At 39.9% G+C, this 227,898-nt stretch overlaps 3 protein-coding genes and 3 long non-coding RNA genes across 17 annotated transcripts; 1 reads left to right on the top strand and 5 right to left on the bottom strand.

The window, feature by feature from the left end:
• Nucleotides 1-4,771: 4,771 nt before the first annotated feature.
• On the bottom strand, nucleotides 4,772-6,461 carry LOC116720205 (uncharacterized). Its single transcript, XR_004339350.1, has 2 exons — nucleotides 5,928-6,461; nucleotides 4,772-5,633 (listed from the first exon to the last, which is right to left on the bottom strand). It is a non-coding gene; the product is annotated as an uncharacterized LOC116720205 (long non-coding RNA).
• A 15,018-nt stretch (nucleotides 6,462-21,479) lies between these two features.
• tafa5l (TAFA chemokine like family member 5, like) lies at nucleotides 21,480-157,255 on the top strand. 6 transcript variants are annotated; one of them, XR_004339311.1, is made up of 7 exons: nucleotides 21,481-22,770; nucleotides 92,339-92,488; nucleotides 111,965-112,092; nucleotides 135,010-135,119; nucleotides 151,418-151,461; nucleotides 151,853-151,968; nucleotides 154,193-157,255. XR_004339311.1 is itself a non-coding variant. In XM_032563195.1 (5 exons), the coding sequence occupies exons 1-4, from the start codon at nucleotides 22,674-22,676 to the stop codon at nucleotides 151,439-151,441; spliced, it is 399 nt and encodes a 132-aa protein (XP_032419086.1). In that variant the 5' UTR covers nucleotides 21,491-22,673; the 3' UTR covers nucleotides 151,442-151,461; nucleotides 154,193-157,255. The 6 variants fall into 6 exon arrangements, 3 of the variants coding, with proteins under 3 accessions (XP_032419101.1, XP_032419079.1, XP_032419086.1); XR_004339314.1 differs by lacking the exon at nucleotides 151,853-151,968; XR_004339317.1 differs by lacking the exon at nucleotides 135,010-135,119 and having other exon boundaries at nucleotides 21,488-22,770.
• Nucleotides 32,868-36,841, bottom strand: LOC116720024 (uncharacterized). 2 transcript variants are annotated; one of them, XM_032563019.1, is made up of 5 exons: nucleotides 36,759-36,841; nucleotides 34,899-35,111; nucleotides 33,774-34,823; nucleotides 33,504-33,672; nucleotides 32,868-33,423 (listed from the first exon to the last, which is right to left on the bottom strand). In XM_032563019.1, exons 2-5 carry the CDS (start codon nucleotides 35,107-35,109, stop codon nucleotides 33,288-33,290), a joined length of 1,566 nt encoding a protein of 521 aa, XP_032418910.1. In that variant the 5' UTR covers nucleotides 35,110-35,111; nucleotides 36,759-36,841; the 3' UTR covers nucleotides 32,868-33,287. The 2 variants fall into 2 exon arrangements, with proteins under 2 accessions (XP_032418910.1, XP_032418918.1); XM_032563027.1 differs by lacking the exon at nucleotides 36,759-36,841 and adding an exon at nucleotides 35,204-36,727.
• On the bottom strand, nucleotides 43,029-58,081 carry LOC116720121 (uncharacterized). 6 transcript variants are annotated; one of them, XR_004339322.1, is made up of 7 exons: nucleotides 56,806-58,081; nucleotides 56,369-56,710; nucleotides 56,226-56,286; nucleotides 55,254-55,365; nucleotides 54,766-54,831; nucleotides 49,587-49,726; nucleotides 43,029-43,383 (listed from the first exon to the last, which is right to left on the bottom strand). It is a non-coding gene; the product is annotated as an uncharacterized LOC116720121 (long non-coding RNA). The 6 variants fall into 6 exon arrangements; XR_004339323.1 differs by having other exon boundaries at nucleotides 55,232-55,365; XR_004339318.1 differs by having other exon boundaries at nucleotides 54,766-55,365.
• Nucleotides 157,256-161,379: 4,124 nt separating the features above from the next.
• Nucleotides 161,380-165,298, bottom strand: LOC116720199 (uncharacterized). Its single transcript, XR_004339349.1, has 2 exons — nucleotides 162,956-165,298; nucleotides 161,380-162,630 (listed from the first exon to the last, which is right to left on the bottom strand). It is a non-coding gene; the product is annotated as an uncharacterized LOC116720199 (long non-coding RNA).
• A 48,982-nt stretch (nucleotides 165,299-214,280) lies between these two features.
• Nucleotides 214,281-215,631, bottom strand: LOC116720073 (zinc finger BED domain-containing protein 1-like). Its single transcript, XM_032563103.1, has 3 exons — nucleotides 215,500-215,631; nucleotides 215,248-215,387; nucleotides 214,281-215,162 (listed from the first exon to the last, which is right to left on the bottom strand). The coding sequence occupies exons 1-3, from the start codon at nucleotides 215,561-215,563 to the stop codon at nucleotides 214,539-214,541; spliced, it is 828 nt and encodes a 275-aa protein (XP_032418994.1). The 5' UTR covers nucleotides 215,564-215,631; the 3' UTR covers nucleotides 214,281-214,538.
• Nucleotides 215,632-227,898: the final 12,267 nt, after the last annotated feature.

The following is a 227,898-nucleotide window of genomic DNA, read 5'->3' on the forward strand; positions in this document are numbered from 1 at the left end:
TCCGGCAAAACTTCGAACTCGTCCCGGGGGAGGTGGGGGACATGGAGTCTGAGTGGCCCATGTTCCGTGCCTCCATTGTCGAGGCGGCCGATCGGAGTTGTGGCCGCAAGGTTGTCGGTGCCTGTCGCGACAGCAACCCTCGAACCCGTTGGTGGACACCTTCGGTGAGGGATGCCGTCAGGCTGAAGAAGGAGTCCTATCGGGCCTTTTTGGCCTGTGGGACTCCGGACGCAGCTGATGGGTACTGGCGGGCGAAGCGGCATGCGGCTCGGGTGGTTGCTGAGGCAAAAACTCGGGCGTGGGAGGAGTTTGGAGAGTCCATGGAGAAAGACTTCCGTACGGCTTCGAGGCGATTCTGGTCCACCATCTGGCGTCTCGGGGGGGGGGGGGGGGGAAGCAGTGCAGCAGAAACACTGCTTATAGTGGGGATGGTGTGCTGCTCGGGACGTTGTGGGCCGGTGGGCAGAGTACTTCGAAGACCTCCTCAATCCCACCAACATGCCTTCCATTGGGGAAGATGAGCCTGGGGACTCTGGGTTGGGCTCTCCAATCTCTGGGGACGAGGTCGCCGAGGTGGTTAAAAAGCTCCTCGGTGGCAGGGTCCCGGGGGTGAATGAGATCCGCCCGGAGTTCCTTAAGGCCCTGGATGTTGTAGGGTTGTGTTGGCTGACGCGACTCTGCAATATCGCATGGACATCGGGGGCAGTTCCCCTGGATTGGCAGACTGGGGTGGTGGTCCCCCTGTTCAAAATGGGGGACCGGAGGGTGTGCTCCAATTATAGAGGGGTCACACTCTTAAGCCTCCCTGGCAAGGTCTATTCAGGGGTCCTGGAGAGGAGGGTCCGTCGGATAGTCGAACCTCGGATTCAGGAAGAGCAGTGTGGTTTTTGTCCTGGTCGTGGAACACTGGACCAGCTCTACACCCTCAGAAGGGTCCTGGAGGGTGCATGGGAGTTCGCCCAACCGGTCTGCATGTGTTTTGTGGACTTGGAGAAGGCGTTCGACCGTGTCCCTCGGGGAGCCCTGTGGAGGGTTCTCCGGGAGTATGGGGTACCGGGCCCTTTGATACGGGCTGTCAGGTCCCTGTATGACCAGAGTCAGAGTCTGGTCCGCATTGCCGGCAGTAAGTCGGGCTCATTTCCGGTGAGAGTTGGACTCCGCCAGGGCTGCACTTTGTCACCGATTCTGTTCATCACTTTCATGGACAGAATTTCTAGGCGCAGCCAAGGTGTTGAGGGGATCCGATTTGGTGGCCTTAGCATCTCATCTCTGCTTTTTGCAGACGATGTGGTCCTTCTGGCTTCATCAGGTCGTGATCTGCAGCTCTCGCTGGAGCGGTTCGCAGCCGAGTGTGAAGCGGCCGGGATGAGGATCGGTGCCTCCAAATCCGAGGCCATGGTCTTGAGACGGAAAAGGGTAGAGTGCCTTCTCGGGGTCAGGGGGGGGTGTCCTGCCCCAAGTGGAGGAGTTCAAGTATCTCGGGATCTTGTTCACGAATGGGGGAAGAAGGGAGCGGGAGATTGACAGGCGGATTGGCGCAGCGTCTTCCGTCAAGCGGGCACTGTACCGGTCCGTCGTGGTGAAGAGAGAGCTGAGCCAAAAAGCAAAGCTCTCGATTTACCGGTCGATCTACGTTCCGACCCTCATCTATGGTCATGAGCTTTGGGTCATGACCGAAAGAACGAGATCGCGGATACAAGCAGCCGAAATGGGTTTTCTTATTAGGGTGTCTGGGCTCTCCCCTAGCGATAGGGTGAGAAGCTCGGTCATCCGGGAGGGACTCAGAGTAGAGCCGCTGCTCCTTCACATCGAGAGGAGCCAGTTGAGGTGGCTCTGGCATCTGGTCAGGATGCCTCCTGGACGCCTCCCTGGTGAGGTGTTCCGGGCACGTCCCACCGGGAGGAAGTCCCGGGGAAGACCCAGGACACGTTGGAGGTACTATATTTCTCGGCTGGCCTGGGAACGCCTGGGGATTTCCCCGGAAGAGCTGGAACAAGTGGCTGAGGCGAGGGAAGTCTGGGCCTCCCTTCTGAAGCTGCTAGCCCTGCGACCTGACCCTGGATAAAGTGGTAGAAAATGGATGGATGGATAAAGCGTTCTTTAAAGTTTTTCTTAGCTTACAGTGTGATTTAATTATAGTTATTTAACAGGTGAAAAATTGGTACTTGCGAAGTATTTTTTCTAAATTGTGCCTTGCATTTATTTCACCTAATTGATGTTGTTCTTGGTTTTCATGAAGTTGTGTATCAGAAATGCGATTGAATGCTAATACTGCTGTTAATGTGCCAGTTAGTGGAAGCTGTTGCTTAGGAGCTTTAGACTACTATTATAGGAACCATTCATGTAACAAAAAACTATTTTTGCTCCATATCTTGAGCTTTTTTTTGTTTTTACAACTCAGAGAAAGTTGTTTTTTTTTTTTTTTTTTAATCGCCCCGCAAGGGTTTTTTTTTGTGGGCTCTAGTGTCCCTTTTTCAAAGTAGGCTGACGGGAAAGGGGGAAGGAGAGGGGTGAAGACATGCGGTAAACGTCGTCGGATCCGGGAGTCGAACCTGCGACAGCCACGTCGAGGCCACGTTGCCTCTGAATGTGGGTCGCTCTAACCCCTCCGCCACCATGGCATGCTCCAGAGAAAGTTGTTTTTAAGAATAAAGAACCCTTTTTTATTTGATATGAAGCCTAGGCGCAAATTCAAACTGGAAGACTCTTTTATCCCCACCGGGACCCGTTAATTGAAGCGACCTGCCCACAATCGTCGACCTATCAATGCCGGACCAAGCCACGTCACGTCCAATCATCGACCAAGTCCCAGCTGATAAGGACCTTCATTCATGGCGTCCTTCGCTCTCCAGCTGAGCTCAACCTGTTCAGCTGCACGCCTCAGCTCTCAGTCAGCTATCTCACCAGATCCTTTTCTTGTTTGCTCGTCCTTCCACCTCTAATGTCCGCCATAAAAGCCGCTTAGCCGCGGGCTCGGCTCCTTCTTTTCCTTCAGACGCTCCTCAGATGGAAGAAGAATTCCTCCCGGTCCAGGCCTCATTCATTCCAAACAGCTTCTCACGCCGCTCTCTCGCCGATCTGGAATCTACCGGCCCTCGCTCCTATGCCACCCACTTCACGATCCGTCTCTGGCAAGTGGACACATAATCCCACCGTCTTCATCGCATACATCCCCTGGCAGCCTTTCTCCGCCCCGGCCGAGCCGCCAAGGTCTCGCTGCTTCGATCTACTCTGCCGTTCCCTCCCAGCTCATCGTCCACCATCTTTCCATTCCACCGCCAGCGTTCATCGCACCGCCTTCCCACTGGTTCCCCGCTCTGGCTCAAATCTGCATGGCCGCTGTCAGCCCGCTCATCAGCACCTCCCATCGGACTTCCCACGCCACGCCCGCCTCGGGCTTCGGGGGTAAGATGTAGCCTTCACGTGCCTCATTCACTCTTTACAACGCGACAAAACGTAGGAACTTTATTAGTTTATCCCCTTCCTGAACTCGCAGGCCCTACTCGCATGCGCCTTTCAGGTTGCGTTCCAAACTTCATCATTCTTACATCAATTTGTTGCATTGGGGGCTTCCGCACTTCCCATGCATGTGTTCTCGCTCTTTTTCGCAGTTAAAACTGCTTATGTGATGTTTTCATGTCGTGGCCTTTTTTCTCCAAGCCGCCTTTAAACGCATCATGAGTGCTGAGACTCTCGCGCTGGGTTACCCCGAGCGCAGCGAAGGAGAGCGCAGGCGCGTTAGAACCTCGGCAACAATCAGCAAACGCAAAGAACCGTGCAAAATGTTTCCCCAAACCAACAGACTGAGGCGAATAGGGCTGTTTGATACAGGCAATCATAGCTAAAAGTTCACTCTCATAATACAGATAGCTAAAAGTTGACTCTAGTACTAAAGATGGCCAAAACGTGACTCTAGTAATTCAGTTGGCTAAAAGGTGACTCTAGTAATTCAGTTAGCTAAAAGGTGACTCTAGTAATTCAGTTAGCTAAAAGATGACTCTAGTACTACAGATGGCCAAAACGTGACTCTAGTAATTCAGTTAGCTAAAAGTTGACTCTAGTACTACAGATGGCCAAAACGTGACTCTAGTAATTCAGTTAGCTAAAAGTTGACTCTAGTAATACAGATGGCCAAAAGGTGGCTCTAGTAATACAGATAGCTAAAAGGTGACTCTAGTAATTCAGTTAGCTAAAAGTCGACTCTAGTAATACAGATGGTGATAGGTATTTTTCCTTTCGAACCTAAATAAAAGAAAGAACCACAGACAACGTATATGAATTTTACGTTGAGCTTTTGCAAAAGGAGAACGCTCTGCCAACTCTTCCTCCGAACAATCCACAGAGCATTCTGATCTGCTCTCACATGAGCTCCTGTTTTTATTGTCAAAGAAGAACAGGCAAGGGGGCAGTCAGGAAAAACAACAGAGGTCGTAAAGCTTCTAACCCAAACATCTAACAACCCAGTTCCAGATGTGATATCTGGTCAAAGGTCTGAGCCCGGTTCAAATCTCGGTCAGTACTGTCAATAAAACAAAATACGACTGCTCACAGGTAGTTACTAAATTAGGAGGTGTTCTTGCAAAAGGATTTAAGGTCTGAGAAACTTAGTTTTATCTATTTCTCGTAAAGTTGAACAGACAGTAGTGACCTCCATACACATAAGGAAGAGAACACTTTAAACAGAAAATCACAATGATCTATAGGCTGAATGTGAACTAAAGTAAGAATAAAATGATAATACCAAAAAATCTCTAACATTCCCCCCTTTTTATCATTTCATTATGTGTGTAAACTTTATGCAAAAGCTAAGCATAGAAAAGAAAAGAAAAGAAAAGAACCAATAAATGCAAGATTTTTTTTTTCCTAATCTAAACACAGAAAATACACAATGAATAAATGGAATATAATGCAATAAATGAAAAAAATAAAAGAAACAGCAAAAAATCAAAAGCAGTTTTCTCATCCTTAACACCACTTGTTTAACATTTTCAGTGTAGGAGTCATTCAGCAAATGAATTTATCTGTTTATTGATTACAGAACTTCATCATTGTTCAGAAAATCGTCAGAAACTTGAAACAAGTCATCTTCAGTTGTCTCATAAGATGCCTTTGCCAACTGATAGTTGATAACAGTTGTGTTAATTGTTTTAAACATTTTTCTCCGCCGTTCCAAATCCTGAATTCCCATGGAACTCCAGTATGTGTTGTGAGGCCTCCCCATCTTTTGACCTCTGACATAACTGTTCGTTTGGAGCGGGTGTGTAAATCATTCTGTGCTTTCCTGATGAACGCAATCGGGTTGATCAAAGGAACCACAGCACACAGTCCTCCCCAATTTGTCGGCAAGAACATGTATGCTTCATTCCCGCATATGAAGTACCAATCTGCCAACATCCGTGAGCCATAATCTCCTGGCACTATGGCACTGCACAGTGTTGTCTCCTGTCTCCTATTTATCTTATGCATGATGTTGAAACTCCTCTCCTGAAGCAGGTTGTCACAGTCTGGGTTTTCCTTCCAGACTTTGCAATGTGGAGTCGTCCTTTGACCCCTGCAGGCTATGCAGGTGATGTAATCCTGTGTTGGTTCGCAGTAGGTGTAAACTCTATTACACAAGTTCCAGGGCAACGTCCCTAGAAAAACATGTCCATTATTATAAACACAGTTCCCCAGAGATCCTGGTTTAGCTCCTGCTAACGAAATGATCTCTGGTATTTTCCATACAGTTTGTTGAGATGACGAAAAAGGAAGTACATCGTCTGCAAGTGAACAATTCAAAAATTGAAACAGTCCTTGCACAGCCTCTCCCATCCGGAGGTCAGCTGAATAATCCTTCTCACGTGGTCTGTCTCCCCTTAGGGGTGGGACGCGCCGTGGTCTGGTACTTAGAACATAGAGACACGTCTGTTTGTCATCTGTAATGTTACCTGGTCGGAGACCTGAGTTGTGTATGGAAACCGGCAGCTGCGCACACACATAGCAATTCACAGCATGTCCTTCATAAGCAGTTCTATTCATCAGTTTCCACCACAGGTTGGTGCTGTAGTCGTGTGGGTGGAACTCAGGCTCGCTTCCTTCTCCAAACATCAAACATACAGCAGTCACAGCACAGTAGAAGATCCATCTGGCATATGGAGTCCCCATTACTGCTCGGCGTGCAGAGATGTCAGAACCCCCAAACTAAAAGAGTGAGAATCTTAGCAGTTCTTCGCCGGGTTTGAGACAAACTAATACTATAAAGTAGAATGCCTGTGTAGCCTGGGGGCCGAAGCCCTCCTTCCTCTCTACTCCGAATTAGGGGTCCAACACTCTCTGCCGCTTACAGTGACTAAGATGTATCCAGCTGGGTCTTTCAGCAATCTTTACAGCTGTTGGTGTGGTCATCAGCACTAGGAACAGTCCTTCCCACCGTGGACTCGCCCAGTTCTTTCGTTTGATGACCTTTATGTAGACCCAGTCACCTGGCTCAAATGAAGTGGCCTCCTGTATAGAAAGAGAATCAGAAGGCAGTAAATTCACACTGGACACTTGTCACAGTCTGTGGGATGCCATGTGTTGGGATAATAGTTTTACAAATAGCCTAAGCTACTGTCAAAGCATCTGCATGCTTTGCTGGAACTATTTCAACCCATTTAGAAAAAGCATCATTTAGCACCAGACAATATTTATATGGCCCACTTTGTGAAAGTTCAATAAAATCCATATGCATATTTGAAATGGATAAGATGATTTTGGGAACCTGCCTCGTTTTGGCCTTATTTTTCCCTGAGGATTGTATTTCACACAGACTGGACATGCAGTACAAAAAATTTTAAGTAAGAATTTAAACCATACGTTGTGAAATGCTGCTGTATTATGGTTTCCATCCCCCCTGTTGACACATGGCAGCGCCCATGTGTCACAATTGCTGCTGCTTTAAATAAAGATTTTTTTTTTTTTTTAATTTTGTTTACAGTTTGGAAGAATCAAAGTTGTTGCCTGCATGAATGCTTGTTTAAGATCAACAAATCTTTTTTTTTCAGCTTCTGGATTCCAAGTTATTTTGTCAGTCATGGCCATTGGGGTGCCATGAATCAAATCCTGTAAAGCCTGTGTTTTTTCAGCGTAGTGTGGAATCCAGGCTCTGCAGTAATTGCAAAGTCCGAGAAATGACATCATTTGCTTCTTAATTTCTGGTTTAGGAGCTTCAGAAACTGTCTCTTTTCTCGCTCTTTGTATCTGCTTTCCCTCAGCAGAAAGTGTGTGTCCCAAATAATTTACTTCTTCCCTGACCCACTGCAGCTTATCTTTGTTTACTTTGTTCCCTGTCTGACAGAGATGGTGCAGCAGAGCGAGTGAATCTGCTCTGCATGCTTCCTCGCTTTCAGATGCTATTAACAGGTCATCAACATAAATCAAAAGTTGACTTTTTTCTGATATTTGGAAATCAGACAAGCAGGCCATAATTGCCTCGCAAAATATGCTTGGACTGTCCGCAAAACCTTGGGGTAATCTGGTATAAGTATACCCCTAACCTCTGTAGGTAAATGCGAACCAAAACTGGGAGTCTGGGTGAATGGGTACAGAGAAAAAAGCATTGCTGAGGTCAATTACTGTGAAGAATTTATTGCTTAGTCTTAGCGAGTTTAACAACGTGTGTGGGTCTGGGACAGTTGGTGCTCTCGTTTGTACTGCTTCATTGACTGATCGTAAATCTTGAATCATGCGCCAGTCTTTTTTGTTTGCCTTTTGAACAGGAAAAATAGGCGTGTTACAAGGAGAATCTGAACACTTTTTAATGATTCCTCCTTTTAACAAACCTTCGATTACTGGTTCAATCCCGTCCAGTGCTTCCGTATTTAAAGGGTATTGTTTTACTCTAGGTCTCCAGCTAGATTTTGCTTTAATTTGCACTGGGGGAATTGACCCAAGTAACCCAACATCAGAGGGACCTTTTGTCCACATGCGTTCTGGAAGCTTAGCTAATTCAGCTTCTTCTTTTTCTGTCAAAAAAATATGTTCATGTGTCACTCAAATGCATGAACTTGAGCTGTCCCTGTAACTACTTCACAAAGTGACTGTTTCCAAACATCACAGCTGGGGCTGTAGCTCCAACCATCTTCACCTTCTTTGAAATCAGTGGCTTCAACAGCCATTTTGGTTCTGTTACCCACATCTGCCCATGTAATATTATGCGGCTTAAAAAGCGATATGTATGGGTTTGCAGGTAACTTATACAGCTCTGTTTGACTAGTCGGAAGGAGCACAGTCACAGCTGCATAAGACCTTCGGTCTGTGAACATTTCAGTCACAGCAAGTATCACAGGATTTGTTTCTAAAAACTTTTGCACATAATCATCCTGTGGATCATTTAGGATGTTCATTTTTACATGTAACTGATTATAGTTCATTTCTGTTTCAGGTGAGTCCAGCTGTCCTCGAGCTTCTCTAAGAAGCTTTCCTGGGACATGAGGATTGTCAGCTGGCTTTAGATCATATGAACAGTAGATTTTTTCATCCTTGTGAACTGTGTACAGATCAGAATGTTTTAGTCTGACAGCTCTCATGCCATCTTGTACAGGGACTACTGCTATCCCTAATTTTGTCATTAGGTCTCTACCTAACAGATTTGTTGGACACTTAAGTGACATTACAACAGAAGCTTTTACTTTAATTCCTGTTTCAGGATCTTTAAAAGATGTGCTTTTTGACATATGTTCCCTATGTGTTTGTCCATCATAAGTGATCCCACTGTGAACTTTGAACTCCTTCTCAAACCGCAGACGAAAATCGTCTACGTCCTCTCCAACTTTTTGTTTAATTCCTGACAAATGGCTATAATTCGCCCTTTTACGGAAATTTGCTCTAACTCTCTCACACAACGGGTCCCATTGTGCTTTAAATGCATCAGAGAGAGCAGGGTTAGCTCCTGGAGGGTATGAAATTGGAACTAAAATATTATTATTATTAGTTTCTTTCCCTGTATAAGTTCCCCTCACTGATATTAAAAGGTGCACTCGGCTGACTATCTACCGAGCCTGGTGACACTGAAACAAGGGCAGACGAATCTGCCGCAGCGGTCGGGGGAGGAGCAGTCGGCCGTACCTGCTCTCCCTGTCCCACTGAAGCATTCCGTCTGTCACTGTCTTCTGGCCTTACAAATAAGTTATTTGATTCTACAAGCTTTTTGTCTTTAACCTTTTTAATTTGTTCTTTCCGGTCTATGGCTGCTTTTAACCATAATTTAGCACACCTTAGTTCATCCTCCTTTTTAACCCTTTTTATCCCCTTTTTTCTTGCTACACTACTCTCCAAAATTCCCACAATTGCTTGCCATTGATCAATTTTTAGCTTCCCATCTATTTTATATTTCTTTTTCCATTTTTTTTTTTTTTTTTTTATATGTACAATGCTACCAGAAAATCTGGACATCATGTACTTTTCATCCCCTTCGGGGCCCTCAACGAGTGAGGAATTACAGGAATTTGTGTTTCCCATTGTTTAAATCTCTTGCAATTGTAGCTTAAAAATACTAGTATCGTGTGCTCTCTCAGAGAAAGTGCCGTAAGTCAGCACTCAGTGCCTCCTGAAGAACAGGCTTCTACTCGGAGCCGAGCTCCAAGCGGTTCTTCACTTTGGATTCTAATTCCGAAGGCAGAGAGTTTTACTCCCAGAGCGAGAAACACCATTCACTCCTTCATGAACACACAGCAACAAAACAGCAAACAAAACCAATATCAGCACAGCAAATAACAAACTTCCTATCTACGTGAGGACTTTCCTTTAAGAGGCGTCCTCTAATTAAGGAGGCTCTAAGAGCCTGTCCTTTTGCCTTTAGTTGAAACTCTCTGTCAACTGGGACTCTAACCCTTCATTATTCTTTAGTCAAATTGAAATGTTAATATTTGACAAGGACTCAAACCTGTATTTCTTTAGTCAAATTAATATTTGACAAGGACTCAAACCTGTATTTCTTTAGTCAAATTAATATTTGACAAGGACTCAACCCTGTATTTCTTTAGTCAAATTGATATTTTGACAAGGACTCAAACCTGTATTTCTTTAGTCAAATTAATATTTGACAAGGACTCAAACCTATATGACTTAAAATTCACCTACGTTTCTGTAGTTTTCGGGTTGTCCAGTCGGATCTCGTCACTCTGCCATTGGCAGACAAAGTCGGACCTACGTCGCTGGCCCAGTGAAGAATTTGCTTCCTGGGTTTTCCTTTCCAGGTCCAATTGACTCTGGCCGTGCACGGATTCAACGCGTCTTCCTCTGCCTGACAGCGGGGGAGGTGAGAGATCCCGGGTTTCGGCACCAAATAATGATAGGTATTTTTCCTTTCGAACCTAAATAAAAGAAAGAACCACAGACAACGTATATGAAATTTATGTTGAGCTTTTGCAAAAGGAGAACGCTCTGCCAACTCTTCCTCCGAACAATCCACAGAGCATTCTGATCTGCTCTCACATGAGCTCCTGTTTTTATTGTCAAAGAAGAACAGGCAAGGGGGCAGTCAGGAAAAACAACAGAGGTCGTAAAGCTTCTAACCCAAACATCTAACAACCCAGTTCCAGATGTGATATCTGGTCAAAGGTCTGAGCCCGGTTCAAATCTCGGTCAGTACTGTCAATAAAACAAAATACGACTGCTCACAGGTAGTTACTAAATTAGGAGGTGTTCTTGCAAAAGGATTTAAGGTCAATCTGGATCTGGTCAAAGGTCTGAGCCCGGTTCAAATCTCGGTCAGTACTGTCAATAAAACAAAATACAACTGCTCACAGGTAGTTACTAAATTAGGAGGTGTTCTTGCAAAAGGATTTAAGGTCTGAGAAACTTAGTTTTATCTATTTCTCGTAAAGTTGAACAGACAGTAGTGACCTCCATACACATAAAGAAGAGAACACTTTAAACAGAAAATCACAATGATCTATAGGCTGAATGTGAACTAAAGTAAGAATAAAATGATAATACCAAAAAATCTCTAACAGATGGCCAAAAGGTGGCTCTAGTAATACAGATAGCTAAGAGTTGACTCCAGTAATATCTTAAGCTTGTTAACAAGTAGCCTGCAGGCTACCAATGTCGTGGTACATGTTCAGCCTCGTAGATTCATTTCGTCCTACCCGTTAAATTTTATCCTGAGCCAGGGCTGTTCTTCGCTAATAAGCAAGCTGTCCCATTTTCTCATATTTCAAGCTCATGTCCCGTCCAGCACTTTTACGCTTCATCTCTCATCTGAAATCTGCATACCATTATTTCTCAGATTATCCTGCCACTTCCTGGTTCACGCAACCTGTTCTCTAGCTCACTCAAGTTCCAGGCTCAGACGCGTTCGTTCCGTCTGGCTTCTGAACTAATCATCATAAAGCACCCTCCGGTTTCCCTTACGGATTCGTTAACACGGCCATCAGCACTTACAAGCTGCCCTGAAGCCACGGCTTTATAAAGGAACCAAACCCCCTCATCATCGCCTGGGTCCAAGTCAAGTAGTTGCACGGCACTTTTCAACTAGCCAGCCAAATCAATCAATCAAATTCTTATTGTATAGCATGTCGTAAATGGATTAACATAACTGTGCTTTAAGAGCTCAGGAAACCGTCCGATTAACGTTTACCTTGATTGGTTCCTTGTTCTCTCAAGCTGCATCAGCCGTTGTTGTAAGAGCTCACGTTCAGCGTTTTGAAGTAATCGTTAGAGGCCGTGCAGAGCTGTTTGTTCAAGAGACCGGGAGCGGGTCAACGAATAAAAGTAAGTTTTCTCCGCATTCAAGCAGGATTCGTATATCCGAGCAACTTAAATCCAGGTATGTCAATCTAAAGAGTCATCATCAGGATAACGTTGTTGCGGTTTATTTGTCGTCTCGCTGCCATCTGCTGGTACAAAAAAAAAAAATTTACTCCATAGCGAGTGAAAATTATAGCTTCATTTGTCTCATCTTCTGTATTTCTCGTAGACCACTCTCAGCTCTATTTAATATATTTCGAACCAGAAATCTCTCCTCTCATCCCTTACCGGATGCTCGTGGCGGCTGTAGTATTTAAAGATCTAACTCAACAAAGCTTTTTAGCAGCAAGGTGTTTTCAGCGCAAGTGCTTTTACATCATAACAGCTCAAGAACCAAGGTCATGCATAGGGAAGCAACAAACAAAATATGATATCAAGTCAAGTTCCATCATTAACTTTGTAATTGAGTATGTTTCTAATACATTCTAAACAGGCGGGTTTTAGTCGAGATTAATCAAAGTCGCGTTTCAGCTGTTTTAAGGTCTCCCGGGAGTTGATCCAGTCCGCGGGGTTTAGATGCTGAATGCTGCATCTCTTTCTGGTCTGGTCCCGGGGTCGTAGAGCAGGCTCAAACCGAAAGACCTCATGAGCCTGGGAGGTTGATGCTTTACGGCAGATCTTCATTGTTTCGTGGTGCCAAGTTGTTCAGTGATTTGCAAACTAACAATGGTATTTCAAAGTCAATTCTTTGGGCAACAGGGAGCCAGTGTCGGGATCTTAAAACTGGCGTTTTGTGCTCCATCTTCCTGGTTTTAGCGAGAACGCGATCAGTAGCATTTCTGATCAGCTGCAGCGTTCGATTGATTTGTTGGAAAGACCCGAGAAGTCGCGTGGCAGTAACCAATGCAACTGAAGATAAACACACGGATGATGATCTAGATCTGGCGAGTCATTGCAATCCAATAAGTGCAAAAGTTTTACATAATTTATATATGGGCATATATATAAAAATCCCCAGTTCATCTTCAGCATTCTTTTCACGTAATAAGTATCTCTCCTCCGTGTTCGCAGCTTCCCTCAGTGCCAGATGAGCACTGCACGATCCACTGGTGGTGGTTGGTCAACCTCAGGCAAAAGTGCACACTCTTATGCAGCAAATGTGATGCATGTCCTTCACACCTTTATTTTCAGGTTCATTCTAGTATGATCTTGTCTTTTGCCCGTTTCCTCTAACGTCACCCTGTGAGTCTGATCCTAGCATCAGCATCCCATCTCCAGTAGCAGGCAGTTATTTTCTCACTCTAGTCTATCCATTCTCCCATCCTCTTTTCGCTATCTCAATATCCCACAGCTAGCTTCCTTCCACCAGCTAATATATCTTTCCATAGCATCCACTTTACCTTTGTTCACCTTCATCTACCATCTTCTCATCTCTTACCTCTATCTCTGCAATTATCTTCTAATTACTCCTCGAGACACAGCCTGTAAGCCCCTAGTTAGCCTAGCTCCTCCCGCCTCTAATTCTGAGCTTCGGCCCCGGCCTCAGCTCTTTTTTGGGGGATTTCATTCTCTATCAGTAATATCACTCCATAGTATCATTATTTCACCTCCGCTGGCCTTCACCTATCAGCATTCCACCTTCTCTTGCCCCGCTGTGTCCCCGCTCACCCATAGCAATCACCCTTCTCCCAGCGTCACTTCTCCCTATGCCTCGAACCATTCCCAGCTGTCCTTCAGCCATCTGCCTCTCTCCTCTAATGCCTCGCTGCGCTTCCAGCTTGCTTCTTTTTCTAACCAGCTGCCCCTCATCCCTTGTCCTGTTCCTTCCTCTGCTGGTCCCTTCCATGTCATCGTTACCTCCTAAGCCCTGCCGCTACCAGCTGGCTTCTTTTTCTAGCCAGCTGCCCCGTATCTTATGCCCTGCTCCCTCCATCCTATACCCTGCATTAGTTAATGCTGGCGTTTTTCAACCAGCATCCCCTCATCATATGCCCTGCTCCCTCTATCCTACACCCTGCTTTAGTTAATGCTGGCGTTTTTCAACCAGCATCCCCTCATCTTATGCCCTGCTCCCTCCATCCTATACCCTGCATTAGTTAATGCTGGCGTTTTTCAACCAGCATCCCCTCATCTTATGCCCTGCTCCCTCTATCCTATACCCTGCATTAGTTAATGCTGGCGTTTTTCAACCAGCATCCCCTCATCTTATGCCCTGCTCCCTCCATCCTATACCCTGCATTAGTTAATGCTGGCGTTTTTTAAACCAGCATCCCCTCATCTTATGCCCTGCTCCCTCCATCCTATACCCTGCATTAGTTAATGCTGGCGTTTTTTAAACCAGCATCCCCTCTTCTAAGCCCCGCTTGTATCCCTTCATTCTCGCCCTACGCATTCCCTGCCGGCTTTCCTATCATCATGCCCTGCCGTGTCCTCAGCCGGCTATCGCCCGCCCACGTCCATTCCACTAGCCCCGCAGCATTTCCAGCCGGCTTATCCTCCAGCATCCCCATACCCTGCGTTCTGCTACTCTATGCCCCGTTGTGTCCTCAGCCGGCCGTCACCTTCCAACATCCCTTCCTCCCTCGTACTGCCATATCCCCAGCCGGCTCTCACACCACGTCCCCATGCCCTGTGTTTTGTGTATTCTTCCATCTCTTGCCCTGCAGCATTCCCAGCTGGTCTTCACTTTCCCATCCTACTCTCCCTCTCCTTTAGCGTCACGTCACTTCCTTTACGTTATTAACTCGGTAGCCAAAGTCAGCGCAACTTCTTTCCCCTTTTTACTTTATGCCTTATATTCACGGCCTCGGCCCCGGCCTCGGCCTCTTTTTGGGGGATGACGTTCCTAACAGCATCGGGGATGCTCATCTGAAGCCTATCGCTAACGCTGCGATAACCGTTATCCCCAGCCAGGGCCCGAGCGCCAAAGACTTTAAATTCTGTTTGTCAATAAACTCTTCTAATTGTCTTCTCATCTCCGTCTGAGTCTCTCCAGATTGAAATGAAGCCTAGGCGCAAATTCAAACTGGAAGACTCTTTTATCCCCACCGGGACCTGTTAATTGAAGCGACCTGCCCACAATCGTCGACCTATCAACGCCGGACCAAGCCACGTCACGTCCAATCATCGACCAAGTCCCAGCTGATAAGGACCTTCATTCATGGCGTCCTTCGCTCTCCAGCCGAGCTCAACCCACCACCACCCCTTCTCCTCCATTCGCCCGGTCCTGAGGCCCGCACCCTTCTTCAACCTCCACCACCAGTGCCGGGCCCTGGGGGATGACGTTCCTAACAGCATCGGGGATGCTCATCTGAAGCCTATTGCTAACGCTGCGATAACCGTTATCCCCAGCCAGGGCCCGAGCGCCAAAGACTTTAAATTCTGTTTGTCAACAAACTCTTCTAATTGTCTTCTCATCTCCGTCTGAGTCTCTCCAGATTGAAGTACTGCGTGCTCTATTAATTCTGGCTTCACTTACAACATTGGTATCATTGTGGTTTAGTTGGAGCTAATTGTAAATATTTTACAGCTTTACACACCCATAAGTTGATCAAGCTTTTGTACTTATCATTCAATGTTATTTTAAATTAGATCAAACAATTTATTTATTAGGGGAAGCATAAAATACATTGAATGCATTTAAACTGCAATTTATGAATAAACCCAAATAAAATCCCTGAAATCTGCTATTTTTAATTGAACTCAGTCACTTTAATGTATTAAACAGTACTATTAGTATAGTTCACATTTGTCTGAAAACAATTAAAAGCAAGTGTGTGAATTAGCAAAAACCCTGAAAAATAAAAATGATGCATCAGAAAAAGTGACAGTTTCTGTGAGCCTGTCAGTCACAGTGATGGATTATTACTAATTACATGGCAGCCCATGCTGGGCCTTCACTCAGACACACTGAAACATGGTTTCCAACCTGGATCGCTGGCTGAGCCCAGCTGCAGAAAAGCAAACCCTTCCCCCAGCAGCCGAACTCTCCCTCTAGTGACACCACCCTGTACGCCAAGTAAAGCTGCTGCAGTTTGTTTTCCATAATGCACAAATATTAGGCGCTCTAAATAACACCAAGACCTGAAGGTGAAAAAACACCCTGAAAAAAGTTTTCCTGTATTTTTCCAACAAAGTACAATGCACCATCTTTACAGAGAGAGGGCCCTCAGTAATTTTTCATGTGGTGCTAAGCTGATGTGACAGACCTTGGCCCCAACTGATACGTCATCATAAAAGCCATTGAGGGAAAAGCTGACAGCACAGAAGCACACACGGGGGATCTCTACATCTGCTAATAAAGTGCACATTCACTGGTCAAGGAATCTGGGGAATGCTAGCATGAGGGTTGGTGAATTATAGTTTTGGTCTTTATGCAGCCAGAGAGCTTTAGCACTCTCTCAAGAGATACGAGCCTCTTCTGCGCTTTGCTTCTTTTTGTCTAGCAGATAGTGAAGCAAGTGCACTTAGACATTGGATCATTTGGGCACTGCACTCAAAAAACTACTTGGTTATTTCTTTTAACCATTTGACTGCTGCATTTTTGCTGTTGGGACTGAAGTTGGAAAGTTTTTTTTATTTTTAACCATACATTGGTACATTGGTCAATGTGGAAGAAACCTTGTCTTTCTGTCATGAAGTGCGGGGGTTGAGGTGGTGAGGCAGAGGCAGCAGACCCAGGCATAAAGAATATGAAGATTTAATGACGAAAACTTAGTCCAAAACAATGAGCAGCAGGCACAAGGAAACACTGACCAGGACTAGACTGAACATTGACGTTGACGAGGACCCGACGAGGAACAAGGAACACAGGTGGAGTTAAATACACGGGAGGGTAATCACAGAAACGAGACACACCTGGGAACAATCAAGGGGAGGACAGGACAACGAAGAGACTTAAGGACACAGAAAACTCTAAATAAACACAGAAAAACACAGATCCTGACAGTACCCCCCCCCTCAAGGGCGGCTACCAGACGCCCACAAAACAAAACACAACAAGGGCGGGCGGAGGGGCGCTGGACGGGGGGCCAGAGTCCAGAAAAAAAAAAAAACAACCCACCATTGTGGGCAGAAACACAGGGAGGGCCAAGAGTCCAAAAACAACAAAAAACTACCCACTGGGTGGGCGGAGGCAAAGGAGGCGGGAACCACGGAGGTGGTCCGGCGGTCGTCCGCGGCGGCGGGAACCACGGAGGCGGTCCGGCGGCCGTCCACGGCGCTGGAGGCGGGAACCACGGAGGCGGTCCGGCGGCCGTCCGCGGCGCTGGAGGCGGGAACCACGGAGGCGGTCCGGCAGCCGTCGGCGGCGCTGGAGGCGGGAACCACGGAGGCGGCCCGACAGCCGTCGGCGGCGCTGGAGGCGGGAATGATGAGTCCCTGGGGCCGCCCACAGACGGCGACGACGAGCCCCCCGAGGCTCGTCGTCTGCTCTCTGGAGCACAGAGAGTCGGGGTCTCGGTCAGAGCACAGGGGGTCTCAGTCGGAACACAGGGGGTCTGGGTCTCAGGTGGAACACTGGGGGTCAGGGTCTCGGGTGGAACGCAGAGGGTCAGGGTCTCGGGTGGAACGCAGAAGGTCAGGGTCTCGGGTGGAACGCAGAAGGTCAGGGTCTCGGGTGGAACGCAGAAGGTCAGGGTCTCGGGTGGAACGCAGAAGGTCAGGGTCTCGGGTGGAACGCAGAAGGTCAGGGTCTCGGGTGGAACGCTGGAGGTCAGGGTCTCAGGAGGAACGCTGGAGGTCAGGGTCTCAGGAGGAACGCTGGAGGTCAGGGTCTCTGGAGGAACACTGGGAGTCTGAGTCGGAACGCTGGGAGTCTCGGAAGGAACGCTGGGGGTCTGGGTCTCGGAAGGAACACTGGGAGTCTCGGAAGGAACACTGGGAGTCTCGGAAGGAACGCTGGGAGTCTCGGAAGGAGCACTGGGAGTCTCGGAAGGTGCGCCGGCTGGAACGCCGGCTGATTCGGCCTCGGGTGCGCCGGCTGGAACGCCGGCTGATTTGGCCTCGGGTGCGCCGGCTGGAACGCCGGCTGATTCGGCCTCGGGTGCGCCGGCTGGAACGCCGGCTGATTCGGCCTCGGGTGCGCCGGCTGGAACGCCGGCTGAAACGGCCTCGGGTGCGCCGGCTGGAACGCCGGCTGAAACGGCCTCGGGTGCGCCGGCTGGAACGCCGGCTGAAACGGCCTCGGGTGCGCCGGCTGGAACGCCGGCTGAAACGGCCTCGGGTGGAGCTGGAGGTGCGCCGGCTGAAACGGCCTCGGGTGCGCCGGCTGGAACGCCGGCTGAAACGGCCTCGGGTGCGCCGGCTGGAACGCCGGCTGAAACGGCCTCAGGTGGAGCTGGAGGTGCGCCGGAGCGGAGCCTCGGGGCCGGCTGCGGGGGCGAGCCGGAGCGGAGCCTGGGAACCGGCTGCGGGGGCGAGCCGCAGCGAAGCCTGGGAACCGGCTGCGGGGGCGAGCCGCAGCGAAGCCAGGGAACCGGCTGCGGGGGCGAGCCGCAGCGAAGCCTGGGAACCGGCTGCGGAGGTGACAGCTCCGGAAGGCGACAAGGGGCCGGGTCCACCGGCGGCTCACGTCGCTGTCTCCGGGCTGACCGTGGAGGTGGCGGCTCCGGGAAGCGACGAGGGGCCGGGTCTGCCGGCGGCTCACGTCGCTGTCTCCGGGCTGACCGTGGAGGTGGCGGCTCCGGAAAGCGACAAGGGGCCGGGTCTGCCGGCGGCTCACGTCGGTGTCTCCGGGCAGACAGCGGAGGTGGAGCTGGAGGTGCTGGTCCCGGAACTGGAGCAGGATCTGGGCTGGCGGAGAAACTGTGCGGCTTGGGAGGCAGAGGTTCGCCAGCCATGACGGCTAGAGCCGCCATACGCTCCCACTCTGCCTCCCTCTGCAACTCCACCAACCCCGGGTGCGGAAAACGAGGAACCCAGTAGTCCAGCAAGAGCCCTAAGCGGATGGCGAAACCGAGGCGTCGGCCGGCAGCGTACGGCTTGGCCATTGCCTCCTCATACTCTCTGATCGTGTCCGTCAGCTCCTTTAACTCCTCCGGGTCCATGGTGAAAAGTAAAAATCAGCGTGCCTCACTGTTCGGTCTGGTCGGGTCCTACTGTCATGAAGTGCGGGTGTGAGGTGGTGAGGTAGAGGCAGCGGAGGTGGCGGCTCCGGAAAGCGACGAGGGGCCGGGTTCACCGGCGGCTCACGCCGCTGTCTCCGGGCAGACAGCGGAGGTCACGGATCCGGAAGGCGACGAGGGGTCGGGTCCACCGGCGGCTCACGTCGCTGTCTCCCCCGGCGTGAGTAACGGCGGGGGGCCGAATCCGGAGGGCTTTGGGGTGGTGACAGTAGGACCCGACCAGACCGAACGGTGAGAATGCAGCATATGGCCCAGCACGACCAGGAGGCATGGTTCCAGCAGCAGTTGGAGTTGGCTCAGCGGGATCTCTACAAGGACGTAGAGATCCTGCCATCTCCGCTGCTGCTGGGGGAGATGGGACTGGACTCAGACTATACCCTGGCATTTAGAAAATGTCAGATCCCACCAGTCACCACCCCAAAGCCCTCCGGATTCGGCCCCCGCCGTTACTCACGCCGGGGGAGACAGCGACGTGAGCCGCCGGTGGACCCAGCCCCTCGTCGCCTTCCGGATCCGTCACCTCCGCTGTCTGCCCGGAGACAGCGACGTGAGCCGCCGGTGAACCCGGCCCCTCGTCGCTTTCCGGAGCCGCCACCTCCGCTGCCTCTACCTCACCACCTCACACCCGCACTTCATGACACTTTCTTCACAGACCGCCATTTTAAACTAAACAACAACCTCAACAATTAAATAAAGCACTGTTAGATGGCAAAAGGATGCTGCATAATAATATTCTTGCTAGCTAGTTATGTTAATGACACTAGGAACATCTTTGTTCACTTAAAACAGGTGCCACCAAGCATTTGCAATAATTAACAATACATTTCTTACATTGCTATGACTACCTTTGTAGAATTGTTTTACATCAGACAAATTTCAGGGGTTTTGTGTCCAACCAGCAACAGCAACTCAGTTTCATTTGCAACGTTGTCTGATTTTAGCTTGTTTTTTTCAGAGCAGGTCTTGCTTGTGATCTTTAGATCATGGTCTTCATATGTACCTCCAGTGTTCTTGAGGTTCCATGGCATTTCCTGCAATAAGACATACTAGTTTGATTAATTACAACAAGTCCTTCAGGTCCTAAAACAGAAGAGTAACTCCACTCTGTGACATTAAAGAAACTGCTACTTCATTAAGCTCATTCTCATTGTTCAATAAAACCTTTAAACCTTTGTCTGGGTTAAAGGGCAGTCATGCATGTAGGCCAGGTATTTAAGCAAAACCATGGCAGCTTCAGCCACAGGATCATGGAGAGAAGAGAACTCTATATGCAGGAGACCAGAAAACGTTAGCAGAGTGGAAACTCAGCTAGCACATGTAAACACACCACTCTCTTTATGGCTGGGGGACATGAAGAAATCAAATATCCTGATATATTTTTGCTATTACAATACACGATATACAGTATATTACAATATTCTTAAATGAGCTCCAATGTTATTTTAAACTAGACTCCTTGCCAGCATGTCACCCACGCAAGTTCCTGCCCGCATTTCCTGCTAGACTAAACGTAAGCTCGTATAAAAAAGGATGCAGTGTTTTGCTATGAACTGTCTACACTAAGACTAGATAACAAGGTCAGAAATAAGTTTTAACTAAGAAAAAACAATAGCGAGGGAGAGGGAAGAAGGTCAGTTGTGCTTGACTTTGACAAACTTATCAAATAGATGTGCTGTGGAATAAGATGTGTTTTGGTTCAGCTTATAAATAAAAATGGCGACCAACACAAAAACTGACAGATCATCAGTAAAGCAGGTGTTTAAATTAGAAAATTTAAACAACCACCGTTGTGTAAGCGTGGCTAATAGCAGCGGTGGCTAATTGACCACAGCAATCACTTATTAATAATCTCAAATACACAACAAGCCTAAAAATATAAAACTGTAATGAACTGAATGTTCTGCTCTATGTGGGGTTAATGTTTGAGTGTTATTGGTGCTGAATCCTGATACATAAAGTTGTGTTGTTGCCAGTTGCTATGGCAACAAGTCTTTGTGTATCGTAAAGCTCAGGTAAGTTTCTCATGCTGTAGTAAATATATGAGCTGAGGCTGGGAGTGATTGGCCCACTGATCAGTGAAAGCATGAATAAATCTTTGGTCAGATTTTGATTGTCCTGGGCATGGCTAGGCTGCAGACCCAGTCTGGCCATCGCCTTCCTCTGCAGTTCTGCTCGATTCTCATCTCTCTTCAGTGCTCTGTCTGGGATTTCTCCCATTGAAGTGGATTGCCTTAGGTAGAATTTCAACTGGACCAATCAGTCAACAGGAGGAGTTGTGAACAATGACGTTAATCTTCTGCTCCAGATTGTAGTCTGCCTGTAGTTTTAGCAATGGTAGCAGAGGAAGTGAAGGAAGCTGCTGATCACGCTTCCAAATGTTGAATTAATATTAACAGCCATCTACAGTATTTCGGTTCGGTACTTCTCTCTTCACAGTTCTTAGCAAAGAACTGGCACATTGGGAGGTTGGGTGAAGATGGGACAAGAAATGTCAGCGTTTCCCTCCTGGTCATTTTACATCGGGACGAATAAATTAAACGTAACTCATGGCATTTTCCTCTCCACTCTGTCTCTTAAAGCTGTTGTAAAATAGGGGAAAAGGATGCCAACCCTTCCCTGATACTTTTCACTTCCCCAGCGGAGCTCCTGCGAAGATCTTCAGGAGTCTAGACAAGCAAAGACACTTGTCAAGTTTTGAATTTACTGCCTAGTAGATCTGTGGTTTATTTTACAGCAAGAAGGGAGGGCACTGTCTGATAGGGTTGGAGACGGATTATTTGGACGCACTGGAACTCAACTCAGGGTGCAGCAGCAAAGACCCAACGCTTCCTCTTCTTCCTCAACCCTGCCTGCATGTTAATGCAGCAGCACGGAATAGAATGAGACAGCCAGCTTGACTGCGAGGCGTTTTGTTATCATAGAAATCAAAGCAACGAGTCTTCATCGCTGGGAAATTTCCACAGATTTCTACAGAAAGGCTCATACAGGTGACAAGAGCTCCCAACTTCACCGCACCGCCTGGAACCAGCGCGTTTTATCCACAGGGGGTGAGCTGCGTGAGACCCTCACTGCTCCTCTTCTTCTTTAATGTAAATTTCTTTTTTTTTTTCCATTTTGACGCGACATTTCACTGCGCCGATGTGCATGCGGCCACGCAATGACGCACTTGCGGCTTTTGGCCGCGTTTCAGTGATCTCATTTCGGATTGTTCTCATTTTAAGGGGTGAGTTTAGAGATGGCGCACCGGAGTGTCCCGTTTTCTGACAAGTTTCCGCTGCTGTTTGGTATGTTCGTCATGTCCGCCCGGCTTCACGCGCGCCTCTCCGTGTAGAACCAGACGCGGATTCAGAAGTTGGCCGGGAATAACAATAAGAGGAGTGCGCAGCTCGGAGGACGAAGAGCAGAAGTGACAGCGGCGTTCATGGGGTGCTGGGCGGCTGAATTTACTACCATCATCCGCATCTCTTTGCGAGGAATAAAAACTGCGAGGGGGGTTCTGCTACTGCCCACCCTCTCTTCATCCACACACTTTTAAATTTTTAAAACATTTTCTGTAGTGAATCCAGGCTTCTGGCGCCGCAGCTGCGCAAAACTTGGCCAGATCTGGGAACATTGTCGCTTGTTTGCGCAGCCTGGATGGATATGCGGCTGACGGAGGGAATTTATTATTATTATTATTAAAAAAAAAGCAAGGGGGGATTGTTATCAGTCCCTCGTCCATTATACCCTCAAAATGGATGCCTACGTCAGGCTTTGGGGACGCCACTGGATAATCGGCATCTGAGAAGCGCTTACAGGCGTTTAAAGTTTGGATAAATCCGAAGCGGCTGACAGGCTAGAATGCAGTCTGCGGCCAAGACGCTGTCCTCAGGTGGAGGGGCGTCGCTCTGCTGCCTACTTCTCCTCTGGATCATCTACTCGCACTTGCTCAGAGAAGGTAAGGGCGCTTCCAGTCAGCCTCTAAACTACTTTGCCAGCAGCAGCAACAACGTCTGTACACTGTAAAAAAAAACGGCCTCATTTTACGGTAAAAAACTGGCAGCTGAGTTGCCAGAAGTTTACCGTCTTTATACGGTAAAAGTCTGGCAACCAAAACTGCCATTTTTTTACCGTATTTCTAAAATACGGTAAAATTCTGGCAACCAAAGCTGCCATTTTTTTACCGTATTTCTAAAATACGGTAAAATTCTGGCAACCAAAGCTGCCAGTTTTTTACCGTATTTCTAAAATACGGTAAAATTCTGGCAACCACAGCTGCCAGTTTTTTACCGTATTTGCTAAATGCAGGATTTCACCGTATTTTTGAAATACGGTAAAATTCTGGCAACCACAGCTGCCAGTTTTTTACCGTATTTGCTAAATGCAGGATTTTACCGTATTTTTAAAATACGGTAAAATTCTGGCAACCACAGCTGCCAGTTTTTTACCGTATTTTGTAAATGCAGGATTTTACCGTATTTTTAATATACGGTAAAATCCTGGCAACCACAGCTGCCAGTTTTTCACCGTATGTTGTAAATGCAGGATTTTACCGTATTTTTAATACGGTAAAATTCTGGCAACCACAGCTGCCAGTTTTTTACCGTATTGTAAATGCAGGATTTTACCGTATTTTTAAATACGGTAAAATTCTGGCAACCACAGCTGCCAGTTTTTACCGTATGTTGTAAATGCAGGATTTTACCGTATTTTTAATATACGGTAAAATTCTGGCAACCACAGCTGCCAGTTTTTTACCGTATGTTGTAAATGCAGGATTCTACCGTATTTTTAAAATACGGTAAAATACCGTACTTCCTAAAATAAAAAAAAATAAAATGTGGTTTTGCCGTAGTAAATACGGTCATGCTGACTGAGGCATAATATCTACATGAGTGAAAAACACATCCAGACTGTATGATATATTGACATTTTATTGTAAACCCTCCCCCCCAAAAAAAACTTATGGTAAATTACTGGTCTCTGTTCCTACCAGAATTTTACCATACAAATTATAGTACAACAACCAAGGAAGTGTAACTTGTCAAGCATTTCTATACAGAAAGTTATAAAGAAAATAATTTCTAATTAAACAAAAATACAGATTACGAGTAATCCACTTAAAGAAACAATTTCTATTTAAAAAGTCAAGTTAAAAAAAGAACTGATTCTATTTTATGTCCAGTTTCCTCACGGTATTACTGAGATCTGGAAAACAAAAACAAAACAAACAGTATGTGTCCACATAAGAGATAACATATTGTAGAAGACAAAATGGTGATAAAAGGATTCTTGTTCTGGGTTGAGAGTCACAAGTCGCTGAGATCAGACGTTGCTCAGGATGGTTGTAGTCTTCCCAGTCACAGGTTGAAATTGAGACTCGCATGTTGTCAATCGGGTGTTTCCTCTCTGCTGGAAAACAAAAAGAAAAAGTTAGAAAGATGCACTACATGAACATCTTATTCGCTTAAATGTTTGTTTCACCTTTGTTGACTTGCATATGGACACAGGTACTTCAACCAGGTGGTGTGATCATTTCTGACTGAAAATTCAGTAAAACCTTTGTTTGTTGTCAACAGGTGTGATCCTCTGGTCTGCAACCAGACAAAATACACAAACTAAAAACAAATATAACTGTTTTAGGCAATTTATGAAATAGATACTCACCATTTATCTGAGTCTCATGAAGGCCAATAGGTTGTCTTCAACCATTTATGTAAGTTACATTTCCTGCAAGCTAGCAGAAACAAAGCTGTAAATGTGAACACTTTTCATACAGGCAAACAAATTGATACAGCTGAGACAATTTATGCTAGGTTAGTTTTTCTCAGTCACTTTTGGTGCATTTCTCGAGTCATTGTTGGCATTTACAAAACAGTAAGCGCATTTCTCAAAACAATTTGTAGAAACAGGAAAAATAGCATTTGTTTGCTTTCAAAATCCTTAGTTCAGCTCTTAAAATCCTGTCTGTTAACATATCAGTGACTCAAAATAATAAGTTATAGTCTCTCTATGTACAGATAAGACAGTCAAATCGATTAGTCATGAGAAGAGACTACAAAAGGATCATTTACGCCAGTGTTTCTCAACCCTGGTCCTCAACGCCCCCCTGCTCTGCATGTTTTAGATGTGCCTCTACTCCAGAACAGCTGATTCAAATGATTGGATGACAATCAAGTACTGCAGAAGCTTGTTAATCATCCAGAGATACAATTCAGGTGTGTGGCAGAAGGGAAATACCTAAACCTGCAGGACAGGGTGACGCTGAAGACCAGGATTGAGAAACACTGATTTACGCTTTTGCTATAATTTATTCATGGACCATGCCATGGTGATTCAGAAAGAAAAAGACAGAAATGCAGAGAACAAAAAAAGTAGAAAAGGAGCCACAGGACAATCTCCTCAAGGAAAACTGTACAGTGCTGTAGAAATTACATTACATTTTAATTTCCATAGTCACTTTGTTCCTTAACTCCACTGAGGAATCTTTTTTCCTCAGTGGGGTTAAGGAATGAACAGTAGGGTGGGAGGACCTCCATCAGCATCATGTTGTGGGTCTCAGCCATGTCCTGATGTTGGACTGATGGAAACTGGCAGATGTCCTCAGCCTCTTCTGACTCTTCTTCTGCTTTCCTCCCAACTATTTCCTCCTCAGCCTCACTCCTCTTCTTCTCTCTGGCTGTTCACTCTGCCCAGATACTTGTTCATCAGTTCTCAGACATGTAACATTGTGTTGTGTTCTGACTATATAGAGCATAATGTTGCCAACTGATGGTTCACAAGATGCACCTCCAATCTGTTTCAGAAAACTGGTTGATCGTTGGTTGAGCTAATGGTTCATACACTGACCTGTTAGAGAAACTCAGGACTCACTTGGGAGCAATTTACCAATTCAGGACAGATTTAGAAAATAATAGAATATAAATTAATTAATATATGATTCACATTATGACAACTTTAAGACTTATGCATGTTAAGACTTACACAATGAACTGATGCTATTTTGGAAGTTGAGAATTCAACACAGACACGTTGTTGTCCTGTTGTCCTCATTTTCTGTATACACCCTTTATCCTCCGGGTCAAAATGACCCGTCTTCAATAAACCCCCAATATAAGCAGCTTAATTGAATTTTAAACACCAAATTCTATCTTGTATATTGTCACTCACCACAAAATGTGTGAATACTTGACTTTTCCCTCTCCACTTGAATTTCTATAGCTTAAGAAAAAAAATGTGCAAAATGAGTTTCGAATGCATTTTTATTCATCACAGTGACTAATTTTCTTTTACTTTTCTCCAGTGAACAAGAGGATGTACAATACAAAAATATGAAAAATAACATAACCCATTCAACTAATTGGCACATGTAGGGCAGTATGCAAGTGCACAGCCTTTGCAGATATATTTCTTACACCTGCAGCACACAGTATGTGTTTTACAGTCTGAGGGCAGAACTGACATCTCTTCCTCTTACTTGGCTTAGCTGAGGAAGTGGCTGTGGTAGATGGATCCTCAGGTTGATCAGGAGCTGCTGCACTCTGAATAGCTTTCACAACTGCTGCTGAGGCTTCTGTGTGGGGGACATGCTTCCTTCTTTCAATGAGTGGAGTTACAAGTGCCTTTCCTAGCTGCTCCAGGAACACCCTCTTCTTGTTGTGCTTATGAGACATCCAGGTTGGGTTGATCTCTATCCAAATCACAAAGGCATTGTAGGAGGACACATCAATGATGTTGTGGAAGATGACCAGGGGCCAGCGGGCAGTCATTCTTCTGCAGCTATATGCTCCAATCACCTTATCTAGGTTGTCCACACCTCCTTTGTTTCGGTTTTATTCCAGGATGATGATTGGCTTCCTGTCCTCACGGTCACTAATGTCGCCGTCTTTGTGCAGTGTGCTCAGAAGAACTACATTCTTGTTTTTCTTTGGGAGGTAGGAAACTAGAGTGGTGGTGGGTGTGAAGGCAAACTTTGAGGAGAAGACCTCTCTCTCCTTTGACCCAAGCAGTGCAGGTGGGAGCTCAGGCTTGTTCTTTTGAACTGTACCAACCATGGTGATCTTCCTCTTCAGGAGCTGCTGTCCGAGTTCATAAGAGTTGAAGAAATTGTCACATGTCACATTGTGACCCCTCAGTCCCTCTGTCACATCAAGCACAACTCGCAACCCCTGGTTCTTCTCTGGGCATCCACTGGTTGACTTCCCAGTATAGACTTGCATTTTCCAAGCATAGCTTGATTCAGAAGCCACCCATGACTTGATCCCATATTTTGCTGGCTTGCTGGGCATATACTGCCGGAAAGGACAACAACCTTTGGACAAAAGACATTAGCATCAGTGATTAGTATCAGTGTCACAGAAAACAGTCAAAGAAATCAATAGTGAAAATCACTTTTATTACAAATATGAAAACAGATTACCTCTAAATGGAACCAGTTGCTCATCCACTGTTACATCAGGCTCTGGATTGTAGAGGTAGGGCAACCGCTCCACCCACTTGTCCCATACCTCTCTTATGGCTGCAAGTTTGTCTGTCATACGTCTTGCTGGTCTTGATTCACGGTCATCAAATCGCATCAGTCTTGAGTAGGTGTGAAAGAGTTTGACTGGCATTGTGGCTCGGAAAATTGGCCTTCCACTCTCTGCTCACTTCTGCTACTGATTGATCTGAGACACAACTAAAACTTTAAAATAATAAGTTATAGTCTCTCTATGTACAGATAAGACAGTCAAATCGATTAGTCATGAGAAGAGACTACAAAAGGATCATTTACGCCAGTGTTTCTCAACCCTGGTCCTCAACGCCCCCCTGCTCTGCATGTTTTAGATGTGCCTCTACTCCAGAACAGCTGATTCAAATGATTGGATGACAATCAAGTACTGCAGAAGCTTGTTAATCATCCAGAGATACAATTCAGGTGTGTGGCAGAAGGGAAATACCTAAACCTGCAGGACAGGGTGACGCTGAAGACCAGGATTGAGAAACACTGATTTACGCTTTTGCTATAATTTATTCATGGACCATGCCATGGTGATTCAGAAAGAAAAAGACAGAAATGCAGAGAACAAAAAAAGTAGAAAAGGAGCCACAGGACAATCTCCTCAAGGAAAACTGTACAGTGCTGTAGAAATTACATTACATTTTAATTTCCATAGTCACTTTGTTCCTTAACTCCACTGAGGAATCTTTTTTCCTCAGTGGGGTTAAGGAATGAACAGTAGGGTGGGAGGACCTCCATCAGCATCATGTTGTGGGTCTCAGCCATGTCCTGATGTTGGACTGATGGAAACTGGCAGATGTCCTCAAGCCTCTTCTGACTCTTCTTCTGCTTTCCTCCCAACTATTTCCTCCTCAGCCCTCACTCCTCTTCTTCTCTCTGGCTGTTCACTCTGCCCAGATACTTGTTCATCAGTTCTCAGACATGTAACATTGTGTTGTGTTCTGACTATATAGAGCATAATGTGCCAACTGATGGTTCACAAGATGCACCTCCAATCTGTTTCAGAAAACTGGTTGATCGTTGGTTGAAGCTAATGGTTCATACACTGACCTGTTAGAGAAACTCAGGACTCACTTGGGAGCAATTTACCAATTCAGGACAGATTTAGAAAATAATAGAATATAAATTAATTAATATATGATTCACATTATGACAACTTTAAGACTTATGCATGTTAAGACTACACAATGAACTGATGCTATTTTGGAAGTGAGAATTCAACACAGACACGTTGTTGTCCTGTTGTCCTCATTTTTCTGTATACACCCTTTAGCCTCCGGGTCAAAATGACCCGTCTTCAATAAACCCCCAATATAAGCAGCTTAATTGAATTTTAAACACCAAATTCTATCTTGTATATTGTCACTCACCACAAATGTGTGAATACTTGACTTTCCCTCTCCACTTGAATTTCTATAGCTTAAGAAAAAAAATGTGCAAAATGAGTTTCGAATGCATTTTTATTCATCACAGTGACTAATTTTCTTTTACTTTTCTCCAGTGAAACAGAGGATGTACAATACAAAAATATGAAAAATAACATAACCCATTCAAACTAATTGGCACATGTAGGGCAGTATGCAAGGTGCACAGCCTTTGCAGATATATTCTTACACCTGCAGCACACAAGTATGTGTTTTACAGTCTGAGGGCAGAAACTGACATCTCTTCCTCTTACTTGGCTTAGCTGAGGAAGTGGCTGTGGTAGATGGATCCTCAGGTTGATCAGGAGCTGCTGCACTCTGAATAGCTTTCACAACTGCTGCTGAGGCTTCTGTGTGGGGGACATGCTTCCTTCTTTCAATGAGTGGAGTTACAAGTGCCTTTCCTAGCTGCTCCAGGAACACCCTCTTCTTGTTGTGCTTATGAGACATCCAGGTTGGGTTGATCTCTATCCAAATCACAAAGGCATTGTAGGAGGACACATCAATGATGTTGTGGAAGATGACCAGGGGCCAGCGGGCAGTCATTCTTCTGCAGCTATATGCTCCAATCACCTTATCTAGGTTGTCCACACCTCCTTTGTTTCGGTTTTATTCCAGGATGATGATTGGCTTCCTGTCCTCACGGTCACTAATGTCGCCGTCTTTGTGCAGTGTGCTCAGAAGAACTACATTCTTGTTTTTCTTTGGGAGGTAGGAAACTAGAGTGGTGGTGGGTGTGAAGGCAAACTTTGAGGAGAAGACCTCTCTCTCCTTTGACCCAAGCAGTGCAGGTGGGGAGCTCAGGCTTGTTCTTTTGAACTGTACCAACCATGGTGATCTTCCTCTTCAGGAGCTGCTGTCCGAGTTCATAAGAGTGAAGAAATTGTCACATGTCACATTGTGACCCCTCAGTCCCTCTGTCACATCAAGCACAACTCGCAACCCCTGGTTCTTCTCTGGGCATCCACTGGTTGACTTCCCAGTATAGACTTGCATTTTCCAAGCATAGCTTGATTCAGAAGCCACCCATGACTTGATCCCATATTTTGCTGGCTTGCTGGGCATATACTGCCGGAAAGGACAACAACCTTTGGACAAAAGACATTAGCATCAGTGATTAGTATCAGTGTCACAGAAAACAGTCAAAGAAATCAATAGTGAAAATCACTTTTATTACAAATATGAAAACAGATTACCTCTAAATGGAACCAGTTGCTCATCCACTGTTACATCAGGCTCTGGATTGTAGAGGTAGGGCAACCGCTCCACCCACTTGTCCCCATACCTCTCTTATGGCTGCAAGTTTGTCTGTCATACGTCTTGCTGGTCTTGATTCACGGTCATCAAATCGCATCAGTCTTGAGTAGGTGTGAAAGAGTTTGACTGGCATTGTGGCTCGGAAAATTGGCCTTCCACTCTCTGCTCACTTCTGCTACTGATTGATCTGAGACACAACTAAAACTTTGTAACATTTTATGGTTTGTAAATAACTCTGTGACCTTGATTTCAACTCCATTTGCCTCACGGGTCATTTTGACCTGAAGACCATCTTTGTACCTTTTTTTGTACAGCTTACATGGAAATGAGAATAAAAGCAACACTGAACTTTTCTATTGTCTGGGCCAATCTAGGAAAAGTCTTAAAATCTCAAGTTAAAAAAATTACATTTAGGGGATTTTTTGGGGGGGGGGGGGGGTTTAACACAGTGGCGGGTCATTTTGACCCGAGGACAACAGGAGGGTTAACATATTTTGATCAAGACGATAAAAGCAAATTACAATTATAAAAGCATAGAAGTGTACATAACCAGCTACATGATGTACAAAAGCAAAACTTGCAAAACTAATTGTTTTGATGTGCAGAAGTGACACAGTAATTTGAAGATTGAACAGGTAGTTTTAAGAATTTCAATTCTGTTCTGAGAGATGCACCCAAACTGAGAAAAGCTGTAAAATATTAATATTTAAATTCTCTTATCTTCAAATCCTTCAACTGTCATGGACCCAGTGACTTTAGTGCAAGTATTTTGGGTGTGAGAGTCAAGAGGTCAAAGGAAAATATTAAATAATATCTCTGATGCCAAGCTTTATACTTCTAAGTATTACCAAAGTATTGAAACAAAAGCTAACATGTTCTTCAGAGATTTAACTTGCATGCATGAACATTTCACACTCAAAGTAATTCAAATTAATTATTGAACCAAACTTGGAAAAAGTTGCTTCTGCCATTAACAATAACTTTAAGCACATGTAGTCTGAAGTAGACCAGAAATATAATCTATGCAGCCGTTCCTACAGAAACATTAATGGAAGTGTTGCATCTGTGAAGATTAAATGTTCCATATAGTAAAAATATCTAGCTGCAGTGCATGTACATAAACAGCATGGCTCAGAAACTACACATTTCTTTGTCAGTTGGTTAAAGTTAGCTAACTTCAGTTGAAACCGTGAAAGGGACTCACCTGTGATGTGTTGCCCTTCTCCTCCTGAACGTGCAAAAATAGCAGAAATTTGATTTCAAAGACAGTAGCAGCATCTTGACAAGGACCAGGCCTACTGGGCTCTCAGCACCCTAGTTAGCAACCTTAGTTAGCACAGTGACTTTACTGTGTTGAGTTCAGGACACCACTACAGGAACAGAGTTAAAAGAATCTTGCTGCTGATGCTGAAGGATCAAGCAGCAATGCAAACTAGATAATTATTTGTTTACATGACAAATAACAGTCTCCATTTACTGTAAACCCTACTATTTATCACAATAACAAAATGAAAAACTCTCTAGACCAGGGGTCCCCAAACTAACGGCCTGCGTCATTTGGTCTGGCAATGCCGGATCTGGCCCGCCTCCTCATACCAGAGAGCATTCAGTGTATTTTTTCATATATTGTATTTTCTGGTTTGTGGATTTCTCTTCAACCACCAGGGGGCTCTTGAGCAGATGTTAAACTAACTTTCCCTCAAATATATACTAGTCAGTCCCAGTCACCGTTTCACTCACGGTTTTTTTCCATTTCCATTCTGGGTAAAAATCTATCTAAAAGCGACCGCGAATGTGTCGTAGTCAGCAACCCCCCCCCCCCCCCCCCCCCCCCCGTCGACAGTTTCAAAGACAGAACAAGCCCCCCCCCCCCCCCCGCCGACAATAAGTTTCTAAGGTATCTTTCTCCAAAAACTAAGACCGGCCCCCGAGCAGAGAAAGGAACAGCTATGTGGCCCTCGCAGGAAAAAGTTTGGGGACCCCTGCTCTAGACTATTCTCTACTAATAGCACAATATTTAAAACCAAGTGTGGGATTTGTGAAACTTCAATGATGGGTGACTTTACAACTTGTATGATTTTGGATAACACTAGAATTGTTCTTTATTGAAGTTTCACAAATCAGATAAAGGTTTTACAAATCCCACACTTGGTTCTAAATATTCTGATATGAGTTGAGAATAATCTAGTCCAGATTTGAAGAGTCTAGGTGTTGTAGTTTTTTAGCTAGAGTAAATTAAAGATGCTGATTGCAGTGAAAAATTAGGTGGAATTGCCCTTTAGCCATTTCCCAAATTGGAAGCAGCAATTGGAAACCAACTTCAGCTTCATTCAAGCAAGAGGGGCTAACATACAGTTCTCTTAATGTTAATGATCAAATGCTCTCATAAATGATGGTGGCGTTGGCTGTAGGAGTTTGCTTTGCAATCGGTGGATCGCCAGATCGATGCCTGGTCTACTGCTGAGATTTCAGTTTGGTGTATTAAAGGCATTATTAAAAAAGAAACCAAAATATCACACCAGCATTCTGTTCTTTGTAAAAAATTATTTTGCAGTCTTGTTTACGCTTTTACATTGTAGATCTAAACATCAGCAAAATTTGTAATTTTGGCTGATTGCTACTGTTAAGTTTAGGGTAATTAACTGCTGGCAATATTACAATTTTTAAGAACTTTACAATTACTTATATTTTTACACTATATTTCTGTATTTTCTACATTCGTGACTGTCACAATTATTTAGGATATATGTTTATTCAGTTATGATAATGCCATGTATTTTCTACGGCAGTATAATGCTGTGAATATTCTGGTCAGTAACTGCTGGCATTTTACAATTTTTTACCGTAAATTTACTGACTTACAGTGCAATTTTGTATGGGTTTCAATGATTGTCATATTTATTGATAGCCAAAAGAATCATTAGTTGCAGTCCTGGCTGAGATATTAATGGAGCATCTAAATTAAATGAATCTACAATTTTAAAATAAATAATACAAGTCACTCTTCTCTCATTTTACTGAACTAAAGGAACAGCCTCTCACAATGATGGAAACAAAAGTAGCTGTTGTCTTGAACTTGTCTACATATTCAGGCATTTATAATTACCGCAAAACATACAGCAAGCCTGTTAAAATAAATTCAATAGATCCTAAAACTAAGAAATATGAAAACTAAATGTAAATTCTATCCATCCAGATTGCAAACCATATTCTTGCAGTGAAATTTGTATTCTGCTCTATAAGTGGTGTGTAAGAAATCAGAATTTACATTTCTGCTGGACTATTATGTCCATTTTAATATGTCCCTCTCCATTCATGATCTGCGATTTCAGAGATTAGGGTAAGGACCCTTGGGTTCACTGACACGTTCTTCTTATTCTTCTTGGTTTCAACTTTTGTCCCCCGGTCTGGATTGATGTTTAGGAAGCACCTATTCAATACATGAAAATCAACCACTGTAATGAAATATGACTTCATCTAAATGAGGGAAGGAAAACAAAAGAATATTACCTCTGAATGAAATCAAGTGTGGAGGCCAGATGAGTCGGATAATGAATGTTGAAGCAAAAGTAACTTGCTAACATTAGACATATAGCGGATGTGAAGGTTGGTATTTGGTCATTCACAACATTGCCGTCAATGCCAAGCATAAAATTCTTGGAAGTATAACAGGAGGTTCCTGACAAAAAATATTCCAGAAAACAATTAGTCTTATACAAACTTTAACCAGTGTAATATTTCTTTCTTAAAATTACTCAGTGAATATTCATATTTACTTACCACATACAATCAAGCATGGTGTGACAGGCAAGTTGTCCACTTTTACTTCTCCTGCTAGGCATGTCTCATCTACATAGTGGAAGAGGGTTTCCTCTTTGTCATTGAAATGAGACAGAAGGAGGAGGACAAGATCTTTCAACTCTTTAGAGCAGCCCTGGACCTGTCCTCTCAGAATATCCAGGTTTCGGACAGTTTGAAGAACTCGTTTAATTTTGTGGGCCGAGACAGTCCTTAAGTAGTCCAGAAGTCTTTTACCCTTTTTTTCGAGATTTTTATGGAAAGTCTCTAGTAGATTTACTCCAGTAAGCTCCTGGAAGTGGATCGTCATACCAATTTCCTGAAACAGGAAGGGCCACTCCTTCACCATAATTTGTAGGTCTTTTCCCTGGTTTATTTCTTTCCTTTGAGTGTAGTAGGTTCTCTGCATAAGATCTCTTATCTCGTCCGAATTTAAGTTATTTTCTTCACTTAGCATTTTCAATTTGACTTTTTTCTCTTTCTGTGTCTCTGCTGTCTCCTGGATTGGCATGACTTCCATGTCCCACTTTATACAACCGTAAATGTCCTGAACAGCTGCATTTTGCTCTGGTGGGACTGTGCCATCTTCATCTAACATGTTTTTACGCTTCCTTATTTTTGGTTTTGAAACCCGTCTCAAATTTTCTATACGATTTTGTAGTTGCTTGACGAGTGAATAATACCCTGGGCCCACTATATCACCTTCAATAATATCTTGGAGTGAAAGTGGATATTTTGCTATCAATTTTTTCGCCACTTCTGTGGTTTCTTGCTTGCGAGGAGAAGCACACACCTCCATCATTGAAGCAACAACAATCCGAATCATTTCTCTTCGAAGGTGGGGTTTCGGCCTTGCCTCATTCTCAAAACACTCAATCAAGTTCTCTGGAAACCTGTTCCAAGGAATTTGAAAAGTGTCAACCCAATCTACTGGCGTGGAATGTATAGAAAATGAAGAGGCAGACGATGTGCTGGTTGTAGAAGGAGATGACAACGACAGAGATGGCTCACTGGAAATTCCACTGGTCTGTGCTATATGATAAAAGGTATATAGTAATGAACAAAAGGTAAAGATAGGCTGCTATATCTCTGTAATAATGTACCTACTGGTTTGTTTCGAAGCTTTCAGTAACTTCCTTGCTTGAATTGGTGTTAGTACAGATCTCAGATCATTTTCATTAATATACTGAAAATCTTCATTGGTCTCCACCCCCAAAGATTCTAGTGTGTCCTCCAAAGTCTGTAGAGTTGAGACTGGGAGATCTGCCAACCCCTCATAAATAACCCTGCGTGTGAGGCTTCGGGAGTCATCATCCATATCTGAGAACAAAACAGTTAAAGAACTCCAGTTAACACAAAAATAACAACCTAAGACTTCTTCCAAAACATCATTAGTATGGCGGTGTCCAAACCTTCTGTCCTAAGGTGCAAAATATTGAAGTTGAAAGAAGTGAAGGGCCAAAGAAAAAAAGTGATAGAAAAAAAGAGGCTAAAAAGAAAAACTAATCAGTTTTTCTTACTCAACTGAGAAAAAGTGATCCACTATGGACATTTTAAAGGTCTCCAAAATTGAATAAATTCATTCAAAGTAAATCTGGGTGCAGCAGGGCTTGCTGGATACATGTGGTCCTCACAAGAGAATGCAAAAAGTTTTGATACTTTAAACTTTTAAATGTGTAGGCAATGTTTTGTGGTAATAGTTAATGTTTTCTGCATTCATTTTGCCTTAATTAAAACTAAAGACTCCATCAGTCATGCTGGATTAGTAAAACTGTTTCATTAGGGGATTATCGTCATTGGCAAAAGATAAAAGAAAAGAAAAACAGTCAAAAGGCTGCAAATGGGTCCTGGACTTAACTTTTCAAAACCCCGGTTTAATGTGACAGCACACTGTGTTTCAGTGGAACCATTTTGTTTCCATTCTTTATGTAAGATGGTAATGGATAGAAATCTATCAAGTCACAGATGTTTAGACACTGCATCTTTTCATCATCTTTCCTAACAGAGTACATGTGATACTCGGGAAGGAATTCTGCTATATACACCGAGACCAGAACATGGACAGTTTCATTATTTATCAATATAAGCTGTAGTTCACCAAACTCCACTGCCTCCATGCTCCCTGTTACAAGAAATTGGCCTTTTTTGTAAGACGTTCCCTTGTAGAGTATTTCAAATGAGACATTTGTGTTGGTCTCAGTGAAGTCAAACTGCCTAACTGCATCTTGAATTGATTTACTGTATAATGTTGAGTAAAAAGGAGAACCAGACTTAATCTGTAAGATAGTCTGACCGCTTTGGCCTGCTGAAACATAAGCCTGCAACATCTGATGTCTTTCAGAGAGGGTGAGGCAGAGATTTTTGAAATTCTTCAAATGTCTAGCACACCTCTTGAAATAACTGTGCTTACTTTCAAAACGCATTGTCCATAGTCTAATCAAGGGTCCAAATTTTATAATCAGAGCTGGATAGTGGCGTAAATAATGGTGCTTTGGTTTTAGATTACATTGTGGGAAAAGCGCTTTTCTTGTCTCCAAATACTCTTGAATAACAACGTCAAGATATGCAATCTGAGCCAAAGAAATTTTCTGAGCACATATCAACTCTACAGTATCTTTCAGCTGGAGAGTCAACTGCCACACATCATCTGCTGTATCTTGTACTTTGTCGCCAATAATGAGGGGCAACAGCCTTAGAAGGTTCCAGTTCTGCGTAGCCTGTCCTGAGAGCTTTGCTGCGTTATAAGTGACTTCACACGGCTTCGAGGAGGCATCAGAGTCACAATATTTGAACTGTTTAATGCGCCTGTTCAAAGTGGAGTAAGTGAACCATCCCTTTTTCTTAATTAAATATTTCAGGTACAATGCCAGGTCATAAGATACAATTCCCTCAAAGAGGTCATGACCTAGACAAGGAGGTAAACCTGGAAGACAGACATGAAAGTATTTCAAAGAATTAAATATTGACCTGAACTTTACACCTTCTACGTCCGGTTCCTCAGCTGTCTGGAGTTCATCAAGAGCAGAGTTGTACCTGTCAATAGTGCGGAGTGGTCCACACACATTTGGGTCCTCACCCTGAAATTCTGATCGGGTTATTAAGCAGTATCTGCAGAAATGCTGTGTGCGACTGAAATTTTCAGAGAACCCACCAATGCAATGTGAGCCTAGATTATCTCCAGCAATGCAAAATACAGTTCCTTTAACTACCGTTTCATCAACCATTACAATCCCATTTTCCTCCAACAGCCTCAGGTCTTCTAGTAACTCAGAAAGAACTTTAGAATGCCCAAATTCCTTGAAATCTTTTTCCTTGCACAATAAAACCAGTGACATGTGGTCTGTGTCAGACCGTACATGAAGTGGCAAGTTGGCAACAGACACATACACGGCTAATATCTTATGTCTCGTCTTTGCTGAGCCTAAAGGATTAACCACTTCAAATGCATCTTGGTACAGTATTAGCTTGAGACATGATGGATTCTCCACAAAAAAGTTGTTGAATTTGTATATCTGACCATCATTAATGTCACTTAAAATGTCTGAAGGAGACTCAGACGTGTGCTGCCTTGATTTCTTCCACAGATCAGACTCCAACAAACATTTCAAAGTCTTCCTCAGAGGAACATAGTAGGCAAACCTATCTGTTCTGTTTTCATCTCTTCCTAAAAATATTTTCTTAGGCTCAACATAGTTGAAGTTTTTTTTGAAGGTTTGCACTCTTGAGTGTGCTGTCCTCATCGGCCCAGTATGGCATATAGAGAATAGATCAGATCCCTTGACAGACTCACAAATGTTGGTGATGTCTTCATCTGATAATGGTGTCTCATTTTTTAGCAGTGACCAAAGTTTGCTCAAACAGTATGTCTGGCCCAACTCGTGTATATTTTGTATCTCCTCAACAATATTCTGGATGGTTGAAGCTGGTAATAGAAACTGCCCTTGCAATTTCAAGTAAAATAGAGAGACATTTCTAAAAAAAAGATCACTGAAATCCTCAGTAATATCATTATCACTTTCATTTGGAGCTGTCTGTAAAATAATCTCATTTCCTTGCGACTCGATGTTATCTGGATCATTGTGAACAGATAATGACTGAGAACCAGAACATTTGTATGAGTCATGGATATTATCTGCAAGATCTCTGTGTTTCCGGGAAATGTGGGCAGTAAACGAGGACTTCACATGAAAAACTTTTTTGCATCCTCTGAAAGGACAATTCACAACACGCCCTTCCACAATATGATGCTTCAAGTGAGCTATTAGAGCCTTAGTAGTTTGACACTGGTGGTCACACAATGCCAACGAGCATTTAAAGTCGGTAACAACCGTTCCGACGCTACTAGGACCAGAGGTGTTGTGTTTCCGATAAAAATGAGCCTTCAACGCTTCATAACGCAAGAACGTGTCTTTGCAACCAGCAGCAGCGCATTTAAATAAACATCGCGGCTCATTTCGATGTAGCTTACAATGAAGTAAATAAAGTCTTAATGTTTTAGCCAAATTGCCACAGAAATTGCAAGTAAACATTTCCTTTGTAGATTAGTAAATTAGGGTTTAATCGGAGCAGGTCCTTACCTGGAAACGGCACGGGGCAGAACCTGAGAGGTGTCTTATTCCCTTTGAGTACGACAGAGAGCAGCGGTTTTCTGCTCCGGAAGTGGCAGAAACGTGATTTATCTCTTATATATTTATTTATTTAATAGGTTATTTCAATATGCTGTGCTATTTTAACTTTTAATAATATGTATTTCATTTCGTAATAAAAATAAAATGAAATATATTTTAATTATTTTTTTCAGCACTGTTAACTTGCGTTTGGAACATGCGCACTTCACAAAAGACCCCGTTTAAGAAAGTGGGAGGGGTGGAAATTCTAAGGAAGTTAATAAGGGTAAACACAGTTGCGCAACCACACATTTTTCAGGTGGACGCGAAAACATAAATCGGCGCCCCACCCCCGTCAGAGGAAGGAGCGCTGTCTTGGGGGGCGGGGTGAAGGAGCGATGCTCACTCGCTCAACCCCCCCAGCCCCGAGGCAACGATACGTTCTCATTGTATGAAGAGGGTTACAATTAGATGTTTTGGAATTCTCGGGCTATTATATTTTCAAATCTTATTGTTTTTCACCAGTTTTTTTCCGTTTTATCTATAATTTCAGCCCTCACACCAGTCATTAATACAAGGACATTTGTGCTGCACTTCACTTTAATGCCAACAGGATCCTGTCAGGTGCTAATGTACAGGAGATGTGCCAAGTAGTTGGATCTGAATCTTTCACTCGAGTTGAAGGAAAATAGCACACTGGTGCTTGTCTGCACTTCTCCTTCAGAATACCTGGGTTCGATCGTCGGCACGTGGTCAAGATTAAATCTCTTCTGTTTTTGTCCTATGTTCTTGGTATTAAAGACAACTACGTCCTTATGTAAATTATATTCCGGACCTTTTTAGACAAGAGACCTCCCACCGTCAGACTGCATCATAACTAAACCGCAGTTAACATATCAAGCAACTTGGGTAATCGATTGCAACCGCTGTCCCGCTTGTGCTTAAATACTCAACAGAAAATGGAGAACTCTGTGTTTATGTAAGGATTGACGGTACATGTAAATTCTGTTAGTGGTGTAATATTTACGCACGATTTGATTGTTTTGAACGACACATTTTCATGGACACTAGGACTCAAGTCTCAGTGAGTGTAATGCTCTTCACACACTGTAGCTGCTATTATTCTATTTCTTTTTATTTAATCGGCGAATGAACAAAACACTGCGTATGGTCCTTACTCTGTTTATAAAACATGTCATGGGGACACATGAAGATGAGTGGGGAGGAGCGATCTTGTACGGGTGACGTCACTCAGAAACGATTCTCTGTTAGCCTAAACATGCAGTACCCTTGCGGTGGCTCAGAAGTAACACACAACAGAGAAGGTTCTTGACGCTGTAGTCACAGGTTCGAGTTTAGGTCTCACCACCCAAGATGCATGTCTTCACCCTCCCTCATTACCATTTACTGGTCCTATCAGACCACGTTCAATGAACGGTCACTAGAGCTTCTATTTATCTTAGAAATGTTGACTAGAACAGGATTCCCGAGGTAGGGAGTCGAAAGATGAAAATCATTGTGATGTGACCCCTGAAAGATATGGACAGTGGCGCAAAAAGTGGGTATGCAGTGTATGCAACGCATAGGGGCGCAGCATCCACCTGAATAATGTGCAGTTGCGCCACTGGGTATGGAGAACCTTATGAGTAAAAAGAGAAAGCTTGAATGAATAACTATGAATAAATATATTAATATTTCCCAATAAATGATTAAATAATGAAAGCAATTATTTTGCTAAGCAACTGTGTTGCATTGTTTTAAAATGCTTATGATTGAGTCACCCTATAACTATTTACTAAATACAATATATAGATTTATAAGCAGAACATTTTGAGAACCCCTGCACTACAAGTCAATAGAAGAGAGTAATATATTTTAAGATGTATTTGTAGAAATCAATTATTGTAATGTAGTTCTATGCAACATTTTGCTGATTAACTTCAACAAACTTTGTAATTTGGGAAATTAGTACCATTGATTATTAATTACTGGTAAAGAATACAATTTTTCTATGGATTTTACCATTTCTATTATTTTTACAATCCTTTTTTTTATTGCTCATGACTGTCAAAAATTCATGATATATATGTGTATTGACTTACGGTAGTTCCATGTAATTTCTACGGTAATGCAATGTTTTTGGATACGACGGTCAAAAACTGTTGGTCTTTTACCATTTCTTACCATAAATTTACTGCCTTTCTTTGCAGTTTCGACTTACGGTAGTTCCATGTAATTTCTACGGTAATGCAATGTTTTTGGGTACGACGGTCAAACACTGTTGGTCTTTTACCATTTCTTACCGTAAATTTACTGACTTTCTTTGCAGTTTCGACTTACGGTAGTTCCATGTAATTTCTACGGTAATGCAATGTTTTTGGATACGACGGTCAAAAACTGTTGGTTTTTTACAGTTTTTTACCGTAAATTTACTGACTTTTTTTACAGTGTACGGACTGACCGGGTTGCAGCTGCACGGTGTGGTCAGGTCCTTTTTATCTGAGACAAAAAAAACCTTCCAGTCCAAGTAAATCAGCCTGTAGCGATCTGTAACACATCATCACTTTATTTATGCTCTCCTTTGAATGATATCTTTTAAATATAGTTACAGCATCTATCTATTGCAACGTAACTGTAGAGTCTCCACAGTTTGTTAGGATGAAATGCTTGACGGTGAAAGTGGTAACTTTTAGTTTGAAATTTAAAAGATAATAGAGATAAACTAAACAGCCGATTTTCAATTGATCGGCTCTGATCTACCATTGATATATACAATATTAGCACATAAACAACATGAACTCTGTTGCACTTTCCGATTTTCATGGAAATTAGATAAAGGTTCTTAACACTGCTGGGTGAAAATAGAGCTATTTCTGTTATTTAATTTTGTTTTGGCGGTTGCAGTTGTGCTCAGTTTCTTTAAAAATGTTTCTTTTCCAACACCACAATGTCACCGCTGGCTCTGAACATTTTCATCTGTCACTAAAGTCAAGATCAATTGTGGACATAAATTAACTGCAAGTTCAGCAAACATATTATTGGTAATCAGAGTTTAAATAGACAGGATTCAAGGTAGCCTAGCAAATATTGCATGCAATCCTTTGAGATTGCAAAAAACAATATTGCGATGAAGACTGGGGATCTGTAGGTTGTACAGTAAAAAACAACATGATTTTAGTTATTTTGCAAAGTCCTGAGGCAAATATGGACTGATGCCATGGGAGTGATTATTATTTATTGAAACTGCATAATTATAATAAATTATAACAAAAAAATTAAATAATAATAAAAAAACAAAAAAATAATCTCATAATTATTTAGATAGAAAATTCCATACTGAATATTCAACGGTAAATGAAATAATGCCTTTCTATATTGGCTGTATGAACATTGCTCTGCTCAAAGTGTGAATGTACTGCAGTTAGCTTTCTAAAATATGGCTAGCACTAGCTTAACGCATTAGCTATTATCAGGTAAAAGGCTAACGTTAGCTTTGGTAAAAATTGTTTTGTGTTTTAAAGTTATTAACAAAACCCTTTGATATTAAAATAATTAGAAAGCCTAACATTTGGTTTAATGAAATAACAAAAATTGTTTGAATAATTAGATGCCTTGACATGTAAAATGTCAAGGCATTTTAGGTTAATGTTCTTGAATTTTTAGCTACATTTCAAAAACTACACTTTAAGAATAATAAAAAAAATTTAAAAAGCTGCTGTACATATTTTTCTGTTATGTTTTAGTCATTGGAACACAATAAATATGTGAAAACTGAAAATTGGTGTTCGACCGAGGAAGGAAGGATTAGTGTAATTCTCAGTAGCTCCAAGGTTTGAATGTTGTTACAGACTTTTCCCATCATACTCTTTGTTACAGTGGATCATATTTTAATATTGGAACAACGTTCCCATTATTCCTGCTGCAGACAGAGGAAGCCCTAATTTCTGCTGTCACAGTTTTATATTTGTGCTTCAGCTTAGGCTACATCTGTCAACACCACACTTTGCTGCTGAATAAAACATCCAGTACTACAGTTACACCTTTGTTCTGACAAAGAATAAAAAGCAAAACGATGTTTCCCTGCACATTACTGTATTTGATTACTGCCAGTGACAGATTATTTTGGATTGAAGTAATATCTCATGCAGTGGAAGAGAAGATTTAAAGTGCTGGAACTTGTTGGGAGATGTTAAACACCAAGCTTGCAGATTAGATCTTTTAATCAGCAGTGGCCGGCTGCATAATTATCACTATGGAGGAGGGACAGTGCACACATCAACGTCTTTGTCAGCTTTCTGAAAACAAAAGTAGACAGCGATGTGACCCTATCATTTCCTTTTTTTTATCCAAACGTTTATAGTCATCCCTGATCCTCCTCTCAATTCTTTGCATCTCAGAGGAAGCCAGCCCAACATCAGCCATGTTTTATTGACACGTTTTCCATCTGAAAAATATCTTAACGCATTATTGTACAAATTGCTCAATCAATTTGGTGAACTTTTTTCTCATTGATATAGTCTCAGAGTAAATGGATAGTTAATCCTCTGGACGTGATTGTAAGGCTGACATTCTCTATATGTTCCAGCCTTGTTGTGATGGACCGAGCAGTCAAAGGAGAGCCAGGCACAAGTTTAAATTCAAAAATAATTGTTTTTTATTTAACCCAAAACAAAAACTTGGGAAAATAATGAAAAATGATAAGGTTGGGCCCATAAAAGAGGTCAAAGTAACAATTCAACTCATACTGACTCAAACAAACAGGCCTACCTAAATGAGACAAAGGGGAAACTTAAATACTGGCTGATCAGGCCACATAGAAGACACAAAGGGACGAACACACAAAAACCTAACTGAAGTCAACATAGGAAAATCCCATTCCCCCCCTCTTGATGATGAGTAGTGGTATTAACCAATTTGCAGTCTCGGTAGGCTTGCTCCACCCCTTCTCCTCCTCTCTGTTCCCTGAAGGACTGGAGCAGCCGACACTGAGGTAAATCAAAACAAACAAAGGTTAAATCAAGCAAAACATAACAGTGTAAACTAAAAAGTGTGCATTTATTCTAGAACACAGTGTTATGATGTGTTACATTCTAAACAAAAAACAGTTATTCTGCAAATGAAATCCTAGATTTAAAGAAACAATATAGAAGTATGGTGAGATTGTCTAAAATATTATGTGTAGTGTTACCACATTTAAATGCAGCCATCACACTTGTATTCTCAGCTCTGGCAAATCTGAACACTGGAAGTACCAGAGAAAGGTCATTTAACATTTCTACCTTTGGAGCCAGAGATGGGTCGACTGACCCATTGATGGGTCGACAGAGATGGGTCGACTGACCTGAAGGATTTTAGCTAGCAGGCGCTTTTGTTCTGTAAATAAGGCCATTACCTTATAATTACCCTGGTAATGGCCTCAACGCATCTCACAGTTGCACAATTGTTCCTTAGACTTAGACTTAGACTGACTTTATTGTCATTTTGCATGCACAGGGTGTATACAGAACGAAATTTCGTTGCATACGGCTCAGGACAATGTTTGAGGTTCCAATGTGTTGTTGCGCAACACCCCCCCCTTCTGTCTCTACTCTCTCACTCTCGTACTTCCTCTTCTGAGAGGGGAGATGTGCTACCAGCTCTCCTTCTAACGGGTTAATTGAGTTTTCTAAATCTGCTGGGATTTACCCTGTCCAGAACTGAAGTAAACTCTGTTTAAGCTGGTTTCGAGAAACGATTCACCTGATTTTTGACGGCCTACATCCAGGTGTCCCACCCTTCTTCCCCCTGTGAATTAGCCAGACTGAGCAGCCTACAGCCAACTAGTTTCACAGAGCACACCTGTTAACGGTCGCTCGTTCTCTATTTTACAACTTGCATTTGTTATTGAACCAGGTAGGTTTTAGTGACTCGGGCGAGTCCCAAGGATGATGTTTTACATTTGGGCTACCAGCAACTTAAAAACATTTTAAACTTTTTCCTCTCCAGAATCAAACATCACAGCTATTTTACAACCATCAAAGAACTTTAAGGTGACTCATTAACTGAATGTCCACAACATCTTTTAGATTTTCTTTATGCTAAATATTTTATTAGTAAGGCAGTTTTGCAAGGGTCAGTACAGCTTAATTCAGTAGCAGAAATAATCAAATAAGTAAAATCAATCATCTAGTCTATCTTTCCCTACTGCTGACACTGAGAACTAAAAAAGGGAACCTTTGAGAGAGACGGACGGAGTTTGACGTTTCGAACCCCAGACCTGGCCTGATGATGAAGAAGGTGTTGCAGCAGGAGGAAGATGTTGATCGGCGAAGGCAGGGATCTCTGTAGGTCTGATGAGCTTCTTCTCCGCATGGATGGTGAGGTCACACAGGACTTGCAGGAAGGAAGGCACCAGTTCTTCTTCTTTGCCTTTGTTCTTTGTCTTTGCCTTGGTCTTTGTCTTTATCTTCATCTTTGTCTTTGGGGTCTGAACCCAGCCGATGAGAGAAGTGCGATTTGAAGTCACAGGTTGTGGGCCTGACGGGTTGGTCCCCATGCGCAGGACAGTCTTCGGCTCTGTGGCCCCGGCTCTTCTTCAGCTGCAGAGTTCTTTGTCCATCTCGATCTTGGCTCGAAGCTGCCCGGAGGATCCAATTAAAGGTTCCTCTTTTGCACCCACCTTTTATAGGGTTTATCCACCCATTTGGTGCGTTTGCTGTCTGCTTAGACAGATGATCTCATATCCATCACTGTCTTACAGACATTTCCTGATGTCTGTGCTAATGTCTCAGGGTTGCTCAACCTCCTGTGTCCATTGCCTGCACGACATTTTCTCTGAAACGTTTACGTTGTTCAATCTGTTTCTAAATAAAGCGTTGGTCATCTCTGCTCTCCTGTTAGTTCCCCTTTTTCCCTTAATCTTTCACCTTTCACCTACCATCTACCTCCAACATATCAGTGATGTTTAATTGCAGTTACACCTTTTTACACCATGTCAAGTTCAATGTCAAAATCACATTTATATCACATTTATTTTCTTTAGCTTCTCTGATTTAGCATTCATTTATGATTTTATAACCATAACTTATTAATTATACTTATTATAATCTTAATGTGAGTTATTACAGATGTTTTTCTGAAAAGAAACCAAGAATAATCCATGATTCTAATTATTTGATACCAAAGTTACAGTTACTTGTTTTTCTTGTAAGTGTTCCCACAAATGTACGTGTAAATATTATTACAAGTAAACCAATATTAATATAAGTATTTTACTTTGAATCTTATCAAATTACTCAAAATGTTTAGATTTCATTCTTTAAAACTTTCATGCTTTAAAATAAGGAATAGTCTCAGCTATTTTTATATATCTGCAGGCTGGAAACTTACTTCCTCTTTTTCCAGGAAACCTGCTTTTCCTGTTTCATGACTCTCTCTGTCTGACTATGATTTCTTATGATTAGATAGAAAAAAGTAGAATTAAAGCAAAGTTTGCAGGAGACAAAAACAACACACACAACCAGATTTATTTTATTGACACTTAAGTCTACGGTTGGGCCTAGATGTCACTTGAGTGATTCATTTTAAAGATAACTTTATTTATTATTACTGTTAAACTAAAATCTCCAGCATGGGGAAGTGGGATGAGCTCGGATTTTCTTGACAAATGTCGTGAGGTTACTCCAGAGTAAAATAAAATACAGTATAAAATATGAATATAAATCTAAATATAAAATATAAAGTGCAGGACTGACAGTAAAATAGAAGTTATTTAGCTCTGTACATGTGCAAGGTATAAAGTGGAGACCAGTTTTTGAGTGCAGTCCAGTTAAGAGTTCAGCAGTCTGATGGCAAGTGGGAAAAAGCTGTTTCGGAACCTGGTGGACCTGCACCGGATGCTGCGGAACCTCTTTCCAGAGGGCAGCAGGGAGAACAGTCCATGGTGGGGGTGTGAGGGGTCACTGATGATGTTTCGGCCTCGGGACACGCATCCTGCATCGATGGTTGACCTGACACTTCGCCCTTTTGCCTGAGCTGGGTGTGGAAGGTTGTTGCCGAAGCAGTTTCTCCTTGTGTGCCTTCTTCTCACTCACATGAGAGTTACCGAACTCTTTTGCAAGCTCAACCAGGAAGTCCACCCGTCTCTCCTGCACCCCAATGCATGCCTGATAAAGCACATGTGCATTCAGTGCTGCCATGTCAATCATGTTTGCCAGGTTTGCTGACCAGCTGTCACATAGTGATGGAACCTTGGTCACCCCCCGCAAGATAATGACTGAAATAAATGCCATTAGTTCTTGTGAACTAAATAGGTGAAGCAGTCACCTATTTATCCTCCACAGCACAAAAGGCTGCATGCAAATTTGCATGTGCAAAGTCTCCCAGATCTCTTTTGCTTACACTTTTTGCATGTTTTTTTGAGGTGGATCAACACAATTAATTTGGTTAGTTTATTTCTAAACTGTCATTTTAAACCCACTTAGCTTTATTTAAAAGAAAAACATTACTAATTTCTTTTAGAAAAACCTTTGCATATTTCTTGAAACAGATTGTATGTTTTGCAAACTCTATGTACATTTGGCAAAATGACCTGGATAATGCAGCACAACATCATGGATCAGCTGCAAAAGGTCACATCTCTCCAAAAACACTTCATGTATGCTTCAAAACTAAACTGAAGAGCATTACCTACAGAAGATCTGATGTCCTGTAGGTATCATAGATACCATCATAGATCGCACCCACCCCCAACATGGACTATTCACACTCCTACCTTCTGGCCTGACGGTCAATGGCCACATTTACAATTGAAGAAGGGATGCTAATTTGAGCCATCAGAGTAGTCAGTTTGGACTCAGGGTCTTTTGACCCTGTTTCGGGACGTCAGGGGAGAGGTCGAAAACCCTGGTACTCCCATGGCGAGATTATCTGTACACTCCATCTTTAAATCCGACTAAACTCTTCCTTTGAAAGTGACTGTCATAGAATGATCTGTAAAGTTGTAAAACTGTTCTCAACACCACATTTCTTCTAAGGATTTTATCACTTTTTAAACACTATCCTAAAAACACTGTCAGCTGCAATAACCCGGAGGTCACAGTCAATGTAAATTCCTGGCTGGGAGGCTGCGCTGCCTCCACCATCGTCGTAGGTCATCTGTCATGTTGGCAAGGACAGAAAATCAAAGCAGATCTGCTTTCATCTGTACATAATTTTAGGTTTGAACTGGTCTCGATAAATAACAAGTCAGTCGCTCTCAGCATCAGTGGTTTATTCAGTGACAGTTTGAGAATGTCAAACTTCACATTCCCAATGTCAAGTTTGGGACACCAGCTCAAAGGTGCACCACTGAGCTGCACCATTCCAGCTCAGTGGTGCAGTCAAAGTACAGCAGCAACCTCTGAAATTTGAGCAAATGTAGAGAGAATGTAGTCCTCTGAAGATCACATATCCCATTGTTAAGCAAGATGATTTCTAAATGTCTGCAATTATTTTTATTTATTTGGAATTAAAAGTCAGTGTCAGAATTAAAGACTTTCTTTAAATCTCTCTGTTTGGGGTTTTATAATGGAAGTATGTTTCAATCTTAGACTCTGTGCTTCTCTAAAGAAATTAAAAAAAAACCTAAATTTTGAAAATAATTTTCATTTCTTGCTGTAAAAACTTCTCCACTAAATAGTGTTGTCGTTGTCATGACCTGGTAGTGTTTAGTTATAGTCAGTTCACTGATGGGAAAATTATTAGACTTTTGAATATCTGGACAGCTAGTCATTTTTTCAGTGCATGTCTATAAAGGAATAATTTTTTTTACTAAACACAGCAGAGCACATGCTAACAGAACAATAATTTGAGAGTAAAACAGTGAATTTGTTCCCTCTTCAGTTTGCTGTGTGTATGTCTGAGCTCAGCTTGGTTTGAATTGTCTGTTTTACATACACCTTTTTTTACAGTGTATGCTTTACATACATTGTAAAATCATAATTACAGTGTGACAGTGATTTGTTTGAATAATCCAATTTATCCTGCAACAATCTGTGCCGTTGCCGGGCTGCGCTACATGAGCTGTCGAAGGAAATGACAGATGGCATTTCAAGAAATATGTCACCAGGTTGTGTTGCTACATTCTGAAAGTGAATCACTCCAGCTTTACAATCGGCTTTCACTGATGACAGACTCACACAATCCCACTGTTTTCCACAAACCAGACAGATTTTATCTTTAAAAAAGTAACTTTGATCGGATTACTGTTTACTCCTTGAAACGTAACTTAGTTACATTAAAAGTAACTTTTTTAGTTACTCTCATCTAGGGCTGGGGGATAGGAGGAAAATCAAATATCCTGATATATTTTTGCTATCACGATATAAGATATATATCACGATATTCTTAAATGAGCTCCAATGTTATTTTAAACTAGACTCCTTGCAGCATGTCACCCACGCAAGTTCCTGCCGCCATTTCCCTGCTAGACTTAAATGTAAGCTCATATAAAAGGGATGCAGTGTTTTGCTATGAACTGTCTACACTAAGACTAGGTAACAAGGTCAGAAATAAGTTTTAACTAAGAAAAAAACAATAGCGAGGGAGAGGGAAGAAGGTCAGTTGTGCTTGACTTTGACAAACTTATCAAATAGATGTGCTGTGGAATAAGATGTGTTTTGGTTCAGCTTATAAATAAAAATGGCGACCAACACAAAAACTGACAGATCATCAGTAAAGCAGGTGTTTAAATTAGAAAATTTAAACAACCACCGTTGTGTTAGCGTGGCTAATAGCAGCGGTCACTAATCAACTACAGCAATCACTTATTAATAATCGCAAAATACATAACAAGCCTAAAAATATAAAACTGTAAAGAACTGAATGTTCTGCTCTATGTGGGGTTAATGTTTGAGTGTTATTGGTGCTGAATCCTGATACATAAAGTTGCATTGTTGCCAGTTGCTATGGCAGCGAGTCTTTGTCTTTGTCTTTGTAAAGCCGACAGAGAGCGAGAAAAAAAATGAACGAGTAGTTTTGAGGTGTTGTTCCCTTTGCATAGCACTAAATGAATCCTACCTACGTCTCCAGGTTTCACTTTACCAGACTAGTTCTACCACGGCAGCGCGGCTATGAACGACATGTAAAAGAATACTCTCATAGGTGGTGAAATAAATTTGTGGTACAATCTTTTGTGGCAATAGTTTTATAAACATGTTTCGCAAATTACCTCATTTTGTTCGACATCCTCCATATAAAATCTGAACCATTGCCAAATTATTGACCAACGCCGTTTCTCTTCATAAGTAGACTAGTTCATCTGATTCCTCTTCAGTTACCGTCTCATTCACGGCTCGCCTCAAACTCTCGCTGTCACCATGTTGTTTGTTTTCTCTGCCCAGCGTGATTGGTAGAAAATTTTAAGGTTATGAGGGGGAGGGACTAGTGATGCATTCGTAGGGTGTCGGTGAACCATACTCACAGTGAATTTGACACCAAAAGTTTATTATTTGAACGACAATTTATACTCGATGATTGCGATATAGCCATTTAACTATCGTAAATTGAAAATATCGCGATACATTGAGTATACTCGATACATTGAGTATACTCGATACATTGCCCAGCCCTACTTTCAGCAGCTGCTAACAACAATGCTCCACCACCTGTGAAAATTACATTGATCTTTGCCAATATTTAATTACAAGTTATTTTATAATGCTAATATCAACAATGTGTCTCCACTTATATGGTTGAACTGAAGGGGAGATTGTTTAATCTTTAGTAATTTGTGTGTGTTTTTGTGTGTTCCAGTATTGTCTGGAAAACTATAAATAGGTTTTTGGCCCCCTTCCCCCGCCCCAGCGTCCCAGTTGTGCGTTACAGCCCTGCGTTTGGTGTCAGAGCGGTGCTCACAGCGCTCCTCCTGCTGCTCTACAATTCAGATATCCCGTTGCACAGATTTGTGACACTTAATATTATGGTGTTTAGTTGCACAACTTTACGGACACATTCATTCGTAGCTGTTTTCACGTTTATTGCGCTGTTCATATTAGTCTTGTTGTTTGCAATTTTCTGGAGCGCAACGCGAAGCTCGATGTAATTCAGAGGTAATATACAGTATTAACTTGACATTAACAAAGACACAGTGGGACGGATCATCTGGAAAATGATGGACAGGGAGAGTCTGACTAAAACTAACTGGATGTCAGACCAGGGGTGCAACTACATACTTTCTGAGGTGTATGCAAACATGTCATGCCCCCCTCCCCCTTCTCCTCTATGACATAAACTTGTACAACTCATCTTTAATTAATGTATAATGTCATACTTTTCAGAAGGGCCGTAGATGGTGATCACTTTACCGCCTGTCCAGTTCTCGAGTAGGTCAGCCAACCACTCCAGCCATGCCCTGATTTCAGACTTTTTGCTGACTTCGCTGGTTATGAAATCGCAAGCGACAATCTTAGAGGGGCCGACGTTCTAAGATTGTTGTAAGGGGAAAATCATGGCAAAAAATTGTGTAGTGTGAACTATTGTATCAGGTAGTCAGATCTGCCCATCTTCTCTATTTAAATCTAATGATTACTGAAGGGCAACATAGTACACAGACTTCATAATCTGCACTCTTTTGGTTGAATGCAGTATTTATTTCCACTTTGGCTTTATGTACTTTGGCTAAATGTACTTTATTCAAGTACATTTTTTGTTAATGGAGACGGAGAATCCATTTTATTTTTGTTTTTGGTTGTTTTGTTTAACAGTTCCAGTGTTTAGTGTTCTTTTGAAAATAAAGTGTATCTAACTTTGGCAGGAAATCGCATGCTTTATTACGTCATTTCCATTAAATCAGTGTAAAAAGGTCTTCAAACAATATTATATTTTATCGCAATAATTTTTGAGACAATTAATTGCTCAGCAAAATTTGTTATCGTGACAGACCTACTTATTGTTGAGATGTGTGTGATAGGTGTGTCTATCAGACATTTATAACAATACTAAATAAATCGCGTCCCGTATTGGTTCAATACAGGGTGGAGACAACAACAACCACCTGTCATTTTAGGCTAGCTTAAGCTAATCTGAATATTTACAACTCTCTTGTTGATACACTGACATTACTTACCTACTGTCTTTCAACCACTTTGAAAAGCTTTTCTTTGTCTCTCCAACATCTTTATCCCTCCCCCTCTTTCCATTTTCTGTTTTATGCTCCGGAGTTTTTTTCTGCTGCCCCATCTTTATCTCCCTGTTGTCGAGATCATTCCTACAATTCAAATATAAAAGAAAAAAAAACTCACCCAAGCTACTTGTATGGGAAGGGAGAGTGGCTGGCAGGAGGGGAGGGGCGCCTAATCAGTGCTGTTCCTCTGTTATTGATCATTTCATACACAACAGCTGTTAAGTACATAAAATGCTGACTAGAAAAAAATTCGTTGCATATAGTGCATACCCACTTTTTGCGCCACTGATCACTGACCTCATGACCTCATTCACCTCTTGACTTTGGTGTTCTCCACTAAGTCATATGGTCAAAAAGCATTATATATTAGTTGTAAAAATTACAGATCTTAATATAATTTTAATACAATTTAAAAAAAAAAAATGTTTAAAAAATATTGCTTGGGATTAAGTAGCTGTTCCCTCACTAACACCTAATATTAGACCAATCTGTTGCCTTAACCTGTCTGTCCTGATTCATCTTCTCTTCTTTCTCTCCATCCTCACAACTGAATAGCATTCATTTTGTGTTAGGTTTAAAAAATACAACAGTCAAACCACATAAAAATGAAACTTTAATTTAAATGATGTCCTTGTTGGATAACTGTTACTGACTGGATACTGCATCTGATCTGACTTGTGCATGTACAGTACATATGTGTGAATAAATTGCAGCCTAGAGATCAATTAAAAAAGAATGAAACAAAAATTAGGGCAATATCTATTTTATCATTTAATATATAAGTGAGCCAAAGAGCCATTTCCGCCAGCCTCTAGAAACGCCTATGGGCTGCAGGTCTGAGGCATTTTGTTAACATGTTTTCCTTCATTCTTATAGCTCGATGGGAAGTCAGGTTACCTAAACTGGCAACCCACATTAATAAAATAATAGTGAAATAACATTGACCACATGAAACTATTTATAAAAGATATCAACATTTTTCATACACAGAAAGCCCTAGCAAACTAATTTAGAAAAAATAAACAGTTTCTCTTCACAATATTTATTTATTTACCATTAATCTATTAGTATGATTTGTTCTTTAAATTGCCCTCTAGATTTTTTGGTCTCAGGAGGTGATTGAGGGATGAAGAGACATTGATGTCTGGTCCTTCTAGGTTCTGACAGGTCTGCAGTGTTCCTCTCCTGACCCATTCTGTCAGATATCTCTCCATGCGTCACTGAATATCGCCGTCACATTCTCTTTTTAAATCACCCCTTTTTAACTTCACTGAAATTGTTCAGCCTGGAATGTCTGGCCACTCACGTCTGTATTTTTTCCAGAGGTTTTGCTTCAAAAGACAATGTAGTATCGGTGAACATTTTAAAAAGATGCGGGGGGCGTGCTGTGGTAGCATAGGGGTTAGTGTGACCCATATTTGGAGGCCTTGAGTCCTCGACGCTGCCGTCGTGGGTTCGACTCCTGGACCCGACGATATTTGCCACATGTCTTCCCCCCTCTCCTTCCCCGTTTCCTGTCAGCCTACTGTCATATGGGACACTCGAGCCCACAAAAGACCCCCTGGAGGGGTAAAAAAAAAAGAAAGAAAGGATGCGGGTTGAGAGCAGCTTACCTGTGTAGTGCCATCTCTAGGCAACTGTGACGAGCATCCAGGGGTCCTATTAATGTCCCGCCATGACAATTTAGCTGATCTTAATATATCATGTGTTATGTTTTGGTCATTATTGTTGAAATCTGTGTGACAGGTCTGTCTATCAGACATGTATAGAAATATCGTACAAATTGTGCCCGGTATTGGTTCAATACGGGACACAACAATTAACAGCCTCTAGTGCAGCGCCCCTATGCGTTGCATACAGCGTATACCCATTGATAACTGTCACATAGAAACGGTGGTCACTCCTCAAGACGCGTAGAGGAAATACAATTAAATTACAAAAGAAAATAGTAACGCACAGTAACGCAGAGTGATTTCAATAAGTAACTGTAGTCTGACTACTAGATTTGAAATAGCAACTCGTTAGATTACTCTTTACTGAAAAAAGTGGCCCGACGTCAGTAACGCATTACTAAGTACTGACATCACTGTCAGAGACGTTACTGTGCTGCACTCATGGGGGCTTAATAGTCTATTGTTCACTACCATCTCTGCGTTTGCTTAAAGATGGGATTGTTTTGATTGAAATTTACATTTCTCTCTGCATCTCAAAGTTGTTCTTTGCCTTTCGCATTACTACTTAAAGCTGCACTGTAACTTTTACAAAAATATTTTTCCATATTTGTTAAAACTGTCAATATGTGTGACAGTATAGTATGAAATCTGTGCAAAAAATCTATCTCCTCCAATCAGAGCCAGGAAAAGGGGCTTAGTGCTGTCAATCATGCTCGATGGGCCAGTGGGAAACAACTTACTGGTTCAGGAAACTGTATCCGCTGTCATCGGTGGCCATGCTAAATAGCGTTAGCATTCATGGCAGGCTATGTTATGATGAACTAGCTCTAGCGTAACAGAGAGCAAGGGGTGAACAGTGCGTACAGGAGATTGATTGACAGCGCTAAGACCCTCCTTCAGGCTCTGATTGGTTGTTTCTGCAGTTATTCCTAGAAGAAGACAAAGCAAAGACATGATGATAATTTTAACAAATATCAAAAACATTTTCTATATAAGTTACATCTTCACTGTTAAGTGCCTCAAGTCTATTTTCAGCAGCTTCCCTCTGCAGAGCCTTTTATCATTTACCTTTGCAGTTTGGCAACATATCTATGTAAAGCAACCTCCTTCATATGTTCTGAATGAAAGGACAGACCTGAATTACACTGTTAGCAGGGCATGCATGTACTGGGGTGTTTTCTATTTAAAAGCTGCCCTTGGCAATGTCACACAAGCGTTGCCTATAAATTTCACAAACATAACTAAACCAGAAGGACCTAGAAGTCCTGAAAAGTGAAACTATTCATGGAGCAGTTCTGCAGCTAGCTGGAGAACCAACATTTGGGGCAACCAGAGCACATCTCTGTTACCAGCAGTGTTGTGCTGCTTGCTCCTCTTTCTCTGCAACCCCACTGGTTGCTTGTGATTGTATAATGATGGTGCTTGAAGTAGCTTCGGGGATCGTCAAAGCTGAACACAGAGCTGATTGGAATATGCCGAGCTTTTTCAGGAGGACGATGCTGCCTGACTGGATGTTAACATGCATACAAAAGAGATGATCATATAAAACTTACTGCGTCTGTATGGAAGTCCTCTGTTCCATACAGGAGCCTGCTCTGGCTGCAGGCGGGACAGAGCAGCTGCAAGGCCAAACAGAGGTCAAACAAAGGTCAAACGAAGTCAAGCATGCAGATGGTGACCTGCTTGGTAGACAGCATCCATCCATCCATCCATCCATCCCTCCCTCCCTGGTTGTTTGCCATCCAACAATCCCTGGAGATTTGCAGATTCTCAATTTCAAGGTGTCAAATTACAAAGTTGAATTTCTTGATACATAGAGCAGTTTTATAACAAATGAAGGTAACATAATACATAATACTGCCACTTTAAAGAAGGATTCCTTTAAAAAATGCCGAGCTCACAACATTAAGCTGTTTTCTCCTCTGCTGGATTTGCAGAGCTGCATTAGATCACAGCGGACGTCAGGAAGCATGTAGCACCGGGTCAGTCAAACAGATGTTTGACAGATGTCAGGCTCACCTGGAGTCCTGTTTCACCATACCTGCTGCGCCGCACACATCAAGTGGTGCTACGGTAATGAGATGCGTTTGGCTGCAGCTGCTTGACAAGTATATGTCGAGTGGGTGAGGTCATCCTGTGTCGCACAGGCAGAGCTGTGAGATTAGAGCAGATTAAAAGGAAAAGTTAAGTCTTTAATGCTGAAGTTAAAACTAAAGCAGCAGTAGGAGATTAGTCTGTATGCACTAAATGGATTTACATTTATAGAACTGGTTTCTTTTCACAGTCTTTAATATGAAGTGTAAAGCAGTACCATCGCAGATTTAGCATGATATTCTACTCCAAGGCTGATTATTAAACAATTTTTTTTAATAAATATTAGAATATTCCCAACATTTGGCTCAGCTTCTCGAGCTGAGATGCTGTCTTTAGATTCAGTTGCATATGAAATGATAAAAAAAGATTTAAATAAGCAAAGGAGGGAATTTTTCTGCCATGTTCTGGACTTACTGGAATAAAAAGTCTCTTAAAATTAAATTTCCTTGAATCTGTGAGGAAATATGTGAATTCTCTATTCTGAAGATCTACAGGAGATTTCAGACCATCAGCTGAACATTTTCCGTCCATCACTTAGAAGAAAAAGTTAATTTGATCAGATGTAAACAGGGACTTCCAATTTGTTTTCCTTAATCAGGTCTGATAGAGAACGTTTCACTGCAAAAACAAAATCTTAAAGTATTTTTTAAATCTGGTTTCTAGTGCAAATATTCTCAGTTTACTTGAAATAAGACAAAACTGACAAAGATACAGGAGCTTGTTCTAATATAATTAGAATATAATACAATATAATTCCTTAATATTGATGAAAAATTATTAGTTCCACTGGCAGACTATTTCACTAAGATATATGTCCGATATTATATCTGTCATGTTGGTTTCTATTTGTCTCGCCCACATGCAGAACACCACACTGGAGAAACGGAATCAGTAAAAATAAGTTTATTTCTTTATGCACAGAGTAATCTGCTGGGATTGGTCCGGGTAGAGGGGGAAAGTCTCTTGGAGCGGTCGAAGCTCTATGAGAAACAACGAAGTATGGGTGAGTTCACAGACGGTGGGAAAAGGGAGTGAAAACAGCAACAAATGGGTAGATCTTACTTGTATGGGTGAGAATATTCGGTCCGGGAGGAGTAGTCCATGGGTTCGGGTTTCTTTATCTCTTTGTGAGTCCAAGTTCCAGGTTCTGGGCAGATAATAATCGAGTGGTTCCGTGATGGAGCGGTGGAGAGCGGGCAGGTAAGTTCGGGCAGGCCGGTGACAAGGGAGCCATTCGGCTACCAGTCGGAGGCAAACCAGGGAAGACTTGAGATCCAACGGGGAGGTTTTGCAGACGGGACTCGGGCAGTGGGTACTGTCCACGGCGTCACGAGGGAAAGAATCCGGAAGGGAAACCAGACTAGATCGTCACTGGGAGATCCACGGCGTCTCGAAAGGGAGCACCTGAAGGCGAGATACAAAGAAAACACGAGAGGAGTCACTCGGAGGAAAAAACCTCTGAGGGAACACTGAGACAAGCTCTGGGGGCTCAGAAATACCATTGCTGGCAAACACTCTGGTGACGAAGTACTGGCAGCCCTCTCCTCTTGTACTCTCGGCCTGATGAGATGATGAAAACCTGGTGTGGAGGAAAATCCACCAGTCTCCAGAGAGAAGGTGAATCTGACGCCATCTAGTGGCTGAAGGTTGAGTAAACAAAAGAAAACAAAACCCACAAAGAAACCCAGGAACCCCCCGCTCCACAACAATATCTGCCAATGAAAACTATGTTTTTTTAACCAATATTAAGGAACTTTGACTCAAAAAAAGTTCCTGTATTATGTTGAACATTTTCTTGTAAATTGATTTACTTTTTTTCCAAATGTTCTAAGATAGGCCTACTGACACTAAACTAGAGAAAAATACTTAATTTAGTGTTTTTGAATTGGTGCTAGAGAACATTAGATGATTTATAGAGATGGTTGAAGCAGATTATCAAAATGAACTGAAAGCATTGTTCTTAAGACATTACTGATATTTTAGGAGTTTTTATTTTTATTTTTTACCTTGGTTAATTCTTTTATTGTCATTTTGTAGCGTGTGGTATGAATAAAATGTCATTATTACCATACTAAATATTGTATATCTGAAGCTGTGAACCATAAGAAAAATGATGATTATCAGTTACATTATGTTTGGTGTAATATGAGACACATCGTGGCTGGTCATTGTTGATGAAAAGATGGATAGAAATAAAGCAGGACATCCTGAAAAAATGTGTTAAAGTTCACACCATTGGGTCTGGGATGGAGGGTCAACTGCAGCAAAACTGGCTCCACAAGCAACGTATCAGCTAAAAAGGAGTTAAATACAAAAACACTTTAGATTTTTTTAATAAAAATATCTGGAAAGACATGTATTTAACTAGGCCATCATAATTATGTACAGCTTTGTGTTCTGTAAAGTCCTAATGAAATTGATTTTGTCAGTTGTAACATCAAAATGTCTACAGAAGCTCGAGGGGTGTGAATACTTTGCAGGGCATTGCATTTGTATTGCATTTGTGTTCAAAAAGATGAAATATTCCTCCACCTTTTTAAGTTTGCTGAACTTTTGGGGTTTTATTGAGAAGTTTAATTGGGATTTTTAGCTGCATGTCCCGAATGCTGTTCAGGTAATGAGCAAAGTTATTATCAGCTGCAGAAAACTTTTTTCTTCCTGGCATCACCTGGAGGCATCATGTCATCAGTGCTGTCAGAGAGGAGAAGCTGCTGCTTTCACTTAATTGAAGCTTCATGTCTGAAAGCAGCTGAGAGAAGTGCTGTTAATTTTCTGTTGTAGCTATAAAGACAAAGTGCTTCATGATTTGAATAGGCCAGAGCAAGAACACTGAGACTATAGAATGTTGTCCATCTGTTGACAACATTTGTGATTTATGGGATAAACTGTCTTTCCTAACTGAGAAACATAATATTTATTTTAATATTAATATATTTGGTGAGAAATACAATATTTTAAAAATGGAACCGTGTAAAGACATCAAAGACTATAACTCATTCTAGTGTATGAATTAAACATTAGGGCTGCAACTAACAATTATTTTAGTAATTTATCATATTAATTATTTGGATGATTAATCGATTTATCAGATTAAAAAATATTTTAAACCCATTTATCATGGTTAAATAAGTACCTTGCTGGTTTTTGTTAACATTTCCACATAAAATCAATCCAGCTAAAAAAATAAATAAATACTCAATTACTCAATGATCATAATATTCATTTGTTGCAACATCAGAGTTTACAAAAGTGTCAAATGGAGGGCAGTGTTTAACACCACTGGCCCCCCTCTGATCACGTTTTACAATTTGATAATCACAGATCAATTTAGACTGATTACTTGCACCGTGAATATTTCAAATATTTCCCTCTGTGTTTTAAAGAGTGCATAAAAGATTTACTGAGTTCATATCTGATGCTGTGCATGCTAATGTGATTGTCATGCTATCTAAAGCGCTGCTTCGTTGGCGGCACTCTTTTTTCAGCGGAGAAGTGAAAGATGCAGTGAAGAGAATCACTTATGCCTCATATTGTGTGGCAGGGTTGTGATTAGAGCCTGATTAGAAACCGGTTTAGAATCAATGCCATGATCTCTGGACCGAGCCGACACAGCGGGACTCCGCTCCGTAGCTGTGTCATAATGAGGAGTAATACCAAACTAAGTTTATTGAAATTAATAATTAACAGCTCATGATCTAAAAGAGGGCAAATTTTTAATAAGTTTTGAGACAGAATCCTATTTTGCAGCGTCGCTCCTTGCTGTAAAACATAGTAAAACATCACTTTCATCCTTAGCAGCCCACAAGTAATTACATTCTTTAAAGGGAGATTGTTTTAATATGGAAGTGGAGTCGGTGTCATACTTCATTCACTGCACCCTGTCATATAATTTCATGGCAGGCTGCCATAAAATTCTCCCTGAGGAGAAGCAGAGCATTTCACACACAAGGTCCCAGTCTGGTTCCAGTTGTACTGGAGCTGTGATCAGCAGCGTTTAATGGGATTGCCTATTAAATCTGATCAAAGTATTTTGTCAGTGCGGCTGGACTGGCCTAATTAAAGAGGAAAACTTGAAAACTGAAAACCTAGAATGGATGGAATGTTTTATTGAGTGTATAAAAGTTGATGCTACTGATAATAAATGTTTTTTTCTTTGTTCCTTTTCAGGGAATTAAAGTGTTTAGAGTTGAATAATTGCATCATGCCCACCAGGCCTAAATTCTGTGCTGAACATGGTGAAAGAGTCAGGCAGTCTGTTCAGGAACATATATTATGATATTTCTATGCTTATACTTTGATGGTCTGTAATGTGATCACAGCACATATACTGTATGTGTAGCACAGATTTACCTTCTTCTAAAAGCTTCACATCTTCAACCACTGTATCGTGTTAGCTATATGAATAGCTGATATAGGTTCCATTTCAATGCTAGATCACATAAGTGCAGAGAAAAGAGCTGTAAGACATTCAGAAATCATGTGGTTATTATGTCAGATACCATGACAACATCAAAATCACATTATCTCTCATTCTCATCTGTTGCTGCGGTGTTTCCTCGACTCTCTGTGACCTTTACCTTTTTGGGAACGTCTGTGTAAGGCGTAGGAATCTACTGACTTCACCCAAGGAGATGAATGTATTATTAACATCCTCGACTCATAGGAGATAATAGCCAACAATTATTGCAACAATCTTTTTCATTTCTTTAAAATGCAAATGTGATGATGTTATTTTTGCAGTTTGAAAATCAAAGCTCTGGACAGTAGAATGGCCTTGCCAGTGTGAGTGACTGATTTACTAGAACAAATTTGTATCCAATCATGTTGAAGAAATTACACTAAGCATTCTGTTGGGGTTAACTTGTCAGATTATTTTCAATGTAGCTTTGAAAATAGCAACCTTCAACCAATTGTTAAATATACTTCATTTAAGGCCACATTTTGATGTTAAAAGGTTTTTATATTTATTTATCATATTAATTTAAATAAAGGCTCATAACAAGCAGAGCATAATTAATTAATAATGGCTTTGATTTGATCCTGGTGTGTTGAAGTGGTTCAGTTCAGTAGCTGGAGATATTTGAATATGTTGTGACTTTTGGAGCAGCCAGTAGCCATTTCCTGAATGAAGAGAAAACGAAATTGTATTTTCTGTCCTGTTTCACTTTTTGGTTTTTTGGTCTAAGTTCAGGTGCACTGTATACTGAAAGTGCTTTGACATGTTCAACTAGCAAAGATCAGAATAACTGGTTGCATCAAGCCACAGTTAGCATTAGTATTCAGTGTTGCAATGTTCCTGGTCTTTTTTTTGGACAGATTTAGAAAACGTCTCTGCATTTTCGCTAAGATTTTCCAAATTTCCACTGTGACATATAATGCTTGGACATTTTCAGTGAGTCTCAAAGGCACGACAAGCCAACATTAGCATTTGCATTGTTTAATTCAGATCATATGGATTTATGGCGGTAAAAGGGAAAAATAGCACAGAAAAACCTGTTGAAGAATAATCCAAAAACACTCATATTCTTCTTTTTTCTTGCTCTGTGTTGGCTAAGCTCTGTACAGACTCATTGCCATAGCAACTGACTGACAACTACTCTACTAATGTATCAGGATTCAACACCAAAAAACACTAAAACATTTCCCACGTAAAGAACAAAAGATTCAGTCCATTACTGTTTTATGTTTTCAGGCTTGATGTTTATTTTGAGATTATTAATAAGTGATCATCTGAAAACAACTCATTTAAACACCTGCTCTGCTGATGATCTGTGAGAGTTGGTGTGTGGGTCACCTTTTTTTTAAAAATAATAACCAAAACACATCAAATTCTGCAGTACTTCACAGTCAAGCTAGCTTAACTGACCTTCGCTCTCCCTGACTATTGTTTTTTATTAAAACTTGTTTCTGACTTTCTTATCTAGTTGTGGTAGTCTTGACAATTAGTAGCACATCACTGCATTCTTTTTTCTTTTATCATGTGTACATTTAAGATTTAGATTTAAGATTTATATTGAGACCTTGACAGATAAGCTAACGGGGAGCTGGAGGGCGTAACGTCACTTTGCAAAGTGTCTCTAGACATTCCTCATTGTCTTGTGTATGTTTTCCTCCCGTGTGCCAAGTCTGTGCAGAAATTTTGTTCTCAGTCATCCTCTTGACTCTGGGGTAAGGTCATCAGACCACTACGTTTCTCTCATAGCTAGCCTCTGTACTCTCCATCAACTTCTTGTTGCCTTTTGTGTCAGTTTTGACGGCATCCAGAGCCCAGCGGTAGCGTCTGCCGCCATCTTTCACTTGCTGCTGCAGCTGTATGTGCATTTAATCATGTGAAATAGAGTCAAGGCCAAGTGTCTCAGAGCTGCTGAGTGACAGAAACCCACTGCCACATAAATTAACTCCTGTACATATGATGGAGTGCTAGCCATGGCTCAGTATGAGGGGCCTTTTAGGACAAAAACTGTTTTGTCTCTCACACACTACTAAAGACTCACCCACCCACACAAAATATTAAAACTGCACATATATACTATTAAAATGTCACACCTACATACAATTTTCCTCTCACATGCATAGACAAAATAGTAAAATTGCGCATATACACTAATAAATTATCACACACACACATACACGCCTTCCCTCTCACACACACAAAATACAAAAATTGCACATATACACTTCTAAAATATCACACGCATACATCCCTTCTCACACACACACAAAATACTAAAATTGTGCATATACACTACTAAAATATCACGCACGCATATAGTTTTTCTTTCACACACACAAAATACTAAAATTGCGCATATACACTATTAAATTATCACACACACACACCCCTACACACAAAGCATACAGACATATTATTTTGAATGATAGGTTGAAAATGTATGTGTTTATGAACTAACGCTAGGCTGAATGAATGGGGATGAGATTTGTATTTTTCTGTGTGAGAGATTCGTATTTGTCTGTGTGAGATACACATTTTTTCTATGTGTGAAAGTTGTCACGGAAGTGGCATCATTTGGAGATCAGATCACGCATGCGTTGATAGGGTACCACAGTGAAGCTAACGTCACTGTGGTACCCTAACCCTACCCTAAGTGGATATTGGCACTCCACGGTGTAAGCGGCGTTTAGCTCAAGGTTGAGCTCCCTCCTCATGGTCTAGGGCTCTAACGCCGCTTCTCAGGCTCACTTACTTAGAGCCTAAGTGAACCTACGAGCACTTGAGGGGGAGTGATAGAGAACGGCTGGCCGAAATTAGCGTTCATAAATCGGATCAACCTTGAGCATTCATTCATTCAGCCTAGTGTAGCCGCACTCATCCGACTCATCTGTTGTACATGTACTCTGCGTTGTGTGTAATCGGCAAAGGGAACCAGGAGACGAGGACACCGAGGTGTATTGCAGCAGTAGGGCAGATTTATTCTGTTTAAAACAAAAATGCATCAGCACTCCAATTCTTGGGCTCTGGCCTTCCCACACACACCTCTCCCCAGCGCAGCTTGGCGCGAACTCCGGACTGTGGTAAAACCAACCAAAATTCTCTGACATTCACAAATAATAAAGTAAAATGTCAAGACAATTAAAATAAGACCCAAACAAAAATAATCTGCCCACTAGTTACAATATTTTATAATTCAAACTGAAAATATACAAAATACATTAATCTAACATTCAGATAACATTTTGAAGCAACTCACATACCTGTTTAAAACAAAAATGCATCAGCACTCCAGTTCTTGGGCTCTGGCCTTCCCACACACACCTTAACAAATCAAAAGAACAAAAATGACCACATTGGCACGGTAAACTCAATAAATGTCCTTAACGTGGGAATTAAGTGCCCAGTACAGTGCTGCGCTAAACATAAAACAGTTGGGGAACAACATATAAAAACTTGCGAGTTTGGCAAAAATACTTTTAAGGACATTTTGAATACTTCAACAGACAAACAGAAGACAACTTTGTACGCTTACCTCTCCCCAGCGCAGCTTGGCGCGAACTGAGGAGGGCAGCGCGAACACACAGGATATGACAAGGAGACAGGAAACAAGAAAATAAAAGCTTCTCCGCCAAAATAAAATACAATTCAAAAACTAAGAAAAAACAAATATACACAGGTAATGAGGATGGATTTGAGGTGAAATATAAACAGTTTTACACACTTGCTACACTAGCGTCACACACACACATACATTTTCGACCTATTATTGGGGCCTGCCATGCAAAGCAATGGCAGGAACCTATTACTATTGTCGGAGAGAAGCGTCTCTTTAATATTCTTCTTCTTTATTTTTCTTCCGTCACCGTTAATGCGGCTCATACCGCTGGGTGCACACCTACAAATGAGGTATCAAAACGTGCAGAAAATTCACGCCATTGGAGCTATTATTTTTGGTGGGATTTGGGGTTAACGTGGCGACATAATTCGCAAAAAACTACGAAAAAAACCCCATTATAAGTCAATGGGAAAAATCCTGGAAATACCCTATTTTTGAGGATTTTCTGTGTCGTCACAAATTCACCTAGAAATGCCATTCAAATTTCATTTTGTAGATACGTCTGTGATCTCTTCGAAAGTGAAGACGGCTCGTCAATACCAGTTACGGTTTGTCCACAATTTGCTTCTAAGCGACCCAAAGTTTCTCATTTTTCCGAAAATTACAGTGCTTCTCTGATTGATTAGAGTGAGAGATGAAGACAACTTTTTCAACCCAAATCATTTTTGAAATCACCATCACGCCCACAAATATCGCACGATTGGTATCAAAATCGGTCCTGACATTGATACGCCTGTCTGCTCCGGTAAAATGTTTTTCGAAATTTATCTAGACCGTACGCTTTTCTGTCACGGTGCTTCAGAGCAAAGTCATGCGACAGGATTTTCTGAGGCTCTCAGGCTCTTTCACTAACACTTCACACCTTGGTGTGAAACTTATTTAACATAGCAACGGAACTCAAGAGGCTATTGGCTGGTGGTTAGGACTACAAATACGCATCACTGTAGTTCTATATATAGTGGAATACTCAGTTGAAACAGAGGTTTACTGAACTGGCCTTTAGAACTACGTGCTGCTATGGGCTGTATATAACGGATTTAACTCAGTAACTGTTACACGTGGGATTAGTTTGGAACTTTAAAATTAAGCTTACTGAAAATTTCAAAATAAAAGCCTTGAATATTTTTACATGACATAATTCCTCTTTTTGGCTTTATGTGACTTTTTCATCCAAAGCACTGTTACACATGGTATTAGTTTGGCCCTTTGAAATGAAGCATACTGAAAATTTCAAAATAAAAGCCTTGAGAATTTTTACATGAGATTATTGCTGTTTTGAGCATTATATAACTGATTTAACCCAATGACTCTTACACATGGGATTAGTTTGGCCCTTTGAAATGAAGTTTAACAAAAATTCCAAAATAAAAGCCTTGAATATTTTTACATCAACTACTTGCGTTTTCAGCATTATATAACTGATTTAACCCAATGACTCTTACACATGGGATTAGTTTGGCCCCTTGAAATGAAGTTTAACAAAAATTCCAAAATAAAAGCCTTTAATATTTTTACATCAACTACTTGCGTTTTCAGCATTATATAACTGATTTAACCCAATGACTCTTACACATGGTATTAGTTTGGCCCTTTGAAATGAAGTTTAACAAAAATTCCAAAATAAAAGCCTTTAATATTTTTACATCAACTACTTGCGTTTTCAGCATTATATAACTGATTTAACCCAATGACTCTTACACATGGTATTAGTTTGGCCCTTTGAAATGAAGTTTAACAAAAATTCCAAAATAAAAGCCTTTAATATTTTTACATCAACTACTTGCGTTTTCAGCATTATATAACTGATTTAACCCAATGACTCTTACACATGGGATTAGTTTGGCCCTTTGAAATGAAGTTTAACAAAAATTTCAAAATAAAAGCCTTGAATATTTTTACATCATGTAATTGCTCTTTTTGGCTTTATTTGACCTTTTCATCCAAAGCACTGTAACACATGGGATTAGTTTGGAACTTTAAAATTAAGCATACTGAAAATTTCAAAATAAAAGCCTTGAATATTTTTACATCATGTAATTGCTCTTTTTGGCTTTATTTGACTTTTTCATCCAAAGCACTGTTACACATGGTATTAGTTTGGCCCTTTGAAATGAAGCATACTGAAAATTTCAAAATAAAAGCCTTGAGAATTTTTACATGAGATTATTGCTGTTTTGAGCATTATATAACTGATTTAACCCAATGACTCTTACACATGGGATTAGTTTGGCCCTTTGAAATGAAGTTTAACAAAAATTCCAAAATAAAAGCCTTGAATATTTTTACATCAACTACTTGCGTTTTCAGCATTATATAACTGATTTAACCCAATGACTCTTACACATGGGATTAGTTTGGCCCCTTGAAATGAAGTTTAACAAAAATTCCAAAATAAAAGCCTTTAATATTTTTACATCAACTACTTGCGTTTTCAGCATTATATAACTGATTTAACCCAATGACTCTTACACATGGTATTAGTTTGGCCCTTTGAAATGAAGTTTAACAAAAATTCCAAAATAAAAGCCTTTAATATTTTTACATCAACTACTTGCGTTTTCAGCATTATATAACTGATTTAACCCAATGACTCTTACACATGGTATTAGTTTGGCCCTTTGAAATGAAGTTTAACAAAAATTCCAAAATAAAAGCCTTTAATATTTTTACATCAACTACTTGCGTTTTCAGCATTATATAACTGATTTAACCCAATGACTCTTACACATGGGATTAGTTTGGCCCTTTGAAATGAAGTTTAACAAAAATTTCAAAATAAAAGCCTTGAATATTTTTACATCATGTAATTGCTCTTTTTGGCTTTATTTGACCTTTTCATCCAAAGCACTGTAACACATGGGATTAGTTTGGAACTTTAAAATTAAGCATACTGAAAATTTCAAAATAAAAGCCTTGAATATTTTTACATGACGTAATTGCTCTTTTTGGCTTTATTTGACCTTTTCATCCAAAGCACTGTTACACATGGTATTAGTTTGGCCCTTTGAAATGAAGCATACTGAAAATTTCAAAATAAAAGCCTTGAGAATTTTTACATGACATTATTGCTGTTTTGAGCATTATATAAATGATTTTATCCAATGACTGTTGTTCATGGGATTAGGTTGGCCCTTTGAAATGAAGTTTAACAAAAGTTCCAAAATAAAAGCCTTGAATATTTTTACATCAACTACTTGCGTTTTGAGCATTATATAACTGATTTTATCCAATGACTGTTATTCATGGGATTAGGTTGGCCCTTTGAAATGAAGTTTAACAAAAATTCCAAAATAAAAGCCTTTAATATTTTTACATCAACTACTTGCGTTTTGAGCATTATATAACTATTTTAACCCAAGGACTATTACGCATGGGATTAGTTTGGCCCTTTGAAATGAAGTTTAACAAAACTTCCAAAATAAATGCCTTGACAAAATTTTAAATCGTACTGAATGGTGCACGTCCGCCTCACTTAACGTTCTTGTGGTTCTCCGCGTGCCACTGATTACGTTGCGGCGTTCTTTAGCGTCGACGCCAATTTGTGGCGTGACGACGCCTGGCCCAAACCCGACGGGCGCGCCTTGGCAGGCCCCGGCTAAATTTCTTCCGAAATTTTCTAGTTCAGAATATAATGTCTTTATGCTTTGTGTGTATGTGTGTGATAATTTAGTAGTGTATATGTGCAATTTTAGCCGTGTGTGTGCGAGAGAGAGAAAAAATGCATGCGCTTGCAATTTTTTACTAGTTTATATATGCAATCTTAGTCTTTTATGTATGTGTGTGAGAAAAAAAATAGTATGCGTTTGTGATATTTTAGTAGTGTATATGCTCAATTTTAGTATTTTGTGTGTGTGTGAGAAAAATTGTATGTGTGTAACATTTTAATATATACGTAATGCATACGTATATGCAATTTCAATATTTTGTGTGTGTGTGTGTATGAGTAATTTTGTTTACTGAGACTTCGTAATTCATTGGGGCCTGCCCATAGCAATGCATAAGGAGAGCAGTACTGACTTGCGAAGCAAGTCAGTACTGCCTCCATGCATTGCATGGCAGGCACCTATTATTCTACACCCAATAGAATGTCTCTTTATTGGGGCCTGCCCATAGCAATGCATAGGGATGTAATCCCTATGCATTGCATGGCAGGCACCTATTGTTCTACACCTCAAAATAACTGCCGCTTCCTACTACCGTTAATGCGGCTCGTACCGCTGCATGCCCCCTCACAATATATATATCAAAACGTGAGGCTCAATCCCGTGAGGGGAGCTATTACTTTTGTTGGCATTTTGAGTAACTGTGGCGACATAATTAACAAAAAACGAGCCAAATTTAACTCAAAACAAAAGTCTAACTGACACAAAACAGTGTCAGTTAGACTCAAAATAGACATAGAATTTAGTCTGCCTCTCTGAACTGCTCTTTAGAACTACAATGACTGAAGGTTAGAACTACAACATGGCGGACACTGAGTGCCTACAAAAGAGGTCTGAGCTGAATGTCAGAACTACAACATGGTGGAACTGTCAGTTACTACAGAGGAGGACTGAGCTGGCCTTTAGAACTACTTGTGTTTTGGGCATTATATAACTGATTTTACCCAACCATTGTTACACATGGGATTAGTGTGGCAATTTAAAATGAAGCTTACTGAAAATTTCAAAATAAAAGCCTTGAATATTTTTACATCATGTAGTTGCTCTTTTTGGCTTTATTTGACTTTTTCATCCAAAGCACTGTTACACATGATATTAGTTTAGCTCTTTGAAATGAAGCATCCTGCAAATTTCAAAATAAAAGCCTTGAATATTTTTACATCAGATAATTGCTCTTTTTGGCTTTATGTGACTTTTTTATCCAAAGCACTGTTACACATGGGATTAGTGTGGCAATTTAAAATTAAGCTTAACAAAAATTTCAAAATAAAAGCCTTGACAATTTTTACATCAGATAATTGCTCTTTTGAGCATTATATAACTGATTTAACCCAGCAATTGTTACACATGGGATTAGTTTGGCACTTTGAAATGAAGCTTAACAAAAATTTCAAAATAAAAGCCTTGAGAAATCTTACATTAGGTAATTGCTCTTTTGAGCAATAAATAACTGATTTAACCCAATGACTATTAGACATGGGATTAATTTGGACCTTTGAAATTAAGCTTAACAAAAATTTCAAAATAAAAGCCTCAACATGCCCCTGAGGTTAGTGCACCGCCGCAGGCGGTGCAATAATATTATTCTGCATTATCTTTTTCTCTCAGGTCAGGGAACTGCCTTGCGCAGCAAGGCAGTTCATTAGCATTAGCATTTTAGCTTATATAAGCTACTAGCTATTTATTTGACTTATTAGCCATGTTTAGTCTACTGAATGGAGTAATACCATTATAGAAAACATCCCAGTGATGTCCCACATGCTACTGACAGCAATCACGCTAACATTAGCATTTTTGCTAATTTTAGCTGATACACTTACTTTATCATACTGAATGGTGCAAGTCAATGTTAGTAAACATTCTTGTCATTGTATTCATATGATTGCAGCTTTCTTTAGCATTGATGCTAATTTGTAGCATCAGAACGCTGGGTCCAAACCGACGGGCACACTTTGGCAGGCCCCGGTTAAATTTCTTCAGGAATTTTCTAGTTGGGGCCTGCCCATAGCAATGCATAAGGAGAGCAGTACTGACTTGCGAAGCAAGTCAGTACTGCCTCCATGCATTGCATGGCAGGCACCTATTATTCTACACCCAATAGAATGTCTCTTTATTGGGGCCTGCCCATAGCAATGCATAGGGATGTAATCCCTATGCATTGCATGGCAGGCACCTATTGTTCTACACCTCAAAATAACTGCCGCTTCCTACTACCGTTAATGCGGCTCGTACCGCTGCATGCCCCCTCACAATATATATATCAAAACGTGAGGCTCAATCCCGTGAGGGGAGCTATTACTTTTGTTGGCATTTCGAGTAACTGTGGCGACATAATTAACAAAAAACGAGCCAAATTTAACTCAAAACAAAAGTCTAACTGACACAAAACAGTGTCAGTTAGACTCAAAATAGACATAGAATTTAGTCTGCCTCTCTGAACTGCTCTTTAGAACTACAATGACTGAAGGTTAGAACTACAACATGGTGGAACTGTCAGTTACTACAGAGGAGGACTGAGCTGGCCTTTAGAACTACTTGTGTTTTGGGCATTATATAACTGATTTTACCCAACCATTGTTACACATGGGATTAGTGTGGCAATTTAAAACTAGAAAATTCCTGAAGAAATTTAACCGGGGCCTGCCAAAGTGTGCCCGTCGGTTTGGACCCAGCGTTCTGATGCTAGAAATTAGCATCAATGCTAGAGAAAGCTACAATTTAATCAATAGCATGTGGAGAATCACAAGAATGTTAAGTAAGCTGGATGTGCACCATTCATTATGATAAAGTAAGTTTAGCAGCTAAAATTAGCAAAAATGCTAATGTTAGCGTCATTGCTGTCAGTAGCATGTGGGACATCATTAGGATGTTTTCTATAATGGACTTACTCCATTCAATATACTAAACATGTCTAAAAAGTAAAATAAATAGCTAATAGCTTATTAAAGCTTAAATGCTAATGCTAATGAACTGCCTTGCTGTGCAAGGCAGTTCCCTAACCTGAGAGAAACAGATAATGCAGAATAATATTATTGCACCGCCTACGGTGGTGCACTAACCTGAGGGGCATATTGAGGCTTTTATTTTGAAATTTGCAGTAAGCTTCATATTAAATGCCCACACTATTCCATTGTGTAACAGTGCTTTGGATAAACCAGTCACATAAAGCCAAAAAGAGCAATTAAAATTATGTAAAAATTGTCAAAGCTTTTATTTTGAAATTTTTGTTAAGCTTAATTTCAAAGGGCCAAACTAATCCCATGTATAATAGTCATTGGGTTAAATCAGTTATATAATGCTCAAAACAGCAATAATGTCATGTAAAAATTGTCAAGGCTTTTATTTTGGAATTTTTGTGAAACTTCATTTCAAAGGGCCAAACTAATCCCATGTGTAATAGCCATTGGGTTAAATCAGTTATATAATGCTCAAAACACAAGTAGTTGATGTAAAAATATTAAAGGCTTTTATTTTGAAATTTTCTGTATGCTTCATTTCAAAAGGCCAAACTAATCCCATGTGTAATAGTCATTTGGTTAAATCAGTTATATAAAGCTCAAAAGAGCAAATACCTGATGTAAAAATTGTCAAGACTTTTATTGTGAAATTTTCATTAAGCTTAATTTTAAATTGCCCCACTAATCCCATGTGTAACAGTGCTTTGGATAAAAAAGTCACATAAAGCCAAAAAGAGCAATTATCTGATGTAAAAATATTCAAGGCTTTTATTTTGAAATTTTCAGCATGCTTCATTTCAAAGAGCTAAACTAATATCATGTGTAACAGTGCTTTGGATGAAAAAGTCAAATAAAGCCAAAAAGAGCAACTACATGATGTAAAAATATTCAAGGCTTTTATTTTGAAATTTTCCATAAGCTTCATTTTAAATTGCCACACTAATCCCATGTGTAACAATGGTTGGGTAAAATCAGTTATAAAAAGCCCAAAACACAAGTAGTTCTAAAGGCCAGCTCAGTCCTCCTCTGTAGTAACTGACAGTTCCACCATGTTGTAGTTCTGACATTCAGCTCAGACCTCTTTTGTAGGCACTGAGTGTCCGCCATGTTGTAGTTCTAACCTTCAGTCATTGTAGTTCTAAAGAGCAGTTCAGCTGTCATGTGAGTGAGACAGAGAGGGAGAGACAGAATTGTAACTGTTTGAAGCAGTGGCATATCATTAGAATGTTGTCTGTAATTGACTTAGTCCACTCAGTATATTAAACATGGCTAATAAGTAAGAAAATAGCTAATAGCTTATTTAAGGTAAAAGGCTAATGCTAATGAACTGCCTTGCTACGCAAGGCAGTTCCCTAACCTGAGAGAAAAATATAATGCATGCTAATATTATTGCACCGCCTACGGCAGTGCATTAACCTGAGGGGGATATTGAGGCTTTTATTTTGAAAAAAAAACATAAGCTTCATATTAAATGACCACACTAATTAAAATGTCTAACAGTGTTTGGGTTAAATCCGTTATTTACTGGCCAAAACAGCCAATAGTTCTAAATGGCAGCTCAGCCCTCTGTTTTAACTGAGTATTGATTAGAACTACAGTGATGCGTATTTGTAGTCCTAACCAGCAGCCAATCCCCTCCTGTGTTCCATTGCTATGGTTATCAATCCTCTGCTAACTGTCATGTGTGTGTGAGAGAGAAAGGTGGAAAAAAAATTCTATCTTTGTGAGACACCCCATTGGTTTATATGGAAAAAGCAGCCTGAACAACTCCTTGCCGTTCAGGAACTGAGAGACGTATTGTAAAACCGTTTGAAGCATATGAAAGGGCTATTTGTCTTCTCCCATAGTACCGCGATTCATATTTGTAGCTCACTCACAGTAATTGCAGTGATGAGAGAAAAATGGTGTATGCAGAGCTCAGAAATTTTTCAGAAATACATGGAAGTGAATCTGGGAGAGCGTCAGTTATCCTGGCGCATGATTTCACTCTGAAGCACCTTGACAGAAAACCGTAAGCCCTAGAGAAATTTCGAAAACATTTTACCGGAGCAGGCATGCGTATCGATGTCATGACCGAGTTTGATACCAATTGGATGATATTTGTGGGCGTGAGGGCGATTTCAAAATCATTTTGGGGTCAAAAATTCTCTTCATTTCTCACTCTAAAAAAGCGGCAGTTGGTGTCAGTTAGGCTCTGCGTTTCGGCAGTTGGAAATTTGGCTCGTTTGACGCTTTTTACGTCGCCATCGTAAGTCCGATTCCTTATAAAAATAATAGCTCCCTTCTCGGCATCGAGCCGCACGTTTTGATACCACTTTTGTGGGGGTGCACGCAGCGGTACGAGCCGCATTAACGGTGATGGAAGAAAAATAAAGATATAAAGATATAAAGAGACATTCTATTGGGTGTAGAATAATAGGTGCCTGCCATGCAATGCATGGAGGCACCTATTATTCTCTCCCTATGCATTGCTATGGGCAGGCCCCAATGAAGCTTACTGAAAATTTCAAAATAAAAGCCTTGAATATTTTTACATCATGTAGTTGCTCTTTTTGGCTTTATTTGACTTTTTCATCCAAAGCACTGTTACACATGGTATTAGTTTAGCTCTTTGAAATGAAGCATACTGAAAATTTCAAAATAAAAGCCTTGAATATTTTTACATCAGATAATTGCTCTTTTTGGCTTTATGTGACTTTTTTATCCAAAGCACTGTTACACATGGGATTAGTGTGGCAATTTAAAATTAAGCTTAACAAAAATTTCAAAATAAAAGCCTTGACAATTTTTACATCAGATAATTGCTCTTTTGAGCATTATATAACTGATTTAACCCAGCAATTGTTACACATGGGATTAGTTTGGCACTTTGAAATGAAGCTTAACAAAAATTTCAAAATAAAAGCCTTGAGAAATCTTACATTAGGTAATTGCTCTTTTGAGCAATAAATAACTGATTTAACCCAATGACTATTAGACATGGGATTAGTTTGGACCTTTGAAATTAATCTTAACAAAAATTTCAAAATAAAAGCCTCAACATGCCCCTGAGGTTAGTGCACCGCCGCAGGCGGTGCAATAATATTATTCTGCATTATCTTTTTCTCTCAGGTCAGGGAACTGCCTTGCTGCGCAAGGCAGTTCATTAGCATTAGCATTTTAGCTTATATAAGCTATTAGCTATTTATTTGACTTATTAGCCATGTTTAGTATACTGAATGGAGTAATACCATTATAGAAAACATCCTAGTGATGTCCCACATGCTAGGGACAGCAATCACGCTAACATTAGCATTTTTGCTAATTTTAGCTGATAAACTTACTTTATCCTACTGAATGGTGCAAGTCCATGTTAGTAAACATTCTTGTCAATCTCCACATGCTATTGATTACGTTGCAGCTTTCTTTAGCATCGATGCTAATTTCTAGCATCAGAACGCTGGGTCCAAACCGACGGGCACACTTTGGCAGGCCCCGGTTAAATTTCTTCAGGAATTTTCTAGTTTTATTTGTTGTTTCTGTTGCTCTGTTTATTGATTTTGGATATTGAAAATGTCTTCCAGTCCCAGTGCTATATGTTCATTACAATTTAAAGTTTATTGATGCTTGAGAATGTGTTTTTGCATTATTATTATCCCATTACCATTATACTACCTTAAAATGCCTCAAAATAACAATATTATTGTTTATCGCGATATCTTCTGGAAAAATTTATTGCCCAGCAAAATTTGTTTTCGTAACAGGCCTATCCATATAGCAGTTTTTTTCATGGTTGTGTTTTATCACTGTAAAGATTGCCTTAGGCTGTGATTTTATGTAAAAACCTACCACTGAGAACTGCAATCCATCTACTAATCCATTAATTAAGATGCAGGTTGGCCTGTGAGCAAACATTTGGTGACAGGATTGTAATGTGAAAGAGAGAAAAAGTCTGATCTGTGAAAAGATAAAAGGGAATTACCAAGAATATACGAGTTCCTCTGTGGATGACAAATATGCACAACAATGTTTACTTAATGATTACTAAGTTTCTGAAGTGCAAACAAGATAAATGTCTGAGAGACCGCTAAGTGAGCATTTTAACACAGAAAAACAAAACATTACAAAAAATGGATTCTGCTGTTCCCAGAAGATTGACAGTCTAAAGAATGACAATGCAACTCAAACCCAAGACATTCCTTTTATCAGTTCCTGTTTAATAGACAAATCATTAACCTGTACCTTTTCCTAGTCGAATAATCAAAACTGAAATGGGTGGCATTTGTTTTGTTTTGGTGCTATGAGTAAAACATATTTTAGATTTGCACTGCTAAAATGCCAGCGCCTGGTAAAGGCTGCAAACTGCAAATTACTTGTCTGTTAGAGAAAATGATTACAGCTGCAGCCTTGCATTGTAAACCCTGAATAGATCATGTTTATGGTGTTTATTCATGAAAAATAAATAAATGAATTAATCTCTCATGTAGATTGAATTTCCACCCACATCTGAAATGAGGTTTTGGAGAAATAGTCTAATTTGCTCATGTTATCCCTCATGTGTTTGGCATTTTGATGTAACTGTAACCTTGCTGAATAAAAACACAAAGCATAGCAAGGCAGTGGTGTCCATCCATTGCCACCTTTTTTCTGTTAGTTCACTCTTATAAATATCAAAATAACATTTATTGGAGTCTAACAAACACATTTTCTGACTGTTGGATATGAGTAGATTAAGGAGGATTTCTTTAAAACATTGGTTATCCAAACGGGCCTGACGTTTTTCCAAGGTGTGTCTGAATTGTCGCATAATCAGCTTACTGGGGCAGTTTTATGTAAAATTGATTTTTTTAAGCTTTATGTCAAGTTATAATGTTATTCCCTGATCAAACTCAAACTTAGAGTGTTGCTTTGATTCTTTCATGGATATTTGAGAAATCCTTTAATCTCCATGGCAACCATTCAGATGAACAAAATGCCTGGTTGGACCGAAGGCGCAAGAGTTGCAGTTTTTTAGCTTCTGCCTCACAGAGCAGCTCCTCCCACTCAGCTCCTTCAGACTAGCCAGCAGCAAGTAGCAAACATCTTGTGGAACTGCTGAGGTCATTGTAGGAGCAGATTATGAATAACTGTATTGCTGAAAGATTTTGGGTCATGTGATTGCTCATTGGTCTATTTTGGTAGGAACCTTTGTTGGTGATGACAGGTGCGTTCCACCCAGAAGGGGGAAACAGTTTTTGACTGCTAACGTTAAACGCTGAAAACAATGAATGCTGAACGCTGTACTGCTGTCAACATGTTGGAGGAATGAATCGTTGTAAAAGGATATATGATGATTATTGCCGAGAATCAGGAAAATAAATGGATTACCTGCACTAAAATCAAGGACGGCTCTGATTATAATTCAGCAGATAAGATAATGTAGCGACCCCGGTGTACCACCTCAGGGGCTTAAAGCCTTGGCTTAGCTTCTGGACTCGTTAGAGGAGATGCTGCTCAGAGCTGCTGATAAAAATAAGGGGTTGTTCAAGGGGCCATGTTGGGATGACTTTAATACTCTAGTTGTAATATAAAGAACAAGGACATTTTTGAGTTTTATTAAAGCACATAAAACCAGAATTAAAAAACTGCCACTCACTGTTATACTTAAAAATTTTGCAAATAAGCAAGATTTTGATCACAAACTTCTATGAGGGAAAAACCAAAGGAAACAGAAAAACAGAGCTACAGTAGCTTCCTTCTTTCTGAAATTTAGGGAAGTGTACTTCCTTTTATATTTTAGTTAATAGAAAAGCAAACAGTAAGAGCAGAAATGCTTTGATTTACCGCTTTCACAGTACAGTGAATTCTCTGCCAATTTGAAGGTAAAACCGACAGACTGTAATAACGAGGAAGCATTACTTCTGCTTTGATCCAGAGAACAGACTCTCACTTTTACTGCAAATCAGAACAAATGTGAATAAAATATTTTAAAAGTGAAGATGCCCAATGCAAAACCTGCAGAGTGGGAAATGACTGCTGCGCTAGTTTTTATGAATCGCTTCTAACTGAATATGAATGTATGGACTGTTGCACACAAAGCACTAGTTTTTCTCAAAATTTCCCTTTAGAACACTTTTGGATAACAAAAAAACTGTTTTTTGACTCATGTCTTTTTTTGTAATGAGATAGTTAAACATCTCGATTCTTCGACTGCAGATATCACAGATTCATCTTTTCAGATTTTGCTCTTAAAGGAGGTCAGTGTGGGAACCTGGATGCTCACAACTGTTGGGTCATTTTATGAGTCACTCTTGTTGATCAACAACCCATTCAACCTTTGCCATTAGTGTGCTCATTTCATACTCACTTAATGAACCTCTGAGAGCGTTTTGGACTGAGCTGAGGCAGCAGAACCGAGGGCCAGTGCTTGGTGATTGCTGAGGACTGACCTGACATGAACTGCTGCCACAGATTCTTCTCTGCTCTGCCTTCACCGAGCTCATTTCATTTCATTTCACTATCAACCTGAATTGCCCTCTCAGGCATTTTTCTGTACAATATAAAAGAGGGAAAGAAGAAACTTGCTCTCCTTTTTCCAGCTCATTACAAAGGTGAAGCAAGTCTGCAGTGGTTTTACCTCAGTTTTCCAGTTCCACCTGAAAAGAACCACAGAAATATTCTTTGCCTGTTCTTTCTATGGACATTTGCGTCTGAAAAAAAGTTAGTTTTAGATTGGACTTGTTCGTCTTGCCTCATATTTCTAATGTTTAAATGCAGCTCGTCTGATTGTTAAGTGGCTATCTCCCTCCTATTACAAGATTTCAACAAGTAGCTGATTGAAAATGACAAATGAATCACCTGTGCCGTACCATTTGTTCTTCAAAGCAGCTGACGGCCTCTAGCAGTTTATTGTGATTAAAGTTTGTGTATCTGAAAAGTGAAACATTATTAACATCTAATAGGTTTACTGAACACACCAGGAAAGGCTGAATTATACTTAAAAAAAAAGAAAAGACAATTAAATGCAATCCCTCGGGTTTCCAAATAATCTGCTGAAATATAATCGCCACCACATAAAGTGTTGCAGGAAACTCCTGCACAGGGTTTCATAAATGTAAACACTAAGAACTCCTCTTTTGTTTCTTGGAAGGTTTTTGGTTTTTTAACGCTGCGAATCGTCCGAGTTTTTCTGTGAAGCTCTTTGCAGAAAATCCCATCGCTTCACCTTGAGAATATTCCGGCTGTGTGTTTGAGCTGCTGGAAATTCACAAAGTATTCTTATGGAAAGAATACTGTGTGTAAATAATTGTGTCATTTAAACACAATTATGAGCATGATTCATATTTAAAAACCGTAAGGCCATTTCAATCTGGAGAGACTCAGACAGAGAAAGGGAAACAATGAGGTAAATCTTTGGCGCTCGGGCCCCGGCTGAGGACATCTATTATCGCAAACTTTGCAATGAACATCCCTGACGCTGAACGGAACATCATCCCCCCGGGACCCGACACTGGTGGTGGAGGCGATGAGGGATGCGGCCGGATGGCCGAGCGAGTAGAGGTGGGTTGAGCTCTGCTGGAAAGCGAGAGACACAGTGGATGGTGGTCCTTTTCAGCTGGAACTCGGTCGGAGATTGGGCGTGACTTGGATTTGGACCAGCGTTGGTTAATCAGCGGTAATGAGCAGGAAGCGGCGGTTGGATGATGCAGGTGGGGCTAAAGAGTCTTCCAGATTGAATTTACGCCTAGGCTTCATTATGCAGTATTTACCTTATGATAGCTTCCTTCTGTTCATTTTTGTCACACCTACATACTTTTAGATTTTTTACTAATAATAATGATGATTTAATAAGAGAAAAATCCTGTAAACTAACCAGACCATATGGAAACAGAAATAAACATGGAGGGGTTTTGAGCATGATACACATGTTCAACATCTTTCCTCAACTGCGATTTTGGACTTTAACTAGGTCACTTTTTTTTCTGCTTGATTTCTAAACCATGATCACTGTTATAGTTCATATAGTTCTTAAGGTCTAGATCTGATCTAATGTGTTCTTTCTGCTGATTTTGTCCAGTGTTATCTAGTTCGTTCTCACACTGCACTGAGTCATACAAGTTACACTCTTTGAAAAACACGTTCTCCTCCTCAACTGTGGGGGCGCTGCACCATGAATGACATGAAAAGATTAGAAGAAGACACTGAGTGCATCTTCTTTCTTAACAAAATGTAAACAAAAATGGAATAGCATCAGATTTTAGTGGTTGTAGAATTTCTCTTATGTCTTTGATAAAAGACCACTATCCACTTCTCCTGTTAGTGCTAGGCTAGCATGTTTGCTTTGGTTGCATTTACCCAGAATATTCTGCGATGTAGTCCACTTCCTGCTTTTGGAGAGGTCTCCGGTTGCCTTGATATTCACATATGCATTGGAACCACACCAGAGTTCACTTTAACTAAACTGAAGTTTTGATTGAAGTGAGGGTTTTTAGGGGACCACAGTTAGCTGTTTGGTCTGCATCAGAGTTTGGTTGATTTACACAAACCATCTAAACTTTCTAGGCAAATGAATTAGTTTGATTACAGCACACTGAACAGAGCTTGGAGTAACATCTGTACCCCTGTAAAACGTATCACTTTTCCATGTTTATTTATAGATAATATTTGTCACAACGGTGAATCCCTTTGCCGACTGCTTCTTCTTCATAGTGTAATGTGTTGCTCTTTGAGATTTTTGCCTCCTTCATGTCATCAGACCTGCAGTGGACTGGCGACCTGTCCAGGTACCCTGCCTCTCGCCCGTTGACAGCTGGAGATAGGCACCAGCACCCCTACTGATCCCAATGGGATAAGGGTGTAAGAAAATGGTGCATGGATGGATGTTGTCACATGGGTTCTATTAATTATTTCTCAATTTTTCTTTGTTTGGCAATCATCAGGCCTTTTTCATTTGTGAAATGATGCTCATTTTCCAAAAAGTTTTGTTAATTACCACATTATGTAAAAAAGATGAGAAGATAAAGAGCATTTTTCCTCAAAAGAGAAAATAAGGTGCACGAATTTGTGGCAGGAAATGTCCTGCCCAAAGTTTCACTAATTAGTAGGAAGAAAATGTGAAATAACATTTTTGGTGGCCAATTAGCTACTTTATTAGTTCATAACGGTGTCAAAACTTTACAGTTTTTCTGGGTACTTGGACAGAAATTATAATAGTAACTCTCAAAAGGCAACGTTGTCTGGGTGAATCGTCAATCTGAGAGGTTCTGTTCATTTGCAGTCTCAGTAGATCTCAACTCAGCTTGAAAATTGGTCTGTCATTGAAGCACAGAGCCCAGCAGTCTCCTCTTTGTCATCCAAGTCACATTTTACTCCTGGCTGTGGTACGTGTTTCCTCAACTCATTTCAATAGTCAAATAAAAAATCCAACCAGTGAACTTTCAATATTTTAAATTATAGTCTGGTGCTGCCCTCAGGGCCCGCATAAAATTGAGATTCTGAACACAGGAAGGTTTGTTTCAAATGATGTGTGAGGTTACAGTTTTTAACAAGAGGAGGTGCTGTTTTGATTTTCCTTTCATTTTCCCGTTAAGCCTCCTCATAAACCTTTCTCTAAGACTATGCTGTGCTGTGGTAATCTGTGGCTACTTTCAGTGTTCAGACTAATTAACTTCCAAATGTAGGCTATTTTTAAAAGATGCTTAATGAATGAGGCACACTGAGTTTCATGGTGATATCTAAGCTAATTTTGATGAAAAATTCCCAAAAGTGTTCTGTTTATACTGTGCTTTTATCAATTGAGCCTTTAGACTTCCTGCACAAATATTCTGGTGCACTGAATTTTTCTTGGAAATGTTTATGCAAGATAAATTTGTCATGGTTTGACATTACTGCCACAAACTTTAATGTCATCAATTAACAAATATTCAATAGAGCAGGAAAAATTATAAATTCTTTGAGTACTGTACTGTCGTGGAAAAAATACTATTTCCAAGCACTGTTCAGGTAAAATCACTCAATCAGGTTTATTCATATATTGTGCACAATACAGAGAGCTTATAGGACAATCTGTAATGAACGAAGTTGGGATTCAAAGCTCTGCCAGGCAGAGGCAACACATGAGTTTTATACCAAAGATAAAGAATTAACAACAAAGGGCGAGACAGTCTGGTTCTGATGCAGCTGTAGAAAACAACTTCCAACATGTAACTCAAATAGTTCTTTTGGTGAGAGTTCATAAGTATTTCATATAACATGACTAGCAGATGTGACCTTATTGTAATTTCTCCATCACATTTCCGCCCTTTTGATTGTAAATAAATATGATAATATTTAATACACACATTTCCCTCCTCAGTCATAAGACATAACACAACACTATCCTGGAAGGCATAACAAAAGAAACATATACGCAAGATACGAAAAACCTACCGGCAGTCCCCTAGTCTACCCTGCAATAATATCACTGTGTTTGGTAGGAAAAGTTACCTTGCAACCCCTCCTTGCCAGGGAGGCGGTCCTCTATATGTTCTGTCCAGGAAAATTGTGGAGGTATCATACCAACGATTGAAGACATAAAAAAAACCAAGAAACCATTAAAAAAAAAAAATAAATCTAACACAAAAGCTAATTAAGGAGGAGAAAAAAATTAACAATAAAAAAACATTTAAAAAGAAAAACAAACAAAAATTAAGCTTGGGGTAAAAAAACCCCAAGCTTAATTGAAAACTTATATCTAATTGCATAAATCAATCTAAACCAACATCATAACTTTTCATCCATAATAATGAAAATAAGTGAAAAGAAGTAACATATTTCCAGATGAAACAAAATGTTAAATCAAATCATAAATGCATATGTAGAACATGCAGAAAGGACAGGCATTTGTTTTTGTGAAACATCGACATTTCTGTGAATTGCAAAGCAGTATAGCAAAGCTAAGCTAGGATACTAGCCTGAAAATATCAATGATTAACATCACTTAAAGACAAAAAACAAAAACAAAAAATCCAAGTCATCAGAGTCATCACTTAGATAAGTAGGGTCACAGAACGTCTTTTTGTGCAAGTAAAGTGTACATCAAGAGATGAACATTAATGAAACTTTCTACTAACATTTTAAGTAGGGGAATCATACAACAAGACGAGATTAACAGTATCCCCAATACAATAAAACACCGGTGTGAGGAGTTTTAATAGGAGTTGTCTCCAACCGTTAACCGAAAGCCACGAGAACCAATCGGATGGAGCAGCATGGTCATTATTAAGAGCATTCTTCAGAGCCATTAGGTTTGACACTGCATGAGCAATAGCACCACCATCTTCATCATTAGCTGGGATAAAAGTACAACAAGAAGCACCTACCATCACACAAACCCCCCCTGTAGAAGCTGTTAGTTGATCTAGCACCATCCTATTTTGAAGAGTCATTAGCCTTAACGCAGTTAATTCAACTTTAGCCGCTCCAAGACCAACCAATACTGTCATGATTTGGGTGGTGAGGCAGAGGCAGCAGACCCAGGCTAAGATGAATAAGAAGGTTTAATAATGAAAACAATAATCCAGGGAATCCAAAACACAAAGTCCAGACAGCACACAGGAGCGGATGCAGGAGCTCACAAACAGTGACAACCGGTACTGGACAAACACGACGAGGACCCGACAAGGAACAAAGAACACAGGTGGGGTTAAATACACAGAGGGTAATCAAAGAGACAAGAAACACCTGGAAACAATCAAGGGGAGACAGGACAATACGGAGACTCAGAGAGACAGAAACTCAAAATAAACACAGATAAGGAACAGATCCCGACAAATACATCATTAACAAATGACTCAAACCTGTAATTCAAAGTTTCCACATGAAGCATACGTTTACCAACACCTAAGGATGGAAAGAAGGATAGGGCAACCTTCTCACCCTTACTCCACAATTTGTGATCTTCTGGGACATTCAAACCCCAAATTGGGTCATACCGGGCTGTGGGTGGTCTGCGGACCCGTCGGTGTTGCTCATGAATTTCTACACCGCCAACAACATAGGAATGTGTTGCTATAACTGGGGCCCACCTACAGGTCCAATATGCTGGGAGAGCCAGGTATAGGGAATATCCACAGAGCCAGAACATATCAATTCGGGGCAAAGTGCCAAGTACACCTGGAGCCTGGTAATAAGGGGAACAGATAGTTCCTGGAAGAGCCTGAGAGTAATTAAGAGAAGCATTGTTAGCATACAGAGTGCAAGGAACATGCACAGATTTGCAATATAAACGGGGTATATTGCCCATAAATGTAGGAGTGTGACCTATGAGTTCAACCTTGAAGTTAGAAAAACAGTAAAATTTTACCTTAGGAGGAATGTGAACAGAGCCAATGAAAGGTTCCTCAAAGGAGGCGTTGGTGACCTGAAACACCTTTGTGAAGCTTCTGGAACCCTTAAGAGATGGAATTGGAGGAGAATTCAAAACCGCTGGGAACAAGTCAGAGACGTTTGGATAAGGCTGCGGAATCACCATTGGTGCGTTGGCAGCTAAAGGCATGTGTGAACAAACATAGCAATTTGACCTCTTTTGAGCAATATACTTAGCATAGCGGTACCACAAATTCAAGGTGTAAGCACTGGAGTGTTTAAGGTTTAAGTCAACAGTAGACAGCCAATTAATATCTCGCAGTTCATGTAGCGGAAACGTTTCTACCGTAGCAGAGGGAAAGAAACCCCACCACTTGAGTGACACAAACAAACAACAAAAAATCAGAAATAACCAACACAAATATCTGTAATTGAAACAAGATGAAGACGTGATCGCTGCCATAATGAACGTCCTTGTTTTTTCTTCTTTCTCTCTCAGGAACTTTTTAAAAAAATATTTATTTCAATCTTCACTCCCCACTTCGACCACTCGCCAGTGGACCAGCAATAGTTCTTTGGTTGGGGAGCCCTTTTGACGTACAAAAGCAACCAATGTTCATTGTTATGTTTGTCTTTTCCGTATTCCTTTGTTTCGTCTCTTTCCTCTTCCTGAAGGTTGGGTGTCAGAGGTTACTAGCACTTAACACCAGTTGTAATGAAGGTATTTCAGTAATCCAGGAAATTAAACGTGTCTGTCTGCGGTGTCAGAGGTTACTAGCACTTAACACCAGCAGCAGTAAAGTAAGTTGTCCTCATCCAGAAAGTTGAGCATCGTCCTCCTTGGTCTGATATTCTGTCGACTGTTGGACACCAGCATGGACGTTGTTTCGACCCTCTTATAGTGGTTGGCGTGCATCCACGTCGCCCTCTCCACGACCTTAACAGCCGTATGTGTGACGAGCAGCTCTGGAAATGGTCCCCGCCAGCGTTTGGAGTTCCAATGCGTCCTCCGGAAGTCTTTCACCACCACCCAATCACCTGGCTCGATGGTATGGAGTTGCATCTCGACAGGAGGTGGCAATGCATGTTTCACCGTCTGAAAACTTGAGAAAGAGTATTTGACAGGTTTTGACAGTAAGATAACATTGTATCATCACAGATAGAAGTGGAAGGAAGGCTCTGTCCCTGAGAGCTTCCACCTATTTGCTAAACATGCCAACAATAAAAAGCAAAAATGTCTTTCCCTTAGCAGAGGACAGTTCAATGAAGTCCATCCTCAAATAGTTAAAAAAAGTAATTTAGTCACAGAGTTGGCAATAAGTAACATAATAAAAACAGTAACAGGATCACATGATGCAGAGCCATAAACAAACAGCACAAAATCAGGGTCAGTTAAAGCATTATAGATAGTGGTGCTGTTACAAAATACTTGACACAAATGGGTAAAAGTCCATAATTTTCCTTCAAATCCAAAAGCAAACCAATTTAATTAGCTTAATTATTTATTTAATTAGACCTACATCATATTTCTTTCTTCTTTTTTTTTTTTTAGCCTAAAATCATCAGAAACTTTAGATAGCGCTTTTGGTAATGGAGACAGATCTGTTTGAGATAAAAAATATGCTTCAAAATTTGGATCTGTGGTAGGAATATCATGAATTGCGGTGTGAGGTGGCGAGGCAAACAACAAACCCAGGTAAGATGAATAATTGATTTTAATAAAGGAAACACAGTCCAATCAACGGGCAGCACTGCCGAGCAGAAGCCAGGGCCCGATGCCGGTAGCAACCATTAACACGAATGGACAACACGAATGACAGAACGCACATTAGACGAGGACCCGACAAAGACACAGACACACAGGTGACACTAAATACACGGGAGGGTAATTAGGGAACGAGAAACACCTGGGAGTAATCGAGGGGAAGACAGGACAACACGGAGACACAGGAAACTCAAAATAAACACACAGAAAAACACGGAACATGACAGTAACCCCCCTTCAAGGGCGGCTACCAGACGCCCAAAAAACAAAAACACAACAAGGGTGGGCGGAGGGGCGCTGGACGGGGGGCCAGAGTCCAAAACAACAAAAAACAACCCAACGGAGTGGGCGGAGGCACAGGAAGGGCCAAGAGTCCAAAAACAAACAAAAACTACCCACAGGGTGGGGGGAGGCAAAGGAGGCGGGAACCACGGAGGTGGTCCGGCGGCCGTCCGCGGCGCTGGCGGTGACGAGTCCCGGGGGCCGCCCAGAGGCGGCGACGACGACTAGGAGTCCCGGGAGGAGCACTGAGAGGCGGGGCCTCGGGAGGAACACTGAGAGTCTCGGTCTCGGGAGGAACACTAAGAGACGGAGACTCTGGAACACTAAGGGGCGGAGACTCTGGAACACTAAGGGGCGGAGACTCTGGAACACTAATCCTAGGGGGCGACAAAGGGTCACTGAACACACTAGGAAATGAGGAAGATGCACAAGGGTACTCGGAGAAGGGACTAGGAAACAACGAAGAAACACTAGGGAACTCAGAGGGAACACTAGGGGACAACGAGGGAACACAGGGAGCCCTAAAGGATTCAGGGAGGAGACTAGGGAGCTTGGAAGAAGCACTGGGCAACAACGAGGGAACAGATAACCCACTAACTGGGGCAGGAAACGCCCTCAGCTGCGCCGCCTGTCGGCCAGGTGCCAGGCTGGCCACCTGAAACCCCATCACTATGGGAACAGTGGCTGCAGCAGTCTCTGGAGCGGAGGCGTGAACAGACTCGGGTGCGCCGGCAGGAACGCCGGCAGGAACGCCGGCTGATTCGGGCTCGGGTGCTCGATGCCGGTAGCAACTGTTAACACGAATGGACAACACGAATGACAGAACGCACATTAGACGAGGACCCGACAAAGACACAGACACACAGGTGACACTAAATACACGGGAGGGTAATTAGGGAACGAGAAACACCTGGGAGTAATCGAGGGGAAGACAGGACAACACGGAGACACAGAGACACAGGAAACTCAAAATAAACACACAGAAAAACACGGAACATGACAAGGAATCAATTCTACAGGTTTTTAGACAATGCACTGTACAATGATACCACTTTTTGAATGCTGACATTCGTTCAGAAAACATTACATTTGGGTCAGCAAGTGAAATGATCCAATCAGTTTCATTTTTACATGCATGTAGAAATATCCCAACATCACTTCATAGTAATTTTGCCAAAGGAATGTGTGGGTAAGAGTCAAGAGCATCGCTCAGCTGAGAGAGAGACAGCCAGCCGCTGTGTGTGTGTTCCAAAACAAAGCAGATGTTGACAGTTTCTCAGAAGGAGCACGGAACCATCGCGTCTCATACTCATAATCAGTTCCCAATGAAACATTTAAAACGCTGCTTAAGTCATCAGGCTGTTTAACATCGGAAAAGGGAGAGACTAAAGTTTTCACTTCTTCAAGAAGTGGTTGTGAAAGAGTCGAATTTGGAAGCTTCCATTCATATACTGTACATAATTTAGAGCAGATAAGTCAAATTGCACAGCTGTGTGAGTCCAATTAGAATGTTACGTAACCTTTACACCCACCGGTGTTGAGACAAGATCAATCCTTAATCAGCACATCAATCTCGCCCTACAAGATTTACTGGGCACATATTACTGGACATGTAAAGTTTTGTCACGTGTGCTACTGCCAGCAATCAGCTCTTCTTTGCCAGAAACAGGAAAACCAGGAGACTCATACAAATCCTCATTCAAATTACCATCTTGAAAATAACCTAAGATCTCAAACCATCTCATGCGATAATTCTTTAAGAACTTAAATGTTTCAATCAATCAGTCTAGTAAACAATGTTCAGTAACACAAAACATACTAACAACAGTCACCCCAACATAAAACAGACACAAACAAATGTTGCTATCAGAATTTGGAGTCAAAAGTCCATCAGTCAAACATTTACAGTCAAGTCCTCATTTTGTCTATATTGTCTTAAATTGAATTTACCAAATTTACTGAAGCTTCAAAAAGTTAAAATTTTCTTTCAACAACATACATTAATGTTTGAATTCAACTCCAATGTACATGATCCTGTTTTAATTTTTAAGCTATGTACACATACAAAAAAGATCTCAATATAATTTAGGATCATAGCAACCAATTGATCAAGTTTTTGCTGAAGCGCTTCATTAATTATTTTTATTTTCTAATTTTTTCATAACTAGAAGTTCCAGGACAACAAAAGAGCTTTTAACCTCTAAGTTCAAATTTATCACATCTGTATTTTATAGGAACTTTCCCTTGTTCAATTTAAACGCAACCAAACATTATATGGTATACCAAAATATTATAAACACTGCAGTAGCAAGGATCTGTAATTCTTAACAATAAAAAAAAATAATAATCATTTAGTTTATTTTGGATTATTTTATGTAACTCAGCATAGATTTTCAAAAGGAAGGAACAAATCTTTAAAATGTTTAGAGTCAAGGGACACTGGTATTTTATATAGGACCGCTTTGTAATTCTCATTGATAACATTGTATTTACTGTCTGTGTCTGCAACGGTTCAGCTTTTAAATTATTTATTTATTTTAACTTTTCTTTCGGAACCATAATTTTGCTTAAAGTGTTCTCCAACATCTTATTTGTTATATTCCAATGGCATAATTTTGTTACAGAACTACAGTTATTACAGTTTCCCTTCACAGTTTCTCAATCTATGGCTCATGGACCCCTAGAGGACATTTAATATTGGTTCTTCTGTTCAGGACTCAGAGATAACAGGGGCACGAAAATCTATTGAAGTCAATCCTTTCTCGCTAAAATAAATTCTAAATGTGTACAGGATTAGTAGCAAGCAGTCTTCGTTGCAGTGGCAGTGTGCTTGTGTTATAGCTGTGTGTGTGTACAACTTATCTTAAATGTCTCTTTTCGCTCCTCTCCCCCTCCTCCTGCCGGCATCGCTGCAGCAAAATCCTTCCCCGTCTCTCTCCTCCGGCTTCCTGTCAGTCCAACTGGTCCTGGCATTGGATCTTTGGGTTGTCCAGATCGTCCCTCAGTCAATGTCCATGAAACAAGCATCAAACAGTTCAGTCTTCTTCTCTCACAGTTCTGAAGCATGTTTATCTTTTCCTTCTCCACGCTGATTCAGGACAGCGGAGGGTTTTAAAGCTCAGTTGCACACAGTTTTCAGTCTGAACAGGAGACCGACAGTCGTCCCCTGAATGTAAATGTTCCATCAGTTCTCTGGTGTCAGAAACAAAATTAGGATCAACAGACACTTCAGTGCCTGGAGGCGATAGAGGTCTCCTTTGTCTTCTTCACCTTCTTGATTCTCCAGATCATCTCGGTCACTTTCATCAGCTGGTTTTGTAGGAGGGACATCATCTGGTCCATGGGAGGACAGGTTTTGAGGAGTTGAGGTCAGAGGTCAGATGCACTGCAGGGAGGCTCAGACAGAGGGAAAGAGAAGAAGCCAGTAGAAATCGATTAGGGCTTGTTTTGTAGTTTTTCTTGGTTTTCTATACATATGTATTTATGAATCTTATTTTAACCTTTGGCATGATCACCAGAGAAACCAGAGGGCTAATTGTTTGTACAGCTCTTTGGCTGCTTGTAGTAAGAAAGGGTCCCTTATAAATAAAATTGATTGATTGATCCTTTTAAGAAATAAAATAATTTGGTTTATTCAAATACACAAAAAAACAAACAAAACAAATTTTTAAAACATATTAAGGCCTGTAATTCAGCCACAAAAGATTTATATTCAGCATTTTTATTCTTTATTTGTTTCCCCCGCTTTTTCTTTTCAATATTTCATTATCATATAGTCAAACAATTCACCCTGAGGAGGAGATTGCGTTCTGGAACCACGTAGACCCATTCTTCTTGAATTGGGTGGGATATCCTCTTTAGACTGCAAACGTCTTCGCAGAATCCAACAAATCAGCTTTGTGGTAGCTCTGCCTCTTACTCCTTTAAGAGGGACCTTTATTTCCGATAAAGGTCTTTAGGATTCTCCAAAGGTTTAGTTCCCTTGATTTAGAAAACCAAAACTTAAGAAAATACCTGCCTTATTCACCATTAAGGACTTTCGCTAGGACTTTAACCTAGAAACCTGTGGTTCCTTTTTTGGAACTGTAACCCAAACAACTCTGGAGGGACTCTAACCCAACCGCTTGGTTTTTTTTGGTCTTTTTTTTGATAAAAAATAATCACTTGTTTTTATTCTTTTTATTTATTTTAATTTTCTTCTTTTTTCTTTCTGGGACTTTAACCCAGAATAACGCCAATCTCTATTCCTCAGGGTGAAAGATTTATTGGATCCTTTACTATTTTAGATTTAATAATTTAGAATTTGTAAAATTAATTTGTTAGCCTGAGTGAGTATCCCTCCTGATAACAGTGGTTTTGAGTTCGTTGATCCCAGCGCTGGAGCCGTGGAGCCGACCAACAGCCCTCTTCTCTCTTAAATCCTAATTTGTTTGAGGCGGGAGTTTAGTCCAGGTCGGTACCAAAACGCTGTTCGTTGACGTCCTCGGATGTCCAGTCGAGGGATCCGGGTCACGGCACCAAATTGTCATGGAAAAAATACTATTTCCAAGCACTGTTCAGGTAAAATCACTCAATCAGGTTAATTCATATATTGTGCACAATACAGAGAGCTCATAGGACAATCAGTAATGAACGAAGTCGGGATGCAAAGCTCTGCCAGGCAGAGACAACACATGAGTTTTATACCAAGGATAAAGAATTAACAACAAAGGGAGAGACAGCCTGGTTCTGATGCAGCTGTAGAAAACAACTTCCAACCTTCTACATGTAACCCAAATAGTGCTTTTGGTGAGAGTTCATAAGCATTTCATATAACATGACTAGCAGATGTGACCTTATTGTAATTTTTCCATCACAGTACAAAAAACATGTTTTGCCCACTTTACTTAAAGACCCATAAATAAAACCAGGCATTAGAACAGAATGGATAAATGGATGAGTACTTCATTAATACTTTGAATAAAATAGTTGTTTTAAAGCAGGGTAAAGCAGGGTTATTGAATGCAATTGTTATTGCATTCAATAACAATCATTATTGGGGCCTGCCATGCAAAGCAATGGCAGGAACCTATTGCTATTCTCCCAATTCTTTATTTTTCATCCGTAACCGTTAATGCGGCTCGTACCGCTGCGTGCACACCTACAAATGAGGTATCAAAACGTGCAGAAAATTCACGCCATTGGAGCTATTACTTTTGGTGGGATTCGGGGTTAACATGGCGACATAATTCGCAAAAAACTACGAAAAAAACCCCATTATAAGTCAATGGGAAAAATCCTAGAAATACCCTATTTTTGAGGATTTTCTGTGTTGTCACGAATTCACGTAGAAATGCCATTCAAATTTCATTTTGTAGATACGTCTGTGATCTCTTCGAAAGTGAAGACGGCTCGTCGATACCAATTACGGTTTGTCCACAATTTGTCTCTAAGCGACCCAAAGTTTCTCATTTTTCCTAAAATTAGAGTGCGTCTCTCACTGATTAGAGTGAGAAATCAAGAGAACTTTTTCACCCCAAAATAATTTTGAAATCGCCATCACGCCCACAAATATCGCACGATTGGTATCAAAATCGGTCCTCACATTGATACGCATGTCTGCTCCGGTAAAATGTTTTCGAAATTTATCTAGATCGTACGGTTTTCTGTCACGGTGCTTCAGAGCAAAGTCATGCGACAGGATTTTCTAGGCTGTCTCAGGCTCTGTCACTAACAGTTCACACCTTGGTGAGAAACTTATTTAACATAGCAACGGAACTCAAGAGGCTATTGGCTGGTGATTAGGACTACAAATACGCATCACTGTAGTTCTATCTATAGTGGAACGCTCAGTTGAAACAGATCAGGACTGAACTGGCCTTTAGAACTACTTGCTGCTATGGGCTGTATATAACTGATTTAACTCAGTAACTGTTACACATGGGATTAGTTTGGAACTTTAAAATTAAGCATAATAATAATTTCAAAATAAAAGCCTTGAATATAACAAAAATTCCAAAATAAAAGCCTTGAATATTTTTACATGACGTAATTGCTCTTTTTGGCTTTCTTTGACTTTTTCATCCAAAGCACTGTTACACATGGTATTAGTTTGGAACTTTGAAATGAAGCATACTGAAAATTTCAAAATAAAAGCCTTGAATATTTTTACATGACGTAATTGCTCTTTTTGGCTTTATTTGACTTTTTCATCCAAAGCACTGTTACACATGGTATTAGTTTGGCCCTTTGAAATGAAGCATACTGAAAATTTCAAAATAAAAGCCTTGAGAATTTTTACATGAGATTATTGCTGTTTTGAGCACTATATAACTGATTTTATACAATGACTGTTATTCATGGGATTAGGTTGGCCCTTTGAAATGAAGTTTAACAAAAATTCCAAAATAAAAGCCTTTAATATTTTTACATCAACTACTTGCGTTTTCAGCATTATATAACTGATTTAACCCAATGACTATTACACATGGGATTAGTTTGGCCCTTTGAAATGAAGCTTAACAAAAATTTCAAAATAAAAGCCTTTAATATTTTTAAATCAACTACTTGTGTTTTGAGCATTATATAACTGATTTACCCAATGACTATTAGACATGGGTTTATTGGGGCAATAAAAATTAAGCTTAATGAAAATTTCAAAATAAAAGCCTTGAATATTTTTACATCATGTAATTGCTCTTTTTGGCTTTATTTGACTTTTTCATCCAAAGCACTGTTACACATGGTATTAGTTTGGCCCTTTGAAATGAAGCATACTGAAAATTTCAAATTAAAAGCCTTGACAATTTTACATCAGGTATTTGCTCTTTTGGGCATTATGTGAATTTTTTATCCAAAGCACTGATAAACATGGGATTAGTTTGGCGCTTTGAAATGAAGCTTAACAAACATTTCAAAATAAAAGCCTTTAATATTTTTACATCAACTACTTGTGTTTTGAGCATTATATAACTATTTTAACCCAATGACTATTACGCATGGGATTAGTTTGGCCCTTTCAAATGAAGTTTAACAAAACTTCCAAAATAAAAGCCTTGAGAAAATTTTAAATCTTACTGAATGGTGCACGTCCACCTTACTTAACGTTCTTGTGATTCTCCACATGCTATTGATTACGTTGCAGCGTTCTTTAGCATCGATGCTAATTTGTAGCGTGACAACGCCGGGCCCAAACCGACGGGCACGCCTTGGCAAGCCCCGGCTAAATTTCTTCAGAAATTTTCTAGTTGATGATTGTTATTGAATACAATAAGAACTGACCTAAGTTACTAAGTCCACAATATTTATTCTCAGTATCGTTGCATATTTTATGTGAGTTTAAGGCCTTAGAGGTCATGGAAATTGTTTTATGTGGTGTAAAACTAACAATGAACAAGCTGGATTGATAAATGCAATGAAATCCTTGACAAAATGTGATTAGACTGCAGAGACTGGTTCAGCTATGGACGTGTTTAAAGCAAAGCATATTCCTGAGTCATTAGATATTTTGCAGACTAGAATTGGCTATTATTTATCTTTCTAGATGTGCAAAGTTATTAGAGACTTTATAATCCGTTATATTTTTGGTTTTAGCTGTGTGAGTTTTTTTGGTTGTGTTTTATTTTGGATATCTAAAATGTCTGCAGTTGCGGTGCAGAATGTTCTGTGAAAAATAAAAGTTTATTAGTCTATCAGAGGGCAAACATTTTTATTATCATCAACATATCACTTGAAAAAGGTTTCAAAACAGCAATATTGCTGTTTATTACCATAATTTCTGGGAGAGTTTATTGTATAGCACTGGACTGAGTACTATGACAAGGGGCAATAATACTTTACTCTATAAAACTCTACTCTATCACTTTCTTTCGTACATAAAACACATAAACATATCTGAGCTAGGTTCTATGCAAACAGCTGATTTTACCTCCCAACACCAGTTGCTCGTCTTTAACGTTAATTATACTCTCATTATGCTGACGTTGTGGCCCCATTCTCCTCATCTTGTTTGGCAGGCCAGTTGGTGGTGGGGACCTGTGAGATAGTGATGCTCAACAGAGACAGCAGTGTTCCGAGGCGGACAATCGCACGGCAGACCGCGCGCTGCGCCTGTCGGAGAGGCCAGATTGCCGGCACCACCAGGGCGAGGCCAGCTTGTGTAGACGGTGAGTACAACAAATTCCCTAACTTTGATCAAGGGACATACTCTCATCTTTTGCACAAAAGCATCAAACAAAAAACCATTAAAGTGGGGCGTCTCCAGTCTCCAGAAAATTTAAAACACTATGTTTTAATTAACCTGACCTTGCACCATTAACTGAAAGAGAATCCTGGCAGTTAACCCATTTGTGTTATTTTTAAGTATTACAGTACACATGACGGAGATTTTAGAAAGTAACTAGATTTTTTATTGGATTTTTATGAATAATATCATTATAATCTTTAGACAGCAAATTCATTGTTTTTAGTTGGCACAGCAACCTAAGCAATCTATTCACTAGCAGGAGTTATCTCTTTCAGTGATGCCTTTTGTTTTCTCACCTCTTTCACCAGTAGAAGAAAATGTCCTTTCTAAGGCACTTATGAAACTTTGTCTCTAAGTAGTTCAACTGTTACACAAATAGGAACCTTGATCTTGCTTAATTAGTGTGTTTTTTCTTGTCGAAGTAGCAGTTGTTGACTCAGTTGGTAAAAATCTGAACAAAAAATTACATACATGTGTAAAACTAAACATGCAGAGATAATACCAGGAGGATGTTAGGCCTCTTGTAGTGTGTTGTGTAGTTTATCTCCTTGTTACCCAGGGAACCAATGAGATCAGCATATTAAATTAAAATTATATCCATCAAAAGTGCTCTACTATACATTTTTGGGGTCAATGGACAGTGGCACAAAACAGAACTGACTACCAGTCAGACATTTACAAAAGTACCTAACAGTAAAATGATATTTATCATATTCAAGGACATGAATCTGCTGTGATTTGTCAGCTGATTTTCATTATCAGAAAACTTCTTTCTCTGAACTCCTAAAGTTGGGACTTTGACACTTTTTCATCTTTAATTTACATGAAGGGTTGAAGTAAAAACGCAAAAGAAAAGAAAATAACCCCAAAAAACTTTTTTGTTCACTAGAAAAGAAGAGGTTTAATACTATATTACTGAATAATGTTTAATGTCCATCCATTGCTCCTCTGTTTCCACAATAATGACTTGATTTCTGAAAGATATACAGATGTCAAAACGCTGATTTGGGGATTTAGCTTAGTGATGGGCATGTCTTATGGGTTCAAGATGAAATTGTCCATTGGTAATTTCATTTCAAAACTTAAAAGGTTGTAAAAAGTACATGACTGTTATAGTAAGGGCCCTCTTAGTTAGTTTTTCTTTTTCACACATTATTATTTCAAATAATCAGAAACCTTGAGTAAAACCAAATTGCATTTGAATATTGATTTCATATAAGAAGGGAAAACACTGTTCAAACAAATTTGGGGCATATTGTTTGAATAGTGGTCCTGTAAAATCATTAAATTCAATTAACAATATTATAAATAGAATTAATCAAACAACGTAGATTAAAGTAGGCTGAAGCAAGTAACATCATACAGAAAAACAGGTGGTTGATAATGCGCTTACATGTCAGGATTACTGTGCATTGCTTTGGTGGAGAGTGGTTATTGTGAATAGCGTTTTAATCTACTAATTTTCTATCAAAGAATCAATCAAAAAGCAGCAAAACTTGTCAGCAAATGTTTTGTGGTGTTAGCCTTTAGCTAGTCTCAGTATCAGCTTGGATGCACTCAACTGACACAATGTAGCATAAATATCTGTGATGTTCCACCCCGCAGTACTCATTCTGATCTTTTCTAAGGGAAAGAACTTTACTCAAAAGGCTTTCTATTATTTCATTAACTTTCTGCTCTGCTTTATTGATGTTGGAAAAAAGACTGCCAAAAAAAAAAAAAACTCTAAATTGTTGAAATACACCAACAATACACAAGTTAAACTGAGGGGGCATTAATTGCACAGATGTATTTTCTATGGCACTGACATAACAAGAACAACATGAAAGATTGCACCAGAAAAAGCCCAGCACAGGTGTAACTATTAGCATTATTGATGTCTCTGTTCTGTTATGCCTCCTATGGTACTGGTGTGTCATCCACAATGCTACTGGCTTAGCTCTGGCACACAGGAGATGGAACACAACTGGTATTCAGATTAATTACACATTTACACAAACCCACTTTAGCAACTGTTAAAGAAGCACCTTGCATAAATAAAAAGAAACAGAATTCATTGCTTTTCCGTCAGTGAGAAATTACACAACACAATTTTAAAAGTTTCACATCTTTGTATATTAAAGTAGTTTTTCTGTACCTCTGTATCAGTTGTTGGGATCGAGAAGCCAGAGCAAGTCATAAAACACTTTGACAAGTGGAGGGTCTTGAGACAATCTCCAAACATTTACAAATGTTCTCTCATTATTTATTTTTGCTATAATAAAGAAAAGATAAAAAAAGACTTTTAGAAAGATTAAAAATGGAGAAAACTAGCTTATTTGCTAAGATCATTTCTTGGGGCAGGAAATGCAAAGATTTGAGCAAGTTTGAGAAGAACTTACCTCATCACTTACATGTGGACACATTGGACCAGAATACATTGTAGTAAGAAATCTAGTAGGCGGAGGTAGTGTGATGGCTTGGGAAATGTTCTTCTGAGAAATCTGGGATCCAACAATCTGTGTAAATGTGACTTGGGCATGTACCACCTACCTAAGAAATGTTGGGGATCAATTACAAGGCCTTAGCAGAATAACCCATCCTGCTACCAAAATGGTTCTGCAATGACTTGGGAAGCATGACAAAAAGTTTGAGTTGAGTTGACTTGAATTCCAAATGTTCCAGAGAGTCCATTCCTGGACAGGTTGGCTACGTTTTGACACAAAGAGGGAGGATTTACCCACTATCTGACTGGTCATAATATTGTGCCTGTTAAGTGTCTTAGAGACATCTAAGACACTTATCTAGAGATGACCTTGTTTAAACTCAGATGGACGAGAGTGTAACCTCCAAGAAACTTAACTTGAGCTCACTTTTCCCGATTAAAAGTAACGTCCAGAGTAATTTGGTGGTTTTACCAGCTGATCAATCATCTCTTTGTGTGTCTCTCTTTCTTATAGTCTGTTGGAGTTCATTGTGTGATTGCTTGTCTGCTTCGATGTCTTCTCCTGCTCAGTGCCTTCTGTCAATGTCTTCAGAGTCCGTCAGCTTAAATCTCCTCTTCATTTCTTTTGTCTTTAATGTGTTCTACTTTAATGAAGATCACCTGTAACAGAGAATATTCAGTGTTCCTCCACTTTGATTTTACACTTTAAGTCCCTATGTGTCATTGGATAGTATCTGGTTATTGGTGATATAAAAAATGAAGGTATAGAAACCGGACTGAGTCTTAATCTAATGGTATCACTGTTGTAGACATCTCACTGTGCCATTACTTCATCAGCCTGGACACATGACTGTCATCTCATAGCTGACACCACATAGCCTCATTCCCGAGAATGAGCCCCAGTTCTCTGCAGACAGATCTCTGACACTTTACAAATGATGATTAATCTACAGAGAAGTAAGATTACAGCTATGGAAATAAATGATTACTGACTACCTGCCACTCCTTCCATTCTATTAGCAGGCACAGCATTAAAGATTGAACTTGTTGCTGGAGGGGTTGTAGTGGACTAGTGTTCATCATCAATCGATACCTCACTCATTACATTAGAATATGTTCTATAGGTTAGATATGGGTTAGTGTAATTGGTTAAAATGCCACAGAAATCAAGAACATGGTCTAATAGCTTTGATAGTAGTAGTATTTCTTTTAATGTCTGCCCTGAGGAATAATATCCTATTTTACTGTTCTGCTCATAAAACAGTCACAAAGTCACAATCCTATATTGTCTGGTTTATTAGTCTTTATATCTGCTTGGGTAGAATCTGCCATTGGCTGCTTTATAGATATGTTGTTTGTATTTTACCAGCTGTGATACGAAATTGTCCATCCTTTGTCAGTACCTGCAGGATCATTGGAGTGGGGGGCTGGTGTTTCTCTCCAGAGGTCATTGTGAGAAATCACATTGCTCAATCCATCACATGGCAACACAGAGACACAGGACAACCATCCACACACACAATCATACCTAAAGGCAATTTGGAGAGAGCTAACCATTTGAAGAAGCTGTAGTGCCTGGAGAGAGCCCACTCATGTACCGGGAGAACCAGCAAACGGCATGCAGAATAATCTAGAACTACCAACTGCACCACTCCACCACCCAGGCTGTAATTCAGTGCTACTTTGATAGGTGATGCTCCCTCATGTTTTACACCATGACTGACCCCGGAGAGACCACTATTTTCCCTGGTGATAATGGTGTGTTTGGGCTGATGTGTAGCATTCTTTTTCCTCCACAAATATAATTTTGCACAAAAGCCATGGTTGTTGTATGTGTTACATGGCTTGTGGCAAATTCTAAATAAGGATATGTGTCTTTTGTTTAATTGCTTCCTAATGCCACTTTTCCATAAAGGGCAGCATTAAATAATTCAACCTAATCTCTAAGTAATGCTCACTTTATCAACCCGTGTCTTGGCAGGCTGGCAGCGTTGCAATGCTCTTTCCATTTCTGAATGACAGATTGAACTGTGCTCTGTGAGTTGTAGTCCTGCTTTGAGCTTTCTTCATGACTTGTTCCTTTTCTTTATGATGCTGTTTGTTTGTTCACTAAATGTATGAAAAAAATAACAATTACAATATTAATCTACAGAATTGTGCTGGATTTTACTTATGTAAAGATTGAGCTCCTTTCATGCCTTTAACTTCCACTTGAACATTGTTTGCTACTTTGTGTCTTTCACATGAAGCTAAACATACACTGCCTGGCCAAAAAAAAAGTCGCCACCAAAAAATGGTCACACGCTCTAATATTTTGTTGGACCGCCTTTAGCTTTGATTACAGCCCGCATTCGCTGTGGCATTGTTTCAATAAGCTTCTGCAGTGTCACAAGATTTATTTCCATCCAGTGTTGCATTAATCTTTCACCAAGCTCTTGTATTGATGATGGGAGAGTCTGACCACTTTATGATGCTGTTTGTTTGTTCACTAAATGTATGAACAAACAATACATTTGTTTGTTCATTTGTTTGTTTGTTTGTTTGTTTGCTGGAGAACGCAAAGCCTTCTCCAGCAAATCCCAGAGATTCTCAATGGGGTTAAGGTCTGGACTCTGTGGTGGCCAATCCATGTGTGAAAAAGATGTCTCATGCTCCCTGAACCACTCTTTCACAATGTGAGCCCGATGAATCCTGGCATTGTCATCTTGAAATATGCCCGTTCCATTTGAGAAGACAAAATCCATTGATGGAATAACCTGGTCATTCAGTATATTCAGGTAGTCAGCTGACCTCATTCTTTGGGCACACAATGTTGCTGAACCTGGACCTGACCAACTGCAGCAACCCCAGATCATAGCACTGCCCCCACAGACTTGTACAGTAGGCACTAGGCATGATGGGTGAATCACTTCACCTGCCTCTCTTCTTACCCTGATGTGCCCATCACTCTGGAACAGGGTAAATCTGGACTCATCAAACCACATGACCCTCTTCCATTCCTCCAGAGTCCAATCTTTATGCTCCCTAGCAAACTGAAGCCTTTTTTTCTGGTTAGCCTTACTGATTAGAGGTTTTCTTACGGCTACACAGCTGTTCAATCCCAACCCCTTGAGTTCCCTTCGCATTGTGCGTGTGGAAATGCTTTTGCGTTCACAATTAAACATACTCCTGAGTTCTGCTGTTGTTTTTCTTCGATTTGATTTGACCAAACGTTTAAGTAATCGCCGATCACGATCATTCAGGATTTTTTTCCGACCACATTTCTTCCTGGAAGACGATGCTACAAACCCCCACGAACTGACGCTGTTGTCACGATTGTTTAGAGACGGACACTATGCAGCCGCGGTAAGCCGCTATCAACCCTTATCCTTTTAAAATGTCCACCCGATACTACACCGTCCTTAGAAGTAAAACCTCTGGCAAAAATACAGACGTGAGTGGGAAGACGCACATTCCAGGCTAAACAATTATAGTGAAGTTTAATAGGGGCATTAAAAAAATGTGTCGGTGATATTCAGTGGCGCAAAGTGGGTTGTTTGATATCAGACAGAATGGATCAGGAGAGGAACACCACAGATCTGTCAGAACCTAAAGAACCAGGCATCAGTCTCTTCATTCCTCAGTCATTTCCTGAGACAGAAAAATAATATAAATGGCAATTTAAAGAACAAATCATAGAAATAGATTAATAAATAAATGAATAAATATTGTGAATAGAAACCATTTATCTTTTCAACATTAAAAACATTTGTTAGGATTGTGTAGGAAAAACTCTGATATCTTTTACAAATACAGTGTTTTGTGGTTAATATTACTTCACCATTTTATTAATGCGGGTTGCCAGTTTGGATAAGGCTTCCTATCAGGCTATAAGAATGAAAGAAAACCTTTAACAAAATGCCTCAGACCTGCAGCCCATAGGTGGTTCTAGACACAGAAGTGGCTCTTTGGCTCACTTATGTATTAAATAGTGAAATACGTCCCCTGTTTTTTGTTTCATTCTTTTTTAATTGCTCTGTAGGCAGCAATTTATTCACATATATGTACATTTATTATTATTTATACTTAAAGAATAAAAGATCCTATTTATGAGAAAATTTTTTTTAAAACTTGCTGAGCAACAATTACAAGATAATAAACGGCAAACAAAATGTCAGCTGTTACTTCATTACATTAGAACTTACAATATAATGGCTATTGTTTGTTGACCCTCAGCAGAGCTTTTTATCAGATTTCTTCATCAAACATCAAAAGGATAATTGACCTTTTTGAGGATTTTTGACCTTCTAACAATACCTCTGTAATGAAAAAGACTTAACAGATAAATTAATTATTTAATCATTAAAACTACACAATTAAGATATTAGAACATCTGGAATACTCTGAATCACAACCAAAAAAAAAAGAAAGTTTACACTGGCCTCTTTATTAGGTACACCTTGCTGGAGAGGGGTTGGACTTTTTTTTGCTTTCAGAGGCACCTTAATTCTTTTTAGTATAAATTCAAGAAGAGTTTCAGAAACTTTCTTCTGCAGGATTTTGACAAAATGGCATCACTTAGTTACATCCCAAAGTTGCTCTGTTGGACTGAGAGATCTGGTGGCGGTGAAGTCACTTCAGGATAGTGAACTCAATGACATGTTCAAGGAACTAGCTTGAGATTATTTGAGTTTTATGACATGATGCATTAGGGCAGGAGTGGGCAACTCCAGGCCTCGAGGGCCGGTCTCCTGCAACTTTTAGATGTGTCTCTACTTCAATAATGAGGTCAAATAATGAGGTCATTAGCAGGACTCTGGAGAACTTGACTGCACTTAGGAGGTGATTCAGCTGTTGGATTCAAGTGTGTTGGACCAGGGAGACAACTAAGAGTTGTAAGACACTGGCCCTCGAGGACCAGGATTGCCCACCCCTGCATTAGGGTGTTGGGGGAACCAAGACAAGAAGGTGCACTTGGTAAAGTGATGAAGATGGTCAGCAAAAATATTCAGTACTCATCAAACCAGAACAAGGTTATTTTCATATTCTGGTGACTCAGTATAAAATGAGCAAACAGAGAGGAATCTGGCCAGGACTGACTGAGGAAGAAGCAGTTAAAAACGTGGTTAATATGAATCGGCTTTATGGGTATACCTAATAAAGTGGCCAGTGAGTGTATATACTGTACTAGCTGTAACAAAACAGTCTTCTTCCAAAAAAACCTCCCAGTTTCTAAATAATAATAATAATTTTTTTAAAAATAACTCAGAGAACAAACTGTCTGGAAACGCACAGAACAACATGTCTAAAGCACTTTAAAAGTCAAGCCAGAAGAAAAAAGGAGAAAATAACCACTTCCTGGAAAAATAAAAATTTTCTGATGAAAAGATCCTTCTGTACATCTGTTCATTGTGCTGGTGGATTCTTTTAAATGTTCTTTTTCTATCATCACTGGAAATGAAAGAACACCAGGTCCCCAAAAGAGGGCTGGAAGAGAAAGGGATGGAAATCTGTCTGCTATAAATTGATCTCTGATTGCAGCTTCATCCATTAGTAGGAGCTATTGTACAAAGCTGTTAATATTTCTTAATCCTGGCTAAGTGACTTAGCTCATCATCATGCATTGTTATTGTAGCAGAAGAAGCTGCTGTTTACCGTCAATTATTAAATGACTAGGAAGCACATACTTACTATTTGTTTAATCATTTTATCAGAGAAAATTGCCTCTTTGTTTGAGACATTTCTAAAAACAAATGATTCACTGGCGGCTTTAGCATAAAATCTGGTGTTATATTTGCTGCTCAGTGGCAGAATTTTGCCAGATTAATAGTGTCTGGTTCAGAAGTCGCTGTTGTGCCTCCTGCCCTGCTCGTCTGGCATCACCTCATCAAGTTGGGCAGGGCTTGGCTCTCGTGCTGGGGGTTGCAGATGGTCTTCTGTGTGATGTGGTTGGAGGTCCAGAGCCGTACTCCAGTGAGGACCTTGGCAGCTGACAAGCTTGGCCCGCCATATGCTCCGGCAACAGGACGGGCCACCTACGTGTCAGCCAGGCAGACTCTGCCTCTGGTCCAGGCACCTGAGCCGGCTGTTTGACCCCCTGCTGCCGCACCAGGCCTCCCTCGCCACGGGAACCCGGTACACAGGAGATGTGGAAAATGGTCTTCAGCTACGACACAAAACTAATTCTTGATGGAACTTCAAGAACACCCAAACATCAGAATAATCTTGAGAAAATTTGTGTAATGAAGAACCCACATTTTTCTGTTATTTCCACAAATTTCCTGTTTTATTTTTTTGTGATGGACCATAACAATGTAGTGCATTATTATTAGTGCTGTCAATCAATTAAAAAACACATCTACCACTGTGATTAATAACTTTGTAAACTTGAAATGTAAAAAAAATCCTAAAAAGGTGTTTCTATGGAAGCATTGACTCATGAGGGCTGTGCACTAATGCAGAATACACATTTCAGTTCTTCCTATTTAAATGAATAATGAAATAATTAAATCCATGTTTTATTTATCTTCTTCTATTTATCGTGTGCTACAAGGGATGTCAGATTAAACTCTGGTGTCATAACATACACATTATATATTCAATGTGTCGTCTGATGTAAAATAAATATGGTTCGCATAAGATTAACCCTTTTTAAATGAGAAAAATGTTTGGTTTTCTGACATAGAGACGCCTAAGAAATGATTATGAGAAAACAACATTAAAATAAATCCTGGTAGGCAGGAAGATCTTGAACTGGACTGTATCATCACTCTAAAAATGACTTCACTTTTTTGAGCAAAAAGTCAGATTTTTATGTTCAGAAAAATGAAAGACTTTGCAAATGCTAAAAGCAGTTATCATGCATTTTAGGAGTACATTGTAACTCAGTTGCTTTGTTGTTTCTACATAAGCCAGCACAGATGGATCGAGACAGGTTGAAGCCAGAAGGTTTTTGTTTTTGTTGTTGAACTATTTCAACAAGTCTCCGCTGCACCATCATCATGCTTATACTGATGGTATGAAGAACAATGGAAAGTCTGGGCTGGTTGGTGCCAGCTGTGGCCAGCGATGTAGAATGTTTTTATTTTCTCCAGTATCCGACGCTCAGCTGGCAAGACTGATGCACTCCACGGCTAGTCAGCACTCCCACCAGCTTTACCAGCTCAGCTTTTATCAGGTGCCCTGGAAATTCAGTTTTGCTGGCCCTGTAATGTACTCAAAACTACATCTGCAACCGACTGATAAATCTATGCTTTGTTGCGCCTGATGGATGGGTGAGAAAATGAAAATTCGCTGCGGCATGTTGCTGTGTCAGCAGGGAGATCACTTCAGATTTCCCCCACTCCTCCGCTCATAATGACCGCTCTGTCGCTGGAATCTAGTCGTGAACCTTTTTTTTTTTTTTTTTTTTTTTTTTAAAGGTTTTGTTGGATCTAGTGGCCTTTATTTGAAAGTAGTTTGACAGGAAAGAGGGTAGTAAGAGAGGGGGAAGACATGCGGCAAATGTCGCCAGTCCGGGAATCTAACCTTCGACTACTGCCACGAGAACTAAGGCCTCAATATGTGGGTGGTGCTTAGCCTCTGCGCCACCACAACACCCAGTTGTGAACCTTTTTAATATTTTTTTAAGCTTGGCAGGTTCTCCAAGCTGACAAGTTTCCAGATCGTTTTGTTCCACCTCTGCATCTCCTGGCTGCACTGCAAGAGCAGGCTGAAAAAGCACAGCTCTCCTCTGATGTGCTAATACATTTTATTTACTGAGGGAGAAAATCTTTATATTTGCAGCGCAGTGCTTGTTTGAGCATGCCTTCATTCTCGCTGGGCTACTGTTTGGTTTTTCAGTCAGCTTGATAGAGATGGCACACCTTTATTGCAGTAAAGGCAGTGAGGGTCTGTCAGTCTAAACACCAATTTTAGTTGCCTAACAAGACCCGAAGAAGGAAAACCTCTGAGAAATGTCATCATGCCTCCCTTCCCTTTCTCTTTTTTCTTCCCTCTTTCACTGTGGGCTCTCTGTGAATTGTATTCCCGCTCTTTCAATTTGCCGACTGTGTTAGCACGCTCCACAATGCTCTGCCTTCGGGGGATCGTGGGTAGGCTGGAGCACCAGCCCCGGTCAGGCCCGGAGAGAGCTGCTAACCTTTTCCGTGTTGCCTTAGCGTTGTTTAAAGACCAATCAGCACTTATCAGCATTGACTACAGATGAATGCTAAGGCAGTGCTACGTATAGGTAGGCAGAACATCTCGCACTCCGACAATCTGACGTCTGCTACAGACAAGAAGACGAAAGAGAATGGTGAAATGCTGTTTATTGCCATTCTGTTCTGAAATCCTCCACCTGTAATCTACTCTCTGGAATTTCACTTTTTATTTTAGCTTTACCCTGCAGCTGTCATTTGCAGTATTCTAGTGGTATAAAAGTCAGGAGAGGCATTTGTTCTAACTGCATAATAATGAAAATGGATAAATTCAATGTTTACCTCCCTAATAACTGTGGTATGAAAACAAACCAGACTGAGGCTAGTGAGCAAAAAGCATCTCTAGTCATTTTGTGATTGCAGGTTGATGGAGGACCCAAATGCAGAATGGCAGAGAGTAAATGATGAAAGAATGCTTTAATAAAAACAATTAACAAAAAATTCAGAAAGAGCCAGGGTAGAATGCAAGGAATAAATCCAAGAAAATACCCAAAAGGAGGACAAACGAGAGGTAATGTAGTCAAACGGGGTTGTAATGGGAAGAACCAGTGAGGAGTGACTGAGAATGAGGTTCTTAAGTACAGGGAGAGTGAATGTTGAACAAAAGACATAGGGCCTGGGGACTAGGAAATTAATCTAACAAAAATAACTAAACATAATAAAAACAACATGGGTTCTCTCCGGGTACTCTGGCTTCCTCCCACAGTCCAAAAACATGACTATCAGGTTAATTGGTCTCTCTAAATTCTCCCTAGGTGTGAGTGTGTGTGTGCATGGTTGTTTGTCTCTGTGTTGCCCTGCGACAGACTGGCGACATCTCCAGGGTGTACCCCGCCTCTCACCCAAAACGTTCGTTGGAGATAGTCACCCGCACCACTCCTGACCCCAGTACCATACCATACCAACTTTATTTATGAAGCACTTTATACACCGACAGGACAGTAGTAGATAGAAAAGATCGAATATAAAATACATATTAATATACAGACACAATAAAACAAAGTGAAACCTCTCAGATTGTGCCAAAAGCCAAAGAAAAAAGATGGGTCTTAAGAAGGAAGGGACTTAAAAACAGCGAGTGAAGAGGTCTGTCTTATGCCCAAAGGAAGATCATTCCATAGCTTGGGGGCTGCCACAGAAAAAGCACGGTCCCCTCTGATCTTGCACTTTGTCTTTGGCACCTTCAGAAGCAGCTGATCAGCTGACCTGAGGGAACGGGAGAGTGTGTAAGAATGTAACAGTTCAGACAGATAGGGAGGGGCAAGGCCATTAAGAGCTTTAAAAACAAATAAAAGGATTTTAAAATGAATCCTAAAATGTACTAGTAACCAGTGTAAGGAAGCTAAAATAGGAGAAATATGGTCAAATTTTTGTGTACCTGTTAAAAGACATGCAGCAGCATTTTGTACCCTCTGAAGCTGGGAAATATACACTGCCTGGCCAAAAAAAAGTCACCACCTGGATTTAACTAAGCAAATAGGTACAAGCCTCCTATTGGATAAGTACTGCATAGGCGATTATCTTTCAGCTGGCAACAAGTTATTTAACCCCAGCTGATGCAATGAGTAAATCCTCATTTCTTAAACAACCATGGCAAAAGACACATCCTGTGGTCGTGGAAAAGACGTTAGTCTGTTTAAGAAGGGCCAAATCATTGGCATGCATCAAGCAGAGAAAACATCTAAGGAGATTGCAGAAACTACTAGAATTGGGTTAAGAACTGTCCAACGCATCATTAAAAACTGGAAGGATGGTGGGGAACCATCGTCTTCCAGGAAGAAATGTGGTCGGAAAAAAATCCTGAATGATCGTGATCGGCGATTACTTAAACGTTTGGTCAAATCAAATCGTAAAAAAACAACAGCAGAACTCAGGAGTATGTTTAATTGTGAACGCAAAAGCATTTCCACACGCACAATGCGAAGGGAACTCAAGGGGTTGGGATTGAACAGCTGTGTAGCCGTAAGAAAACCTCTAATCAGTAAGGCTAACCAGAAAAAAAGGCTTCAGTTTGCTAGGGAGCATAAAGATTGGACTCTGGAGGAATGGAAGAGGGTCATGTGGTCTGATGAGTCCAGATTTACCCTGTTCCAGAGTGATGGGCACATCAGGGTAAGAAGAGAGGTAGGTGAAGTGATGCACCCATCATGCCTAGTGCCTACTGTACAAGTCTGTGGGGGCAGTGCTATGATCTGGGGTTGCTGCAGTTGGTCAGGTCCAGGTTCAGCAACATTGTGTGCCCAAAGAATGAGGTCAGCTGACTACCTGAATATACTGAATGACCAGATTATTCCATCAATGGATTTTGTCTTCCCAAATGGAACGGGCATATTCCAAGATGACAATGCCAGGATTCATCGGGCTCACATTGTGAAAGAGTGGTTCAGGGAGCATGAGACATCTTTTTCACACATGGATTGGCCACCACAGAGTCCAGACCTTAACCCCATTGAGAATCTCTGGGATGTGCTGGAGAAGACTTTGCGCAGTGGTCAGACTCTCCCATCATCAATACAAGATCTTGGTGAAAGATTAATGCAACACTGGATGGAAATAAATCTTGTGACACTGCAGAAGCTTATTGAAACACTGCCACAGCGAATGCGGGCTGTAATCAAAGCTAAAGGCGGTCCAACAAAATATTAGAGAGTGTGACCATTTTTTGGTGGTGACTTTTTTTTTGGCCAGGCAGTGTATAAATCACTGACTCCTATATGAAGTGCATTACAATAATATAATTACATAATTTGACATTTTGCAAAAAATTTGCTTAGCAGAAATATGCAAATAAAAACTGCAATGGAAACACTGTTTTCACATCACAGAAGTCACATGATCAACAACCGGATGTTAATAAAACCATGAAGATGACAGGAAGTGGTAGGAGGATGATGTCCCGGCAACTTTTTAATGATTTATCTCTTAAACAGACTTATTCAAATGTGATTTTAATTATCTTATTTAATGGTAATTAAATAAGGTAATGAAACAGGAGCTGTGGAGAAATTTGGGTCAACTTGATCAACTGATATTGATCAACTGATATCAAAGGAGGATTCTTAGAATTGGAAAGGACAAATTCTAAGAACAGTGATGCACATAGACCATCAAATTCCTAGTTACTAATTGACCTAGCTCTGCTTTTGGACCTGGGACCTTTTGGATGCTAGGTCTACATGCAAACTCCATGTGGAAAGGCCCTCAGGATTTGAACCCAGGACTACATGGCTTAACTACTATGCCACCATGATAGGCATATCATGTGTACACAGGCATATGTGTAGTACACATCTAGAAAAAAAGGTAAATTAACCAATTTACCTACAAAATCACCAATTTGACTACAACACCCCACTCTTCCAAGTCAAATTATTTATCATTTATCCTGATAAATTTCTTATTATAAGACTTCGACTCAATGTTGTCACAATAAATTCCTATTAGTGGTGTTTAAAAACCCCTAAAACTATATTGTCAAGCTTATTATTTTTTCTCCATTGTTTGTTCAAGAAATGTGTACCAATAAATTTCAAAATATGATTACATGAAGTTACTCTCTTCATTTTAGAGATACAAATTACATTTCTTATTTGAGTGTTGTCATAAAAAAGCGTATGCACGTGTGAATGTTTTTCAGGAGTATTTTTTTTTGTGTGTGGGTCAATGATTGGTATGTCATGCAGCTAGAGCTAATTATCTAAAAAAGAAGTAATAAATAGTTCTCATCCTCACTTTTAATGTTATCACAGTATTACCACAAAATATTGTGATAAAACTTTTAAGTCCATATCGCCCAACTCTTACTGACAGGAAGGCGCTTCAGAGGGTTGTTAGGGCAGCAGAGAGAACCATAGGCTGCCCCCTCCCCACTATGGAACAGATTTACACTTCCAGGCTCCACAAGAAAGTTTTGAACATTTTAAATGACTCTTCACACCCTGGCCATGGTCTCTTCCAGCTGCTGCCATCAGGCAAGAGATACAGAGCAATAAAAACCAGGACAAATCGCCTAAAAAACAGTTTTTACCCGATGGCAATCATGGCACTAAATTCAAAGGCATAAGAACTTCTGCTCTTGACCCCACTTTGTTAAAAATGTAAATTCTGTTGCGACACCTCCAGGCGCTGCAACCATCTTCTGATGTCTATTTATTTCTCATTTTGTACTATTTATTTCTTTATCTTTGTATATTATGTACATACACATAACCTGTATCTTAACTCGAGTCGAGCAAATCTCAATCTCGTTGTAATCTGTTGATGACAATGACAAATAAACCTTATCTTATCTTATCTTATATACATAAAGGCATTTTATTGGGTAATAACCCTGTGAAAAAACAATATACTTTATACAAACATACTTAAGTACATTTAAAGTATTAATTGTACTACATATAAATATATACTTGGTATACTAACAGCATGCTTGTACCAATTTTGATATTGTAATGTTAGACACACCTAAATATAATTGTACCAAAATACACTTTTAAGAAATATATTAAATAAAATTATACTTGAAGTGAACAAAATATATATTTCCTCAAGTGTACCAATGAAACAATATGCATTTAAAAATATTTTGTGTAGATTTTAAAATAGTATATGCTCACTTAAAGCTTACTTTAAAAGTAAATTATTAAAATGCTGAAATTTCAGTATATTTTAAATTACATCTCAGCGTATACTTTAGGCTAATGAAGGATGCCTTTTGAGGTGCCTTAATAATCTTTCACTGTTTTGTTAAAATGGCAAAGAATAAAAGAAATTAACAATCCTTATATTTGCACTTGATGTCAGGATGTTTAACAAAGTAATAATGCTCATTCCTGGAAACATCAAACATTGACAGTTTAGTGACAGAGGTTCTACAACAAAAACAATACTTGTCCTTAACACTAAATGTAGCAGGTATCTTCAGTTTTACATCTCTCCGAATATGATCTGTTGTTTTCAGTTTTTTAACTAAAACACAGAAGCTACTTTTACCCAATCCATTTTCAGATGTATGATGTAAGATCCATCTATTACTGAACGCCATTAGCTCCAGTTCACACTCCAGAGGAGATGGTGGCGGTAATGCACACTTTCAGTTTTTTTGAAAAGCGCCATATAAAGAAGAACAGTCTTGAAGTGGAGACGAAAGGGGATGCTGTTCAAATTCGCCATCTTTACTTCTACAATATTGCCTTAAAGATAGAGATAATAGTTAGTAGTTTTGGTAAATTCAAACTGGTGAGCTCCTAGTCTGAGTTAAACGATACCACAACAGGACAAGAACTGGATGGAAATTAAATGTTGGTCACAAAAGGAGCCCAAAAGGAGGAAGGTTCTCAATGTGTTGCTAGCTGGTGGTAAGTTTGCTTCAAAATGCTAATTATCTTCATTTAATTATAAACAGTGCAGTACATTGTTTAGTTATTGTTTAGCAGTAATAGTTATTTTTTCAATTTTGTTGTGATTTTTATGATTATTATTTTTATGACTGTTATCAGTCATAAGGTTTATGTTGCAACTGCATGAAGGCTCAGTTTGTTGCGACTTAATATAGTTGTTTTTTTTATAAACTTAACCTGGTTTATGAAGGTATACTGAGCTCAGTATGCCAAAGAGACTTTGATATTGTGAGGCTGTTGTTATAACTTGTTCATCATTGTTTTTATCTTCAACATATTTTTGCAATTTAATCAAATTAAGATGAAAGAGGAAGCCTGGGATCAGGTATTAGAAAACCTAAAGACTTTCCTGTCTCAGGTCACCGTACGAGCTCTGAGGATGATCCTCCACATTGTCTTCATGGTGTAAGGCTTTATTTTTTTTACACTGAGCAGCAGGTTACATTTTTAACAACAGCAAAAACTGGTGTGTTTCAAACACTAAATCCTTAACAAATATATGCTTAACATATGTAAAAGTATTGAAAATAATTTGACAGAATTTATTCCCTTTGTTATTCTACCATTTCTCTTTCATACTTATTATTCATTATTAGTGTTCATGGCCCTGTGATGGACTGGTGACCTGTCCAGGGTGAACCCTGCCTCTCATCCGATGACTATTGGAAATGGGCACCACCAGCCCCCCTCACCACCCTGCAAGGATCAGTGTGCTCAGATCGTGGATGGAAAGATTTTAATGTAGTTTGTCTCCCTTAAGTCCACACTTAAAACAACTTCATAGTTGATGCCAACATCAAATGATTCCATGATATTGCTGATTATTTTTCTACTTCTGACATAAACAGGTAAAGAAGTCACCCAGAATTGTTTTTTCACCCCAGGCATCCGGTCCCAATCATCATCAGTTCTGATGATGCCACATACACAGTGAGTCCGGAATGTTCTAAAATTGTAAGTCATACTTTTTTCTTTGCTGTTTTTCTTTACTCTTTAAAATACAAGTGCTTTCTCTGTTTAATTGCTCTGTTGTTCTTTTTTGTAGGTTTCTGTAAAGTGCAGTTGTGAAATGAATGGGATTGTTCTGTCGTTGATCCTCACTGTACTCAGGACTTAGAAATGTCAGTTTGTCTGCAGTAATACAGAAATACTGTGACATTGAATTAAAACAATACTCTGTCCTTGGTGAAATATTTTTCACAATTCCTCTAAAGTGTACCTATTGTTTTATTGTACTAATTTTCATAACCATGTTGTCTGTAAACTTTTAATATGTTGACAATTTGTACAATTCTCTGATAGTATATTGGCAATGTACTCTTGAAAAATATGAATATATTGATTATACAGTGTAATTTTTTTCAGCCAGAAAGCGTGTTGTAATTGATCCTTCTGCGTACTGGTAGCCTGATATGTTTGCAGTACTTTAGTGTGTATGAAGAATGTAATGTACAAAGTGGCAAAGCAGAATAATAAAAGACATTAACTAACTAAAAAGTGTACTTCATTAGCAATTATAGTAAACCAAAAGTGTAATTTGAGCATACTGTGATCACACTACTAATATATAAAATATTTAATGCCAATATACTTAAAATACATTCTAAATATATTTTAAATGTAATTTGATCACAAAAATAGTACACTTAAGATATACTAATCAAGCACGTTTATGATACATTAAAAGCAACATACTTAACAGTTTACAAAATATAACTTTAGTTGTTCCAAACAAGTATGTGAAAGTACACTTAGTGCACTTTAAATTTAAACCCCATAACACAAATCAAACAGTAATCAAAGGTCAGATAGTGGAGACAGTAGAAAACTATAAATATCTTGGGACTATTTTGGATAATAAGTTAAAATTTACCTGCCATTCAGAAAACGTACAAAAAAAGGGCCAGCAAAGATTATTCTGTCTAAGGAGGCTCGTAAAGTTTCAAGTTGATAAATCCTTGATGATCCTATTTTATAGATCATATATTGAATCTGTGTTGACCTTTTCCCTCTTCTGTTGGTTTGGAAATCTCAGTATTAGACCAAAAAATGCCCTTAGAGTAATACATACTAGCAATAAGATCTTAGGGGTTGAACAATTCTCACTTACAGAACTGTGTAAAAAACAAATCATTAGGAAAACTAAAGACATTATTGCTGATACTTCTCATCCCTTACATGCTGATTTACAGTTTCTGCCTTCTGGCATCAGGCTCAGACTTCCTTATATAAAAAGTAACAGGTACAAGCACTCCTTTGTTCCTACAGCAATATCTCTTTTTAATGCAGGACAAGGTAGGGGGACTTGCACCTGATATAGTGTAGCAACTGTTGGCCAATAATGAAATACACTGCTGTATTCTTCCCTTTATGTGTTGATCTGTATTTTATGTGCAGTATTTTTTTTGTTGTTTTTTTTTTAAAATCTTTGATACTTTGTCTTTTAGCCTTCTGTATTTGCTGCAATATTAATTGCCCAAATTGGGATATGAATAAAATGAATCTGAATCTAAATTGTGATTTTCTACAATTTAAGTACTATTAAAATACACCAAGTACAAAATTTGTTGCTCCAAAATAACACTTCAAGTACACTGATGATCAGTCTGGCTTCAAGTATGCTAAAATTTAACATGCTTAGTATATTTATTTTTCACCTGGGAAGAATTAAAGTATAGTAAACAGAAAAGCAGAATATTCTTAATGACTCATTCATTTACTGATTTTTATTATCTGGAATCTAGACCTTTGTAGAAAACTCAATATATACTGTAAAATTCACAACACATTTTTTTGTCTCTTTTTAATAACAAAAAATGCATGAGCAATGACCCACCAGTACATCATGACCTATGAAAATAACCAAAAATGTATTAGCACTGTACAAGTGTTATAAAAACTGTGCTGAACATGTTGGAAGTGTTCCTCACACAGAGCTGGGTGGGTGGATTTGAAAAACTGCATGTTCAGAAAACAGATGTACAGTTCAGCCTCATAGGAAAAACACCATTGGTGCGCTATAAAATAAAAATTTCATAGATTGAACCAGAAAGATGTTTCAGGGGTAATTACTTCCACAAAATGTCAAAAGGGAAAAAAACTCATTTCAGTGTAGCTGTAATGAAAGCTAGCATTAGCAACAGAGTAATTTATGGACTGCCATCTGCTCTGTAAAGGTTACTACCACAGGCAATTCAGACATGCAAGTTCTACAAGAACTTAATTAAAATACATCAGGATTTGAAACACATCCACTTCCACAGAAACTTTTCAGCCTGCCGAGTTCAAAACAGTTTGGCTTGTTCCAGGAAAAGTTGACATTTGAACATCTTTGTCCAGCTTTGTCAGTCTGTCTAATGTGCCTCTTTGGCTTCTTGCCTTTTTTGCCCTCCCAGCGCGAATCGTGCGGAGCCGTCAGTGGTGTGAGATGGCTCCCTGCATGGAGGGGGAGGTCTGCAGCCTCCTGTTCAACAGATCTGGCTGGACCTGCACTAGGGGCAGTGGTCGCATCAAGACCGTCACGGTAATTCCTTCGACGTGACATTAATACACGCCATATGCACTTACAGCAACATTCCTTCATGTTCAGTGTGAGGCAGCCCCATGAGGTCAGGTCAGGTGTCATATGAAGAGACACACCTGGGACACTTTCAACGTGTTTCAGTCAAATGCTTTGTTGGTGCTAAAGTTTAAAATACTACATAAGACAGTTAAGTTATGCTGAAACCTGTCAGAGGTTTTGACAGATTACAGTTAGCACATAAAGGATGAAAATATAAATAAAATAGAAACCTCTTATTTTATTCAAAGAAAGCTGCATATGCTGTGTGCTTCATCATTTATGATAAAATTTGGCATGTCCAATTTACTGAACTGATATTCAATTACTTTTCTTCACATGTTCACCTTCATCCCAGAGCCGGACCAAGGCATATGCAAGTTAAGTGGTTGCTTAGGGCCCTCACACCACCAGAAGGCCCCCAGGAGCACCAAGCAAGCATGATTAAATATATATATATATATATATATATATATATATATATATATATAATTTAAAATGCCATTTAATAATACAAACTAAATATTTTTGAAACAAGAAAATAGCTGATATCTACATTATTTTTATAGATGTTAGACAAATAATATGATAATCATTTCCTGATGATGGCTTCTTCCATTGTTGGGGAAATATAACATATGAAACTTGTTAACTGCTGGGGTTTATCAGCTGATGTTACTTTCAAATAATTAAAATAATATTACTAAGTTTCGTGCCACTCTGCATTTCAAAATCTAATTTTTTTTTAGTTTACTAATCCTATAAGATTAAGATCAGCAGCCATAATAGCATAAGTACTGACACGACTCAGACACAGATGCAGTGACTGAGCAGTGAATTCAGAACAGGCTTCTGTTTATTGTGGAACACTTTTTCAAAGTCAGACAGGCCAGAGTCTAAACTAGGGAATCCAAGTCCAGTGGGGTAAATCAGGATCGGGGAGTGGCATAGTTTGGATAGGGTGGGGCATCAGGGGTGATTGACAGACAGGTTAGTCACTGAACAAATCGATGTAGCATTCACATCGTGTCGCTGCTTTGGGTTTCACAACAATTTCATGCTATGTAGGAGGAAGATTTACCCTTATATGGCAGAAGCTGGAGATCAGGCGATGATGATGATCAGGTGCAGAGGTCACAGCTCAACAGCAGCTGTGGCAGGTACAATATAAGCAAATTACACTGTACCTGTTGCTAATGCTAGTAGGTATGTCATACATACCTACTAGCTTTTTATGAACGATAAAAATCTGGTGTTAGGTTGGTATGGGGGCCTCAAATTAAAATCTGCCTAAGAACCCAATAAGACTTGGGCTGGCCCAGAAAGTACTGAAACACATTGGAAACGCCGTCCTTCAAAGTTGCCATATTATGCTGCGTCCCCGCTTTTACAGTAGTCTAATACCTTCTGTTACATTACACACCCCCTCTCCGCCAGTCAGCAGCACCAGACAGCAATGTTTCCCGTATTCTCAAGTTCAAAACTTGACAGATATGGTCAGAAACGTTTTACAAAACCTATCAAGCAGGAATACGTTTTCAAAACTCTTCCAAACCTCATGCAGGCTGAGGAATTGAAAGACTGCAATAAAAAAAAACAAACCCTATAGTCATATTTTGCCTCCCATCCAGGCCCCCTCTAGGTCCGGGTCGGGGGCCCGCCGTCCCCCCAGAAAATCAACTTTTCTGAACTTTATAGAATGTTATAATATTATTCCCTCATCAAAAACAAACCTGGAGTGTTGCTTTGATTTTTTTTAAATGCATGTGATAAAGCCTTGAATTTCCCATAGCAACCGTTTGGGGGTGCCTAAACATTTGCTACCACAAAACTCCTCCTTGGATGGTCAGTCTCTGTCCGAATTTTCCCCTCACAAAGCACCCTTCCCTCACAACTCCTTCAGACTAGTGGCAGCAGTAATTAGCAATCACCTGGTGGATCTACTGAAATTACTTTCCACTCCAACGCTCTTAAAAACTGTTGTAAACGGCATAATGAGAAGCATTGTTGTGATGATGTTCTGAAAGTAGTGTTGGAGCAGGAGCTTCTTAAAGAGACAATGGCCTAATTTCAAGCCATCAAAGTATGAAGTCAAATTTATTTTAAGCCATATTTTTATAACAACTGAAAGTGTCAAAGACACTTTATGGGCTACAAAATGACACTATGTGGCTGGAAAACACACAATACTAATCATGAACTGCAATTACTATAACAAAGTCAAACATTGATATATTACTGATGTCTCATGAAGATGTATCATGACATATTATATTGTCATTTTTTTTGCCCAAGTCATTATTAGAAGCCACTGAAACTAGGTGTGATCTTATTAATAAGTTGTAAACATGAGCAACTGATGAAAAACATCTGCTATGACATCATGTATGCTGCAGTGCGTCATATGTTTACCTCTTTACTTCTCTAAATGTTTAACACACTTAACTAAAACTGACAAAAAACCAATTTCTTATTGTGAATGGAACAACAAGGCTGAAAAAGACACAGCTGACCTCTGGCTGACTTTGTTAGAGATGTAAAACATTACATTTTTAAAATCTCCAATATGGTGTCATCTGTTCCTCTGCAAGCTATATGAATGACTAAGACTGTCGCACCGACTGCATAATGATGAATCCCTGTTTGAGACAAAGTACAGCAGTACATTGCTGGTTTTAGGTTAATATCTTCTCTTTTTTGCTGAAAAGAGGCACCATTGCAAATTAAATCCAAATTTTTGAAAAAAGAAAATCACCCCGTCAACTTTTATTTGACGGGGTGTGAATAAGACTGACATGACACCGTCATAAACATGACATAACACCTGTCATGAACATGAGTAAGTCTTCATGAAAATTTATGACTGTTGTCATAAAGTGTCATTCGGTAAATGAAATTTTTAATACAAAGTTGACATTATTCAAAATGTCTTTGTTATGACAACTTGACATTAACCTAGACAAAAATGTCTTTTGTTGTTGCGCAACATCCTCCCCCCTTCTTTCTCTACTCTCTCACTCTCTACTTCCTCTTCTGAGAGGGGTGATGTGCTACCAGCTCTCCATCTAACAGGTGAAATGAGTTTCCTAAATCTGCTGGGATTTACCCTGTCCAGAACGGAAGTAAACTCTGTTTAAAGCTGGTCACGAGAAAGATTCGCCTGATTCCTGACGGTCTCCATCCAGGTGTCCCAACCTTCTTCCCCCTGTGAATTAGCCAGACTGAGCAGCCTGCAGCAAACTAGTTTCACAGAGCACACCTGTTAACGGTCGCTCCTTCTCAATATTACAACGTGCATTTGTTATTGAACCAGGTTGGTTTTAGTGACTCGGGTGAGTCCCAAGGATGTTGTTTTACATATGGGCTACCAGCAACCTATAAAATATTTTCCACCTCTTCCTCTCCAGAATCAAACATCAGAGCTATTTTACAACCATCAAATAACTTTAAGGTGACTCATTAATTGAATGTCCACAACATCTTTTAGATTTTCTTTATGCTAAATATTTTATTAGTAAGGCAGTTTTTCAAGGGTCAGTACAGCTTAATTCAGTAGCAGAAATAGTCAAATAAGTAAAATCAATCATCTAGTCTATCTTTCCCTAATGCTGACACTGAGAACTAAATAGGGAACCTTTGAGAGAGACGGACGGAGTTATGACGTTTCGAACCCCAGACCTGGCCTGATGATGAAGAAGGTGTTGCAGCAGTAAGAGGAAGTTTATCGACAAAGGCAGGGATCTCTGTAGGTCTGATGAGCCTTTTTCTCCGATTGGATGGTGAGGTCACACAGGACTTGGGTGCTGGCAGGAAGGAAGGCACCAGTTCTTCTTCTTTGCCTTTGTTCTTTGTCTTTGCCTTTATCTTCATCTTCATCTTTGGGGTCTGAACCCAGCTGGTGAGAGAAGTGCGATTTGAAGCCACATGTTGCGGGCCTGACGGGTTGGTCCCCATGTGCAGGACGGTCTTCGGCTCTGTGGCCCCGGCTCTTCTTCAGCTGTAGAGTTCTTTGTCCATCTCGATCTTGGCTCGAAGCTGCCTGGAGGATCCAACCCAAGATTCCTCTTTTGCACCCACCTTTTATAGGGTTTATCCACCCTACAGGCACATTTGCATTGGCTAGCACTGTTGCTGTGCTTGTTTCATTGGCTGTCTGCTTGGATAGATGATCTCATATCCATCTTTGTCTTAGAGACATTATGTCCTGATGTCTGTGCTAATGTCTCAGGGTTGCTCAACCTCCTACATCCGTTGCCTGCACAACCGTTTCTCTGAAACGTTTACGTTGTTCAACAACCTGCTTCCAAATAAGGCCTTGATCATCTCTGCTCTAATGTTAGTTCCCCTTTTTCCCGTAACCTTTCACCTACCATCTACCTCCAACATATCAGTGATGTTTAATTGCAGTTACAGCTTTTTACACCATTTCATGTCAATGTCAAAATCACATTTATAACTTCTTTAGCTTCTCTGATTTTGTCATGAGGAGCAGTGTGGATGAGTGGTGAGGCAGACGCGATGGAACCAGGTTAGATGAATAATGATGATTTAATGACGAAAAAGCCAACACAAAGTCCAAAACCAGGCAGCACTGCAGAGCGGAGACCAGGGTTCAACACAGGTAGAACGATCGAAAGACTCCAGTAAGAGCAGAGGAGGAGGGCTCTGTGTGTACGTGAACAACACCTGGTGTACTAACACAGCGACTGTCATCAGCCATTGCTCCCCAGACCTGGAGTATGTGACTGTTAGATGCAGACCAATATACCTCCCCAGAGAGTTTACCGTAGTCATGGTAACCGCTGTTTACATACCACCGGATGCTAATGCTAAAACAGCTATTGGACTTTTGTATGGCAGCATTAGCCATCTGCAGAGCATCTATCCAGATGCTGTGCACATCATAGCGGGCTTGAAGACACGCTCCCCATTCCACCAGCATGTAAAGTGTGCTACAAGAGAGGCTAACACTCTGGACAAAGTCTACTCCAACATCAAGCTAGACTACAGGGCTAGACCACTTCCTCACCTGGGTCAGTCAGATCACCTGTCCCTGCATTTAATTCCTGCTTATGCCCCCCTCAGGAAAACTGCTCCAACCATCACCAAAACCATCAAATCCTGGCCCGAGGATGCGACACAGCAGCTGCAGGACTGTTTCGACAGGACAAACTGGGATGTTTTTGAACATCAGGACCTGGAGGTTCTTACAGACAGTGTACTGTGCTATATCAAGAACTGTATTGACACTGTAGCTGTGGATAAACGCATCCGGGTCTTCCCAAACCAGAAGCCCTGGATGACTCAGGAGGTCCAGCGACTGCTAAAGACCAGGAATACCGCCTTCAGGTCTGGGGACAGGACCGTCTACATTACAGCCCGAGCTAACTTAAAGAGCAGCATCAGAATGGCTAAGTCTGACTACAGGAAGAGGATAGAGGGCTACCTTGACAGCAACAACAGCAGGCAGGTGTGGCAGGGAATCCAGCATCTCACCAACTACAGGACCAACCTCACAGCTGCGGAAGGCGACGCCACGCTGGCAGAGGAGCTGAACCTTTTCTTTGCCCGCTTTGAGGTGAAGCCAACAGAGGCAGCCACACTACACCAAGCGACCCACAACACCACACCCCTAGTTGTAGAGGAGCACGGGGTGAGGCACACACTGCGGGCTGTCAACCCAAGGAAGGCTCCTGGACCTGATGGCGTCCCTGGACGTGTCCTGAAAGACTGCGCCGATCAGCTGGCTGGAGTCTTCACCAGGATCTTCAACCAGTCCCTAGCCCTGTCTACAGTCCCATCCTGCCTGAAATCTTCCACCATAGTCCCCATACCCAAGAAACCTCACATCTCTTGCCTCAACAACTACCGGCCAGTGGCACTAACCCCTGTGGTGACGAAGTGTTTTGAAAAACTGGTCCGGGGTCACATCACAGCACTTCTCCCTCCTGACTTTGACCACCACCAGTTCGCCTACACAGCCAACAGATCCACAGAGGACGCTGTGATCACGGCCCTCCATGCTGCTCTGTCACATCTGGAGCAGCAGGGGATGCTGCGGATGCTCTTTGTAGACTACAGCTCTGCTTTTAATACCATCCTCCCTCACAGACTGGTGGACAAATTGGGGGACCTGGGCCTCCCTCACTCCACCTGCATGTGGATTCTGAGCTTCCTGACCAACCGACAGCAGAGAGTTAGGATGGGAAAACATACATCCACTGCCCTCAGCCTTAGTACTGGCTCTCCACAGGGCTGTGTGCTGAGCCCCCTGCTCTATTGTCTGTACACATACGACTGCACCTCTGCCCACCACAGCAACACCATCATCAAGTTTGCTGATGACACCACAGTGGTGTGGAGGCGACGAGTCCGCGAGTCCATCTCAGGAGGCGACGAGTCCGCCTACAAGGGTGAGGTGGAGCGGCTGGTGGTGTGGTGCAGGGAGAACAATCTGCTCCTCAACAACTCAAAGACAAAAGAACTCATAATAGATTACAGGAGGAATAAAACGGACATTACACCACTAACCATTGGGGGAAAATGTGTGGAGAGGGTAGCTGATTTCCGTTTCCTGGGGGTCCACATTGAACAGGGCCTCACATGGAACATGAACACCTTCGAGCTGATAAAAAGGCCCAGCAAAGACTGTACTTCCTGAGGGTTCTCAGGAGGAACAACATCAAGGAGAAGCTGCTGGTGTCCTTCTACAAGTGCTCCATAGAGAGCATACTGACCTACTGTATCTGCGTATGGTACAACAGCAGCACTACGGCTCAAAGGAAAGCTCTCCAAAGGGTTGTGAATACAGCCCAAAAAATCATTGGCTGCCCTCTCCCCTCACTGGAGGACCTGCACAGCGACCGCTGTCTAAGAAAAGCACAACACATCACAAAGGACACTTCTCACCCCGGACATTCTCTGTTCACACTGCTGCCTTCAGGCAGAAGATACAGAGCAATCAGAACAAGAACCAACCGTCTCAGAGACAGTTTTTACCCGATAGCAATAACAAAACTAAATGCAATCAAAAACAACCATTAATCATCATGAATTATGTATGTGAGAATGTGGCTGTTCTTATTTATTAGTTTTTTGGGTTTTTTTTGTTTGTTTTTTTACCAGTTATTTGTTAATTCTTACATTGTGTGTGAATTGTGAGACAGTTATTTTTTGTTTTTAAGCATATGCACTGACTGATGGCACCTTTTAAATTTCGTTGTCCTTGTGACAATGACAATAAAGATTTATCTATCTATCTATCTATCTATCTATACGAATGGACATCAAGACAGAGACAGCACGCACAAACGACTAGGACCCAACAAGGACGCAGACACACAGGTGGCATCAAATACACAGAGGGCAATCACAGAAACGAAACACACCTGGGAATGATCAAGAGGAGACAGGACGGCACAGAGACTCAGGGACACAGAAAACTCCAAAATAAACACAGAAAAACACAGATCACGACAGTTTTAGCATTCATTTATAATTTTATAACCATAACTTATAATTACTCTTATTATAATCTTAATGTGAGTTATTACAGATGTTTTCTGAAAAGAAACCAAGAAAAATCCATGATTCTAATTATTTGATACCAAAGTTACAGTTACTTGTTTTTCTTGTAAGTGTACCCACAAGTGTAAGTGTAAGTTTTATTATAAGTAAACCAATATTAATATAAGTATTTTACTTTGAATCTTATCCAATTACTCAAAATGTTTAGATTTCATTCTTTAAAACTTTCATGCTTTGAAATAAGGAATAGTCTCAACTATTTTTTATAAATCTGCAGGCTGGAAACTTACTTCCTCTCTATTCCAGGAAACCTGCTCTTCCTGTTCCATGACACTCTCTCTGTCTGACTATGATTTCTTATGATTAGATAGAAAAAAGAAATAGAATTAAAGCAAAGTTTGCAGGAGACAAAAACAACACACACACAACCAGATTTATTTTATTAACATTCAAGTCTACTGTTGGGCCTAGATGTCACTTGAGTGATTCATTATAAAGATAACTTTATTTATTATTACTGTTAAACTTAAATCTCCAGCATGGGGAAGTGGGATGAGCTCGGGTTTACTTGACACTTTATGACAACTTGACATTAATCTTAAATGTTTCAAATTCAAAGTTCATAAATGCTTTTTAGATATCTTGCTGTAAAACTTCAGATCAATTAGAAATTTAAGACTAAACAAAATGGCAGAGCAATATAATATTACCAGATAAAGCTAAACAATTTTTAAGTTTAATCAGTAATACTTTTATAACAAATTTATGACAGATCATGATTTCTTGGTTAATGTCAAGTTGTCATAACAAAGACATTTTTGTCTAGGTTAATGTCAAGTTGTCATAACAAAGACATTTTGAATAATGTCAACTTTGTATTAAAATGTCATTATTTACTGAAGACACTATGACAACAGTCATAAATATTCATGAAGACTTACTCGTGTTCATGACAGGTGTTATGTCATGTTTATGACGGTGTCATGTCAGTCTTATTCACAACCCATCAAATAAAGTGTTACCAGAAAATCTACTAGGAAAGAAATAATAATCCCTCTCCATGCCATATTTCTTTCCTTGCATGTGGCTATAGTCATGGCTACACAGCTCTATACTACTGTGTGGTTCTCATTAAAAAAACTTGTCCATTTCACACCACACACCGCTGCTGTATGCTCTCAATATACCTTATTCACCTGATGGTTTTCAGACAATTATTTTAATGACAGAATATATAGTTCTGTTTGAACACATGGCCTTCTATAGCTATGTAACAATTATTCTTACTCTTAATATTCTAGTTGTAGATACTTCAAAATATTTTAGAAACTTAACTATTTTACATTTTCAGTTTTGCTTTCTTGGGATTTGTGTTTTTATAACAGTTATAATACAATTATAATTTGTGTGTTCACTTCACACCAAATTGTGACCATTAAAAAGATTGTTCTAAGATTTGTAGCAAAGTTCCAACATTGCTGGATTGCATTTGGTTTGGAAAAGCCATGCTTGTTAGAAAAATTATCTAAGTTCATTTACTTGTGAGTTTATTTGAAAGGTTATGTTTTCATATTATTATTTTGTTTGATGTTTACGTGACACCTTTTCTTCTGTGAAACACTATTAACCATTTTTAGGATGTTTGCCTGGAGGCTAGAAACGTTTGCACATTCCTGTGTTATCAACTCCATGTGTAACTGATTAGTTGTGGTCAGCCATGCCCTTTTAAGGGCATGTCCACAGAAGGTTCCAGAGCACCCTGTAGAAAAAGGTCATTGGTCAAATTCTTTGTGTGACTATGTGAGAAGGCCCAACCTCCTTCCTTGTATTTTCTAATAAAGCCAAATGCAGAGAAAGATCTGGCAGAGTTGATCCCAGACAGTGTTTTACAGCGATTCTTCGCGTCTGCTTTCAATTCTCTCATTTCTGCAGAAAAGACAATTGACTCCGGTTGAATCTTTGCTAGATAGGAATTAAAATAAACCTATCAATGCTGTTAATTCTCTCACTAACTGCATTTCCTTTACAAATGTTGAGAAAACTTTGTTGATATTCAGCCAATGTCAAGCCGGCCCCCCACAATTTCGCAATTGCGGTGTTTACATTAAATTAAATATGTCATTAAAATCACACGTAATAAGTTTGTTCGTGTGATAAGTGACATCATCCTCCAACTACTTCCTGTTGACTTTTCTGCCAGCAGTAACATCCGGTAATTTATCACGTGACTTGTGATGTGAAAAAAGTGTTTCCATTACAGTTTTGCAAAAAAACACTAATTTTGATATGGCTGAAAATGTCATGAAATGTGGTTTGAGGTGGTGAGGATTGATGCGGTGGACCCAGGTTATGGTGAAACTGGTAGTTTAATGGTGACAACGAAAAGTACGAAAGTCACAGCACAGGTTAAGGCAAGGAACTCAAACACTGGTAGCAACTGAAACAGAACTAGCCAAGGAGGAGAGGGACACGACAAGTGACATGACATGACAAGGATCCAACAGAGAGCAATGGAAACAGGTGGGATTAAATACACAGGGAGATAATCAGGGGGAAACAAGGGACACCTGTAGACAATCAAGGGGTTGGAACCAATTAAGAGAAAAAAACAAATCCTAACAGAAAAAGCACCTCATCCTAGCACAAAAACATTTTATAGAAAAACATTGTTTTTTTTTAATTGGCATGTTTCTATTAAGCAAGTTTATTTTCATAGTTCCAAGTTGCTCAATTATTTGGTCAATGGAAAATCTACAGATACGTTTTTTTCCAGCACTGTTTTCTTTGCCAATCTGTCACATGCCAGTGTTACAGGTTTGATGTTTAAGATTTTCCATCTAAATTAGGCAGGTTTTTGCTTTTCTTCCATAGTTTCAGCATAGTGAAATGAAAAATCTTCATCAGGTTTGTTAACAGAATAAAAGAATGCAGGTGAAACTGTTTGGAGCTATATGGACCATGTCCCACTCTTCCATCAGTCTATGTTTGTAAGGAGTCTGGTCAAGTCATGGCGGTTCAATTAAAGTACGGTAGCAGAAGTGAGGTGGAGCCATTCTTCATTATAAGGGGCGGGGCTACAAACAGCAGCACAACAAGCAGCACACATCAAGATAGAGAGAGAAAAAACTCTTAAGTCAACATCGTAAATATATTATATAATAATAAATTATTATGAGTCTGTTCTGTAGATTTGGTTGTGGTTATTCATTTGTTTTTAAAATTTTTGTTAAAATATTATACAAAAGTAAGAATGTGTGCTTTTGTAACAGAACAAATACATATAATTAAGGAAGTATAAGGCATCTTATATTTTGAATGCAAAAGGATTTATCATTCAAAACATTCCTATTTGCCAAGTTCTACTAAAATATGAGACTGGTATCAGTAGAAAGAGTCATGTTGCTTCAAATCTGCAGATGATTTTACTAGAGATACACAAAATATATGTAAAAAATGTGGATGTGCTATAACATGTTGTAAACATACGTACAGAGAAAGCTTTATACAAGAATCGAAGATAGACACTATCTAAATTTAGCCTTAAATTTAGCTATATGCTGGTAGCATGTCTACAGTATGTTATTATTTTGGCATCACATGGCATATTTTAGACTGTTAAAAATAGTTTTGTTTTGTTTTCCTTTAAAACAGATGATTAGAGCTCCTGTGGTGGCAAATGTTTGGTTCAAATTAAAGAATAGACAATTTCATTTTTTGTCTTTTTTCGCCATGATATATATAGATGATTAACAGTTTGCCCCAGCATGTGGGTAGGAAATAAGAACAACTTTTTCATACATAAACAAATAAAACCACTTCAAAAAACATAAAAATTTGGGGCGTGCCGTGGTGGCGTAAGGGTTAGCTCGACCCATATTTGGAGGCCTTTAGTCCTCGACTCAGCCGTCACCGGTTCGACTCCCGGACCCGACGATATTTGCCGCATGTCTTCCCCCCTCTCCTTCCCCGTTTCCTGTCAGCCTACTGTCATATAAGGGACACTAGAACCCACAAAAGACCCCTGGAGGGGTAAAAAAATTTGACCAGAAAAGTCTTCATTTCAGATTTAATCAGACACGTTAAAGTGAAAACCTATAAGCAGTCAAATGTTTTGTAGATCTGCAACTGTACTGGGAGGACTGGGAGTGAGGAAAAAAGGCTCCGCTCATTGAAGTAAAAGCAGTGATGAGCATTTCCCAGCTTCTTAGCACAGGTGTCAAACTCCAGTGCTGGAGGGCCACTCCTCTGCAACCTTTAGATATGTCTCTGCTGCACCACACCTGAATAGAATAATTAGGTCATTAGCAAGGCTCTGGAGAACTTATCTACACAAGAAGGAGGTAATTAAGCCATTTAATTCCAGTGTTTTGTACCTCTGGCACATCTAAAAACTGTAGGACAGTGGCCCTGCAGAACTGGAGTTTGACACCCCTGCTCTAAAGCAACACTAAATTTGTGCAAAGGGGCAATTTCAATGAGCTTTGAATACATTTTACAGGCAGACTTCCAAATCCACTTACATTTGTGACAGTAGGGACATGTCAATCAGGATAAAACCCAAGTTTTTGAAAGCCATAACTTTGTATTTTTTGACAAAGAGTAAAAAAATCTTTCTAAACTCATGTAACATTGACATATGTTGTCCTAATTCTTGGGTGCTGGGTAATTTTCTGGTTTTTGTTATGGGTTATGTATGGTTATTTTTTATTGTATCAGTTCTTTCTGGTGGGTCTGTTTTATAAATTATTCTGTTGTTTCTGTCCCTGAATAGTTTCTCTAGGTTGTTTCTGTTGGTATGTTAGTTTAAGTCTTTTCATATTCTGTCAGTTTCTTTTAATCTTTGCTCATGGGGTTTTGTCATACTGGTTCACGTCTAGATTCATAGTTTATTCTTTCTTCCTGGTTTTTGTTTTTCCCTTTTGAATTATTCCTGTACTTCTATCAGGATTGTGGCTTTCTTTTTATTTTCATCCTCATTAGTTTCATTAGCACTGTTACCTTGCAGCAAGAGGGTCCTGGGTTTGATTCCAGGCCCTAGGTCTTTCTGCATGGAGTTTGCATGTTCTCCCTCTGCATGCATGGGTTCTCTCCGGCTTCCTCTCGCAGTCCAAAAACATGACTGTCAGGTTAATTGGTCTCTCTAAATTCTCCCTAGGTGTGAGTGTGTGTGTGCATGGTTGTTTGTCCTGTCTGTCTCTGTGTTGCCCTGCGACAGACTGGTGACCTGTCCAGGGTGTACCCCGCCTCTCACCCAGAACATTAGCTGGAGATAGGCACCAGCACCTCCTGACCCCACCAGGGACAAGGGTGTAAGAAAATGGATGGATGAATGGATTAATTTCATTTGTGTTATTTAGGTTTACTGTTCATTTCTTTGTCCAGTAAGTGTTGCTGTATTTTTTTGTTAATGTTATGCTTCTTGAGTACTTGTATTTATTTTCTTAGATTGTTTCTCCTTTTGGTTCCAGTTCCTCAATTCAGCCATGAAATGGAGAAAGCTACGAAAAGACCCATGAACTAACCTGGTTCTTGGAAAATGTTTCAGCAGTTAAAAAATGTTAATCACCCAGTTTAACAAAGTTTTTCTATGTATGTAGAAGTTATGTTTAAGTTTATTGTTAGTAAACTTTAGACTGTGTGAATAACTTTAGGCTGACTTAGATTCCAATGTGTCTTTGTTACTTTAAGCATAAAGTAATAAGGCAAACGTTCCTACCAAACAAATCTAAACTCCATAGAGTAACATGTCGCTGACTTATATACCAGAAGTTCTTTTGATTGCACTACACTTTTTTTCCCCAGTAGACTTGAATAGCTGAATGGCAGCAGAAACACAGACACTCTGACCCCTCCAAGTATTTTGCCGTCAGAATGAAAGAGGAAGACCAAAGTGAAATAACTTATAGAGACAGGGCAATCACAGCATAACGTAGCAAAACACAGCAGGGGAAGCAGCGGTGGACGGGGTGACATGACAGTTGGATCCTGAGAGATATCCGTCCTTGTTGTCAGGTACACAGAGGTCAGCCTGTGACCTGGTCTGTGAATTTCCAGTCTCTCTGCTTGATGTTTCATTTTCTCCACTCCTCTGCCCCATCCGTCTATCAGACACCCCTGACTTTCCCAGGCAACTGTGGCAAATTTACCACCATGCCGAATAATGCACCCTGACAGCACACTCAGTTTAGTGCTTTTGCCTCAGTATAGACATTAACACAAAAGCATATAATTTGTCCTGCTGCATATTTTAATGAACTGTTGCTGAGCAGTATTACTACTGCTGAAGTAATCACAAGTGATGCTTGTGAGTCTTTTTCTTTTTCCGCTGAGGATTTAGCTGGAAAGCAGCAGATATCCTGAAGTATTTGTAGTAAGACCTGAAATTTGAGCAGAGGATGATTGAAAATGAGAGATCTATGAAAGAGGATTGATCAGGTCAGTTTCCTCTTGTGAGCTGCTAGTGTCTTCCAGATGGTGCAAGCAGGAAAACTGGACTTACATGACTGTAGTAATTTCATTCACCATTTCACACAGTGCCATGCACTGTGTCTGTGCAGGTATGATAATGGCTGAGCTCATTTTTTCATGCTGAGGTTCACAAAGTTTGCTGGAGGTGTACTTAGCAGATAAAACAAAGTGACAAACGTGCATGATGGTACTATATTACGCATAAAGCCGTGATTTTCATAAACAATTTACTATAAAATCAATTATTGTGTTTTCATTCTGATTTAACTCATCTAAATAAATGATTCAAATCTTTTTGAGTAGTTTTTAATGATTTTAAATCAGCACTGAAATTTTTAAATCAGTTAATCCAAATATGTTTTACATCAGATTTGTTTTTTATTTTCCCTTTTTCTATTGTGTCTGTTGTTTTGTTTTTTGTTTTGTTGAGTTTTTCTCGGAGCTTCGCTCAAGGTAATCAGAGCACATTCACTGATGCCTGATGTCGACCTGTTTATGCGTCTCTTTCATCCAGAAGAAGACGTCTAAATTACCGTAGGACAGATTACTGAGTAATTAGCTTTAATTCCCAGATGTGACTTCCTCCACCTTATCTTTTTAATACCACTCCAACCATACTGAATTTCTCTGTGAACTACAAATGGAATTTTTTTTTCAGAGAATTCTCATCATTACTACATTTGAGGAAAAGGTATGTCGTGTTTTGGGCAGCTGATGCTTAGTTAAACTTAAAGGGCAGATAAGAAAAGCAGTTTTGCCCAGAGGAGAGACCCTTTAAATTCTTTGCAACTTCTTAAATCAGAAGCAAAGGCAATGTTCACAGTGTCCCTGCCACTTGTTTAAAGGTACCATTAATTTATTTTACAGATACAAAGATTTCAAATGGTTACACAATAGTTTGCTGGAGTTTTGGTCCACTCCTCCTAACATGATGAAATTCAGTCAGGTTTGTAGATGCAAGACATGGCTCCAAAATCCACTTTTTTTAACTTTACATCATGTTTCGATGTCCTTTACTCATCAGAAAGAAACCTGGAGTTTTGCTTTGATTCTTTCATTCATTTTTGAGAAATCCTTTAATCTCCATGGCAACCATTCAGCTGTTTAAATGCTTGGTGGACCTAGTTCCACCTTTGAGGACAAAGCTCCTCCTCAGAGCTGCAGTTTCCAAGCTACCAAGTTTCAGCTTCACAGAACAGCTCCTCCCTCACTCCTCTCCTTCAGACTAGCCAACAGCAATTAGCAAACAGCTGGTGGAACTGCATAGCTCATTACAGGAGCTACTGCTCAAAGCTGCTGGTAAAAACATTGTTAAAGGGTTAATAGAGGAGTCATGTTGGGATGACTTTCTGAAGGTGGGGCTTCAGAAACAACAGGAGTTTCTTAAAGAGACAGAGGCCCAATTTCAAGGTGTTAAATCAGAAAGTAAAATTCCTCTTAAGTCATATTTGATAAACAACTATAGATTGTGCTATAAAATTGCACTATGTGCAAGGAATACTCATACTCAGGCATTTGTCTCTAAGTACATTTGGAAACATGTTGTCTTTGGCGTAATTGCCTCCTCCAGTCTGCGTGGCTTTTCAACCCATATTGGCACCAGATTCAATTCACTGTCTTACCAGCTTCAGCCAGCATCTTTACCAGGTTTTTACCTTTGTTTTTGGGTTGAGATAAATACTTGTCACCGAATGAATCAAGTGTAGAGAATAGGTGGATGGAAATAACTTTGGTTATCAAACTGTCCTTATGAAAATGGGGAAGTTTCATCTAATATGTCAGAGAATACTTTTATAGAGAATTAAAAAAAATCTGGTTTCAGCTGTGATGAATGCCAATTACTTTGACATCTATTTAAAAGTTATCTGCACCACCTCCATGCCAGAGGTCGTGTAATATTATTAGCAATTTTAAATAACACCACTAGATGGCAAATAGATGGCAATGTCATTTTGCTTCCCCTTACTGTGGCTTTAAGACATTGCAACTTGTCTTAATCAAGGAGGAGCAAACAATTAGGGTTTGTTTTTATTTCAGAAACGGCATTGCTGACAATGTTTTAGAAGACAAAAATGAAAGCATGAAGATTTATAAGTCACATAAATCCTAATAGATGAGTTGTTTTCCTTCATGTAATAGCTAGCATTGATAATGCAGCACAGTGAGAAAAGTAGCATTTTAAAACACCTTTATATATATATATATATATATATTGTTATATATATATATATATATATATATATATATGGCATATTTTACACACAAGTTGGCACATATAACAATTAACTTTGTGTCAAAGTTTGCGTAAATATAAACACACTTTTTCCTAGCGTGAAAATGTGTGGCAGTCATGCAAACCTTTTCTATGAACAATATCAATTTACAAAGTGTCAAAACTCACCTAAATACACTGAAATCTGACTACATTCATTGCTACCTAGACCAAGAAGCAACAAAACCGATGTTTTTGTTAGGATTTTAATATTTGATTGTTTAAATGTAAACGATGAAACTGAACCGCAATAAACCACAGAAAATAACCTAACACCAAATAAAGAAAATAAAAATAAAAGGATGTAAAAATCTCACTCAAATGTAAATAGCACATTTTCCTCAGTTTTTGTTTTATAAAGATGTAACGCATTGGTCTGTGCGCTGAAGCACATGGAATCCATCTGAGGGGTAATTTCATTCTATCATCGACTACCGTCCAGTGGCACTCACACCGATTATCATGAAGTGCTTCGAGAGACTGGTGCGGAGTCACATCCTCGCTGGCCTGCCTGCTGAGCTGGACCCTCTCCAATTTGCCTACAAAGCAAAGAGGTCCACAGAGGATGCTGTATCCACAGCACTTCATGCTGCCCTGACCCACTTAGAGAAGCAGGGGAGCTACGTCAGAATGCTCTTCGTGGACTTCAGCTCAGCATTTAATACTATACTTCCCCAACGTCTGGTGTCCAAGCTAGCAAACCTTGGGCTCCCATCAGCCACCTGCAGTTGGATCCTGGACTTCCTAACAGGTCGCTCCCAGAGGGTCAGACTGGGCCCCCACACCTCCACTGCTCTGAGCCTGAACACCGGATCGCCACAGGGTTGCGTGCTCAGCCCACTTCTCTACACCCTCTACACTCATGACTGTGTCTCCAACCACCTCAGCAACAAGATCATAAAGTTTGCAGATGACACGACTGTTGTTGGTCTCATCTCAGGCGGGAAGGAGGAGCTGGAGTACAGGGATGAGGTGAAGCGGCTGTCAGAGTGGTGCAAAGTCAATAACCTGCTCCTCAACACCTCCAAAACAAAGGAGCTGGTGATCGACTTCAGGAAGAACAAAACGGACATCCAGCCTCTCACCATCAGTGGGACCTGTGTGGAGAGGGTCCCAGTGTTCAGGTTTCTGGGCATGGAGTTGGAGGACAAGCTAACCTGGAGCACCAACACCAAGGAGCTGTTGAAGAAGGCACAGCAGAGACTGTACTTTCTGAGAATACTCAAGAAGAACCGTCTCCCCTCAGACCTGCTGCAGGCCTTCTATCACTGCTCCATAGAGAATGTGCTCACGTACAGTCTGTGTGTCTGGTACGGCAGTAGCACATCCGCGGACAAGAAGGCACTCCAGAGGGTTGTTAGGGCAGCAGAGAGAACCATAGGCTGCCCCCTCCCCACTATGGAACAGATTTACACTTCCAGGCTCCACAAGAAAGTTTTGGACATTTTAAATGACTCTTCACACCCTGGCCATGGTCTCTTCCAGCTGCTGCCATCAGGCAAGAGATACAGAGCAATAAAAACCAGGACAAATCGCCTAAAAAACAGTTTTTACCCGATGGCAATCATGGCACTAAATTCAAAGGCATAAGAACTTCTGCTCTTGACACCACTTTGTTAAAAATGTAAATTCTGTTACGACATCTCCAGGCACTGCAACCATCTTCTGATGTCTATTTATTTCTCATTTTGTACTATTTATTTCTTTATCTTTGTATATTATGTATATACACATAACCTGCATCTTAACTCGAGTCGAGCAAATCTCAATCTCGTTGTAATCTGTTGATGACAATGACAAATAAATCTTATCTTATCTTATCATGTTGGGTTCCAGTTTCTATACCCACATACAGAACACCACCCAGAGAACACATAATCAGATAAATAAAGTTTATTTTAACAAAGATGAAAAGTGAGATTATCTGGTCCTTGAGGGTAGCAACTGGGATCGTCTGTACACTGAAGAGCAGTGAGAGAGAAATGGTGAGTTTGTGGTCGTCGGAAATTAGAACTGCGAGAAGAATCAAACTGATCTTACTTGATGTGAAGATGGATCTCCGCCTGGGGGGGCGTAATACAGTGGTTTCCGGGGTATGGTCCCTTTATGGGTGTCCTTGAAGTGGTCCGGGTTCCAGGGTGAGATCTTGATGGAGAGAGTTCATTGTTGGTGATGTGGAGGCTGCGGTGGAGGGCAGACAAGTAAATACTGGTGGGGCGGAGAAGAGGAGCAAACCGACTGCCAGCTGGGAAATCCAGGAACGGTTTATGGTTTATCTACAGAGGTGACGAAGGGTTTCAGGCAACCAGTGGGTAACTATCCACGGCGTCACGAAGGAGGATATCCAAAAAGCCAGGACTTAGGCTTCACAGGGAATCTTCCAAGGCGTCACGAGGAAACACCTGAGAGAGAGAGAGCCAACAAGAGTCGATTACTAGAAGATCTTCTAAGGAAATCACAGAGAGCTAACTCAGAGGGGCTCAGAGTACCATTACTGGCAAACAATCAGGCGTTGAAGTGCTGGCAGCATGCTCCTCATATACTCCTGGGTGATGAATCACAGGTGTGCTGAGCTGAGTCAGCGGGCACGCCCTCCAAGGTGTGCAGCCTCTAGGCACCATCTAATGGATGAAAGGGGAAGCAGCAGGCAAACAGAAAATCCCCACAAAGAGACCAAAATCCCAGTTCCCAACAGTCCTCCCCTCAACGACCACCATCTGGCGGCCCAGAAGAGCATCAAGGGAGAGAAGACCGATAGTCATGAATGAGAGACGGGTCAAGAATAAATGATCTCGGAACCCAAGAGCGCTTCTCCCGGCCGTAGCCCTCCCAGTTGACGAGGTACTGTCAATCACGACCTCGCCAACTGGAATCCACGACCCGGCGAACAGTGAATGCAGGGTGTCCTTCAATGTCATGGGCAGGAGGAGGGGGCTCGGAAGGAGGGCACAATATCCTGGTTCAAACAGATTTGACCTGGGAGACGTGAAATGTGCTGTGAATGCGGAGAGATGACGAAATACGGAGGTGGACAGCTGAGGGACTGATGACTTTTTCAACTTCATAAGAGCTGATGAACCTGGGGGAGAGTTTTTTAGACACAGATTTCAGTGGAATATCTCGTGCTGAAAGTCAAACCTTTTGCCCTGGGCAATACAGTGGAGAAGGGGATCTTTTGCTATCAGCGAAACGTCGGTTATGTTCAGCAGTGTGGTTGAGAGCGTTGATGGTCCTGTTCCACATGTTTCTGCAGCGACGGATGTGATGTTGCACTGAGGTGACCGAGATTTCCATTTCATCTGAAGGGAAGAGGGGTAACCTAAGCAAACTTCTAAGGTGAAACACTGGTTGCGGCAGAAACGTGAGAATTGTGAGCGTACTTGACCCGGGGGAGGAAATGACTCCAATCAGAGGGATTGGTGGAAGTGAGACATCTGAGGGTTGACTCGAGTTCTTGGCTCATACGTTCTGATTGACCGTTAGACTAGGGGTGATAGCCAGATGAGAGTGTGACATTTGCTTCCAGAGCAGAACAGAAGCAGAACAGAATTGTTTCCATACCTGGGATGTGAACTGTGGGCCGCGGTCAGAGAGGATCTCCTGGGGAATTCCGTGAAGTCGAAAAATATGCTTGACCAGAAGTAGAGCGGTCTGAAAGCTGTGGGAAGTTTTCTGAGTGGTATGAGGTGACAAGATTTAGAAAAACAGGCTACAATGGTGAAGATGGTGGTCATACCTTTAGATACGGGGAGACCAGTAGCAAAATCAATGAATAAGTGGGACCAGGGACGCTTCGGGATAGAGAGAGGTTGCAGAAGACCGGAAGGAGGATGGTGAGATGATTTTTTTTTGGCACAGATGGGGCAGGCAAGGTGGTATTCCTTGATGTCTTTGTGTAGCGATGGCCACCAGAACCCACGGTTGACAAGAGCGACTGTACGACTGACTCAAGGGTGAGTTGAAAACTTTGCTGAATGAACCCAGTGAATAAGACGGGCTTGAATGGATTTAGGAATGTAGATCTTGTTGCGGGGAACTAAATAGGGGGAGTTTTTTTTAGTTGAGCTTGACGAATTAGGTCCTCAATCTCCCCGGTGACTGAAACAACCAAACAACTGGGAGGCAGGATGGTGGCAGGTTCCTTTTGGGAGTCACCTGGGGAGTGTACGGGAAAGAGTTTTGGGTTTGATGTTTCTGGAGCCGGGTCAGTAGGAGATAGACAAGTTGAAATGAGAGAAAAACAATGACCAGCGGGACTGACGAGGGTTTAGTCTTTTAGCAGATTGAATGTAAAATAGATTTTTGTGATCTGTTCAAACCAGCACAGGATGTTCAGCGCCCTCCAGCCAATGCCACCACTCCTCCAATGCGAGCGTTATGGCAAGTAGCTCACGGTCACCCACGTCATAATTGCGCTCGGCAGGGGACAATCTGCAAGAAAAGAAAGCACATGGGTGAGTCTTGTTATCCAGGTCAGAAATCTGAGAAAGGACGGCTCCTACTCCGGTGTCAGAAGCATCTACCTCCACAATGAATTGTTTATTGGGATTAGGTTAGATAAGGACAGGGGCGTTAGCAAAAAGGAACTTTAATTGTTTGAAGGCCTGGTTCAGCCTCTGGAGTCCAAACAAATGATGGGCCAGTACATAACTGCTGTGATCTTTTCTTCCGTCAGTCTTTCCTGCCTGCCCTCGAGAATAAAACCAAGGAATGAAACTGATGGCTGATGGAACTCACACTTCTCGGCTTTTACGTAGAGTTTGTTTTCCAAGAGGCGTTGCAGGACTAGGCGGACATGTTGTCTGTGTTCAGATGGGGACTTGGAATAAATCAAAATGTCATCAAGATTAACAAACAAACACATTGAGAAAGTCTCTCAAAATGTCATTAACAAGAGCTTGAAAAAAGCTTGACAAATCAAATGGCATGACCAAGTATTCAAAATGTCCAATAGGTGTCATGAACGCAGTTTTCCACTTGTCCCCCTGGCAGATGCGGAGAAGATGGTAAGCATTTCTTAAACCGAGTTTAGTGAAAATGGTAGCTCCATGAATAGGTTCAAATGCTGAGAAGAGAAGAGGCAGAGGATATTTATTTTTAATGGTTATTTGGTTCAGACCTCTGTAGTCTATGCACGGCCTTAGGGATCCATCTTTCTTCCCAATGAACAAAAACCAACACCTAGAGGAGAGGCAGATGGCTGCCGGCGAATGATGCCGGCAACCAGAGAATCCTTAATGTACCTCTCTATGGTTTCCCGTTCGGGACAAGAAATATTATACAATCTGCTACTGGGTAGCGGAGCTCCAGGGAGAAGATCTATAGCGCAATCATAGGGACAATGAGGTGGAAGAGAGAGGGCCTTTGTCTTACTGAAAACAGGTGCTAAGTCATGATTTTCGACAGGGATGGTGGAGAGATCGGGAGGGTCTGTTTCTTGTCTGTCTGCCGGTGATAGACCTGGACAAACAGCGGAATAGTGGAGTGACAATTCGATGACCATGACTCGAAATGCATTTCTGACCAATTGATGTGAGGGTTGTGCTGATGTAGCCATTTGAATCCTAGAATGATGGGAGAATTAGCAGGGGGAAAAACAAAAATGAGATGTGTTCAGTATGGTTACCAGAAAAAGTTAACTGTAATGGTTTGATTCTCTGCATTATCTGGGGAAGGGCTTTATCATTAAGAGTGGAAACACAGAGAGGCGAGGACAAGGGAAATATTTCTATTGATATCTGCTGAACGAAAGAGGAGTCGATAAGGTTTTACTCGCACCCAGAGTCGATCATGGCTGAGAGAGAGAGATGGATTGATTATTATTGAACAGGATAGCGGGTAGCAAATAGCAAAAGGCGAGGAGGCTTTCTTTCTTGAAGGTGGTCCACCAGTCTCCTCGCCTCTACTGACGGACCTGAGCTTTTAATCGAATGGGACAGTTGGCAATGAAATGGCTGGCTGCACCACAATAGAGACAAAGGCGGGAACTCATTCCTTTTTGTCTCTCCTCAGGAGTTAAACAGATGTGTCCTATTTGCATCAGTTCAGGATCTGTTGGATCAGTTTAGTTCTGTGGAGGAGAGAAAGACTGAGTCGGCGAGGAAGAAGGAGTTGGGTTCATGGGCGAATTCTTCTTGCTTTTATCCCTTGTTCGAGAACGGATTCTATTGTCAAGACAGATGGTTTGTTTTATTAATTCTTAAAATGTCTCAGGTTCGTCTAATGTGGCTAACTCATCTTTTATTGACTCGTTCAGGGCATGACAATAGGTGCTTTTCAACGCGGCAGCATTCCAGCCCAAGGCGGCTGCTTTTATTCTGAAATCGATTGCAAAGTCTGCTACAATTATTTGCCCTTGCTTAATGGTCCACAGTTCACGAGAGGTGAACGTTTTGTCAGAGTCTTGGTTAAAGACTTGTTGAAATTCCTTCAGGAATTCATCAAAAGAACAACCAAAATTAGTTGGCGTGGGAAACCTGGCCTCTGCCCAGTCCAAGACAACAGGGAAATGACAAAGGAAATATTAGCGCCATCGTGGACAAAACTCTGGGGGGAATGATTGAATATTAAGGAACATTGTAAAAGAAAACCTCTACATATGCTTATTTCACCAGAAAAGTTCTCAGGATTTGGTGGCCGAAGGTCGGAAAACGTGGAGCGGATCGGAGTCTCAGGACTGGAGGCGGAGGCTTGAACTGTCATAGGAGATGGAGCGGGAGCAGAGGTCTGTTGAAGAAAATTTTTTAAAAAGTTAGCTACTTCTTCAAGGTGGCGGTTAGTTTCTGCTTGACGGTTACTAAGTTCTTGTAAAGCGGAATCATGGTTTTGGATGAGGGAATGTTGTCAGCTAACTTTCTCCCGATGGGAGGGCAGAGAGGTGAGTACTGGTGCGGCGGAGAAGAGGAGTGAACCGACTGCCAGCTGGGAAATCCAGGAACAGTTTATGGTTTATCTGCAGAGGTGAAAAAGGGATTCGGGCAACCAGTGGGTAACTATCCACAGCGTCACGAGGGAGGGAATCCAAAAAGCCAGGACTTGGGCTTCATAGGGAATCTTCCAAGGCGTCATGAGGAAACAGCTCAGAGAGAAAGGCAACAAGAGTTGATTACTAGAAGATCTTCTAAGGAAAACACAGAAAGCTAACTCAGAGGGGCTCAGAGTACCATTAATGGCAAACAATCAGGCGTTGAAGTGCTGGCAGCCTGCTCCTCATATACTCCTGGATGATGAATCACAGGCGTGCTGACCTGAGTCTGCGGGCTGTGGATGAAAGGGGAAGCAGCAGGCAAACAGAAAAATCCCCACAAAGAGACCAAAACCCCAGTTCCCAATTTAAAAAAAAGAAAACAGGGTTGGATAATCTGCCCAAACAAGTCAGGTTTGATTATTTTTAAGGTGATCAAGGTGTGTATAATCACACGTATATAAGTAGCAGCACAAAGGTGAGCTGCGTAATTGTGGAGAGCTTTGGCTCTGATGAAGAACATCGCCAATGGAATGATTCAGAGGGAGCGATTGATCAGAGATCACATTGATGATGTTGATGATGGCTTATTAGTGTTTAGATTAATCCAGACTGATCATCCTGGAGCTCTGAGCAAAATTTAAAGAAGGAGCCATGTGGTACCGGTCCCGGTGCAACTACAGTCATCCTTCAGTGCAGATAAACAAGCCCACTTTCCCCACAAAGGACTCTCTGACACGCTGTCTGTCTTTAAATCCCAGCTGAATGCACTACTATTCAAACAGGTATTTTCACAATCTTTTTATTATTATCTTTTTTTAATTTGGATTTTTTTTTCTTTAAAATTTATTATTTTTATTCTTGTGAGGTGACCTTATGTGCCCTGAAAGCACTTTTTAAGTAAAATATAGAACTATTATTATAAATGCTCAAACTGCTACAAACAAGCAGTTTGTAGCAAGGTTTGTAGCAACATGAAGCACGGTTATTGCTTCATGTGGTGGCAGACTTCCGGGTATTTATACTAATTTACTTAGGTATTTATGGGTAACAACAGGGCGGACCAGCAGCTGCGCTCTATTTCCTGCAAATTGGGATTTATAAAGGAAACGGCTTTATACATCCGGATTTTTTTGTGCGCCTCACTTTTCTAAATTTGTCCGTACGCCAAGTTTTAGTGTGAAAACTGCGCACTCTTTTGTACACGAGGCCCCTGGTCATTTATATATTGGAACTAGTCTGTTAGAAACCAGCTCCTTGTTCTACGCTTCACTTTGTTCAGAGCAGGGGTCTCAAACTCCAGTCCTCGAGGGCTGCTGTCCTGCAGTTTTTAGATATGTCACAGGTACAAAACACTGGAATGAAATGGTTTAATTACCTCCTCCTTGTGTAGATCAGTTCTCCAGAGCCTTGCTAATGACCTAATTCTGTTCAGGTGTGGTGCAGCGGAGGCACATCTAAAAGTTGCAGGACTGCGGCCCTCGAGGACTGGAGTTCGAGGCCCCTGGTTCAGAGACTTCATCTGGACCCTCAGCTATTGAGAAACAGTTACTTCCTGGAGGCGTGGTTTTAAAGCTAACCCAACCTCTAATGTCTATCCGTGATGTAATGTAATGAAAACAACCGTTCTCCACTGTGAAGAGAGAAGAGCTGACCTGAATGAGGAAGCTGTTAATTCAATATATGGTGCATGACCAACACGGACAGAACGGTTTCCTTCACTTCGTCCATTGCCATTGCCAAACTACAGACTGCAATTTTAAAACTCCGCAGAAAATTTACATAATTTTCGACTTTCCCTTTTGTTCACTGATCAGCCCGATTGAAACTCTGTTGGAGGAATCCATTTCAATGGAAGAAATCCCAAGTGGATCAGTGAAGCGGGATGAGAATCGAGGGTAGGAAGGATGGTCAGACTGCACTGGAGCCCTTGTCAGTGGTTGATGTTTTAGAATGACTGTAGGTTTTACTTCACTGTACTGTATACAATGGGAAACATTAATGCCTAATGCTACTTACCTAATGTTAAATATGAACTCCCACAGCTCTCAAAAAGTACAATGTGGGTGACTTTGGAGGACAATAGGATGGCTTTAGTTCAAGCTAATGTAACATTCAGTTCAGTCTAAAAGCCAAGAGTTGTTTTTAGTATTGATAGACTATAATTTTAATCCTTTTAAATAAAGAGATTTAGTGCTGCACCTTCATCATACAGAATTATATTACACACAAAACTGACACCTGAAACTCCTGCTAAACATCCTCCTCCTTGTCAGCCGCCTTTTCTCGTTTGTGCAACTTATGGTGGCACTGCCAGGTCATTAAACTATTAAAGGAGTTTGTATATGCAGCATGCACTCCACTGCCAGCTAGCCATTAGTATGAATTACTCTCTAGGGGTCCGCAATCCCCCTGTCCTCCCCCCACACCCCATCCTTCCTACCCATTTCTGGAAACAAGCTGGCAATTTGTCTTCACTAGTGATCCAGTGAAAGGTCCACATATGATATTCTCTGAGGTGAATAGTGCAGCTCAGGAGGGCTGGGAAATAACATTATGTGTTAGGTTTTCAAGCACTTGACAGCAGAATGTGGAAGTGACAAAAGCATCCCAGTGTTGCTTTTGTCACTGCACACAACAAGAAATCTGCACACAAGAATAAAGGATGCACTTGATTGTCGGGTGGAAATATGAGAGGATCAACAAATTTTAGGATGAGAACATGTTTTTTTTCCTTCTTTTTTGGCAAATTCAAGGGTAGTGTTGTTGCTGTGACTGGTGAGAGCTCTGATACAAGCTCTTATTTTCTGTTTTAGATTGTGACAACCACAGTCTGAAACCATTTATATCAGAATAAACTCTGATCCACTGACTTTAGTTATGGAATCTAAGTATCTTAAAGCTTGATTTGATCATTTCAGACTATTTTAGGTACATTTAATCCCCATTCAGAATTGATGTTATCTTAGGAAAAAAAAAAAACTACACCCACACAACAAATGCTACACTGTGAGCTTGTGGGTCGCCTGAAGGGAAGTAGTGTAGTTGGGCTTTTTTTCTCAAACAAAAGAGGAAACTGCAAAATCTAGAGCTTCCACACTGAAATACACAAACCGAGTAACCCACCAGGTCAAAGAGGCTTGCATCTATTTTTTTTTATTTTTTATTTGCAGTTTCCTTTTTTTCCTGTGCTTGTGGTGGCTCTCCTCCAGCTATGTCCTCTTTGTTTCACCATCAGCCGAAGCAAAAGTGGGTGGAACGTGTGTGTAGTCTTGCCAGTGTTGCTCTAAACACGAAGGCATCACAGTGAGCTGAACACCCTGGGCTGCTTTGAAAGGATGACATGTGACAGAAGAAGTCTGGATTCTTCCAGGAAGCAGTGAATCAGAGGTATTCTGCTGTACGATGTTAGCATCATACAAATCCGAGTCTAGTTATGAAACAAATTCTTATAAAAAGAAGTGAGACAAGGGAGTGTGGTGTTTAGTTATGCAATTCTTTGTGGCACCTCAGTCATAAAAGCCTCAGTGTCCACAACAACCCATCAGCCAAGACGTGAGTCGCCATGGTCACCATGGTGCTGACAGCCCATCTGACCGCAAACACACTCCTAATGAGACCATACCTCAAAGGAATGGCAAAAGCACTCCACAGGTCTGCCATCAAGGCGACTGCCTTTCTGCATCTTCTTGGCGCTGAGCTGTTGATTAGTGGTGAATTGTCGAGTGCCGTGGGAGTGAGAACAGATCAATGGTTCGCTCGCTGTTATTGTTGTCGGAAGGCAAACGAAAGAATGCTACGTCCGAGTAGGAATAAATAGAAAAGCAATAAAATGTCCAACTGAGCCTTGGAGTGCTTTTGCTAAACAATTGACCCAGCTTGTCTTTTATTTCAAACAGTGTTTTCCCACTGAGCAATAGAAGCAGTTTCAACAGTGAGTCTTGTTGTGGTCCTTATTAAACCTTGAAAATGGCTGGCTAAATTGAAACTGCAACAAGTCCAAAGCTGTTTGGTTCTTGCACATTGATTTCTGTGACACACAATCGACTGGAACTAAAAGTTATTTTATTGATTTATTTGTAAATGCACAGACACATCCGTTGGTAACCTTTCACATAAGAAAAGAAACAAGAGAAAAAAACACCTCTGTCAAAATTCACTCTAATTTTTTTCTTAGATTTCTGTCAATAGTTAACATCCTCAGGTTTCATTGAAAGGAGCCCATTATGGTTTAAAATTAAATGCACTATGTAATTTCCTCCACCAATGATTTCAGAGGCTAATTCCTTACTGACCAGCTTTATTTCAGTGTCCTGGGAAGTTGGCTACACTTCAATGCCTTTCATTTATTATTGGGAACTGAGATCATAGGAACATGAAGATGTTTGGAGATGATGGTGAAGCTTCAAAGCCTGTTCACCATGATGCACCCAGCAGCACCAAAAGGCCAAGCAGCATGTTTGTCCTCGTTAAAGAGGGAGGATTAAGTAGAATAAACCTTTTTGAGCTTTATGTCATCCTATGAGGTTATTACCTCATTAAAAAGGTACCTGGGGTGTTACTTTGATTCTTTCATGCATGTTTGAGGAATCCACCTACTTTCATGAAGCTGAGCTTCCTCTTTCAGAGCAACCCTCCGCCACTCAATTCCTCGAGACTAGCAGCAGCAGAAATTAGCAAACAGCTGATGGAACTGTGCATCAGTCCAATGCTCCTAACAACGGTTGTTAACGACATAATGAGAAGCATTGCTGTGATAACTTCCTGAAGGTGGTGTGTCAGAAAGAGCAGGAGCTTCTTAAAGAGACAGAGGCTCAATTTCAAGGCATCAAAAAGAAATTTGACTTCACAAAGTCAAATTTCTTTTATACCATGATTGATATAAAGCATTTTTATAGCTGATGGTGACAATGACTTGATTGTGCTATAAAATGGTGCTACATGGTTGGAGTATGCATAATATTTCCCCTAAAGGGCAACAACAACATAAAGAATGCGAGTGGTTTTGAGTTGGTCTAAGTTTTTTTCAGTTATTTTTCCTTTGCTGTGACGCACTGTGCTAAATTAATAATACCTTTATCTCCAGGTATCATTTCGTGGCAGTGCGGCTGTCGTCTTTTTTTTCCCTCCAACGTTGTTTGCTTGTGCAAGCAATGCTGGAATAGCAATAACATGCAACGTATAAGACGGATAAGAGTTATCTATTGCCTCAACATGTTGCAACAAGACCGGTTTGGAGCTACTATAACCTTATGCATCTAAAACATCTGTGGCGCCAAAGAAAAGAGATATTTAGTTATTGTTCCACATCACATGTCAAATCTAGAGAAATATCTTTTTTTTTTATCAGTTTTTGTAGGTAAAATATTCTTTCAAAATGTTTTATTTAATTTTGTTTTATCTAAACACCTCACTTCAGAGTAAAAGCTTAATCTAAAACGGCCGGTTAAGACCAAAGGGGTCCCCTTTGGCACACTTGATTGTGGCTTTGCTCTCATGTTTTGCATAAAATATTCTGTTTTGTGGTTTCATACGCTGTCGCTTTATTTCTCACATACACCTTTAATATTTACCGCATGCAGAAGCACTTGCAAACTGTTTAATTCTCAGTGGGACATAGTCTTCACATGAGAACATTTTCGATTCTGAAATAGACTTTATTAGACGCTGCGCACTGTTATTTTGGGATCAGGAAAGGTCTTAATTATATTTATAGATAAGAAATAATACTCAGAGACGAGTCCTTCACTGCAGGCCACGGCGGGTGGAGATTTATTACACTGTTCCACAGATCAACTTACAGTACAAAGTCAATTCTCAAAAATCTCCCCAAAATCTCCCCGTATTCTTAGAGTCAGTCAGTTTTATAGAATCTCATTTTCATTGGTGTAAGTTGGTAAGTTTTGACCAATAGCATTACTGCCCGTGTTTGACGTGTGTCCTTACGTAAGAACTCTATCAGCTTTCAAATGAGTGTGTATTGGAGTTTCTTTGGGAATATTCAGACCTATTGACCTCCAACATCTGCTCCATTTCAAAGGTGCAAAACAAGCCAATTATTATTCTTATCTATCCAAACAGATTGTTTCCCAGACATTCTTCCCGTCTCACTTCGGCTTCGCACGCAAGGGGAAGCCGGGAGCCAGGTCAATTCGACCTTCTATGGCACCAGATTTCCTCAGTGAAAAACAACTCCATAAAGAGTATTTTCGCTCTTACCAGCATTTCAAGTGATCAGAAACTGAGTCGGCGCTCCGACGACTATCAAACATAGCAGTAAGCTTAAACACAAATCACTTTCTTTTATTCCTCATTGAGTCAGGTGCCATCAACTCACTGGTCTGTCAAAGGTTAGTGAAGGTTAAACATCATATTTCAGATTTCTCCAAAAATCTGTCTGTTATTTGTTGTAATGCGTAATTATAGTAATAAGGATTAGATCATGCACTTCTATATTGTAATTCAATTCACGAGGATTTGGATTGTAAAGGTTAATGCCTCATATTCAGGACGTTGCTCCTTTTATGCTTAAATAAATCTACAACCAAGAGAAGGTTTTATGTTCTTACAACTAAGGTCAGTGTTGAAATATAAATATTCCATTGAACTCGTTTTGTTTTCCGTGTATTTAATTGTATTCAGCCATTCATCTCAGCAACACTCATTCCATTTATATTTCTACCTCCTATCGATTTTATTACAACTCTTTCCTCCCCGGGGATTCTAGTTTATATAACTTTATTGATTATTATATTTATTTATAAAAATATAAAATTTAGTTGGCTACTGATTTAACTAGCCATTGTCAAATTTATGTGTGCACACATTTAATTCTGTTAGTACTTAGTCATTTCAGCCATGGCAACAGAACCACTTACTCCTCTCCAGAGATCTCAGACAAGGAAATTAAAACAAATACTGCAGTTTAACTCACAAAACAATCCTTAAAAAACTCAGTTACTAAAACTTTGAGACTTCTCAGAGCTTGTCTCATACTCTTTAAAGGCCTTCCAGCGCCCTAACTGGGAGACCTCTGTCTCCTCAGCAGAGAGACGGAACTCAGAGTCATGCTCCCACCCGGCTGGGTTACATGGTCCGATCGACCTTTTAACCTTAGCGCTTTCACAACAACTATATAGAGATCTCAATCTCTGCGCTATTTCTTTTTCTTCTTTTTCAACAACTTAAGAGATGGCAATCTCTGCTTTTTTCTTATACATATATTCTCAGGCCACACAGAGAAATCTGCTTTCTCTCTTGGTGGAGAATTCCGTCGCTTTGAAACCGGGGAAGTTTCGAGAATTCTCCTGGCCTATTTCTAGAGATCTCAATCTCTCTTCGCAGATTCAGCTGGCTTAATATTAAAACTCATGGCCTCTTGCCATTCTCCTAACCCACGGCCTCACGCCGTATTTAACAAATCGTGATATGTTTTAATTAATCAACTCGAGAAGGCGCTTGCTCAGAAGAGCTTCACCCAGCTCGCTGAAATGTGGTAGCTTATAACGCGGAATGGAAATTCCTAGAGTGTTACACATCGCCAAAAGGGCGTAAAGCCAGACTGACAAAGGTGCTTATTTTAAGGGTTGCGTATATTTCCAGAATGTAAATGGTAACTATGAGCCTTGGTGATTAGGCAACCCCCCTTAGCGCTAAGGGATCGCTTGATGATGAGCAGAAAAGAACCTTATCACTTTTTAGCTCTTCAGACTGCCACCAGACAAGAATCCTTTTTATAATTTAATAAGCAAGAGATAAAAATCTTACCTCTTTTTCTGTGTCTGGCCCGGATCCTTGTCTTGCAGCTAGTCTGGAGAGAGAGACACCTTTTTGTCCCCCTTAAGTCTGAATCGGCTGAATCGGCACGTCGGGGTCACCATTTATATGGAGGAATTTAAAGGTGCCTAAACTCATAGAATATATAAATAAAGGTTAAATAAGACTCGGAACTCCATCTGCTCATGGTCAAACGAGAAGAGATTTTTAATGCACATCTGCGGAACCAAAACATCACATACACATCATTACAGTAGTCCCAAAATCTCTTGCCTTCTACTTCTGGTATTAGTTTTTTATAGGGTCCGAGCTCTTACTGGTGTGTATTGCGAAGCCTCGACCAATGGCGTTGCTTTCCTCCATTTACGTAGTTCATTTGGCTCCGTCTTACACTGGATGTGTATTAGAAGTTCCTTGCTTGTAATGTTGCACCAGCATCTAGTTAGCCTAAATAAAATACATAAAATGAGGAGTAAACTAGGATGTCTGTTGAACAGTAACTCCTGAACTGTGCATAAATAAAAAACAGACCTTAGGCACAGAGATATTTAATAAGTGGTCCTCTTTTTATTCTAGCAAGAAAAGTAAAGGTCATTCAAGAAGAGTTTGCATCTTCAAAAATTGTAAATCTTCTGACATGATTCTTAAACAGATATCTGGCATTAATGCTGCAGCCCAGAGAACGGCAGATTCATTCCCTTTCACCTTTTCATATTTCTCCTATTAAAATCATTATTCTAATGTACTTCATTGAGAATTTGTTTTAGGCAAACACATAGTAGCGCATATTTAAGAGACAGTATTATGTGTTTTCCAGCCACACAGTGCAGTTTTAGAGCACATTAAAAAATAACTTTGTCACCTTCAGTTGTTATAAAAAATATGGAATTTATTAGACATGGCTTTAAAGAAATTTGACTTTGCAATTTAACGCATTGAAATTAGGCCATTGTCTCTTTAACAAGTTTCTGCTTTCACCAACACTCTGCCGTCCACATCTCATCATATCCACATTTTTCTCACATGTACTTAGAAATGTTCATCAGAGTACTGCACTGAGAAGTGGCTTGTGTAATGAGTGCAGATGTGCAGTTCCACTGGGTGTTTTCTAACTGCTGATGGCTAGTCTGAAGGAGCTGAGTGGGGAAGTTTCAGGTGAGGGCTGCTCTGTGAGGCAGAAGAACAGAGACTGCAGCTTTGAGGAGGAACTGCACCTTGGAGGAGGAGCTAGGTCCCACCAAGCATTTTACAAACCTTAATGGTTGCCATGGAAGGATTCCTCAAACATGCATAAAAGGTATAAGGCAACACTCCACATATCTTTATGATGAAGCAATAACATAATACGATGTAAAGCTAAAAAAAATTTGGTTTTACACAATACTGCCCTTTTAAGAAGTGTAATGATAATGAAGTGTCAGTTGGACAAGCTCTCACTTATTTGCTTATTAGGCTCAAGGAGCAAAAGCCCTGTGAAGCCTATTATAATTGCTCCGTTTCTTCTTATCCCTCCTGTTATGTTGTGGGTCAAATTGACCTGTTTTAAAGTTTAAACATTTTTTTTAAATAGTTGTAAGTATTTTTTTTGCATGAAACTTTTTCTATTTGTCTTAATAGGTGCACTCTGCATATAAATTGAAAATTTTTTCATTTTACACGTTTGCAACCACCCCTACGTCTACATTTTACATAGATACTGTCGGGTCAATTTGACCCGGCACTCAAGTTGAAGGGTAAAAAAGAAGTAAAAATGTCCAATTCTATGTTTCCTTGCAACTATGAGACATAGTCCCCCCCCCCCCCCCCCCCCCCCCCCCCCCCCCCACAGACACACACATACATGCACACGTGCACCCCTACAAGTCCACTTTCTCACTCTTCTCTTTACTTCACTAGGAAACTGCGAAAAAGCAGGTGTTCATGCAACTTTTGATGGGAACCTTTTCTGTTCCCGTGGGCAATCTCCACCCACACTGAGGGCACACTCAGCAGAAGTGGGGGGAAAAACATAAATACTCTCTGCATGACTTATTTGTCTTGATTTTAATCAGTGGGTCAATTTGACCCTGAACAGAATATGTGTCTCAAGTTCAATTATAAAGATCAACCTTGAAAAAAAAATTCAAAATGTAATATTAAAATTTTTTTACAAAAGATCAGTTTCAGGGATAATTATTCTTTTTGTGTGCGTGTAGGCTTTTTCAATTTTTTATGTCCAAATGAGTAAATGAGCTAATTGTCGTCATTGATCCTTTATTTGTGAGAAATAAAAAAGTCATCATTTGACATTGGCAATTTTGAAAAATTGCAAAAGAAACTGCTCCACAGCACCACCTATCAACTTTCAAAGTACCCTCTGTATTGACCTTACTTTATTGTACATGAAATTTGGCACACTTATAGAACTCCCCAAGACTCACAGAAAAGTCTATTTATGTCATGGTGTACTTCAATCCAAAGTTAGCGATTTTGGATTGAAGTTAAGATTTTCATGCCGTTTTGACAGTTTACAGTCTTCGCATTTGATCAAACTCATCCTAAGGATTTTTATTGATTGGGTTCAAACTTGGTCAGATTGTTCATAAGGCATGGCCGAAAAAAGTTATCAAAATATTGACTTTTTGTCAATATTTGCACATTTTGTTTTGTTTCTGTTCACCTAATCTTGATGCCTTTAAGAAAAGAAAAAAGGAAATGAAATACTGTTTGCAAAAAAAATCTAAAAAGTGTGGTGTGCATATGCATTCACTTCTCTTTGTTTTTGACTAATAAGGAAACAAAGCAAACCTGCTGAAAACTAAAATGTAATATTCTGGGCTTTCATGTATAAAGCGTGTGCACAAAAAAAAACCGTGCAGCACCATATTTTATGCATAAGTTGGCATGTACAAAAATTAATGTGGCGTGAAAGTTTACATAAATATACACAAACTTTTTACCTGCCGTGAAAATGTGCAGCAGCCACGCAAACATTTTTTGTGGACAATAACAAACTACAATGCACAAAAGAAGCATTGGACCCGATGTTTTTCATGATTTTAATCTTTTATTGCTTAATACATCTGAATTTTTTGTGCGCCGCACTTTTCAAAATTTGTCTGTACGCCAATTTTTAGTGTGGAAAGTGTGCATTATTTATAGATAAGGCCCCTGGTCTACATGCAGAATGGTCCATGTGCCAGAAAATTAACACACTAGAGCCATAGTGAACCATAGCTGATGGAGTTCTCCAGCAAGTACTGTTCAGAGTTGGTGTAAAAATGGATGGAGCATGGCGTGCCGTGGTGGCGTAGTGGATAGCGCGACCCATATTTGGAGGCCTTGAGTCCTCGACGCGGCCGTCGCGGGTTCGACTCCCGGACCCGACGATATTTGCCGCATGTCTTCCCCCCTCTCCTTCCCCATTTCCTGTCAGCCCACTGTCATTTAAGGGACACTAGAGCCCACAAAAGACCCCCTGGAGGGGTAAAAAAATGGATGGAGCTGGAAAATCCTGAAAGACATTTCACCTTCAGGGAACACAGCCCAAACATCCAGCCAGAGCTGCTATGGAAAGGTGTTGAGGTTTTTGTGTTAGAATGGCCCAGTCCAGGAAAAAATCCAAATCCAGTTGAAAATCTTTGGCAAGACTTGAAAACGGTTCACTGATGCTTTCCCACAGAGTGTTTCAGCTCCGTCAAAGCTGACATGACTAAAGTCTGTGGAATTGTGCAAACTATATATTTCTTTGTATTAAATCTAAAGAAGCTATATTCAGTAAAAGGTACAAATTTTCAAGCTCTGTTGGGGTAAATGTTAATCTTTTATCAAAGGAACACATTATTGATGATATGATTGGACCATCGTCTTCCCTGTGAAAAGCGCATGAGTCCAACTTTAATGTTTCACTGGCTGACCTCCAGGCATTCATACACATATCTGCTCAGGAAGTGACAGCACTCTGGTCATATTGTATCTCACAGCCTCTCTCTGGTTCCTCTGGGCTAACACTTTGTAAATGGACTGCTCAGGCCGACATTCAGAAATAAATGACTGATGTTCAGACAAGGCATGTGGCACAACGAACGCAGAGGTTACACTTCGCAAAATGTACACTTTTATTCCCCTTTCATTTCCAGGTCTTTTAATTTGTCAGGACTTAAGAGAAAATGCACTCCTCATCTGTTTGTCAGATGTTGCGGCATGATCATCAGTCTGGGCGAGGTGGAGCATGGAGCGATGCAGAAGATGTATTGGGATATTTTAGATTGATAGAGATGTTCACAAAAGAAAGAAACAGCTCAGGATTCCTATTTGACTTTCTCATATTTACTACCAGAGGTGTTGTGTTATTGTCCTAGCATGCGGCAGGAAGTTTTATGATTAGATTCTCAGTCAATATTTCCTCATATTTATTCATAAGGAATAGAATAGCAACACTATTTTGCAAGTTCTGCCATTCTTTAAAATTTTTTTTTTTTTCAGTTCAACTTTAGCAAGCATATGTTGGCTCCCTCCAATCCCTCTCTCTCTCTTTTTTTCCCAGCGTGAGACCCAGGGTGGATGTCGGCCCTTCTGCTGTCACTTTCGGCACACTGTGCCCCGCTCTCCTATTTGAATTTCTGTCATTGCAGGGCTTTGAATTGCCACTTGTATTTTACCCAGCATGTCGCTTGTCTCTGGAGTTTTGTCTGGTGTGAAATTGTCTGAGCTATTGGCCACATTTCAACTCTTATTTTTTAATAATAAACACTGGACACATTCAAGCATGCTTAGCAGCACTCTCTCTATGTATTATAAATTTCTGTGAGCTATTCAGGCACTTTGTTTGTGTGTATTTTAATAAGTTGTGCAGAGCCGTTGTCCTTCTATTCACCCACCTAGGAAAGTCTGTTTTCTGTCCAGCTGAAGTGATCCTACAATCAAACGTTGAGGGCTTGTTGGGATGTTGGAAATTGTTGAAAATGATTTAATTTTTGTGAAGTGTTTAGAAAGTTTTTAAAGTGTTTAGATTTTGTATTAAATCTTTAAAACTGTTGGAAACTGTGATTTTTCATGTTTAACATATATATATTATGTTGCTTCTTGAATTACAAATATTCCAGTTGTTACCTTGATAATTGAAGCAGCCCTGCTGAGTGATTGCTGCACTGTATTCGGCCTTCATTCACGTTTAAAAAAGTCTGAATATGCGTCTAAATTGCCTTTTAAACAGACTAATGCATCTTTGTCATTCATCTTTTAACAATTGTTCAGGAATTAGCGGGGCTCTCTTCTAAGGTGACCTCTGTTGCTCCAAGAAAAGAACATTATTTACTTTTTGTAGTGTTTCCATAAGGATATGAATAATCTCTGTTGAGATTAGTGGAGATGCTGTAGAAGAGGGATTGTTATGGAGAAATAGCTAGAATGCCAGCTGCTGAGGAGGCAGTCCACTAACAGTCAGGACACAGAATGTGCTTAAAGATGACAGGTCAGTTAGATTGAGATATCGCCATCTAATAACCTCTGAAATGACCTCTGAAACTGTACACATGTACAGTTTTCAAAATCAAAATCTTAAGGGCTGAGTCTTAACCATGAGCAGAGCAAAACAAATTTTCTAACAAATTAACAGACTGCAAAGCTGTTAGCATGTCAGTATGTTAGCTAACAGCCAGCTAGTTCTTAATAACAATAATAACTTAATTTATAAAGCGTTTTCACAGGAAGCACTTAACAGTTACAAGGAAACGAGACAAAAGTAAAACAGTACAGATTAAAAACAGATAAAATACCAGAAGACAGTAAAACAAAAGTAGAGCTTAAAACTAATTGGGCAGAATAAACAAGTGGGTCTCTAACTTAGCCTTAGCTTTGCTTCTTTTTCTTTGGCGCTTGTAGTAAAAGAACTTGTCTCTCACATGTTGAGACAGTCTTCTAGCTATGTTATCATAAAACATGGCGCTGCAAAGAACTAGATTCTTTTACAAACTAACCACATACACTGTTATTATTCACACATATGCTACTTTCTGGACAAACAGATGATATTATTGAGCGAGCACTAATTAAAGTTGACTTGACTTTAATTACTTGAGTACCTTGTGGTTCCCATGACAACAGAAAAAATGTTTCTTCATTCCAGATTAGTGAGGTTACCTTTAGTTTTGAATAAAATAATTATTACATAGACTTTAACATGTACAAAATTTTAAGCACACCTTTTTTTTACATGCAGTTTTCATGTAAAAAAAGATGTGTGGCTGCCCATGTAAGGGTTAAAGAGACAGCTGTCCAGTTTCAAGGCGCTAAATTTTAAAGTCAAATTTTGTTTAAGTCATATTTGATATATACAGCGTTTATTTGATAATTGGAGATAACATAGTTACTTGATAAAATGGCACCATGTGGCTGGAAAACACATTAACCTGCCCCTTTAAATTTCATAGCAACTTTAGCAATTAGCAGAGCTCTGGTTCTCACTTCTTATCTGCGAATCTCCCTCATCCATCGTGCCGATGGGAGATAAATGCATCTTGGATGTCCTTGGGTCCTCTGTCTTGTAAATACTAGAGGCAATGAGTGCTGTTTACCGGAGAGCACGACGCACAAACAGTGTGCTTCATCTCTCGTGCCAGTTGGTCCCATGGGGCCAAACTCACCGTGTTACCCTTTTAATTAGTGGCAGCAGTTAATAGTCCCGGTTGCCTGTGCTGCCTCAGCACTCCTGCCCTGACTTCAAGAATCCCCTTCGATCAATAGCAAACACTTGGACTGAGACAGAGAGACAAAGAAGAGGCAGGGACTTACACTGTGGGGGCGCAGGTCTGATCATTTATTTACAGGAAAATCAAATGGAATATTGCTTTATGGCAATTGATGGGATCTGCATTAGCCCCCCACCCCTCTCTTGTGCCTTTAAAGAGATAAGACCTGTGGGTTTTTCAAGACCCACAGAGTCCCTCTTAATCACTTTCTCCTTTCCCCCACTTCTTCGAAAATGAATGCAAAAAAGCAAAGGGTCTGCCCAGATGATTCTATTGTGCCCTTATAAACGTTTATCCCTTTTAACCACTCACATCCTGTGCTCATTTCTTTTCTTGTTTTGATTTAAAGATGCAGTGGAAGTACTTAGCATTTAGATGACATGCTGCGAGAGAGGTGTGATGGATCAGCACCTCTTCAGAGAACTGAATTTCTTTAAAGGCAACAGGGCTAGGCAGGACGGACAGAGTGACTGATAGCGGAGTGACAGGCGGGGGGCGGGCGGCGGAATACCAAGTCGGAACACCGCGGCGGAAGAGTGGGACCGGCTGCTGGGAATGCCAATGCTCCTCCCAGACAGCTTGTCTCGCTGAGGTACAGTACAGACCAAAGGTTTGGACACACAGTTGTGTCCAAACCTTTGGTCTGTACTGTACCTCTGATCAAAAGTGGCTCATTCGCTAGTTTTGAGAAGGCATGGAAGCTGTTTTCATCTTGTGGTCAGAGGAAAACAATTATGAGAGGACTGTAGTTATTGTGTTCACAATGAAACAATGAAGATTACTCTTTATCATTCTTCCTTACCGCTAATCCGATGAAAGAATAGTAGGTTCTAATCAAAGAAAAAGTTTTCTCTTGAATGCAAATGATGAAATGGTTATTATATGCTCCTTGTATATTCAGATTGAGGAGCAAAGCAGCACCTGTTAGCGTATGAAGTTACCTCAAGCTCCTTATCTTCTAAAGATTTCACAGCAGTTCTGTTTAGTTTGCTTTAATCAAACTCCAGCAAATTTGTCTAGAAGATCCGGTTCGTTTGGGGAGGGATGAATGCATAATTGAACTTTGATGCGGACCAAAAAAGCAAACTCTGGTTTGCCTAAAAACCTAGGTCTCGATTCGGTTGTAGTTTGAATACATAAGTGAATACTAACTAGACCAGAGAAAACTTCAGAAGCAGGAAGTAGACTACAATGCTCCAAGTTAAATACAAACATACTAGCCTACCATTAGCTGGAGAAACAGCTTACCGTCTTTTATCAACTACAAAAGTGATAAAAGACTGCTCCAACTGCTAAAACCTCCATTTTTGTTTGCCCTTTTTTAAAGGAAGTTGCACTCAGTGTCTTTTTCAGAGGTTTTGTATTGTTCCTTCAGTGGTTCTTGGTTCAGCGCCACCACAGGTGACGAGGGGAACAGGTTGGTCAAAGGATTTGGTTTGTGTGACACAGTGCTGTGTGAAAGAAAACCACAGCAGCTGAAAATGTAATCAAGTCTACCCCACTATCAAGTCAGCACTATTCACTTGATTCTCACCCTCTACTTTTCTTTTTCAGCCTTTGCCCAGGGAGCCGTCGTAGGACAAAGGGGAAAACAGCAAGTATGAATTTTGGATAACAAGCTCATTTATGCTGATTTGCATGCTGATAACCTGACCTTGGTTTGAGGCATTTTGTGCTATGTATTTCTGCTGTTATAATAACTTTAAGCAAAAATCCCACATTGGAGTAGTAATTAAAAAAGCAAAACAAAAAAAAAGCAGAAAGTTAATTAATTAGGCTATTTTAATTTTTCACACACAAGAGGGCAGAAATCAGGAAGCCATATTTTAAATTCAAAAATTTACAAAATGTCCAGAGGTTCATTAAGCAAATCAGCATTTGGTCTCTATTCATCATGTGTTTTCCACCAACACATTTATGACTAAGCTCAACCTGTCTTAAGCCCTGGGCTATTTGAAACCTCCATTTCATAAACACTCTTATATTTAGTCAGCAACAGCCCCACAAATGAGAGGCCAAACTGCGCTGCGCAGCCTTTGGCTCTGAGGACCCGAGACGCTTGGCGGATTCGTGAAATGCAGCAAGTCTCTTTATCTCATCGCCAGGTCAGAGATAAATTTCAAGAAAATCCTGTCATTTTTATGTCTGCGTAGTTACAGCTGTAAATCTGAAATAACAACCTCATAACTGCCCCAGCTACAGATTTGGCAACTTTGTCACAACAGAAATGAAAAATCGACAACTTTTTTAGTCTCGTAGTTTTGATGTTTGGGGAATAAGTCAGGCTTTAGAACATTATTTTTGTAAACACGGTCAGAACCTGGAGTCGGGCCTCTTAAAAGTAGAGGAGGGTAGAAACAGTTAATCTTGGATGAAGGAAAACCACAAAGGAATTGTCAGCTTGTCAGGATGTAGGCACTTTGATGATTTTTTGGGGTAAAAAAAACGTGAAATCAGGGTTGTTATGGGTAGTTTTACTAAACATAACAACAAAAACATCTCCCCTGGGTTCGCATCAAAGGTAAAAGCTTCTTCAAAAGTCCAAGCTTTCTTTCAAAACAAAGCAGGAGAGAGTGTATCCAAGAATAGTTCTTGACAAAAGCAATTTGTGGAAATGTTGTATTTATAAAATAACCTAAGCAACAAGAATTGCTAGTGCTAGGATTACGTATCCTACACCCTTCTACACCAAGGTCGTCCTATTAAAAGCCGGTCAGGCTAGAGCCGATGATTCATACCCGCATAGCAGGTAAAAACATGGGAAATGTGCTAAAAAATAAAATTAATCCCTGTCCAGGGAACGTCGACTGAGTATCTGTGAAGCTTTTATATTCTGCAAAAACACAATTATTTGGAAACAACATGCTTTATGTCTCCTAGCCAATATCCGAAGATTGATTTTTCCCTCCTCCACTGAGAAAACAAAATGAATCATATACAATTGCCAAGGACAGGGAGAAAAGGGGAATTGGTGGAGTCATAAATATTTATTTGCCCGGCCCTGGGAATTTGCGCAATTCTATATGGATTTACCAACTTATATTTAAGTGTCTGCATGGTTTATATGGGCAGTCTTCAAATGTCACATTTGTCCACTGTTGCCCTGAATCATTTATGCATTAACATTTATAGATTAATACATATAACATATTCATGGTGCGAGTCCACTCATTTGGCGAGGTTATCCTGATTAAGTGATTGGTTAAATTAAATCATTAACTGTAGGACTTCAACTGAGGGTGAAATATCTTCACATTCAGAATACTGTATGATTCTGGCTTTTGGGTTTTTTGCTACCATCACATAAAAGCGATGTGAGATCTTTTCATTTGGGTTAGAATTTTTAAAATGAGAAGCAAATAATAAATAGTGTTAATTGATTCTGGGTAAAATAATCTTGTGTGAAGTGTTAAAATCAATCAAATGAATTACATTCCTCACTTTGTTCAGGCTGAAGTCAGGTTAACTAATGTAAATTGTGGTGGTTAAGATTTATTAGAGAACTAATTGATATTTTAATACCACTAATTAATGTCTACCTGTAGCTGAAATGTCTAAGAATACTACAAATATGCGCTGATGTTTGAATTAAGTCTCTCTGTATTATAAAGATTAAACACACCCTTGTCTAAATTTTGCAGGTGTGACATCAAAAATTATTTTCAGTCTTTTTCTATCTTTAAATGACATGCAACCTGTTCAATTCAACTGAAAAACAAACAAAGCTGTTGAGAAGAAAATAGAAACACTTTCTAAATGCTGTTTTATGTACCTTTTAAATCCAGTTTCAGCATTCAGTCTGCAATGGTGTGGTGCCATTAGTTGTTTTGTACATCTGACAACAATCTCCTGTATTTGTTGTGTGTTTCCTTTCTTCAAAAAGAAAATATCCAGACATAGCTAAAAAACATACGTAGCCCTAGCCAAGGCACTAAACTCCAAGTTGCCAACCAAAGTGGGTATTTCAGAGATGTCCTTAGAATCTGACTGATTTGGTGAATTTTATAGGCAGGACTTGAACAGTGCTGTTCTGCACAACTTTGTGCTTGTCTGTTGATTAAATCCCAATGAAATACATTGAAGTTTGTAGCTTTTACAGCTAGGTGTAACCCCCCGTTCCCTAAAACTCATAGGATTTACAACCTTTTCAGTCCAGTAGTGGTGTTGATAAGATAATTGAATTAGATTAGGACTTGTGCTGTAGATAGTAAGCTGCATGTTGTATTATGATAGAACATATTGTTAGCATTGTATCATAGACTAAAAAAGTTTGCTGAATCAAATCCTTTGATCGCTTTATGTCTTGTCTTTCTTCTTTCTTCTCTTCAGGGTCACAAACATGTTTTTTTCAAAACAAAGCAGTGGCCAGTCACTATATCTGTATCCATTCACTAACGGGCCTCACAAAATCTCCTCAAGGACTGACCTCCCAGGACAAAAAAAAAGCTTCTCCAGTCACTCCAGTGACTCTTGGGATAATTCTGAGAAGCCTCAGCTGAGCCTCTCAATACACCAACAGCATCAAACTTTCACCACAGACTGATTTACTAAGTCATCACTGAGAGAGAAAGAAAATTCCCTATGAGGAACAGTTTTTAGTGGAGCATTGACTTTCTGGCCTTTTTATGCTGTTGTGTCCTCCACCACCTGATTTCTAAGGGAAGGATCCTTGAAGATCTTTTTATTCGTACCTTTTGTGACTGGATTCAAACTTATGAGGAGCTTCTTTTAAGAGTCAGCCGTTTTAGCGTCCTTACATTCCCCTCCATGAAGCCGTAATAACCCACTCACATTTCATTAACAACACTTTGCTGCTAAAGAGCTGTGATTTTACTGAGGCTGAGCCAAACACTGTAGTCTGCCAGATTAGAGCCTTTAACACCTTTCTCTCGTTTGACTCGGTGGAACTTTACAAGGCTGAGGAGAACACCGCAGGACCATCACTGGGAAGCAGTGAGGAACGTCACATAGACAACAGGAAGACGTCATTGTGTATGGCTCCTTGCTGAAAGTCAGTATTATGTGGACGCTTTGGTTGACTTAGTTTGTGTCTTTTGCTTTTTTTTTTTTATGTGGCACAAACATAGCATAGCGGAGTAGTTTTTGTCAATGAACCTGAGCCATATTGCCCACACCACTGGGAGTATTTAGCAAATGTGGACCCCCAGCTCATTTTATGTGTTTTGGGAGATGGTGCATGTCTGCATCTGTCCATGTGTGTGATTCTCTGCGGGGGTGAACGTTTATGTGTGTGTGTGCGTGCCGGGGTGTGTGTGTGCATGAGTACAACAGGAAACACACTGTGAAATAAGTCCTATCCAATGCATTATTCATACTCTTGTATATTTTTGGGACATGCCCAGACTAGAGCTCACCATCTGGCGAAGAGAATTTCACAAATGTTGGATCCAGTTCATATCCATGGTTTCACCTTTTGCTTTTTTTCCCCCTCTTCCTGTAGTATTTACAGATATTTTTACTGAAGTAACAAATGGTTAAACCTGGATCACAACTGGTCAAATCAGTTAAATCCTCTAATCAAGCTCTTGTTTATGTGATTAATATTATTTCTGAATCCTATCAAAATTGAATATATTTTGATATACACGTCCAGCTCTTTGCAGGACGTGGTATTTGCAGATATTGATGATAGTGTGACTTATTTTAAAAATGTATGTAGCTCAATATATATCAGACAAATATATTTTATGTTATCATTAAAGGGCAGCAGAACTGTTTGATTTGGGTGGACACAAAAACATAAGCACTTCTAACAATACTCAGCCTGAACATTATAAAATTAGTCAACATTCTCCTACATTTTGAAGATTATTTTATTTTTTGTTTTCATTTCTGGCAAGAAAACAGGAACAGTCTGCTTTATGATGCTGAAGTGTTTTAGTTCATGTGTCCATTCCATTTGTTTAATTCTTTCTACTCAAAAACAAAACATCCTCCTGTACGTCTCCATTGACTGTTTGCATTCGAGGATATAAATAATGTCTGTTTCGGATGAACATGGCGTATTTGTGAGAATCGATTTACACCACTCAAATCCTGTGGGTTGCGACAGTTTTGTAGACTGTTCAAACATTGGTTTAGGCTTTATAGCTCGGTTTAAGGCATTATGTGTACAAAGGCTTGTAAGAAATGCAAAATAGCAAGTGTGTTTATGAGAGATTTGCTTCGTGTGTGTCTGTTTTTTCCAGGTCAGCTATGGTCTGTATTGTGAGAAAATATCCATTTCCATCTAATTCAATGGTTTTGATTTCATGTAGCCTTTTTAATCATTCCTTTGGTTTTGCACTCTGTGTAAATAAATTGTCGCTTTGATTTGACTCCATGCCACTTTCGGTGCTGCTGCAGATGGATTCATTAAAGCTTTTGAACTGGAACGTAGTTAGAAGTACAAATGAATTTTTTTTTTCCTATTGGTGAAAACTGGAAATGGTGCAGTATTAGATTTTGACAGTATGGTCATCTTGATTAACTTACATTTGTTTCACTGAATTATGCTATTTATACTATTATGGAATGCATTTCAATAGTTTAGGAAAATACTGATTTGAGTTTCGAACTGTCTACCATCACATGTGACATTGTAGCCCCACCAATCTGATCTTCACATAATCCTGATGGATTATTGAACCCGTTGAAAAAGTGTTAAAGACACATGTGCTATTGCAGCATTGACAACAATATCCAACAGTTAAGGTAGTGTCCCGACTTCTCTTTCTACTCTATGCAGACTTTCTGTCTGCAGAAATGAAGATTTACTTACTAAGGTAAGTAAATCTTCATTTCTGCAGACAGAAATTCAGCTGAGGGCTTGGAAAATTTCCAACTGATGTTCTCTGGCTTATTTGATCATGCCAGCTAATAATCATTGAAGCACTTGGGGAAAATTAACATTTTTCTCCAGAATATCTGCATTCACTCTTATTTTACGGCATATATTATTTATATAAGTTGTAATACTGATGCTGTGAAATATTTGGCGTCCAAGAAGCTGGATTTGACTAAACTCACATTCTTTATGCTTCAGTTTTAGATGTGTTACGGGTTCTGGAGTGTTATTTACTTGAAGCCACGTCTTTTCTCTGAATCACAAGGAAGATTCACAACAACGTTTTGGGTATACCTTTGTGAGCTTGCGACTAAGCTATATTCATAAATGATCTCTAAAAAGCAAAAGTTTCTGCAAACGTTTTTTGCAGAAAACAAAAATGTTGTTTTAAAATTGGTAGAAAAAAGCACAGGGCCCCCTCTGCCACACAGCTGACTGACAACTTGTAGCAACAAGTAAGACGGAAACTTCATGCTATACTACATGTGTCTAGAGAAAACTTTGCATTGTCTCTATTATTGTAGTAAAAAAAGTTTAGGTCATAACAGTGATCTGGTTTTTTATTTGCCTTTTTAACCATGGTATAGATTGAGAAGCAAACAGGCTGATACCTGTGTCAGCACAAATGGCCAAACTAAAACAGATTTTCATTCATCTAAAGCAGTTGTAACTCACTTGACTGCCTCAACAAAATCCCACTGTGACTGTGGTCTGCGTCTGTTGTTCCCTAAAACAAGTCAAAATGTCTAAACTTGCATTGACTTCTGTATTACATTCGATACCCAACAGTGAGACACCCCATTGTATTAAGATCTGATGCAATGTCTTTATTTACCTGACTGAATTTGAAAACAAATTAATTTAATAAGTAAGCCAAATTAAAGGCGATACCCTTAACATTTAAAGGCACTACACAATGATGAAAGAGTGTCTACTCAGTGATAAGGCATCTGACTGCAATTTGAAATGCCCCTCTGTAATGATACTATTCATTTCTGGTTTGTTTGTGCAGATATAATTATTAGTAGTTCCCTGAATCCCTTTAAAGAATAAGGAGAAAAAATACATCCTTCTTCCCAATACAGTTTGTTTCATTGATATTGCTTGTGTTTTGCGCTCTCGCTTTTGGGTTGTAGAAGTAAATATCTGATGAAGAAATGGTCAAAATGTAGTAGCATTCATTGTCTTCAATGATTTTTCAGTTGGCTATAAAAGCTCTTAGATGTGTAGATGTAGTTGCTGCTGTGCCAAATGTTCCCACTCAACTCCCACTCAGGGAGAGATGTTCTTTCAACTCAAACCCGGCTGCTTCCTTCCTTCCAGTTTCAATTTTCTTGCTTGCTGTCTCCAGGTTTTGTATGTGGGCTACTATGAGGATCAATAGTGAAAAGACCTGTCATGAAGCAGCTTTTGCAAGCTACAGCATTTTGGTCATTTCAAACCAACAAACATTGATGGTTAATGTAAATGAGCATACATGCACCGTTTGCATCTATTCTTTGTAAGATGTGAAAATGCTGTAGTATAAAGGCTGAAAATTCCTCAGAAAAATCCAACTTCATTGAAATAAAATCCCTTTAAATACAGCTATGGTTATTAAAACATATCTTATGAGATTAGACCCATTTCACCTTCTTGCTTTCACCCCTGAGACCTGGCACTAAAGCTTTGCAGGTCAATGCAAGGTCAAAAAACCTACAAAATGTAAGCTAGTCACGCTGCTGGATCTCTTATATAACTTATATTTCCACGATGTGAAAAACACTCCAAAAGTGGTGCATGTAACTAGATTACAGGAAAAGCCAGGTGGCTACAATTGTTCTTGGACATGTTGAAGCATTAGTATTGCAGCAGTCATAAGTACATATGTGAACAGTGCAACAGAATTATTTAGCCAATTCTGCTGCAGAATTGACTAAACAATCACCCTATCATAGCATTACTTAATATCATGCAACATAATGCAAACGCTTTGTCTACGCTAGTGGTGGTCCCCAACCCCCGGGCCGCGGACCGGTACCGGTCCGTTTACCAATTGGTACCAGGCCGCGCAACAAATAATTAAATATTTCCGTGTTATGTATTGAGTCTGGAGGATCTTTTATTTTGAAAATCCTTTAACTGGATTCTGTCAGTTACATCTTGGGCGGCAACATTGAGCCCACAAACAGCATCGGTTTCGGTCTCCTCCCTATGCGCGCGCACCCCCCCGTCCGCAGCAAATTTGCAAAGTCTTAATCGGTCCGCCGTACTAAATAGGTTGGGGACCACTGGTCTACGCCGTTGAAGATTCACTTAATTTTCGATCTATAAAACTCAAAGTGGAACTGATAGTACAACCTACTTTTCATTTTTTTGCCTCACAATCTTCTGAATATTTGGGATAAATTAGAGCACTCAAACTTCCTTCCCAAGTGGTCAGTATATCAGTAGAATATGGTCAAAACAAAACAAAAAACAAAACAGTGACACTATCCTGTACAAAATATAACACAACCACCTGTTGTAGGTGAACACGTGAATTTCACATACATGATGACAATACAGACACTATACAATGTCGATGCATACCAAAAGCCACAAAATACTTAAAAGGAACTAATGGTGTCCAAATTATTCTTCAATTCTTCACCTTCAGACCTTCATGACAGGATTTTGAGATATGCCAACATACAAGGTGAGAAATAAGACAATATTAAATAAGATTGGATATTTTCTGTTTTAAATCTGCTGTTGCAAGACACATTGAGATGTCTAGTCATTCCAATGAGTTTGTCAGTGACACTGGATGAACTTTGAGTTTCTTACCAGGGTGTGCCATTTTATAGTCAGTGTTATGCAAGTTCATCCTTCAGAAGACGTTTGGCTCAAACTGTTTAAAACTAAATTATTTATGATCAGAGTTCTCTACCTAAAACTTCTGAGCCAAATTTGTGACCCAACATGAACTTTATATTTATTTATAATTTTGTACACAAAGCTGTTAAATGCTAAAATGAAATGTCATTACTTGATTAGAATATTAAACCTGTAAAAGCTAAATAGTATAATCTGGGAGCATTCTGCCTCTAGTGATTCTGAGCACCACCTCTGTTGCTCTACATCCAGTTCCAGAATGTGAAGCTAATTAATGTTTCATCCATAAGCGACTCTAAATATAATCATACAAGGTTGCATTTGAGAATCTGAATCAGAATGAATTAGAAATAGTCTCTGCTTATGTAGCATTTTGACGAACCCACTGTTGACGTCAGTGGTCCTCAGTGGGGAGACCACTGTGGGTTTCCTTTGTACCAGCTCACTGAGGCTCTGGCAGAGTACCTCAGCAGGGATTTTCTGAGAGGCTATCAGAGTGAAGAAATTCCTAGTGAGAACAGAGAGGAAAAAAGATCCATCATAGCGTCGACGGCTTATTTTCATCATGAACTGCCTTGTAAGCCAGTTTGTGGATAATGGTAATCAGGTTGAAGATCTAATCTTTGATCAGAGGGGTACTTTTAATATGTAATTTTTAAAAAATACATTAATAACTGAACTATTTCTCAGTGTCAGCCTCCTATATAAACATCTGTTAGTATAAATCCAGATTAGTTGGTCCAGGAGGATCAAGCTGATGACTAGTTAGAGAGGAACCAAGACCGAGTGGAATGCTACTGACTGAAAGTATGGCTAACATTTTGGATCAGGCCACCCAGAGTTCAATCTGATTGAATCTGTGGAGTAAGCTAAAAATGAGGTTGGTGGCAAGAAGTGCCTCACAAGCCCAAACACATCATCAGCAAAGATAAATGATCAAAATACCAGAAGAAACAGGTAAAAAACTGGTTGATTGCTTCATTGGTATAATTTCTATTCATACTGATTTTTTCCATTATTCTCTTGAGAAAAGTGTACAAAATTTTACACATACTATTTCAAAAACAGTAAAAAAGACAAATGGGCTTCCGGTTATGGCAGCCACGTGAGAAGACGTACCGAACTTCGCCCTGCTGCTTGTTGCTTTAATAAGGGGAAAATAACCGCTGTTCACAAAAGATTTATGCAAAAAAAGGACAAACTGATGTATAATGCCTATCTCAACTAAACAACACAAAGGGAAAAGCAAAGCATCCAAGCAAACGAAGCTGTTCGACCATAACCTACGTGGAGAAGCTCGCAAAGCTAACAAAAACATGGCTGCGCAAGAAGGGACAAGCGAGTCTGAAAATAGTAAGTCAGATCAAATCCTAGCGGCATTGGAGTCATTAAGAAGCGAGTTGTCCGCGAAACTTGATGGAGTGATGGTGACACTACAAGATGTAAAACAAGAAATGAAAGATTACAATGAACGTATGTCGCGAGTAGAGAAGAGGTCTTGTGCGAAATTCTGTCCCCTTGTGAAAATCTGTTCCCCCTGTGTCGGGAGCACGCATTGCAGCCAGAGAGGCGGATCTGACCATTTTCATGGCGCTTCTGATCGATTTCTCGGTAAAAACAACTCAGTTAATCATGTCAAGCTTGTAACATTTAGTTTAATCGGCAGCTGTTGTTTACAAAATTGTAAAAATAATTAAATAAACGAGGTCTTTTTGTTTTGTGTTATTTTAAATGCCAAGAGAATCGGTCCTTTTCCAACTTTTGTCACTTCCGCCTGACAGAAATAAAAGTCAGTCACCAAAACACAGTTTTTCAACACGTAGTGTGTATTTATAATTTTTCATTGCTGACATAAGAGGATGGAAGCGGGCTGAAAGCATGGCACAAAAATTAAGACTTCCTGAAAAGACGAGAGTGTAGACTTTCTGGTAAATCCCATTATAATGTAAAATATGACAGATTACAGTAGTAAGGAAATTTCTAGTACACTACAGGCTATCACACATAATAATTTTGGGGAATTTAGCAACAGTTGCTCTTTATTCCCAAAAGTTATGGGGGGAGGAGAGGAGAGAATGGATATTTCAGCTGCTTGAAATAAACCGTTCCCCTTCCAAAACACAGGAACAAATTAATTTACCAACAAGTCTTTAACTGTGTTTATTCCTTTCATCATCAATAATAAATCATGTAAGTTTGGTAGCATTTGCTCATTATTTGCCAGAGTTATGAGGGGGGAACCATATACTTTAGCCACCTGAAATAATCAGTTCCCCCTTCATAAAATGTGAACAAATTAATTTACCAACAAGTCTTTAACTGTGTTTATTCCTCTTATCATCAACGATAAATCGTGTGAATTTGGTAACATTTGATCATTATTTGTCAAAGTTATGAGGGGGGAACCATATATTTTAGCCACCTGAAATAATCCGTTCCCCCTCTACAACATGGGAACAAATTAATTTACAAGAAAGTGTTTAAACTGTGCTTTGGAAACATTTGCTCTTCATTTCTCAAAGATAAGGGGCCTTGGGATTTAAACTTTTTTTCCATAGCTGCCTTATATCAAAGTCTTGTAAGTATAAAAATCAAACAGTTTTCAAAATGTAATTTATTAACCATTAAACAACATACATAAACAAGCACACCACAGCAAACTCAGGAACAAAGGCAAACTAAGGCAACTAAGGCAAACAGGCAAAGCAGTGATAAGTTTTTCCAGTTGGTGGGCTTCCAACACACACATGATGGAACCACCTCAGACACATGTCACACTGGATCTAGGAAAGAAACCAAAAATATCAGTTTTTTTTGTTTTTTTTAGAAAAATATGTCTTTACAATTACAATATACAATCAATAATTTTAGATTCCCTTATATTCCAACTGCTGGAGGATCATATCATAGCTTGTTTACGCAAGATAAGATTAGATAAAACTTGTCCTCTTCATTTAGTTTACTAACACTAAGTCTTTGAATAGTTCTAAAAACTTTCCTACCCAGTTCACATCCGTGTCACTTTCCATCTCTCCACAGAAGTGACACAAGTCTTTTAGGTCCTCTGTTAACAACAAAAGTATAAAAACATACACACACACACACGATTATACATGTACAATCTTGACCGTATATATGTGGGTGTGTATGAAACTGTTACACAGGATGTGCTAAGCACCAACACAGTCATTTATGAAAAAAAATATAGAAAATAAAATGATTGTACTTATTAATTTGTAGACAATTTCCTTAAATAAATGTTTTCAGAGCCCATGTTAATGTATTAAGTTTGGCTAAGTACAGATGTTTTAGCCAAACATACAAATAATAGTAATCATGATAACAATTGTCATAAACACTCAAAATAAGAATATTAATGTTATCCTCACCACTGTTAAGGATAAGTCTCACAACAATTTTCAACCTCATGCTGTAGTCCGCCTCTCTGGAAACAGGAAAATCCACAACCTCTTTTGATAGGATTTTTTCTGCAAACTGAAATGAACAGCTTCATTTAATGGCTTTAAATTTAAGTAACAAAGAAAGTAATTCACTGTACATGTCTCAAAATATATATCAAAATCCTAAAGTCATACACTGTGTGACAATATGTATGCACCTTCAGTGAAAATACACCACATGATGTACTATCTTGTTTTGGATGCTGTCACATGTCCAACATTGCACCCCTTCTTCCTCATAAATGCCCTGTAAATATAGATATATTAATAAGAACAACTTTATTTGATTTTCATACTTGAGTTAAACTTACATTTTTAACCATACCTTGTGATTTGCAAACATTTCTGGATGTCTTGTTTTGGTTTCCCCAGTGGATTCAAGAACAAAGACTTTTTCTCTTGTGGGTAGATCACCTAGAAAGTGGGCATTCGACAGTTTTCATGTGGTTTTTGTCTATGTGATAAGTATGATATAGATTTTTTTTAGAGTTTAAAAACATTTATTACCACTAAAGTCCAGTGGTGGTGTTGATTGTTGATTCCCAGAATGGTTCCCCTCTCATAACTTTGTCAAAAAAAGAGTAAATGCTACCAAACTTACATGATTTATTATTGATGATGAAAGGAGTAAAAACAGTTAAAGACTTGTTGGTGAATTAATTTGTTCCTGTGTTTTGGAGGGGGAACGGATTATTTCACGTGGCTAAAATATTCATTCTCTCCTCTCCTCCCCCCATAACTTTTGGGATCACACCCTCATCTCACTGGAATCACTGTTGGACCTACAGAACACAGGATTTCCTTGTTCGCAGACGATGTGATCTTATTCATATCAAAATGAAGTCGATCAATACAAATTATTATGGAAATAATTAAATTATTTAGTGAGATATCTGGATACAAAATAAACAAAAATAAGTCTTCTATTCTATTAATGAAAGAATTAGCCCATCCTCAGATGTATTACAGTTTAAAATAGTTAATGAATTTAAATATTTAGGGGTACACATCTCTTCAGATCTTGAACAGGTTGCTGCGACCAATTATAAACTCATATTGAATGAAGTAGATAATTCATTTGAAAGATGGATGCCACTACCAATATCTATGATTAGAAGAATAAATATAATAAAAATGAGCATATTGCCAAAACTACTCTATATATTTCAGAATGTTGCTCTTCCCCCTCCTCCTGAATTCTTTTCACAAATAAAGACGAAGATGTTGCATTTTTTATGGAACAATAGGAAATCCAGATTCTGTTTGTCTTTACTGTACCTCCCTTATGACCGAGGAGGCTTGAAGTGCCCAAATTTTCACTTGTATTACTATGCTGTGCAGTTGAGGTCTATGATGTTTTATTACAGTAATCATTCTCCACATTGGACTGACATGGAGACTCAGGATTTGAAATTGACTCTGCCTTCATATTTATATTCAAATTCAATATCAAAGCTTCTGAAACATACTAAAAATCCATTTCTTAAGACTATGATGGAGAGATGGAGAGATATAAGAAAAATTTTAAATGAACCAAATTGTTTATCGCTGTTCAGTCCGGTGTGGGGTAACCAATTTTTTGTATCCGGTAGAGCTGATTCAATATTTAAAGTATGGAAAGACAAAGGACTCCAAATGTTTCGGAATCTTTATGTACCAGACTCAGACATACTAATGAGCTTTCAGGATCTGCAACATAAATTTCACCTAGTTAGAAAACATTTTTTTTAATATCGCCAACTCAGAAGCTTCATAAGAACAAATCAAAATAATGAGTTGACAAAGCCTGCCAAGTCAACTTTAGAAAAAATGTTAACAAAGGACAGTTTGAAGAAAGGTATCATATCAGAGTTTTATCACTCAATAATGTTACATATATCTGAAGGATCTCATGATAGACTTAAGGCTTGGAAAGAAGACTTACTACTAGAGTTATCAGAGGAAGATTGGCAAACAGCATGTAAACTGGCCCACACCAGCTCTACACATCTCTTAAAATGATTCAATTCAAATGGTTAATGCGTGTTTATATAATAACACCAGTGGACCTTAATAGGTATAACAGGGAGATACCTGATATATGTCCAAAATGCACAGAGGACAGAGGAACTCTGGTTCACTGCATGTGGTATTGTAGGATAATTACACTGTTTTGGAAAGAGGTAAAAGATGTAATAAGGAAAATAATTTCCAAACAAATAATTCTTGAGCCAAAGCTGTTTGTGTTTGGACTGTACCATGAAAAACATAATTACCGTATTTTCCGCACTATAAGGCGCACCACATTATAAGGCGCACCTTCAATGAATGGCCTATTTTAAAACTTTTTTCATATATAAGGCGCACCGCATTATAAGGCGCATAGATTAGACTCTACAGTAGAGGCTGGGGTTACGTTATGCATCCATTAGATGGAACTGCGCTGAAGGGAATGTCAACAAAATAGTCAGATAGGTCAGTCAAACTTTATTAATAGATTACAAACCAGGATTCTGACAACTCCGTTCATTCCCAAAATGAATAAACAGCTGTTTTATTATTTTCCCCAAGGTAAAGTAAGTGACGGGGTATTTTCGTGACACAGTTTATCTTTTAACAACAGCAAGGTATAACATATAGTGAAGGGGAACTTTTCCTCGATTCAATAAACACGTAAAAAACAGTCTGATACTGTTATGGTAAATCAAACGTTAGTGCAATCACAATATATATCCACTTCCGCACCATTGATTGGTTCATGTTAAATTCTCTCGCTGCTGCTCTATTCCCGTGTTCTACTGCGTGACTGATCGCCTTGAGCTTAAACTCTGCGTCGTAAGCTTGTCTCTTAATAGGAGCCATTTTGGGGTCTTTACACAAAACCCAGCATGCACCGCGCGCTTCTTCTTCTACGAGGGAAAATGAAGTCGGCGGCTGCTTACCGTAGTTGCGAGACCTGTTGTGGCTCAATATTGGTCCATATATAAGGCACACTGGATTATAAGGCGCACTCTCGGCTTTTGAGAAAATTGAAGGTTTTTAGGTGCGCCTTATAGTGCGGAAAATACGGTTTACTATAAATGAACGGACATTTATAAACTTAAGTTTGCTTAATGTGAAAAGATGCTATTAAGGAAGAATAATTTATAAATTAACTTTGGAAAAAAAGTTTGGCTCTCTCTTCCTCTGAATCCCAAGTCCTCTCAGCGGGCAACGTGCGGCCACAAAGAAAACAACAATGCATGTTGACGTCACAGAATTACAGAGTTTAATCCCATACAAAGCAACGTATGAATTAACAACAAAACTGCAGAGGAACAGAGATATACATTCATTACCTGAGACAGGAAAAAATAGAGAAAGAAAAGACCAAGAAAAGGCAAAGACGCGTCTTTGGAGAGAGCTGATGCAAAAAAGCAAAATAGTGGCAGCTATCTGAATTGTTACTCCTGTGCACGAATTCTTATACTGAAAGTGTGTCTTTCCTTTTTAATATATTCAATTAAGGCGTACCTCTGGTTGACCAACTGGAAGCTACCTTGGACACTCAGAGAAACTTAGAACTCCCCCTAATTTACGCCAAAGATCAAAGGCCATTTGCTCTCTGGATCAACAAAAGAGCAAACAGCTGCATCCTGGCCTCCTGGTTTCTACGGTCATTTGGGTAAAGAAAAACATAAGATAAGATTTCACAGATACCTGTGGAATCCGGAGTCTCTCCCGTTATCTCTCCTTACATAAATTCTCAGGACAAACTTAAATCCAGTAATTTGGTTCAAAGAAAGGTTATCTTCACAAAACCCCATTTAGCATAAATCCTGAGCAATTTTCTAATACTAAACAAAAGATTTTCATTCAAACAATTTCCATTTGATTCTGATATTGTCACAGATAGTACAATTTTCAAATACATTCATCATTTACTAGATTAGTAGTTCTAAAATTAGATAATACAATCTTCGTTAAAAACATGCTATTAGTACTTAGAAAAATGTCTTAGAAATTAAATGTTTGTGGTTTCAACATTCTATGTTGTATTCAGTTTTACACCATCCCAGATGTTGGTTCTGGAAGACTTTTGATCTTCTGTGAACCAAACAGACTTCTCTCCTCCAGGCTCAAGTGATACTGCCCTGCAGGAGATGCTAATTTTATGGCCTCCTGTCCTCTGATAACACAGCAGGAGCCTCATTGAGAGATCCCCTTTGATCTGCATTTGGTTCCTGTAGTTTGAATACTTACCCATCTGGTTTAGTTTTAAATCCTTAACACAAACCTGTTCAAAATTAAGAAATTTGTTCAAAATAAGAATGTTCAATATACCTTTTACACATGCCGTAAGATTAACTGTATTAAGCACTAAAAATAATCATTTTTCCTCAACAATGCATATCAATGTTTTGGAAAAAGACTCATGGACCGACCATAAACCAATGGTTGCAGCAGATGTTATCTGCCCTCCCTCTGGAAAAAATTACGTATATATTAAAGGGCAAACAAGATTTGTTTGAGTTCATCTGGAATCCCTTCATTAGGTATGTCAATGATTTGAACATCTCGGAAGATGGTACAAGTGACTGAAGAACATGATAATTGCAGTTCCCAAAGACAATTCTATTTGAGGACATATACTGTTAAAATCTCAATTTAAAGACGATATGTAAAATATGTGATGGGTTGGTTTGGAACCAGGATTGTGAGAGACATTTTGTTGTACTCTTTTGTTTGTATTTTATTTTTGACTTGAACAGTATACTACTATTGTTGTTGCCACAATTTGCATACTTTTCAAGTTGTTTGTTTAAACCACTAAAATTCTAATAAAGATATTTTGCAAAAAAAAAAAGACAAATGAATTATATTGTTCTTTTATTTGATTTTGGGCCAAAACACACCTAACCCCATCCTAAAGTTGGACAAGCTCCCAGATATTTCTCATACTTTGCAGTCTCCAGTCACAACAAGCTAGCATTGGGTTCTCATTAACAGAGAAGTCAATGATTACTCCGTGATCGTAGGAGGTGGTACGCCAACAATATTTTCCTGTATGAAACATTTTCAGAATGGAACACCTAGAGTGTTTCTAGTCAATTACCATCCAAACATAAAATTAAATCAATCCGAATTATCACAACAGTTTATGTGAGCTATTTTTAAAGTTTTACCCTGGCTTACGTTTCTTTTAGAACACTGACTAGATGTTATCAAAATGTCTTTGAGGTTGCAGCTGTTTTAAGATTATAACCACATTGGTCTTAGCCCTTCTTGAGCTAACTGTTACCTTCTGCCATACAGGACCAGCTAATCTAGATTTATGCTAAATAAAAATACTTTAACATGTCAACTGAACATGTTAAAGTGTTTTAACATGTTCAGTTAAAACATGTTAACTGTTTTAATAGAAACTCACATTGAAATCCTGAAGTATAGGATAGTGCTTATCTTCTTAACTGACAATTGATCTGTTGAAGTCCCACAAGCCTTATTGGAATTTCCTCTAAAAGGTAATTGTGTCTGCACTGGAAATCTTTTCAAATGCATCAGGGGCAAGACTGACTCCTATTTCCACACTGCAGAACATTGACATTGTTTCCCCTGTCTCGGTGGCAATTCTCCTCATCCACAAAAGATCCCTGGCCGAGTTTAATGAGACACAAACATACCCCCAAGGTTCTGACTGACTTCTAAATGCTGGCTATGTAGAATAGCAGCACAACACAGCAAATTAGCATTTATGCCCACGTAAAAATTTATTTACTGATCCATTAGCTTAGCATAGTGCTAATGAGCTACCAGTGATAATTCGCAAGGGAGTTTAAGTCACAAGCCAATTGTCAATGACAGCCAATAAATTATACTTACAGATTTTAATATATAGGAGCTTTGCACAATTTTTTAATGGGTATACTTTTGAAATTAGGATGAAGGCTTTGATCAAAATTTAATTTAATCTTTAAATTTAAGATCTTTAAATGTTGTCGCATGTTCATTTTGGGAGAAATTGGGATTCCACCTTTTCAAAATCTGCTTACTCATGCCTGGAACAAAGACCAAGGTAGTAGTTCTACCAGCTACTACTCATAAGCTGAGTAAAACTAAAAATGCTCAGCAACTTATACAATAGAACAAATTTAAGTAGTTTGGATTGGCCAAATATTACTTTTAAATTTTATATATTTTTTCCTTGTCGATGGTTTCTCGTTTAACTTAAAAAATATGCAGTCGACAAATGATTTGGCAAAAATAACAAACATGCTGAAAACAAATGATTCAAAAAGTCATTCAGACTAGAGAAGCAGTTTGAATGATTTCTGCTAAATCGATGAGAAAACTGATCATTTCTTCAACCCTTAAAAGTGTCCTTAGTGCCAAATCCTTCCACAGAGAGGAAGGGGAGAGGTATAAATTGATTGCAGGAGCAACATGAAGCTAATTTATCATTCTCCAGGGGTCAGGCGATGGTCTTTCTAAACAGAATTCTAAACAGAATTTTAGTGTTGTTTTTTATGGGTCTTAATAAACTCTATTTTGCTGCAAGCATTTATGCAGAAGAGCACACATCCTTCACTCGGCTCATTTGGTGAGTCAAGGAGAAAGGTGCCAGAGCCAAATCTGACCACCGGCCATAGGACACGCTGAGATGAAATATTAATATATTAGGCAAAGTTTGGGAGTTAATCTTTAACTCTTAAATGTACAGCAGTAGTAGTAAATTTACAGACACTGAATTATTCTTGAATTCATTTGGGCTATATTAATGATTTATTTGATAGATTTTTTTCCAGGATGTACTGATTATGCAACATGAAACTTCAAAGAATTTTAAAATCAGAACTAACTGGTAAAATCACCGGTAATTGCATAGACCTTTTTCAAGTCCAGAGGACCCAAATAGCTTTATAATACAACCATTCACCCATTCACACTCACATTTGTGTAGTTTTTTTCCTTCACTTGTAATTATGCTTAGTTAATGTCATCATTTTTCAATTTGTACTTATGTTTAGTGATTTGAAGTAGTTTGCACTTCAAGGCCACTGTACACAACCTTTAAGGGTCAGAATACTACTTGCAGCCTGACTAATATCTGGTTAAATGATATGTGGCAGAGAATCCACACAATTTTTGCAGTCACCAAAAACCACTGGTATAAATCTGACTTGATATTTGACCATTCTTCTCATCGAAACAGAAACTGTTACGGAAACTAATTGATTACTGTTCCGGCATAAGCCTGGCCACAACACAAATACTCTTTTTGAAAAACATTCTCTTTTGTAACAAGTTTCTTTACGACAACAGTCACAGAAGTGTGATTTGTATCACTAGACCACCGCACAGCATAACTGCATTTAATGATATTTTCATATTCATTTGTATGTAGTCATACTCTTATTGAACAAATAGAGGAGAAAATGGTAAAACTCATGATCCCAACAATGACAGTTTTGGGGGGCTTTAAACATCATTCATTAGAATTTGTGACGACAAATTAAAATTCTTATCATGATAAGAAATTTATTGAGATACTGTAAATAAATTTTAATTTATCTTGGGTATACAATAAATACCCAACCCTGTTTGTGTGAGGATTTGGTTTTTCTATGTGTCAAATCATTGACAGAAATGTTTTGTTGAAGTGTGGGAGTGCTCAGAGAGAATTCATGTTTGCACGGGGAGAACAAGCAAACTTCTGCAGAAAGACCCTTGGCCGGGATTTAAACCCAGGACCTTCCTTCTGAAAAGTAACATTGCTGCCAGCTGCCGCACTGTACAACTCCTTGACGTCATCATCTAGTTTGGTGGAATTTTCCTGCCACAATCCAAGAGCACATATTTTCAGTCTGAAAACAAGATTTCATGTCTTTTGTTCTCAAAACTTTTAATACTTTTGCTTACATTTTCATTTTGAAAGCAGGACTTCTTTGTCTTTCTTCGCAAAACTTGTAACGCTTGTACTCAAAACTTCTCCTCACGCTCACACTTAGGGTGCATTCAGACCAACCCAGGATTAGAGTCCTGAATCAGACTCTAATCTGTTTGTCTAGAAAGTCAGATTTCTTTGGGAGGTCAGAATGCAAATTTGAATTCCAAAACGGACTTAAAAACCAAACTCAGATCCGTCTAAAAACCTTGGTCTCGGGCCGGTTGAAGTGAACTCTAAAATGGTAGAAAACCTCTCTGAATGCAACCTGACTAGAGACCATTTCAAAAGCAGGAACAAGTTAGCTACAGTGCAGGACATTCTGGTCATATATTACTCTCTGCTCTGCTGGTTAACGAAGATTTTGTGTCGGTTGTCATAGCAACAGGTCTGTGTGCCAACACGGAAAGCAAGGAAAAGCAGAATATAAATGGTTTAAAGTTGTTCTTCACCTGTTTATCAGCTTAAGTCCCCATTGCTGTGGCGCTCTGCAGTTGCTGTAATTTTTAAACCTTTAACAAATGACAAAAATGGGACTAATTGCCTCGTTTGTTTGAACATTTAATCATCAAATAGGATGACATATTTCATATGTTCCATATACAAGGTATGAGACTTGCTTATTGAATTTTAAGAAGCTGACTGATACCATTTGACACTGAGGCCAATTCATCACATAATTGCTTCCCGCCACATCTGGCTTCGCAACAATTAAAAGACCTACTGCAGAGGACTCGGTCGTTCTTATTTGAACACTCATTGCCTTTGCCTTTGTACTCAACATCAACCACTCATCCCTGAGAAACCAAAGAACCCTCAGATGAGGCTTGCAGCTCTGTGAAGGACAGGCACAAACACAAAGTTTATTACGGCAAGAGCAGAGCAACCTCAGAGGCTCAAAGACAAATACAAAGTGTTGTATGAGGTGCAACATCTAAACAGTTGTAATTTGTCTTGCATTTGATGAAAGCACAATAGGTTCATCATGGATATTAAAAAGAACTAAAGCGTCAGCGCATTAATTTGGTGATTATGGTATTTGCTAAAGAAGTGGAGGGCAAACATCCTTAAAAGATAAGCAATTTCTTACAAGACGACTACAGCTAAGATGAAGTTATTAATTACGAGTGCTCTTTATTTTGTTCTCTCTTGCATAAATTTGACGAAACATATGTACTTCTGTGCCCATATGGCACCTTGCAAAAGTAGTGCACTGCTTGCATTGCTTGCACCCCCTGCACTGCTTAGCTTTTTGTCACATTTCAAATACAGATGGATTATATTCCAATTTGTTTTGTGATGAATCACCACATAATTTTATTTTTACAAAAAAAAGTGACACATTTGTATTCAGTCTTCCACTTTTGAATTTTTATCCTATTTTGTTGATTAATAAATAGAGTCCATTTTATTCCAGTTTATTTTAATTCCTAACCTGCAAAGAATCAACCAGAGACACAATTTACTTTTCTGCAGAAGAGGAGAGTAGACCCGAGACACGGAATACCGCTGTCAAACACTGTCTGGAATCAACTCTGCCAGATCTTTTGTCTGCATTACTCTTTATTAGAAAAACCAAGGAAGGAGGTTGGGCTTTTTCACATAGTCACACAAAGAATTTGACCAATGACCTTTTTCTACAGGGTGTTCTGGAACCTTCTGTGGACATGCCCTTACAAGGGCATGGGGCTGACCGCAACTAATCAGTTTCACATGAAGCTGATAACACAGGAATGTGCAAACGTCTCTAGCCTCCAGGCAAACATCCTAAAAATGGTTAATAGTGTTTCACAGAAGAAAAGGAGTCAAGTAAACAACACACGAAATAATAATATGAAAACATAACCTTTCAAATAAACTCACAAGTAAATGAACTTAGATAATTTTTCTAACAGTGTGATTTCATTTCATTAGAAGTCTAGCTGTTTTGGAAAGGCTTCAAGTGTTTATTAGAGAACATTATTGAACAAACAGTTTCATGAGGACCAAATTTATCTTTGACGGGCGGTTAAAAACGAGTTGTGAAGAAGTTAACATTCACCTCCACGTAACCTTTTCCAATGTGGGATTTGCTGGTGGTATCAAAATGCTACTCAGGTCTTTATCTTCAACTGGAAGAGAGAAGCTGGCTAGAATTGATTAGAAAAATGGGTGGTGCTAAATCCAAAGCGATCTTGACCTTGAATTTAGCTTCAGCAGATTGGCAACAATGAACCCACATGCACAATGAAAAGATTTAGATAAAAGCTAAATTCATCTGTGTAAGAATGGTACAGTCAAAGTCCAAATCTATTTGAGAAGCTTCAGGAAAACTAATGATCTCTCCATCCAATCTGACTAAATTTGAGCTATTTTGCAAAGAAGAGTGGACAAATGTTTGTTGATTTCCAAAGTTGGTAGAGACACACCTTGAATGACTTGCAGTGATGACTGCTACAAAAGGAAGTTCTATAAACACTTGACTGAATATAAATGAATATCGCACTACACTTACAATCTATTTCAATACTATGCACTGTTGCACTGGTTTGCAATTTGCAATTTCAATAAAATGCATTAGAGTAAAATTTAAGACTGTATGAATATCTCAGTAAATATAGTTTTAGAAGTAGCCTCTCCTCAGTTCTCATCTCTCTTCTCTGCTCTATCTGGGTACTCAAGTATTGTGGACCCATGCACCTTTGTGAATCAGAGCATGCTTGAGCTGTCTTTATTTCTGTCAGCTCTGAATGTCAACATTAACTGAAAGTGCATACATATGCTGTCCTAAATGTGTGTATGCATGTGTGTGGGTGGGTGGATGTGCGATTGAACTGGGATGCTGAGTGCACTAGGGCCAAGATCTCATCTGTGAATCACATGTCTCATATCAGCCTGTCAGCACTGAGGCAAGCCAAATCAATACCCTGAGGGCCTCCAACTCCAGCAGCTGAACAGCTCAGATGAAAACAGACACATGAGAGACTAAGAAAGAGGAGTTAAGGGAGACTTTATGGGAGACGTAGTGATAAAGTGAAGGATAATACTCACAGCTAACATTTATTTTGCATCTAGGATGTGCCTTATTTGATCTGTAGTAGTGTTACTTGACACCCAATGTCTCAATACTTACTCTCGTCTGATGCGTTACCTTTTTTTTATAGGATTTCTCAAATTCTTTGGATGTTTTCTTTGGACTTCTGTTGGTTTTTCACTCACTTTCTGCCTAGTTTCTGTACTTCACCAAAACTCTCTAAGGAACAGCAGTACAGAGATAAAATACAGAGAGGTGGACTCTACTTTACTGCTTAGATTATTTCTGAAGACAATTAGTTGTACTTGATCTTATAAACTCACTTCGGTATCACTTTCTATTTCAGCTATACCTTACAGGATTTCTGTTGTCTCTCTCCAGTGTTCTTCTGGGTCAGAGGACAGGTTGCCAGTCCACCACAGGGCAACACAGATACACAATCATACACACTAAGTATTTCTATCTTCAAAAGGATAGAAATACTTGAAGCTCAAGTGGAAACACTTGAAGTTCAAGTGGACACAAGAGTACTAGAAACTGCACCACTATATGCAGCCCAATTCACATCGTCATTTGCATATTTTTTGCAAAACAACTTAAAACTATGTCTAATTTTCCTCCTTTATATTTGCTAAACCAAATATTTTTTCATTTGGTTTATCACAAAAAGAATTCCTGCAAATTATGACCAAGTCTGTAATTAGGAAAACTTAAACAGCCTGAGGAGTATGAATAGTTTTAGTGTGGGTAATTTAGTTATATTTTTCTTTGACAGTCACATCCTGAGTCCTGAAACTCACTATCATAACTTTAGGCTTAATATATCTAAATCTTTGGTTCCATGGTGATATTAACAGCAGTGAGGTTGGATGTACAATGACTTTTTGAAGCCTTAATAGGAGGTATTTTGTACTGGATGCAAAAGCAGGAAAAAAGTTTTATGTCTTATTTCTGACTATATTTCCAGCAAATCAGTGAGCCTGATCCACCCACATCTAGTGGGTTTGGATGATAATCCACCAACATAAGGTCTTGAATTCATGCCATAAATTTAATTTGTTTTTACTAGTCCTGTAGGTCTTGGTCATGAAACCAGTTTATGGGATCACTTTTTTTGTCAATGCATTTCCCAAAAGATAGAGAGAGAGATGGATGGAATGGGAGAGAGAATGGCAGAGTGATTCAGCATGTTTTCCTCTCTGTCCCCTGAGGATGTCTATGTCCAGATGGCTCATCAGAAAGTATCCTCCTCTCATCCACATAAACCACAGAGGGGCAAGTTTTTCCTCCCTACTCCTCTTCAGGATGCAAGTTATCAATTAGGTTTATCTGAAGTTGATTGCTCTTATCAATTGACTAAGGATTACTTGTTGAGTGGCCATTTTCTTAAAAACCTTAAATTTCTCGACTGTCAACTGTCTATCCATAACATAACGGTCTACATTTTTTATAGTACACTGAACTAAAAAGAACAAAGCACTTAAAGCGAAACTTAAAGCGCCGGTCAAGTTTTTATATTTTAAAAGAAAATCATATGAAATGCATTTTTCATCACACACTGGACTCTCTTTGGACCAATTCCCTTTCCCATTGTGGTGTGGCCCCGCCACCTTTGATTCTGTATTAACTGGCTGTCCTTAAGGATGACCACTGGTGCCCTCTTCTAGATTAGGGCCATATTACAGCACTAAAAGGTCTAAGTAGACGTTATTAATTGGAACTAATTTAAGTCTAATAAACCATTAATCGTCAATCGCAAATTGATTAATTGTTTTCATCTCTAAGTTCCTCTACATTATGATCTGTGGTCTTTAATCTGTAGCATGCATCATTTTTTCAAGTGCACTCCTCAGGCACATCCTCTGAACTTTGACCTATTGATTCCCAATGTCAACATTAGGTATGTTTGTGTTTTTACTGCATGTGTGAAATGAAATACTTAAGTATGTCAACCCACATTAAAAAATTCATTCAACGCAGTTCATTTACCAGCCGCATGTGTTTGAAAGTTGGAGCATGTGGAAAAAGGAAGTATTGCTGATTCACAAATGGCTACAACATTGTTTTCATTCATTATTGGGAAGTGCTAGCTTGAAATGAAAATTTAAATTCTTTGCACTTTTCAATTAAAAAGAAAAAAAAATGTTTCTGTCAGCAGCAGAAGCGCTGCTTTTCAGAGTTTTTAATTTCAACTTATTCGGCATGCAAATCAATGAGTTAGCAATGTAGCGATTGGAATTCCTCAATTGCAGGAGAACGACATTTGATTGGAATTTGCACAGGACAAGTCGAAATATCACTAAGAAATATCCACAGCTATGCTTCAGTGGGTGCATCTGGCTCCACCATTCATTTTGTTCAGCTATTCCATTGTGGCAGTCAAAATGAATTAGCATGACAATTTAATTTCTGAAAAGGTTGAGGGCTGAAAAGGTTTTTTATTGATGAATTTCAATAAGGACTTGACAAAAGGGTCTTTGAAATGGACCGACCCCACCCCGCTGCCCCACTTCCGATTGACCTTCAGGTAAGCTGTGTCTCTGCTGTGCCCAAACGTAAATGTCCGTATCAGCCAGAATCGTTTGTCTTTCTTTTTTTTTATTGCTGCAGAGCTGTATTAGTTTGGGCTATTGAGGGTAAGCATCCAGGGTGATGAAAAGGTCTGAATAGATGATGATTACTGTCATAAATCCACCAGTGCATTGGGCATGGAACTCTTAGTGCTCTTTCTAATCTCGCTCTCAATTTGTTCATGATTTAATATGATATAATTCTGATGATGACTTGTGTTCTACAGTGATCAGTGGAAGACAGACTTCTAGAAAAATGTGTTGTCATTAAACTGTAAAATTCCAAGTAATTGAAGGAAGGAAAAGGCACAATGGGTCACTGGATATGTGTCAAACAAATTTAGACAACCAACAGAAATTATTTCTTTCTCCATGTTTGATAGATTTACATTTATAGTCTTGCAATCTGTACCACTTGAACATTTTGATGTTTTAACCACATACCTCAAAGTATTTTACTTAGATTTTATGTCTGACACAAAGTACACACATCACTCTGAAGCAAAAAGGAAAGGATGAATATTTTCCAAAATATTTGTCCAGAAGAATCTGAAAATTGTGGTGTGCCATGTCGTAGCTTTGAAGGCAGAGTCAGAGTGGATTTATGTTCAAACTTTGACAGGGTCATTTTGACAGATGGACATTCTTTGATCTATCCCAGGATTTATAACCTGCGACTCCAGAGCCATAAGTGACTCTTTGAACTTTCTACAGTGGCTTTTAAAAACTTTTGCTAAAAAAATAAAAAGAACCAGTTATTGTTTCTACACTTAGATATACAAACAGACTTTAACAATGCTTCCCCTTTTCCAGACAAAAGTTGCATTGAATTTCCACAAGGAATGACACTAAAAATGCATGGAATACGCTCTTAAATCTGCTGTTTGTGTCATTATGTTGGAATGTATGTGCTCTACACATTTCTTTTTACATTTTCCATCTCTAAAACAATAGATCCTTCCTCTTTTTGCTAAATTTTATGTTTATATTTATTTATAATTCTCAAATAGAAATAAAATTGTGGTTCTTTAAAAACTACAAATTTGTTATTATAGATATTTGTCTAAAAAAATTTTTTTTTCAAAAAGTCATGTAACATTTGGAAAGTGTGGTGTGCCACTTCACTTTTCAGTTGGCATGAGGTAACAAAAAGCTATTTAGGTTGTAAAGGTTGCAGACCCCTGATCTAAACTGTTTTGCCTCTTATTGAATATTTAGGATGATTTCTATCCAGGTATTACATCTTGTGCAGCCTACGTTCTGGATTATCTTGTATATAGCTTCACTCATCTTCATAGCATCCAGTTATTATGACATAGCCAATATCATGTTTCACAGTAGTATTTATTATTCTGTTTGCATTTAGGTCAAAAAGAAAAAAATTCTGCTGTGTTTTTGTTTTTTGTTTTTTTTAAATAAAAACAAAAAACAAAATAAATAAAGCTGCTAAGCGTTATTTCTAGCAAAAAGCCATCCAGGGAGGTGGTTTACCATAATGGAGTACATACAGCCTGAATCTTAATTTTTAAGCCATTTAAACACTGTGGAAGTAGAGTTTAACTTTACCCAGAGCCAGCGGTTACAGACTAACATGTCTGACCTGTGGTGCTTATCACAGCTGTGCGCACTTGCTGCTGCAGGGCTGTGACTTTTACATGCAATCCATGACACTTTACATAAATGCTGAACTGCAAATTGTGCATAATATCAAAGAGGCCAAATGAGGTCTCTTTGAGCAGTCCACTCAAATGTAAAACTGTTAACCTGTTAGCCTGTGAATATCACTGATCATTGCTCCAAACTGCTGTTTTACTCTAAAGCTATCTGTGCTAGTTTGGTTAAAAATGCATCTGATATGGGAGTTACAATTTCTGCTCCAATTCTGCTCTGATAAGAATAAAAGACTGCTCTATTAATGCTAGACTGCATCTAATCCAGTTTAAAGTGGTACAAAACCCCCTCACTATTCTAAAGCACGGTTCAGTAAAAATATTCCCAAATCGTTCAAATGGAGTGGAAGTCTGCCTCACCTCCCTCTTTTAAGTGCTGGCTGAAAAAGATGGTTTGTTGTTTACATCTCGAAAAAATACACTACAATCTAGATAATAATGTACCCAGATATGTTAGGATGTGGGGGCCATTCCTCCAACATACGAGTGGTTCCATTGGTGTAGGTCACAGGTAGTGGCAGCCTTGTTCCCACTCTGTATCCCTGTTCTTTCCCTGCCTGTCAGGTTTGCTGTAGCTTGGCCCACCAGTCGGTACACATGTGAGTTTGTATATTTTGCCACGATACTTTCATATTCCCAATGGTCTGTGGTGGAGCTGAATATATATATTTTTTTCATTTTGTTTTTGTTATTCTATTTTTATCCTCTCATTTTCAAAATTCCTTAATTTGTTTACTCTATTCTGGGGTTGGTGGGTTGGGGTATTGCTTTTCTTTTCTGTGGACCGTGGCAGTTTATTTTTCTACAAGATAAATGACAGTTGGAGTCTGGAACCTGTTTGCAGCTGTGATTGCCGCATGGACTCATCAACAGACAAAGATGATGTAGAAGATCCCAGTGGTGTAAGCATCAACCCACACTGACTGATCAACATTTTGAAAGCATTTGTATCCTGATAACTGTCCTGCTGCTTTATTAATAATTTGTTGAAAACAATAAATATATATCTAAAAAAATGAATCTGATAATGCCTCCCACTGTTAATGCCAACTTTTTGTTTATAGAAAAGTAGATAATGGATTTTGCCATTTTCTTTCATTATGCAAGAATAAAGAAAAGGAATTTCCTTCATAAACCTGGCAGAGAATTTAAATTTTATCGTTGCTTATAAAAAAAAACAATCTCAAGCAAAAATTCAGAAGGTTGTTACATGATAGATCCAATCTATAACATATCATATCAATCTTAAACATCATTGTTCAAATTCAACAGAATGGAATCATGTTTATCCTAATAGAAGATAGAAATAACCTTCACTGTCCCAGAAAGGGGAAATTTCTGTGCAATAGCAGCAAAGTGACAGAAAAAAACAGCAAATACTCACACAAGTATAAAATATAATTATATATAAACAGAATACAGAACAAGAATAGTGTAAATTGCAACATAAGTAACATGTAGTTACAAAAATTGCTCTTGTCCAGAGGAATGTGCAGCTGAGTTGGTTAAAAATTCACAGAATGTACATGTCTATATGAGCAATAAAAGACCAAACTATTTACACTTAGTGGGAATAAAAAACTAATACAGTCTGCACTTACATTTAATGTCAGATTTAGTCACTAACTATTCAGTTTTGCCCTATTTTTTCTGAATACAGTAAAGGCAGTTTCAGCTGTTAATATGTCATTGAGTCTGCAGTAATGCTTCTTCTTGAACAAGCATAAAATATGCTTTCTACATATTTGCATATTTCTTCATTTCCAATTTCAAAAAACAAAATGAAGAAAAGCTGAACACCTGTGAGAAAAAAAAATCCTGCAATTTCACTGTGAAATTTGTAAAGAAAGTCCTCAAGTCTATAATCTTGTGTTAAAAAAAGGGGTTTTTTTGGTCTTATTAATAAAAACATTAATTCTGCTGCTAGGGTCCTGAGCAAAACCAAGAAAATATATCTTTTTCTGTTTGTAATAGAATGGATTTTCGTCATCCATAAAACACTAAATTGTTTCAAAGTTGTTGTTAAAAGTACATTTCTGAGTTGCTTGTTAAATATGAACCTATGTACACCCCACAGGTCATCAGAAACTCAACCCAGACCAGAACTAAACAAGGTGGTAAAACCTGAAATGCCTGCAATCTCCTGAAAACACTGTTTCCTGATTACTGCAGCTTTTGATCAGTCTGGCATGAGAACCATTTTCCTGATCACTGATGTTTGAGTGAAGTGAGAGATTAAAGATTGACAGTTAATTATTTTATGCAATATGTTTCAAAAGGTAGGATTTTAGTTATTTTTGGTGCATTTCATTTGATGTTGAAACAAGCACTTTGGGTTACCTTGCATATGAATGCTTCTGTATAGATAAACTTGTCTTGCCTTGCCTGGAGAGAAGCTGAGCTGTCTGCTGTAACCAACTGGGGTTTAAGACAAAAAGCTCTGGGCCAGGATCACTTTTCACTGCAAAGAGAAGCACAGAGAGCATACACAAAGACAATGACACCATTAAAATCTCCTAAATTACAGCAATCATTAAATTGGTCTAACTGCTTCATGTAATTGCAGGGATTTTATATGTATGTACATAGAAATGAATCAAAACAATATTTAGACTTTATAAAAAAAACCCTGTAAATTATTCCAATTATTTTTATTTATTTATTATTATTTTTTTCAATTTAATTAAATCTTTGTTAGGTGTTTATTTTTTCAATGAGTCAGTTTTTGCTTAGACCAGGTCCTGATTTATAATGAGCTCATCTATGATGCATTAGATTTAATCCTTTGTCTGCTGTCTATTGTCCCTGGCCTTCACCTGTTTTATTTGTCTTTTCGTAGTCATCTAATGATCCTTGCTTTTCCTGCCTAACTGTTAGTTCATTTACTTTTCTGACCAGGGAATACATGAGGTAATAATATGGTTATCTGTTATTAGGAAAGTATTTCTGGTCAACTTAGAGAAATTTTGTTTTGAAGGTATCACTTACAAATAGCAAAGTTCATTTACATCTACTTTTAAATTTATGAATGGCATAGATCCCATCTAAATTATGATTTTTAGAGTTAGAAACAGGATTCCTCTCACCCCACACCAAAACTTTGCATTGTCTACAAAAGGCTCCCACATACTCGCACTTTACGTGCACTAGCCATCCATAGTTGGGAAAAATCAAATGTACCGATAGCCTACATTTCTTATGACAAATTCCTTTATTTTCCACAATTCTAACAGACACTAGTTTGATGAGCTAGTTTTACGCCTCACCTCGTTTTTCTCCATCAGGGCAGTCAGTGCGGGACAGAGAGTGACAGTCACACTGCCAATCCAGCAGCATGACTGTGTGCATTGATTCTCAAGCTAATCAGCTCGGTGTCACACACTAAAGTACACCTGAGTATGTTAGGAACTAATGGGTGATGGAAAGTAGTCAGAAATAATCAAGTCAGTTATGTGTGACTTTTAAGTTTGTCAAAAAATAGTAATCAACATCCAGACGAGAAACAAAGAATATAACAAGAAAAAATACATTACATGTCTAACACCTTCCATTAGTCACCATTGTGTAAGGTAAATAGCTAGATAGAGATAAAATTCAATTAAAGTAGACTGTTTCACAGTACTTTTAGTTTTGATCAAGGATATCATCCTCCCAAGTTCCTCATGCTTACTAACCCCAAATTTCAGTCCACCAGATCAGTCTTTAAAGCTCCCTGAGGCTAAATCACTATCAATATGCGCACCCCATGCCTCGCGTCACTACAGCCAGGCAGCCATTATTTACGGCCCCCTTGCTTGAAGCCATGAACAGCCTAACGCCAGGCCTGCTGTGACATGTTGTAGGGATTTTCAGGTGATAAACTGAGGAGGATCTGATAACCTGAAATCCTTTACTCTCCCCCCTTTGCTGCTATCATCAAAGAGCAAGGTGGTGTTTGATCTAGCCTGAATTAAAAGATGAGGGACAGAAGTGTCCTGCAGTACAGCATGAGGCCAGGGAATGTCACGCTGAGCAACTTTGGTTCTGTCAAGCAGAGGCTGGTATAATTGAGACCAAAGGTAGTCCATCTTGTGTCCTGAGGGAAGTTCCCACAAGGCCTCATCTGTACTACTTCAAAGGTAAAGGCTTGATGTCACTCTGCTCAGAGATCTTTATCCCCCAGTTCCCCTGAGCCCAATAGAAACACAAGTAGAATCACATCATTATCATAGGAAAGTAAAGAAGTCTGGGAGGCTGCAAGCTCCAACATGTTTGCAACAGCTCTCTTTGTTTTTTCCACAAGAGGGTTCTCAATCAACTTCCCATTTCTCAATCTCAGTCCTGTTTTTGACCAACCAACTTTGTTGTATTGATGTTCAATAGCCAAAGAACTAGCTTTTGGGCCTAATCATCTGAAAGCACATCATTGGCCTCCCAAAGGTACATTGTCAGCAACCTCAAAAGTGCATCAAAGAAAAGCGAGCCAAGGCCAAGAGAAGGAAAGGAAGTAATGGAGCATGGTGAAGATGTAGAGAGAGAGAAATCTGGTTTGTGTTACCATTTATCATCATCCATCTGTCTTAAAGACTTGGCTCAGATCTCTGCTAGTAAAATATGTTGATGAGAAGAAAGAAACGGCAGCCAGCGAGGGAGAAATTGGAAGGAAGGATTGATTAGCTGAGTGAAAGGAGGAGGGAAGGAAGGGCGCTGCATATAAAAGAGAAGACAGAGTAAATGAAGCAAGTGGAAAGGAGGACAGATGGATCAGGGAAGACGAGCATAGTGCTCTCCATCAGATCAATGCTGCAACTTTGAGGCTGCTGCAGGAGCTCTCCATGCAGAGATGTTGTCTATACATAATTACACAAGCTGCTTCACCTCCCACCTGTCGGATGCTGATTAGAGCTACCAGAAAGCCACGACAGGTCTTCCACTTCCTGCAGACAAGCATCCCTGTTTTATGGTTTTGTCTGCATAAGATTTGACGTGTGTGTTTGAGATTCAAAGTGCATTGAAAAGAGGACAAAAAAGTAATTGTAAAGATTTCCTCGTTAGTGTGAAAGAATGGTGAATGAAAAGTGGAGGCCATTGTGAAATACACTACAACTTTTTCAAGGTCCAGTTCAAAATTTTGGATACAAGGGCCATGTTTTGTATAGAAAATTGCCTCAAACTGCTTCCAGTTTTCATGCAACCCAGATGCCTGTTGAGGCATAATTAACACGTATCAAGGATCTGTTTGAAGTTACTGATAGTGATTTGACTACATTAAGCTGAATATGAAATTCTGTGACAATGGACTTTCACAGATTGTACATCAAGTCAAGTCAGTTTATTTCTATAGCACATTTCCAACAACCTCAGCTGACCAAAGTGCTTCACAACATCACATGTAGATAAATGATAAAATAGAAATAAAACTAAATTTAGTGCAAATAATAAGACAAATATAAAATTGGCAGAGATACCCAAAGCTAATAGTATGAATAAAAACCAAACAATATTGAACTTTAGCTGCAACGATTTTCTTCCATCCTTTACTTTTTCTTAGCTGGTGTTGAAGGTCAGAGAGAAAAGATGAGGTTCAGTATGGACTTAAACTGACTGAGAGCTTAACAGACAGAGGGAGACTGATCCACAGAGAATGCTCTGTCCCCTCTAGTTTTTGGCCTAGCTTAAGGGACAGACAATAAAAGCTGGCCAGTTGACCTCAGGGCTCTGGATGGGCTGTAGGGCTGCTGCAGCTCACTTAAGTAAGAAGCTCCCATAGAGTTTAAACACTTAAAAACAGTAAATAAGTCCTTAAATTTTATCCTAAAAACAACAGGGAGCTAGTGAAATCTTTGTAAAACCGGGCATTCCCACCCCTTTGTTTTGGTCAGCAGACAGGCTGCAGCAATTTGTTTGCTCTGCAGTCGCTGCAGCGAGCTCTGCTCCAACCCTCGTTAGTGTGAACGAGGGTTCACACTAAGTACAAAGAGTTACAATAATCTAAAAGTGACGTAATGAATGTCTGGATAGCCGTCTCAAAATCAGGCAGAGGAAGATAACATTTTACCTTAGCAAGGGTCCTCAGCTGAAAGAAACTGGCTTTAATAATAGCACTATATGCTTATCAAATTCATACATAGGATCAACAATCTCACACAGATTTTTCACGAATGGATCATTTAAAACTTTTAAAAGGGCAGTTTCAGTGCTGTGTTCCAATTTAAAGCCAGACTGACATCTTCTGTTTGTATTTTTAAAGGTTATAGAAGGCACTTATTGTTTTTCTTCTCACCCTGATTTACTTTTTGGAGACATTTTGGGATTAATGTACATTGTGAGTTTGGTGAAACGTTTGCTAAACGATATACTGTTTCACGGTTTTCATCTGCAAAAAATGATGTTGGTTATCATTTAGCTGAAATCTGCTGAGTTTTCAGCTCAGCAGATTATGTTTATCTGCTGAGCGGAAAACTGACACTGAAGGCTTCCTGACAAAATAGCCTCATCTGATGTCAACTGAGTGAGAACAGACTGCCAAAATGATTATACTGCCATTCTCAACATGCTGCGCATGTCTGATTACCATGTACTGTACAATTGTCAAAAGATTTTGGCATCCTGTGAATGGCTTTGTGGTATTTACAGATGTACTCAGGAAACATACCCAAGTAAATAAAAATTTAAATGACATAACAATTTGAAAGTCGTAGTTCAGCTTTGGTACAATATTCTATCCCTGCAATATTATATTCATAACTCACAGTGCACGTAAAACCATTTTACGTGGTCTATGTGGTTTGGAAATTAACAAAACCAAAGTTTGCAAATTAAACTCTTCTCCTCCTCTCTCAAAGTTTCTCATTGATGCATTAAAAATAGAATCTTTGAAACATGAGGCAAAAGTGCCTTAAAGGATTTAATTAAATGTTTTTATTCATGTTGTGCTTGCGGTTTTACAGATAAAGTGGCAGATGCCAAAATTCTCCACTCATGTCTTCTTAAACATTCTTAAAGGGACAGTATTATGTGGTTTCCAGATTCAGTACAATTTTATGGCCTATTCAAGTAACTGTTACCTTCAATTGTTATAAAAATACTTTATATATCAAATATAACCTAAAACTAATTTTATTTCTGATTTAGCGCCTTGGAATTGGGCCTCTCTCTCTTTAACAACTTGTTAAAAATACTCCAGGAATGTACAGTATTTGATGAGGAAATAAGAAAACATGACTTGAAGCTCAAAAAAGTCAATTTTACATCTTTAACCCTGAAGCAAGGGAGAAATAATTTTAAGGTTTATGATAAAAAGAAAAAGATGACAGAGAAATGCCTTCTGTCATCATTAAGAGAAAAGCTTTGGGACATAATTTGATGGATTATCTCATTTTTATTTAACCTTTATTTAAACTGAAACAGGTAATACTCAATGGGATCAAAAACTTATTTGATCAAAGACCCAGCAAAGATGGGGAACATGTATAAAATCAGACTTACATGAAGGAAGCAGGAAATTAAATTATATTCTAAAAAATGGGATATAATACAAATTTCAAATCTCAAGAGGAACTTAATTTTTTTACACACAGATAGTCCAGATGCAGCCTGGTGGTGGAAGAAACCCATAGTAACTTAATACTATTGTAGCTTTTGTGGATCCAGTGGATCATTTGCAATATTCCAACAGGAAGTGGATGGAGAAAAAAGGAAAAGGAGATACAGAAAAGGTCGAGAGGCAGTGTTAGGATGCCGGGTTGTTTAGTTGTTTTGAAGTTTGATTTATTTATTCCAGTTAGATTTTTCTGTGTTTTTCAGTCTTTTCTTTGATTAGATCAATATTGTTTCTGTTTGACTTCAGTTCAGTCCTTCTTAGTGTTTCTATGTTTATTCCTCTACCGATTCTTAGTTACACTACTTTAATTATGATTCTTAGGTCAAGAATCCTAATTAAAGTAGGATTCTTGACCCTTGTGTCCTCTCCCCTGTGTCACTTTCTCTCCCCCTTCTCATCTGCAACCCGTTAGCCAATCAGCCCAGGTCTTTTGTTCAGCATTCACCTTCCCAGTGTTTAAGCACCTTATCCCCAGTCACTCCTTGCTGGTTGCTCTCGTCTGCTCCTGCTGTCATTTTTCCCTGGATTCCTGTTTTTGTTCTAGATTTGGCTCCCTGGGTTCCCTGTTTTGTTTTTTCAGTTCACCCTACAACTCACACTTCATGACAGGTGGCTGCAGTACAGTAGCATAGTTTGTTGCTACAGGAAGTGAGAAAAGCAGCGGTAGGTTTTGACTCATTTTAATCTGTTAAGACCTGTTGGTGTTTACTATATGACAACACTAAATATGAGTGTTTCTGAGGACATTGCTTTAATATTTGTGAGTCAACTATAACAATGATATATAGGTTATTGTTAATTTTAAGTGTTTACTCTGTAGAAATGTCTTCCTCTACCCCATTGGTAGAAATTTTGCTTGTGATGACCCAACATGCAGAGCTAAGAACATCTATAAATGCTACTTGCTTCCTTTTACTTCAGGGTTAAATTTCAAATTTTGTGTGTTTATTTTAAAGTTTAAAAACGGACAGAATGTATTTTGGAAATCATGCAACAATAGTTCCTTAATAAAAAAATATCTGATCTATATACACATGTGAAAGCATCAAGGTTGGAAAATACAGTTTGAAGTCTGAACACAAAGTAATTTTAAATAAAGCTGTTCATTTTGCATTACGTTTTCACTTGGTGGCGAACATATAGCAGGGGGAGTTTAGGATGTGACATCTGAATGAGCCTTACTGAGTTTAGGAGTTTATGTGCAAACCAACAACCTCTAACAAAGTATTAACAGGACAAGCAATTTGCTCCTTTCCCCAACTACATGAGATAAAAAAAGGACTTTCACAATAATGAGAAAACCAGAAAAGACGATGGAAATGTACTCTTATCTCTTCTAAAAGAGGAAAAGAGGGAGACTTAAATAGCATAATGTATCATCATAGAGGAGAGGAATGGCAGATAGAGTCAGAGAGAGAGGAAAACCTGATTATTCACACATTAGCCCCTTTAACCTCCAGTTTGGATGGACCAATTATATCGCAGAAACACCTTTGGTAACAAGCCACAGCAGAGGCATGACTAATCAAATTGGTCTGCATTACATTTCGTTATTACCCTGACAATTAAAATGTATGCTTAAGAAAGCAGATGATGAAGGTTCTAGGACTGTCCTCCAACAGCCATCATTACAAGCATTTCTTATTAAAGAGACGGGTTGAGGGTTTGTCAAGAACCTAACCGAAGACTATTTGGTACCTGAAGACAGTTGTCTTCATTTCAAACCACTGCATTTGAAACTTTGGGTGAAGATGCCCTGTTCAGTCCGCATTAATCGAACGTTAGTGCATTTGTCTGGCAAGTCTTACATTTGCTAAAATCTAACACCGCGCCATTTTTGTTTACATTTTGTGACGAAGGAAGTTGGCACTGACTCAATGAAATGTTAGGTGTCTGAAAACGTCTACAGCAGCAGCAGCCTACTGCAAAAGCCAATAAATATAAAATAATTTCATATAATTGTATAGTCATTTTGAGGTTCTAGACGGCTGTTATGTTGGAAACAAAACACAAATTTAAATCTAAACACAAATTTGTTTATTTTATGAAAAGCTAGTTGCACAAACAACAATGAAAATTTTTTCTCATATATTGCTTACTTTAACTATCATACTCACACCTGAAAAGGAAAAGCATTAAAATGGTTCCATATACCCTTTATAAATGAATGTGATGTTTGTCAAACATCCTATTGTTCTGAAACATGGCAGAAAATAAAACCTGTTTAACTCCAACGAGACACTGCTTTAACTTTCACCATTTACATTCACAGAATCCTTTCTTCTCTCATCTTGAGGCATTTTCTTCTCTTACTCTGAGCAAATTCTGCACTCTCCAGAAAAAATGCTGCATTGTCTTCCATGTTTTATCTGCCTTTAAATTTTGATGCACTGGGGACCCTGGAGTGGTGGAATTGCTCGTACATATAAAAAAACACACTCTAAAGGTAACTTGGACGAGGTGAATTTCAGCCTGCACTCAGTAATTGAAGACCACAGGCCTCTTCCTGCAGAGATTGCAGTCGCTCAGGTACTGAGCAGGAAGCTGTGGAGGAGGGAGGAGAAAATAAGAGTTATTTTCCCATGTGTGCCTCCAAAAATAACTGTATGTACCAGAGCTGCAGGGCGCTCACAAGTGATTTGTGAGTTTGTTATGGATTAGATTCCTTATGGAACAATTTTGTGCTTTTTGTCGTACACAAAATGACTGTTATTTAATTTTCATGAAGATGTTTTTCAAAAGGTTATTCAAGTATTAAAAATGTTCAGCAACATTCCTCTCAGGATCTTGGGTTGTTTTGGTGTTTTGATTATTTCATAGCAGTTTGATTATTCTGTGTTCCTAAGTCTCGTTTTTTTGATTGGATCAGTCTGGTTTCTGTTTTACTTTAGTTCAGTTCTTCTTAGTGTTTCTATTTATGTATATTTCTTGTTTCTAGTTATTTCTAGTTACTCTAGTTTCATTATATTTCTAATCTTTAGTGTTAGATTTATTTCCTGGTTTCTTGTGCCCTCTCCCTCGCCCCCTGTGCCACGCTCTCTCTCTCTCTCTCCAAGTAAACTCATCAGCCTCATTCACCCTCACAGTATTTAAACCCTTTTCCTGCTCTCAGTCCTTGCTGGTCTCTTCCATTATACTCTGTTACTCTCCATGGTTTTCCACTGTTTCCTCTGCTGGCTTATTCCTTGGATTATGCCAAGGAATAAGCCAGGTTTTTGTTTTGCTCTGGCTCCCTGCGGGGTTTTTTTTGTACCTTTTTGTTTTTTCATTTTTCATTAAAACTTTCTATATGACATATATTCCCAGTTTCTGTCTGCATTTTGGTCCATCCTCAAACTTGAAAATCATGACAATACCTGCCTGATATTTTTGCCAAATTGTGGATTAATCTGGACATCCACACTAAATTCAGTACCAATGCTGTGCTCAAACATATGCCGAAAAAATTACTCGAGTATAGTTCAACCACTGAACTATAAAAGCCTAGAAGAAATTCTAAATCAATTAAACTCAAGATCCTGCTGTCTCGATATTCTATCCACACCACTCCTTCAGAAAGTCCTGCCTTCGTTGACCTGATCCAAGTAGTAAGCTCATCGCTTTCATCAGGTGTTTTCCTTTAGGCTTTAAAAACAGCAGATATCAAACCTCTGATAAAAAAATCAACAATCTAGACAAATCACTACTGCAGAATTACAGAATGATCTCCAAACTCCCATTCATCAGCATCATTACTGAAAAATTTCCTTGAACAGTTAAATAGCTTCCTAACGATGATCGACTTTGCTTTGACGTCTTTCCAGTTTCTAGTCCCACCACAGTACTGAGATTGGCCTAGTGTTCAATAATATCCATATAAACACAGACTGTGGAAGAACCATAGTGGTAGTTCTGTTGGACCTCAGTGTTGACAATGACTGGAACAACTGGAGAGTAGGGTCGAACTCTCCAGAAAACAAAACTGAAGTTATTGTCTTTGAACCTAAAGAGGACCAATCTAGAGTTAGAGATCTGTAGTTATATATCTAGAGTCAATGCATGGCTTCAGTTGTTCCATCTGGAAACTAGAGATCAGGCTGACCTCTGACCTGAACCTTCAGAGCCACATAAAGACGGTTCCAAAGTGGGCTTCCTATCAGCTGGAGAACATTTCCAGGATCAGAGGACTAATGTCTCAGCATCAAAGAAACTCATCCAGGCATTTATCTTTAGTAGCATTGATTACTGCAGCAGCATCTTCACAGGTCTGAAAACAAATCAATGGTCCAGCTGCAGCTGATCAAGAACGCTGCTGCTGGAGTTCTGACTAAAACCAAGAAGATAGAGCACATCACCCAGATCTACATCACCCGGTTCTACAGTCCTTCACTGAGAGAAGAAACTTTAAAATCCTGCTGGTAGTTTAGAAATCACTGAACGGATTAAAGATCTCCTGCTGCTGGACCAACCTGCTGGTTCTGGTTCTGCTCTGCATCAGAACCAGAACTGAACATGGAAAAGCAGCACTCAGCTTCTATGTACCACAGATCTGGAACAAAGTTCCAGAAAACATTGAGTTCCTTTAAATCTAGTGATAGAATTAAAATAATAACCCATATAAATACCAATCATTATATTTGAGGATATCAAATTTGAGAATTTGTTAGATTCTATGTCTGTTTCTCTAATGTGTGCCTTGTGAGAGATGTCTGCAGAAAGCGATATGGTTGTCAAACTGAGAACTGACCTGGCAGGATAAACAATGGAAGATTAAGGGTCAAAGTTTATAACCCAGGGACACGGGAACTGTGCTTGAGACCATAGATGCACAAGAAACTCCATTGTTCTGTGAGTTCATCAGTTCCTACATTATTGCTACAGAAGGAAACAAACAGGAACTGAACTCTGAACTTTGTACTCTACATTACAGCAGCCCGTAGGTGCAACATGCCTGTGACTCAAGAGAACAGAAGAAGCAGCTACACTATGTGATTAACTCAAGATAACCAAATAGGCTATGTAACTAGGACCGCCCTCAGGAAATAAAAAAAGGGTCTGGGAGGAGCTGTTTTAGAGCGGGTAGGAGATTGTAACTAAAGCACGCTCCTGTCCGTTCTCCTTGCAAGTAAATCTAAAACTCACTCGTCTCTCTCTTCTTTTTGTGGGTGCTCAGATTCTTTGAACCTAACATCTAGACTAATACCCAGCTGTTTAGAACTGCATTTGAAACATTATAAACGAAACATTAATCAACAATCTGATGTTTATCAATGGGACTTGAAAAAATGTAATGCTTCAGTTTTCACTGTTTTTAACTTTATATCTTTGTGTTTTTATAAAGAAATAAACTGATTGATTGACTAATTGAATGATTGGTTAAACTTCTCCATGACTTTCTCCCTGCTGTGTTCCTCTGTCTTCATGCTGTTGTTTTTCACCACATGTTCTCTAACAGATGTCTGAGACCAGGGCTGACCTCAGGACCGGCAGCATGGGCGAGCATTGAGGAGCATTGCCTGCCCACAGAGTAAGCCGTGCCTGCCCCCCTCCTGGACTGGAAGTTACTTTTTTTACATTTACCTCTGAGTGGCCAACTCAAATTTCCTATCTCAATTTGACACAGTAGGGGCTCCTGCACTTCCTGTTTCTATATAATCCTTTGTTAACATGGATTGTAACATTGTAACGTGTTTTTCTGAGCTGCCTTTAAACGCAACATGAGGGCTAAGATTCTCACACACAGCATGTCTCCGCACTGACAGAGACATGCTGCTGTGCAGAACAGCACGCCGCTATGTGCTAGAATCATGTCAGGCATATTTTTTCCCCCAAGCTAACAGAGTGAGTCGAGTAATGCTGCTGGAAGCAGCCAATGTTAGCTACATGAAGGCTAGTTAATGCCAGTATAACACGTAAAGATTGTAAACAGGAACAGGCTGCTAATATGGTTATCTATGTTCTGGTTACATTTAGTTGAGTAACTTTTTGGGAAAAATTTTACTCAGTATTTTAACTGCACTGTACTTTTTCCTTTTACTTGAGTAATATTATTTCTACTTGAGTAGATCGCTGTTGAATTTAAAAAAAAAATAGACTTTAGAGATCAGAAACCTTAGATTTCTGCAATGTATGAGATGTTTAAACAAATTTGAGCATAATTACTCAACCTTTTATATATGTCACTTTATGCATCCTTATTGTTTACTCTGGATACCAAACATGGTTATTTTTTTGGGAAGGTTACATAAGGGTTTGTTTATGTGAGTTTTGTAATGCAAGTAACTTCAGAAAGCACCATGTCACAACATCTTAAAGTGTCTGGTGCCCAACAAAGACAAACAGAAAAGAAGAAGAAAATGTGACAGAAAAATAGGTAGAATAAAACTAATTAGATTAAATTACCTGTTGCTTTAGTTATTTAGAGTGTAGTGTAGCCAGCCAAACACAGAACTAATCAATATGTAGCCTACCCAGTTTTTCTTGATTGCAAAGTTTCACCTAGGGCCTCAAACTGGGTAGGGCCAGCCCTGCCTGACGCCATGAGGACAGGTTAACATCTACACAGGTTGGCTCTTCTTATTTGTCTATTTTATTTAGGAGTAACAGGGGTATCAACACAAATGCAAACAACATTCATAAAGATTTTATTTGTAAAAGGAAGCTGGAAGCCATTTTTTCATATCCATCTTCCTTGCAAGATGGACTTTCTTTGTCTACACATAGACAAAAAAGTCTATATGTAGACTTTCTTTGAGACTACACATAGAATTTTAACATAGGCTGCAGTTAGTTATGTGACATAATCAATGGACCGATATCTGTCACAAACCTTTTTGCATTGATTTCTTATTTCATTTGCTGTCACATAAAATCTATGAGACATTATTAAAGATGAAAGGCATGAGCAGCACCAGATTAGAATCTAACTTTACTGTAGATTGTCATGGTGAGGATAAAGGAGAGGAGTCTGCAAATAAAAGGACGGTTTTCATGTCACTCTCACTTATTTCCAGTGTTTCCCTTCTTTTTATTCTCCCTCCAAAACTTTGCTAACTTAACTCTCCATCCTTCTTCCTCTGATCCGCTCCTATCATCACCTGTTTCCTCTCCTTCCTCTTCTCCCTCTTCTCATCTCTCTATCTCTGTCATCACTTTGCCTCTGCTGTGCCATCTCTCCTCCCTCTCTCCCCATTCTCTCCCTTACCCTCTTTCCTTTTCTTTCTCGCCGTGAAATGTGTAGCTCATTAGTTTGCTCGCCACACAGTCTCACATCAGTCTGTCCTTCACATCTCGCTGCACTGCTAAGCCATTTATGCTGCTGCGTAGCTCCCCCTCTCCCCATCGCCTCCACCTCCCCTTGTTTCCCTCCCCCTCTTGCAAACCACACCACCACCCTCCATATGGTTTCATCATCATTTTGCAGTAGCACCAGGAAAAAGACATCCCAGCCCCTCAGACTCCTTCCCCCTGCCCGAGCTTTGAACACGTTGTAAAACAGGAGTGTTCTCAGAGTGAGGCTGCAGACTCTTTTAAAGGGGAAGGGAGGCACAAAGGGACGAGGATTATCCCAAGCGTAATGATACCGCATTTGATAGAGGGGAAAGGGAAAGGCGGAATTGCAGAGGAATAAAACCTAAGCCGCTCCTGAAAACCATATAAATGCGGAGATAATAAAGGAGCTGCTTGGCATTCATGGGAGTGGGTGGTGCATCAGCGCGGAGAAATCTTAGCGAGAGTGTCGACTAGAGCCAGCTCTCTTGCCTTCCTGCTTCAGAGCCAGCAGGGCGTCTGGGTACTTTTATAAGAAGGAGGCTGGCAGAGGAAGTAGGGGGAGACGGTTTGACGATGGAGGCCTGGGAGACACTTGGCATGAAAGTCAAATCTGCTCTGTGATGACTAAAAGTTGCAACATGTAACTTGTACTTTCGATCACCTTCAATTCACAGCAGCAAGCTGAGATAAATTCTGGTTCTGCCACTCATTTCCCTGTCTGAGTAAGCTGTTTACTTTCATGCACCATTAACATGCAAGGCAGATACTCAATAGGTGTAGGAAGAGTGCTCTGAATGTGAAAGAATGTCGTATTCAGTTTCGTCGTGCTCTTGCCGTGTGGCTGGACACCATACACTGCACAATCAAACCCGTTATACCTACGTTTTTTGTCGGCTAGTGTTTTGTCTCTCAGGTTTTGAAAATTTTAAAATTGTGTGGTGTGAACTGGGCTTTACACATTTGAAGTTGTTGTCTGACCGGAGCAGCATATTAACAACTTAATCCTCATTATAGTAAGTCATGGTTGTTGGTTTTCTTCCTGCTTGCGAGTATCAGGACGCAGAATAGTGAGATTTGTTGAGTATCAGTGACGTTCAATTCAGGTGAATGCAACCTGAAAACACACGACTCACTGTTGGTAGACAAGGACCCAACAAAGACACAGACACACAGGTGACACTAAATACACGGGAGGTAATCAGGGAATGAGAAACACCTGGGAGTAATTGAGGGGAGACAGGACAACAAAGAGACTCAAGGACACCGAAAACTCAGAAATAAACACAGAAAAACACAGATCACAACAGTACCCCCCCCCTCAAGGGCAGCTACCAGATGCCCAAAAACAAAAAAAAACAAGGGTGGGCGGAGGGGAGCCGGACGGGGGGCCAGAGTCCAAAACAAAAAACAACCCATCAGGGTGGGCGGAAACACAGGGGGCGGAACCCACGGGGAAGGTTTGGCGGGCGACCGCGACGCTGGAGGCGGGAACCACGGAGGTGGTCCGGCGGTCATCCGCGGCGCTGGAGGTGGCGACGAAGAGTCTCAGGGGCCGCCCAGAGGCGGTGACGAGGGGTCTCGGGAGGAGCACTGAGAGGCGGGGTCTTGGGAGGAGCATGAAGAGAACAGGCGTTTCAAAGTGCATTCCTTTATTGTCTTTCTCAGAACGGTACAATACAACTGCAGTACTCAGAAGACACAGCAGATGGCAGCATAACAGCCTCTCCATTAATCATTGAACAAATTACTGCTTCATATTTCAACACTCCCACTTAATTTTTTACAATGGTATTAAGGCACAAGATAGTGCTGAAATAAATTTTAACTCAACTTGCAAGACTAATGTATTAGTCCTTTTCCGTTTATAGTTTACTTTTTGTCTTGCTATACTCAACAAAAAATAGTTAACTTTATAATGAAAACTACAAAGCAAGACATTCTATCACAGATTTACATTGGAAAAAGTCCAATATTTTTTCTAAAATACTCAAACGTCTGTCTTGCAAGAGGCTTTGTCAAGATATCTGCCTTCATGCCATCGGTTGGACAATATTCTAGCTTGACTTCACCATTCTGCACACATTCACGAATGTAATGGTAACGAATATCTATATGCTTGGTTCTTGAATGGTCCACCGGATTCTTTGCTATTGCAATGGCTCCTTGGTTGTCCTCCAGAATCACTGTAGGCACATTGTGACCATTCCAAGATCACTCAGTAATCTTCTCAGCCAGGTACCTTCTTGAGCTGCTTGACTAAGAGCAACATACTCAGCTTCTGCTGTTGAATGTGCAACTGTTGCTTGTTTTTTGCTTAGCCAGCTCACTGCTCCTCTGCTGAGTAGAAATATGTTGCTTGTTGTTGAACGGCGGTCGTCTTGATCTCCAGCCCAGTCAGCATCAGAGAAACCAGTCAACTCTTTTTCCCCTGAACAGTCATACTTTAGAGCAAGGTTAACAGTGCCCTTCAGGTATCGAAGAATCCTCTTCACAGCAGTCAGATGTGCAGTATTTGGATTTGCATTGAACTTTGACACTGCACTCACTGCTTGTGCTATGTCTGGTCTTGTTGTCATCGCCGCATACAGTAGACTTCCAACCATGGACTGATATGTGCTTGGATTGACAGGATTACTGACAGCATCATCCTTTTTCAGTTTTACACTGATGTCAGCAGGGGTTGCAACAGGATTTGCTTTATCCATCCCATATTTCTGAAGAATGTTTTCAATGTACTGTTTCTGGTGAAGAAAGATGCAGTTTTTTGCTTTGTCTTGAATAACTGAGATGCCGAGGATGTAGGACAGTTCACCTAAGTCCTTCATTGTGTAGTGCTCTTGGAGAGTCAGTTTTAACTCATCCATGCTTTCAGTTGACTCTGTAATCAGCATCAGATCATCTACATAAACTGCAATCATCTCCAGCTCCTGTGATGACCTCACAAACACACAGGGATCCGAGGTGCTCTGCTTAAATCCAAGATCCATCATGAATTTTGTGAACTCTTTGTTCCAACAACGAGGAGACTGTTTTAATCCATAGATCAATTTTTTTAGTTTGCATACAAGATGCTCCTGACCTGGTTTGATGTATCCGTCAGGTTGTTCCATGTATATTTCTTCCTCCAGGTGTCCATTTAAGAATGCATTGACAACATCCATTTGATGTACATGTAGGTTATTCTGGATGGCAAAGGACAATAACGTATGAATTGAGCTAAAATGTACTACAGGCGAAAATGTTTCATAGTAGTCAGCACCATAGAGCTGTGAGTAGCCTTTGGCAACAAGTCTGCACTTGTATCGCTCCACTTCTCCATCACTTTGATGCTTCACTTTGAACACCCATCTTGATCCAATGACCTCTTTGTCCTTTGGTAGTTCCACCAGGTCCCATGTTTCATTTTCTTCCAGTGACTGGTATTCCAAATCAGCCGCTTCTTGCCATTCTTTTGCATTTGGACTCTTTAATGCTTCTTTCAGTGTGATTGGTTCCATGACAGAACACACATTAGCACAATGATCAACAGTCACCATATCTGCAAACTCGTCATATCCATATCTCTTTGGAGCCTTTCTGATTCTGCTTCCTTTTTTAATAGTTTCATCGACAGTGACGTCATCATCAGTTGTTTCCTTTTCTTCTGTGATAGTAATCACCTCTTTCTCTGGGCAGGAAACTTCCTCCTTCTGTTTCCAGTCAATGTCTGACTCATTAAAGATGACATCCTTTCGAATCAGAATTCTTCTTTTTTCTTCATTGAATAGACGGTATCCTTTTGCGTTGTTTGCATATCCCACAAACCTGAGCTTTACAGCTTTCTTGTCAAGTTTTCGTCTTTCAGCATCTGGAACATGTGCATAAGCAACACAACCAAACACTCTCAACATGGTTCCTGTCAGATTTTTTACCAGACCATCATTGGTAGGGTGTCTCTTGCTTCAGAACAGATGTTGGCAATCTGTTTTGTATGTAGGCTGCTGTTGCTACTTCTTCAGCCCAGTACATCTTTGGTAGCTTAGCATGTGACAACATGCTTCTAGCTGCTTCAACCAATGTCCTGTTTTTTCTCTCTGCAACTCAATTTTGCTGAGGTGTATGACATCTCATGGTGGATACCTTGAGCCTTCAAATATTCTTGAAACTCACTTGAAATGTACTCCCCACCATTATCTGATCTCAGTCTTGCAACTTTGTGTCCACACTCATTGGAGAATGTTCTCTCAAATTCCTTGAATTTGCTTAAGACTTCACTTTTTTGTTTCATGAAGTAAACCTTACAACATCGAGAAAAGTCATCAATGAAGGTTACAAAGTATTTTGACCCACCGATGGATTCAGTCTGCATGGGTCCTCAGACATCATTATGGATCAGTTGCAGCTTACGTTTGGAACGGATTTTTCCCACTGCCTTACATGGCTGTCTTGTGAGCTTTCCTTCCACACAGGCTTCACAGAAAGGAAGTTCTTTGTCTGCAGAGAATTTCACTTCATTCACCAGAGCTTCTAGTTTCTTTAGTTTGGTGGTGTGACCTAAGCGATGATGCCACAGATTAGGTGTTACTGATGCACTTGATGCACTATGACAGACCGGCGTAGATCCTTTAATATCCAACTGATACAGTCCATCAGATCTTTGTGTTCCCATTCCTTGAAGAGTTCCATCCTTGCCACGAATGTAGCACCGAGATTTTTTGAACTGCACTGTATTTCCTTTTCTTGTAGCAGCTCCCACTGAAAAAAGATTTCCAGACAACTTTGGGACGTATAACACATCATACATTGTGGCAGGTTTAGCATCACTTATTTTGAAGGTCGTGTTCAACTTAACAATGCCAAATCCTTGAGCTTCTACCACCCTGCCATTACCCAGTTTTACAGACTGTGTTTTTGAAAACTGCTGGTAGTTTTTGAAGGATTTCTTTGTCACAGGTCATGTGTTTTGATGCTCCAGTTAGATTTGCATTTTCTGCAACAAAGGCACTCTCAGAGGGGTCTTCTTCATTTTCACATACTGCATTTTTGGCTTTGTGATTTTTGATTCGTTTTTCCCAGCTTGGACAGTTACGCTTTATGTGTCCTTCTTTGCCACACTTGTAACATCTCCATGAACTCTGTCTTTCAGCTCCCACTACTTTTGAATGGTCCTGCATTTCTCTGTGAACTTGTGTTGACATGGCTGATGCACCAACTGACGTAGCAGCACTGTAGAAATCATTAACATTGACTCGTTTTTTGCTCTTCATTGATTAATGCTTGCTGAACAAATTGCAATGTCAAATTGTCCATCTTTGTTTCTAGAGCAGTGACAATCGTAGCATAGCTTGGTGGTAAGCTACCCAGGAGTGTTACAATCTGATCTTCCTCTTCAATTACAGCACCTATTGCTCTTAGCTGATCAGTCAGTTCCTTCATTTGTTTTAAATGGTCATTTAAGCTGTCCTTTTCTTTCATTTCACATCTGAAATATTTCTTCTTCAAGAACAGTTTATTTGCTAAAGTGTCTCTCTCAAAATGTCCTTTTAGCATGTCCCAAGCCTCTTTTGGAGTTTGACAGCTTGTTATTAAATACAACTGGGGTGTACTCAGTACTCAGTACAGTAGTTAGCACTAACATGGAAAATGCTCTTTCTCTCCGTCTCTCGAATTCTGCCTGAGCTTGTGCGCTAGCGTCCGGAGTTAGCATATCCGTCTCCGTTAGCATGCCCCATAGTCCTTTAGCTTTTAGCAAATGCTCCATCTGAAACTTCCACGTTGCCCAGTTCTCTGCTCCGCTCAGCTTGTTGACATCTTATCATCCATTGTGAATCCCACAATTCCGTTTATCTGACTCAAAAACTTCACTTACAGAACTTTTTGCGACGCTCTGGGCCCATAACCTGAAGAGAACAGGCGTTTCAACGTACGTTCATTTATTGTCTTTCTCAGAACGATACAATACAACTGCAGTACTCAGAAGACACAGCAGATGGCAGCATAACAGCCTCTCCATTAATCATTGAACAAATTACTGCTTCATATTTCAACAGAGCACTGAGAGGCGGGGTCTCGGGAGGAGCACTGGGGGGTCTGGAGGAGCACTGGGGGGCTCTGGAGGAACACTGGGAAAGTCTGGTGGGGCCGAGAACCCACTAACTGGGGCCGAGAACCCACTAACCGGGGCCGCCTGTCGGCCTGGAGCAGTCTTTGGAGCGGGGGCAGGAACGGACTCAGGAGCAGAGACTAGAATGGACTCGGGTGTGCCGGTTAGGACGCCGGCTGGGACGGGCTCGGGTGTGCCGGCTGGGACGGGCTCGGGTGCACCGGCTGGAATGCCGGCTGGAACGGACTGAGGTGCACCGGCTGGAGGTGCTGGTCCTGGAGATGCTGGAGTTGGGTCTGGGCTGGCGGAGAGACTGTGCGGCTTGGGAGGCAGAAGGTTACCCTTCAGCACAGCGATTACCGTCAGGCGCTCCCCCTCTGCCTCCTGCTGCAACTCCACCAGACCCAGGTGCGGAAGACGCGGGATCCAATAGTCCAATAATAGCACCAAGCATGTGGCTATATTAAGGTGCTGACGGGCTGAATATGGTCTTGCCACCTCCTCTACAAAATCCTTTATTGTTCTTCTGAATCCTGCTGGATCCATATTGGGAGCGTATCTCACCTCTGTCTTGGTCGGGTCCTTCTGTCATAAGGTGCGGTGTGAGGTGGTGAGGCAGACGCGGTGGAACCAGGTTGTAGTAAAAAATTATGATATTTATTCATGAGAATCCAACAAAAGTCCAAAAACCAGGCAGCATTGCAGAGCGGAAAACAGGGCTCAACACAGGTAGCACTAGCTACACAAATGGACATGAATGAAAAAACACATGACTCACTGTTGGTAGACAAGGACCCAACAAAGACACAGACACACAGGTGACACTAAATACACAGGAGGTAATCAGGGAATGAGAAACACCTGGGAGTAATCGAGGGGAGACAGGACAATGAAGAGACTCAAGGACACTGAAAACTCAGAAATAAACACAGAAAAACACAGATCACAACAGATACGTATCAGATATGGGTCGCATTTGAAAAGAATCTGACCTGTGCTGTTCAGGCTGTCATGAAAAAATCGGATACAGGTTGCATTATGTCAATAAAATCGGAATTGGGTCACTTCAGGCTGCAGTGTGAATGCAGCCTTACATGACAGTATTAAGCATGCTACAGTTTAAAGTCGATACAAACTGTCAGAAGTGCTATATAAATCGTTCATTTTACTGTATTTTATATGCTTGACAGTCATATCATATTGAAAATATGGTTTCTTTTGTGAAGTTCAGAGAAGGTTATTGTTGCATTTCCAACTGGAAACTCCAAAGATTTGACATCTGAGAGCAAACACAAAGCTATATTGGAACACCAATCTAGCTGTAAGAGCATTGTGTGGTTGTTTTCCAAAAACTCTTCTGCATCCCTGTACACTGATGTTTGAGAAATATGAACATAGTTTGTTTTGTTTTTCCAGCTCTATCTGGGTGTTTTTTTCTAAGATTAATGCCATTTTCAGTGTGTGCTATTGTTATTTGGTGACTATGATCGATATGGAAGAAGAGCAGGTTTCCCAGCAGAACATCGTAATAAAAGACAGTCTCTCTTTTATAGTCATGGTGTAGCACTGGATATCTTTTGTACACATCCAGGACGTGGTATACTAAGATTACGGTACTTTAAGAGCCACAGACTTGTTACCTTGACTGTGATGGATGATCTTCATTGCGCTTTATGTCTGCTCAGGTATGAGAAATGTTTATGACTGCTTGGAGGTGTGCGTGTGAGTTCAGCCACACCTGCATTCCTGCCTCTGTCTGCAAGAATGATAGACATTCAGAGTGACAGTCGGCATCAGAAAAGTTGAAGAAACGAGCACAAAAAGACAAGGAAAACAATAATAGAAATTTCTGTGACGTATGTATAAGCAGACTGCTATATTTTATGTAAATCTTAACCTTTCTAGCAGGCTTGTTGACAACCTGGTTTGTATCTGTCCTGTTGACAAGACAAACAAAGAGACAGAGAGGAAGAAAAGATGGAGGAAAAATAGGACCTGACTGTGTTGACTAATTACACTGCAACCAACCAGTTGAGTCCTCTGTTTACATATGGACCTCCAAGGGTGGCAGAGATTAGCATCATTAATCAGATTTCTATATTGTGTACTCCCATGCATGCAGAATAACACAAGTGGCTCAACAGATTACAATTAGCCAGCAGTCATGTTTTAGACTTGACATGAAGGACGGTCTTTCTAATTACCAAAGAGTTTGCAGTAATGAATTCCAATAAAAAGCAAGAGCAGATGTGGTTAATCAAAACTCTCCAAGGACTCCTGGATGCAAGCACCAGGACGAAAAGCTCTCTTTCAAAGTCAATGGAGATGCACCATCACTTCTCTCAAAAGCATTCGTCAGCTGTTTATATATATGTATATACTGTATATGTGTGTGTGGGGGTGTGTGTGTGTGTGTGGGGGGGGGTATAAGTAGACGGGAGAAACTAGCGAGGAGTGACTGAGAATGAAGTGTTTAAATACTGGAGAGGTTGAGTGCTGAACAAAAGACCTGGGCTGATGAGCTAACTGAGGGGAGAAAACAAGAGGCAGATTGAGGAGAGAGAGAGAGGAAGTGGCACAGGGGGTGAGGGAGAGCACACAGGGGAACAGGCAGTAAATCTAACACTAAAGAATAATTAGATAATAAATAACCTAGAATCACTAAAAAGAAAAACAGGAACAAGACTAATTTAGTAAAAATAAGAAACTGACACAGAATAACACACCAGCAGCAGCATTCTGGATCAGCTACAACTAGAGGACTGATTTTTAAGGCAAACCTGTGAAGATGTTACAGTAATCAATGCGACTAAAGATAAATGCATGAATGAGTTTGTCTGATGCTGAGAAATTAGTCCTTTGATCCCGGAAATGTTCTTCAGGTGATAGAAAGCCTACTTTGGAACCGTCTTTATGTGGCTCTGAAGGTTCAGGTCTGAGTCTGTCACTACACCCAGATCTTGAGCCTGGGTAAAAACTGAAGCTGTGTGCTGACTCTAGATCAATAACTAGAGTTAGGTTATTTCTTAAGTCCTTCTAGCTCCCCCTGTAGTGTTTCTAATTTTTTTATTTTTCACTTTAGGTTTAGTTAGTCTTTTTGTCTGAATCTATGTCCATCTTTCATAGGATTAGTGATTCTAGTTAGGTTATTTCTTTGTTTAGCCATTCTAGTTACTCCAGCTCTATGTTCCTTAATTCTTATTATTGTTAGATCAGCCTTGTTTCTGTTTTGTTTATGGTTTCCCTCATGTCTTTTTTTCCTAGTTTACCAGGTTTTCTTTAGTCTTAGTGTTTCTTTAGTATTAGAAGTATTTTCAGCTCCCTGGTGTTTCCTCCTTTTGTATTCCCCAGTATGTCTTCTTAGCCTCCCTGTGCCACCTTCTCCCCACCCCTCAGCTAGCTCAACTCACACCTGCAAGCAGTTAATTCATCTAGCTAGTTCCATTGTTCAATTTGCTACCTTTCAGTATTTAAGGTCCTCTATCTCAGTCACAACTTGCCAGTCGGTGATCATCTCTCCCTTATGTTCCTCTGCATCTATATAAACCAAAGGATTTTGCTTTGGTTTATTATGCTCTCCTTTGGCTGTTCCTTGGATTCTGATTTTGTTTCATTAAACACTCATGATCATTCTATGGTTTTGTCTGCTGCTTTTGGGTCCACCACATTATGACAAGATTACTTTTTCACATAGGGTCAGATTGATTCAGAAATGTGTCGTTCATCTAACATGAACGTTTTATTTGACAAATGGCTTGTATTTATTCCAGTATTTTTCTGATATTCAAATGTGTTTATGGCGATGTGACACATGGAGTTAATGGGTTAACTTAAGTTCGGGAGCTGGGCCACGCCCAAACCATACCTCTAATTTTCCAGGCAGCCTATTTATACTCTGCTCACCCACTCACCTCAATCTGTTACATTTCGTCAACCAGAGACAAGATTCTTCCAAGTCCTTTCATCTTTCGTACCTCATCAAACAGCATCCCTGTCATCCGAATATCCTACGCTTCCGGCTTTTCCTCAGCATCTGTTTCCTCCTCCAACATCTCTGGTGACGTCATTCCGATGCTGGCTCGTAGACCTCCATTGGAGTGTCAGGCTCCTCCCAGATCACCTCGGACTTCCAGAGTCTCTCAGCCATGCAACACAAACATATCCACATCTCAGCGTTCCTCCTCAGAAGCTCAACAAACAACAGAAGTCCACACATCCTGGGCTTCTGCTACCTCCTCCAACATTTCCGGTGACGTAATTTCTGCCTCCACTCACACCAATTCCGGACCTTCACTCGCACCAATAGCTCGTGGGAGCTAGGTAGTATTACACTCTCTGCCGCATCCTCTTTGTTTGAGCTTTCCAGCTCCTATCTGTACCATCATTTCATCCTCATCCTCAATGTTTGCAAACAAGCATCCCTTCATCCCCTTATCCCACCATCCCTTCTTCTAATCTTCCTTCTACCTTTCATGTCTAGTTGGCTCATGCTTCTTTCAAAGCTGACAAATTCAGTTCAACCAATACTTCCTACTCCATTTCCTTCTGATCCATCCTTCACTCGCCATCCACAAATGTTTTCCTAACGTCAATATTGCCACCGCATTTTCTCTCTGTCCAGCCCACTTTATCAATTCAACGTCCTTCTTCTGTTTTACCTTAATTTCGCCATCAAATTCTAAATGATGTTGATGACCGTTGGCAGGAAATATCTTCTACAGCGATCTGCTCTATACTGAATCTGAAGAAACCTCTGTCTGAAAATGCTCTGAATAGACAGTTTTGTGAACAAAATGGTCAATGTTGTTTAGAATTTTCTTGATTTATGAAGAATCATCTCCAGAGGTTCCACAGTCAATCAGTTAATCAAGTTCATTTGTATCACACATTTCAGCAAACAAGGCAGTTCAAAGCGCTTCACATATTAAAAAGAAAAAAAAACCTGGAGTCCTAGAAAACACAGTTAATTTGAACTGTGAAATTTAACATTTTGTCTTACTCAATCTTAATAAATATGGGATAAAGCTACTCACTGCAAACCTTTTTCATTTTATCAACAAGGACAGCAATTTGATCATCGCTTCAGAAGAACAGGCTCAAGGATGTCTGACGAGGATGGAACCCTCCGCTTATCAGAAGCAACTAGTTCCAAAACAAGCTGATACAACATCGACTGAAGACAGAGCGACTGGTTCCCTTCCTCCTTCCCCCCTCCCTCTCTGCTCACCCACTAATTCACAGGATTCACAAGATACACATGAAGAAATGTCTTCTGGACCGTAGTCCAAACTTACAGATGGAATGAATCAACAGGTTTTACTTGGGGCATCTCTCCTTAGCGCTCACATAGCAGACCTCACTTCATTTAAGCCACCTGACTCTAATTTCCCAGAGGATCCATCACTCTGCGTTTCTGAGGTCTGAGGCCGGGGTGCAGATTTTATCTTTACACCCGTTTTTACTCCAGAATGTGTCTGGCCCCCCGGCACTGCAGAACAGGACATTACCTGTCCGGATCACTACAAGAAAATTTGCAAAAAACAGAAACATAAAATACAGCTGTTTTAATTCAAACCTCAGACTGTTCCCCTGCCTAAAGGAACCTCAGACTGAAGAACTCTTGGCCTTCAAGTCACTTAAACTAGCTCTTTTAAATACAAGATCTCTCTGTGCTAAAGCTCTATTAATTAATGATTTCATCACTGAGCATAATATCGATGTTATGTTTCTGACAGAAACATGGTTGAATGACAATAATGAACCGATCGTACTAATTGAATCTGCGCCTCCTAACTACAATTTTTTCAGTGAGAATAGAAAACATAAAAAAGGAGGAGGCGTGGCTTCAATATTTAAGAATACCATAAATTGTAGTAAAATCTCTTTGGGTCACTTCACCTCTTTGAGTATCTTGGAATTGAGGTTAAAGGCCACAAACAAACTTTGACAGTAACTCTATAAAAAACTCCAACTTTTGTGGAAAATTTCTTTACTGACTTGAATGAGATTCTATCTCTTATATGTATTGATTATGATTGTTTAATAATTGCCGGTGATTTCAACATTCATGTTGACAACCCCCAAGACAGAGGGGCAAAAAAGCTCGCTAATATTTTAGAGACTTTTGGTCTAACACAACATCTCAAACAAGCAACACACACTCAAGGACACACACTGGACCCAGTTATCAGTAAGGGTGTGAATATTTCCAATGTCTCTATAACTGATGTCACCCTTTTGGATAACTTCGCTGTTATCTTTGAAAGTTCTTTATCCTTTAACCCACTTGGAAAAACAGCAACCATCACAAAACATTCTCTCACTGAAAACACAGCAGAAACTTTTAATCAAATCTACTCTTCTTCCTCACCCTTAAGCTGTAATGACATAGATAAGTTGGTAAATGATTTTCAGTCTAAAGTTTCAGATATTATTGATTCCATTGCCCCAATTAAAATGAAGGTTGTGTCTGGTAGGAAGAAATCTCCATGGAGGAATGCACAAACAGTTAGATCTGCAAGACAACTCTGCCGTAGGGCAGAACAAAAATGGCGTCAAACTCAACTTCACGTTCATTATGACATCTATAAAGAAAGATTACGTAACAATCATTTAACACTAAAACATGCAAGAGAGGCTTTCTTTGCAGATGTCATAAACAAAAAACATTAACAATGCTCGAGCTTTATTTGCAGCAGTTGACAGAATCACAAACCCTCCTGTGACGTTACCGCCTGAATTCCAATGTAATGCTGCCTGCAACCAGTTTTCCAGCTTCTTTTCAGAGAAAATTCAAAAAATCAGAGGATTAATCTGTACATCCACTATAAGTGCCAGTACCAATGCTGTGCCCAAATAAAACAAATACAGGAAAAACAACCCAATTTCAACTACTTAATTATAAAATCCTACATGAAATTATAAGTCAACTAAGGTCAAGCTCCTGCTGTCTGGATGTCTTACCCACACATTTCTTTAAGAAAGTCCTGCCTGTTATTGCTGCTGATCTGATCCAAATAGTAAACTCATCGCTCTCATCAGGCATTTTCCCCCAGGGTTTGAAAACAGCAGTAATCAAACCACTTATAAAAAAGAACAATCTGGACAAATCACTAATGCAGAATTAAAGGCCGATCTCCAACCTCCCATTCATCAGCAAAGTTATTGAAAAAGCCATGTGTAAACAATTAACTAGCTTCCTAACGATAACCAACTGCTTTGACTCCTTCCAGTATGGTTTTCGTGCTCACCACAGCACGGAGACCGCCCTCGTAAAAGTGTTCAATGACATCCATATAAATACAGACTGTGGGAGAACCACAGTGCTGGTTCTGTCGGACCTCAGTGCAGCTTTTGACACTGTTGACCATGACATATTACTGAATCGACTGGAGAGTTGGGTTGGACTCTCCGGTCCAGTGCTTAACTGGTTTGAATCCTACATAAAGAACAGGGATTTCTTTGTTTCAATTGGAAACTTCTCATCAAAGAGGTCAAAGGTCACATGTGGGGTACCCCAAGGTTCAATCCTAGGACCCCTCTTATTCAATATTTATATGCTCCCACTAGCTCAGGTTATAACAGGAAATAATATTAGCTACCATATCTATGCAGATGACACACAGCTCTACATTACGATGTCACCAGGTGACTCAGAGCCCATCCAATCACTGAACAGATGCTTAGAACAGATAAATGTGTGGATGCGCCAAAACTTTCTCCAGCTGAACAGAAACAAAACTTAAGTTATTATTTTTGGACCTAAAGAGGAACGATCTAGAGTCAATGCACAGCTTCAGTTATTACAACTAAAAACCAGCGATCAGGCCCGAAACCTGGGAGTAGTGATGGACTCTGACCTGAACCTCCAGAGCCACATAAAGACAGTTACAAAGTTGGCCTTCTATCACCTGAAGAACATTTCCAGGATTAAAGGACTAATGTCTCAGCCAAATCTAGAGAAACTCATCCATGCGTTCATCTTCAGTTGTATTAATTATTGCAACAGCGTCTTCACAGGTCTGTCCAACAAATCAATCAAACAGCTGCAGCTGATCCAGAATGCTGCTGCTCGCGTTCTCACTAAAACCAAGAAGATAGAGCACATAACATCAGTTTTAAAGTCCCTACACTGGCTCCCTGTAGCTCAAAGAATAGACTTTAAAATACTGTTGTTAGTTTATAAATCACTGAACGGCTTAGCACCACAATACACTAAAGATCTGCTGTTATTGTATCAACATTCCAGACCTCTCAGGTCTTCCGGTTCTGGTCTGCTCTGCATCCCCAGAACCAGAACCAAACGAGGAGAAGCAGCTTTCAGCATCTATGCACCACAAATTTGGAACAAACTTCCAGAAAACTGTAAAACAGCTGAAACACTGACTTCTTTTAAATCTCGACTAAAAACCCACCTGTTTAGAATTGTATTTGAAATGTAATCAATTACAAATTTATTGTAATCAATTACAAATTTATTGTAATTGATTACAATAAATCAATTATTGATTTATAATTAATGCTGTGTTTTGATTGTTGATTCTATCTTGCATTGTGTTTCTGTGTTTGTAATGATGTAAAGCACTTTGAAATGCCTTGCTGCTGAAATGTGCTATACAAATAAAATTTGATTGATTATGGCAGTATTCCACACCATTTACAATGGTTCAACAGCAACTCTAAACAGGCATGTTTTAAATCTGGATTTAAAAGAATTAAGTGTTTCAACAGTTTTTGGTTCTGGACGCAGAACAGACCAGAATCAGAAGACCCGAAAGGTCAGGAAGGTCAATACAACAACAGTAGATCTTCATGTATTGTGGCACTAAGCCATTCAGTGATTTATAAACTAACAACGGTATTTTATAGTCTATTCTCTAAGCTTCAGGGTGCCAGTGTAGGGACTTTAGAACTGTAATAATGTGTTCTATCTTCCAGGTTTTAGCCAAACACCAGCATAAGATCATCTACAGAATGATCCGGAACCATTCTGTAGACGATTTTAGTCATTTACACTCTCAACAATAGAATTATAGAAGATACGCAACATCTTGCTACAAACCTCAAAGGATATTGGTTTCCTTCATTAAGTGCGGTCTGCTCTGTCCCTTCTTGGCTTCAACTATGCAACTAAAATTTTTCAGGTCCTCATTCTAAAGACCTCACTCTGACCAAATTTGCTCTGACGTTCCTTCTATTCAGGAATTCCATACATTCGAGCGTCTAGTTCCCAGGTCCGAATTTGAGGACTGTCTCCATTATTCTCAACAGGACTCTCCGATGTGGAAGCTCAGGCTTCCATCAATGTCACATTCTTTTTGCGACAGGTAGCTGGCCGTTTTCAACAATTCGATCAGGGGACATGCCGGGTTTCCATGAACCGGAATTGGACTGCCGCATTTTGCTGCACGCACATCTGTCTCTGTGATGCTACATCTAATCCGGCCACTGCTTGTACAATTACTCTGCCTCTTCATCCTCGTTCCTCATCTCGCCCTTCTTCAGCCTCCGTTTGGCAGTCTCCCTGTGCCCTTCCTCTTCATATCAACCCAAAAACCAGACATCAACCCTCTTGTAAACTCACCAATTTCTGAGGGTGCCAACAAATGGGGCCACGCCATCCTGTACCAGGGGGGGCAAGATGATCTGCAATAATTTTAACGATGTTGGCAGTTCAGTCTCCAGCCACAAACTGCTGCATGCCTGTTAATTTGTGGCGGTGCGTATGCAAGGAGTTTCTGTCCCTACAATCCTACTTCCATGGCAAATTTACTAAAACAATATCTTCACTCTAAATCAAGGTGAACACTCTCATTCCTGTCTTTTAACATCATCCCGATAGAGAGTTAAACTTTCTCACTGACAGGTTCATTCATGGTTTTCACCCCAGGCATTGATATTCCAAATTCCACCTATCATTGTCTCTGTCTTCAGTCTGCTCCTTCAGGTCCAGACACAGTTGACTCACTTCAGCCAAAGAAGTTAAAGGAGGGTCCGACAGACCATTAAATTCATTTGCTTAGCAGGCCAACACACTGGGCTCTTTAAAGGAGACATCACCTGTGCATTCAAAGTCCCCCTCATTCACCCACATTTCTGCCATTTATCGGCATGTTTTGGAAAGGAGCTTTTACTTCACAGTTTACCTCACTTTCGGTTGTTAACTAGCCCCAAAGGAGCAATCAAAGCACTTTTCTCCTCTCGATTTTACCCACTGACAGATGTTTCAAACAATGGTTTCTGACATTTCTTGGCTATCTGAGCTATGCAATTCATATCATTCTTCAGAGAAATCCTACATTTCTAATATTTCATCAAAAAAAAGCAGCCAGCATCCCTTCTGTTCAAGGCTCACACATCTTTGATCGCTCCTGCAAGGGCACATTTTTCTTCTACAATTAATCCCAAAGACTTTCAACTCTACACAAATGCAACTATCTCTATAGGCTTGGTGGCTATTACAGAGGCAAATGGTTGAAGCTGAAATGGCCTCAAAAGTTCCTTTGTCTTGCACTTTTCGAACTTACCCCATCATTATTGTAGCAAAACTTTTGGGGTTATGAATTGCATAAGAAGTCTACTCTTGTTTATTCAGACTTACTCTGGTCTCAGTCTAACATCAGTTCCAGCTTTGAGCAGCTCACATTCCAGTAACTCAGAACATCGCTGATGTTCTGTCACTTTCTTCAAAAATTCTGACTCTTCGCTCCAGATTCAGAAACACATCCAACTCCAGTTCCATCGTTTTCTTCAATAATATCCAACCGACTCCCCTGTTGTTCTATCTCAAGTACAATCCTTCATTCATCCATGCTTTTCAGATATCATCATTCACAGTAATAACACTCAGATACTACTCTCCAGAGAAGTCAGTTAGCTGTCTCAATTAATCTTTTCCATCCTAACTCCATCCTCCACCCATATGAGCCAATCTTTATGTTCAGACCAGAATTTCAGCAAGCGTTTCATCTCAAGGTCCATACCTCATCTCAGAATTCTGAAATCCAGCCACTTGAGTATGGTTCTCCAGTCATTTCAGTCTAGACTTTTTAAGATCAGGTATCTTTTTTGAACATTATTCTGCCCATTCCCTCTCGCATAGGAGCTGCTTCTTTAGCATCCTGTCAGGCTATCTCTGATCAGAGGATTCAAGTTTTAGGTTGCCGGTCATCCCAGGTGTACCGTTCATGTATCCGCAACAATCTCAGTGATTTATTACAAGCTCATTATCTCCTCTGTTCAATTTAAATCACTCTTTTGGGAGTCCTATGCAGGCTCGGGAAGAGAAGAGGAACCATTTCCCGAAAACCAAACCCCCAACCAGAGTCTTCACGTCCCAAGCCCTCCATCATTATCCCCAGATAACCAAATCAAGATCATTCATACCTTCATCTCATCATCCCCTCATCATTCCTCCCTTCATCCCTAAACAATATTCCAATAGTTTTTGCAACTTTATTTCTAATATATTCAACATGAGGGTTCCTACTGAGTTTATTATCTATAATAATCCCTACAAATTTTGTCTCATAAACTCGATCAATTTTAATTCCATTTATGCATAACATTACATTATTATAGATCCGATTGCCAGAAAATACCATGAATTTAGTTTTTTCTTCATTTAATGATAACTTATTGTAATCAAACCATGTTTTCAACTCAGCTAACTCTTTTCTACTGTTTTTATTATTTCATCCATCCCCTCATCCCTTAGTCCCCCATCCCTTCATCCCTCATCCATTCATCAGTAAATCTTTAAATATATATCTTTGTGGAGTGGTCCTTGCTAGTGAAATTTGCATACCATTAGAGTGCTGGGGCGAGGGGGACGGACGGATGGGGGCGGATGGACAGAGTATTGCAAGAAGGAGGAAAAGGTCTGACTGTATGCTATGTCACTGTATGCTATGTTGATGTCATGCCAGTTTGTTATGAAACAGATAATCTGTGAAAACAATCAATCTCCTCCATCTCCTCCCTGAACTACTATTACTGGCTAAAGTAATGCAACATTCCGACCAAAACAACCAATCAGAACCAATAGGACGCTCTTAGCACTGTCAATCAACCATATTCAATCACTGGTAAATGTGCTAATGGTGAATAAACAGCTTATCATTATAGGAAAAATGTTTATCTGCTGTCATTGGTAGTGTAAAGGAAAATGATTATTTTGGTGTTTAATGCAGTTAATCTTACGACATGTGTAAAGGTATAGCCAACACTCTTATTTGGAACAGTTTTCTGTTGAACATGTGGGAACTGATATAGCAGACAGTTAAACAAGCAGGGCCCTTTTGCCTCCCCCACACACAGAGCAATAAAGTTACATTCCGATGGGGCAGAAGAGACTTTTTGGCGCCAGGGATCTTCCGTATCAGGCAGAGATGACCACGGGGTAGTCCGCCCTTTGCTTAGATAAAAAACAGACACCTTTGCTATAAATCAGGGAGTCCCAACTTTCTCTGGGGGCCTGAGGGAGTTCTAATTGGTCGAAGAGCAGAACGCCTACTTTGCATATATTAAATAGGGAAACACCTCTTTGATTTAAAATGCCAGGACAGCAAACAGAGAGAGAGTTTTTTTCCATCTTTTCCTCTCCACGTGGGCGCCTTTGTCTGTCTTATGTGTTTCGTGTTGTCTGTTTCCCCTTGTCTGTGATAAAATGTATATCTCTGTACCTCTGCAGCTCTGTTAACGGATTCATGCGGTGCTTTGTATGAATTAAACTCTGTGATCTGTGACGTCATTGTGCCTCGCCGTAGTCTTGCAGCCGTGACGACATCCGCTCGGGACCCGGCTAACAGGAGGGAAGGAGAGCCATGCTTTTTCCAAAGTTTAAGCTAACCTAATAACTTTCCTCCTTAACAGTAGCTATGCTAACTAGACTGAGCATTCACAACAAGCTGTGCTAGCTACAGCATAACACAGAGCGAGGGGGAGGAGAATGAGCAGCCACATGAGATTGTGATTGACAGCACTAAAACGCTCCTGTCTCTGATTAGCTGTTTCTAGAGAGCACTGGGAGTAGGCAGAGGAAATAGATTTTTCACAGATTATCTCTCATGCCATACTGTCACAACATAATGACAGTTTTAACAAATATGTAAAAAAAATTTTTTATAAAAGTTACATACTGCAGCTTTAATTTCACTCAGGAGAGGGGAGGTCAGGAGGGACGTGGGTTAGAGCTGCTGCTGACTGACTCATCCGTTGTTAAGTGGTAAAAGGTACCACCAATATGTTGGTAATTTTTTTCCTTAATTCATTAAATGCTAGTGAAATGGAGGCAAACGGTAATCTCTAGCTAAGCTAACTATGTTGAATGATTGATAATCTCACACAGTCTACTCACCTCTCTCAGAGAACAACTGGCACAAATGGACACTTTTACCCTTTTCTTTCTCTGTCTCCATGTTTTTGAAAACCTAACTTTATTATTTTTCTTAGCAGCATATTAACCGCCACAGTCGTTCTTGTCTTCCACTGACTGCTGCTGAACACCGTCATCGTCAAGCGTTCCAAGCAGGAACAAACCATTTCATGTAGATCCAGGGGCGTGTTCAGGGCAAATGTGTGCTTTTTGGTCTGGGAGGGGAACCTCCTGTTGGTCAGGGGCCCGTGGGGCGCCCCTGGTTAATACTGTCTTCACAATAGCATTCACAATGCTGTTTATGTCAGGATCTGTGTTTTTCTGTGTATTTATTTAGAGTTTTCTGTGTCCCTGAGTCTTCGTGTTGTCCTGTCTTCCCCTTGATTGTTTCCCAGGTGTGTCTCGTTTCTGTGATTACCCTCCCCTGTATTTAATGTCACCTGTGTCTCAGCGTCTCTGTCGGGTCCTTGTCAATGTGTTCCTGTCCATGCGTGTAGCCTGTTGCTACCAGTGCTGAGCCCTAGCCTTCCGCTCAACTGTGCTGCCAGGTTTTGTGGACTTTTTGGTATTATTTAAGTCTACTGTCATCATTAAACTTCCATCAATCATCTCATCCTGGGTCTGCTACGTCTGCCTCACCACCACTCACCACAACGGTTCATGACAGTTTAGTAGTGATGGTGAGATGAAGCCTCATGAGGCATTGAACCACTTGAGCCAACTGGTCTGAGAACGGGTTCATTTTTTGAAGCTTCATGTGCACACAAAACCACCTACTGGCCAGGTGTATAATCACAGCCAGCTGTATCTTAACACGTGTGATGCATTGAATTTTTGTCTATTATGGCTCTTGGGAATGACTTCACAAAAGGTGTAGGACAAAATCATTTGTCTACATAAATTATGTATACACATATGTGTATAATAAAATATTGTTTGAATGTATTCTCTGTGTGTAATTATTCCCAAAATAGTAGTGTCATGTGATATGGCATGTTGTGTAATAATGTTTTTCTGTGACTCTAGAAAAATGGCATGGGCTTAATCAGGCAGAGGACAGTGAAAGTGCTTGTGGAACTAGGGAGGGGGTAGTGAATAGGCTAATGCTTGTGTAACTTGGATGATTTCATGCATTTTTATTAAGAAACAAAAATTTCTCCACAGTTTTTGGTTTCAAACGATTTCTCTTTTTTGACACTACTTCTCCAGCCTTTGAAAAGACACGCTCACATGGCACAGATGATGCCGGGGTGCATAAATAAATAAGTGCAAGTTTGTACAGATTGGGGTACAGTGACCAATGATTAGCCCAGTACTCCAGGGGGTTCTCCAGCCTGCTTATGTTTGCCTCTGACAGGTAGCGCTGGACCTCTACGGTGGCATCTGCTGACACATTTTGAGTCCTCTTTGCCTCCATGACACTAGTGTCCAATCTTTGCCAAAGTCTGCTACCTAAATGGAAACCACAGGTCATGTTAGTAAGTGTTGTAATAGGAATAAGTAATCTCAAAATGTAATATAAAAGATTACCTCCAGTGAATTCTTGAGAGGTGGAAGCCTGGGGAATCTCGTGAGTGTTCTCTTCTGTGTTCCGTCGGATGACGGTGGCACACTCTGAAGTCAAGCGCTTCACTGCTTCAGCAGCTTTTGTGTTGCTGAAAAATGCTATAAGTTTAAATCGTGGGTCCCGGAGTGTAGCCAGCGACAAGATACTCATTGACTGGAGCATGTGCATCTTCTCCCTGAGCTGTCTGATGAGCTGCTCTCCTATTTCCACTGCTACTGCAGGTGTCGACTTGGTGTCTTCCTCCTGAAGGGCTTTCTCTATCATCTTCAGGAGGGGGATAACTTTTGATGCCGACACGTGTTCTTCTGCAGAGAGCTCCGTGGTAGCGTCATAGAAAGGAGAGAGTAAAGAAAGGCACGCTACAACAATGTCAAACTCACTGGCAGTGAAAAAGGGAATGTCAGTGTGTAATCCTGCCAATGCCGCTCCTACTGGCTCCCTCAACTCCACCAGACGTTGCAGCATCAAGTAGGTGCTGTTCCATCTTGTTTCCACCTCCTACATCAGCTTGGTTGCTTGCATGCCCAGCTGAAGCTGCACTTGTGTAAGCTTCTCCTTTAAAGATACAGAAGAGTAGGCCATTAAGTCATTGCAGTAGGAGTACAGACAAACTATTAACATTATATATTGGAATAAAAGAAAAGAGCATACCTTAGTAGTGGTGCTGCTTCTAAAGTAGTCAACCAGCTTCCTTGCTTTGGCCCGGAGGCCAGAGAGCACAGGGTGCTGGTCAAGCGCCCTCTTCACAACAAGATTGAGGGTGTGAGCAACACAAATGTGGTGGCGAAGCTTCAGCTCTCTCACGCATGCCACCATATTAGGAGCACCATCGGTGACCATGCATGTCACCTTGCCTGAGATTCCCCATTCCTCCATCAGGGAGGCTTTCACACAAGCAATATTTTCAGCAGTGTGAGACTGGGGGAATGCCTGCACTCCCAACAACACCGAGCTCAGCTTTTCGTTCTCCTCCACAAAGTGGCATGTCACTGCCAGGTAGGCATCCATGTTGATGGATGTCCACATATCTGATGTAAGGCTAACAGCAGCCACCTTCTCTACTTTAGCCTTAGCGTGCTCCTTAGCAGACTCATATTTGGCCTCCACCATGGCCTTCAGAGCCTAAAGGAAGAAATATATATATATTGCTGAATTGTGACACATACAATAATGTAGTCATTCGTTTCATGTATGGACCCACACATACCTGCCTTGTAGGGAGAACATAATTGGGATCCAGCTTAGACACAAATGTCCTGAATCCAACGTCATCCACAATAGTGAAAGGCTGGGTATCCTTCACTATCATGGAGACTAGAGCTTCATCCAGCTCTTGTTTTCTGGTGGCTGGTTAAAAGGGAATAAATACAGTGTCTGTTACCTGTCTTTATTTGCACAACAAGCAAACATCAGCATGCAAAAATTGTGATAATGTGTTTGTAAAATAGTAATGAAATACCTTGGCTGGGTGAAGCTCCAGTTTCCTCCCTATTCTCATGCAAGGCACAGTAGTGCCTTAGCATGGATGAGGTGTTATTATTGTACCCCAACTCCTTGGAGCACAATAAACACCTCACCTTTACAGAAAATAAGAAACAGTGAAAAATACAGTTCCTCATAAGCAAACCTAATGCATCTGCAAATGTTCAGTTCACCTTACCTTGTTAGGGCTTATCAAATCGAAATGTTCCCACATAGGGGAAATCCTCCTCTTTCTCACTGGCTCCATCCTACTCCTATCCTGTCCTCGCGCTCCTAAATCTCCTATCTATCTCTCTCCTAAACTCTCCAAACACCAAACTAACTGTCTCAAACTAAATAACCACTATCCAAACTATCAAAACTCTACCCACTCTCTCAACTGACCGCAACTCGCCTACAACAACCCACATTTTGAATGGAGCCTGTGGGGTTTCTAAAGCTGTCAAACCCCTCGCCAAAATCTGAGCCACTTCCCGAAGCAGTCACGTGGTACAGCCGGGCAGCGAGGCTTTGGACGTCATCGTTTTCGGCTCCTCCCCTAAATGAAGCAAGCTTTGATACGCGCTTTACGGAAACGCCCCCTCCATTACTCGACACACGCCTCGAAGCCTCGGCACATCACGTAACATCACTACAGTTTAGTATTGGTCTCTGGGTCTTTATCAGTTTCTAAATCATAAAATTTAAGATCAAAACACTTAAATTGCATTCTTTGACTAATGACTAAATATGTTCTTCACTTCCATCAGTATGTTCAGAACTAAAAGACCGAAGTACAAAAAAAGCAAAGAAACCTGTAATCCTTTAAATGCAAGTTAATTTTATTCTGTTCATCTATATTTCTCCAGCTCAACAAGATTTCTAATGGTTAGAACCTTAGCTTGCTCAGGAGAACCATTAAGTTTTATCAGTGTCTTACAATTCCTAGTCCATGCAGCCTGTATTTTTCTCCTTTTTCAGTATCATGGCTTGGTAAGCAATCTCTCCATTCTTCTTTGTGAATTGTTCATTCACAAACACACCTGTTCTTTTACATCTTTTAGCAGTTCAGTTTTGTGTTTTGTACTCACAAATCGAAGGATGATATTTGGTCTCTTTTTCCTTTCATCCAGATTTCTATTTTGCGTTTGCAGCATTTTATAACAAGCAGCAATAGTTTTACTGCTGCTGAAAAACTTTATGGCTTGCTGCTCAAGAGAAAGTAGTTCATCTGGTGGTGCATCTTCCCCTTTAATTATCTTCTACTGTTCTTGCGTATATGCGGTATGTCATGTTGAGCCCAGATATCACCACGTTCTCCTTTCTTGCAGACTGTTCCAGGTCCTCCACTCTTTTTTCCTACTCATCTATTTTCTCATCTTTTTCTTTGATAATTGTTTTCAGTTGTTGAATTTCTCCAATCAAATGCATCAGGCTTGTTTGTTAGTGTTTGCCTTACTCGGTTCTTCTGACATGACATTCAGTGTTCTTCTTGAGCTTGAGTTCTTCCACAATATATCAAATGGCTCCATTTTACAAGTGGTAAAATGGAGCCATTTTACCACTTGTCAGCTGCTGAGATACCTGATAGCTAGGCTTTTGCTGGTTGTTCAAGCACATGTAGTCAAAAAGTGCTCAAAATTTAATATGGGTAAGAGAAGTAAAAGCTATTTGTGAATTAAAATTGTAGAATTGGCTCTACAAGTCCAAACATTAGTTGAATACCAAGGTTCAAATTCAACACTTGCTTGGATGTTGAGTTGTAACCGCGGATATTCAATAGATTTTCAATAAATTGCAGGCCAGATCCACACAGTCCCTCCTATCCAGCGGCCATCTGTTAGTCCCAAAAAGATAATGGCTTTCTAATATTTTAATGTTGCTTAAATTAATAAAAATCCAGCAATATTTTAATGCTGCTTAAATTAACAAAAATCTAACAATATTTTAATAAATCACCAAATGTGAAATGAGCCTATAATTGTATGAGGTGCAAAAGATTAACACACAAAAATTATTTTTTGGCCTCCCCCAAACCTTGGGGCCCTGGACTACTGCTAAGACATTTCTTAAGTCCGGCCCAGAAACTAACAGGAAAATTATTCCTATCGTCTAACATTGTTTTGAAAGATTTGTAGTTGTTTGTAAGTCAAGCTAGATTGATTAACATTGACTTTCTCATGCATTCAACTCCATCCACAAGCAGAACCAAATTTAACAGATGAAAACTGAGTGGATCCTGACATAAAGTCAGGCTGTCAGTCCATATTATAACACTGGAACAAATATCCTGTTGAGTGACTGGGAGCTGGCTCTATGCAAATGTAGAGAGGTGAAAAACAAGTTATTAGTAAATAAAAACAATAAGTAAGAAAATAGGCATCCCAACAAAATTGTTCATTTTGTACCTTTAATTTCTCGTAATAAGTTTTTTAGTGTTATTTCAGTTAGTCCGTGCAATTCCACACACAACCACTAGGGGGGCACTGACGCGTTGGTGGCATACAGAAGATTGAGCACACAAGAAGAATAAATCTTCCTGATGAATGTGAAGGAAGCTCAACGTGTCTGTCTCGTCTTTCTCATACCACAGGTCAGTAGAAATATGGTTTTATGTACCGTATTTTCCGCACTATAAGGCACACCACATTATAAGGCGCACCTTCAATGAATGGCCTATTTTAAAACTTTTGTCATATATAAGGCGCACCGCATTATAAGGCGCATAGAATAGACGCTACAGTAGAGGCTGGGGTTACGTTATGCATCCATTACATGGAACTGCGCTAAAGGGAATGTCAACAAAATAGTCAGATAGGTCAGTCAAACTTTATTAATTAGATTACAAGCCAGCGTTCTGAAAACTTCATTCACTCCCAAAATGAACAGCTGTTGCTTCCTCCACTTCCGCACCATTGATTCGTTCATGTTAAATTCTCTCGCTGCTTCTCTATTCCCGTGTTCTACTGCGTGACTGATCGCCTTGAGTTTAAACTTTGCGTCATAAGCGTGTCTCTTAATAGGAGCCATTTTGGGGTCTTTACACAAAACCCAGCGTGCACCGCGCGCTTCTTCTTCTATGGGGGAAAATGAAGTCGGCGGCTGCTTTCCCCGTTTCTTCTTCTACGGGGCAAAATGAAGTCGGCGGCTGCTTTCCCCCTTTTCTTCTTCTACGGGGGAAAATGAAGTCGGCGGCTGCTTACCGTAGTTGCGAGACCTGTTGTGGCTCAATATTGGTCCATATACACTGCCTGGCCAAAAAAAAAGTCACCACCAAAAAATGGTCACACTCTCTAATATTTTGTTGGACCGCCTTTAGCTTTGATTACAGCCTGCATTCGCTGTGGCATTGTTTCAATAAGCTTCTGCAGTGTCACAAGATTTATTTCCATCCAGTGTAGCATTAATCTTTCACCAAGATCTTGTATTGATGATGGGAGAGTCTGACCACTGCGCAAAGCCTTCTCCAGCACATCCCAAAGATTCTCAAATGGGTTAAGGTCTGGACTCTGTGGTGGCCAATCCATGTGTGAAAAAGATGTCTCATGCTCCCTGAACCACTCTTTCACAATGTGAGCCCGATGAATCCTGGCATTGTCATCTTGGAATATGCCCGTTCCATTTGGGAAGACAAAATCCATTGATGGAATAACCTGGTCATTCAGTATATTCAGGTAGTCAGCTGACCTCATTCTTTGGGCACACAATGTTGCTGAACCTAGACCTGACCAACTGCAGCAACCCCAGATCATAGCACTGCCCCCACAGGCTTGTACAGTAGGCACTAGGCATGATGGGTGCATCACTTCACCTGCTTCTCTTCTTACCCTGATGCGCCCTTCACTCTGGAACAGGGTAAATCTGGACTCATCAGACCACATGACCCTCTTCCATTCCTCCAGAGTCCAATCTTTATGCTCCCTAGCAAACTGAAGCCTTTTTTTCTGGTTAGCCTTACTGATTAGAGGTTTTCTTACGGCTACACAGCTGTTCAATCCCAACCCCTTGAGTTCCTTCGCATTGTGCGTGTGGAAATGCTTTTGCGTTCACAATTACACATACTCCTGAGTTCTGCTGTTGTTTTTCTTCGATTTGATTTGACCAAACGTTTAAGTAAGCGCCGATCATGATCATTCAGGATTTTTTTCCGACCACATTTCTTCCTGGAAGACGATGGTTCCCCACCATCCTTCCAGTTTTTAATGATGCGTTGGACAGTTCTTAACCCAATTCTAGTAGTTTCTGCAATCTCCTTAGATGTTTTCTCTGCTTGATGCATGCCAATGATTTGACCCTTCTTAAACAGACTAACGTCTTTCCACGACCACAGGATGTGTCTTTTGCCATGGTTGTTTAAGAAATGAGGAGTTACTCATTGCATCAGCTGGGGTTAAATAACTTGTTGCCAGCTGAAAGATAATCGCCTATGCAGTACTTATCCAATAGGAGGCTTGTACCTATTTGCTTAGTTAAATCCAGGTGGCGACTCTTTTTTGGGCCAGGCAGGGTATAAGGCACACCGGATTATATGGCGCACTGTCGGCTTTTGAGAAAATTGAAGGTTTTTAGGTGCGCCTTATAGTGCGGAAAATACGGTACATATATTAGTACTCTTGAAGAGTCGAAAAGGTTCTTAAATCGAATCTCAACTAATGAGTCACCTAGTTCGTTTTGTGATTGTTACTGTGTACAAAACGGGACTTATTCTGAAGGCTAATTGGAGCTAATGCTAGCGGACTTCTAAATGTGCGTGTGAGCTGGCTGAGATAGCTGAAGGACTGCAGAGTTCATTTGAACTTGTGTTTTGCACTTTTTGAAAGAGTTCTGACTCAAAGGACATTTTTTTTCTTTATTTTTATTTTATTTGATGCTTCTTTATGGGTTTGTGGCAAGAACCAGATAAGCCATATATTTAGGACATATGTGAAGCTGAGTACCGAAGCACAACATTAAAGGAGTATTGTGCCTTTTTCAGTTTTATATTAAAAGTAGAGTTTAAGAGATGTAAAATATTACTGTTCTATTGAAACAAAGAAACATTGTTAAAAGCTAAGATGCTTAAATGTTCAAATATATTTTATTTATGCTGATTAAAAATGGTGAAAGATATTAAAATGGTTAAAAGCCATTTTATATATTTCTACTTTGATAGTTAAATACAAAAGGTCAGAAAAGGGGACAAGGTATAGGATTTACAGCACTAACTACAAAGTTAATATGGTTGAGAGAAGTAAAAGCTATTTGTGAATTAATTTTGTCATTTGATGGAATTCATAATGCTAAATGGAGCATGTTAGAAGAATGATTGTTTGGTTTAGAGGTATATTACAGCCATTCCTTATGTAATGAAGCTAATGGTTCTCTACTGAAGTATGTGATACCTGAAGTATGCGATACCTGAAGTATGTTGTATATGAATTGTGTTTATAACACAGAAGAAGAATAAATCTTCTGGTTGAATGTGAAGGAAGCTCAACGTGTTTGTCTCGTCTTTCTCATACCATGGCATCACACTTTGAGGGAAGATCATTCTCTACATTACCCTCAACCATTAAAGGTTGCAGGGTAACACAAACACATTGCAACTGTTGCAGTTGCATGTTCTGCTATGTTCATCAGTGAGCCACAAGGTGGTGTGTGTTTGCGTGCGTGTGTGTGTGTGTATGTATTGTCAGTTTATAGGTCTCCTGGTCACTGAACTGGACAGACAAGACACATCACTGTCACCACATGACTGGTCTGTCAGTCAGCCAGTACGGCTATGACAACCGTGAGTAACACGTTTTAGGTTGGAGACTAACACACTGTGACATATGCTCTGTAACACACAGGCTGTCCCCTCAGTTTCTGCACTAATTATAGGTGCAAGAGTCTTTGGTGAGATCTCAACAATTAATAAACGAGTTAAAATAAATAAATAAGCAAGTGTGGAGGATATGCTTGAATCATTGTCTGTGTCTTGATTTAATCAGAAATGTCCATTACCATGGAAAAAAAATCTTTATTTCCTTTAAATATAGTTTTCTAAATACAAGACCAACAGTAAAAAAAGAAAGAAAAAAAGGGAAAATTCCCTTTTAGGTGTTCATACACTTGATAGTGAGAAAGTTTGAGAAATGAGCTCTAAATCTGGAATACATCAAGACAGGTTTTTGATTGTGTGTTTGCAGAAGCAAGAACAAGGGCCAGACAGGACGTCACAAATCAGAATAAATAGTGCTCAAATTAATGCAAGGAAATCCAACAGATATACGAGTATATTTTTCTTGCTGCAAGACCTTTCCTTCTTTAAGGAATCTAAGATCAAACCTTAATATACTAAAAAGAAAAACTGCTATCTAGTTCTCTTATTTAAAAAATTATTTAAGTCATTTCAAAACTGGATGCACAGTTAAAGCATCTGCCATCATTCTGAAGGATTTAAGTCCAAGCAAAAGCAAAAAACCAGAAACAAACTGGTGTTGAGCTGCACATGCAGTGCAAAACAGCAAATAATTTTTTAACTCCATTCCTGCAGAATGGTTTAGTGATTATACACTATTCTGTATCTGTAACCAATGTGTTCACCAGCAATTGTCTCCAAAAAACAATGAGCAGCAACAATGAGCAGGCTCCAAATGGAGCTACATTTCAGACTATGTAGCACATTTTTAGTTAATGAGTTTTATTTCAGGTGTCGAGTTCAGAAAAAAAACAAAAAAAAAAACATTTCTGGTTAGCATTTTGACAGTGCTGGATTTCCTGCAGCTTGTTGCAAATATAATCTTTAATATAATTTTCTCTTATTGAAAAAGCTTTGTTACTGAGTTGTAGAAAATGAGAAAAAAAGTTTCCTTTTTCAAAATACAGAAAAAGTACAATTTCAGGTATCTGATTATTTGCGGATATTCTTTTATTGTTGATTCAATTTTAACTAAGAATAAAATGCAAGAATACAGTTGATGATTTAGGATTTATTACTTAAAGTTGATAAACTGTGAAGGTTTTTGCTCTGTTTGGGTGAACAGAAATTTGGGTCACATCACCCATGACAATCAGGACTCACATCAGACAAAGGAAACAGTCCCGAACGTGTCCATTTCATTCAGGCAGCCACCTGGCCCTCCTTCCGTCTGACTCAACATCAGGTCAGCTCAGATTAGCTGCTAATGGACCTTACCAAGCTCCGCCCACAACCGACCCACGTGACCGCAAGTCTCACAATCAAAGCCTAGTAGCGTGTTGTTTCTATGTAAACATGACTCGATTAGTGCATCATTTCTACCGGATTTTCACAATATATCAGCTACTACAATGGACAGAGGAACTAACAAGTTCATGTCATCATCTGGGAGGAGGTTACTGCAGGCATGTCCAAAGTCCGGCCCGGGGGCCAATCACGGCCCGCGGTCAGATTTCATACGGCCCGCAGCTTCGGTCTTATAATGTATTATTTATGGCCCGCCTGCACTGTGAAACAGAATAAATAAATCATAAAACTTGAAACTGTAATTCCTCCTTTCACCAAATGGTGGCAGCACCACTTTAATACTATCAGTCTCTGCCTCCGTGCAGCAAACCCCTCTCCACTCTTTTCTGCCATGGCCACTGCAAAGAAAACAAGGAAAGTTGACAGTGAGGGCCGCCGCTTTCAAGAGAGATGGGAATTACAATACTTCTTTTCTGAAAATCAAGGCAATTGTGCTTGTCTAATTTGTAATGAGACGATTGCCTTGTTTAAGGATTTTGATGTAAAGAGACACTACCAGACTAAACATGCTAACACATACAACAAGCTAACAGGGAGTGACCCTGCTGAAAAACTGAAGCAGCTCCAAGCTGCACTGGCATCACAAAAGCGATTTCTTTGGGCCTGAGTCAAAAGAAAATACCACCAAAGCAAGCTACGATGTTAATGTTAATAGCTAAACATGGCAAACCTTTTACTGAAGATACATTTATCAAAACTGTGTTTTGAAAATGGTGGAGAACATTTGCCCTGAGAAGAAGCAAGAATTTGCGAATGTTTGCCTGGCACGTAATAGTGTGGCACTGAGAGTTGAGGACATAAAACTGAGTGTTTTGAACGGTAACGTCTGTCACTATCAGCAGTGAAAAGCCAAAAGAACATTTATGCACTTGGATTTATGGAACTTATTTTCATTATCTTGAGTAAGATTTGGTTATGAACCTGTAGATGTGATACAAACTATTACTTTCTGAAAGATATTGTAAATGACAAGAGCAAAATTCACTTGTTTTAAGATTTAATAATAACAGACAACTTTGCATTACTTATAACTCCTGTTTAAAATGTTCTTGAGGCAAAGATATTTTTAAACTCATGTAAATTTAAGGTATTTCATACAGTTTGTTCAATGTTATCTGACTCTCCAGATATGAAAGAAAAGCAGAATTTGTGTTTTTAGAGTTGTTCTCATCTGCCTGAGTGGCTTATATTTGTTTTTTTTGTCATTTGAAAAATAAAGATAATTGTGACAATGAAAATTGTTTTATAACAGTGTGTATTTGCATGACACTTTTGTAGTTAAAAAATGTCCGAACAAACTATTGGCCCCCGGGCATCTTGACTTTATCAAATCTGGCCCTCTTTGCAAAAAATTTGGACACCCCTGGGTTACTGGTTTCTCAGTCACAAGCTGGTTGCAAACCTGAGGCCAGCAGGTGTCAGTCAGTTATGGTAGATCTGAAATTTGGTTTGATGACCTCAATATGAGAAGCTACAGACTGATAGGAGGAACCAAAGAGCTCTGTAAAGGTAAAGGCAAATCTTCTGAAATTGGGATATAATTAATTTAATTTCATATAATTACCGCGGTAGAAGCCATTTATTGTGTATGAAATATATTTGTTCTATTTGATTCTTGTTGTGAATGACATAAACTCACAAACGAACGAGGTAATTAGTCCAACGTTTAGAAACTACAGCGGCTGTAATGCGCCACAGCAAAGGTAAACAAAGGTAAAATAACCCGAACAGGTGATCAACTCAAAACCACTCCTACCTTTTTACTCTCTGTCTTTGTAGTTTAAGCACACCTGTTACCGTGGCAACCGCCTGCGCCCCGCAAAACGAGCAAAGATTACGTTAAAAACATAACATTCAGTCCGTTACGATATCAAGTTTCCAGGCTTGATATTTATTTCTCGATTATTAATCAGCACTTCCCTGAACACAGCGATGGTTGATTGACTAGCTGTACTTGGTGCTAGAGTGGCTAACACGAGTAACAGTTTAGTCCAAAGCCTTTTCTGCTAAAATAAAATCTTTAGTGTATGTCAGATACAGTACACATTGCATATTGATCTGTAAGACTGTGTAGCAGACAGGCTTCAAGGTGTAGAAGTTGTATCAGTTCTGCCATTATGCTGTACTTAGCTAACGGGAAGCTAAGTGTGTTTGTGAGACGGCCACGCACGTGACCACGTAGAATGGGCATCAACCAATGAAAAGCGGCTCCTCTTGGTAAGGTCCATGAGGACGAAAAGAGAGATTGAAATGTCTTTGCAAGACCTGCAGATGTTGCTTTTCGTTTGTTTGAAGGAATTTGTTTTCAGTAGCAGATGGGTAACATAAGTAAACAGTGCCATAATCACCTGCAAAATCCTCCTAGGTTTTAGCAGAATGATCGTAATTCCTGATGAATTGAAGGCAGGTGGTATGTTTTATCTAACCCACACACTACTGGTGGTCATTAATCAACGGTTCTAAACAGTCATTTTCTTCTGACTGATTTAAAGTTGAAGTTTATTTTAAAAATGGAATAATATGTTCTTTTCACTGGAACAGGGGTTGAGAGTGAAAGGATTCAAGGATTTTTTTACACACCTTGCTAGCTCGTGGTACAAAATTTGGACTCAGGTCCCTGATCAAGAAATCCACCATACAAAAAATAAACAAATAAACAATAAATTAATTTCACAAAATTACACAAACATCTGTGGAAGGCATTGATGTGCTGCCAATGAGGCAAAAAATCTAGATTCCCCATTTAGAACTGTTCAGAAAACGTTGTCCTTCCATCCCTCCGTCACAGTGTAACAGTTGTGAAAAGAATCACACAGGAATCAGGTCTGCGTTGGTTTATTCCAGCAGCTCAGTTAGGCAGCTTCTACAAGACAGTGTGGGACACACTCAACCACCGGGTATGGTACACACAGTCACACTCACAGTCCTGTGGCCCAACAAACACATTTTGGAGGGAAAACTTTAGACAAACTTCATAAGTGTAACAATTTAATTTTAATCAACCCCAACGTTTTTTAAAACACTTACACAGTTAACATTATATTTTTATGCAGCACAAAAACTATGAGAACTATTTTTAATGACCTAAACATTATTAAGAGTGAGAGGTAGCATTAGTAACCATCTTACCAGCAGCTCAGTTAGGCAGCTCCCGCCTGGCTGCTGCGGCTACGTCACAGAACCTTACTGTTTTGAACACTAATATTGTTCTGGGTCCTCCCAGAACAATATTTACAGTAGGAACCAAAAATAAAAGCAGTATAAAACAGAAATAGCCTGCCGCAGTGCAAAAGCGATAACAGACAGGTGAATTGTTTTGAGAAGGTTCATAATAAAAATAAATAAAATTAACTCAGCTACAACAGCAGTCATGGCATCAACAGGCTATGCCTGTTTAGTCACACCTAGTAAAAGTGTGTTTACACTGTAGTGTCTGGAAGAAAACAAAATCCAGTTCACTTCTTCAGCCAGGGAGCGATAATCCTTTGTCCGGTCAGCAGGGAGCTGGCCAACGAACAAGTGGAGGAAGCTGGCGCAGAAACAGGTTCATAAAAAGGAAGGAAACATCTCTCGAGCCAAGTAATGCCAGCATGTTCTCCATCAGCTCATTTCTGGCAAGAAACTGGGTCTGAAACCACAGCTGGCAGAAAAGCGGTGGCAGCATCTGGTGAGTTCTCGTTCAAAAACATGTTCAGACGTTCGCAGATGTTTGGGTCGGTCACCAATGTGGAAGTCAGCAGAAGAAGAAAAAGTCATTTGAGTCTTGCTTTATTCTCAATGTCTTCCAACCAAAAATAGAATGGAAGACAAACTTTGGTGTCTTCTTCATCTTTCACAATAAGAGCATACATTCTGGTGTGAAATATATATATTGTGTTTGCCACAGCACAATGATAAGTACAGGGAATAAAAACATAAAATAACACTACAGAATTAGAAATACATAAAACATCTAAATTTTTTCAAGAGCCAGTTTTGAAGATGTTTTTTCAATCAGATGAGAAGCGAAAAGTCCCTTGCGTTACTCAAATTATAACAACGTTGCTAAGGGATAGAGGGGTGCTTTTGTGATGACTTTCTGAATTCGGAGTTGCCGAAAGAGCAGGAATATTTTAAAGAGAGGACCAATTTCAAGGCATTAGATATCAAAGTCAAATTTCTTTTTAGTCATATTTGAAATATATGGCATTTTCATAAGAAATAAAGAAAACATATTTACTTTGTTTGCTAAATATATTTTCGGTGCCTGCAAATCACATGATACTGCCCCTGTTAAAAAAATAAATGTTTTCTTGGAGTGGTAGTTGGTGAATACTTGGGAGGGAGGGGAACAATCTTTAAGCTGAGTACACTTTGTGAGAAAAATGTATTCTACTTCAAAATTCCTCTAGAGTCTAAGCTATTGAATCACCGATCAAAAATAAAATCACCACTTTGACCAGCACAGTGTTTGCTGTTCTGCAGCTTTGTGCATTGACACCAGTTGATCGTGCAACCCTGAGGATAATCTCATCCAAGGATGTAAGGAACCTCAGACAGCAGACACGTGTAGAGGGGGGCGGCAAAAGGGGTGTGAGCCCCAGCCCTTTTTATCCTTGATGCCCCTAGTGCCCTTTTTGATTTTTTTCCCCCAAAATTTTTATTTTTTAGTATTATTTTTTTAAATATGTGCATCAGGAAGCCTGCTTGTGCCCCTCAGCAATAATATTTAGCTAAATATGATAATTTAGCAAAAATTAACTAGTCTGGCTCCCCTGTCTGATGACTCTCAGTTTCTCTGCCTCCATGTCCATGGTGAGGAGGAGGGAGCTGATCTGTGCCCTCTAACTATCAAATCATGGGCAAGAATATTTTTTTCATACACTGGTTTGTAAATAAAAACGTAGGTCTGATGTTGCCGTTAGAAAAACTTTTTCTATTTATATTTTCATGCATGGCCGGCCCAAGGTAATATGGGGCCTTAGACAAAGACCCCTGCCCCTGAAACCTTTCCTACTAAGAACCTCAGCATCACTAAAAGTGTTTAAATATAGATAAGGTGAAGTCTGTAAGAGAGGGAACAGGTTTATTGGCTGAGTTTAAAATCAATCACTGATTATTGGTTATTTGCTGTGATGTATTTGTGAACAAACCCAATTCAAACACAAA

The sequence above is a fragment of the Xiphophorus hellerii genome, chromosome 1 (genome assembly GCF_003331165.1).
Source record: "Xiphophorus hellerii strain 12219 chromosome 1, Xiphophorus_hellerii-4.1, whole genome shotgun sequence".
Lineage (NCBI taxonomy): Eukaryota > Metazoa > Chordata > Actinopteri > Cyprinodontiformes > Poeciliidae > Xiphophorus > Xiphophorus hellerii.

Coding starts and splice junctions, on each gene's coding strand:
- LOC116720073 (XM_032563103.1), bottom strand. CDS start 215,563: ATGCTAAGGCACTACTGTGCCTTGCATGAGAATAGGGAGGAAACTGGA. Junction 215,388..215,499: donor TGGAGCTTCACCCAGCCAAG/GTATTTCATTAC, acceptor CCTTTTAACCAG/CCACCAGAAAACAAGAGCTG. Junction 215,163..215,247: donor ATGTTCTCCCTACAAGGCAG/GTATGTGTGGGT, acceptor TTCTTCCTTTAG/GCTCTGAAGGCCATGGTGGA.
- LOC116720024 (XM_032563019.1), bottom strand. CDS start 35,109: ATGGATGATGACTCCCGAAGCCTCACACGCAGGGTTATTTATGAGGGG. Junction 33,673..33,773: donor ACCATGCTTGATTGTATGTG/GTAAGTAAATAT, acceptor ATTTTTTGTCAG/GAACCTCCTGTTATACTTCC. Junction 33,424..33,503: donor ACACTTGATTTCATTCAGAG/GTAATATTCTTT, acceptor TGTATTGAATAG/GTGCTTCCTAAACATCAATC.
- tafa5l (XM_032563188.1), top strand. CDS start 22,674: ATGCAGTCTGCGGCCAAGACGCTGTCCTCAGGTGGAGGGGCGTCGCTC. Junction 92,489..111,964: donor GAGGCCAGCTTGTGTAGACG/GTGAGTACAACA, acceptor TTGCCCTCCCAG/CGCGAATCGTGCGGAGCCGT. Junction 112,093..112,486: donor GTCGCATCAAGACCGTCACG/GTAATTCCTTCG, acceptor CCTTCATCCCAG/AGCCGGACCAAGGCATATGC.